The sequence below is a fragment of the Callospermophilus lateralis genome, chromosome 1, assembly GCF_048772815.1.
Source record: "Callospermophilus lateralis isolate mCalLat2 chromosome 1, mCalLat2.hap1, whole genome shotgun sequence".
NCBI classification, from domain to species: Eukaryota; Metazoa; Chordata; class Mammalia; order Rodentia; family Sciuridae; genus Callospermophilus; species Callospermophilus lateralis.
The window spans coordinates 210,255,476-210,530,162 of record NC_135305.1 but is presented as its reverse complement, the minus strand read 5'-3'; the positions used below and the strand labels follow the sequence as shown (position 1 = coordinate 210,530,162).

General features: G+C 57.3%; 11 protein-coding genes across 26 annotated transcripts in view; 7 read left to right on the top strand and 4 right to left on the bottom strand.

Annotated features, from left to right (window-relative positions):
- Sin3b (SIN3 transcription regulator family member B) overlaps positions 1–9,300 on the top strand; it is a 40,792-nt gene extending 31,492 nt beyond the window's left edge. For all 3 annotated transcript variants that reach the window (XM_076846564.2, XM_076846554.2, XM_076846544.2), the window contains exons 13-19: positions 518–1,124; positions 2,003–2,172; positions 5,193–5,366; positions 5,670–5,762; positions 6,657–6,751; positions 7,164–7,368; positions 7,484–9,300. In XM_076846564.2, the coding sequence (XP_076702679.1) occupies positions 518–1,124; positions 2,003–2,172; positions 5,193–5,366; positions 5,670–5,762; positions 6,657–6,751; positions 7,164–7,368; positions 7,484–7,714 (1,575 nt within the window). In that variant the 3' untranslated portion in view covers positions 7,715–9,300. The remainder of the gene's footprint in view (positions 1–517; positions 1,125–2,002; positions 2,173–5,192; positions 5,367–5,669; positions 5,763–6,656; positions 6,752–7,163; positions 7,369–7,483) is intronic.
- A 3,400-nt stretch (positions 9,301–12,700) lies between these two features.
- Positions 12,701–14,258, top strand: F2rl3 (F2R like thrombin or trypsin receptor 3). Its single transcript, XM_076856942.1, has 2 exons — positions 12,701–12,840; positions 13,180–14,258. The coding sequence occupies exons 1-2, from the start codon at positions 12,735–12,737 to the stop codon at positions 14,256–14,258; spliced, it is 1,185 nt and encodes a 394-aa protein (XP_076713057.1). The 5' UTR covers positions 12,701–12,734.
- Positions 14,259–16,348: 2,090 nt separating this feature from the next.
- Cpamd8 (C3 and PZP like alpha-2-macroglobulin domain containing 8) lies at positions 16,349–83,147 on the bottom strand. The gene is made up of 42 exons (XM_077109341.1): positions 83,047–83,147; positions 79,606–79,757; positions 78,216–78,238; positions 71,752–71,917; positions 71,619–71,671; positions 69,788–69,805; positions 69,394–69,448; positions 68,165–68,278; positions 66,121–66,205; positions 65,188–65,296; positions 62,620–62,847; positions 60,894–61,064; positions 58,811–58,939; positions 55,435–55,624; positions 53,962–54,134; positions 51,930–52,079; positions 51,118–51,282; positions 49,272–49,414; positions 46,238–46,300; positions 43,167–43,398; positions 41,131–41,284; positions 40,587–40,717; positions 38,002–38,053; positions 35,916–36,214; positions 35,167–35,392; positions 34,100–34,276; positions 32,564–32,645; positions 29,985–30,141; positions 29,447–29,521; positions 25,163–25,328; positions 24,039–24,125; positions 23,797–23,933; positions 23,351–23,506; positions 23,214–23,276; positions 22,287–22,504; positions 21,149–21,236; positions 20,193–20,267; positions 19,497–19,602; positions 19,310–19,420; positions 18,486–18,695; positions 17,635–17,785; positions 16,349–16,480 (listed from the first exon to the last, which is right to left on the bottom strand). The coding sequence occupies exons 1-42, from the start codon at positions 83,145–83,147 to the stop codon at positions 16,459–16,461; spliced, it is 5,463 nt and encodes a 1,820-aa protein (XP_076965456.1). The 3' UTR covers positions 16,349–16,458.
- A 21,417-nt stretch (positions 83,148–104,564) lies between these two features.
- Haus8 (HAUS augmin like complex subunit 8) lies at positions 104,565–125,479 on the bottom strand. Its single transcript, XM_076870638.2, has 11 exons — positions 125,280–125,479; positions 122,358–122,422; positions 120,236–120,291; positions 114,597–114,678; positions 112,802–112,894; positions 112,352–112,446; positions 111,316–111,381; positions 111,066–111,224; positions 109,648–109,789; positions 107,077–107,218; positions 104,565–105,451 (listed from the first exon to the last, which is right to left on the bottom strand). Exons 1-11 carry the CDS (start codon positions 125,306–125,308, stop codon positions 105,253–105,255), a joined length of 1,128 nt encoding a protein of 375 aa, XP_076726753.2. The 5' UTR covers positions 125,309–125,479; the 3' UTR covers positions 104,565–105,252.
- A 160-nt stretch (positions 125,480–125,639) lies between these two features.
- Positions 125,640–224,700, top strand: Myo9b (myosin IXB). 11 transcript variants are annotated; one of them, XM_076846462.2, is made up of 41 exons: positions 125,640–125,725; positions 142,445–143,341; positions 174,239–174,333; positions 180,166–180,228; positions 180,759–180,858; positions 181,113–181,213; positions 183,132–183,261; positions 184,898–184,987; positions 188,200–188,316; positions 188,835–188,969; positions 192,957–193,078; positions 195,336–195,477; positions 195,744–195,948; positions 197,277–197,355; positions 198,189–198,278; positions 199,504–199,617; positions 201,521–201,560; positions 203,565–203,687; positions 204,354–204,434; positions 205,829–205,939; positions 207,593–207,715; positions 209,495–209,811; positions 210,666–211,589; positions 212,728–212,788; positions 212,949–213,070; positions 214,758–214,891; positions 215,067–215,257; positions 216,059–216,157; positions 216,262–216,435; positions 216,770–216,811; positions 217,023–217,134; positions 218,011–218,084; positions 218,643–218,835; positions 218,929–219,057; positions 219,305–219,410; positions 219,606–219,737; positions 221,200–221,323; positions 221,856–221,903; positions 222,243–222,388; positions 223,117–223,244; positions 223,362–224,700. In XM_076846462.2, the coding sequence occupies exons 2-41, from the start codon at positions 142,502–142,504 to the stop codon at positions 223,775–223,777; spliced, it is 6,573 nt and encodes a 2,190-aa protein (XP_076702577.2). In that variant the 5' UTR covers positions 125,640–125,725; positions 142,445–142,501; the 3' UTR covers positions 223,778–224,700. The 11 variants fall into 11 exon arrangements, with proteins under 11 accessions (XP_076702577.2, XP_076702566.2, XP_076702548.2 ...); XM_076846451.2 differs by having other exon boundaries at positions 197,274–197,355; positions 216,773–216,811; XM_076846433.2 differs by having other exon boundaries at positions 197,274–197,355.
- A 1,981-nt stretch (positions 224,701–226,681) lies between these two features.
- Use1 (unconventional SNARE in the ER 1) lies at positions 226,682–229,271 on the top strand. Its single transcript, XM_076870622.1, has 8 exons — positions 226,682–226,851; positions 227,139–227,188; positions 227,317–227,395; positions 227,486–227,638; positions 227,950–227,962; positions 228,396–228,423; positions 228,679–228,853; positions 229,076–229,271. Exons 1-8 carry the CDS (start codon positions 226,711–226,713, stop codon positions 229,256–229,258), a joined length of 822 nt encoding a protein of 273 aa, XP_076726737.1. The 5' UTR covers positions 226,682–226,710; the 3' UTR covers positions 229,259–229,271.
- A 1,813-nt stretch (positions 229,272–231,084) lies between these two features.
- Ocel1 (occludin/ELL domain containing 1) lies at positions 231,085–233,582 on the top strand. 2 transcript variants are annotated; one of them, XM_076870600.2, is made up of 6 exons: positions 231,085–231,169; positions 231,506–231,682; positions 231,803–232,002; positions 232,187–232,352; positions 232,585–232,638; positions 233,147–233,582. In XM_076870600.2, the coding sequence occupies exons 1-6, from the start codon at positions 231,116–231,118 to the stop codon at positions 233,267–233,269; spliced, it is 774 nt and encodes a 257-aa protein (XP_076726715.1). In that variant the 5' UTR covers positions 231,085–231,115; the 3' UTR covers positions 233,270–233,582. The 2 variants fall into 2 exon arrangements, with proteins under 2 accessions (XP_076726715.1, XP_076726724.1); XM_076870609.2 differs by lacking the exon at positions 232,585–232,638.
- Positions 233,583–235,780: 2,198 nt separating this feature from the next.
- Nr2f6 (nuclear receptor subfamily 2 group F member 6) lies at positions 235,781–245,338 on the bottom strand. The gene is made up of 4 exons (XM_076846420.2): positions 244,453–245,338; positions 241,014–241,108; positions 237,830–238,390; positions 235,781–236,493 (listed from the first exon to the last, which is right to left on the bottom strand). The coding sequence occupies exons 1-4, from the start codon at positions 244,728–244,730 to the stop codon at positions 236,222–236,224; spliced, it is 1,206 nt and encodes a 401-aa protein (XP_076702535.1). The 5' UTR covers positions 244,731–245,338; the 3' UTR covers positions 235,781–236,221.
- Positions 245,339–248,688: 3,350 nt separating this feature from the next.
- Positions 248,689–257,441, bottom strand: Ushbp1 (USH1 protein network component harmonin binding protein 1). 3 transcript variants are annotated; one of them, XM_076846388.2, is made up of 13 exons: positions 257,190–257,441; positions 256,946–257,048; positions 256,698–256,852; positions 255,790–256,228; positions 253,567–253,692; positions 253,276–253,412; positions 252,974–253,114; positions 252,599–252,763; positions 251,650–251,899; positions 250,689–250,910; positions 249,431–249,537; positions 249,138–249,260; positions 248,689–248,918 (listed from the first exon to the last, which is right to left on the bottom strand). In XM_076846388.2, exons 2-13 carry the CDS (start codon positions 256,997–256,999, stop codon positions 248,729–248,731), a joined length of 2,109 nt encoding a protein of 702 aa, XP_076702503.2. In that variant the 5' UTR covers positions 257,000–257,048; positions 257,190–257,441; the 3' UTR covers positions 248,689–248,728. The 3 variants fall into 3 exon arrangements, with proteins under 3 accessions (XP_076702503.2, XP_076702511.2, XP_076702521.2); XM_076846396.2 differs by having other exon boundaries at positions 253,276–253,331; XM_076846406.2 differs by lacking the exon at positions 250,689–250,910.
- Positions 257,442–259,989: 2,548 nt separating this feature from the next.
- Positions 259,990–267,904, top strand: Babam1 (BRISC and BRCA1 A complex member 1). Its single transcript, XM_076870587.2, has 9 exons — positions 259,990–260,095; positions 261,106–261,459; positions 262,829–262,887; positions 263,649–263,769; positions 263,843–263,921; positions 264,966–264,990; positions 266,136–266,265; positions 266,429–266,515; positions 267,435–267,904. Exons 2-9 carry the CDS (start codon positions 261,157–261,159, stop codon positions 267,636–267,638), a joined length of 1,008 nt encoding a protein of 335 aa, XP_076726702.1. The 5' UTR covers positions 259,990–260,095; positions 261,106–261,156; the 3' UTR covers positions 267,639–267,904.
- An 839-nt stretch (positions 267,905–268,743) lies between these two features.
- Ankle1 (ankyrin repeat and LEM domain containing 1) lies at positions 268,744–273,358 on the top strand. The gene is made up of 10 exons (XM_076856915.2): positions 268,744–268,762; positions 268,825–268,864; positions 269,208–269,360; positions 269,581–269,686; positions 269,783–269,915; positions 270,163–270,924; positions 271,057–271,234; positions 271,528–271,687; positions 272,071–272,200; positions 272,461–273,358. The coding sequence occupies exons 1-10, from the start codon at positions 268,744–268,746 to the stop codon at positions 272,631–272,633; spliced, it is 1,854 nt and encodes a 617-aa protein (XP_076713030.2). The 3' UTR covers positions 272,634–273,358.
- The last annotated feature ends 1,329 nt before the right edge of the window (positions 273,359–274,687 follow it).

Here is a 274,687-nt window from a genome sequence, read left to right as displayed (position 1 = left end):
AGCACCAGTGCATGAGTGACAGGAGGGCAGAGGCCCGGGGCCCACCCAGAGCCTCCCTTACCCCAGGCCCCCGAGTCAGCTGGGATCAGGGGCTGGGGATGCTGCTCACCTCCTGGCACCTGGCTTCTGGGCTGCCATTGGCTCTGGTGGTGGCCAGTTGACCTTGTCGGAGGGTGGCCTGGCAGGGAGCCCATGCCCTTTCAGGTACCAGAGCTAGACTACAGCTCAGGCCCGAGTGTGATGCGTTAGAGCCCCTGTGGTTCTCAGGACCCCCATCTTGGGGTTCACTCAGCTTTGCTGCCTGGGACCTCTGACTCTTCCTCGCTTCAGCAAGAGGACCAGGGACGTGGGCTCCAGGAGAGGCTGAGGGATGTTCCGCATCCCAGATCTGCAGTGTCCTCGCCTCCCTGGGCAGTGCACATCCACTCTGGGTCCCGGCACAGTGACTTGTCTGTGAGGGTGGGGACACCGCCTGGTGCTGGGTGCTTCCCACCTGACGGTTGCTCTGTCCCCTCAGCACCAGGAGCAGCACTCGGAGGGCCGCAGTGCCCCCTCCAGCGAGCCGCACCTCATCTTCGTCTATGAGGACAGGCAGATCTTGGAGGACGCGGCGGCCCTCATCAGCTACTACGTGAAGCGGCAGCCAGCCATCCAGAAGGAGGACCAGGGCACCATCCACCAGCTGCTGCACCACTTCCTGCCCAGCCTCTTCTTCTCCCAGCAGCTGGACCTGGCAGCTTCGGAGGAGTCGGCCGATGAGGACCGGGACGGCCCCCCAGGCCAGAGCTCAGACCCCAGCGAACGAAAGAAGCCGGCATCAGGGCCACAGAACAGCCCCCCAGAGGAGAAGGGGACCTTTGGGGACACGCCAGCTGCTGAGCAGCCACCTGCACCACCACCCAAGCCCCTGGACGATGTGTATAGTCTCTTCTTCGCCAATAACAACTGGTACTTCTTCCTGCGCCTGCACCAGACCCTGTGCTCCAGGCTCCTAAGGATCTACCGCCAGGCCCAGAAGCAGCTGCTGGAGCACCGCACCGAGAAGGAGCGGGAGCAGCTGCTGTGCGAGGGCCGCAGGGAGAAGGGCAGCGACCCCGCCATGGAGCTGCGCCTCAAGCAGCCCAGTAAGCGCCCCGTGGGGTCCTGGGTTCAGGCTCACGACTTGTGACCAGAGGCACAGATTGCATTTCTGGGTGGCCTTTGGTTGTGAATAGTCATCCCTCTGTGTCCTTAGACTCCACGTCCTCAGCTTCACCCACCTGCACACTGAAAATATCCCCCCTAAGTTACATCTGTGCCAGACACGTACAGACCTTTATTTTATTGTCGTGATCCCTAAACAATACAGTGTAACAGCTGTGCCTGAGCGTGCCTTCAACTAGGTGTTCTGAGTGACCAGAGGTGATTCAGAAGTCCAGGGGACTGCTCATGGGTTCTGTGTAGATACATGTGATGGACAGAGGGACTTGAGCCTCTGTGGGCTTGGTGTCTGTGTGGTCCTGGAACCAAGGGTCAACTGTTAATTATATGATTTTGAGTGGAAAGTTGCAAATGGAGCGTTGCCAACGTAATAAAGAGATTCTCCAGTACCTCTCCCGGCTTCCTCTAACAGTGACCCATTTCCTAGATGTAGTCATGTCCAGTCAGGAGACAGGCTTTGCACATTATCCTCCTCCACAGCCTTGTCTCACCAGTCTTCCTGGTGTGGGTAAAGCCACCACAGCCGTCTCTAGCTGCCATCCCCAAGTCTCACGGCTGAGCCTTGTATCCAGACTGAGCAGCCAGGGTGGGGGTGCAGCCTGGCTGCTTGTGTTCCCTGGTGATGCCAGATTCGTCCTGGGTCGGCTGCGCGTATGCCAGGTCCTTGGTGGGGGCTGCCAGGCCCACAGTGGGGTTTCCCTGGGCTCCGAGGTGGGGACTCAGCCCACGCATGGTCTGCTCGTCCTCCTGGGAGGCAGTGGCCACGGTGTGGGGGAGGAGCCTCACCGTCCATCTTCCCTAGGTGAGGTGGAGCTGGAGGAGTATTACCCGGCCTTCCTGGACATGGTGCGGAGCCTGCTGGAGGGGAGCATCGACCCCACGCAGTACGAGGACACCCTGCGCGAGATGTTCACCATCCACGCCTACATCGGCTTCACCATGGACAAGCTGGTGCAGAACATCGCACGACAGGTGAGCAGGGTTTGGAATTGGGAAATCAGGCCTTTCTCCACTTACGTACCAGAAGGCTGGCCCTGTGGTCGGCTCAGAAGACCTTTCCATTCCTTCTATTGAGATGAAATTCAAATAACGTAGATTAATCATTGTGAAGTGCATAGCTCATAGCATTTAGTACAGAACAAACATCCCTAATCCCCAAAACCCAAATCCTGAATGCTCCAAAATCCAAAACTTTGAGCATCCATCTGATGTCAGGGGTGGAAAACTCCACACCATATAACTTTGTTTTACACACAAAATGATTTAAAAAACTGTATAAAATTGCCTCCAGCCTGTGCGTATGAGGTGTGTAAGAAGCACAAGTGAATTTCTTGTCTAGGCTGAGTCCATTCCCAGAATGCCTCATCATGCACGTGTAGACATTCCAAAAGCTGAAAACACCCACAATCCAGAACATCTCTAGTGTCCAGTGTCTGGATAGGGGATGCTCACCTGTGTGTCCATGGCGTTGTGCGGCTGCCACCTCTTTCTAGTCCCAGAACATTTTCATTCCCCCAAAAGAGAGACCTCCATCCCCCTCCCTCAGCCCCTGGCAGCCGCTGCCCTGCTTCCTGTGTCTGGGTATTCCTGTGCTGGCCACTGCACATCAGTGGACTCACACACCATGTAGCTTTTTGCATCTGGCTTCTGTCACTTGTGTAATGTTTTTGACGTCCATCACTTTGTGGCCTGTGCCAGTGCTTGGTTCCTTTTCAGGGCTGCGTAGCCTTCCTTCCTGTGGCCAATGTGTTCAGCCATTCGTCCACTACAGGTGGTTGGGTCGTGGCCGCCTTGTCTCCACAGAGCAGCAGTGTCTGTGTGAGCACAGGGTTGAGTCCCTGTTGCTCTTTTTGAGGGTAAATGGATGGCACATGTCCACTTACCCTGGGGGACATCAGCCATGCCCATCAACAGCAGTTTTATTGCTGGTAGAAATGGTCACAGCTAAATGTCAGCAAAGGATGTGGGTCATAAACAAGCAACAAAAGCCCAGCTGAGCTGGATGAGGCCCAGACACGAGTCTGCCTGGTTGCTGCCGGAACTGTTCACCGTGACCTCTGTTTCCTGATTGTCAAGTGAGGCCATTTATTGTCAAGCAGATAAGAAGTTGGGAAAGAAAGTGTGTGGTTAACCCTCATCCAGACATGGCCAAGGGAGCTCTTCATCCTCCGGGATTCAGGGCCCGACCTTGCCCGATCCCCCCAGGCCTCCACCGCTGAGCCTCACCCAGCCCCAGAGACTGTTTGCTGAAGTAGAGCACAGATGGGAACGAGCCAGGTCCAGAGCCAGGTCCAGAGCAGTGGGTGGGCTTTCACCAGTGCAGCTTCCCCCTCATGTCCCTCAGCCACCCACCTGCCATGGGCTTCCATCCTGCCCTCTGCACCAAGCGCTGAGCCCTGTGTGATGGCCGTGCCCAGGAGCACCATTCTGGGGAACTCCTGGTTCCGCCACTCCTGTACCCGCTGAGGACACCTGGGCCGTACCCCGTCTGGGCTGTGAGCAGCAGCATGTTGTGCCCCTGTGCCCTGGTGCAGGATGTGACTATGTCCTGTTTCCCAGGGCTCCCCTGGCAGTGGGCAAGGCCGTGCCCTGTGTCCTCGCCAGGGTTCACCATCCGTGGTCCTGCTCCCGTGGGTGCCTTGAGGCTCACGTTGCTTTGGGGTGTGGCCTGTGGAGCCGTCCTTCGTGTGCGCCCTGTTGCCCCAGAGCTGCCCTGTCCAGCCATAACCGGGGGCCACGGGGCTCTGCGAGGCAGCCGCTGTGTCTGGACGCCGCCCTCCTTGATCTCCACTGCAAGCCAGGGGTGGGTCTCTGTCCCTTCCTGACTCCATCTGCAGTGGTGACCACTTTGGCTGGGTCATGGAGAAACAGCCAGGTTCCTGCACTGTGTCCCACGGCTTCTGGGACAGCAGGCTTGTTTGCAGCACCAGGAGGTTAGGCCAGATTGGGCACTTTGATTACTATTTGGGAGGGGGAACCTTTCTACAGAATCTCTAGAACCTGTGCAGCTGACCTGCCGTGCCCTGGTCTCTTGCTGCCTGTTGTCCCCAGCCGTGGCTGTACTGAGCTCCAACCACAGCCCCAAGGCCAGGTTCCCCCAAGGGCTCCTCCACCCTGCCATTGGTGAAATACCTTGTCCAGGTTGGTATTGTCTGACGTCTGACCTCTCGGTCTCACTTTTTTTTTTTGGAGGGCCAAGGAAGGTACCGGGGATTGAACTCAGGGCACTTGCCCACTGAGCCACATCCCCAGCCCTATCTTGTATTTTATTTAGAGACAGGGTCTCACTGAGTTGCTTAGGGCCTCACTGTTGCTGAGGCTGGCTATGAACTGGTGATCCTCCTGCCTTAGCCTCCTGAGGCATTGGGGTTACAGGCGTGCGCCACCATGCCTGGCTCAGCCTCACTTTTTAAAAAATTAGCATTTTTTAAAAATCCGCTCTTCATCAGCAGCAGGTCTTTGTTGGGTGCCAGCAATGTGCCAGGTACCCCACAAGACCTGTGCATGTCTATATGTCACTGCATTTATTAACAGTGACAATTGGGGAGAACATATATGGTCCCCCTGAGGTGTGGGACCACCTGTCAGAGCCCAGAGCTGGTGCTGGGCAGAGTCCACGACATACAGCTGAGGCTCGCCCCCAGCCCTGGCTACTCTCGTTGTTTCTTAAGGAACATAAAGATAAGAAACCTTTAAACCAAAGATTTAGGGAAAGTCCCACCTGCCATCACACTGCTTTCAGATAATGCACGTTCTCTTCCACGTCTTCGCTGGATATTTCTCACACCTGGGGGTGGGGGTGGCCTGGCCCCTCTGGCCTGCTGTGGTCGGGCTTGGACTGCTCTACACAGCTCTGAGGTCACCCTGGGCAACCTTCAGGATCCTGGTCCTCGCCCCACATCTCGTTTCTGGCCTTTGCCAACTTCCTCTTGGGTGGGGTGGGGCTGCAGCAGGAGGGGGCTGTAGTGCCACCTGCTGTCCCTTTCTGCCAGCTGCACCACCTGGTGAGCGACGACGTGTGCCTGAAGGTGGTGGAGCTCTACCTGAATGAGAAGAAGCGGGGAGCAGCTGGCGGGAACCTGTCTTCCCGCTGTGTCCGAGCCGCCAGGGAGACCAGCTACCAGTGGAGGGCCGAGCGCTGCATGGCCGACGAGAACTGCTTCAAGGTGAGGCCAGCTCCCTCCGCCGCAGGCACGCTGGGGCGGTGCCCAAGCCCCCAGGGGCGGCTGCGGAGAGGGCTGGATGCTGGTTTGGCTGCTGGGTGGCCCGAGGTACCACACGCTTCACCTGCTCAGACTGAGACACTGGCCTGCGAGGGTGAGTGCAGGGCCTGCGAGGCCCGCAGCCTACAAGGAAGCATCAGGGCCTTGGAAGGTGGCAGAGCAGGTGACCGATGTCCCGTGACCTTGTCCTGGCCAGCCAGGCTGTTTAGGTGGCTTTAGGCTTTTGTCTCCCCGCCTCCACCCCAGGTGATGTTCCTTCAGCGCAAAGGACAGGTGATCATGACCATCGAGCTACTGGACACTGAAGAGGCCCAGACAGAGGACCCTGTGGAGGTCCAGGTGAGGCCCCAGCCCCAAATCCATGCATGTGCATGCTGCATAGGGGAGGGGACAGCATCCAGGGACAGCGTGGCGAGGCTCCTGGGCACACACTGGCCAGGGGGCTGCTGGCCACCACTCCAGCAGGGGCTCCTTGCAGGCCCAGCCTCCCTGCTGTACCCACATGTCCAGGTCAGCAGGACAGGCAGGGCCGGGGGCTCCCGGGCACACCCACCTCCAGGTGGCAGCTGCAGCGCCCACTGCACGATCCTGGAGGCCGGAGGCCCAGGTCCAGGTGGTGGCAGGGTCACACTCCTGCAAAGGCTCCCAGGGAGGGTCCTTCCTGGCCTCTTCCATGACTGTGGAGACCCCCTTCAGGAGTTTCCAGGAAATGTGATTTCACTTAGCTCAGGTCTGACTTGAGCAGGGCGGGGAGTGGGTGGAGTCCCTTGACCACACAGGCCATGGCCACCCTGCTGAGCCCTGCTGTTGCCCAGCCCCAGGTCCCGTCTGGTCTCCTCTTTCTGTTGTCTGTGTCCTGACATCCATTCCTGTCCACTCCTCGTCCTGGACCCCACTCTCTGTGAGGAGCCCCTCCCTCCCATTCCCCCGAGTGAGGTTTTATGTGACACCCACCAGAAGGCTATTATGCAGCCTGGGCTTAGCCATAGATGCCTGGAATACTGCTCACAGGCCCAGTTTGAACATGACCTGATTGTAGTGTCACCTCCTGGCCAAGTCCTTGGTTGCAGGCAGCAGTGTGGTGGTCTCTGTCACAGATCAGACCCTTGGTGACTTCTGGCCTCCTTAGGCTTTGGGGAGGGAGGGTGGAGGTCTCCCTGAGCTCCTGAGTTGGGGCCAGAGCAAGGGCCTGTGGCCCTGCCTGGAGGAGTCACGCTGTCTCCCTGTCCTCAGCATTTGGCCCGCTACGTGGAGCAGTACGTGGGGACTGAGGGCGCGTCCAGCTCCCCCACCGAGGGCTTCCTGCTGAAACCCGTGTTCCTGCAGAGGTGAGTGAGGCTCATGCCCAGGGCTGGCTTGTCCTGGGGGGCGGCCCTGCCCTCCCGAGGCTGAGTCTGGAGCCAGCAGAACTGTAGCGGGGCCGGGGGTGGAGGCCCATTTCAGAGGCCCCCACTGACTGTGGGGCTGCATCCCCCAGCCAGGGAGCAGAGGAGCTGGGCCAAGACCCTGAGCGCCAGCCCCAGAGGAAGAAGCCTCTGGAACTGGCAGGGTCCGGCCAGCCGTGGCAGAGGGTGGCTCTGAGATGGGCCTCGGCGGAGTTTAGATTTGGTGGTTTCTGGTTGCTTCGATACACACGCCCCACCCCCCACCCCAGGAGGTTCTTGGGATGCTCAGGAGTTCCCCGGCCTGCAAACCTCCTCCTCTTCCCGGGGCGTCCCTGGCACCTCCTCTTGCTCCCAGGAACCTCAAGAAATTCCGGCGCTGGCAGTGCGAGCAGGTGCGGGCGCTGCGCGGTGAGGCCAAGAGCTCCTGGAAGCGGCTCATCGGGGTGGAGAGCGCGTGCGACGTGGACTGCCGCTTCAAGCTCAGCACCCACAAGATGGTGTTCATCGTGAACTCCGAGGACTACATGTACCGCCGCGGGACCCTCTGCCGGGCCAAGCAGGTGCCGACTCCCTCTGTGATCGGGTGCCTGCATCTGATTCCTGTACCTCGGGGACCGTGGGTCCGGCCCTCTGTCCCAGGTCCCTGGGCCACCCTAATGCCCCTCCTCTCTGCAGGTACAGCCCCTGGTGCTGCTCCGCCACCACCAGCACTTCGAGGAGTGGCACAGCCGCTGGCTAGAGGACAATGTGACCGTGGAGGCAGCCAGCCTGGTACAGGACTGGCTCATGGGTGAGGAGGACGAGGACATGGTGCCCTGCAAGACGCTCTGCGAGACGGTGCACGTGCACGGCCTGCCCGTCACCCGCTACCGCGTGCAGTACAGCCGCCACCCAGCCTCGCCCTGAGCAGCCCGAGCAGCGACGTGCCCTCGGCCACAGCCTCCGTCCCTGGGATGTTTTCCTGAACAAGCTGGGGCCTCGTGTCCCCAGCCCTGCTGCTGCGGGACAGCCAGCCCCAGAGCAAGGCCCTGCCTCCCCTGGCTCCCTGGCTCGTGTGGGCCTGTCCTGTGCCAAACCTGATCCTTCTGCACTTGGGCCCTGGGCGCAGCCCTGCCCCCCAGGGGTGGGCAGACACCCTGGCCAAGGAGCCCCACTGTGCATCAGGTGCCAAATCCCTGCTGGGTGGGCACGTGCCATCACTGACCCTGAAGTCCCAGTGTCTTGGAAAAGTCACAGGTGACAGATATGCAAGGCCTGTGCTTGGGAGGGGCTGGGTGTCCCCAAGACCCTGACACCAAAGTAGCTGGGCCCTGGGTGGACCCGCTTGTAAAGCAGGCCCTTCCCCAGCTCCCCAGAAACGTTGCCTGAGGGTTTGGGTGTCAGTCACGCAGCCAGTGATGGGCACCCTCGGTCATTCTTGGGAAGAGCCCCTCCAGCCCAGCGCTGGGGCTCCCACCGTAACTGTCCAGACCTGGAGCTGGCGTCTGTGCCTAGAAGACCCCTCTCTGGATTAGAGATGCCAGATCCCTTGCTGATCCAGCAGCCACTCCCTGTCCCTGAGGGGAGGGGCTCAGGCCAGGTGCCTCTCTAGAGTGGTGTCCCCACCCTGGGAGCCCTGGGGCACCTGGTCCCGCCCTGCAGTGGGGGTCCTGGAAGTACATGTGTGCGCACGAGCATCTGTTCCTTAGCGCTCTCCTAGTGGCCCTTACCCTGCAGCAGCCCAGTCCTGCGGCTTCTTAGGGCTGGGGTCTCTGGACGCCGAGTCCGCCCTAGCTGCCCTGTCCTGCAGCACCACCCCAGCAGCCACGCAGCCCTCTGCCTGTCCCCGGGACAGCTCAGCTGTTCCCGGGGTCATTTTCTCTCTTTGCGAAGAGCTGAGGTGACCTGTCCCTCACTGGCCCCCAGGCTCTCTCTGCCAGATCCCACGGGACGGACTGGGCCAGCGTCTCGGACCTCTTCCCCCAGCCCCCTGCCCAGTCCCAGCATCGGAGGGAGCTGGAGCTGGCCCAGAGCAGCCGAGCTCAGCCTCCTGCAGCACAGCTGTGCCAAACTCAAGGATCCAGGCAGCAAAGACATGTTTCTAGAAGTTTCCTGTGGAACTGGAGGCTCCCAACAACTGTGACCCCAGGCCTGGGCACTTCTGAGCCGATGAGCCCACCACGGGGCCATTGCCTGTCCCAAGTGTCTCGCAGGCACTTTGTCCGCAGCCTGGTCTCCTAGGAGGGGATCTGAGCCAGTCCCGCAGCTGGCCGCCTGGGCCCGCCCAGCCCGCAGCCCTCCCTGCCTCCCCTGTGGCCAGGGGGAGACTGGGGGCCTGGGTGCTCCGGAGGCCCGAGCCCCTCCCCGCGGCCGTCCCACCTCCCGCATGCTTCTGTGGAGCGGCGCTCTCCGTTTCCGAGGAATTCCTGTTCTGGGGCTTGTCCTTCCTTCGCAGCTGTTTTGAATGTAGTTCTCCATTTCTATTTATTTGCACATTAAGGTTAAAAATTAAATATTGACGTAAAATCAAGAGGTTCTGTCAGTCATTTCCTGTGAGAATCCAGACACCTCCCAGCTAGTGAGCCACTGAGTGTCCCCATGAGCCCACCCAGGGTCTGGAAGTGCCAAGACCCCCCAGGGGGTGGGACCTGGTTCCTGAAACCCAGAGGAGTTAAAGCAGCCCCTCAAGTGGCAGTGCTGGCCTTCACAAGGTCACCCCACCCCAGCTCTGCCTGCCCCAACGTGGGAATTTTTTCTAGAACATTCTGTCCTAATTCCATTTCCACATTCAGTAGAAATGAGAATCCTCTCCTTCTCCTGAGTGTTGAGTGGTGTCTGCTTTGGGCTTTCTGTGCCCCGCCAGCCGTCGCCTCCCCTGGGCCCCCACATCAGCACCCACAGAGCCAGCCTCCCTCCTGGCCCCACCCTCCACCCGCCGCCCGCTCCCTGGCTTCCAGTCTGCGACCCCTTCATACCTGGGCAGCCCCCCACCTGTCTCTGGGTAACTGCTGCCCACAGCTCTGCTTACAGTCCTGGCCGATGCCACCTTCCCCTGAGGTTCCACTTCCCCTCCTGCTTGTCCCTGGGCCTCCCCTTCCCCAAGAGAACCCACTCTCAAGAGCTGCCCCAGCCTCCCTCCCAGGACCCAGGTGTGCCCACACCCTGGGCTGCACAGGCAGAGGGTCAGGCTGCTGGGCAGGCTGGTTGACCTGGCTGAAGTGGTCCTGTCCCCAGCCCATGTCATCTAGGTGTCTGGGGCCTCAGCAGTCAGAAGTGCTACAGGGACCAGAGGGCATGCTCGGAGAAGCCCCGGCCTCCAGTGGACAGGGTCTGACAGTGATGTGATCTGGGTCATCTGCTGCCCAACAGTGTCTGGAGAGGGGGTCCTGTGGTTGCTGAGAGCTCCGACCACCCACCGCCTGGACCCAAACTGCCACCAGCTACAGAGGAAGACGCAGCCCTGCGGACGCCTGGGTCACAGCCCCATGAGACCCAGAGCAGATGGGGCGGGCGGTCGGTCTGTGGGCCTGGAGAGGAAGGGTAGGCGTCCAGGGCTGGATGGGCCAGACCCCAGGCCCCGACTCCCAGAGCTGTCGGTGTGACACCGGGCGTGACGTTTGGCCCCAGGGGATGGGCAGGCACCTGTTCTCAGGCCAGGCTCAGGGGTTAATGTGCTCGTCCACAGGGTGAGGCCCACTAGGGACAGGGGAGCGGGGCAGGCCTGTGGGCGCCCACCTAACTCATCCACCTCCAGTGAGGCGGCAGAGGAGGTGCTCGGGGACAGTCCCTGGGCTTCCCGGGGTCCCGAAGAACCGGAAGATGAACAAATCTAGACAAGGCCTGGGTCTCTTTGCCAAATTTTCTGTTTCAAAAAATATTTTTAAAAAATATGTATAAAATACAAATATGTACGATATAAATAAATTAATATAATGTAAATTCACCATTGAGACCATTTTTCAGTGTGCCATTAGGGCCCTGAGCACAATCACAATGTCCTGCGCTGTCACCACATTCTCCCGAGTGCTCCTATCCGATAAAACTGTCCCCAGCCAAGCCTCAGCGGGTCCGCCCCGCCCCTCTACTTTCTGTCTGAACTTGGCCACCCCAGGGACCTCACAGGAGTGGAGTGGGGGTGTGTGTCCTTCTGTGGCTTCTGTCACTCAGCATCAGTCCTCAAGTTCCCTCCATGTTACAGATCCTCCCTTTTCAAGGCTGATAGTCGGCATTTTAAAAATAATGTCAGTTTTTATGGCAAGTAACACAGGACGTAGGAAATTCCAAAGTACAAAGAACCGGTCGGAGAAAAGCAGGCCCCAGCTCTCTCCCCAAGGAGAGGTGCCAGGACACCGCCCAACAGTAATGGGGATGTCACATGTCCTCACAGGGGCTCCGCTGGTGCTGTCACAGTGTCGTCCCATGGAGGGGCTGTTGCCGGGCACATCCCGGCCCCCCTTCCCAGGGCTGCCGTGAGCATCGCGGGCCAGATGTCTTCCTGAGCGTGAGCATCTCGCCTAATTCCTGGACAGGAACCGAGTCAAGGCGCGTGAGTCACCATTTCAATGCATAATTGCCAGACCCCCCTTTCCCGCCCTGCCCGGTGACACAGGGCGCCCCCCCCGTACCCCCTGGTGCCCCCTGGGTGTTCCTGTGCTGCTCACACCCGGCCCGTTCTGCTTGTGGAGGACGCCTGCCCCCATCTCCGTGGCCAGGAGACACAGGCATGGGCTGAGGGACAACTGGGTGCTGGTGCGGAGTCCCGTGTCCCCACCGGAGCTCTCAGCCCTGGTCCCCTCTCAGGCCCAGAGGCTGGCTCTGTCCAGGACTCTGCAGAGTCACTTCCTGGCTGATCCCTCCACCGTTGCATGTGTGGCTAGATTAGGACTCCGGTGACGCAGGAAGTGGCCGAGCGGACCCCTCCCCCTCTCCAGTTGACTTCTTCCTCCGGGACCCCAGCCGGCCCTGGCTGCCCCTCCTGCTGCCAGACCTGCACCCCACCACAGCGGCCAGCCCTGACCACAGGGCCCAGCCCTGACCCCAGTGTGGGGCTCCCCCACGCAGGACACTGTGTGGCAGGGACACCGCTGAGTGCCGTCACCACCCTGAGCCTGCTTTCCATGTGCACAGAGGGTGCCCATCGGGTAGTGCATAGTGTCCCCACAGAGCGCCAGGAGCGGGGATGTGGGGGCTGGAAGGGAGGGGGGGACCCTGGAAGGGTGACTCAGTCCCTCTCCCTCAAAAGTCAACCAGAGTCACACCTGGGGGTCCCAGGCGGAGGGAGGGGCAGGAAGCAGCAGAGGGGCTTTGAGAACCAGGCCCAGGGCCCCCATGGCAGAGGTGACCTCGTTGGGGTCCCTCGGTCACTTTCAGCAGACCCCACCCTCACAAGGGGGCTCCCCTGCTGCCCCTCACCTTGCTCCTGCAGAGGACGAGTGGGACAGCCCTGGGGAGGCAGTGACAAGCTGGGGCAGCCCCCAAGAGGACTCGGGGTGCTCTGGGGAGGGGGTTGCTCACCTGCTTTTGACCTCTGACCCAGCAGGGAGGCTGGGCTCCTGTCCTCCCACCACAGACAGGAAATAGGGGGTGGCCTCAGGAAGGACTGAGTGCCCTGATGGGGCAGGGACGTGGCAGGCCAGACTGCCATCAAACAGGAGCTGTGGACGTGACTGGCCAGCAGGATGTAGCCACTCGGCCCGCAGATGCTTCCTGGGCTGGACAGCTTGGGTGGGGGCTGCGGCCCGGGTCCCCCTCCGTCTCGCTGGCCCAGCACCCGGGAGTGCCCCAGCCCGGCCCTGACGACTCCCACGCCTCCCACAGGCTCCCGGGAGCAGCTGGGCCGTGGGCTGGGGGGCGGCCGGCTCCGCGCTCTGGAAGCAGTGGGTGTGGGCGCGAGGCAGGAAGCCAGGAGGCAGGCGGCACTGGGAGCCGGAGCCGAGCCTGCGGGAGCATGCGGGGGCTGCTGCTGTGGCCCCTGGTGCTGGGGCTGGGCCTGGTGGGCAACAGCCAGACCCCCGGCATCTACGACGAGGGCTGGAGCACAGAAGGAGGCGACGGTGAGCCACCAGGCCCCCGGGGTGAGGAGCGGGCGTCCGCAGAGATGGAGCTGGGTCCCCAGAGCCGAGGGGGAGATGGGGATCGTGGGGGCACTATCGGCCCAAGGTCACCCTCTACGCTGGCCTTGGCCCCGCCAAGCTGGGCACTGTTCAGAATTGTCCAGCTTTATCCTGCCCTCCCAGGGGATCCTGGGGGCTGGGGCAGGGACGTTCTGGCACCCACGGCCCCAGGGGCCAGTGGGGGTCCGGGCTGAGGGACCCCTCGGGCACCCGTGCCCCCTACCTCCCTGGAGTCGGGGAGGTGGGAGCCCCGGCTGACGGCGCGGCCTCTCTCCCCAGAGGGCACACTGGGGCCCTTGCCCAGGCCCGGGGAGGCGGAGCCGGACCAGCCTCACCTGCGCAGCTTCCCGGGCCAGCCCTACGCCAACGACAGCGACGTGCTGGAGCTCCCAGAGCGCTCCCGGGAGCTGCTGCTGGGCTGGGTACCCACCAGGCTGGTGCCCGCGCTCTACGGGCTGGTCCTGATGGTGGGGCTGCCCGCCAATGGCCTGGCGCTCTGGGTGCTGGCCACGCGGGTGCCGCGGCTGCCCTCCACGGTGCTGCTCATGAACCTGGCCGCTGCCGACCTGCTGCTGGCTCTGGTGCTGCCGCCGCACCTCGCCTACCGCCTGCGGGGCCAGCGCTGGCCCTTCGGCGAAGTCGCCTGCCGCTTGGCCACGGCTGCCCTCTATGGCCACATGTACGGCTCTGTGCTGCTGCTGGCCGCCATCAGCGTGGACCGCTACCTGGCTCTGGTGCACCCCCTGCGGGCCCGCAGCCTGCGCGGCCAGTGTCTGACCGCCGGGCTCTGCGCGGCCGCCTGGCTCATGGCGGCCGCCCTGGCACTGCCCCTGACCCTGCAGCAGCAGACCTTCCAGCTGGCGCACTCCGACCGGGTGCTCTGCCACGACGCGCTGCCCCTGGACGCCCAGGCCTCCCACTGGCGGCCGGCCTTCACCTGCCTGGCCCTGCTGGGCTGCTTCCTGCCGCTGCTGGTCATGCTGCTGTGCTACGGGGCCACCCTGCGCACGCTGGCGGCCGGCGGCCAGCGCTACGGCCACGCGCTACGGCTGACCGCCCTGGTGCTGGCCTCGGCCGTGGCCTTCTTCGCACCCAGCAACGCGCTGCTCCTGCTGCACTACTCCAACCCCAGCCTGGACGCCTGGGGCGACCTCTACGCTGCCTACGTGCCCAGCCTGGCCCTCAGCACGCTCAACAGCTGCGTGGACCCCTTCATCTACTACTACGTGTCCCTGGAGTTCAGGGACAAGGTGCGGGAGGGGCTCTGCTGCCAGCCGCCGGGGGCCACCACGGCCTCCAAGGCCTCCGGGGAGGTGGGCAGCCCCGGGTCGGGCACCCGCTCCTCTTCACTCCCCTGACACCCTCAGGAGGGTGGCCAAGGGGGAAGGGGCCACCTTGGGGAGAGCAGGGTGTCCCTCCAAACCCCCGTCCTTCCCAAAACCCCGGAGCATGACCTCACTTGGAAATAGTCAGTGTGACTGTCCTCGGTTATGACGAGGCCACGTCGGAGGAGAGCTGGCCTCCCCCAGTGGCTGGTGACCTTCCGTAAAGGGGAGAGGACACAGAGACCCAGGGAGAAGCCCTTTGACAAAGGAGGCAGGCTGGAGTGACGTGGCCGTCGAAGCAGGAGAGGGCCTGGGGCAGGCCGCCCGCACACCTCCGGAGGGGCCAGCCTCGCGGACACCCTGCGCTTGGGTTCCGGCCTCCAGAACGGAGACAGTAAATCTGTGTTTTTTAAGCCACTTGGTGCCTTTCTACAGCGGCCCAGGGACACGGGGTGAGGCTGAGTGCAGACTCCCGGCCCAGCCAACTTCCCAGCTCAGCTCTGTGGGGTGACACTGCCGTCACCAGGTGAGGTGGTCACCTGTGAGGTGGGGACGAGGATATTCCCCGAACCATCAGAGTGGGGTGCACCCTTGCTCCCCAAGTCCACCACCAGCAAGGTCAGCCTCCCACCGTCACCGCGGCTCCCGAAGACCCCCCGCCCAGTGGTCTGACTTCTCTCCTCCCTGATGCTGACCTCACCAGGACAGAGTGGGGTGACGGCAGGGTGGACGTGTGCTTGGTGGCCGGGGCTAGGGCTGCCAGCCACAGCCTGCTCTGAGCTGTCGGGAGGACCAGGGGCCACACGGTGCCTGTCAGGGACAGGTCAGTCCACCGCTGGGCTGCCCACTGGGTCTGTCTGGCCATCCCGGCTTTGGGCCGCTGGCCTCAGGTGCACGCCTAAGGCCATGCACTGAAGTGCTCCAAGACGTCCCCACCGGGGAGCTGGGGTGACCCTCACAGCTTTACCATTTCTTCCAACCGCACGTCCATCTGTGAGGATCCTGGGGCACGCGTTAGACCCAAGACCCTCCCCCACACACCCACTCTGGAAGGCCAGGCCCAGGGCCCCTGGCCATCACCTGGCCACTGTGCTCTGAGTGACCAGCTGCCGGGCCCTGGGTGTGAAGAGCTTCACCCGCTGTACGTGCCCGAGGCTCCCACTTCCTGCAGGAGGTGAAGACGCCCGTGAGTCTGGAAATCAGCTTTTATTTCTATCAACAGGCCCGACAGTGGGGGGGACAGGGCTCGGCCTGGGGATGAAGTCTGCTGGCCTGTCCCTCGAGGGCTGGCAGGAGCAGCCGGCACTGAGAGGTGAGGACCCCCAGGCTGGAGCCTCTCAGCCAGGGAGGGGTCTGTGCTACCCCCTTAAATCAGAGCAATGCTGGCTGACATAAATACCATCTTGAAAAGGCCCAGGGGGACAGGAACGGGCACCCAAGGCCACCAGGAGCAACAAGATGGGACAGGCAAGGGCTGGGGCGGCGGAGGGTCCCAGAAGGCAGGCAGCTCTGAGCACGCAGCCTCCACCCTGGGGCTGGGGTCCCCCAGAGCTGCTGGGAGAGGAACCGTCCCCTAAATGCCAGGGGCTGGGGACATGGGCTGTGGAGGCCCCAGGTCCCCCAGCCCGGGAGCAGAGCAAAGTGCCTTCGCCAGGAGCCGTGGTCTTCCACGGGGCCCCCTGCCGTCCAGGCTGCACTTGGAAGACGTCCTGGGCCAGAGCAGAGGGTGCAGGGAAGCCATCGTCCTGGCACAGCCCGAGGCCCTGGTCTAGAGGCTCAGCGGCCTGGAGCTCCAGAGAGAGTCCAGGGCTCTGTGTTGTGGAGAAAGGTGTCTTGTTGAGTTTCAGGGTCACAGACGAGGAACAGGGACGCTGTCTCCCTCCTCTGGTCAGCTGCGTCTTCTCAGAAGAAGCCTGGGGGGCCACATCACCTCCCTGGATGTCCCTTCTCCCAGGAGCAGAATGTCAGGCTGTGGCCCCCACCCAGAGCTGGGAGTGGGCACCTGGACGTCCACCTGCAGCTGTGGAGGCCGGGGAGCTCGGGGACCCCAGCCACTCCAGCCGTCCCCTACCATGCTCAGGACTCCCCATCCTAGGGCGGGCAGGTTCCGTCATTCTGTGCACCAGACTGGAGGCAGGGTCACAGGGTCTGGGGCGGACCCCCGCCAGGCAGAGTCACGGGTGACAGGGACCAGGCAGCAGATCGCGCCATCCTGCTTCGAGTGTGGTGGCCGTTAGGAAGAGAAACCGCTCTGGCTGACCAGGAGAGAAGGAGACACTCCCTAGGGGCTGCCAGGCTCCTAGGTGATGGCCCTGTCCCCTTCCCACACCTGCCCCCAGGAGGCTCCCACCTGTCGCTTCCTCATTTTTTTTTTTTTTTTTTGAAATGGGGTCTCACTATGTTGGCCAAACCAGCCTCCAGCTCCTGGGCTCAAGCCATCCTCCTGCCTCAGCCTCCCCGGCCCTGAGCCTACAGGCGTGTGTTACCATGCGCAGCTCGAGCTATGAACCCCCTCCCTCAAAAGCAAACAGAAAAACCCCACCTCCCCTAAGGTCCTAGAGCGAACCGGAAAGTAGCCACTTAGGGAAAGTTTAAAACTGTGCATTAGTATAAAGGATGGTCAGGAAGCACAAATGAACATATAATGGATGTCAGTGACTTCAGACTTTCTGTGTTTTAGGTGAAGTGAACCCAATAGTAATGCAAAGTAGACGGAGAAAAGCTCGAGGATGTGCATTAGGATTCCCAGAGCTCCCCAGCCCCACCCCTCGTGTGTGCTGCCAGTGATCAAACCCAGGGTCTCGGGCACACTCGGGAGGGGTCTCGGGCACACTAGGGAGGTGCTCGGCCACGGAGGGACACCTCTGCTCTACAAAAAAAATCCTAATGCTAAAATCAAAAGCTAAGTTAAAATGAAAATTCAAGAAGATATATCTGATTAATTGAACAGAAGACACAGAAGGGGAGATAAACAAATACTGATGGCGCTCTCAATAATTATATTAAACCCATTATGTCCCAGTGTCCCTTGTATAGGACCCCCCCAGAAAAATATAAATATATATATAAATGAAAACTTAAATGGAACAACAAGTCTCCTTAGGCGTGCTAGGCAAGTGCTCTACCACTGAACTGCAGCCTCTGAAAGGCAAACCTAAGCCTCTCCTGGGTGGAGTTTTCTGCCGGAAGCCAGCCCAGCTGAGCCTGCAGCCCTGGAGCCTCGCGGCCACCCCCAGCCCTTCTTCCCCCACCTCACTTTGAACATGGGGCTGGCGTCTCATGTATGTTGAGCAGGTGGAGTTTAGAGGAGATGGATCCCCTCCATTATCCCCAGAAACTTGTGGGGTGGCCCTGTAATTGAGGTCCCCCTACTGCCTGCAGGGGCGGTGGAAGTGGGCCCAGTGCTCACCTGCCCTCTGCCTCCCCCTCAGGCTCGGGGGTCCAGCGCAGGGCTTCGAAGTCAGCTGCGCTCAGCCTCTTGCCCTGCTGTGCGTGTCCAGGGCCCAGGAGGGCTGGGTCATCACCGTAGGAGTGGGACGCAGAGGCTGGTGGCTGCTGCTCTGGAAGGGAGGGGGGGCCTGGTCCAGCAGGTGCTGCAGGAAGGGAAGGGGATTGCTGGCGGTTCAGAGGGACACAGGGTGAGGGAGAGGAGGAGGTACATGCTGAGCCCAGAGTGACAGAGGGGGAGGAGAAGGCCCCAGACCAGGGAAGAGGGGACACCCAGGGGCAGACATGGGGCAGGAGTGCAGAAAGGCTCCAAGGTGGAATGAAGGTGGGAGAGACTTAGCAAGACAGAGAGCAGGTGCAAACAGAGATGGCATGGCAGCCAGCCAGCCAAGGGACAAGGACATCCACCTGGAACCAAAAGACAGAAAGATGGAGATGGGGGGAGGAGAGGTGGGAGAGGCGAGGGAGCCTGAGCCCAGGAACCTGGGAGAGGCTGACTGGTCACCAAGGTGGAGTGAGGCGGGGGGAGACCCAGAAAGAGCTGCACAAAAACGCGGGTAAGTAGGAGGAGGGAGGTGTGGGGAGACAGGAGGGCGGAAGCTAACCAGGAGCACAGAGGGTGGGTGAGCAGCAGGCAAGGACAGGGCAGGGGCGGCCACCAGGAAACGTGAGTGGAGAGGGGAGACGGGAGCAGGAAGATGAAGGGGCCAGGGCTGGAGAAAAGGGGGAAGGTGGTAAGAAAGAAGAGGTCTATGCCAACAGGTTGGGGCACAAGGTGGGGCCCCCAATTCCAGGCTGCAGTGGAGTCCTCACCGAGGGCGCAGAGACCCAGGGGCGCGGGTTCCAGGTGCGCGCGCCGGCGGCAGGCGGCCTCCTGCAGGTGGCAGGCGCTAGTGTAGACAACGCCATCCGAGCCGCACACGGGGTCCGCGTGGGCGCCACAGTCGCGAGCGCAGCCGCAGCGTGCAATCGCCGCCCCCTCCTCAGAGGCCACCGCAGGGCCCAGCTCGCCCGGGGACCAGCCTGGGGGACGAGGTAGGGTCTGCTAGGCACGGTGGACGCAACCCAGACCTTGGCGCACTGACTTCCAGGCCTGGGGCCAGGACCACTCCTCCCACAGGGTGGAAGGGAACCGACGGTGGGAGGCCGCGCCCTGACACGGTGGGGTTTCAGGCTCCTATTTGCCTGGTACTTAAACATTTTAAAAATGCTTAAGTTAAAAACGGTCCGAACCCATCCCAAGCTGTTTGGAAATTTTAAAATAACTGTCCTAAGAGACTCTCAGTCCGACTCAGACTTTTGCTGCGACCTCCCTACGCCACGAAAACCTACGGCTGTGGGTGAGAGAGGTGACAAAGGCACTCGGTGGGCGTCGGCCACTCGGTTCTGCCCCCCCCACCCCCACCGTGCTCTTTCATGCCCCGCCCCGCGCTTCCGCTCTCACCCCCAAGCCACGCCCCACCACGCCCCTCCACCAGGCAGCCCCGCCCAGTGCAGCCCCGTCTGCTCCGCGGCCGCGCAGCGCGTGCTCCACGGCTCTACTGTGCTGTCCCCTCTACATCTGGCGTCCCCTTCTTTCTCCGATCTCAGGAAGACGCGGGGGGTGGGGGTGGGGCGACAGTGGCCTCGCGACTCACCACGACTCTGGGCTGGGGCGCGCTCCACCTCGTTGCACGCGGGGCCCGCGCACAGCTCCCGGGCAAGTGGGCTGCGCGCGCTGACGTTGTAGAAGCGCGTGGCCTGGAAGGCTGCGGGGCGGAGGACGGCGGGTTAAGAGAGGCCGGGAGCAGGGCCGGGCTGGGGGTGCGGGCGGCGCTGGCCTACCAGGCTCGTAGTAGTCGTACACGGAGACGGGCAGCGCCGAGGTCCTGCCCACGACGTACTCACGGAGCGCCTGGAACTTCACGCACGTCAGGCACTGGCTGGGGATCTGCGGGGACAGTAGGCAGGCTCAGGCCCTGCTGGACCACCGGCCCAGGGGGCTGCTCTGTGATGCCTCAAGCGTGGGTCCTTCCTGGGGAAAAGTCTCGGTTGAAGCTGCCTTCAGACCCCTCCCTCTCTTGTGTGCGCGTGTGCGCGTGCACGGGTGTGTGTGACACTGAGTGCGTTCACCATGCTGCACACTCGCCTCTTCTCGGGAACACTTCTGCCCCCCAGAGGGAACCCTCCCTATCAGCCGTCACTACCTGTTCCCCTTCCCCAGCCCCTGGCAGCCACTAATCAGGATCACTGTGGTTCTCTTGTTCTGGACATTTCATGTCAACAGACTCCTCCGTGAGTGGCCTTGGTGTCTGGTTTCTTTCCCAGTGCTTCACTCCTTTTTATCAAAGAACAATATTCTGCTGCTCCCCTCCCTGATTTTCCACCAGGACCCATCCATCCATTGGGCACCAAGCCTTCAGCACCACCAGCTCTGCCTGCAGCTTCGCCCAGTGTGGCTTCTGGGCTGTCAGCGAGCTGCGGGCAGCCACAGCAGCCTCTACCCTCAGCAGTGAGCGTGGCTACCCCAGCTGGCCGTACCTCATCAAAGTAGAAGAGGACCCTGCGTCCGGCCACCTCGTACCTCTTCATCCCGATGTGTCTGTCAAGGAGCAGCTGTCCAGCAAGAGGGAAGTCAGGTCCATCCTGGAGGACCCTCTGCCCCTCACTGGTCACTTCTTCCCCTGAACATCCAGCAAACCCTCATGGGCCAGGGTCTAGGTGGGCCTGGCTGGACCTGGGGATGATGGTCAAGCTCTCCAGGCCATGACAGCCCCTCAGAACTTCGGAGAGGGGACTCAAGACTGAGCACATCTGCCCAGAGCACCATCCTCCTGTCCCTTGGCCTCCTCTAATTCAGCCCTAGACCCACCCAGGTCCCTGATACCTCCCCTTGCCTCACCTACATCGCAACCTGCCCCCTCGGCTGGGGTCTTCTTTTCAGTGTTTCACTAACACCACCCCCAACCCAAGTCCCCTGAGCCACCCTCCTGGTCACCCACCCGGTTCTCCCGGTTCCCCAGGACCGTCTTCCCGCCTTACACTCCCACACTGCAAACCTCCTCGGACCAGAGTGCTTACTTCTTGCTCCTCTTCCCCAAGCCCCAGCCTGAGCTCAGCTGTGCCTCAGGCAAGACAGCCCTCTCCCCACCCCTTTCTTCCCCTACAAAACAGCAACTTGACACTGGGACGCTGGTCTATCTGGAGGATGACGCCACCGGCTACAGTCCTCCATGGCATCCAGAATAGTAAAGGTGGTCTCAGGGGGATCTGCCTCCAGGAAGAGCCCCCTCCTTGCTCCACCCGTCCCTCGGGAGGCCGATGACCCATCTTTGCCCAGACGAGCAAAATAAACTAAAACAAGTCAAAACGACCCACAAAACTGTACAAACGGCTTGAGCTACCAGCCAAGGCGACCTGAGGTGCTCCAGCCCTGCCCCCTCCCTGCTCAGGCCCCTGCCCGGCCCTGGCCACCCCCGCCAGCAGCACTACCTCACCTGCTCCAGGCTCTCCATGTCAGCCCGAAAGCCGGACAGCAGGGGCACCTCAAGGACGGCCATGTTGGAAGACCCTGTGTGCAGCCACCTTCCAAGAGAGGGGAGAGGGGGCTGGGGACCTGAGGAGGAATTCATGGTCCCCCTTGTCCCCTGGAGCCCATGGCTGATGTCCTGTTGAGGTCTGCCTTGGGCCCGGCCAGAGTAAGGCCGGTCAGCTTTATTAGCCCATTTTATAGTCAGGACGCTATGGCCACAAGGAAAGGGCCTCACCCAAGTCTCTCCATGGGGGACCATGGCCTGTCCCACACCCCACCCTGGGAAGCAGCTGGGGGCCCGACTTGGGGTGTGTCTCATGGGGCAGCAAGAGCCCAGATGCCTGACCACGCCTGCTCGGCCGGGGACCCCAGGCACGTCACTCCCCAGCTCCCGCCCTCACTCTCTCCTTCAGTGGCTTGGGCTCCCTGGGGGCTTGTCACCTGCCAGGTGCTGGGGCCAAGGAAGGGGAGGCCGAGGTTCAGAACAGAAGGCCACGGGCACACAGCCCCTGGGGTGGGGGGAGGCAGCCCTATACCTGGGTGGCCCACAGTGGGACCTTCCTAACATGTTTCAGGGAGTAACCAAGGGGTCCCCAGCAGGGCTGGGGGCCAGGCTGTTGGGTCTGGTCCAGCTTCACCCCCTGCCCTGCCTGCATCCCGAGTCTCACAGTGGAACAGAAAATGTAGCTGGACCCACCGCCTGGGCGCTTAAGCCACCTGGTCCTATTCGCCAGACAGAACCTGCTACGACAGGGACTTGGACATGTGAGGGTTAAGGTGGGGCAGTGTGGGGCAGCGCCGATGGCTCACAGGTACCATGGCAACATCACCCATGCACCCACCTCTGGGCTCCCAGGCCTTCAGGGTGGCCACCTACACCTCTGAGGGTGAGGGTCCACTGTGGCTGGGTCCCAGCTCCCCGTCGCTGGTGTGTCAGGCGGGGACCTGCTCTGGTCATCCCTGGGGGCTGTCGTGTCCAGTCAGAACATCTCCTTTACTTACATCCCTGAGCACTGGCCTGGTGGGAGCCGGGAGCCAGAAGGCCCCTGGGGACAGGCAGCCCTCCGCCCGCGGGGCAGCCGGGGCAGGGCACGCGGCCTTACCTGGCACACACCTCCAGCGTCACCTTGTACTCCTGGTGGTGCTGGTCAGCCGCGGGGTCGTCATCGTCAGCCAGGTGCTGCTCCCCACCCCGCGGGCCCCCAGCCGAGGAGGCGGGCACAGGGGACGGGCGCCCCTCAGCCTCGAGCTCCTCTAGGCGCACCAGCAACTGGAAGGCAGGCTTGGTCACGGGGTCGGGCACGTGGTAGGTGACAGCGATCTAGGGGTGTTAAGGACAAGCTTAGGGACCCGTCCCTGCCTAACAGGCGTGGCCTGGGGGAGGAGAGAATGGGGTGCTGGGGGAGGTAGGAATGCCCCAAATTAGGACAATGACCCTGTGACAATTGCAAGCGTGACCCCTCTCCCTCTCAGCCTGGGGACCGCTGACGTGGGTGCGGGCTCAGCTGCCGGCCCAGCTGCCTCTTTTGGGTGCAGAGCCAGGCTCACCACACATTGGGGTTCTCCTCCTGTCCACTGGGGAGTCTGCACTCCCACGGGGGCGGGGGCTGGGAGGGCCGAGGCCAGCGAGGGCCGTGGAAGACAGCTTGCTTTCCAACCACCAGCCAGAACTTGGGGCTCCCCGCCCCAGCCAGCTTGGGGCCAAATCCCAGGAAGTGCTGGGTGGTGGGCTGAGGGTCGAGGGCCAGGCGGACTCCCTGAGCGTCCCTGTTGACCACTCAGGAGGAATAGCCTGTGCCCTGGGCAAGGCCTCCCGTGGGTGGCTGGGCTCTGCTTGTGGTCAGATTTACTGGGTCAAATGGGTTTTCCTGAGGGACCGCTAAAGACGCTCCTTCTGAGGGGTCCCGTGGCCACTTGTCTTGGTCAGGTGGCTGCAGCGTCATGGGCTGCCAGCTTCTCTGGAGTGTCAAGTCCGCTCCATGCAGCCCGAGCTGGGCCGAGCTGGGAGCCCCGAGCCCGCCAAGCCTCACCTGCAGGAGGCAGCAGCCGTCTCCCCTGGCGCTCACAAACAGCCCGGTCGGGAGGCTGGGGATCTGGAGAGAGAAGAGCCCGTGAGGCTGCCGCCTCCCCTGCCAAGACACACAAACCTGGCTCCAGGAGCACGCACCGCCGCCGTCTGCAGAACCTTCCGGTTGGCCCTGTGCAGCGTGAAGGTCTCCTGGTAGTCCAGGTTGGTGGAGGCCAGGGAGACCGTGAGGTTGACACCGCCAGCATAGGACAAGATGGCGTACTCTGCCAGGGCCTGCAGGGCCACGCAGGTGTCCTGGGAAAAGACCACTGTTAGCCCCGGGAGCCAGCGGGCCGGCCACACCTTCCAGGGAGGCCTAGCCAAGGACAGGGCACCCACGGGGATGGGATGACCCAACCAGGTGACAGACCCATGGACCTGGGGACCCCAGGAGAGTTGGGCAGGTGTCCCCATGGAGGCAGGGGCTGGACTCCCAGAGGGTCCAGGAACACCTGGCCCTGGCTCCTACCCACTGATCCCCGAGGCTGCAGCCCTGCAGTGACCCTGCCCAGACCCAGTCCTCCCTCTGGCCCTGCCCGGCTCACCTGGGTGGAAGAGAAGCCCCCAAGGGCATTCCGCTGCTGGGACAGCCACTTCACCGCGGGCAGGGCGGCGGCCACGTCACCCAGGAGGGTGTAGGTCAGCAGGGCGTAGGCGGTCATTTCCACCTCTGCTGAGACCACTGCAAGGGGAGAGGCCAGCTGGGCTCTTTCAACAGTGGCACCCGGGTCTCAGTGCTCCAGAGGCAGCCGCTGCGGGAGGCACAGGGGGCTGGGACAGCCAGTACCTGACCGAGAGACCCCATCCCCGAAGCTCAGGAATGCGTCCTTGTCCACGCCCCGGGAACCTGTCAGGCTCCAGTGGGTAACTCCATCTGCAAGGACAAAGCTAGTCTGGAGCCACAACCCCGCCCAGCACGCAGCCTGACATCCCCAAGAGATACTGGGGGACTAGACCTCAGTGGAGGAAGGTGCCGAGGGACAACCAGCCGGAACAGGAAGGGTCTCAGGGTTCCATCTCACATTTTCAAACACAAAGCAGCCCAGGCTTTCCTGTGCCCTGGCAGACATCACTAATCAATGCCTGCCTCCCCCTGGCCCTGGCAGACATCACTAATCAATGCCTGCCTCCCCCTGGCCCTGGCAGACAGCACCCATCAATGGCCGCCTCCAGTCTGGGTACTGCTGCAGCCCAGATGTGTCCACTTGGGGTCCAGGCAACCAAGGTGTCAAGGCCCTCAAACCTGGAGAGAAACCAGCCCTCCCCCCAACTTCCCATCCTCACCCCTGATCCTAAGCATTTGGTCTTACATAGACGATGCCATTGTTGACTTCAGAATTCTACATTTTAAACTCTTTTTCCCACAAAAATTCCCACTGAAAGCAATCCCTGGGCTGATGAAGGGGGGCAGCGGCTGCGGCCGAGGGTGGGATGACCGAGTGGGGTGGGGGAGGGGGCTTGGTGGGGGGCATCCGGACAAGTGGGGGCTTGGTGACCAGGGCTCTCTGAAGACAACGGGTGATCATTTTGCATGTGGAGGGACTAACACCCCAAAGATGGAAATGCTTCCTTCCCGGGGCTCACCCACCAGTGGAGGGGAGAATGGGGTCTCCCTCCGCCTGCCCAGCATCAGAAGTTTGGGGGATCTCCTGTCGAAGACCCCCCACTGCCCTCCCTGGGGTCAGCATCCCCCATTTCGCAGGCCTAGAAAGCGCTCAGGCAGGCCCAGCCTTGGACAAAACACTGCATCTAACCGAGTGGCCGGCTGGTGCGCTCCCGCGTGGACCATTCTACACGCAAAGCCATCAAGAGTGAGCTAAGACACCTCCTGAGTTGCACGCGAGCGTTCAAGAGCTCAGAGTGGGCTGTCCCACACGGTGGCCTCCGGGGCGGTGGCCGGGGAACACCTACCCTGTGTGATGGCGAGGCTGCGGAGCTTGCGCAGGGCCTCAGGGGCTGCGGGGCTGCGGAGCAGGGTCAGCGCGTAGGCGGTCAGAGCATGGCTGTAGGGATCTGTAGCCAGGGGCCCCCTGGACTCCAGGAAGCGTCTTGCTTTGGCAACGGCGGCCCTCTCCTCCTGCAGAGTGGGGTGACACCGGGAGCTCGGGCTGCAGCAGCCTGCACTCTGCCTGCCGCCCCTGCGGTCAGACCCCACCGCCTTCCTTCTCTGTCTTTGACCCTTTTTCCAAATGAAGTCTGGGCAGGATGCTCAGGGATACACCAGGTCAATGCAGAGACCCTCCCGGGAGCAGGCAGGGCCAACCCTGTCCACACCCGCGCATGGCCAGGGCTTCAGGAAGACATCTGGCCTTAAGACGCCCAGCCCAGGCCCTCTGCACCCTCCAGGCCTCGAATCAAGAGGTGCCTCTGCAGAGAAACCCGCTGACCTCCTCCTGTGCCCTAGAACATGACCTGTGGGAAGACGCGGGCACAGCCATCACCAAGGACAGGCTTGTTCAGAGGAGCTTCCCTGTAAGGTGGACTCACGGGAAGAGCGAGTGGTTAAAGCAGGAACCAATTCAGCCAACTAGCAGAGATGCTCTGCCGGCCAGCGGTAGAAGCCGTGGAGTTAAGATAACGCAGCGTTAGTTAACTGCTGTGGTCACAGAGAGAACGCGTCCCCAAACCTTTGATCCTCAGACCAGGACAAAGCATGGGAATCGCCTCTAGGCGTGGGGTGAGATTTAGCTCCCCAGAGAGGATCTGGGGAGGAGCAGGGCAGACTAGCCAGAGCCCAGGTGTGACCCATGAGTCCAGAGATGCTGACATGGGAGCTGCCCCAGGCCACGTGGCAAGGGTGCTATGAAAATGTCACCCAGTGGGGAAGGACCCACGCTGCCCCATCTGTTGCTTTAGCTGAGAAACTCTATTATTTACAAACAAGTGTTCACAACCAGGCTCAGAGGGACCCGGGTCTTTTTTTGGGGGGCGGGGGGCAAGCTCAGATGATTCCAGTGCAGGTGCTGTGGGTTGGATGGTGCCCCTACCCCCAAGAGATATGTCCCCTGGAACCTGTAAACGTAACCTAACTTGGGTAGCCTCTATTTTTTTGGGCAATGCTGGGGATCGGACCCAGGACCTCACACAGGCAAGTGCTCTACCACTACTGAGCCACCTCTCGGCCCAGTGTGATCTTATTTGGAAAAGTCTTGGCAAATATCATCAAGAATCTTGAGATGAGGTCATCCTGGACTAAAGTGACCCTAAATCCAAAGATAAGTATCCTTAGAAGGGGAGAAGACAGACTTTACATCAGCATACTATAGTGACACGGCCACATTAATGTGGGTCAATACACAATAGCTAAGCTATGGAACCAGCCTAGGTACCCTTCAGCAGATGAATGGATGAAGAAAATGTAAGACACACACACACACACACACACACACACACACACACACACACAGAGGGAATATTATTCAGTCATAAAAAAGAACGAAACTGTGGCATGTGCTGGCAAATGGATGGGACTGGAGACTCTTGCGGGGAATGAGGGGGAGGGGGAGGGGAGTAGGAAAGAAAGTGGAACAGATCAGACAAACTTCCCTGTGCTCATATGTGAACACCCGGCAGTGAAACTCCGCATGGATACAACCACAGGAATAGGAAGTCACACCCGTGTGTGTATAATATGTTAAAATACACTCTACCGTCACGTGTAGCTAAAAAGAAGAACACATAAAACATGAAAAGAAGTCACCAAGATTAAAAAGAAGAAGGAGGAGGAGGAGGAGGAGGAGGAGGAGGAGGGGAGAAGACACGGAGGAGGCAACCATGGTGGCACACGCTGGAGTGACGTGGCCACAGCCAAGGGACGTGCGGAGTCACCACAGGCTGGGAGAAGCAAAGAAGGCCACTCCTGAGCGCCCTCGGGGTGGGGTGGCCCTGCCGGCACCTTCTGGTCCCGGCACTGGGACAGCAGGTCCTGCCTCCGCCACCTCAGGGACTCAGGGCCCCAACCCTGGGGGGAATTCGCCCTTTCCCTGGGGAAACCCCAAGATCAGGGAAGATGGGGTTGGGAGGACCTGGAGAGGCAGAGGAAGAGTTTTCTGAGAAATGGGGTGTCCTGTGGGTGGGAGGAGGTGGAGGGCACAGAGACAAGTCTGAGGGCGCCCCCCCAGCAGAGCCGCCGTCTGTGATGGTCCACGTCCACAGACCACCTGAATGTCACCAGGGAAGCTCGTGACCCAGGGCAAGGCCTGGTGGTGACCGGGCCCTGGGGAACATCAGCCCCCCTCTCCGCAAGCTCCTCGGCTCAGTGGTGGCGCTCGCCCGGCAGGCGGGAGGACTGGGGATGTCCAGAGTCACCCCTGCCCTCTGAAGGCTTATATCTTATCAGAAGGAGAAATACCACATCTTCAGAGAGCTCTTCCCTGACTGTTAAGGGGTCACTGAGGTAGGACCCCATGGTGGGATTAGTGCCCTTATAAGCAGAGTCACCAGAATCCTCAGTCTGTGTGCGTTCACTCGGGAAAGGTCAGGTGAGCAAGGCTAACCCTTAGTTACTCTCACAATACTTCTTGTTCAGTGTGGAGATGAACCCAGAGTCCCAACCAAACCAGGCAAGTGCTTGGTCACTGAGCTACACCCTCAGTCCAAAAGATCCTTTTTTATTTTCATCCTATTAGTACCTATACATTTCCTATGGAAAAGGGCTCCCTGGGTGCCCAGCATAGAAAGTGCAAAAAAAAAAAAAAAAAAATCCTCACCTCACAGGCTGTGTCATAAAGCACAAAGTGCTGTGGACAACGAGAAGATCTGATAACTTTCAGGGGAAAGAAAAATCCATATTCAAAGGAAAAGTACTCAGAAAGACAACCGACTTCTCCACAGAACACTGGAAACTAGAAGAGAATGGAGTGGAATCCTGTATCTTACAGGAAAGTGAGGGCCAAGAGAGAATTCTATACCCAGCCCAACTATCACTCAAGGGTTGAAGCAGGATGAGAATATTTTCAGACATGCAAGACCTCAAAAGTTTACCTCCCAGTACTTTTTCTCAGTACAGCAGGCTCTCCATATTTGCAAGTTCTGCATCCATGGATCCAGCCAACCAGGAATAAAAAAAAAAAAAAAAAAAAAAGGGAAAAAATCCAAAAAGCAAAACTTGAATTTGCCACAGGTCTTGAAATATTCTGAATCTATGCAAAAGAACCGATATACAGGCACTGCGTGAAGTATTGTAGGTCATAAAGAGATGATTTAAAGTATAAACGAGGATGTGCATAGGTGCTCCGCCAGTGCTATGCCATTTGATAGAAGGGACATGGATTTTGCATCCCTGGGTTTTGGTGTCTGTGGAGGGTCCTAAACAATCCCCTCTGGACACTGAGGGACAAGAGGAAATCAATGGAGGAAGGAGGCAGAAACAGAGGAAGGGGTCCCGCAGTCAGGGCCATCATGCTGCTTCCCCAGCCAGCATGTGGCTCCCTCTACCTGGAGTGGCGGTCAGAGGCACAGGAGGGGACATCAGGAGAACACACTTAAGAGACGACTTGATGATTGTTAAACTTCCATGGAGATTTTTAGGGATGACATAGGAACGTTGTGGGTTAAATATTTGTGTCCCCCAGAATTCACATGTTGAAGCTCTAACCCCCAGTATGATGATAGTGGGAGGAGGGGTTTAGCAGAGGTCCTTAAGGTGGGGCCCCCATGATGGGATTAGTGTCCTTATGAGAAGAGTCACCAGAATTCTCAGTCTGTGTGCATTCACTCGGGAAAGGTCAGGTGAGCACACAGTGAAAGGCAGACACCCCAGGAAGAGAACCCTCACCAGGAACGGAATCTGCCTGCACCTGGGTCTTGGACTTCCCAGCCTTTAGAACTGTCAGCAATAAATGTCTGTTGTTCAATCCACTCAGCCAGACATGGACTGAAACCACCAAGACCATTAGTCAAAATAAACCTTTTCTCTTTATAAGTTAATTGCCTCAGGTGTTTCATTAGAGTGATGAAAAATTAATCTACTTCCCAACACGTGCCAATTCTCGCCCTCATGGTTACCACAGGTATCTCTTTTCTGCTCAGGCTGAGAAGTCGGATGTTCTCAGTTGATGAAAAGTTTGAAAGAGCCTCATTCGTGAGTAAGGGAAATGAGGGAAAATAAACCCTGCCATGAAGGGGGGACCTCCCACTTGTTCCTCCAGCCCCACCCCTGGCCCCCCCGTCTCCCAGGACTCCACCTGGGCTCACCTCGGACACTGTGCCAGTCTCCAGGAGAGCAGCCACCACGTAGGCCGTCAGCGGGACTGTACCGTGGATCCCACCCTGCAAGAGGACTGCCAGGCCTCACCCCTGTCCCAAAAGGGACAGCCCATCTCCTGCCAGAGTCCTGCCCCCGCCTTAGCCCCTCCTCCCTGCCCATCAGCCAGCACTGGCCCGCCCTGCCCGGCCTCAGCCTTTCTAGGGCCCGGCCCCTCCTCCATCCCCAGCACCCCTGTGCAGGCCCCGCCCCTGCCCAGGCCCCGCCCCTGCCCAGGCCCCGCCCCCGCCCCCGCCCCCGCCCCGCCCCGCCCCCGCCCAGGCCCCGCCCAGGCCCCGCCCAGGCCCCGCCCCCGCCCAGGCCCCGCCCTGTCTACGCCCTGCCCCTTGACCAGACCCCGCCCCTCGCCCAGCACGGGCCACACTCCCCGCACACATGGCCCAGCCCCGACTCCAGCCTTAGTCCCTCGCTTCCTTTAGCCCTGCTTCGAGGAGCAGGGGCGGGTGGACAGGCCGCGAGGCCACTCACCTGGATGTCCTTGTTCAGGATCCTGCCCACCACGGGGAAGGCGCCGTCAGCTCCCTGCTGCCGGATGATCCAGCCCTTGGCAGCGGCCAGCTCCTGGGGGTCGATGAATATGAAGCTCCGAGCCTGCGCGAAGGACTTCAGGACAAAGGCTGTGAGCCTGAAAGAGGATGCGGTGGGGCTGGGGTGTGACTGAGCAGGGTCACCTCTCACATGTGGACGAGGGACAGCAGCAGGCTCCCTGCACCCCTGAGCTCCATTTCCTCCTGTCTGAGCTCGGAGGGGCCCATCTATCCCCCTCCAGCCCCTGTGGGCACTCCATGGGAGCGGAGGGCACCGTGCCAGCACCGAGGGGCCTCTTGAGAGCGCGGCCCTCTCTGCCCGGACCTCTCGGCCCAGCGGTGCCCAGGTCTACCGGCCCAGCACTCGAGGCTTCTCTGTGAGCTCGCCCAGCCCTGCCTCCCCTGCCATGCGAGGGAGACCCTGTGGCTGCCTGCCCAAAGACCCCTGGTCTTATTCAGAAGCCAAGTTATGAGCCTCCCTTGGTGTCCTGGGTCCCTGAGGGCCCATCTGTGGCATTCTGATCCCTAAACGGGGAATAGCTTTGAAATGGACACAATGCTGGGAGGTGCAGCCATTTTGCCACCATGAGGGATGTAGGTGCTGTGCTACTTCCATGGGGACCATGAGCCCCCAGCCCTGTGGTGTGAGCTCTTTCCCACCATGGATTCCATGTGATTTTCTGTTGCTTATGGCTGAAAACATCACATCAACCTACTAACTTCTGTTACTGCTGGTTCCGGGGGCCCTGGACACATCATGCCTCATAAGACAAGGTTCCTTTTGTCTTTCAAGGTTTAGCTGGGCGCGTCTCCCCCACTCCGGGGTGGGCTCACTGCCTGGACCCCTCAACTGCCCCCGTCCTGGGGACAACCCTACCTCCGCATCATGGCTGTCTACCTGCTCTGCTGCCTGTGCCACCCACCCCGTCCAGCTGGCACCGAGGGGCACCCTAGGATGGGTGAGGCCAGAGAGAAAATGAATGAGCAGATGCAGGGGGATCGCCGACAGGAGTCAGCAGCCACGGAAACAGGAAACGCCCCCAACTCAGGATCAAAGAGTGGCAGAATCGCCTGACATCAGGAGGCACGGACTCCCCACGTGCACCACCCTGTCCTCCATTTTGCTCTCTTTTTCCCTCTTCCTTCCCTTCTCTCTTTTCCCCGTGTGGCACGGGATTGAACCCAGGGGCACACCACCTCGGAGCCGTCCCCAGCCCTCTTCATTTTTCGATTTTGAGACAGGTGGTGCTAAGTCGCTGAGGCTGGCCCCCAGCTCACCATCCTCCTGCCTCAGCCTCCTGAGTCTCTGGGATAACAGGTTGTGCCCCTGCGCTCAGTTCCACATTGTCCTTTTTAAAACACCAACAGAAAGAGACATGTCGTGTGTACATGGATGCCGTGAGATGCCACTCGGGGATTAAAAAGAAAGGGACTCTCACACAGGCAGGCCCAGAGGGACCTGGCAGGCATGTAGCTCAGTGGCAGAGGCCATCTGAACAGGGCACACACACTGCATGATCCAACCCCATGACAGGGGCACAGAGAGGTTGAGTGTCAGGCCCAAGGTCACACAGTTCAGAGGAAAGAGCCAGGTTTGCCTGCTTCAGGGGGAGTGCTGCTCCTTGTGTTTATGGAAACCCCATCCTCCATGTTCCCAGGAAAACGCCCGCGTTCAGGAAGAGTGAGGGGCACAGGGGAGACGGAAGCTTCTGGGCTACATTTCCACTGATTGGTGGCATGTGGCTTTTCCTGCTCTGGCTGGGCCCTTAGCCCTGGAAGATGCCGAGTGTGCGGGGGCAGGGGGTGCACACGGGCCCCGCCTCGCTCACCTGGGGGCCTCTGGGGATCAGCCAGACATACACAGGTTTCTGGGGAGGGGGACAGGTCGCCAAACTGGGCCCCTGCAGGAAAGGGCTCAGCAGGCGTGCCCCCCCGTCGCCCCCAGCATTGCTGAGGGCATTGGGCGCTCTGTCTGTCCGTGAGGGACGCGGTTTCTATGGCCACGCAGAGGAGCCCGGGTGGGGGCGTAGGGTTGGCAGGGGAGACCCAGGCTGGGTGGGCCCCTGGTGATGCCCAGGACTGCCGCGGCCGGAGCACCCCAGGGCACGTGGCCAGCTGGCCCAGCCCCCAGTGGGTCCTTCTGTGCTGGTGGCACCCCAGGCCAGGGACCCTGCTCACCACCTCCTCCCTGCGCCCCCAGCCCTCGCGGGTGGTGACCTGGCCCATGACCTCTCCCTGCCCAGTTCTCCCTGCCCCGGGTCACCCCCACTCCTGGATCCCGTGGACCCTGAGGAGCTCAGAGCACCAGGGGCCAGCGAGCAGGGGCCGGGCTCCCGTCACCATGGTAACAACAGCTGAAAGAGTCCCAGCAATGACACTGCTGTGCCCAGCCCCGGCCACCCTGCCTCCCCCGGGGACCCCGAGGCGGGACCACAGCTGTCTGTTCCCCACTGTTTCCTGCCACCCACCCCAGGTCTCAGAGCCTGAGTGTCCGCGTGCCCAGGGTGGGGAGGGACTCACCACATGCTCCCCGACGGGTCTCGCTCCCCGAAGGCACTGTAGGAACCGTCCTGGTGCCTGTAGGTCAGCTGGCGCTGGTAACCTACGGGAAGAAGGGGACCGGTTCTGCTGAACAGCTGCCCTGGGGCTGCCTGCAGGGCCCGGGCCTGGCACCTCCCCACAATGCCACCTCATCTGGGGCCCTTGAGACTGTCCACCCACACCTGGGTCCCTGAGACTGACGCTCACGCTCCTGGGGTTCTTGAGACTGCCCCACCCCTGCATGTGGGCCCCTGTGACCTCTGCCTCATTTTCTAACCAGCCTCTGTGGCACTGTGGGGAGGTCACACGCCAGCCCTCAGTGGTGCCCAGGTGACCAATGAAATGCACCACCTCAAGGTGGCACCCTGGGTCCTAGGTGGCCAGTGTCCACCCCCTCCCAGGCCCACACCTCCTGAGCGCCTGGCCTTTCTGAGGGCCGTGGCCTGCTTCCTGGAGCCAGACTCTCTGACCCTCTGCTTCCATCTGGGAGTTGAACGCTGACCATCACACGTGTGTCCCTTTCCCGTCCATGAGGACGGGTGACTCCAGATCACCAGAGCCTGGTGGAGGCTTCCAGCGCAGCAGAGCCACTGCAGAGCCAGGAGTCAGGACCCCGTCTGGCCCCCGGAACCCGGGTGCCCACGTGCCTCTGTTCCCTCCTCCGAGTGGGGCCCGGGAGCTCTGGGTTGGGCACACGTGGGTCCTTCCTCCACCTGGGCCAGGCTGCCCGGTCACTCCAGTTCCAGCCCAAGGGCAGAAGCAAAGCCCGGGAGACCCCAGGACCTGGCCACCAGCTAACTTAGCTCCCTCATGACACAGACGGGGAGCGGGGGCACCGCGAGGGACCGTCTCTGCCTGAGCACAGAGCGGGTGCCGTGAGAGGAGCAAGGCCCCAGCCTCTACCCAGCCCCCTCGTGGGACCAAGGCGTGCAGAGGGACAGCCTCAGGTCCCGCCCGCCACACACCCCAGGGGCCTCCTTCCCAGCGCTGTCCTATTTATTTCTGAAGATGTTCACTGTTCTAGGCACAAACAGCAGCTACTGGGTCAACTCAGAGCCAACTGTAATGACCACACTGAACTTTTCTTTCCTAAATTCAAAAAATTATGTGGTTATATTACTTTTGTTGTGAAATAAAGATCTCTAAAAAAAAGAGACTCGCTCTCCTGTGGCCAAGCACCAATATAAAGAGTCGTCCTAACAGCACAACTCCAGGCTCCTGGGGAGAGTGACCGATTGGGGCTGTCCTGAATGGCCTCCTTGGCCCACTGTGCCTGGCCTGTAGCCACCCCCAGAGGGCTGCACCCACTGCTGGCCTAGATATCTCCCTCCCCCTCCCTCCCCCTCCCCCTCCCCTCCCCTCTCCCTCCCCCTCCCTCTCCCTCCCCCTCCCTCCCCCTCCCCCTCCCCTCCCCCTCCCCTCCCCTCTCCCTCCCCCTCCCCTCTCCCTCCCCCTCCCTCTCCCCTCCTCCTCCCCCTCTCCCCCTCCCCCTCCCCCAGGCAGCCGGCCCCATACCCTGGACCAGGTAGTCAGTGGTGTCCCTCTCCACCTCAGGGCTGAGCTGCTGGGTTTTCTGAAGATACCGCAAGACGAAGACATTGGGGGCGAAGTGGATCATGTTCTGCTCTCCGCAGCCAAAGGGCAGGCGCAGGAGCTTGTTGAGGTGGTTCAGGGTGGGCCCCATGACGTCGCCTGGCAAGAGGGAGGGAAGGGCCGGGCTGGAGGCCGTGCCCAAGTGTAGAGCACAGGAACGGCTTCTCCCGGGGGTGGGCCAACTGCTCCAACACTGGACGCCAACCTCTGACTGCCCGTGCTGCCCTGTGGGGCCACCCAGACGGCCTGGTGTCCCGGCTTTGGTGGCCACCTGCCCTCTCTCTCCTACATGCTTCTGTGTTTCCTAGCTGTCACTTGGATGTGCACTCTCTAGTTTTTCACTCTTTTGAATGTTTTTTCTGTCTAGGTTTTAAAATGGATGCATTTTGAGGCTATAAATTACCTGCAAAGTGCAGCTTTAGCTGCATCCCACAAATGTCAGGAAGTCAGTGTAGCCATTCTTGTTCCCTTCTAAAAACTTTTTTTATAATTTCCAGAAAAATGTGATTTTTCTCTTTAGCCATGAGTATTTTAAAGATTGTTTTAAAAGTTTCATACACACAGGATATTATGGAATATTAGTGCATTATAATGTTATTTCTCTCTCTAAATTTCTGGTCTTCTTTTGTCTCAACCCATCGGTATTCTGACATCCTCTCCTTGACCTCTTTGTCCCCGACCCTGCCAATAGGCCCCCTGGGATAAGTGCTGTTCCCTGAACCTACCTCCCTTTCTCCTTCAGCTTCCTCATGACTCACTAAGGCTGCCATTGCCCCTGTGCCTCTTCTGTGGCCCAGCCTGACGGCTTCTTCATAACCCTCCCTTGGTTCCCACCTTCCTCTCCACTCTTCTGACTCACCTGAGCTGAGGGCCCTGCACGTGGGTCTTCTGCACTGGTGCCCATCTGCTTCCTCCCACACCTCTCGCCCACATCCGGCCCACCCGCCCCTTTGCCCCTGCCCTCCACAAGCCAGGCTGTGGACAGACACCTGTGAGGGAAGCAGCTGCCCGCTCAGACCCAGGGATGGCGCCGTGTGGGACCCCCAGGGTGAAGGCCTCGCCGTAGCTCTCATCCACCGCCATCTTCCGCCAGATGCGGAACTCGCCCACAGAGCCCCAGCCAGTGGAGAAGCCAATGAACCGGACCTCCAGTGGCCTCAGGAGGGTCCAGGCCATGAGGACGGACTCGCTGGATGGCTCTGGACCATGGCCAACCTGGAAAAAGAGACCAAGGCTACTGGACGCCGGCAGGAAGCGTACAGTGACATTCCGTCGCCTGTGAACATGGTCAGGGGCCTCAGCCACACCCCCCAGAGGTCATCCCGTCACTGGGCTTCCAGGAACTCCTGGGCCTTACAGATCCCCCCTGTACCTGGGGCATCTCTGCTCCTGCTTTACCAGGTGAACTCCTATTCATACTTCAAAGCCCAGCTTGGCGTGCCACTCCCCCAAACCTTGTGCCAGCTGTTCCTTTTCTAAGTCCCCTTCCTGGGCCCAGAAAGTGCCCCCTTTCACCTGCTTGTACCCAGTCTCCTGGCCACCCACCACCCTTACTTTTTCTTCTCCTTTTTCTTTTCTTTCTTTCTTTTAAGCAGCTCCAGACAGACTGGGAGCCACCTGAGGGGCTCTGTGTTCCCCTCACTCCTCCCTGCCCCCAACAGAGCCTGGCAGAGAACAGGAAGCAGCGGATACCAGAGGGGCCTGAGGCTCCCATGCCCACCCAGCCAGCCCCGGGTACCTGAATGAGCCCGTCGCGCCAGCTGATCCAGAACGTCCTGAACTCGTCCCAGGAGAGGAGCTTGGCCGTGTGGGCGCTGGCCACGGGCTCACCCATCTTGCTGGTTGCAATCCATGACCTGGTGTTCTGATGGCCCCCCAGGACGATCTCGATCATGCCCGCTGTGTCCTGGGGCCCCGAGGACAAGGCCACACGAGCGTCGTTGTGTGCTCGCACGGCCACATCGAAATGGGTGAGACGCTGCGGCCGCTGCACGTACTGGAACTCATATTTGTTGGGGGTGGAGATGTGGAGTCTCTCTGGATGGAGGAAGGGAGGCTGGAAGTTGAGAGGGAGCCTGGAGGAATCTGCCACCCTCACATAGGCTAGGAGGCGAGCACAGGAGGCGAGCACAGGAGGTGAGTACAGGAGGCGAGCACAGGAGGTGAGCACAGGCGGTAAAAACAGGAGGTGAGCACAGGAGGCAAGCAAGGAGGCTAGTAGGAGGTGAGCACAGGAGGTGAGCATAGGAGGCGAGCATAGGAGTTGAGCACAGGAGGCGAGCACAGGAGGTGAGCACAGGCGGTAAAAACAGGAGTCGAGCACAGGAGGTGAGCACAAGAGGTGAGCACAGGCAGTAAAAACAGGAGGCGAGCACAGGAGGCAAGTAGGAGATGAGCACAGGAGGCAAGCAAGGAGGCTAGTAGGAGGTGAGCACCAGAGGTTAGCACAGGAGGCGAGCATAGGAGGTGAGCACAGGAGGTGAGCATAGGAGGTGAATATAGGAGGTGAGCACAGGAGGTGAGCATAGGAAATGAGTACAGGAGGTGAGTACAGGAGATGAGCACAGGAGGTGAGCATAGGAGGTAAGTAGAGAAGGTGAGCATAGGAGGGGAGCACAGGAGGGGAGCATAGGAGGTGAGTACAGGAGGTGAGCACAGGAGGGAGTCCGGATAGGGTAGCAATCTCCCCAGGGCTCTGCACACAGCTGCAGGAGCCATGGTGGAAACATGGTGGCTCAATAGCAGCACTGACGGTGGCACCCGGGGTAACTCCAGCTGGAGACATGCAAGGTGCCAGAAACTGCACAGGCGGCTGACAGAAGAAAGAGGAGACCCAGATCCACGGAGAGCAGACTCCACGGGGGCAGAGAAATGCTGCAGACACACTCTTCTTCCCCAAGCCGACCCACAGACTCAATGCAGATTCAAGCAAAATCCCAGGGGAGTTGCTACACTGACTTTTGAATTTTCTGGAAATGCAAAGGACCTAGGGGACCCCAAATGGCTTCAGTAAAGAACGATGTTGAAGGATTCACACCACTGGGCACGGAGGCTCAGTGTGCAGTTACAGTGGTCACCGCGAGGTGAGAGCACAGGAAAGGCAAACGCGTCCAGGGAACAGAAACAGGGAGCCGAGCGGACCCAGGCACGTGTGGGCTACTGACTTTCAACAAGGAGCAAAGACATTCCATAAGGAGAGGACTGGACCCCGGGCGCTCTGCTGCTGAGCCACATCCCCAGCCCGTTTTATTTTATTTATTTATTTTGAGACAGGGTCTTGCTAAGTTGCCCAGGCTGGCCTTGACCTGGTCATCCTCCTGCCTCCTAAGCAGCTGGCATTAGAAAAGTCTTTCCTATAAATGGTGCCAGGGCAATTGGTGACCCGCGTGCAGAAAGATGAACGCTGGCCCATACCTTGCAAGGTATCTAATCAACTCCAAATAGATCATTGCCGTTTAGAAACCATAAACTTAGAACCACAAAACCTTAAGGAAACAGGACTCTGAAGATGTCTTGGGAACAACAAAGTGTGATTCACAAAAGGGAGGATGGTGAGCTGGGTTTCACCAAAATGGAAGACTCTGCTTCACGGCAGCACCAGAAGCCTTGCATGGGGCTGGTGCCTATGACCACAGCGGCTCGGAGGGCTGAGGCAGGAGGATTGCCGGATCCAGGCCAGCGTTGGCCACTTAGTGAGACCATTGACCTCCTGACCGCTGTGCCCGCTGTCCCCGGGGAGGGGGCGCTGGCTTCGCGGTGAAGGAGCTGTCACCGTGTGGTAGGGGAGGGGCCCGGTGGCTCCTCAGTGGGTGCAGAGGACTCACCGTTGGGACAGAAGAAGGCACTGTAGGTGTAGGACCGCGGCGCCCCTTCAGGCTGAAACAGAAATGGAGCCACTGAGAGCAGGGACGGGGAGGTGGGGACAGTCGGCCCAGAGGAGCGTCCAGAACTCCCAGGGCAGCAGCTCCGAGTCTGGACCATGCAAGTGAGCTGCCGGGGCTTGTGGGGAACCCAGGGTGACACCAGGGTCACAGACACACAGGAGTGACCAGGTCACCCACCTCCTAGGTCCGGGTGGCGACACAGAGCCTCGCCATCACGCTGTGCAGCGGCCGTGGAAATCTCGCCTGCTCCTCGCGCCCGGCCCTGCCCCCCCACTGCCCTCCGGTCCCCGGGAGCCCAGAAGGCCGTCAGCTGTTCTTACAGAAGGGCCAACACGTGGGCTCACTGAGGGGCCCTCGACAGATCAAGGATAAAGGGAACGCAGTACATGACACAGTGGACTATTCAGGCAGAGGACATGGTGAGTCCTGTCACTTGCAGTGACACGGGTGGGCCTGGAGGACAGCAGGTTAATGAAGGAAGCCAGGCACAGAGACGGCGGGTGTCCTGGTTCGTTTGAGGAAGCTAAAAACATTGATCTCACGGGAGGAGAGACCGGGATAGTGGTCACTAGAGGGGGAGGGAGGGGACACAGACCGTGGTTAGGCCAGGGACAGCAAGGGACAGCAAAGGACACCAGAGCCCAGGAGATGGAAGAAGGTTCTGATTTTCCAAAGCACAGAAGGGGAACTACAGTGACAATGGCCCATGACACATTCAAATAACTAGGAGAGTCTGAAGGTTCCTGGAACAGGAGATGGAATGTTGATTTCCTTGATTAGTCATTATACATCCTATCCATGGACTAAAGTATCACACTGTTGCCCCGAAAATATGTATGAATATTACATATCAACTAAAAAAAAAAAAAAAACAGGTGCCCAGAACTTAACTCCCAGACCTCAAAGGTTTGCTAGAGTTTGGGTTTGGAATATCTCCAAAGGCCCCTGTGATGAAGGCTTTGGGGAGGTAAGGGGACCTTTAAAAGGCGGGGCCTAGAGGGAGGCCTTCAGGTCATTGGGGGTGTGGCCTTGAAGGGGATAAGGTGGTGCCAGCCCCTTCATCTTTCTCTCTGTGGTTTACCAGCCATAAGGTGAGCGGCTCCACTTCCCCATGCACTGCTGCTGTGACGTACCGCCGCGCCACAGGCCCCAAAGCAATGGGGCCCAGCCATCCGAAATCTCCAAAACCATGAGTCACAATGGAACCTCTTCTCTTTTATAAGCTGATCGTCTCATGCGGAAGGTGTATTTGTTACAGTCACAGAAAGCTGACTAGCACACAGGAATAGCTGCAGCAAGGCAGCCGTGGGCCCCACTCCCTCCACAATGGCTAACTCTAGGTGTCGCCTTGACTAGGTCATGGGAGGCCAGAGCGGCTAGAGGCTATTTCCGGGTGTGTCTCTGGGGGTGAGTTAGTCCCTCCCCAACGTGGATGGGCACCATGCTACCTGCCAAGGCCCAAATAAGGCAACCAGGCAGGGAGGGTTAAACTCCCCTCTGCCCGCTGGCTTCCTGAGCTGGGACCTCCATCTCTTCCTGCCCCCGACCCCGCCCTTGACTCCACGGCTCTCAAGCCTTCAGCGACACGCTGGCTGCCTGGGTCTCCATCCTGCAGGGGACAGGTCACAGGGACGGCTCCAATTCCACAGTCACGTGGGCCGCGGCCTGATAATAAATCTCCTTCGACATCTGTATGAATGCGTGTATGGTAAACCCCATCTATGCAGTCACGCGTCACTTCACAACGGGGATATGTTCTCAAAAACGTGTCCTGGGTGACCTTGTCATTGTGCAAACATCATAGAGCGTATTTACACACAGGCTGCAGCTGCTCCAACGTCACTACGTGGTGATTGTACGGACCACCTTCATACGTGTGGCCCATTGTCTACTGAAACCATGTGTCTGTCTGTCTGTCTGCCTCCTTTTGGTTCTGTTTCTCTAGAGAACCCTGACACATCCACCCTCTGCTGGGTGACATGGGGTCACTCACTCAACCTCTCTGGGCTGGGAGCCCTCCATGCACACTGTCTCTGGTCCCCAGCTCTGGCAGCGGGGAGCCAGACCCCGTGCGTTTTCCACAGCAGGGCTGGACAGCCAGGACACCTGTGGGCCCCACAGGTAAGAGGCAGGTCCTGGGTTCACAGCTGGGAGGTCTGTGCGGGCCCTGACCTCGGACTCCCCTGCTGCGGGACTTGTGTTCCGGGGACCCACGCCCCACGTGCCACCTCACAGTCCCGCAAACTGCCTTGGAAAAGTGCAGAACTAGGAGACACGCACGTGGCCCTCAAAAATGGTCAGGGTCACTCCCTCCAGCCCCTCCAGAGTGCAGGGCCACCTCACAACCTGCTCAGCTCTGCGAGGAGGGGCCAGAGGCCGTTGTCCTCCAGCAAGAGGCTCCCCCCAGCTGTCCCTGAGTCATCAATCCAGACTCGTGTGCTGCCCGGCTGGGGCTGGACCGTGTACCCGGCTGCTCCCCCCAGGACTGAGGCCCACGCTGGCCCCGCGGGTGGGGCCTGGCCTACCTCCACGGTTAGGCTGCGCCGGATGTGATCCGTCCCAGCGGGGACCCTCCTGTCGGGGGGACCCTCCTCTGCGTGTCTGCTGGGCCTCCCGTCCCGGCAGCAGCCGGCGTCTCCATAGGCCAGGGCTTTGGCTGCGGGGATTTGGTGGCTGTCGGAGCAGGTCCCCGCCAGGGTGGGCTGCCCCTCCCTCCCCTTGTGTCAGGCATGCGTGTGCCTCTGTGCAGGTGCCGTGTGCGTGTGTGGGCGCGTGTGCACGCATTTCTGTGTACACATCCACACGTGCGTGCCTCTGAGCCCGTGTGTGGCCTGGGTGTGGCTTGGGTGTGCCTGTGTCCCCCGTGGGCTTGGCACCGCCACAGCCCCGCTCCCCCCAGGTGAGGCCCTGGCCCTCTCCCCAGAGCTGCCCCCCTGTCCTGCTGGCCCCAGCTGCTGTCCTGTCCTTCGGGACGGTCCTGACCTCACCTGCTGGCCCGTCTGCCCCACGGCCCCCGTGGGGCCAGAGCCTGGAGTCCTTGGTGGCTGGAGGGGAGCATGGGGTCCCCACCTGTGATGTTGCTGAGCCCCAGGCTGCTGAAGGACAGGACGACCCAGGTGGGCCCCGTCTCCCCGGGGGCCACACACATCTCCTTGGTCAGGTGCCGTCTGCCGGGGTGCCCCACCAGCTGGACGCCCTTGGGCACGGAGATCTTCACGTGCACCTGCAGGGGGCACTGCTCATGGCACCTGGGACCCGGCCTCCCGCCCGCTCCGTCCACCGCAGGTCCAGCCTCGCCAGCCCTCCCCAGAGGCCACGCCGTCCTCAGAGGCCCCTTTCTACTTCCAGTCAGGCAAACCCCGGCGCTGTCTGTCTGCCCCGCTGCGGGCTGGTCCCCGCCCCTGGCGAGCTTGGGCCTGCTCCTCTCCCAGCCCTGCATCCCCACAGGCCCCGGCGGCCCCCAGGACCATGGGGGCTTCAAGGGCAGCCTTGCCCGCCACACCACCCTGGGGCTCCTGATGGACACAACCCGACCCACTGCCAGTCTCCCACGGGGCTCCCTCTGACTGTCTCCCCAAACCCAGGGCTCCCTGGGGAAGAGTATGGCTGTGTGTGTGCACACGTGTGTCTCTGGTGCACACGTGCTCAGCCTGAGCAAGCACAGGGTGCACACACACCAGCATGCATGTGGGTGCATGTGTGTGCGTGTGTGTGCGTGTGCATGTGTGTGCAGGTGTGCATGTGTGCATGTGTGTGTGCGCAAGTGTGTGCGTGTGCGTGTGCGTGCAGGTGTTGCATGTGCATGTGTGTGCATGTGGGTGCATGTGTGTGTGTGTGCAGGTGTGGGCATGTGCATGTGTGTGCATGTGGGTGCGTGTGTGCATGTGTGTGCAGGTGTGTGTGCGTGTGTGCATGTGTGTGCAGGTGTGTGTGTGCGTGTGTGTGCAGGTGTGTGCATGCTTGTGTTGCTGTGAGCATGTGTGTGCAGCCCACGTTCCACCGTACAGGTGTGTGCCTGTGCCTTCTGAATGCGTGTGCACTGCGTGTGCATCTGCGTGTTCATAGCCTCCCCACACTAGAGGAGCTCTTGATCCACGTCCATTTGTCCAGCCAGCAAACCGGGAGCCCCTGTGGGTTCAGGCTTCTGCCTGGAGTGAAAGACATGGCTGAGCAAGACGCCAGCGACCCCTGGCCCCGGCCGGCTCAGCTGTCGTTGGAACTTGGTGTCTGTTCCTTCTGAGCGGCAAAGGGGCTGGGGGTGTGCTCCGTGGTGGGGTGCGGCTGTGGTCAGTGGGGGGTGCTTGCCCAGCATGCGCCGGAGCCTGGGTTCAGGCAAAGGCTGCACCACAAGGTGGGGGCGGAAGCTGAGTTTGGGGTGCACAGGCATCAAGGTGTGACACAGAGGGAAGGACACAGGAGGAGCCAAGGCGACAGAGCCTGGATCCTGCCACAGGAAAGGCCAGCTGGACCCAAGCCTCAGCGCCCTCAGGTTGAAGGATGCTCAAGATTCCCCACATCCCTCTTCCAGAAAGTTCTTCCATGGAGAAAAATGGAAACTCAACAGCCAAGTGTCGGTGGTGACATGTAACCCGGCTGGGAGGTGTCATGGGCAGAAACAACCAACTATGGAGTTTAGAGGTGGGACCTTCCTGGGTGGCTTTTTAGGAAGAGGCAGACACCAGAGGAGCTGTCCCCGTCCCTCATCACGTGATGCTCCGCACCACCATCCCCAGATGCGATCTTTTGACCTTGGATCCCCAGAACCATGAGCCAAAATAAACTCCTGGGGCCAGGGGTATAGCTCAGAGGTAGAGAGTGTGCTCAGCATGTGAGAGGGCCTGGGCTCAATCCCCACCACCAAAATAAAAAATGAAAGAAAAGAATAAACCTCTTTTCTTTTTAAAGTTATCCAGCCTCATACATTTTGCTACAGTAATGCAAAACAGCCTAAGCCGCCATCTCACCCCGTCTCCCCGGTAACAGAGATGCTGTGACACCCCAGTTCCTCACCCAGGCCCCATTCCACCCCTGCACCCTGACTGCAACAAGGCCCACCCCTGCTCCCCCAGCAGATGGGAAAAGCCATGTATTTGGGGGGCTGGTACCTCAGCACAGGTGCCCAAGTAGTTGTAGACGCTGAGTGGGACCTTGAGCTGCTCCCCGCGGACGACAAGAGGGGGCAGCGTGAAGTCCAGGAAGAAGGGCTTGAAGGTCTTCAGCAGGACGGGCTCGGCAATTCCCAGGCCCCGCGAGGCAGAGAGGCCCACGGCCTCCCCCACCCAGCTGGTGATGGAGTCAGGCACCTGCAGACTGAGGGTCTCCTCTCCTGACGGGTCACTGTGGAGAGACCAGAGGGACCAGGGCCAGGTGGGGATGGGCTCAGGCCACCTGGCTTGGGGGGTCTGGGGTGGGGGCTGGGAGCTCAGAAACGACTACTTAAGGCACCAGGGGAACAGGTGACCCTAGAAAGCCACCCTCAGCCCTGATTTGCTCTGAGAAAAACATGGCCGGGTCTCAAGGTGACGCGAACGCAGCTCTCGAGAGGGGAAGGTCGGTCCTGCCTGGTTGGGGACAGAAGCCACTGAATGGGCGGGCCCAGCCACTTAGCAGGGCTGGGCACGTCCAGGGGATGCACATTTACGGGTGTGATCACGCCGTGCCCTGTAAATACGCACCCTCCTTCTATCAGTTAAGAAAATAATGAGAAAGAAAAAAGCCTGAAAATACTACAACAGAGTCTCATGATTTCCCTTAGCTGTGTTCTGGGAAGCCACCGTGAACTCCGAATTAGCAATGGCTCATGGCTCCTACCAGAAATAGAGGGTCAGGACCCTGTCAGCCTCTGGTCACATTTTGGTTGACAAATCAATACACGATTTTGTTTTATGTTGGGTTTTTTTTGAGCCACCTCCCCAGCCCTGTTTTGTATTTTATTTAGAGACAGGGTCTCACTGAGATGCTTGGAGCCTTGTTTTGCAGAGGCTGGCTTTGAATTCACGATCCTCCTGCCTCAGCCTCCCGAGTCGCTGGGGTGACAGACGTGCGCCACCGCGCCCAACTTATGTGAATCTTTGTTCAAAGACACCTCATTTAGTATGTGGTGTGTTCGTCACATGAGCTCACGGCCAGTGGCACCAAGACACCCTCAGAGGGAGAGCAGGTGAGAGATTCCACTGCGCCTCTCAGAAGGCCGCGAACTTAGGAATTCTTTGTTTCCGGAATTTTCCATGTAATCTTTTTGGGCACAGTGACTGTGGGTCACGCACTACAGGTAAGAGGGACTATCTGGCAGGTCTGGGGAGGGAAGTCGTCCCCCGACGTCAGGCCAGGTGCCCGGGGAGTGCCCTGCACCGGGCTCCATGTGAGGCCACGGGGTTCTCCGGGAGGGGCCTCTTCTGCTCTCCTGCTGCCGCGGCCCTGTCAGAGGGAGGGGGTCACGTGCTCATTGTCACAGATGCCGCGTGGTTCCACTAATCCACAGTCCGGGGGTCCTACCATCATAGTCAGAAAGCGAAGTGGTGGACGTCAGGGGCTGGGGAGGAGGGACGGGGGGAGTGTTTAACGGGGACAGAGTGTCAGTTTTGCAAGAGCCCTGGAGACGGTGGTGACGGTCATTTGGGATGTGAAAGCTTAATGCCACTGAGCTGTGCACTTACACACGGCGCGGCGGTCAGTTTTATGTGATGCGTATCTTTCCACGATTTCAAAAAACAGGGAAGAAGAAAGGGAGATTGTCCAGTCCCTCCCTGGGCCCTGCAGGAGGCTCCTCCTGGCCTCAGACCTGCTCCTCGGATTCATCCTCGCTGCGGCCAACAGCGGGGAGGGACGTCCCAAGGCCCAAATCCCTGGCTCTGGTCCCTCCCCAGCCCTGGAGCCTCAAGCCCTCCGCCTCCCCAGCCAGAGGGACCTGCCAGGCTGTCCTGCTCTCCGTTCCCGCTCCTGCTGTCCCTCCTGGACACCTTCCTTCCCTCGTTGGTCCATCTTACGCGTCTGGGCTCGGGCCCCACCTCCCTGCCTTCTCCAGAGGGTCCCCAGCCCCGGAACCCCCAGGCCTGTGTCCCGCATCCATGAAGGACGGACACCACTGCTGTCCCAGGGCTCCTGGGCTCCTGGGCACCTGCCGACTCTGTGACACGCAAAATCTCAGGAGCCCGGGGACCCTGTCTGCCTTGTTCCAGGGACCATCCTTGGCACCCCAAAAGTCACCCAGCACCCGGAAAACAGAAACTTCTCTTGCAATGCCAGGAACGGAAGCCGGGGCCCGGGGACGCGCTGGGCAAGTGCTCCACACAGGCCGCCTCCCAGCCAAGCGGAATCCTCTGGATGATTTTGTAGCTGGGCCCCAGAGCAGACCCGGCAGCCAGGATCCGCTCCACCAGGAGTCCGCCTTCCGCAGAGCCTCACAGGACCCAGCTCCCCGGGTCGCAGCACCCCCAGGTCTGAGAATGGGAAGGGCACTCTCCCGCTGGCCTGGGAGCAGCTGAGTCGCACCCTGTCCCCGGCTGGCCCACCTGGCCCACTCCAGGGTGGCTGTTGTCCCTGCAGCTTGTCCTGTTCCTGTAGGGTGGGCAGACGAGGTGCCGCCCCGTCTTTGCCGAACTGCCATTAAATGCTCGGTGCCTAGAAGGACCTGGGCCAGCAGCTGGTTCATGCCAAACAGTCCTGGGCTCCAGACTTCCATGCCTGACTGGTGTGTCATGGCCAGGCACGGCCACCTTCGCTAGACGCTCTGACACCAGCAAAAGGCACCCCCCGCATCCTGCAGAGACCTGCCTCTGGGTCCTGCTTCTGGGACAAAGAGCAGCCGGCCCCACGGCAGGAGCCGAGTCCCCGAGGGGCCAGGAGGGAGGAGGGGGGTTCAAGTTCAGGTTCTGTTCAGAAATGTCACCTTCTTAACGAGCTCATTATGCAAACGGAGCACACAGAGCCCCCCAGGGAGCTGGAGCCCTCCGACTGCGGACTGCGGTTCTCATGGGCAGATGTCCAGGCTGCAGGGGACTGGGGGCCGGGGGACTTCAACAGTTTTGGGTTTGAGGGTTGAAAAGGAACTTGCAGTGTCACCCCAGGGGTGTCAGGGCAGGTCCACAGGCAAAGGGGTCGGGAGGGAACCCTCTGGACTCAGTGACAGCCCTGGGGTCCACGGGAAAAGACAGGGCAGGAGAGGGACGGAGCCTACCTGACGTTGACACACCGCCAAAGCCACGTCTCGGGGAAGAACGTCCTTTTTCTCTTCTCTGCTCTATAAAAATTTTACAAGGAGGAAAAGTGGTTAAAGTCTCCTGGGCGCACAAACCCTTCCCGGGGGTGGCTTTCTGCCTGATCAGACTTTCACAGGAGCCTCGAGGGCCCCGCAGGTACCCGTGGACTCGATGGGGGTCAGGCGACTCCTTTCTCTTTCCAGCTGATCCGGTAACGTGTCTGTCTCCTCTTGCCCCCGGGAGGGTCGACCCTCTACTCAGGACAGCGGAAGGTGAGGCCCAAGGCGGGCAGAGTCCACCTCCCACCAGAGTGGGCCCCACAGCCTGGATGCAGGAGGTAGGAGGGGCAAGGAGACTGCCCCCTCCCTCCCCTACTAATGTCCCTGCCGTGTTCTTCCCCATCGTCACACGGAGCCCCTCTCCCCCCCCTTTCCTGCAGAGAACCTTCCATTCGCCCTCCTCTGTGCCCCAGCAACCTCACAACCCACTGTCCTTAAGCATAAAATAATGCTTTTTAAAATTTTACTCAACTTCTCAAAATTAAAAATGCTCACATTCTTTCTATCAGCAATATCCCTTGTAGAAACGCACTCAGGATACTGCCCCAGACACGTGTGCAAAGAGACAGGGGAGGACATGGCAGCCTCCATCAATGGGGGACTAGCATATTCATCAGCAGAGTATTATACGCTGGTGAACAAGATCAATGGCAGTTGTGCATGGTACTCATGTGGAATAGTCTCCAAGGCTTATTGTTAACTTAAAAGAGGAAAATGGAGAATATTGTTGACCCATTATGTCCCATGGTCCTAGATATAGGACATCTGCAAAAATTTAAATTGAACAATTTTATAGGTAGAATCATTCTGTTGAAATGCATAAGTTAAAGTAGTCAATTAGATTTTTTAAAAAATTCTTATATATTCCCAAAAGATATCTAAGAAGTTAACCATCATGACTATGTTTGAATAAAGTAATGGAGGGTAGTAGGAGGAAGACTGAAGTTTCATTTATACCCTTCCACAGTGTTTAAAAATGATTTTTTAGCCAAAGGTATACAGTGATCAGAAACCCTGTCCTCAGAATAAGGATGCGCATCCATTTACAAAGAGGCCTGGGCGCTTCTTGCGTGAGGCATTTCTTGCGACTTTCTAACCCTAAGAAGCTACTTCCATGTCTGCTCCCGGCCCAGCTCCCGGATCCTGCACATGGGTGGGTGAGGGCCCCCAGGGTGGCTGCCGGTGGGTGGAGGCCCGTGGGCCATTTCCACCTCCCTCATTCACCCTCGTCCTAGAAATGCTTCCAGATGTGTCCTGATTTGGAGTCCGGAGAGCAGGAGGCTGTTGGCCACACTCTGCTAAATGTGTGGCTCCACGTGGGGACAGCTGGAAAGACCAGGGCCCCCAGGAACCAACGGGAGGAGATGGCAGGGGCGAGAGGCTCCCGGTCTGTACAGAGAGGACTTGAAAACCTGTGCTTCATGGGCAGGCCACGCACCAGGGAAGGAGAGCGCCTGGGCCACCTCTGGCTCAGGAAAAGGGTGGAGGGGCCTGGGGACCACCCTCAAGTCTCTGGAGAGACCTCACACTGTGGACCGCACTGGCCACATCTCATCTCCCTTCTCCTCCTCCTAGGAGAGGGTACAGCCAGGCCTGCGCTCCCTTCTCCAGCCACACGTCTCCGTCCTCTACAGAAAGCCAAGTGGCGGGGTCCTCAGGACAGCTGGCTGGTCGAGATCTGGGGTTGAGAAGGGAGTGAGGGGTAAATAAGGGGCAGGAGAGAAGAGATGTGGGCAGAGCAGTGGAGAGACAGAAGGATAAAGTGCCAAGAAGAAGAAGAGGGGACAGGGGACAGGAGGTCACGTCACTTCCTGTGAAGGAGAGGTTTCCTGACTCCGGGACAAAGCTGTGAATCTGCTGCCTCAGTAATTGGTACTGTAAACAGACCACGAAATGGTCAGAGATGGAGAGGATCTGAACACCATCACCACCGGGTTTGACCTCAAGTGTGCACTGAGCACCCAGAATTCAATGACTGGGCACTTGGAAACTCTTTTCAAAAAGGTACATTTGTAAAAAGCATCTACAAAAAAAAAAAAAAAAAAAAAAAAAAAAAACTGGTCATAGAGAAAGTCTCCAAATTAAACCCAAAAGATGAATAGCATATAGGCCACAAATGCTTTTTTGTCCTGAATTTAGAAAACACACAAGAATGATCGTGGGGGAAAAAAATAATTTGAGATTTTGAAACACTTCTGGACCAGTCGAGGCTCAAAAACAGAATGATTCCACCAGTTAGAAACAATGTGCAACCAAGCAATACTGGAAATGTTTCATAGTGCCAAGTAGATGCAGCCAAAGCCGTATTCACAGGAAAATTCATAGTCCTCTAAAGGCCTAGCCCTGATATGAGAAAGATTGAAGGAAGGAATTGGGGTCTAACCTGAGAAAACAGAATTGGAGGGGAAAGGGAAAGAGAATGAGAGAATGGAGGGAAAGGAAGGGTAGGAGGAAGGAGAGAGAACAAAAGAGTTTTCTAAAGCAGAGTTCCTGACAGTGGGACAATCTGTTCTCAGACCAGCCAGCACCCCTGAGGCATCTGCTTCTCCTCTACCCTCGCTCCCAGGCACTGGGGCAAGGCCAAGAACGGAGAGAGGTGCCCCAGCTCCTAGCCCCCGGGAGATGATCAGCCAGCTCTACAGTGGACTGAATGTTTACATCCCCTCAAAATTTGTATGCGGAAACTCTATCCTTCAAGGTTTTAGGGAGTGGGGCTTCTGGCAGGTGCTTACACCCTGAAGGTGGAGCCCTCCGGACCCTCCTGAATGGGACCGGTGCCTGCTAAGGCACCACCTATGCAGCAAGTGCTCACCAGACACTGCATCTCGGACTTCCCCACCTCCAGAGTGTGAGCGAGCCCAAGGCATCCTGTCACAGCAACCCAGAGCGTGACAAGCCCCAGACACCATCAGTGCCCAGGGTCAGACGCCTTGCTCCAGGTACAGGCCATTACCTGGGGGGTTGCCTGGAAGGCGCCACGGCCCCCAGGGTCCCTGTGTGGGGCTGGAAAGCCGGGACGGCCTCGTCGGTGTAGAGGCTGCCGTCCTGCCGGTGGTTCAGGCTGACCCTGCTGGTCATCACCACTAGTCCTGCTTCCTGGCAACAGACAACGGCCAACAGTGGTGGGGAAGAGGATGCCGATGGTTCCAGGAGCAAAGGGGAGTGAACGACAGTCCCCGTCCCCCCGTGGCGGCTGGCCCCGACCTCACTGACGGGCACCTCGGGGAGGGAGTCGTCTCTGGGCTTGGTGGAACCGGCTGAGGAGGCTCGGACCCAGGGACCATCCAGTGCAGAGCAACAGCACATCTAAATTGTGGCCAAGCCTGGCTGGACCGTGCACGAAAGGCCACACCTGTGGGAGTCCACCGATGGGAAACAATAGTCCAGGGAATCCAGAGACAGGAAGGGGCTGCCGGGCTGCTAATGGGGACGGGTGCCCTTTTGGGGTGTTCTGGGTCTGGACGGAGCTGGTGGTTGCACGACAAGGAAAGAACTGAGGGCCATTGAACTGTGCACTTTAAAATGGTGAGTTTTATGGTCTATGGATTAGAAAAAGTATCAACCTGACAGTGTGTGATCCAGGCCAAAGGCTGGTGACTTTGTATGCCAACGATTACTTGTTATCTCTGTCACTGTGACGATTATTGGGAGCAACTTGGTGGATGAGAAGATTCATTCTACTTTTTCCCAAGCCGGGCTCAACCCAGGGTGATGTGCATGCAAGGCAAGGGCTCCACCTCAGGTCTGAATGTCTGTCTGTCTGTCTCTGTACTAGGAATCAAACCCAGGAGCACCCACTGAGCCTCTAGGACCACAGGCATGTGGCACCATGCCCGCTGCCCGTCCCAGTCTTAATGCCAATAAAATCCTAAATGCACCCTCCAAGCCACTAACCCTCTCTGGATCTGTGTGACCCTGAAGGGCACCTGGGCAGATAGGACCTGCTGCCTGAGAACAGCCACTCCCCTCATTGAGCATTGCTAGGTACACACCAAAGCAACCCAAGTCCGGCAGAGCTGGGAGCAACAGGCCCCCACCACTCCCTGGAGCCGGTTTCCCTCCCTCCCACCTAGCACCCTCCACATACTGGTCCATAAGTCAAGTTACAATCTGCCCAATCATTTAAACGTACAGTCGTGCCCCACATTCAGGATAATCTGGTCAACAGTGGGCCAAACACTGTCAGATGAGACGTTGTGGCCATTGCAATGTCCTGCCTCAGGTAACCTGGGTGTGGGGACCCTGTGCTGCCTGCTGCCTAGAATCACAGCGCGCAGGGCTACCTACGGTGCACAGGGCTCCATAACAAGAATAAACCCATGGCTGCCAGTTCGTGTGCTGAGCGCACATTGTCCTTTTAGCATAGGCTCCATCTACTTGTAAAAGCCATTCACTGTTAACAGAATGCAGGTCACACTGGCAGTGGCCTCCGCCGTCTCTTACTGACGGCGTCTCTCTGCGGCATCTGTGCTGGGTTTAACCTCAGGTGGTTTTGTTCATCGCGGCCCCAGGAGCGACAGGCTGTGTCCTGAACACACCCAGAGCCCAGTGCACCACAGGCTGTACCCTCAGTGTGTGAGCAGCCCCCAGGACCAGCACAGAGCCACCTAAAGACGCAGTTGTCAGAACTTATCCCTGTCACCAAGCAACGCGTGACTGCGCGGCTTTGCCCCTGGGAGAGCTGGGCCGCAGGAGAGAACCACGCGGCAGCAGGGTCTGGGACCTTGGGCTCTGCCCCGTTTCTGGATCCCCAGACCCTCTGTCCCCACGCGAGGAAAGACCAGACCACCTCTCCTTACGGTGAAGGCAAATCCCGAGTCCTTGGTGACACCCCAGGGCCACGGGAAGGCAGAGGAGCGCCTGCGCCGTCGCGCCGTCGGCCCCGCCCACCAGGACGCCCCGTCCTCCCTGGACACACCGTCCTCCCTGGACACACCGTCGTAGTCCTCCAGCTCCCGGAAAACCTGCGGGCAGAGGGGGCGGGCCTGCGTCGGCTGAGTTTCCAGCCCCAAATAGGCCGTCGCGGGTGGCGCAGGCGTCCACCCCAGCCTCCTGTCACTGATGTCCGATGGCCTTACAGTTGGACAAACCCGTGACAGGTTGAAAATACCCCGGGTCCACAGGGAGACCCAGCTCAGCCCCGCCCGGGGCGCGCGGCAGGGTGGGCGCTTTCCCCCACTGCGCTCACTGCATCGAAGGAGGGGACCTGACCCCACGTCGCTGACCCAGGGAAAAGTCCGAATTCACCACTCCAAGTTCGGATTCCACCGAATGCGCATTGCTTTCCACAATCCCCCAATTGAAAAACCGCCAGTTCAACCAGCAAGTCGGGGACCACTTGTGTGTCACGTCGTGACAATCATCAGCCGTGGGTGTTGACAGTAATGGTCCATTTTCAGATGGGCAGTGGGGCCAGCGGTACGGGACCCCAGCCGCTGTGGTTTCTCTCGGGTCGGCCCAGCATCTTGCGCATGCGCAAGAGCAGCAGCAGGCTTTACCAGGCGCCCGCGGGTCCCCCGGGAAACGGACCCGGGGAGAAAGCAAACCCAGACCCACGGCCAGCTCTCCGTTTCCTGGAGAGGAAGGGGAGAAAGGGCAAGCCACCGCTCACCTGGGCCGGGGTCAGCCGAAACCCAGACCTGAGCAGGTAGACGCTCCTGTCCACCGCGGCAATACACACGCAGCTGCCCCTCGCGGCCCTGACCCGGAGGTCCACCACCTCCCCGGGACGGGTCTCGTTTGCCGAATATGTCAGTGAAACCTGGAAACACAGGGGAAAACCAAGAGCCGGTCCAGTCCAAGGCCTCTCTTCCCCTCCACCTGTCCACCCAGTGCCCACCGGGGAGCCTCGGCTTGGCCAGCCCAGCTGGGACCCTGTCCCCCTACCCAGGTAGAACTCCATATGTGATGGGCAGGGGCTCCAGGGATGGGGAGAACCGGAAGGCAGGTGCCGGCTGAGCACACACTGGAGCTCACTTCAAGGCTGCGGGGAGAGGGGACCAGAGGCTGAGCTGGGCTGGGGACAGGAGGGCTGTCTCACAGGGCGGGAGCCAGGGGAGGGCAGAACAGCTGGCCCCTCCCTGCAGGGCATGAAGGAAGGCCACCTCCATGTGGAAGCGCTTCAGCTACCAGCGCTCCAGTCACCGCCGTGCCTAAGGACAGGGTCAGCTCACAGGCTCACCACTACCCGCTCCCTTGGGTAAGCGACCTGGGTGCACTCACACACCTAGATGGCGCAGCCTGCTACACACCCAGGCCACGCAGGGTGTAGATGCGGTACAGCCTCCACTCCTCAGGGCAGGTGAGCAAAGCAGCAGGAGACTAAACCAAGCCCCGGAGAAAAGGACGTCCCAGGGACTCGGCACACACAGGACGGCTGAGGCCTGAGGCTGTGATTTGAGTTCCCTCCCTGGCTGGGCAGGAGGCGCTTAGACACATCCTTGTGTCCAGAGCTTTCCCCACCCTGCTCAGGTCTGAGGGCTTGTCCGTGCAGAGGCATGTCTGACCACTACCCCAAAGACCCAATCGTCGCACCTGACCTGGGACACTGCCCCCCTTAATCTTCATTGGATGGGATTTTCCCCCAGAATTTTTGGTTCCCCAATAAAAGTCCACTCCCTGACGTGTTCTCTCTCTCGCTGGCCTCTTCAGTAAACCTCGCTACTCTAACAGGTGGCTGAAGGCTGGAGGTAGGAGGAGCCGTCCTGGAGCTGGTTTAAAGGTAATTAGAGCCTGTCTCTTTAATTCAACTCCCTTCGGATTTCTCACACAGCTGAACCTTCCTTTATGAAGCCCATGCTGGCCACTGGCTAAAGCTGCCCATGTCCCAGGGCTTGCTGCTTTACGACAAATCACTTTTATAAGTGGAAGGTGCACCCTCCAAAATAATATTAAAATTAGTACAAGCCAGATGCGGCAGCCCACGCCTGTAATCCCAGCACCTCAGGAGGCTGAGGCAGGAGGATCTCAAGTTCAAAGCCAGCCTCAGCAGTTTAACAAGACTCTGTCTCAAAATAAAAAATAAAAATGGGGGGCTGGGGATGTGGCTCAAGCGGTAGCGTGCTGGCCTGGCATGCGCAGGGCGCTGGGTTTGATCCTTAGCACCACATAAAAATTAAAAATAAAGACATTGTGTCCACCTAAAACTGAAAAATAAATATTTAATAATAATAAATAAATAAAAGGGCTGGGGGTGTAGCTCAGTGGTTAAGCACCCCTGGATTCAATCCCTGGTACCAAAAAAAAAAAAGAACCAACTATAGTATAGTAAATGCATAAACCAGTAACGGTCACTATTGTCATTGCCTGGTATTCTGGACAGTGTGCAGGTGTCCATGCTGTGCTTTGAATGCCAGCAGCACAGCCGATTGTTTCCACCGGCATCACTACAAACATGGAGTACCGTGTCACCACGTTAGGGCAGCTACGACGGTGACAGGAACTTTTCAGTCCCAACAGTTCTTGCAGACTACCATGGTACACATGGTCTGTCTCTGATCAAAACGTCCTTTATGTGGCACCTGACGATAGTCCCACAGGTAGAACAGCCCCTAAGAGCCATGCCTGTGTCACTGGGCGCAGCGGGTCCCAGCTGTCACCCAAGCCACCACCCTGAGAAGCCCCCAGTGGCACTTGCGCTCTACCTGGTTTTCGAAGTAATTCTCGACTGCAAACTGGAGGCTGTCGGTGACCCCTTCTCCATCCTCCCTGACGTAGAGAACCAGCAGGCGGCCAAGCGGGACCATGCTGGGGGTCACGACCAGTCGGAGAGAGGTCACGCACACGTTGACCTCGGCGGCTGGGGCCGGAGGGGGCTCTGAGATGGGTCCGGAGTGGGACAGGCGGTGAATCAGCCTCTCTCGGGGGCCTCTGGCCATCTGACCTTGCTTCAGCCCACCCACACCAGCTCCCGTTCCCACGCGCGGAAGCATCGGGCTCTGACGGCCTTTCCCGGGCTTCATCCCCAGCCGACGCTGACCGCACCCGCTCGCTCAGCCCAGGGTGACCTGGGCTTGCCACCAGCTCTCCTCTCTCTGCAGGAGCACGGTTCTGGCTCCAGGTCACCCACCACCTTCTCCATCGGCAGCAAAGCCTCTCGAGTTGCTCAGGCAGTGCCATCTCAGACCCCCAGGACACCCCTGGCCTCTGACCCCCTCCCTGAGACTGTCCCTGTCCCTCTGGGGCCCGGGACCAGCTGCAGACCTCAATGCCATCGTTGGCTGACCTGAGCTGAGTCTCCCACTCCCTCCCCCGGGGTAAAGACCCTCAAAACCCACATTTTATAAAGGATCGTATACGTCTGCTGAGCTGTTGCAGAATAAGGATGTCCACCTTACAGTGAGGGGGCATCTCCAGTGCAGCCCCCCGCCAGGGAACGATCCAGCCCCAAGTGTGCGTGGTGCTGAGGCCGAGAGATTCTGCCGTAGCTCAAGAGAACCTGTCTCTATCAACCACCTATCATCCACCCATCATCCCATCTAGCTGCCCATCGTCCTATTGATCTCTCAGTCTACCCATGTATCTATCAATTATTCTACCCACCCATCCACCCACCCACCCACCTACCCTCCATTGTTCTACTCATCCGTTCTTTTCTCTCTCTCTCTCCCTCTCTTGGGTGACCTTGACCCCTAGGAATGTTGGCCATGGGTGCAGACCTTTAGGTCGTCACACTAGGGTGGGGATTCGCACTCCTGGCATCGAGTGGCGCCAGGTGCTGCTCCGGACGGCCCACCCTAGAGAGTAATCTGGCCCCAGATGTCCACAGTGCCCAGGTTGGGACCCTGCTTTGGGCAGAAGAGGAAGGGGCTTGGGAAGCCCCTGGGAGTAGAGTCGGGGAGTGGGGAAGGACCGACAGGAAGGACGGCCTGAGCAAGGAGACTTCAGGCCCACCGGGTGGTGCAGGAGCCCCCGTGGCTGGCCTGCCTGTCCCTGCGGACACCCAGAGCCAGCAGGTCCCCAGGTTCAGTGAACCTCTGCACCCCTGCCTGGAGACACGCGCCCACCGCCCCAGCAGACGCCCTCCCCTGGCCCTGGCCGCACCCTGCCTTGCTAGGGCTCCTGTCTCGGTGGCTCAGGGAGGAGAGCCGGCACCTTCTCCCCGCTGCCCAACTCACCCGTCTCCGAAAGGTGCGTCAAGCGAATGGGCTTCTCCGGAGCCGGGGCCGCCCGCCTGCTCCGCTGCAGGGTGATGTGGGCCGGCTGCTGGCCAGAGAGCACGATGTTGCCCCGAGCGGCCACCTCGTAGTACAGGGTGAAGTTACAGGGACACGTAGACTCCACAGAAAAACGGGCCTCCTCCCCAACCTGGCGGAGACGGCAGCGTCAAGGTCACAGGTCACAGCACCCCCCAGGGACCAGAGGTGGAGAGCCGGCCCCGCACCAGACCCTCCGGGGCCAGTGCTGGCTGGCGTCCAGTGTGCTGACCAGTGTGACAGCAGCGAGAAGCCCAGGGTGAGAGGTCGCAGAGCCTGGCTCGAGGGAGATGTGGGCTCTGCAGTTCCTGCCGTCCCCTGGGCCCTTGGAGTGACCTGCCTGGCATGAGGGTCAGTGTGTGCCTGGGTCTTCAGTCACTATGTGAGCGTCCTGGGCCCAGTGTTGTCAGCTTGACCTCTCGGGGGACAGGAGCCCGGGGCAGCCTTCCAGGTGGACGGTTGGGTAGACAACTGAGCCCTAGTGAAAACTGGGCCCTGAGGCTCAGGGGCCCTTCCCTGGTGGACAGTCCCTAACTTCCTGGGTGCGGATCTCAGCCGAGGGCTGGACCTTCTCTGCGATGACCACTCGATGACAACTCCTGTCATAAGCCCCGGGTTTCCAGAAGGGAAACCAAGGCTCGGTCCCTCGCCCACCATCCGTGGGAGCCGGAAGCATTCGCAGCCAGGACGGCCGACGCCGCAGCACTTGACCCCGAGGCTGCCCCCACTCACAGCTGCTGCCCCCCAGGTCCCACGACCCCTGAAAGTCCAGGTGACAGCTGCATTTACGCAGGGACGCAGCTGGGGGTGGTGCTGAGAGGTGGGTGATGGAGACCCCCAACTCTGCCCCGTGACAGAGCCAGGAGAGCCAGCAGGGCCCCTGGACCAAGCATTAGACATCTGCCCTCAGTGCCCGGAAACTGTCCCTGGGCCCTGGTGGCAGCCTAGCGGGGAGCAGGGGAGCTGGGACATGCTGAGCTGGGTCAGGCAGGGGGCGGTGACACCCTGAGAGCAGAATCCCAAGGCCGAGCCAAGTCCTCACCTAATCAGGACAAGGGTCAGGCTGCGAGAACACGAGGTTCCGCCTGCCCCCGGGAGGGAGGCCACCAGCAGGGTCCCAGCCGGCACCGCTGTGTGACAGCATGACAGTAAGAACAGCGTGTCCCGCCAGGCGGGCACAGTCCCATTCGAGTCTCTCTGCCACCCCTGCAGCAGGCCATCAGCCCCTGGGAACAGGCAGCCTCGGCGCCATGACTCCTGTGAGCTGCGCCCCGCGGGTCCTTCCACCCTCGGAAGAGGAGCAGGGGGTGTGGACGGGCCTGGCCTGGCAGCCACCGAGGCGACTGGTTTCCATCAGGGACAGAGCCTCTGCCAAGGCCGGGGTGCCACTCCAGCTGGGGGCCCGCCAGGAACTCGGCCCCGGCAAAGCCAGAGAGTGGCACCTGTGGCCACGGAGTCAACAGGGGGTGGCAGCGACACGTACGTGCGTGTGAACGTGCACCACATCTGTGTGACTGCACACTCAGGCACAGGTGCACATGTATGCACAGATACAGAGATCCTGACCGTACCAACATAGCCGGCCACTCCTGAGGGACGTCCCCTGCACACAGACACACACAGAGGGGACACACACACACTCAGGTGCTCCTCTGTGAGTCCAGGCTCTTCCCTCCTCTACGGAAGGATCTCTATCTAGATACACAAGTTTGCCCCTCAGAATCCTTGGGGACCCCCCACAACCAAGTGTGCAGACGTTCAAATGCCTCGTGTAAAATGGCACTTGATTGGCACAGAATCTCGCCCCCCCACTCCTGGGGACTTTAATTATCTCTAGATCACTCAGAAAATCTCATAAATACTGCGTACACAGTTGCCAGGCCGTATTGCCCAGGAGATGGGGACAAGAAAATACGTTTGTATGTGCTTAGCGCCAATGCACTTTTTCCCCCCAAAATATTTCTATTTAGTTGTAGATGGACACAAAAATCTTTATTTTGTTTATTTATCTTTATGTGGTGCTGAGCATCGAACCCAGGGCCTCACACGTGCCGGGCAAGTGCTCTACCGCTGAGCCACGGCCCCAGCTCCCCCACGTATTTTTGATCTGAGGTTTGCTGAATCTGTAAAACCCCTGGACACAGCATTCATGGGTACAGAGGGCCGCTGTGGACACTCTCTCTCACACACACACACACACACACACACGTATCTATCCCATTTTCCATTGAGGGTGAACGGGAAGCATATATCCTTCAACAGGCAGGTGAGCATGTGTGCATACAGGAGTAAGCAAATGTGTGCATATGTACATCCAGACACAAGTATACGTGCACACATATGTGAACTCATGTGTGCATGCACACGTGCACACCCCCACACACGTCCACATATCCCTCAGCAGGTGAGTGACAACCCACTGCACACCATCCGGACAAGGAACACAATTCAATGATGGGAAGAAAGGAGCCCCAAAGCCACCAAAGACACAGAGAAGCCACCAGGGCCCCTGGCTAAGTGGAAGCAGCCGACCTCAGAGGCCACACCCTGCAAACGCAGCTCGAGGACACTCTGGGGAAAGGCCAGACACACTAAGGGGTTTGACTGGCGGGCAGGGACGGATGGTTGGAGCCCTGGGGACTTTAGGGCCGGGAAACTGATCTGAAGACTCTGTGACGGTGAAGACAGGGCGTCACACATTTGCCAAGATCCATAGAATGTTCAACCAAAGAGTGACCCGGGTAAGCTGCGGACGTTAATTGATGATATCGAATCGATACCCGTTCATCAACTGCAATGTGCATCGCGTTCCCGCAAGATGTCAATGACAGGGACGCTGAGGGCGGGCAGAGGGGTGCACGGGAACTCTTGGTACGGTTCACTCGACACCTTTTAAGCCTGAAACTCCTTTTAAGACTAAGTCTGTTGGTTTGGTAGAGTTTTTTAAGACTACCCACTCATAACGACAGACCCGGGAAGAACTAACGTGAGACACAAATCCAGGCTCATCTCGTCTTTGCACTTAGCACATCTGCGAGTTTCTGGGTGGAGAAAGCCCCAGGGCCTTGGCACAGGAAGACTGCAGCGGTGGAGCCGTCCCAGGCTCCACAAGTGGTGTCCCTGGCAGTGAGCCCAGGGTCACAACCTAGGACCACCCAGAATAAAAGATGGTGCCGTTTATTCCACAGGATATGCCCGTGCTGGAGGGGTGGAGAACCCCCGCCCCACGGGCCTTGGTGTGAAGACCCCGGAGCTCAGGGGCGCTGCTGCGAGGAAGGGGGGCTCCTGGACACCTTACCTGCAGGGGACGCGAGGGCGGCTGTAACTGCAGGTGGCACTGACTGGGGGAGTACCAGCTGCCAAGGGCGAGGTAACTGGGCAGGTACTGGGCCCCCACGGGCTTCCCGTCCAGTGCCGTCACCTTGGTCTGAAGAACAGAGGACACGCTTGGTCAAGGTCGGGGCGTCCAGCCTGGGAAGGGGGTCTTGGGATTCCTTCTCCCTGCCCTGCCCAGGAGCAAGACTCTCTCGGCTCCAGTTTCCCTTTGGGGTCCGGCGTGGCCAGCCCGATTCCCCCCAGTTCCCAGAAGCGAGTGTTGAAGGCTGGCGCGAGGGTGCTGGGCATCAGCTTGGGCAGCCGCGTGGAGCCCGCCTGGACTCCAAACCACAGCTCCGACAGGGACATGCTGGAAAGCCCCCCTCTCTCTCCTCCTGAGCTTGCTAATCGCCCTCGTGGCTTCTTGGAGGGGAAACCCCACTTGGTGGATCAACACGGGAGCAGCCATGTTGGGTGGCACCCCAGGGTGGGTCCCAGTTCCCGCTGGCCCGTGGCCCTGCTCCTGCACACCACCAGCCCCGGTGATGGGGTGACTTTTGCTCCTCTGGCTGGGATCACAGGCGTATGCTACTGAGCCCCGCTTCTGGAATACTGGTGATCTGTGCTGATTGGATCTGCAGACGCAGGACCTGCAGACCCTGGGGCCAACTGTCCTGTGTGTCCCAGAGAGAGCCCCGCAAGCGCCACAGCTGGAATCCTCCAGACCTCCTCCCGCGTGCCCCTCCCCTTGGACGGTCCTGATTTGAATCGTTCTGCGACCATAAAACTGTATTCATTTATTTATTTTTAAACAGATCTTTGTTTATTTATTTTTCGGTGGTGCTGAGGATCGAACCCAGTGCCTCACATGTGCCAGGCAAGCGCTGTGCCCCTGAGCCCCAGCCCCTGTCCTAACACCGTATTTATAAGGTGGTGGGGCAGCAGAAGCCCTGAATTTGCCATCAGCTCAGGAGTGAGAGTGGCCCGGGGACCCCAGGCCCTGTGGCCGGTGACTGGATGGAGGGCATCTGTGGAGGGCTGTGCCCATGACCCGAGCCGGGAGCCAATTCTGATGTCAGAGGTCACTGCGATCTCCCACCTGGTGGGCAGGCGGAGGGGCATCTCTGGTCCGTCTGGTGACCTCAGAGGCCCCAGGCTCTGGTCACTCTCTCACTGCCCCACAGGACCGTGGTTACGATGACAGGCCGCTGTGCTCTGTGCTGAGTGGCCATGAAGCACGGACACACCTTGCTGAGGACGTCACTTGGTAAATTATGTGACTTGGGGGCTAAAGTCTTCAAGGACACATTGCTCATGAGAGGACAAAGGGACCGCGGTGTCCGCAGTCCCCAAGGTCATGTTTGTCTCAGCTGCTTCCCACTCCCCTCCACGCCAGGCTCATGGGACAGCCACGTCACAGAGCCCGGGCTGGGACGTCTCCCTCTGTTGCTCTCTCTTCTCTCCCTTGCTGAGGGGACCCTGCGTCCTGCCAGCTCCACCTCCTCAGCAGCTCCAGTTTGGTGGCCTCCAGCCTGCATGTGTCTTCCTTGGTCGTTCCCTACTCCAGCTCTTGAGTGAGAGCTGTCTGTCAAAAATCGGCTCCTTGGGCCGGGCTGGAGCTCAGCGGCAGGCGCTTGCCTAGCATGAGTGAGGCCCTGGGTTCGAGTCTCAGCACCACGTAAAAATAAATAAATATCCATCGACAACTAAGAAAACATCTTAAACAACCAGCCCTTCTGTCAACGTGACAGCACCCTTTTGACATAGGGACATTCCACTGGTCCCCTTTCCCGCCTCTTCCTAAAATGGCTCATCTGGCCAAGCACTTGTGGAACCCAACGACAGTCCTCCTCTGAGCCTCCGCACATGCTGTTCCACCTGCTGGAAGCAGCCTGGCTGGCCCTGCCCGCGGCCAGGAGTCCACCTGGAGAGACACCCTGTGACCAAGCCAGGCACCTCCCCCTCTGCCTTCCTCCCCTGGATGGTGGGGTTCTCCGTCTCCAGCTTACAGAGCCCCTCCCACCGAGCACCGTGGTTGGAGGACAGGGGCCTGGGGACTCACCTACCTCTAGCCACACTCGCTGGGCCGACGTGGGGATGGAGGGGATTTCGAACCGCACGAGCCCACCCTGGGACACGAACTCGCGGGTGTAGATGTTGTCCCTGGGCATCAGCTCCGCCTTGACCTGCACCGTCACGCCCTGGGCTGGGCTGCCGTCGGGGTAGGAGAGCTCCACCTGGAACAGGTCATCAGACAGGCTGCGGGCAGCACCGGCCAGACGCTGCACACTCACAGACCAGCGCAACCTCATGGTCACGCTGGCCTCTTAGAGAGAGAGAGAGAGAGCGCGCCCAGCCTGTCCTCACATTGTCTCACCATGGGATCTCTCCATGTATGTGCACTCCCGCCACACTGCCTCCACCGTGATGGGTGTTGGTTGATGGGGCACCGCCCGGGGGACCCTTACTGATCAGCTTATGAATGAGACCAGCTGATCTTGAGCTTTCAGCCTCTAAAACTGTGGTGTTAAAAAAAAATTTTTTTTTTTTCTTTATGTTCCCAGCCTCAGGTCTCAGGTATTTCATCACAACAACAGAAAACTGACTAATACCACATATATCTTCTTGGTCATGTGTGAGATGCTGCCCTCACCGAAGCTGCATTCTCTGAGCCCCTTATTCATACACATTCTGCGCCCACACAAAGTATGCGAGTTCCTACTCACACTGGGCTCTTCAAAGCGAGGAGGGGCATGCACTCTCATGTGTGGGACTAAATAAATAATAAATAAACACTCAACCATGCAGATAAATGCCAGAGGTTCAAGAATGACACTCTACAGGGAATAAAGCTCGGTCACATGCTGCCTAAGGTCGGGGTCACTGATAGACCTTGTATGTGCAGTGGTCCCACGAGCTGCCAATCCCCATGCCTGGTGGTGTCATGGCCGTGGGAACATCGTGATGTGACATCTTCTGTAGATTTATGGTGGCGTTGGTGTCAGCAAACCTACTGATGTCAGGCCTACAAAGTCACGCACGTCAGCCAGACACGGTGGAGCACACCACGGTCCCCGCCCTCAGGAGGCTGAGGCAGGAGGGCTGCAAGTTCAAGGCCAGCCTGGGCAACTCAGCGGGACCCTGGCTCAGAAACAAAACGAAAGCCCAGCAAACGCAGTATGTGCATCGCACTGGGTCAGCACACCGAGTGACGCCACAGGCTGTGGGTCCACATGCCCTTTCCGTTGCTGTCTCAGCGCACAGGCTTCCTACTTACAAAGTAAGAAGTTTACTATAAAAGCAGCCTCAGGAGGCCCCTCAGGAGGGATCCCAGAAAGCACTCTGTTGTCATAGGGTAGACCCCTGTGTTCCTGCCCCCAGAGACCTTCCAGTTGCAGATGGGGGGGTAGAAGATGGCGTCTTCGTTTTTATCATTTTATTTATTTCTTTTGCATACTGGGGATTGGACCCACAGGTGCTCCACCACTGAGCTACACCCCTAGTGCTTTTTAGTTTTTAAATTTTGAGACAGACTCTAAGTTGCTGAGGCTGACCTCAACGGTGCAATCCTCCTGCCCCAGCCTCCCGAGTTGCTGGGATCACAGGCGTGTGCCACCGCGTCCAGCACATCTCGGCTTTGAACAAAAATGTTTAAAAAGTAAAAACCAAAGGAGAGAAGGTCAAGCATCCCAGTGTCAAAAGGCAAGCTATGCCAGTGTAGCCGGGGGACCTGTCTTCAGCTCGGTCCCCTCTGTGGCGTGGGGGGAAGCTCAGGGACGTCCCCCACGGTACCTTCCCCACGTAGGCCAGGCCTGGCTTGAACTGTTTCCGCGTGTCCCTGGAGTAGCGGATGTCCACCAGCTGCCTCTGGACAGGGGTGGAGTCGTCGAAGGCCACCTGCTGACTCCCATCCACGCTGGTCACTGTGGCCCAGATGCTGACCCTGCCCCGGAAGTGCTCGGGAACGTCCACCGGGATCAGGTCCCTCACGCAGATGTCAAAGGCCTGGGAGCCCAGGATCTAGAGGAGGAGAAACAGGGTGCATTGGGGTGGACGTGGAGGACGCCACGCGCACCCTAGATCACACCCGGGCCTCCGGCTGCTTGGAAGACACTGGGGACACGTCCACTGAGTCCCTGGCTGAGAGGCCGGCTCCAGCCTGGCCCCGAGCCTTCCTCGTGAGGACGGCAACCTGCTCGGCCACTTCCACTCGTTGCCCAGAGACGGACCGTCCCCGTGGGCCCGGGCGCACTCACAGCCGGTGATGGGAGACGGAGGCCCCGTCCACACATGCGTGTGACACACACGTGAGTGCGAGCGCCCAGGTAGGCCTGTCCGTGGGCGTGTTGTCTCCATTACGATCACCCCTCGCTCGGCCCCACGCCCCCACTCAGAGCCCAGCGCTGCCCCCGCGGCCCCCACGCTGGGCGCCCAGGAGCCTGGTGGCAATCGACGCCCAGAAATAGCTGGGACCAAGTCACTGAGGACATCAGAGACCCAGGACCAGGGCCACCGGGCGGCGGCCTCTGAGGAGAATGGCTGGACTGGGCAGGGAAGGGGGAGTGACTGTGTCCATCCCACAGAATCGAGGCCACCAGAGAGGGGGACGCACGGGGGCCGTTGGGTCCTGAGGAAGGAGCTTTAGGTGGGGTGGGGAGGAGCGGGCACTGAGGGGTTAACCCCCACGTCCACGCACAAGGGTGGTGTCCTGTACGTAGACCCTGGGACACAGGGGACTGAGCACCTCCAGAGGCACCTTCAGAGGCGGAGTGCCCGGGGAGGTGCCCCTGGGGTGCACGGTCCACCCACGACGCAGCCCTGGCTGAGGGACAGCTCGCGAAGCTTTCCACACAAGGGACCTAAGACGTCCTCACTCTGGCGGTTCCTCAAAGACTGAACCCAGCGTGACCCTGTGACTGGGCCAGTCCACCCCTAGGTAGCCCAGGATGAGCACCGACACATCCACAGGAAAACGGCACATGGACGGTCACAGCAGCAGGGGAAACGGGTTTGGGGTGCAGCTCAGTGGTGCTCACAGTGGAAACGACCCAGTGCCCGCCAGTAGAAGGGTGGGTAGACCAACGGCGGCAGATTCGTACAGTGGAATGTTACTGAGTCATGAAAAAGAACGAAGCCCGGACTCAGGCTACAGCATGAACGAGCCTGGAAAAGGAGCCGCTGAGTGACAGACGCCACACACAAAAAGCCACCTAGCGTGTAATGCCATCGACGTGAGGTGTCCAGAACAGGCAGGTCCATAGAGCTGGGGAGTCGAGGAGTGGTCGCCAGGGGCGGGGGAGGGGAACGGCTCTAACTGTAAAGGGAAACGGGATTTGGGGAGACGGTAAAGAGTCACTCTGCCGTCCACGGTCCTTCACCCCCGGACTCCACCAACTGTAGGACAGGATTCTTTTTTAATTGCACACGTGCTGGACACAGACTCCCTTTCTGGGCATCTGTCCCTGAGCAAAGCCCCAGAACGGCCATGCACTCAGCACCTGCATCACGTCGGGTGTTTGAAGCCATCACAGGTGACTCTGAGTCCACGGCAGGACCCGCGGGGACCCGCCAGGCTTCTGAGCCAATAGGACACTGTTTTGTAGAAGGGGCTGGAGCGTCTGCTGGACTTTGGAATTAGCAGGGGGCACAGTTCCTGGGACCATCCCCGGCAGAGACACAGGACAACCGTGTTCTAAGCCAGAAAGCCGTGACGGCCACACCACCCGGTGACTGCAGATGCCCCTTGATTTATGATGGGGCCACGTCCCGGGCAGCCCAACCTGAATCCGCCTAGCTCCCTTCAGGGCACTCGCGGGCACTGTCCTGGAGAGTCCCCTAACCCGAAGCCTGTTTTCTAATTGAGCATGGCCAATGTCGTGCACTTTCTCAAATTCAGCGTGCAATTCAAAACACAGGAATTATTTATTTCTGAACGTGGAGAACGTGACAGTTGCATGGTGTTGCCTTCACTACCCTAAAATGTCAAAAAAAGTCGTGACTCAAACCATCGTAAACCGGGGACCGACTGTATCCAGAAAAAATCACTGAGACGTCTACTCTGTGGACGAACTGATTGGTGTGAGAGTCCTAGTATCTCATTAAAGCTCTCCCTATTTAAACTGTATGTATGACATTCAGGGGAAGCTCATCCACATGTCCACACAGATAGCCCTGCCTGTCGGAAGCCTTTATTTTCTTCCTTTTTATAAACGTTTAAAGCCTCTGCTCTGCTGACACGAACTACGTCATCAGGAAATCCCCACCAGGCAGCTTTCTTAGACGATAAAATGAAATTTATGATGAAGAAACGAAGCCGTGGAAAGGGACCACCGAGCCAGCCCCGCGGGCCCTGCTCCTCACCTTCATGGTTCTGAGGACGGGGCGCCCCACCTCGTGGCTGTAGTACCCCACTCCGTCCACAGTCATGTTTATCGTTAAGGTCCCGGACACGGGCTTCCCAAAGGTGTACCTGGGACAAAAGGGACAAAGGATACCCAAATTCACAGGCGACCCCAAGGGGCCCATCTCAGGAAGGTCAGTCTCGCAGGGTGTGGCCACTGGTACAGTGTCCGATACGATGCCCTTCCTCGTTCTGCATTCTGTCCTTCCAGCCCTCTCTGTAACCCTCTGCACCAGCTTTGCTTTTGATGGAAAAAGAGACAGATGGTCAGAGAGGAACTCTGCCCCTGGGAGCAGCAGGTTGGTGACACTGTTGGAGCAGGACAGTGCAGAGGTGCCAGCAACCACGAGGACCAGCAGGACTGGGCTTGAGTTCCGTAAGCCATCGGCCTGGGGATACTGGTGAGACTTAAAGGTACTTTGTCACAACTGTCGCAAAGGGACACCTACTCACAAGGATCAGGAACATCATGGAAGGCGGCAGTGAGTGCCACACTTCCTAGACTGTAAACGTGGGTGCACTGGGGCTGTCATGGGATGGGGACACACAGCCAGGGGAGCTGCAGGCTGGGAGGGCCTCAGCCACAGCCTCTGAGCGGGTGGCACAGCTGGGGCGGGGGTGGGGAAGCTCCAGGGCGCCCCCAGCACCCCAGGAAGAGAGAGCCCTTCTCACCCCTTCAGGGGTCATTAGGTGACAGGTGGGGGGCTTACAGCTGATGGTGCAGGGGCCTGGGGGTGGGGGTGAGGAACCCTGGACGGGGGAGGCACCTGGGGGCTGGGAAAGGAAGGGGCTCCAGGGGAAGGGGCTGCCCGTGCAGGAGGGGGGCAGCATCAGGAGGGCACGGCAGCGAGGGAAGGGGACGGGCAGGGACGCCGCAGGGCCCTGGTCCTCACCTGGCCTGCACGGTGGCCTTCTCACAGGCGTCCAGGTCTCGGATGTAGGGGGGAGGGGCGATCAGGAGCTCAAACCTGGGCAGCACTGACAGAGCCGAGAGGAGAGACGGTGGCCTCGGGAACCCAGGGCAGGGGTCTGGGGACAAGAGCAAAGCCGCACGCCGCCCCTCCCCAGAGGGGACGATGCACGCGTCCACACGCCCTCCGAGGAGCGGCCTGGGGGACTCGGCTGGCCGGCACCGCTCCTGCCCCGGGGAGGTCCGGGCGCTCTCCGGGGCTCCCACCAGAACGTGGGCTTGGATGTGGCTGCTCCCGGCCCGTCCAGGGGAGACCCAGTGGCCACGGGGAGCCTCCCTGTCCTACGACTCCCGGGAGCCATTGAGGGTTGTCTCTAGGATGACGGCCACTGGGGGCCAGGCCCTCTCCCCGGCTCCCTGGCACTAGGAGCCATCCTGTCACCTTGCAGCCAGGGGAGGGGCCACCACCTGGGACCAGCACCCAAGATGCTAGGCAAAGGGACGATCCAAGGCAGGGGATGTCATCACCACCCAGAGTGACATGCCATTTAAAATGGATGAGCTGCTTATTTCTGGAATTTTCCATACACTATTTCCATTCTGTTGCCGACCTGCAGGTGGCGCTGTGAGTGACGGGAGCCACACCAACTCCCTGCCGTGGCCAAAGGGCATTTGCACTGGCTGCCGGTGCCTGCAGTCCCATAGCCAGGTGGCCAGGACCCTCCTCCAGGGACAAGGCCTTCCTCTTTTTCTTTTTTTATTAAAAAAATTTTTTTTTTTACTTATGGATGGACACGGTCCCCTTATTCTATGCATTCTTTCCCTGTGGTGCTGAGGATGGAACCCAGAGCCTTCCACGGGCCAGGCAAGCGCTCCGCCCCCGAGCCACCGCCACAGCCCTCGGGCCCCGGGGTGGCGGCCATCGAGGCAAAGAGGAGCCGCGTGGCCGGGCCCTCCTCAGCCCCTGCCCTCTGAGCCGGTCCCCAGGCGCCCGCCGCCTGGTTCTTCCCCTGCTCAGCACAGGAAGCCCACAGAGCGTCCTTACGAAGGGAACCCAGCTCCTGCTGTGGCCTGGGCGGACCCCCAGGGCCCCGGGACACCGGGCTAAGCCAAAATAAGCAGTCGCTAAAGGACTGAAGCCGCTGGCCCTCCACACCCGGGGACCCGCCTCCGGGGGTTCAGACCATCCGAGGACGGAAAAGAGTCAGGAAAACACTGCCCCGTGTTGGACACGTGACCTCCTCCTCCCTGTCACACGCCCCAAACAGTTCAGCCTGACTGTTTCCGCAGCACCCGCGTTTGGTTAGGGTCCCAAGTCACCGAGAGAAGACTCAGGCCTACGGGAGGGTGAGTGAGGTCCAGGCAAACACCACACAGGTGTCCCTGTGGGCTCGGGAGCGTGGACCTGGGCGTCCCCAGGGACCCTGGAACTGACCCCCAGGCGGCACTGTCAGGTTCCACTTCTGTGAGGTCCCTAGGGTTGTCACATTCATAGGGACCCGAAGCAGAAGGGCGGTGAGCAGGGGCCAGGGGAGGGGAGGGGCACGAGTGTCCAGAGGAGACAGTGTGTCAGGGAAGTCGGGACAGCTCAGGGGCTGTGAACACTGGGAATGTATTTAGTGTCCCCCCATTGGCCACTGAGAAATGGTGACAGTGGCCAGTTTCCTGTTATGTATCTTTATCAGCCCCACTTAATTTGGTGGGGGGTATCAGGGGTTGAACTCAGGGGCACCTGACCACTGACCACACCCTCAGCCCTATCTTGCGTTTTATTTAGAGACAGGGTCTCACTGAGTGGCTTAGGGCCTCACTGTGGCTGAGGCTGGCTTGGAACTCACCATCCTCCTGCCTCAGCCTCCTGAGCCGCTGGGATTTCAGGCCTGCGCCCGACCAGCTCAGATGATTTTTAACAGGACCAGCACCTGCTCAGCAGCTGATGAGCCCTTGTGACTGGGGATGGGGCCCTCCTCCAGCCGCTCCCTCCCTCCCCCCAGGTGAGGACCCCCAGGTCTGAGCGTCCCCCTTACCGTACTTCTGGACCTCAAAGGACCGGTTGTACAGGTGGCCCTGCATCTCCACAAAGACGAACCACTCCCCCAACACGGGCTGGTCGGACAGGGGAAAGCTCATGTTGGAGACGCCTGCGAGGAGAGGGACGCCCTTCGTGCTCCGGGGGACCTTGACAGAGAGCCACCCAGGGGCCCAGTCACTGTGGCCAGCGGTGACGTCCAAGAAGGGGGACCCGGGGACCCGGCTCCTCCCCCTCCCTGGCGGCCCTCGGGGGAGCTGGAGGCCACCCAGGGCCAGGGGTGGGTGTCTGTGGGGGCAGGACGTGCAGGGCGGCCAGCAGGAGCAGGTCCTCAGCCCCCGCAGGACGAGAGGCTGCCCCCCGGGTTCCCGGAGGCGCCCTGCAGCCAAAGCCAGGCCCCCGCGAGGGAGATGGCGGGTCCGCTCCCCAGCTCGGCCCCCACCTGTCCCAGGGCGGGTGGTTCTCTGTGCGCCGTGGGGTGTTGGGCAGCGTCCCTCACCGTCCCCCGACATGACGACCTAAGAAGTCGCCAGGCTTTACCAATATCCCCGGGGGAGGGAAGCGGGTCCTGGGCGAGAATCACTGAGACACGTGGATAGGATGATAAGCGGGTGACAGACAGACAGACGGACAGAACAGTGGGCGGCGGGTAGTCAGAAGAATGGATAGAATCATTGATGGGTGTCAGAGCCGTGGAGGGGTGGACAGACAGACAGACGAACACCGCTGAGAGGGAGAAGGGACCACGGGTCGCAGGTAGAGGACAGGTAGATGGACAGAGAGTAGAGGACAGCCAGCTCCGAGTTGGGATCTAGAATGTCCCGGAACCTCGTGTGCTGGGGGGGGGGGGGGGGGTCCGGGGAAGCAATCGACCACTGAGGGCTTTGACTTCATCAGCGGCTGAATCCACTGACGGCTGAAGGTGAGACCCGGGGGCGGGGGAAGCAGGTCCCCGGGGGCACCTCTCGGCCGAGGCAGGGTGGACATGTCAGTTACGTGGCCCTAAATGTCACAGAGAAAATAAAGTGCGCTCCCTCAGCCGAGGCAAAGGCTTTCCCAACTTCCAGAAGGAAAAGAAACCCGCCCAGCAGGGGTGACGCAGGCAGCGACCCGCTGGGGAGGGTGGAAGCCACCGACAAGGCCCAGTGTCCCGGAGAGATCTGGAGCCCCCATGGATCCTGGCCACCTGGCTGCAAACCCCAGGGAGGAGGGGCAGCCAGCGCTCACCACAGCACGGCGTCTTCAGGTACCGCCACTCCATCACCCGAGAGCCGCGGGGGTCCTGCACGGGTGGGTGCAAGGGCGAGCTCAGGGCAGCTGGCCGGTGCCCACGAGGGACCCTCCCCGGCCCTCGCAGGCATGAGTGCAGGAAGGCGGCCCCGGGGAGGGCTGGGGAAGGGGCTCTCTGGGGACTAGGGGCACCAGGGGCCGCGCTGAGACCCCTCCTGCAGAGGGACACAGAGACGGGGCTGACCCGGGGGCCAGGACGGGCTGGGCACCCCCGGTGAGGCCCTGGGGCGGGTGGGGAGAGTCCACAGGGGGACGGTGGGAACACAGACCCGACCCTGCAGAGGGCAGGCTGCGGCCCCCATCAGAATGGAGGAGGGTGGTGGCCACTCACCAGGATGTACGCGTCCACCTGCAAGACAGACACAGGGCCGTGAGCACACCGGCCAGAAGGTCCCAAACCTCCGTCCCTGATGTGTCTTCAGGCCCACTTGCTGCTACAGGCTGAATTTTGTCCCCCCAAAAGGTTGAAGTCGCCTGTGGTTGTCGGTGGCTCGTCACCACCAAGAACTTATCTTGAAATTTAAGGCCCAATGTAACGGGGTCAAGAGGTCGTGGGACTTTAAAGGGCGGTTGGGTACGCGGGCTCCACCTTCCTGTTCTCACGGGGGTGGGTTGGTTCCTGGGAGACGGGTGTTCTAAAAGGTAACACTGGTCCCTCCCCTTCTCTAGCTTCTTGTCTCACCATGGGCCCCTGTCTCTTGAACACTGCCACCATGTGATGTCATCTGCCCTGCTGTGACATAGCCAGGAGGCATCCCCAGAGGCCAGATCTTGGACTATAAGTTCCCAAAACTGTGAGCTAAATAAACCCCCTTTTAAAAAAAACCAAAATACCCAGCCTCAGGTATTTTGTTATAGCAACACAAAATAGACTAAGACAATAAGTTTGCACAAAAATGAGGGCAGGTGCCTAAGAGTATCCAGTGAAGCCAGACATGGCGCCTCACACCTGTCATCCCAGCAACTCTGGAGGCTAAGGCAGGAGGATCGCAAGTTCAAGGTCAGCCTCAGCAACTCAATGAGATTCTGACTCAGGATCAAAAGGGGCTGGGGGTGTGGCTCCGTGGTAGAGCGCTTGCGTGTATGAGTCCCAAGGCGGGATCCGAGCCTGCTCTTCTTGGTGACATACCCAAGCTGTAGGGCCAGCCTGGCCCACAGCAGGCAACTCTCCCCTGTTCCCCTAGGGATTCCTGAGCTGCAGGTGCCGCGGGGCACCTTCACGTCTCTGCCCTGTCTACGCACACGTCACTTAAACCTCTTTCTGTGCACACCCTGCCGTTTCCAAAGCTCCTTCCTGCAGCAGAACGCCAGCTAATCAACGCGATCTGTGACCTGGGGATGCTGGAACTATCCGTGAGCCTCTGAGGGCGCCAGGTGTCCACGAGGTCTCAGGCGTCCCTTCAGAAAACTGATTGAGGACAAAGGGACAATGGGGACTTTGCAGAGGAGAAGCCAAGCAGAGGCTCCCCAAGCCACAGTGGACAGCCCAGCACGGGACGGGCCCACGCCGGGGTCTCCTGTCCGTTGCACGGGGACGTCCATCACCCTTCCTGCTGAACCTGCTCTCCAGGAACAGGCAGGCCAGTCTCCCGGAGCACAGGCAGCAGAGCGGCTGCCTGGACACTCCAAAAGCGTCATCATCGTCGTGGTGGACACAGAGGGGCTGCGGGAACTGACCCCGACTACAGGACGAGAAGCTTGAATGCCGCACGGATCCAGGATCGGAGTCTCGGGCGGCAAAGAAACACGGCGGAGAGGTTGTCATTGGGCACCACGGGTTCCATATCACTGTTATCGTACCAGTGTCAAAATTTTTAAAAGTGACAGTTTTTGTTTTGTTTTTTCCCCCTTTGGACAGGGGATTGAACCCAGGGCACTTGACTACTAAACTCCACCTCCAGCCCTTTCTTATTTTTTATTTTGAGACGGGGTCTTGCTGTTTCCTAGGACCTCGTTAGGTGGCTGAGGCTGGCCTTGAACCTGGGATCCTCCTGCCTCAGCCTCCCGGGATGCTGGGAAGACAGGCACGTGCCACCGGGCTGGCTGTTCTTGGGTTCTTAAAGGATACAGGCCGTGGCGTTCAGGGGTAAGGAGGGACGAGGGGGAAGTGCCGGGTGTCCAGCAGGTGTGCCCAGCTGTGCACTTTCAGAAAGCAGTCTCACCTTCCCATCGACAGGCCTCAGGTCTGGGGACACCGTGAAGACGCTGATGTGCACTGGAAGGAAGCGGAGAGACGCGGGGCAGCTCCAGGCCATGCCCAGCCCCCCCGCCCCCACCGCCCCGCGGGCCACCCACCTCGGTGCTGGGGCCTGTACACGGGCTTGTCGGTCTGGATGAACACAGAGGCCCCTCGGCTGTCCACCGTCACCGAGGTCTGGTTGTGGAAGAGGGTGCCCTCTTCTGCCCGCGGGCTGTGGCCCTGCACCCTCAGGAGCGCCTGGCCGCGGAGGCCCGTGGGGACCTAGGAGCAGAGCACACAGCCGCAGGATTGGGGTCCCCCCGGCCAGGGCGGAGACGCCGGGAAAGCAGTTTGGGGGTCTAGAAAGGGGGTGCTCGCCTGGAGCCACTGCCCCCAGGGGACACCTGGCTGTTTCTGGAGATGTTTGGGGGGTCTCACAGCCCCCCACTGCAAAGAAGGACCCCTCGCCACCTGTCAGCTGTCCACGGCTGACACTGAGCTCTTTGACCCACCACCGGGGAGAGCGAGAAGAACCGTCACCCGTTTTCCCCAAGTGTGTTCACCGTGGGGGACAGGGGACAGGGACAGAGAGCCCCGTCCCCCGTACACACAGACACATGTGTGAGCTACACGTGTGTGTGCTGGTCATCCTCGGTGTCGAGGGGCTTCGGTGCCAGGACTCCCCAGGAGCCCCCAATCCAGGGGTGATCAGGCCCTTCAGATAGGGGAGCATAATATTTGCACAGAATCTCCCTGCTTTCTCCCTTGGACTTCAATCCTCTAGGGGACTCGCACCTCCTCAAACAATGTGAATGTCATGGACAAGGCTGGTTGAACTATTAGGAAACAATGACAAAAATATCTGCACACATTTGGTGCAGGAGCGATTTTTTGTTCAAGTATTTTGGAGCCCGCAGTGCGGAGGACGGACGGCAGATATGGAGGATGGCCGGCGGCTACGGGCTGTATTATATTCCACAATCCTCTCTGGATTCCTCCCTCTAGACACGGCGGCACAGTCTGGGCTTGTATTTCTATGAAGCAGTGAGAACAGGCGGATCCACAGGATCGGAAGTGGACCCGTGGCTGCCGGGGCTGGGGGACGGGAGGGCAGCACTGATGGGCCAGGGTCTCCTTTGGGGGTGCAACGTTCTGAGCTAGTCCGAGGTGGTGGTGAAGCACCGCGAATGCATCCAGAACCGTTTTAAAATGGCAAAACAGAAAAGCGAATGGCCGCTTTAAAACAGTGGAAAGAACAGGAAATGTTTTGCCTCATTTTGCAACAACCCCAGGCTGAAGCTTCGCGGGGACCTCGTCTCATTATTCAGGGGCAGAAACTTCTCAGTTCTGTTTTTGGGGGGCGGTGAGCAGACCCCCGGGTGCGAGCCTCGCTCTCCAAGGCTCCTTTCAGCTGAAGGCAAACGGGCCCCCTACCTCCCGACGAGACCCACGGCCCCACCATGGCCCAGAGCTGGGGTGGGAGCTCCGAGGGCCATCCAAACGCAGAGCGCTCCCCTTCCAGGGACTCATGGCTGCGTCCCCTGGGGCGGCCCCGTGGGCGGCTGGACATCCTCCTCCCACCACGGACGCACACAGCCTCCTGCCCGACTCTCCGGCTGGCCTCAGGGGTCTGCGCCGTCGTGCCCACTGCACAGATGAGGCCGGGGGTGGCCGGCCCCTGCCCCATCCCCAGCCTCCTCCTCCTGCCCGCTCTGGGCAGCTTCAGGGAGGGCCACCTGCCTGCGGCCTTCGGGGCCTGGGCGTCTCTCTAGACTGCGGTTCCCTCTCAGGACCAACCGTGAGGACAAACCTCACCCCGTACCCCAGTCCAGAATCCTTACCTGCCCTGATTCTGGAAACTTCTCCACTTAGGCCAAAGGCTACAGAGAGAGGAAAATGTGCTGGCCACCTGGGAACGGGGCTCGGAAAGAGGGGGCGGGTACTGCACCCCCAGAGGACCGTGGGGAGAACTGGGGACGCCCCCTCCGGAGAGGAGGCAGGGCTCGGCGGCTGGGGCCAGGTGGCTGCCCCGCCTCCTCCCGTGGCTGAGGTCACCCGGGAGGTCTTCAGAGGGGCGCCAAGCGCCTCCCGCACAGGGCGTTTGAGTGCTGAGCCCTGTCACGCGTGGCCCTGACACACAGTGACTCCACCCAGGTCACCAAGGCGGCAGGGCTGCTGGTCGACAGCTCAAAACAGTGTCCCCCTGGCCCTGCACCTGCCAGCCCTCAAAGGTCTTTCTGGAATGTTCTAGACAGCAGACCCCCTACTGTGACTTGGACATGGCTTGACAACATCCCCTTCATGTGCTGGAAGCTTGCTCCCCAGAGCGGACATGTTGAGACGCGTGGGACACTTGAGAAGCGGGGCTGCTGGAAGGTCAGTGGGGGCAGCACTCTTGGGCCTCGCGTCAGTCTCCACAAGGGGACGCTGGCATAGCGTGAGCCTGGCCCTGACTCTCTGGCTTTCTGTCTCACCACGTCCATCTCTCCGTCTGGTACGTGCTCCCACCATGATGTCATCTGCATGGTGGAGCCCACCCAAAGGGACCTTCACCAGTGTCTGAACAGATGGTGCCTCCATCTTGGACTTCCGGTCTCAAAAACTGTGAGTGAAATAACCTTTTTTTCTTTACAAAGCTCCCAGCCTTGGGTACTTTGTTATAGCAACGAGAAATAGACTGATACACCCCTCCTTTCCTGACCTCAGTGATCCAAGTTCACTCCTTTAATGTCGCTGACACCAAAGGGCTTGGGGGCTGAGATCCAAACACAGGAGACATGGAAGATTCACCAACGAGGTGGCCAGGACAAGTTAGTACCGCTGGAGGCCAAGAGCAAAGGTGGAGATTCCAGGAACCAAGTAAGGAAGAGGCTCCTAGGCCCAGGTAACCTGTGGGAAGGCTGGATTGGTGGTCATCTCACCCGACTCCAGCAGACACCCAGAGGTAGCTGACTTTACTTGGGCCCAGCCCTCCCCGCTGACAGGCCAGGGCGGCCCTCTCAGGTCCAGGTGGGTCTGAACTAAAGGACCCTGTTCTGCCCTCCTCGGGGGTCTGCAGCCTAGCCCACTGCTCCAGCCCGTTCCTTGCATGTGGCCCTGGTGACCAGAGAGCTGGAAGCCCAGCCTCAGACACCATCCAGGTCCCAGGAGACCTGAAACTACCCCCAGAGACCCAGGGCTATGGTGGGGGAGGCAGAGCCCTGTACACACGCCAGCATGGCCAGGAGAATCAGCCTGACTCTCTTGACCTCCTGAGCTAACGCTGACCTCGAGGCGCTGGGATCGTGTATGAAGAGCCTGGCACACGGTAGACAGAGGTGGTGGCCATAAGGGTCCTTCCTGCTCTCCCACCTTTCCAGCCTATCAAACTAGCCAAAGGAAGGCAGGCGCGGCCGAGTCCAGAGACTAGAAGCCTCTCCCAGACTCTGCAGGAGCTCTGTGGCTCTCTCTGCTCCAGGCCAAGGGCCACCCCTCTTTTTCTACTTCCTGCCTCAGGACCTTTGCACTGGCCATCTCTTCTTCCTGGAATGCCTTTCCTCTTCTGACCTCTTCCTATAGTCACTCTCCCTTCATGGACAGGTTGGCTCTACGCTGCTATCCCCTCAGCATTCTCTCCCTTCCTCTGCTATATTGTAAAATAAAATCACAGACTTTCTACTGGGTTCTGACCTGCCCCTCTGCCTGCCACCAGCTGAGCTGGTGACCCAGAAAGCAGGAACGTGTTCAACGCACAGGGAGGGCTCAACAGGCTTCTGAGAGAGAAATGCCACTCAATGGACGGATATTTCCAAAGAATCAGAAGGAAGCAAGCATCCCTGGGTTTCAGGTATGCTTTCTAGAAAGTTCTACTGAGAGCCTCTATGCAGCAGCCTTGCTGCACAGTGAGAGGCCAAGACTCAACTGGACAGGGCCTGCCCACAGTGCGCGATGCTGATGGGGGTGGTCCCCACAGTGCCGGCTTCCAAACTGTCCACCTGAAACTCCTGTGTGCCCAGAGGAGTCCCCTGGGCGACTGTTCTGGTTTGGGTGAGTGTCCCCGGAGGGGACTGCAGGGAACCTTTGGGAGGTGGAGCCTTGTGGGAGGTTTTTAGGTCATTGGGGGTGTGACCTCAAAGGGGCCTGAGGACCCAGGTCTCTGCCATCTTCCCCCTTGCTCTAAGTGGTTTTGCTCCACCTTGCACACCTGCCATGATGTAATACCTCAACAAGCCCAAAGCAGTAGGGCCACCTGATCATGGATGGAAACTTCCAGAACCACAGCCAGAATAAACCTTTTCTCTTTATAAGTTAATTATCTCAAGTACTTTATTATAATGATAGAAAACTGACTAACACAGCAGTGGAACAAAGAGGGGATCCTGCACCCACGAGAGCAGTGTTGCTGCCATCTGACACCCAAACCCTCATTCCACGGAGCAGAATTCTCAGCCTCGACACTGTTGACATTTGGGGCCAGATGGTTCTTTGCCCTATGGGCTGTTCTGACCACTGCAGAAAGTTTCCCAGCATCCCGGGCCTCCAGCCACTTGGTGCTGATAGCAGCAGCTCCCTGTACAATTGTGACAACCACAGATGTCCCTGGACATTGCCAGAGGGGGAGAATCTCCTCTCCAGAGCTATGCCGAGTGCTACATCTTAAGCCTCTTTCTTGGAAGTCTCTAGCAGTCTCCAGTCCAGTCCTGAGATCTGCTGGATGCCTCGCAGCATGATACAGCCCTTCCTCCATGTCTCATGCAAATCCCCAGCACATAGGATGCAAGTGTGCCCTCTTAGGTAGGACGGTGGGGGACATACATGGTCTACACATCTGTCCAGCCGTCTCTGATGTCACGAGACAGCAGATCTAGTCACAGGAAGCTGGCCAGGGCAGCTCTGGGCCTCTATTCAGGGTTTCCCAGCTGTGGACCTTGGGGCTTGCCCTTCTCTGGGTGGGGGCTGTCCTGTGCACTGAAGGACACCCAGCAGCCCTGGCCTAGACCCTGGAGATGCCAGGAGTGACCCCCCCCAAATCAATGTCCCCAGGCATCACCAAAAGCTCCCTTGGGGCGCCAGTGGAGGGCAAACCCCCCAGTGGGTGAGAACGGGCCCTGGAGGAAGGCTTCTCACTGCAAACAGGCGGGAGGGGTCTGGGTGGAGCGGGGTGCAGGGTCTAGCCCGCCAAGACCCTGGGCTCCATCCCGGCTCGACTCTGCAACAGAGAGGCAGAGGGGCAGGAAGACCACTCCCCAATGCAATTAGACGCTGATGCCGTCCCAGTGGGGAGGAGCCCCTGGGCCCTCACCCCCACCTCGGGCTGGGAACGCGGTGATGGAAAGCCGCCCAGTTGCTCATGGACTTCTTGGAGCACCTGGTAAGGGTCAGGGACAGCTAATGCAGACAAGGCCTGCAAACTCCCTGAAACCCAAGGACTCCATGCAGAGAGTGGCTACAGTGCAGTCTGGAATGTAAGATGACTTTTAAATGATAATACGAATGCCGAAGAGGCTGTGGGGAACCTGGTCCCTCCTGGTCACACGGCAGGTGAAGCCGTGAATGGGTACTAAGGTGCCTCCCAGGACAAAGCACCACCAGCCCGGGGCTGGATCCTGACCTCAGAATTCTTCTTGCGGAGTGTGTAGCCTAAAAAGGCTTCCAGAAGACCAATGCTGCCTTCCGCACAAAAGTGCCGGCCACTTTTAGATTCTGATATCAAAACTCGGTAAACAGGGCTGGGGCTGTGCAGGGAGAGCGCTTGCTTAGTACGTGGGAGGCCCTGGGTTCCACCCTCAGCACCAATAAAAATAAGTAAATAAAGTAAAAGTATCGTGTCCATCTACAACTGAAAATTTTTTATAAAATAAGTAAAAGCTTATTTTTTAAAAAAACTATGTAAGCTTTTTTCTTTTTCTTTTCTTTTTCTTTTTTCTTTTTGGTGATGCTGGTGCTGGGGGTCAACCTAGGGCCTCTCACACCCTAGACCAGGGCTTTACCAGTGAGTTCCACCCCGAATTTTTCTCATTTGCAGTTTCTTTTAGTTGTAGATGGACACAATACCTTTTATTTATTGATTTGTGTTTCTGTGGTGCTGAGGGTCGAACCCCGTGCCTCGCACAAACAAACCTATGGGGCCGGGTGTGTCGTGAGCGGTGAGCGCCTGCCTGGCCCGCTCGAGAACCCGGGTTCCGTCCCCAGCACCAAAAAAATAAAGTAAAACCTATGGACAAGGTGGGGTTCGTAAATTAGCCCAGATGAGGACGACAATAGAACCCGGTTCACAGTAAGATGCAAATCACAGTCAGAGACCGGGAAACACAGAAGCAGGTTGGTGACAACATGTTAAGAGGAGACAGAAGCCCGCGGAATCTCCCCTTCAATGGTCACTGTGGAGCCACTGTCTCCGTGTGGACAAGGATCTGCAGGAACCATGAAAACATGAGCCGTGGGGGCGGGATCACGGCGGCTTTCACCTTCCCCACTTTCCTTAATCGTTTTTTTTACGATTCACGATTTTTCTCACAACACAAGCAGCTTCTCCTGTTCCACTCCATTCCATCCTTTCTTTCCAAGGTAGGGTTTATGATTTTTAAAATTCTCGGCTTACCTTGAGTTTGATGGTTCCTTTATCTAAAAAAAAAAGAAAATGAAGAAAGTTAAATCGTAACCACTGGGACTGGCGATGTGAGACGTTTTCTCCAAGTTGGCGGGGGGGGGGGGGGGGGGGGGTGGTGACGGCTGGGGACAGGCAGTGCTGGGCTACTCAGGGGGAAGCTGGCCTGTCTGCCTACTTGATTTACCTCCCCCGGCCCTGCCCAAAATAAGCTGAGAAGGAAGTAAAGAGAAAACACCAGGGGAGAGGAACGAGACTGGTGGGGAGAAAGAAGAGGACACTGAGGTCCCAGTGGAGCCCAGCCCAGTAGACTAGAACGGCTCTCCCATCATGCCTCAGCTCTTCTATCTGCATGGAGTCATCTGAGGCTCTCACACCTGTCCTGGGCTTTCTGGCCTCCAGGAATTGATTAGGTATCTACAGTTTTTGCCTCCCGGCATCCATTCCCTATTTCCTGCTAACAGAACCCCAAATTCCTTGGGAGAGCCACTTTCCCAGTTCCATGGCTCAGAAGGGCAGTACCCCCGTCCCTTGGGGCTCTGTGCTAATCTGCATAGGCCTTCCTCCTGGTCACAGGGATTGGATCAGGGTTGAGCAAGTGACCCAAGATCCACCAATCAGAGGAAATGGGCTCTCGCCCTGGTCTTCGGAGGAGAATCAGGCCCCTCCAGGATTGGGGACAAGGACCCAGTCATGGCAGCCAGTGGGCTTTCTTTCTGCTGTTGGTAAACTTGCTCCTGCTGAAGTCAACGTGAACTGGATTTCGGGGCTGGCCCGCCAGAAGGGGCTGCCTGCGGAAGTCCCCAGCTTCCACACGCCACCCCAGGGGCAGGCCCGGCCTTGCTGGCCTCAGGGCCCGGGGTGTTGGTCTGGGTCCCGGTGCCCAGGCTCCGCCTGAGGAATGCGACTGTGGTTCTGCAGGACAGCCAGCTCCCGGGGCAGGGCCTCTGCCCAGGAGGCCACCACCCCTCTCCCGTGTTTGACTAAGGGTGAGAGGCTGACTGGGCGCCAGTGCCACACAGTGACAGACCAGAGAGCCCAGGTCTCGGTCTGACGGCATCGGGGGGCTGGAACACAACAGGACCGTGAGGTCCCCTCCGGGTCCCCTGTCCTATCTCTGGCCTGGGTCTGTGTTCCCAGAACCAGGGCCGCTGAGGACCAAGGCTCTCTGGATACTATGCCCCGACTGGGCAGGGACTGGCCCTCCTGGCCCTCACCCTCTCGTCTGTCCCGCTGGGAGACCGCAGCCTGCCCTGCCCCTTGCTCCCCAGGATGTGAAGTAGGAGAAAAACAAAGCGACGTCCGAGATGCCCCATCCCTGAGGGCCCGGGTGGCTCCGCTTTGGAAAGGAGAGGGAGCCCTGGCCGGGCACTGGAGCACCTACCCAGGATAGCTCCCTGGCTCTGGGCCACCGCCTCGCCCTGGGCCACCAGCTGAGCCTGGACGGTGACTTCCCGTGGGGAATCAAAGATGGTCACACTGATGACTTCCTCCACTCCCGGGCGGAAGACAGAGGGCACAGCGATCAAATAACCCCTACAGGAAAGGAGAAGGGAGATGAAGGTGCGATCCACCCCGGACTGGCCAGCACCCTGGCTGCGCCGGGGAACGCCCTGGAGGCAAACTCCCATCTTTTCCTGACCACCCCCAGGTGACACTGCTGCTCTGTGTGTCTGCATCTCCCACAGTCCTGGAGGCCTGGGGTTGACTCATCTCCCCTGACTCATCTCACCCATGTTGGGTGAGAATCTGGTCTCACGGCATCAACTCAGCATCACCACCCACCATCGCTCTGTATTGTGGCCTCTGGCCTCCTTTCTCTGTTTCCTTCTGCCTCAGGACCTTTTCACGTGCCATGCCCAGCGTCCAAAATGCTCTCCTCCACAAGGCAGGTCACCAGCAAGATCCCACATCATCCTTACAGCCGTCATGTTAGAAACGTCACCATTACCGCATTTACAGAGCCAACAAGTAAGCCCCAAGGAGGGCAAGCCATGTTCCCCGGTCAGCAAGAGACCAGGCCGTTGGACCCTCACTTTACAAAAGCCCTCTGATTGTCTAAGACATTTCTAGAAGGCAGGGGTCATTATCCCACTTTTCTGATGGGAAGCTGACCCTCCATAAGGATAAGGCACAGGCACCAGATCACACGGCCGGGCAGGAAATGGTCCTGAGTCACCTAACCTGAGGACCCAGGTCCGCCCTGCCTGAGCTCCTGCATCCCAGTATCTACACCCTTCCATGGAAAAAGCACAAAGTTTCTGTCACTACACAAAATGTCGTGGCAAGTGCCAAGAACCTAAGCAACAACAATGCTCTAATCCCAGCCACGCAGACTACGGGTACCAGAAAGACAGACTAAACAGAAAATAGACCAGGCAATGAGATCAGACTTTCAATTCCTCCAAGATCTCCATGATGATATCATGTCCATATGCAGAAAGATGGATTTAGACCCTTACCCCACACCTTACACTAGGACTCACTTAAAGTAGCTCATGGCTCTGACATTAAGAGATAAAAACGGTAGAAGCACTAGAAGAAAATACAGGAGGAAGTCTTGGTGAACTTGGGCTAGGCAAGGATTTCTCAGATAAGAGGCCAAACGCCCACTCCATAAATGCAACTGAGAACTAGGGTGCATTAACTTATCATGAACGATGTTCTGTTCCAAAGGACAGCATGCTGTGGGGTATCTGCTGCTGGCTGCAGGGACGGCCACAGCAGGCAGTGACCCCAGGATCATGCTGCGCTCTCTGGCTTGCACAGTGGCCACAGTTCAGTCCCTCGGGATCACACACAGGTACAGCCCCAGGACCGACCAGAGCTTGCAGTGACCTTGGGTACGCGTTGTGTGCGATCTAACCCTAGCATTGCCCGGCACAGACAATGACCTTGGGTTTGAAGGTGTCCTGCCCAGCTCCAGCTCGGGAACATGGCTTCCTGCAGGACAGAGCGTTCCTGTCTGACTCCCAGGAGGCCCTAGAGTTGAGAGAGGTCTTCCATTTAGCCCGTGCGGAGACCGGGAGATCGTCTGGTGAACAGACCATCCTATCCGTCTTCCTTGGTTACTTTCCCAGGTAACCCTCCTTGGTTTCCTTGGTTACCTCACCCCCCATCTGGGCTACAGTCTCCATCCAGCTGCCCAGAGAACTTCACAGGACCAAACCCGCCTCTCCTGCCGCTCAGAAGTTGCAGCTCTATGCAGCCGTTGGGCTCTTCTGCCAACCAAGCGCTGTCACGCCTGACCCACCTGCCAACACCTGGGCTGACACTGTCTCCTCCCCTTCTCCTCTCCTGGGTCTGAGACACCCCCAGACTGGGAAATAGGGTGTTTGGTTAAGCACGGACAGAACCGGCCTTACGACAGTATGGGTAGCCAGAGCTATTCCAAATGACACAGAACTTAGGCTGGATGAACTGTGGCCCCGGCTTAGAGGCCAGCTAATCTGAAACCCTGGGAGGGTTATGTGGGGACTTCTCTTCCCGACGGTGCCTCCCAGAATGAAATTCCTCTTGACTCAGTAGATAAGACCTCAGGGTGACCTTAGTCTGGGACAAACACTCCTGGAAACCCCTTAAAATTCTTCAACAGTCATGCTCAGTGGCACATACCTGAAATCCCAGCAACTCTGGAGGCTGAGGCAGGAGGATTGCAAGTTTGAGGCCAGCCTCAGCAACTTACTGAGACCCGCCTCAAAATTTAGAAAATAAAATAAAAAGGGCTGGGGATGTAGCTCAGTGGTAGAGCCCCCTTGGATTCCATCCCCAGCATCACCATGGAATGAACTAATAAATAACAAATAAATCTGCAACCCAAGGGCTCCAAACTTGGTCCTTTTAAGCTGGTGTTTCTCCATTGGGTCCAGACCCCTCGGTGGAGGGCCGTCCAGTGCAGTGTGGGACCCGTGTCTCTGGCCTCTACCCAGAAGATTTCAACAGCACTGCCTCCCCCTAGTTGTGACAACCCAAAGTGCCTCCAGACACTTGGGGATGACCTCAGAGAGGCGAAAACCCCCTCCAGGGACTGCGAACCCCTACTCTAAAGGACACCAGCACAGAAGTGGGCGGGGTTCCCTTCTCACAAAGCCCAGGGGAGGCAAACCCCAAAGCTCAGAACACAGTACAGTGTTTCCTACTTTCCCAACAGTGAGCAGAAAGGCACCGTCTCTGGGAGTGACAACCCCCACCTTGCCTGGCTATTTACCTGGGTCTGGAACCTTCTGCACAAGAGCTGGTGGGACAGGCCACCTTCTAAATGCCCAGCTGGACTTTACAGGCTGGGCTTGTGCCTGGGCAGCCCCTGAACCCACAGCCCCGCCAGGCTCATCTGAACTTGGCAGGTCTGGATCTGTCCCCTGAAGCCAGCCCAGGGGAACTTCTCCCACAGCGAGTGACCTCACCTTCTCACCGAGCCAACCACCAGAAGCTCTGTAAGCAAACTTCCAGAAAAATGTCCAAGCAAAACAAACACTTCCTCCCCTCGGCGCGGCCACCCAGGGCAAAGGCGGCCTCCTCCCCTTCACATCTCGGACAACGGAACATCGCCACCCAAGATGACAGTCCCCATCACACCCAAAACAAGAGGTGGGGTGTGGGGGCGGCCTGGCAGCTTCACCTTTGGGGAATCCCTGTACCTTCCTCCACCACCCGGGGGGGGGGCTCCTAACGTCCCCTCCCCATTTCGATCACGGAGACAGCCCTCCAGGGCCAGCCCAGAGCAGGGGCTGTGTGGCCTCGGGCAGGTCGCTGCAATCTCTGGGCCAGTCACCGAGATCCCCGCCCCAGAAGGCGGCCGCCTCCGCTGTCGCCCAGGGAGACTCACGGGGCCTGGGGCTGCGCGGCGCGCACTCCGTCCCTCGAAGGCGACAGCAGCAGCAGCAGCACAAACTGGAGCAGCAGGGGCCGGGACAGGGCGCCCCTCATTTTTCGGCTTGGCGGGGTGGCGGCGCCCAGGGACGGGGTCGGGCCCAGGCTGGGCCAGGGCCACCGTCCGAGCGCAGCCGTCCCCACGCCGCCGCCACCGGGGGCTCTTTGTTCGCAGCCCCGGTGCAGTGCGCCCGGCGCCATGCGCCCAGCTCCGCGCCCGGCCACGCTGGGGCAGCCCGGCCAGCCCCCGCCTCCGCCGCGTCCCGCCCGCCCCGCGCGCCCCTGCACCGCAGGCTCAACCCCCTCGTGTCCCGGCGCGCTCCCCGCCCCTCCCGCCCCGCCCAGCCCACCACGCCCCCTCCACCGCCCACCGCGCCCACCCGACCGCCCTGCGCTGCCCCAACCTCTGCCACCCCACCCCCATCGCCCTGCCCGGCGCCTCCGCAGCCGTCCCCTCGCGGTCCCCTCTGAGAACCCTCTCTGCTGTGCCTGGTCCACCCTCCCGCCGCTCAGGGCCCCTGCCCAGCCTCCCGCTTGGCCTGGATTTTGCACTCTGTGCAGCCTGCGGGGCCCTTCGGGGAAACTGAGTCTGGCCAGCGGTCAGTCCTCCCAGGCTGCTCCCCCGCACCCCTCCGTCCGCAGATCCCCTTGACCAGGCCCCTCTCCTGTGGGCCTTGGGGTCGGGCTTCTCCTTCCTGGTGTCCTCTTGTCCTGGGTCCCTCTAGCAGGGGGCCCCTGTTCCCTGTGCCACTCGCAAGTCTTGTCCCAGCTCCCTGTAGTGAGGACTCTCCAGCTACCAGCTGCCCTCTTTCAGTGCTGACCACCCACCCGCCAGCCCCAGTCCTGCGAGCTCCCTGTGTCCTGCCGCCCATGAGACCAAGTGCAAACTCCTGGCTGTCCAGAAGTGGCTCTAATGGCCCTGACCTCAGCCTGGTTCCTTGAGCTCCTGTCCACCTCGTTACCACCTTGCCCGTGGCCATGACACCCTTCGGCCGCCCTCCTTCACTGACCCAGCTCCTGCTGAGGAGCAGCCCTTGCTCCCCAGCCAGGTGGGCCCTCTGGATGCCCCGTGCCCCAGGCACAGGATTGGGGCTGACCATCGGCCATCCAGGTAGCACCTAGCCCCAGGACAGGTGTGGGCAGGCCAGGACGGACAAGGCCTGTCCCTAAGCATGTAGGCCAGAGACGGCGAGCACACGCAGGGGCTGGAGTGGGTTGGGTGGGGGGACATTGGTCCCTCCTGCTGAGACATCGGGAGATGCCAGCCTCCAAGGACATCCCAGGCCACCCCAGGGCAGGTTGTGCCAACCAAGAACCAAGAGCAACCTCTGGTTCAGTGATGCACCGAGGACGGAGGCGGGCTGCAGGGCTGGGGTGCGGCTCAGCGTAGGGCTGCCTGTACCGTGAGGGTCCCACCAGACTGTGATAGGGCTGGAGACCCTGGGTCTGGTGATGCCACAGCACGTGACACCCTCGCCGCCGTGACAGCACACGGCTCCCTCTAGCATGTTTTTGGTGACGCTGGCGCCAGCAAGGGACTGAGCTGCCCATCGTAGAGAACGCAGCACATGGCACTTGACAGTGGATGACTGGCTGCTTGACCTGTTTACTAGACCTTCATCCTTATTTCAGTGTGTGTTCTCCTTATTAAAAAGAAAATTTAAAAAAGAAAGTTCACCTTGATTGCTGTGAGACACTGGGGCAGCGGTCTTCGTCTCCGTCTCCCCGTCCCTGTGTCTCTTTGTCTCTAGATGATGTGACAGATGGGAAGTGACTGGGTTGCACCATCAAGGTTTAAGGAGGGCTCTGGGATGTCCGCACAGTGACCTACAGCCCCTGCATGTAATTGCCATCTCTGAGAAATGAGGCCACATTTCCCAGAGGGGACCCAGCTGTCAAGAGGGGCTGACTAGCTAGGCGGGGGCGTGGTGGCACACACCTGTCATCCCAGCGGCTCCGGAGGATCAGGAGTTCAAAGCCAGCCTCAGCAACATCGAGGCCCTAAGCCACTCAGTGAGACCCTGTCTCTAAATATAAAGTACAAAATAGGGCTGGGGACGGGGCTCGGTGGTCGAGTGTCCCTGAGTTCAATCCCCAATGCCAAAAAAAAAAAAAAGAGAGAGAGAGAGAAGCTGACTGTGTGACCCTCAGGCCAGGCCAGCACCTGCCTGGCCAGCGTCTGCCCGGCCCGGCCCTGCACCTCGGCCCTGCACCTCAGCCCCTGCTGCCTCGTGACCGCCTCTGCTCCCCATCCCGAGCCAGCCTTCTGGGCTTCTGCCTGAGTCCCACCCATGGGCTTCCTTGGTTCCTGGACCCTCTGCGCCAGCTCCAAGGCTGGTCCGGTACCGGCATCCCCTCTATCTGGAATGGTGTCCCTCTCCTCTGCCGTCAGGGGCACCTCACCCGTCCCCCGGCAGAGGGGCCTGCCCTGACCACCCGTGAGGTCACTGAGTCTCACGGAACCACCGAGACCTGAGTCCCCTGCTGCCCCAGGTGCGCCCTCCACCCTGCCGCCAGCCGGACAGATCTACCTCCCGCGGCCGGGGACTGTTCCGACAGCCAACTGCTTCCTCCTGTGGCACAGAGGCTGGGCCCCCGCTGGCTCCCACTGCTCCCGAGGGCCACCCCGTGTGGCCCAGCCTGGCACGGTGTCCTCTCCCCCGCTGGTTGGCAGTCCAGTCACCCCTCAATATCTGAGGGGAAATGGCAGCGGCGGGGCCCCACCTGCATCCAAAAATCTAAGGCTGCTCAGGCCTCCTCATCCAACGGCTTCGTCTTCCCCAGAACCTCGGGGCGCCCCCGGAGACCCGAGTCAGCGCTGGGGCTGGGGTGCGGCTCAGGGTAGGGCCCTTGTCCAGCACGCCTGGGGGCCCGGGTTCCCTCCCGGCCCTGAGAAACCAGAGAAGCAAAGGCCACAGAGTCACCCCAAACCCCCCACCTGGTTACTCTGCCACCGCTTACTGTCCTCTGAGTCATCGGGGACTCTTGGTATGGAGTGGCAAAGACACATCACAGCACCTTTTCACCACTCCACATTCTGCGGCTTCACTGGGGCAGTTTGAGCTGGCTCTGATTCTGCCCCAAGGCGACTGATGCTCTTTTGTTTCTTTGCAGCTGGGGACGGAACCCAGGGCTCTCGCGTGCCAGGCCAGCGCTCTACCACAGGCCCCAGCCCCAGCCCTTAATGCTATTTGGAAAATACAAATTTGTCCCAACAAAATGGACACATGGGGTCGGATTGGGGCCCAAGGTGTCATGTCGCATTTGCCTACAGGAGATTCTTTCTTCAAGAAAATCCCAGGCGAAGGCAGAACCCCACCCCTGGCTTATGGCCTCCTGCGGAGGTTCACGCCCCGCACACCCACACCCCCCACCCTTAACACCCCCCTCCATCAGTGCCCCCATCTCATCCCAGGCCTTCACAGTAACCCACCGCCTGCGCCCGGGTCCACCAGGGAACCTGGGCCTGTTTCCCGGTCAGTACGGGGCTGTCGCCATGGCAGGAGGGGCGACGTCTGCAGTGGGGGGAGGGGGGAAGAATGTCCACCTGCTTCTGCCCTTGTCAATGCTTTATCCCTCCGTTCGCTCCACACAACTTCACCCCACAGGTTCTTAACCCAGGAAACGGCCGTCCCCGAGGCTGGGCACTGCAATCCACTGACCCACTCACAGAGAACCATTCTAGATCCGTCTGAGCTCGGCAAACACACTCGATCAAGACGAGCTCGTGACGGCCCCTCTGTGAGCCCAGCTCGAGTGTCAGATCAGAAGTCTCAGCCTCAGGCTCCGAGTCCAGCAGGGGCCCACTCACTGGACCCGGTGACCAGGGCAGGGCCCAAGGCAGGCTTCTCCGGGGCTGGGGCTGGCGGCTGGCTGAGGAGGCGGTCACAGGGAGAAGTCCAGTTCTCACCAGGGTCCAGAGGCTGCTGTGGAGTCTGAGAGCGGGGAGAACAGGCAGAGGGTCAGTCCAGGTCCCCCCAGGCTCTCCGGCCTGTGTGCATCAGTGTCTGCTGGCTGGGTGTCTCTTCATTTGCTCCAGTATTTATATCAAATTTGGGGGCTCTGACCCCCCTTTCCAATCCCCATCGGCTGCCACCAGCTCTCTCAGTGGTGTCATGTCCCTGGTCAGGTGGTCCCCACCTGGTCTTTGGCCTTCCCCTCATCACGGAGGGCAGCCTGCCACAGGCTCCGCTCTGAGTCTGTCAGGTGGGGGGTGACTTGCTTGTGTCTGAGGCCACCCTGGGGGCCCTGTGGGTGAGCCTGGTGAGACTGCAGGTTTCCAACCGGAGCTTTAAAACGGAGCTGCAGAGGCTCAGGCCTTACCCCCTGACGTGTACGTACCACAGGATCCGCGTCATTGTGCACCCCACAGGTGCGTGTATGTGGGGGTGTGTAGGTGGGGGGTAGGGGTTCCCCTGAATGCCTACTGTCAAAAAATGATGACACAGCAGGACGCGGTGGTGCAGGCCTGTAATCCCAGCGGCTCGGGAGGCTGAGGCAGGAGGGTCTCAAGTTCAAAGCCAGCCTCAGCAATTAGGCACTAAGCCACTCAGTGAGACCCTGTGTCTACATAAAACACAAAATAGGGCTGGGATGGGGCTCCGTGGCTAACCACCCCTGGGTTCAATCCCCAGCACCTAAAAAAAGACACAGGGTGACCACGTAGCATGTGGCTCAGAGGCAGAAGAGGCGAAGTCACCACGCGGAGTAAAGCAGGACGGGTGGCACCCGTGGGCAACAGGAGGAGAACAGGTTCGTTTCTCCGTGTAAGGGCCACCATGTCACTGCACAAACATCTTGTGTTTTGCATAAAACATCTTCATGATTCTCCAGTAAACACCTTATTTTGGTTCATAATCACAGTCGTGTTGTGGCTCCGTCACCGACGCGTCACCCTGGAGCTCAGCACATCCCCCTCCCCTGCCATCGGTGTCTCAGGCCGCGGTTGACCATCCCAAGGGCCTTGTGTCCCTGTGCTGTCCCTGTCCCTCTCGCTCGAGGACGCCACAGGATCACTCTCATCGCTGGCCACCAGCCAGGTGAGTTCTGGACCCCGGAGGCCAGAAGCAGCAAGACCACAGCTGGACCCCCGGCTCCCCAACAGCCCCTGACACCTGAGCGGTGGGTCCGTGTGGCCTGTCTGGGGCTCACGGCTGCGGAAGTGACGGGAGGGACAATCAGTAGGAGAGCGGCCGCCCTGTGCCAGGGGCGCAGTGCCGGGGGCCTGGGGAGCGGGTGGACAGGCCACCGCCCATCTGTAGCTGCTTCCTGGGGCATTTGGGACGCCCCTGCCGCGGGCGTGGAGGGAGGGCTCTGCAGGGGCAGGGGGCCTCTGGCTGGGACTCGCCACAGCTGTGTGCCCCGGGGGTGGGGGAGGATAATCTCCAGGGTCCTTTCAGGCCGAACAGGAGCGTCATCTTGAATCAGTCACAGCGAGGCGGCCGAGAGGCAGAACCCGGTTAATGAAGGGCTCTCTGCACGCAGCGGGGAGCGCGGGGAGGTGGCCCGCGGGGGGACTGCCACACAGTCAGGGCGCGGGGAGAGCTGTGCTCGCTCCTGCAGCCGCTGTCACGCGTCCCCTCCCTGTGGCCGCCCACAACACGAGCTCTTTCTCCCCCAGCTCTGGAGACCAGAGGTCAGTGCCCCCCGGGGCTATGGCATGGACAAGGCTGAGTGTGTCCCCTGAGGTGAGGGGTCATAAGGCAGCCTGACCCACGTCCCCCTCTGGCTTCCTGGCTTCCCATGTGATCTCTCCCCCACCAAGGGGGCCCTTGCCCTGGCGTCTGTCGGTTTCTCCCTTTTTCGTCTGACAAGGATCTTTGCGATTGATTCACAATCCACCTGTATAATCCCGGATAATCTCATCACTATCTCAGGATTCTTAAAAAGTCCCATCTTTTGCCACACAAGGTGATATTCACAGGTGCCGAAGATCAGCACTCGGACATCTCTGGGATGACATCATTCAGCCGACCACAGTCATCCTATAGGGTAGGGTCTTCGTCCGATTTGTATTGCTATAACAGAATTCCTGAGACGGGGTATTTTATAAAGAAAAGAGGTTTAGTTTTGGAGGTTTGAGAGACTGTGCCAATACCTGCTCGGCTCTGGTGAGTGCCTTCTGGCCAGGTCACAAAGCATCATGACAGGGGCATGCGGGAGAAGGAGAGATCCACTGGAGAGACAGGGAGAAGGAGAGATTCAGGGCCTCGTCTTGCTCTTTTACAACAACTCAATCCTGAGGGAACTAACAAAATTCTCAAGAACCACGTGAGGGCCTCACCTCCCACCAGGCCCCGCCTCTGAAGGCTTACAGCCCCTCTCACAGGGCCACACTGGGGACCCAGGGCCCCACCTGAAGCTCTGGGGATCCAGACCACAGCATGAGGCTGCAACTGTGCCTGGATCTGGGGACGCGCCACCCTGTGTCATCTGTCAGCCAGGGAACAAGACGGGAAGCGACACCCACTTGAGGTGTCTCAACAGAAGGAGGTTAATACCGGGCCTTGGCAGCAGTCCCGCCCCGCCACTGGGACACGAGAGCCACAGCCACTGTGTGGGGAGGGAGCGTGGCCAACAAAATAAACCACCTTACAGAAATGTGGCCCGGGTCTGGAGATTGCCGACTCCTGATGGTACCACGCTCTCTGTAAGTGACGATCCCATTCTTGAATGGAAATTAAATAAGTGAGCAAAAGCTGTGGGGTTGCCCCGGAGCTCAGACTCCCTGCTGCGTGCCTGGCGGACGTGCCGCCTCCACCTTTGAAGAACTTTGAGGACGTGCCTGATTCTCCCCACCTCCGCTGCCTGCTCAGGTGAGGCCCACCCTCGCCTGTCTGGATGGCACAGAACCTCAGGTCTGTACAGGGCAGAGCACTCACGCCCTAGCTCCAAACCCCCCCAGGTGCCCAGCACCCAGGCACTCCTTCCTCTGGGCCTCTGCTCTGCTGCCCCTCTGCCTGGACACCACCAGGATGCTGGGAGCCATCAGCCAAGTAGGTATGACAAATTCCTTGCCAGCTTACTCCCATGCTGTCTAGTGGAAGGACTTCTGAAAGGTGACCTTGCTCAAGGACCAGGGCAGGATCCGTGTTTAGGGTGTTCCCCCTTTAGAATAGGGCAGTTTAGCATAATAGGAGAGTAGGGTGTTTCCCCTTTAGAATAGGGTGGTTTAGTAATAGGAGATTAGGGTGTTCCTCTTTTGGAATAGGGCGTATCCTGCTGCTGAGTTCCTCTTGAGTGCTTAGGGTCAGACAGTATTTTTTGAGAGACAGAAGCCCATGCGGTGTGGATTTAGGCAGGAGTGGATTTGGGCGGATTGGATTTGGGCAGAGAACGTGGATTCCCCTAGAACGTGTTTGTAGACGGCCGGTGTGAGTTCGGGAATAAAGAATTGCTGTTTGAATCTACAAGCTGTGTGGAGACTCGTGATTTGTGCCCAGCAAAAGACTGCGGCACCAGGACATCACATTCTCAGTGGGACATACTCTGGCCCTATCCAAACCTACGATCCCTGCTCCGACACTGTGTCTCCGCCATCTCGGACTTTTCCTGTGTCACAGTTAACTTGGTCACGGGGCTTATTATCTGTTGCCTGTCTCCCCTGTCTAGAGGACAAACTCCGGCAGAGCAGGGGACTTTGTGATCCTTCTCGACACATAGGACATCATCAAGGGTATCTTTTGGAGCCGGTCATGGTGGTGCACCCCTGTAATCCCAGCCACTCGGGAGGCTCAGGTGGGAGGATCGCCAGCTCAAGGCCAGCCTCAGCAACTGAGTGAGACCCTAAGCAACTCCATGAGGCCCTGTCTCACAAAAAAAATAAATAAAACGGGCTGGGGTGTGGCCCGGTGGGAGCCCCTGCCCGCACGTGCGAGGCCCTGGGTTCCATCCCCAGCACCAGAAAAGAAATGGAAACCTAGAATCATCTGGGTCCCTGTGGAAAATGCGGGTTTCCCGAGCTCCGCGGGTCCGACTGGATGAGCCCCCGGGGAAAAGGTATCCAACTTCACTTTATGCAGATCTCGTTCCGATTGGGGGCTTCCGATGTGACTCGAGCCCTCTGCCCCCCACCCCCAGCCCTGGGGAGCCAGCGGGGGGCAAAGGCCTGCGAGAGGCCCCAGGAGCCCCAGGGGGGAGGGGCGCGAGGCTTCGCCAGTGAAGGGCCAGAGGAGCACAGAACCCCCCAACTCGGGGCAGGAAGGACGGAAGGGAACCCCGCAGGGCCAGGAGGGTGGGCGCTGCCTGGGCCCTCCCGCGGGGGCCAGCCGGACCCAGGACGGCCCTCAGCAGAGCCCAGCTGGTCTGCAGCCAGGGCCCGGCCGGTGGGGGTGCACCGAGGGGAGCGCACAGTCCCCCAAAGGCTCCTAATTGCTCAGGGTCAGTGGGTCACCGAGATAATCCTCTGGGCCACATGGAGGGAGAGGGGGTCTCTGCCACGGCCAGGGACGCTTCCGGAACTCCCCGGGCCCAGTCAAGTCCAATTAGCCAGTGAGGCGGGAACTTGGGCTGGGGCCAGCGGGGCTCCTGGGCAGGAGAGGGGCCTGGCCCAGGCCCAGCTCACTCATGGAAGCAGGCCACAGGCAGGGGCCGCGTCGGGGATAGGAGGGGGGGACACTGGCTTTTGGTCCGTTGGGGTGCTCCTGTTAGCTGCAGGCCTGGGGTCCTGCTGCTGCCTGGGTGATCTGAGTTCTGCTCAGGGAGGACAGAGTGAGTGACCGTCCCTGTAGGAGGGCCCAGAGTCCTCACAGTGAGGTCAGCAGGGCTGGGCAGAGGGGCCGCGGCAGCGTTGCTTCATGGGCCCGGTGCCATCCCTGGATGAGGGCACAGACTCATTTTCAAGTCCTTTCTGGAACCCCAAGGGTTTGAGCAAAAGACACCTATTCCTGAAGATATTAAACCCACAACACCACGTGGCCCTGCGATTCCATGCTCAGACCCAGAATTGAAAACAGGCATTCACACCAAAACTTGTACCCACGTGTTCACAGCTGCACTGTTCACAACGGCCAGAGGTAGAAACAGCCTGAATATTTGTCAACAGGTGAATGAATAAAGAAAATGTGGTCCGTCCATACAACGGAATATTATTCAGCCACGAAAAGGAACAAAGCACTGGCCTATGCTACCACACAGACGAAACTCAAACACATGACAGAAGCCACACGCAGAAGGCCACGTGGTGCCTGATCCCACTGAACTGACATATCCAGAACAGGCAAATCCACAGGCAGGAAGCAGGCCAGTGGGTTCTAGGGCTGGGAGAGGGGAATGAGGAGTGGTGGTTAATAGGAACTGAGTTTCCCTCTGGGTGACAGAATGTTCTGGAACTAGATCCTGGTGATGGGGGCAGTTTTGGGAATACATGGGAAACTGCTTACCGTAGGCTGAATTGTGGCCCACAACCCAAAGTCCACCCAGAGCCTCGGCACGTGATCTAATTTGCATTGAGGTTCTTTGCAGATGTCAGGAAGGGAAGAAGTCTCAAAACGACGCCGTCCTGGGTTTACAGAGGTCCCTAACCCACGGCTGGTGTCAGAGGAAAGGTGAGGGAAGACGCACAGAAGGCCACGCTCAGACAGACACTGAGACGGGGGTGCAGCATGATGAGCCGGGGGACACCTGGACCCACAGAAGCCGCGAGAGGCCCAGGTGGACCCTCCCTCAGAGCCCCAGAATGCACCAGCCTGGCACCTTGGCTTGGGACTTCTGGCGCCCAGATTAGGACGGAGTCAATTTCTATTACCCTAAGGCACCCGGTCGGAGTCAGCACCCGAGTGGCACACCTCACGGTGTTGCACTCGCGCGCACGCACACGTACGCACACATGCACACACACACACACACACACACACACACGTCTCCTGTTCTGCAGTGTCTCCTCCTTCCCACTTTTCCGTGCCCTGTGCAAGCTTCCGGGACTGCTCGCTCTCCTGGAGGCCCCTCATTTTTTCTTCTCTGCTTACAATGTGACACTGACAGAATGCACCCTGTCATGGGGACCGCCGGAGCCATCTCCTGCGGCTATCACAGACCTGGAGGCTGGACAGTCCAAGTCTCAGGGACCCACAGCTGACAAGCGCCTTCGTGCTGCATCGTCCTGGCTGAAGGCAGAAGGCAAGAGAGTTAAGAGAAGGGGGGTGGAGGACCCAGACCATCCTTTTAGCAGGAACCCGCTTCTGTATAATTAACTAATGAGTCAGCTTTTTGTTACTCTAGCGGAACACACAAGGCAGACTGGTTTATAGAGAAAAGAGGTTTATTTTGGCTGGCAGTTTTGGCATGAAGATTCGGCTTGGCACAGGCTCTGGCAGGGCCCCTTGGGCTGTGGCCCGTCGTGGCTGGAGAGTGTGTGTCTCTGAGTGTCTGTGTGGTCTCCCTCCTCCTCCTCCTCCCAAAGTCAATCTCGGGGCTCCTCCTTAATGACCTCATTGAATCTAATTACTTTCCAAAGGCATCACCCCTAGACAACAGGGTGGGGTTAAGTTTCCACCCTCTGCATACGACTAACAAAAAGCAAGAAGAACTTGGGCTGGGGTGTGGCTCAGCGGTAGAGCCCTCGCTTAGCATGTGCAAGGCCCTGAGTTTGATCCTAAAATAAAGGTGTTGTGTCCACCTACAACTGGAAAATAGATATTTAAAAAAAAAAATAAGAAAAATTGAAAAAGCAAGAACTCACCCCGGGGAGGCTTTGGCCTCTCTCACTGCCTCACTGACCTGATCACCTCTTTCTAGCCCACCTCCGCCCGCGTCCCTTGTCGATAAGGGGGAACTACTGTACTCACAGGTCATGCCTCCATCACCAAAAGTCGGGTGTTTTATCACCCCACAAAGAATCACTGTGCCCTTCATCTGTCACCCACGTCTTCTCCATTCGTCTACCCCAGCCTGGGCTAAGCAAGCAGCAGACATCCTGCATTGGTGTGATCTGTCTGTTCTGGACATTCCACATCAGTGGACTCTGGGCTTTTGTGCCCAGCTTTGGTCACTTAGCAACCAGTTTTTGAAGTACCTTTACACTGTAGCGAAGGTCAAGGCTGCAATCCTTTCTTTTTTTTTTTTTTTTTTTGGTACCAGGGATTGAACTCAGGGGCACTCGACCACAGAGCCCCATCCCCAGCCCTATTTTGCATTTTATTTAGAGACAGGGTCTCACTGAGATGCTTAGCACCTCGCTTTTGCTGAGGCTGGCTTTGAACTCACAATCCCCCTGTCTCAGCCTCCTGAGCTGCTGGGATTACAGGTGTGCACCACATGCCCAGCTGCATTTCTTTTGATGACTGAACAATATTCCACTGTATAGATGGACATTTTGTTCCTATATTTATCTGTTGGTGGACATTGGAGTTGTTTCCACGTTTTGGTTATTACAAATGAACATCTGGAGCAATTCTTTGTTTGGCTTGTGTTTTTTTAAATTTGGGGGCACATACATAGGGGTGGGATTGCTGGGTCATGTATGTCCGTGTTGATTGTTTTTCAGAAACTTCTAGACTGTCCCCCGAAGGTACTGCACCTTTGTACACCCTCACCAGCCACATATGGCAACTGCGATTTTTATTCATTTTTGCCCAAACTCGGTACTATCTGACCTTTTTATCATAGCTGTTCTGGCTGGTTCCGGGTGCCATCTCGCCGTGGCTCCGGGTTGCATTTCCCTCATGACTGACGGCTCCTACACCTGTTGTCCATCTGTCTGTCTTCCGTGGGGGGTTGTCCTGGCTCGGGGTGTGTGACAGATGCTCCACACGCTAAGAGGCCAAAATAGAAAACACCATCTCTCACTGTTGGGGAGGCTGGGAGTCTGAGATCACAGCTGGGTTCCTGGTGAAAGCCACTCCCTGGTTCGCAGACGGCCACCTTCTGACTGTGGCTTCACAAGGTAGGGCCGAGGGGGAGACAGAGACAGAAAGACCACCCCGCTCGCGTCTCTTCTTACAAGGGCACCAATCCCATCCACCAGGGCTCCACCTTCCTGACCTTGTCTCCCAGAGGTCCCAAGGGCCGTGACACCCAGAACTCAGGCTCCCACATAGGAATCGGAGTGGGGCCACATGAGCATTCCGCCCACAGCAAATGTCTACCCAGATCCTCTATTTAAAAAAAAAAAAAAAAAACACCTTTTAGTTGTAGGTGGACACAATACCCTTATTTTATTTATTTATTTCTATGTGGTGCTGAGGACGGAACCCAGTGCCTCGCACGTGCTGGGCAGGTGCTCTACCACTGAGCCCCAGCCCCAGGCTCGTCCATGTTTTAATTGTGTGATTTGTCTTTTGGTCTTTGAGACAACAGAGTTACTTGGACATGATCAGTCTAGAAGCCCCCTATCCGGCATGTGATTCACAGTAAAACTGGGCCTCTGTGTCTTAGGTTCTGCAGATTCAACCAACCACAGACTGAAAATATTCCCCCCAACTCTGCCTCTGGGCTGAACATGGAGAGACCCTTTTCTTGTCGCCATTCCCTAAGCAATGCCCTATACAACCACGGCGTTTGGTACTCTACGCGGGTGGGCGAAGGTCCTCTACAAACCCACACCGTGTGACACAAGGGACTTCAGCATCTGTGGGGTTCTGGGGCGAACTTCCAGCCGACGCTGCAGGAGGACTCTCCCCCCTTTAGTTTCTTGGTGGTGTCCTTCAGAGCAGTGAATTTCTAAAGTCTGATGAAGTCTGATTTCCCGTCATCACGTGTGACAGGCCATACCGTCTGTGGCCTGTGTGGTGCATTTCGCAGCAAAATCAAGACAGGGAGGAGCCATGGAGACCCGGGGCTGGGGCTGGCGGCGTCTCCCAGGGCGTGTGATCAGCAGCTGGCACAGTGCAGGCTGGCCGCTGGGAGGGCGGAGTCCTGCCCAGAAATGTGACCTGAGCCCCAGGGTCTCCACGGTAATGAGATGGTCCTCGTGGGAAAGTTCCGGAATGCCACCAGCCTGGGAACGCCTGGGGAGCAGGGCTTCCGATCTGGACCCCGGGTCAGAGCAAGCCTTCGGAGCGTTCCCTGGGAGGAGCGCCCCCTCCCACACTGATCCTATCCTTCGATTTCAGAAGCAAACACCAGGAGAGGTGAACCCCGAGTCTCAGCGTGGGCTTGGGACCCCCGTAGAAGACACGTGCTCCCTGCTCCTCCCTGATCACGGGGCTCATCAGAGGCCCGCGTGCTCCACGTACGTGGGAAAAGGAGGCTGGAGCCGTGTCCTCCCTGGGGCGCACTCCATGGAGGGAAGCTGCTGGAGGTCTGTGCTCTGACCCGGTTCCCCGGGAAGCCCAATCCCCATCTGGCCCCAGGAGCAGGCAAATCGTGCCACACTCCACAGCAAAAGACCCCAGAGGGCTGCCTGGAGTCGGTGTCCTCCGTCACCTCCCCACGGGCCCTCAGCTCCAGGGGCTTTTGCAAAGCAGATAGTGCCCCCGTGCCACAGGACATTTCTGGGGGTGACTAGCGGGAGAGTTTGCTGCTCTGATGCCCGTGCCCACTCCCGTTAGTTCAGGGGTGTGGTTTTCATGGGGGGGGATCTTTCTGCTCACCAAGCTGAGGGGACACTAGTAACGTCTGGGGACACTTTGGACTGTCAGGACTCAGAGCTGGGGGTTGCAGCTGGCACCTAGTAGCTCCGCCCAGTGACTACGCAGGGTCCCACAAGCACAGAACCTCAGACCTGCACGGCACATGGAAGCAGGCTGGGAGACGGGACCAGACAGAAGAGGTCACAGGGACAGGTCCAGGCTGGGTGTCCCTTGTTCCTCAAATTATCGGAGCTGCCTACCCAGGGTCGGGTGCCTGCTGGAGTGGACGGGGGGTGGAGGTCACCCAGGCTGTGCAGGAAACCCCATGAGGAATGGCACCCCTTCATGTGGCCAGGTTGGGGGAGGACAGCAGGCCTGAAGGCCACTGATGGCCAGTTCTTGAAGGAGGGGACAGGGAAGAGGTCCCTGTAAAGATGGGTCCACTGGGCAGAGGCTGGGTTTAGCCAAACAGCATCCTAGATAGACCTGGAGCTGCGGCGCCTTGCAGGTGGAGATTCCTCAGATGGCCTCTGGGGGGCAGCAAATCCCCAACAGGCCGGCGCCCTGAGGCCAGCTTTACCCAGACCCAGTCCATCAGACCCAACGTGCAGAAGCAACTGTACATGCCTCTCTGCCTCTGTCTGTCTGTCTGTCTGTCTGTCTGTCTCTCCCTCCCTCCATCACCCCACCCCCGGCTGGAGATGAAACCCAGGACGTGCAGGGTAGGCAAGTGTCTACCTCTGCCACACCCCAGCCCTGTCTTGTAAAAATTAACCACTGATGCCCACAGATCAGAGTGGTATTTCTTATCAGACTGCTTTCAACAGGCCATTAGAGAAAATTGAGGTAATTAAAAGAACAGTATAAATCGTTCAGAATTGTCCCCCCAAAGATGAGCATGATTCGGATTTGAAGCACAGAACCTCAACCAAACTTCAGACACAAATGGGGAGGAGAGGTGGTTTGTCCTCGCTCTCTGTCATCTGTCAGACGATGGACTTTTGATTTGGTTTTGACCTAGGGCCTCACGAAGTTGCCAAGGCTAGCCTCAAACTCCTAGCCATCCTCCTGCCTCAACCTCCCCAGTAGCCAGGAAGACAGGTGCCCCAATTCCATGGGTCTCTTTTCACGTCAAGTATCCTAAAATATGATAATTCTTCAGGAGTTGGTTCATATTTTAGTTATTTCCAATTATTTGCAATTATAGTTAATGACCCAATGAGAACATCTAGAGGACAAACACATTATCAAAATTCTGATGTTGCTTCAGTAGATTAAAAAAGACTCAAGCCAGTTGCGATGTCATGTGCCATGGTTCTGACCACTGGGAAGGCTGATGCAGGAGGATCACTTGAGCCCAGGAGTTCGAAACCAGCCTGGGCACCACCGTGCAACCCTGTCCAGGGAAACAAACAAGCCCGTGCGGTGGTGCACCCCAGTAATCCCAGCAGCTCAGGAGGCGGAGGCAGGAGGATCCCGAGTTCAAAGCCAGCTTCAGCAACTTAGCAAGACCCTGTCTCAAAATTTAAAAATGAAATAAAAAAGGCTGGGGAAGTGGCTCAGTGGTTAAGCGTCCCTGAGTTCAATCCCTGGTACCACAAACAAACAAGCAAACAAAAACAACACCCCCAAAGCCCACAAAGGACACACTGTGTCAATGATGCAAAGCCTCATGACATCAGTTGACAGGTGCTGAGCTCTCTCTCTGGCCCAGAACTGCTGAGCATCTCCATAGTTTCAAAAGACATATTTATTTTTAAAATATTTATTTTTTAGGTTGAAGTGGACACGATATCTTCATTTTACGTTTATGAGGTGCTGAGGATCGAACCCAGTGCCTCGTGCCTGCTAGGCGAGCGCTCTACCACTGAGCCCCAGCCCCAACCCCAAAGGACACGCGTATTATCCTGGCTTTAAAATCAGGAGACTGTGCCTTAGAGAAGGAAATCCTTCTCTCCCATTGAGGCAAATTGAAAAGATCTAACATGGAGCGCTTTAAAGTACACTATGTCAAGGTGTCCAGGACATTCGCCAGGCTGGGCGGCCTCTCCTCGGGGTAGTTCCAGAGCACGTTCATCCTAGCAGAAGGAGACCCCGTCCCCATGGGCAGTCACTCCCCCTGCCCCAGTCCCCGGCAGCCACTGTCCCTGTGGATCAGCCTGCTCCGGACAGTTCCTACCAGTGAGATCGCAGGCTGCGTGGCCTTTGCGTGGCTTCTGTCGCTCAGCACGGGTAATCCAGGTTCACGTGACATGCCTCGGTGCTTGGCTCCCTCTGATGGCAGAGTAACGTTCCATGGCAGACGGACCCGATCGTGTCATGGACGTTTGGAGCACGTCTGCCTTTCAGCTACTGAGAGAGTGTGGCCAGGAACGCTCTTGACTTCGATCCACTCAGGTCTATACTTAGGGGTCGGATCGCTGGACCGTGTGTGATTCTGGGTTTAACTTTTTGAGAAACAGAGAAGAGACTCTTCCTGAATACCCAAGGGTAGCAGGTGAGACTTCAGACAGATGGGGGCACAAGACCCTGGCCTCTGTAAGAGCCGGGCAGGGGCCTCCCCAGGGCGGAGCACGAGCCCCGATCCTCTCCAGGACCCCTCAGCTCGGCCCCCTGCCTGGACTGCTCTGCTCATCTGACTTTGATGTTGAACTGGCAAGCGTTGGGCATATAGCGGTTTCAATGTTGGGGTTTTTGTCTTCAAAGAGAACTGTCATGAGACAGCTGGGTGGACTGGGCCAGCACAGGAAGGGAGATAAAGGAACAAACTTTGCCCAAAGAACTGATAAGGCTCAGGTCCGATGCCCCATCTTGTCTGTGGAGCATGCTGGGGGCGGTAGTGGGGTGAACGGTGAAGGGGGTTCATGTTTCCTTGTTGGTGGTATTGACGATGGATCCCAAGGGGCTCTAGTACTGAGACACTTTCCCAGCCCTTCAAACTTTTTTTTTTTTTTTTTTTTTTAATTTCGAAACAGGGTCTTGCCAAGTTGCTGAGACTGGCCTCAAACTTGCAATCCTCCTGCCTCAGACTCCTGAATAGCCGGGATTGCAGGTATGCCCCACCTTGCCTGGTCAGAAAAAGATTTCGCAGATATAATAAGAGAAGGATCTCAAGATGAGCTCATCCTATTTGGGTAGGTCCCAGATCCAATGACACTTATTCATCATCATCAGGGAAATGAAGATCAGAACCACAGAGAGGGATCCTCTCACCAGTTAGAATGGCTATCACCTCAGAGACAGGCGCCAACAAGGGCTGGCCAGGATACAAGGAAGGAGGATTCTTATTCCCTGGGGGCTGGAGTGTATATTAGTACAGCCGCCTCTGGAAACAGTGTGGAGAGTCTTCAAAAATCAAAAATAGAACAACCGCATGATCCACCAATTCCACCACTGGATGTGTATCCGAAGGAGATGAAATATTCATACCGAAAGGGTCTTTGCACCCATGTGTTTATTACAGCTCTATTTACAACAGCTAAAATACAGTATCCACCCGATGTCCATGGGTACATGAATGGATGAAGAAAATGTGGCATGCATATGTGCACAAGGGGACATTATTCAGCCACAAAAAAATGGAAATCCCAACATGGATGGAACTGAGGTCATTATGTTAAGCTAAATAGGACCAATGCAGGAAGACAAACATGACATGTTCTCCCTCCTATGTGACCAATAAAAAGTTGATCTCATGGAAGAACACGGTGGAATAGCGCCCCCTATACCTCAGGGAAGGAAGGGAACAGGAAGAAGTTGTACGGGGGCTACTCGGCCCAGAGAAGAGGGTGAGTCCTGGTTTTTCTGCAGCTCAGTAGGGTAATGACTGGTTAAATAATCTACGATACATTCAAAACGTCTAGGAAGGAAGAGTCCAGGTTTCCAACACACAAAAATCATTTAATGGTCGAAGAGAGATGGAGGTGCTTATGCCTCTAACTTGATGATCACGCATGGGATACATGCTTTAGGGTACCATAATGTACCCCATAAAGATGTACAGACAGCAGGACTCAACTTAAAAACATCCACTGACAGTTTCCTGATAAGAGAAAAGCAGAAGGAAATTTCTGACCTGGGAAGATGAAAAAAAAAAAAAAAAAGTTCACCGCGGGGAGACCACAGCGGGGGAACACCAGGAGCCCCCAGACGCTGGGAAGGCACAGGAAGGACCAGCCCTAGAGCCTCTGGAGGGAGCGTGGCCCTGCAGACACCTTGGTGGGGGACCTCTGGTCTCCAGAACCATGACGGGGGACCGCCGTGTCAACTCTGTTGTCAAGGTCAGAATCCTTTGGAACAGAGAGAGGTTCTAGCTCCTTTCTGGGGCTTTCTTGGTTCTATGCTGTTTACTAAGCATTGACCCCAACGTAAGCACGTCTCCCAAATCTTCAAACACCTCGCCACCAACAACCGCCCCCCGCTCACCCTCCTGAGTCAGTTTCCTTGAAAGGCCAAGTGCTGGCTGCAAACCTAGAGCAGGTGATTTTCATTGCTGGGGGTAGAACAGACGCGAGATTTTCCGCTTCAGCACGTGTAAGTGCAGTGGACTGGGCCAGGCGCAGGGGCTGTACTGAGCTGCTCAGCAGCCCCCACCATCCACACGCCCCCAAAATGCCGTTGCAGCCCACCAGGGCTCACTGAAGCAACGCTGCCCGCGGCCCCTCTGCCCAGCCCTACTGACCTCACTCCACTTTCTGTCTCTATTTACAGTGTGACAACTCTGGGCCCTCCTACAGGGACGGTCACGCACTCTGTCCTCCCTGAGCAGAATTCAGATCACCCAGGCAGCAGCAGGACCCCAGGCCCTGCAGCTAACAGGAGTCCCCCCCTCCCATCCCCAACGCGGCCCCTGCCTGTGGCCTACTTCCATGAGTGAGCTGGGCCTGGGCCAGGCCCTTCTCCTGCCCAGGAGCCCCGCTGGCCCCGGCCCACGTTCCCGCCTCACTGGCTAATTGGACTTGACTGGGCCTGGGGAGTTCCGGAAGCTTCCCTGGCCGTGGCAGAGACCCCCTCTCCCTCCCATGTGGCCCAGAGGATTATCTCGGTGACCCACTGACCCTGAGCAATTAGGAGCCGTTGGGGGACTGTGCGCTCCCCTCGGTGCACCCCCACCAGCTGGGCCCTGGCTGCAGACCAGCTGGGCTCTGCTGAGGGCCATCCTGAGTCCGGCTGGCTCCCTGCAGGAGGGCCCAGGCCAGTGCCTCCTTGTCCCCTGTGAAAGTCCCATTTGACTGTATCATTGTCTTCAACTTCTGAGCAATGTCCCAAACAAGAAGAGCCTCCTGCTGCTAACCTGCTGCGTTGTGCAGGTCTGCGCATGCTCAGGAGCGGTGGCTCGAACTCGAGTTCCCCCTCCTGGGCTTTGCTGCGGAGCGCTTTGCAGCAAGCGGACCAAGCTCTGTGCCTCGCTGTGAAAAGGAGCTGACGACGCCTTTCAGCTTCGGAGGCGACTTGAGGGGCGGGTGGAACAGCGCTGGCTCTTACCCGGTGACCTGTACTCAGCCCCTAAAGCAGCTCCTTTAATCCCGCCACCGCAGTGTCTTAAGTTCCCCTTTTACAGGGGAAGATGATGGAGGCTCAGGGAGGGAAAGTCATTTGCCTGGGGTTGCACAGCACCAAGGACAAAGACGTACAGCACTTATGCCGGGTGCTCAACATGATTCTGAGGCTGTTTGAAAATTGTGTTCTTTGGGCTCATGTTGACCATGCTGGGTACAAACTGAAATGAAGCAGGCCATGGGCGGATCCATCGCGTTTGCTCCACCCTTGCCCTGGGAGGTCCACAGGTGCTGGCCCTGAGGTCTGCGCAGGTGGAGCGACGCCCTGTACAGGTCCCTGCAGGTTTGGCCCATTTGCTTGACTACAGATCCCTGGCTGAGGCCTCGGGGGGAAGCCGGGCTCTCTGCCTTACATCTGGGAGTCGCTGGGTGACCTGTGGAAACCCCGGGTCCTGGTCTGGAAATGGAGGTGCACAGGTGGGAACCTGGGGGCTTGGGAGGTCCGGGGGGCAGGCCAGCTGCCTCTCCGCGTGGTGGCTGGGAGAGGCCACAGCTCGGTCGGGGCCTCACTGTGGGTCCTGGCATCCCACTGCAGAGGTGGCTACAGTGACAGGTGGTGCCAGCCCAGAGATGGCAGCAGGGGTTCCAGGCCCAGGTCTCGTCCCTGCCCCTCGGCTCACCCCTACTGTCTTGCTGGCCCCCGTCCCTGGCCGGCTCGTCCTGTTTCGCAGACGTAAAGTGAAGCATCCCCCAGAGCCCTACACCCCACAGCGATGAGTGGGCAGCAGCCATCCCTCTGCCTCCCTTTGTCACGCCAGGCTGCGGTCACCCTGTCTGTAAACTGAGGCGGACACCAATGAACCATTTCTAGGTCTATGCTGCAGAGGCAGCGAGCACATTCCGTGTTGTGCACACTAACTTCCCCCTCAGGAGACCCTGCCCCACTCCCTGTCACTCCCCGTCCCCTCCTGCAGCTCCTGACAGCCCCAGTCTGCCTGTTCTGGACATTTCCTTGGACCCCAGCACGGCCTGTGGGGTTTGGCGTCGTTCACTCGGGTGTTTCCCGGCTCGTCCTGTTCCAGCAGGTGCCAGTGCTTCGTGTCCTCCTTGTCGGGGTCAGTAATATTCAGGACTTTGTGGGGTGCCGAGCACCATCCCCAGCCCCTGCCCCCCGTGCCAACAGCACCTGCTCTGGTTAGAGCACCTCCAGGTTTGTGCTGGGAACGTGCCCCATGCAGTGGGTGTTGAGAGGCAGAGACTCTGGGAGGTGGCGGGGTTGAGGGTTCTGACCTCATGAGTCGGTCAATCTGTTATGGGTTAATGTTATCAAGGGCGTAGCTTTTTCTTTTAAATAAAAAAAGTGGCATGCTTGCTGCCTTGCCATGGATGCCCTGCACCAAGTTGTGATAGCGTAGGAGTGTCCTCACCAGATGTCAGCACCCTGCTCTGGGCTTCCCCCTCCAGAACCGTGAACTAAATAAACCTCTTTCCTTGATAAGTTTCACTGCCTCAGGTATCCTGTTATAGCAACCAAAAACAGACCACAATGATGTCCTCCTTAGGTATGATAAAAATCTATTTGGTCTTTGGTCGCAGTTCCTGGCATAGCGACCCTAACACTCTTGGTATAGACATTCATAGGGCTGAAACAAAAATCTTAACATAGCACGACGGCAGGCTAGATGTGCCAAAGGGACTGCCTGAGGGGTCCCTAATTATTAAAGGACCCAGATAAATGTTATATTTGTGTTTACAGAGATTTTAAAAATCACAAGTAGAAATTGTAGTGTGAGACTTTCTGGGGTCACTGGGAGCAAGTCAGGTAGATTTGTCAAAAGAAAGAATGACAGAAGGGCCAAGGTCCCGTGGCTCATCCTGCCATGGCAGACTCAGGATCTGGGGGGTCAGGGGATGGAGCCGGGTCCAGGCCTCTTGCTGCAGCAGGGCTTTAGCTAGACCAGGAGACAGAGAGGGCGGCAGGGCCAGGGTGGAGCTCAGGGGCAGGGCACTTAGGAGACCCTGGTTACACCCCCAGCTCCAGGGGGAGAACGTTGATTGGAAATGTAGAGTTGATTGCTGGGCGCCTCGGCTGAGAGTCTCCTACCCACATTCCCATGCTGAAATCCTGGTTCTAAAGTGTCAGTAAGAGGTGGGCGGTAGGGCCGGGCGGTAGGGCACTTGCTTGGCATGTGCGAGGCACTGAGTTCGATTCTCAGCACCACATATAAATAAATAAAATAAAGATCTATTAACAATTTTAAAAAAAGAGGTGGGGCTTCTGGGAGGCAAGCAGCTCTTGAGGGGGGAGCCCCAGTGAACGGGGTTAGTGCTCCTATAAGAGGCCCAAGGGAACTCATTTGGCCTTTCCACCTCGTGGGAACATGGCAAGAAGGAAGCCATCTTTGAAGGAGGCAGGTCTCACCAGACACTGACTTGATCTTGGATGTCCAGCCTCCACTGTTTTGTTTAGAAGCCGCCTGGTCCACGGTATTTTGTTATAGCTGCCCACACACCTAAGACTGGAGAATTGGGGGACAAGTTTAGGTGAAAATTGGAAAGTCAAGGCTGCTTCATGTGAAGAGGCTGGGCCTCCTGTAGCTGAACATTATGGGCGTGGTCCTTATGTTGATGGGGGAGGCTTCCCCAGTCCACTGTAATAAAACTGGGACCTAGGGCTGAGGGTGGACCTGGCATGCACAGGGCCCGGGTTCCACCACCAGCATCAAGAGAAAACCAACCAACCTCAACCTAGCGATGAAGTCCTCGTTGAGGCCACGCGACAGCACGTCACGCATGTGAACATCCCAAACCTGAAATCCACACAGCTCTGGTCCCAACCCTCCACAGAGGAGATATCAACCTGTCACCTGTGGAGGTCCCCAGGCTCAGCGGGACCTGAACAACACAGACCTCCCAGCTGTCCACTTCCACAGAAAACAAGGACCCCGGATGCAAGCGTTTTACTTCCTAAACATTAAACGAGGTCATCACAAACACCAAGACAGCTGAGCCGCTGACGTGGCTGTAAAGTGCTCAAGTGTCTGATGCCACGAGTCACTGCGAACCCCACCCCGAAAAGAGGCACAAAGTGGGTCTTCTTCGCAACTCCCGGGAGGAAGGGCTTGGCTTGGGTTAGGGGACAGGCCTGCGTGGGATTCACTGGGCATGTGGCTTGTTGTCCCCGGAGAGGACCGTGCTTCTCGGCTCTCCCCGAGGGTTCCCAAAGGTGCCATCTGCATTGAAGTACCACTGGCTGGGGGTCCCCAGGCCTTGGGCCTCTTCCCAGACCTCCTGGTTGATCAATGCTGCCTCTTTACTCGCCTCAGCAGAAAGTTCCAGCACCTGGGAGAAGATCCTGTGAATACAAGAGAATGAACAGAGACGTTTTCCCCTCTAAGGCCACGACCTAAAAGAAACCAGAACCTCGGAGAGGAACGAGGGGCGGCAACGTGGGACCCCAGCGCAGCCCAGGCAGGCCTGAGGAGAGCCAGAGCTCGGCGAAGCCCGGCAGCCCTCAGCGCCACAGGGAGCCGAGCCAGGAACTCGGGTTGCCAGAAGCCCCGCTTTACCCTGTGACATGGGACAGCACTTGCTAAGAACCAGCACACGCCCTCCACAGTCATGGGACTGTCTCTGGATGACGCAGGAGAGCTGATACAACGTACGTGCCTGAACAGTTGTTCTACTGTGTGATTTAGGAAACCGTGACTCAAGTCTGTGCATGTTCTGTGCGGATGCAGTTGTTTAAAGAATATTTTCGACCTGCGGTTGGTTAAATCTGCAGACGTGGGACTCGAGGACAGAGGGCCACCGGCACCTGGGAAGCTTCAACACTGTGTCAGGCGCAGTCCTAGGAGCCCGTGGTACAGCCCTAAACAGAACAGAGTCCCGGCCCTCAGGCCACCGGTGATACTAGACCTGCACATTTAACCTTCCACCTGTGACCCTCACCCTCTGTAAACCTTTGGTGTATCCTCTGATTTTGTCCTAGGGCCACACATGGGAGAGAGAAGTGCCACAGAGGTGACAGCTGTTTCTTATGAGTCCCTTCAAACATTCTAGGCATCTCAGGAACTCTACGTAGGATTGTAAAGGAAGAGGAAACAAGGTTCTTTGTCTTGTTCTGCGGTGCTGAGGAGGGAACCCAGGACTCGCCTGTGCTAGGCAAGCGCTCTGCCCCTCAGCCCCAGCCCCAGCCCCAGCCCTTTCTGTTTTATTTTGAGACAGGGTCTTGCTCAGTTGCCAGGTTGGCCTTGAACCTGCAACGCTCCCGCCTCAACCTCCCCAGTACTGAGATTACAGGTACACGCCACTGCGCCAGGGGAACAGGTTCTTTTCTGGAAGAACCTATGGCTGGAAAGGTGACCAAAGGTCCTTAGCGAGGCTGCTGTACCCTGTGGGATGCGGGGCTGGTGCCCCAAGGCCACGTGCTCTGCCCAGGCGGCCGGCTGCTCCTCTGGGCCTGGGCCTTTTCTGTGGCGTTTATAGCTCAGCAGGAAGTTGGGAAAGCACCCTCCAGAGCTGGGAGCAGCCCAGGGCAGCGCTCGGCCCAGGTGCTCAAGGCCCTGCTCCTGCCCCAGCACAGCAGAGAACAAAGACCAGAACTCAAATAGTGAGCGGGGCTAGTCCAAGGTCACCTGAATGCTGGACGCGGATGTGACACCCTTCCCATCTGGCTGCTTGGGACTTACAGGGACTCTTGAGAGGTGGGTCTCAATTCTTCTGTGGTGCCCCTCCCTGCCTTGCTGGTCGCTGGTGCTGTCACTCTAGTCCCCGTCTGTGACATCTGTGACCCCTTTGCACCCGGCATCCTGTTCTCAGAACTGACTTGAGCTAGAAAATGAACTCCAGGCTCCTGGACAGACGGGTGCCCACAGGGGATGACAGTGACACCTGCTGGCCGCTCCCCTCCTGCAGAGGCCTGGGAGGCTGCCCCCGCCCCAGCCCTGCTCCCCTCCTGCCCTAGCGGCCCAGCGGTACCTCCGCAGCTCCAGGTCTTTGCTTGAGGTGGCGTCCCTGAGCTCGTGCAGCAGGGCCAGCACCTGCTCGTTCTCCTGGGCACTGCCGACGCCGAGTTCTCCCAGGAGACGGTGGGTGGTCTCCAGGTCACGCTGCAGAGCATCTGGAGGGGACAAGGGATGTCAGCGGGGGATCAAGGGACGGGAGCATTGAGTGTGGGTGGCTTTCCTCAGTGCACTGCGAGGCTGGCGCCATCACCACGACACGCTGAGGGGCCGCGGGAGGGAGGAAGACAGCTGTGCCCCGGCCTTGACGACCCACAAGGCAGGTGTCGGAAACTGGGTCCCCCAGGCAGGGGTGCTGCGAGGTGAGGAGGCCCGGAGACCTCGTAGCAGCGCCCACTGCAGAGGGGCTTCAGGGTACGGCCAGTCTGATCCCGGGTCCCCCCACCCACCCTCTGCTCTTCCACCATGAGACCAGAAAGCCCTTGCGGGATGCGCCCCTTGGTACTGGACGTCCCTGCATCCAGAACCACAAACCAGTGTATACACTGGTTCATCATAAGTGACCCCAGCACCGTTACAGCAGAAGCACGTGGACTAAGCCAGCCTGGGGTCATGTGGCCCAAGGTCATGGGACAGACATGTCCACCATGTGGGCGGTCACTGCAACACCACTGTGGTGCCCCACAGAGACCACTGCAGCCTGTGACAAAGCTGTCCGTGAGACGGCTGTGTCTGGCATCCTCTGGCCAGGCCCAGCCACTTACTATTAGCCCTCTGTCCCTCTTCCCTGTCCTCAGCACCTCTGCAAGCCTGAGCAAGGGACGCCTGTGGCCATGCTGCACATGCCACCTGTGCTGAGACGGCACGTCACAGGCGGGCCAGGTTCACTGCAGGGACACGTTCTGGGAAGCTTCCGAGAGCCTTATAATTGCACGTCCTCTTCTGCTTCCTGTTGTGGACCAAACCATGTCCTCCAAACAGGATGCTCAAGTCCTAAGCTCAGGGACCATGAAGTGACCTTAACTGGACATAGGATCCTTGTGGATGTCACTGAGTGGAGATGAGGTCAGCAGGTGAGCTCCAACCAATGACCAGGGACCTCCAGGAGGGGAGGTTCAGTTAGAGACACTTAGGAGAAGGCCACACGAAGCTGGAGGCAGAGACTGCAGTGTCATGGCCACAGGAAAGGGACGCCGGGGGTTGCCACCAACATCAGAAGCCAGGAGAGAGGCCTGGAACAGACGCTCCCCAAGTCTCTAGAAGGAACCAGTCCTGCCAACACCTGGATTTCAGACTCTGGCCTCCAGGACTGAGGGAACACACTTCCCTTGTGTTAAGCCACCCAGGCTGCGGTCATTTGTTTCAGCAGCTACAGAAACCTCTTAGTCCCTGGTCCAATGCCTGGTGACCACTTAAGGCACATGTCAGAGATGGAGCCAAGAACGACAGTGTGGGGTGACCAACCATAAATCAGAACCCCGGGCACTGATTCTCACCCAGGAAGGGAGGGCTGTAGAATGGGCATGCGACCCATGTGTTCTTCCTACAAAGAGAAACGCTCATGAGAATTGGGACGGTGGCACTCGCCTATAATTCCAGGGGCGCAGGAGGCTGAGGCAGGAGGATCACAAGCTTAAGGCCAGCCTCAGCAACTTAGTGAGACCCTGTCTCAGAATAAAAAAGTAAAAAGGCCGGGGATGCGGCTCAGTGGTAAGGTGCCTCTGGGCTCAATCCCCAGGAAGCCCCTCCACAAAAAAAGGAAGAAGAAAAAAGAAACGCTCACAAGACGGGGAGAGAATGCAGCCTGTGTACGTACAGACACGCATGCAGCAAGTGAGCGGGCCACAAGTCTCAGGACGCATGACAAAACCATATGTCCCAGGGGCACCTATATTCCAGCTATTCCAGAGGCTGAGGGGGGGACACTTGAGCTCCAGGTCGAGCCAGCCTGGGTAACGCAGCCCAGTGAGAACCATGAAGGCTGGGGTGGAGCTCGGCGGTACTCGCTTGCCCACCATGCGCTCTGGGTCCCATCCCTGGCACCAAACAAGAGTCACACCGCAGAAAAAGCTGGGGAGAGCAGGCCACCAGGCAGGTGCTCTCAGACCCGGGGAAGCCCTCCTCCTTCACTTTAGGGAGGTGGAGGGGCGCATCCTGAGCCCCCGGAACACGCCTGGACAGACACCTGACCCACCGCGGGTCTCACCCTGCCCCATAGCTTCCAGGCTCGCCAAGGCCTTCAACAGATGGAGGCCCCGTGCAGGACAGGGACCTCCTGGCCCTGCAGGGAGGGGAAACTAGGAGCTGGTGACTTTGTCCATCTCCCCTCCTACTGCCAAGGCACATTTTTAGGGACCACAGCTGCCCTGTGGACACCTTTCAGAAGGAAAGGAGGTCCCCCTGGATCCCACAGCCCAGTGGCCTGTGCAGGCCGAGACCCTGGAGGAAGCACAGCCTCACTGGCCCCCAGGGCCCTGTCATTCCATGGCGAGAGGCACCAGGGGGCAAAGGTTGCGGGCACACGGGAAACACTGCCATGCTGGGACAGGTCTCCCCGCTGCTCCCCCCAAGTGGTGCCATTTCCTACCCAAGAGCTGGTTCCCGTCTCCCTCCAGGTGGATGGACTTCAGGGGCAGCTCGTGCCTCGTGGTGTCCAGGGCTGTGGCGAACATCCTGTACTTCTCCTTAAAGCGCTCACACACCGCCTCAAAGGGGCTGAGCAGCTCCATCTGCAGGAGGAGGGAGGGGACTGTGAGGAGGCCCTGGGACACCAGTGGGGAGTGGTTTCCCTTTTTTTTTTGCTAGGATGGAGCCCAGGGCCTCAGGCCAGCTAAGCACGTGCTCCACCACCGAGCCACCCCTCCTGTCCTCGGGTACCACAGTGCAAGCCTGAGACGCAGCCCCGTCCTTCCACCATGCCCTAGGGGTCCTGGTGCCCAGGAAGCCTCTGAGGGTGCAGCAGACTCCCCTCACTCTCTGCGGCCAGGGGGCACCAGCAGATCCAAGGAGGCCTGACACAAAACCACGTCCACCTTTCTTTGCGTCCCAGGCCAAAGGCTCAACTGGGATCACAGACCACTCAGCCCCAAACACCCGGACCGCCCAGCCCTGGCCCTCGGCCCGCTTCCCCGCGCACACAGGCCAGGTCCTCCCTGGGCTGCGAGACGGTGTGTCATCTTTTCCTTCCACTAAGGCTTCATGAGGACAGGAACCTGGGCGTGCTCAGGGTGCTCACAGGCGCACACTGGTGTTACGAGCTGAACTATGTCCCCCAAATTCGTATCTGAAGTCCTAACTCCCAGGATCTCGAGACGTGACCTCGTTGGGAGAGAGGGTCTTTAAAAAAGTGATGCTCCCCAAGAAGGTCAGCAGGTGGGCCCCAATCCAACATGATTGGGTCCCCCAAAAGCAGAAATCTGGACACAGGGAGGACACATGAAAGACAGCTCAGCCAGAGACAGGCCGGCACAGACCCTCCCTCACGGCCCCGGGCAGAGCTGCCCTGCCAGCGCCTGGTTCCCAGCCTGGTATCCAGACCAGGAAAGAACAGCGCTCAGCTGCCGGGCCTCCCGCGCTGGGTGAGGCCTCCTGTCCCGGGTCTGGCTCTGGGTTCCCAGGGTTGGCTGTGTCCTTTCCTGGCACGGACACCTTTGTCCCAGTGCTGACCACACAGCATGGAGAGAGAGTGTCTCCTGCCAGCACCCTGACCCTGCAGGGTGGGCCAGAGCATGTCCTCCTGTAGTCACACAAGACTGGCCGGCGCCCAAGGACTGTGCACTGGTGGGGAAGGGACAGGTCCCTCACTGGCCCTTGCTCCATGTTATAACCTTGTCCTCTGGTCCAGTCCTGTACCCTGCCATCAGAGGCCAGTCCCGCCAGAGGGAGCGAGCAGGGACATGTCCAGTGAGTGCTCCCTCCCACCACGCACCAGTGTTCCCAGTGAGATGACCCCACCGGGAACCCTCTGCTCGGAGCCGTGGTCACCACATGTCACTCACACCTGACCTGGGCGTCGAGGGTCTCGGCCAGCTCCCGGGTCCTCTGGCAGAGGAAGAGCCTGCGCCGGAGCCTGTGGGCCTGCTCCTGCAGGGCCGCCGCCTCTCTGCACACGAGTACCAAGTTCTTCTCCGCCTCCTCCTCAAACTCAGCAAGACTGTTCTCCATCTGTTCAGTGGAAACAGGAGCTCAGGCCGGGGACCCCTGCTGCAGTTTATGGAGGTCCCCGTGCGCATGTCATGTGGGAACAGGTTGTCACCTTCAGCGTCAGCAGGCTTAGCAGTAATGTCTGGGATTCCATCATCTCCATCACTTCTGTTGCGTCCTTGAGAAAAAGACCAAGACCCTTTTGAATCCCAAGAAATTAAAGCCAGCTTCCTTCCCTTGAGCAGAACCCAAACCTACACGCACTTCTTTTTTTAATTTTTTTATAAAGTATTTTGTTTTAGTTGTAGGTGGTCACAATACCTTTATTTTATTTTCATGTGGTGCTGAGGATGGAACCCAGGGCCCTGCCCGTGCTAGGTGAGCGCTCTACTGCTGAGCCACAAACCCAGCCCTGCTACAGGCACTTTCTCCATTAAAAAAATAGTTTTCTTTTGTGGGGTTGGGGACGAAACCCAGGGCCCCTCATGTGCTCAGTAAGTAATCTGCCACTGAGCCACGTCCCCAGACTTTTTTTTTTTTATTTTGAGGCAGGGTCTTACTAAGTTGCTGAGGCCGGTTTGAATCTGTGACCTTCCTGCTTCGGCCTCTGGGGGGCTGGGCTTACAGGTGTGCACCATTTATTTAGTCTCTGGGAGCTGTGCTCTAGGAGAAGGAAGAGAGGGCTGGCGGCCTCCCGAAGCCAGGAGATGGAGAGGGAATAGCTAGGCAGTAAGGGGAGGGCCACGGACCAGGTGCTAAACCAGAACTCCTGCCCAAACTCCCATCCAGGGCCTGCAGAGACCACGGCCCAGCCGTCTTCCCACCAGGGGACAGCGCCTGGCCTCTACCCTTGCCTAGCACTGCACTTGCGCAGAGAAGGAGCCAATATTTTTGTGTGGGGGACAGAGTTGGGGATGGAACCCAGGGTCCTGCATGTTGAGCGAGCGCTCTACCCCTGAGCTGCACCCCCAGAGCTGCATCCTTGATTCCAAATACCCATAAATGCAACCTCTGCGATGGACCTAAGAATGTCTGTGGTTTTGTTTCGCTCTCGCAGCCCTGGGCCTCAGGCAGCAGCTGTGGCAGGGCCAGCACTAAGTCAGAGGGCGTGACCTGCTGGCAGCTGCCCTTTCACCTTGGACACTTACTGGGCTCTTTTTCCGCGGGGCAATAAATGACGTTGACTCGGTTTTCTTTGCCACGGTCTTTTCCAGCTGTGGAGTCCTCCTGACCATGCTCCTGTCTGAGACAAAGAGGGGCCTTGGAAGCTGAGCGGCACAGCTCATCCCACCACCCTCTGTAAGCAATGCACTGAATCCGCCTCCCCCGCCGCCCAGCTGAGCCACACAGCACACTGCGGGGCCAAGGCATCCCCTGTGGTCCTGGCGCTGACTGGAAGTTGTGTCCTGCTGCCCAGCATCACAGAAGACTGGACTGCACATCACGTACCCCAAGAGAAGATCCAGATTCAATGTGTACTGGCACCATCATGAACTTGGAAAATCCTAAACCATAATTTAGGGGCCATCTCTACTTTGAAACCCACTGAGACCCCCGACAACCAAGCAGGGACAGAGGAGGTGAAATGAACCATTTACCATTAATGGCGGAGAGATCCAGGTCAGGCGGGGCCGTACCATGCCCTTCCAGCAGCGTGGACTGCAGGTCTCCCTTCACGGTCCCGCTGCCATCTGCGGTCCAAACAGGAACCCCCAAGTCAGCACCAGGGGCAGCAAAGACACTCAACGTTTACGTCAGGGGACGTTGGCAACCTGTTGTACGATACCCTCGCTTCCAAATACCCAGCTTCTGCCTAGTGTAGGAAAGGCTGATGTACAGCGGAAATTCCCAGCCCACCTGAATATGTGTTTTAAACACAGGCCGAGATCCCTTATCTGAAATGGTTGGGACTAGAAGTGTTAGGATTTGGGATTTTGGAACATTTGAGTACACAAAATGAGATAACTTGGGCCTGGGACCCAAGTCTAAATGCAAAACTGGTTGATGTTTCCTATGCACCTTAGACACACAGGCTAAAGGTAATCTCACACAATATTTAAAAAAATAATCTTGGGCATGAAAGAGTTTCATAGTGCAGAATTTTCCCATTGTGGTGTCACACTGGTACACAAAAAGTGTCAGATTTTGGAGTACTGAGATCTCAGACTAGGGACTGCTCAACCTGTAATCTAGAAGAAACGTTCTTTATTACAAAAAAATACAAAGAAGCCTTGCATCTTTTTGTAATAAAGAATCTTGAACACTCGGTGTGCAAGATGCTCAAGATGTGACAGTGTCATCATCGGGCCGCCTCCTGCCCTCACCATCCTTCCTCTGCAGCTTCTGGACTGTTCATTTTCCCGGGAGTCCCTTCGTCTTTTTTAGCCTGGATTTAAAATGGCCAAACTGGGCTTCCCCGGGCTGAGAGCAGTGCTGTCCAGCATGCTGCAGTCACTCAGGGTTCGGGACACTGCGAGCGCCAACAGAGGTCTGAGCAACACACCGTCAGCTTGGAACTGAGCAGGAGGCCATTCAGTGAGCCACGCAGCTGAGAAACCGGATGCGACATCGAGGAGAGGAGAGCCCAGTGGTGTGGGTCAGGCTGCTGCGTATGGGCTCATGCTGAGGCCTGACCCCAGGGGACAGCACCGAGGCGGTGGGGCTTTAGGAGGACTGATTTCTGGACTCGTCCAGAGAAGGGCTGACCTAAAGCAGGTCAGCACCGTGTCCTCTCCCTCTCCTCCACCTCCCACCATGCGTGGAGCAGCATGGGACCCTCACCTGAAGCCAGGCCATGCTCTTGGACTTCTGGAACTGTGAGTCAAATCAACTTCGTTTTTAAAAGATGATAAATCACCCAGGCTTTTCCCGTTATATCAACAAAAAATGGACTAGCACCACCCAGCCTGATCCCTGCTCTGCAATTTTTATAATGAATACACGTCACACCCACATCAGAAAAACTAGAAACTGCTCCTTTTGTTTGGTGGCAGCTTCTAGGAGAGGTCAGGAGAGTCCCCTCACTGCTTCCAGTGCAGGAGACGAGGAAGGCCGACCCTGGGCAGTGAGGCGGCAGGAGGGTGAGGCTCCCCATCCTGGTCCCCCCAAGAGTGCCGGTGGGGACACAGATGTGTACTCAGGAGCCACCGCTGCAGGAAGAGCCTCGGTGGCAGAACAGCTCTTCTTTGGGGCCACACAGGAAGGAAGTGGCCTCCCTGCCTCCCCGCCACCCCTCCTCACCTCCCTGCATGTGCCTAGCCTGTCCTTGGTCAAACACTGCCTGGCTCCTTCTTCAGTGCTTCCCAGAAAGAACGGGAGCCTCCACACTACGCGCTTCAAACAAAGTCCCCAACCGACCGTGCCCCCAACCCCGAGGCCCGGGGTGTGTCCCACCTTTGCTCTTCTGGAGCAGGGTGGCTTTCCTTCCACCTTCAGGCACCTTCCCGCTGGCTTTCAATGCATCTGCTGCAGGAGCCTGTGCCAAGAACATGTGACATTCAGAGGACGAGACAGGGCTGGAGGGGTGGCTCAGAGGTACAGCATGGGGTTTGACCCCCAGCACCACAAAAAACAAAAGAAACAAACAAAACCAAAGGACAAGACCCTCTCCCTCCTGAGAGGGAGCCCTGGAAACACCTGAACTGGCACCTGCTCTTTTTTTGAGGTGAAAAAGAGATCTAGGAGTTTTGAAATTTTATCTTGTATACACAGGACATACAAATTTTGTCAATTGGGGACACTCACATGCACAGCATGTGGTTTGCACATTTTATCTTTGATACGGCAGGTGACGGGAGGGATTTTTCTGTATACTTTTCAGTATTTGCTTGTTTTCTGGTGAGAACATATTACTTGGTCTTTAAAAAAAACAAAGTTTTTATGCAGGTATTAATCTTCAGAATTTCGAATAAAAAGCAAAAGATTCTCCCAGTGCTGCCCTTAAAATCATAATGACAAAAAGCAAAACAAAACCACAAACAAACAAACAAACAAAACACAACACACAAACCTTCTACAGGGCTAGAGAAACCAGGTGAGGCAGCGCGTGCCCATAACCCCAGCCACTTGGAAGTCACGGCCAGGCTGGGCGACGTGGCGGCCCGTCTCCAAATGGAAAATAAAGGGCAGGGAAGCCGCTCAGTTAAAGCACCAAGGGCCTCAGTCCAGTGCCGCCCAGAACAGACAACAAAAGCAACAAAAAAAGAAACCCAAAACAAACACCCCCCCCCCCCCAAGAGAAATTACAGACAAACAGGCTGGAAAAGAAAAAATAAGACTCACTTCTTTTCTTGGGAGGTACCGGGGCTTGAACTCAGGGACACTCGACCACTGAGCCCCATCCCAGCCCCATTTTATATTTTATTTAGAGACAGGGTCTCACTGAGTCGCTTAGGGTCTCCCTGTTGCTGAGGCTGGCTTTGAACTCTTGATCCTCCCGCCTCGGTCTCCTGAGCTGCTGGGATGACAGGCGTGTGCCACCGTGCCCATCCTAAGATTTATTTCTTAAAGACATGATTCTTTACATAGAAACCCCCAAAATTCCTCAAAATCATGATCAAAACTAAGAAAAAAATGTACCAGGTGTGATGGTTCATTTTGTGTGTCCACTTGAACGGCCACGAGGTGCCAGGTTAAACATCACGGTTGAGTGTATCTTGGGTGTGGCCCCCCAACATGAATGGCCACCGCCAGCCATCCTGAGGGCCTGAGCAGGGGGAGAAGGTGAAAGGGAATCCGCTCCTCTGCTTCCTGCCCGCCTGACTGAGCTGGGACATCTCATCTCCTTGAAGCCCTGGACTAGGGTTACACCACCCACACCCTTAGTCCTCAGGCCTTTCATCCCACACCAGGTGACAACACCAGATTTCCTGGGTCTGGTGCTCCCAGACGGCAGCAGATCAAGGGACTTCTCAGGCTTTATCATTACATGAGAGATTTATTCATGTACTGTAATAAATCTCTATGTAATAAATACAAACACAATGTAAATTATACACACATACATAAACATAAAATATATCTCCTGATTCTGTTTCTCTGGAGAACTCTAACACAGCAGGTTGCAGAACACAGAGTCAATGTGAAAACATGGATCCTCTCTCTAAGCAAGCAACAAGTTTGGAATCTGAAGTTAAAAGTACCACGTATCCATTCATGTCTGTGTCAAAGTGCATTCTACTGTCAAGAACAAAAACCCCATGGGTAACAGCACTAAACACCAACAAATGTTTACATACAACCCAATAAAAATGTGTAAGATCTAAACACTGGAAAGTACAAAGCACTATTTAAAAAGTCCAAGAAGAGCTAAGTAAATGGAGAAGTTCGCCGCGTCCACGGTCTGGAAGACTCCGCACTATTCGGATGGCCTTCTCCCAACAGTGATTCTGACGCCATAGTCAGAATTCCAGCCAGAGTTTTGGGGAGAAAATGAAAAACTTATTTTAAATGTTCCACAAAAAGGCAGAAAGACGAAACTATTTTGCAAAGAACAGAACGGGAGGTTTTAACCTACCTGATTTTAGTTAAGGACAAAACTACTATGCAGCCGCGACAGTGGGGACTGCTGTAAGACCACAGACTAACGAAAAAATGGAGCCCAGAAATGACGCGGACATGAATGGCCAGGTGGCCAGGTCACTCAAGAGATAAGAGCCTCGCTTTACACAGGAGGCTGAAGCAGGAGGATCGGGAGTTCAAAGAAAGCCTCCGCAACTTAGCGAGGTGCTAAGCAACTCAGTGAGACCCTGTCTCTAAATAAAATACAAAATAGGGCTGGGGATGGGGCTCAGTGGTTGAGTGCCCCTGGGTTCAATCTCTAGTACCAAAAAAAAAAAAAAAAGAGGTGATAAGACAATGGAGAAAGGAAAGTTATTTCAGCAGCTGCAGCTTGAACTGGACACCCACACACTAACAATGGGACTTTGATTCCACCATGGCAGGATACCCGAAAACTAAATCAAAATGTATCAGACCTAAATGTTAAACCCAAGACCATAAACACCTGCAAGAAAACTCAGGACACAACCTTTGGGTTGGGCAGGGACTTCTTAGATAAGACATAAAGCACGACCCACAAAAGCAGAAACTGAGGCTGGCGTTTATCACGGTCCAGCCCTCTCCCTCCTCAAAGGCACTCAGGAGAGCGACAGGCCGTCGCGGACTGTGAGGATGGTCTCACCCTGCGTGAAGGGCTGATTACAGAAAGAACCCTTGCGACTTGGCAACGTTTAGAAAACAGCCCAGCTTGGGCTGGGGATGTGGCTCAAGTGGTAGCGCGCTCGCCTGGCATGCGTGCGGCCCGGGTTCGATTCTCAGCACCACATACAGACAAAGATGTTGTGTCCGCCGATAACTAAAAAATAAATATCAAAAAATTCTCTCTCTCTCTTTCCTCTCACTCTTTCTTTAAAAAAAAAAAAAACAGCCCAACTTTAAAAACTGGCAAAAAGTTTGAAGAGACAAGTCACCAAAGATATAAGAATGAGGATTGGGGCTGAGACCCAGAGCAGAGCGCTTGCCTAGCACGTGTGAGGCACTGGGTTCGATCCTCAACACCACATACAAACAAAGATGTTATGTCCGCTGAAAAAACTAAAATAAATAAATAAATATTAAAACTCTCTCTCTCAAAAAAAAAAGATATAAGAATGACCAATAAGCACATGAAAATATGCCTAGTATCAACTGCCTCGGAAACGCACATCAAACCACAATGAGACACCCCTCCACACCCAGCAGGACTAAGATTTAAAAGAAAACACGACCTCTCCTGTGTGCCTGGTGGGATGTAAAATGGTGCAGCTTTTGTAAAGTTAAGCACACACGCCTCCAACGAGCCAGCCACCTTGCTTCTGGGAAAAATGAAAACACGTCCACGCAAACGCGGAGAGAGGTTTATACAGGCTAGACATCCCTAACCCCCAAATCAAAAATCCAAAACGAGTGCCAACATGGTGCTCAGAATGTTTCAGGTTTCAGATTTTCTGATCATGGGGGTTCAACCCATAAAGCCTCTCCAAATATTCCAAAACGTGAAAAACTCCAGAATCTGAATTACTTATGGTCTCAAATAGTTCAGATAAGGGATACTCAGACAGTAGTGGGTTTGCTCATGATCACCAAAATGGAAAACTAGCGCCTCCGCACCAGCGAAGGTGGTCCCTCCACACAGCGGCACTGACGCAGCCCTAAGAAGGAAGTGACCGCCATCGCACACGACCTGGAGGGCGGTGGGTGCACCTGGGGGCCAGAAGCTGGAGGCCTAAGGCCGCCCACCACGCCCACCACTGACCCGGCCTTCTGGAAATGGCTAACCGCAGGACCAGAAAGCAAGTTTGTGGCTGCCTGGGGACAGGAGAGCGGAGGCTCCCACAGGGCGAGGTTGGGGTGGGCTGCTTTCTCTGGACGGTGGAGAAGGTTCTGAGACTGCATTATCAAGACCTGCAGAGCCTCGTGCTGAGCAGGGGGAGGTGACTCTGTTAATTAAACTTTGATTTTAAAAATGGGAAGAAGAAAAAAAAAGAATGCTCTGGAAGCTCTAGATCGACACCGCCCACAGACACACGGGGGCGCTGTAACAAAGTCTTCAAGGCAACGTAGACTTGTGACTGTGGACTGTGGCCTTTGTTGAAAATCACTCCAAGGAGGGGAACCCCGAGTGACAAATTGCCTTTTTCCTCAAGCGACATCTCACGTCACATTCTTAGGAACCTGCCACCCACCACCCACCCTGTACAGAGCATGGGGCAGGTGGCAGAAATGAGTATTTAACTGAATTTTGTGCATCACAAACCGAGATTGAGAAAGCAGAGGAGCAACCCAACTTGCCTTTCACCATTTCTTCGTAGGTTCCACTGAAACAGAGTGTGCAATTAGGTGATGTGCTGACTTTTCAGTAACCTCACACAAGCACGTTCATGTGTGGTTAAGCATCTTCAGTGAAGGTGTGAAGGCTCTGAGTGGCTACATGGTAGTTTGCTAAACTCCCCTCTAATAATGGGTAAGAGAAGCATGTCGCTCCTCCCATGGTTTTCCTCCAAAACACTGCAGGTCTTTTTTTTAAAAAATGCTTAGCTAGGGCTGGGGTTGGAGCTCAGTGGCAGAGCGCTTGCCTAGAATGTGTGAGGCACTGGTTTGATTCTCTGCACCACATAAAATAAATAAATAAAATCTACAACTAAAAAAAAAAATTTTTTTTTAAATGCTTAGTTATAAGCCCAGGACTGCTTCAGAATCCTAAAAGTGATCCACAATGAAAATGATGAATGGAAAATTTCAGAAATAATTCTTTTTTTAAAAAATATTTTTTTAGTTGGAGTCAGACACAATACCTTTATTTTATTTATTTATTTTTATGTGGTGCTGAGGATTGAACCCAGTGCCTTGCACGAGCTAGACAAGCACTCTACCACTAAGCCACAGCCCCAGCTCTAGAAATAATTCTTAAGTTTTAAAATTTTGCTACTGTTCCAAGTAGCATGATAAAATCCCACACCATCCTGCTTGGGATGTGAATCATCTGTCCGGTGTATCCACATAGTATACACTATCCACCTGTTAGTTACTTGTCACTTACTAACAATCTCAGTTTTCAGACTGACTGCTGCAGTATCACAGTACTTTTGTTCAAGTAACCCTTATTTTACTTAATAACAGCCCTAAAGTGCGTGAGTAGTGATGCAGAGAAGGTACTGGGGCAGAAAGCAGGAAAGGACAGATGAACGCTGGTATTACCTGCAAAGCACTGGTGGTCTTGAAACTAGGGATGACTAATGTACTGGATAGCAAGGCAAGAACAATTTTGTTTCAATCAAGATCATGGTTTTACAAAAGGAAATCTTAAAGCAATGTTCACTCACAACAAAGACTCATAATTGTGTATGAAGTGGTGGAGATCTCAGAGGCACCTAGACAAAGACCCCAAAATGCTTCCTTATGGACCAGGTTGAGACTTGACTTGACTCCAAATTCCATGTGACTCAGAACTATAGTCAGAATGGCTTCAGACGTTGAATTGAATATTTTATTACCTTTTTACTTGTTTTTTTCTCATACTGCAAATATCGAGACTCGACCACTCTTCCACCTGTGGAGGACACACTGCTGATTTATAACGAAATCAACAAAGGACTGTGTAAACCCAACACGTACCCAGTCTCCTACACGATCAGCCCTCGCAGCTCAACAACAGGAAGAAGAGGAAGTACTCCTTCTGCTCCTCTCAGATCATGTCCTGCAACATCCTCAAGCATAAATGAGACACCAACCATATGCAAGAACATTGATTGGACACATACTGTATGCAGGTCCTTGGGCTAAGGTGGAGCCACAGAGTTGTGGAGCCAGGATCCAAGAAGTTCAAGGAGAGGACTCTGCCCCAAAGCTAAAGCAGCAAGTGCACTCAAGTGGGGGGAGGGGAAGGAAGAATGAATTTTCACCAAGGGCCTCCTCCGTGTCCCATGGCTCAGTCCTGTGGATGTGTCCCTAAGAGTCCCTTCCCCTCTCTGGGTGCTACCACCCACTCACAGTACCCGGCTCACTTCCTCATACACCAAGCTCAGGACCCTCCCTGAGACACTCAGAGCCCAGGTCTTCCGCAGACATAGTAGAATCCCCTGGGGACGGCCCTGCGGCTTTCTCACTAGGTCTTTCCTGCCACCTCGACCCAGCAGGCTCCCCTCAGCTTAGACCCCCCCGGGGCCCACCTTGCTCTTCTGCCCACAGCACCCACCATGGTCTCTGCATCTCATTAGCTGCTGATGCTCCCTCCCGCCCTCTCTCCCCTAGAGCTCCCCGAGGGTAGGGATGTTTGACTGCTACACCCCATGCCAGGGGCGGAGTGGGTGCTCAGAAATACATCCAATGAATGAAGCTGCACTTTTCAGAGGTGCCTTTAGACAGCAGTGATTTCCCATTGTACTGAAGAGACCCTGGAGGGTGACAACGCCAACATCACAAAGCCTGACAGTCTGACTGGGCGAGACTGTGACTTCAGCTACATCTTCATGCGACACTGGATTCTGCCACAGGGCCTGGGGTGGTAGCTGCAATCTCCAGAGGAAAGGAGGCATGCCCATGGTTAACAGGGAGCCCGGAGTCTGTCCAGGAGCTGGGTAGTCACCAGGGCGCCCCCGAGGGGGCACGAGCAGTGTCTGAGCAGAGCTCAGAGGACTGGGACAGGTGGGTGCCAGGGGCAATCCAAAGCCATTCTCATGGTGCAGGCACCTAACTAACCATCAAGGCTAGATCCAGGTGGGATACAGGGACAGAACCAAGGCACACTGAGGGGCTGTCAGTGGACAGAGCAAGAGGCAGGGTCAAAGGACACTGCCAGTTCCAAGGAAGCAAGGCCATCCTGCATCGAGTCTTCGTAATACCTTCAGCAGTTCTGTTCAACTGGAAGGATCTAAGGCTCTGGCAGTCACAGACAGTGGGGACACAAGTTTCCTGTTTCCAGAAAACTGAAACAAACCGCTTGTTGTGGACAGTGGAGGCCTGATGGGAGCAACCTTACGTCGACAGGCAGTTCTGTGGAGAGGGCCGTGGCAGAGCGCTTGCCTAGCATAGGCAGACCCTGGGCTCCATCCCCAGAGCAACACGGAGAAAAACCACCAAGCTCTCCACACGACCCCGCCCGCAGTTGGAACTAAAATTCAGTTGAAGCTCTCTGAAGAGCTGCTGCCACGTGGCATACACTGAGGAGGTCCTTACCTCCAACTCAGGAGACCCCAGGTCTACTGTCCACACTGGGCACTGCCAGGGGTCAACAGGGTGGGCGCTGGAAACAGTAAGGCCAGACGCACAGGAGGGCACTGGACACACGGGCATGTTTTCACAGTGCGAACGCAGACTGCTCTAGACGAGGGCAACTCAGGCTGTCCATGCCCGTGTTATCAAGGGATGTATCCTGGACAAACCCCCGGGGATGCTCATGGCTAAAGGGACGCCGATGCCCAAAGTGACCACTGCAGTGACCTCCCACACGTCCCAGCTGCAATGCAGAGATAACTAGACTCAGAATCCCCTGAGTGTGACTGTGAGGAAGTGAAGCCACCGCCCCCTTTCTCCAGCCTGTTTTTTCCTCCCCCACCCAAAACACTTAATGAAACAACAAAACCACTTTTTAGATGAACAGACCCTAATGGTGCTCACCCTGTGCTCTTTTTCCTCTTGGCTTGGCACCACTAGCGGGGTTGGGACCGGTGGCGGAAGCCTTCCTGTAAGAGAGGGGAAAGGTCTTGTTCATCTTGTGGCACAAGAAGCACAGAGGAGCCAGCAAGGAGCTTGCACCAGCTGGCAGCCAGGGTTTCCTGGGGACAGCCCAGTCCCTGTGCTGCCCAAGGACAATCTTAGTGAGGCTGGGCCACCTCAACAGGAAGCGAGGCAGTCACGGTCACATGGGCCTCATGGTGGAGCCAAATTCCTGGGCTGAGTAAAGAACGACAGGAGCTTTGGGGGAGAGAGGAAATTTTTGTTAAGTGTGAAGATCTCAAATTAGCCACGGGTTTACTCATTCCTCAGATGTTTATGTGCCTACTGTATGCTCCTGAAGACACTGTGCTGAACAAAACGCAGAGTTCCTTCCTGCAGAGGGACCATCTGTACCTTCCTTATGAGGCAGGTCCAGAGCGGGTAGAAGGGTGTGGAAGCAAAGAGGGTTCATTTATGGCAGAGGTCAATCTGAGACGAGGATTCAGTAGGGCCTGGAGCAGGAAAGGAAGAAGGTGGACAGGGTATGAAGTCGGGGAGGTCAGAGTAGGGCCAGGCTGGAAGAGTTCTCAGTGTGGGGCTCGGGGTCTTGGACCTGTTCCTCTAAGTCAAGGAAGGCAAGCTTTCTCTACAGGGCCGCACAGTAAACACGCGCCTCTCTGTAGGCCTCGTGGCTGAACAGTCACAGATGGCAGAATGGAATGGGCGGGCTATTTCCAATAAAACTTTATTTACAGACGGAGGCATTTTATGTAATCTTCATGTGTCCCCAAATCATCTTTTGATTATAAACAACTGTTTAAAAATGCATAAATGATTCTTAGCTCACCAGCTGTACAAAGAAGGGGCGCTCTGGCTCCACCCGAGGCTGCAGAAGATGGAGCCCTGCTGTGGGCAACAGGGAATTGGGACAGGGAAAGAGTTTGAAGCAGGAGCTGGACAATGTCATGGGGATGTTGCATGAAGACCACTGGCAAGTAGCAGGAAAATGGTCTCTGAAGTTCTAGAAAGGACAGAGGCCCCTCTGCTGTCGCCCCCTCACTGTGCCCCAAGGCCAGTGTTATTAGTTGGCCTAGGGTGTAAAACACCACAAACTGGTGGCTTACACAACGGACTTTTTTTCTCAGAAGGTTGAGATCTGGGTGCTGGTGAGGCTGGTTTCTTCCACCGGCCTCTTGGTGCCTGGGCGGCTGCATGTGTGTACTCACGAGGCCTCTCCTTCATGGGTGTGTGGAGAGTGTGACAGGAAGCACCCTAGTGCCTCTACCTTTAAACACACTAATCCTACAGGGTCTGACGACATTATAGACCACCACAACAGATGGGGTGCTACGGGCACGGTGGGAGGAGGCCAGGGATGCTGCTCAGCACCCTACAATGCCCAGGATGAGCTCCGTCAGAACTGAGACCTGGCAACACATGTCCATAGTGCCCAAGTTGAGGGCCCCTGGAGTGACAATCGGAAACACAAGACTGAACACAGAAGGAAATCTTAGAAAGTGCTACAAAACTCCTTTAAAGAAGTAAGACAGCTGGCCTGGGTTGTGGCTCGGTGGCAGAGCGCTTGCCTAGCATGCGTGAGGCACTGGGTTTGATCCTCCACACCACATAAAAATAAACAAATAACATAAAGGCATGCTGTCCATCTACAACTACAAAAAAATTAAAAAAGTAAGAAAGCCACAGTATTATTCAGCCCTAAAAATAAATGATACTTTTTAATAAGAATGAATCTTGAAAATATTATACTGAGTAAAAAAAAAAAAAAAAACTAGATACAAAGACCACGTAGGATATGATCCCCTTATCTGACATGTCCAGAATTGGTAAGGCTCCAGTATTTGGGGCCGGGCAGGGAGAGTGACTGCTAATGGGGACCAGTTTCCTTTTGAAGTGATGGAGATTTTCAGAAACGTTAATCCAGGAGATGGCTTCACAGACTGTGAATGCGCTGTGAGCCGGTTCACTTCAGGCTACTGCATCCCACCTCCACTTAAAACCAGAGTGAACAAAGCCTGATGCAATAGGAAAGAAGGGGCCTTGGGACAGGAATCGCTGACTAATCAACTGAGCGGGTGCAGGAGAGTCGGGGATGAGCCAGAACCAGGAACCCAAACCAGCAGCACTGGAGGAATCAGAGGGGACAGAGCAGAGTCCCTCCGGGGTCTAATCCAAGGCTCTGGATTATGGTCAATCTTCCAATTAAATAGGGCAAGGGGAGGTGGCGGAAATGTCCATGTCTGCTCCCACTGGCCCATGTCATTTCAGTTTGTGCAGAGGACGATAAACATTAGCCAGTGAACACAGGAGATGAGCACCGCCTCAGGAATTTGCCCGTCGTCTATTAAGTGTGCGATCTCTTTCTTGTTCCCGCTGGGGGACCCTGGGCAAGCGACCTACCCTCTACCCTGAGTGTCTGTTATATCCTCTGTAAATGGGAGCACAGAATAAAGAGGTTGGAAGGATGAAACGAGATGCTTTAGTGGCCGCACAGCTCACAATGAAGGACCACACTGTTCCACGGGGCGTCTAGGCTTAGCCTTCAAGGCTGAATGGCGTCGTCAGCTGCATTTCGCAGAGAAGGAAAATGAGGCACAGAGAGGTCAAGCCACTTGCCCCAGGTCACCACGCATCAAAGCGGAGGGCACAGGACTCGAACTCGTGGCCCTGCCCAGTGCCGAGTTCCCGACCGTGCGCAGAGGCCGCAAGTCTCCGGGGCCTCAAGGGACCTGCACGGTTCCCACGGGTCGGATCTGGACTCGGTCCAAGGTTCCCCCTCACCAGCTCCGCTGCCCGTTAGCCCGGCCCTAGGCCAGGCCCGTCCCTCTGACTCCACAAATCCAGACCCGCGGCGCCTCAACTCACCCGGCGCCGCGCCCCGAAGAATCCGCCATTTTCCCGCCTTCTACTCAAAGGCCAGCTCTCCAAGGCTGGGCCCGCCCCCGCGCCACGGGTTGGACCATATTGCGGAGTTGCAGGAGGGGTGGCCACGGGCCGGGACGAGCTAGCCGAGCGCGAAGCCGAAGTCCCCTGCGCGCGAGCCTCCCTCTCCTCGCCTCGAACAGTCTCACCCACCACCTCTGGGAGGCGGTGGCCGCGGCCGAAGGAAGGGGCGTGTCCTCCTGGCGCCCCGCCCACAGGCGCGCTGGCGTCACGCCCCATCCCCGCCCCTCCGGAACCCGGAAGTGGGAGCGCGCGGGGGAGCGGCGGGCGCGGCGGGGCGGAGCGGCTGGAGAAGCGGCGGGCGGGCTGGCGGGTGTCCGGGCGGAGACCCGGCCCGGGACCGGCGGCGCGCGGCGGCCGAGGCCCAGGTGAGTTCCAGGCGGCTGTGGGTTGGGTGCTCAAGTTCGGAGAGTGCACGGGGAGCAGCCGCTGAGAAAAGGGACGGAGTTGAAGGCTCATGAGGGACGCGACGGTCGGGGTCGAGGGGGCGGGAACGAGGCTGGGGGTCGTGGAGAGGTTGCGGGGTTGGGTAGGAGCGAGACGGAGAAGGGAAAAGTAGATAGGGATGGAGCTGGTGAGGCAGCTTGTGGGCGTGTGGGGGGGTGAGTCTTGTGGCTTTGAGCAGCTTCTCCGAAGAGGACGTGGCTTAAGTGGTAATTGGGGGGTCGCAGGAAACGGGGCTGGGAGCGGGGGAAGACGAGGAGGCGGAGTTGAGAGGCCCAGACTGGGCGAGGGGGCAAGGCCGGTGCGGGAACAGCTGGGGTGCGGTCGCGGGGAAAGGGCACGGGACGGTCCTGGGGGCTTCTGCTCGCGACCCAAGCGCTAAAGGGTGTCTGAGACAGCGGCGCCTGGCACCCAGTGGGCGCTCAGTTAGTGTGAGAGGTTCTGAACCACTGGTGTGGCGGGCTGGCTTTTGGGAAGGGAAGAGAAGTGGGGACTGTATGGGAAGAAAAAAGGAGAGAAGCCAGGGTAGGTCGAGGGAGGGCCTGGGGAGGCGGGAAGGGGAGAGGAGGAAAAGGGCTAGACTAGTAAGTACTGTGAAGCCGTTGGAGTGCAGCCCCCTGGAGGTTTGGCCTCCCTTCCCCTCTTGATTGATCCCCTTTCTGACTTCACACCCAGCAGCTGGGTGATCTGGAGGGGAGTCCCAACTCCTCTGGGTCTGTCTCCTAATCTTGGAAACTACACCACTCTCTTCTGAAGACAGGACTAGCCAGATTCTGGGGTCCCTGAGAGAGCAAACAAGGTGCCTTGGGGATGCAAAATGTGTTTCAGAAGTGAAGGTGCTTTTATACAGGGGTATAAGCACTTCCTCGGAGCTGCATCCTCCTTGGACTTAAATGGGTAAAACGACATACAGGAAATCTTTCCCCCGGAGGCTGTGAGCTCAAGGGTAGAGGCCCAGTAGCCGAGCACCCTCCCTTCTTTCCTGGGTGCCCCGTAGGCCAAGATTCTTTAAGAGAAGGTCTCTCCATGATTCTTTGGGAGCTGGTAGAGATATTTAACCTGCAGCCTGAGAGTCCCCAGGGCATTTTTCTGGTCTTGGAGTCTCCAGAATCGAGGTGTCTAGAAGCAGCTGGAGGTGACCTGAGCAACTGGAAAGTTGTGTCCTGGGTCTGTCTGTTTGCTCTGGCAAGTGCCTCCAGCTTTGTCATTCTGATGGGCATTATCTGTGATCTAACAGAAGAGGGGCCAGGTTTACAGCTTATTTAAGAGATGCATCTGGATAGTTTGAATACAAAGAAAGCCTTAGATAACCTATTCCAGAATGTTCTGGCCTTTGGGGGGAAAAGGCTTTCAGCCTTGCTTGCTCCAGGATGCACAGTTATAGCCCACAGCCTTGCCTCCTGGGGACATTGACTGTAGCTTTCTCTGGCTAAGACACCCCAGTGAACAGGGCTGGATCTTCCCATCCCATGGCCGTACCTTTGCCTCCTCCCTGCACCAGGAGCCTGGCCCAGTGGGGTCTCAGGGAGGAAGCACTGTTATGGTCTGGTCTCAGGCAAGTCTCTTTCCCTGTTTCTTCACCTGCAAAATGAATGGATGGGCTTCCATCAGCATTTTTCAAAATCCAGCCCCTGTTATTAACTGTGGTGTCTCCTGAACACACCCTCCCTCAGATTTTATGCAGCCTCCATCTCTCAAATTCCCAAGACAATGATTTTACTTTTGTTCAGCTTCCTACTCTGCTCTTTTATGTTCACAAATGATTATTAATTGCTTTTTTCATCTTTTTTTTTATTGTTTGTTTATGCAGTGTTGGGGGTTAAATGTAGGGCCTCATGTATGCTAGATGAGCACTCTACCACTAGCTACACCCCCAGCCCTTGTCTTCCAAGTAGAAAATCAGTGTGTTTTTGCACAGTGCACCCATTCCCAAAGGTTTGGGCCTAACCATCCAGTTGGAAATCCCTGGGAAAGACCCTCCCTCAAGTTCAACTTGGTGAATATAAATCAGATGAGGACTTGGGAATCTCCCCTTAAGTCTGTAGGATCTGTTTTCTTTCCCCAGCAGGGACTCATTAACTTGGTGCTTCCCTTTGCTCATCTCTCCCAGGTTGTGTGTTGGGTCCAGAATTCAGTTAAGCAAGAGTTGGTTGTGCCAGGTACTTGACTGACATCCAAGGACAGCAATGAACCCTCATTTGCTGGAGGAGGGACATTTAGTGTCTCCCACATAGAAAGAGTGGAGTTCAGATCAGGTGGTCTATACAGTGACAGAGGGGTCACAGTCTATCCTGGGTCAGGATCAGGGATGGCCAACATAAGCTTTGGGAGAAGGGGGATTCCAACAAGTTTCCTCGGAAGAGGTGACTGGCCTCGTGCCAAACTTGGAAAGACGTCAGGGTGTTAAACCAAGCAAGGAAGACAGACTTGCATAGGCAGCTCCTTTGAAGCCCTGCCCTTTTTGAGCACCTGCTATAATAGATGCTTTTATTGGTCCCTGTTCTCTTGTTCTACCAACCACCAGCAAAAGGGTTCATTGGTCCTGTTTTCCTAAAATAGGCCCAGGTAGGTGATGACTTCAGAGATAGCTCTCTGGGCTTTTTTTCTAGAATGTAAAGGATCATAAGTAACCTTAAATTGCTGAAGACCAAATCTCTAGGGCAGAATTTCTCAACCGTGCCATCGTTGACCTTTGGGGCTGGATTGTTCTTTGCTGTAGGGACCGCCGGGTGTGCTATGGGACGGTGAGCACTGCATCCGTGGCCTCCACTTTTTAGCAACTTGTGGAGAAGCAATAGCATTTGCTTCTCCACAAGTTGCGACAACCCCATATCTCTCCAGATGTGTTCCCATGTTCCCTGGAGAAACGCAAAATAGCCCCGGGGGAGAACTGATGCTCTGTACTAAAATCTGGTTTCTGTCCAGGGCCCACCATGGCCCCGGGGGTCTTTGGTGTGTGTTCCACTCTCGCCTCACTGCTTCCTGGGTGGCGTGGGAGAAGACGCCTGCCCCTGAATTCTGCTGTCCAGTCAGTTCTTTATCTGGAGAGTGGTTCTGACAAAAAGGAGGAACTGTCAGGAACAGACGACAGGGGAGATAGGGGAGCACCCCCAGGATGGACAGCCGAGGAGGAACTGGCAGGGACAGTGGGGGCCATTGTCTTGCTCTTCTTTGTATCACCACTGACCTGGATTTCTGGAGGCACCGTCCTCATCTGGGAACGAACAGTGACTTTTCTTCTGAGATTAGAGATACTAGATTCTCTTCTCAAAAGCTACTTTGCAAGTTGCCCGGATAAGCGCGCCCTTTGTAAGCCGCCCTATCTCCTCCCGTGTGCCTCCAGATGCCCATCCGTTCCCAAGCACACACTGTTTAGTTTTTGTTCTTGTTGCATGCATCCCTCACTGTCCCAACCACTGTGCCGCCCCCCCTGCAACCCCCCAGCCACTGACCTTGACATTGCTGCTTCACCTCCGAGAGTGGGGGGAGACAGCCGACTCTGGTGTCATTCTGATGCTCCCTTCTGGGTGCTGCCCTGCGCCCTACCCATCAGCCCTTTGTGAGTCCAGCATCCCCAGCCCAACTGTGCCAGGCAGCCCCTGCTCGGCCCGCCATTCAGCCAGCCCAGGCGTGGCCTCCCTGCAGAGCAAGACAGGCCCTTCTCTTCTGCCCTCCTCATCGTCCAGCGTGGCAGAACAAAGGGCCCTGTCTCTGCACCAGCCCACCACCACTGGGGGCGGCTCAGAGGAGCCCCGTTCCTTCTCAGGATTCCTTTTGGCTGGGAAAGAGCCTCTGAGATTAGGCATGTTTAAAAAATGCAGCCGATGAGTTTGGGTTCTACTCATTTCCTAGTCAAGACTTTCTGAGCCCAAGCCCAGTGATAAATAAAGTAGTGATTCAGGGGTTCGGCCTGTGGGTTCGTCGGGGCGATGAATAAGCTCTCCTTGTCTGACTCATTTGTGTGGATCACAGCTCTGCCCAAGTTCGCGGGCTCGCGTGTGTACGAGAGAGGGAGCCTGGCCGTGGGTACTTCACTGCAGTGGCTGCTGGGTATGGCTTTGCCACGGCTGTCCTAACAAAGCGCCACAGACGGTGGCTTTAACAAAAACTTATTGTCTCATGGTCCCGAAGGCCACATGTCCAAGACCAAGACGCTGGCAGGTTTGGTTGCTTCTGAGGACTGAGGAGTCTATCCCAGGCCCCTCCCGTTGACCTCTCCCCACTCCATGTCGTCTTCCTCCTGTGCTTGTCTCCGGCCCAGTTTCCGAGGGACCCCAGTTACATGGATGTAGGTCCACTGTAGTCCTCACTGTAAAGACCATAATTCCAAATAGAGTCACCTCTAAAGGACTAGGACCAGGATTTAAGCAAATTTTTATTTGGGGGAAACATGTATTCCATGATCCCGGGTAAGGGACAAGCTTCATTTTTAGGTAGTAGAAGAATGTGGGGAGAGAGTCATAGCAGATAGGGTGCATTCATCCTGTCTTGTCACTCGTTTAAACAAACCTGTTTAGGGGTGGGCAGGTTGGTTAGCCACGTCAACTTTGGAAGCTCCCTGTTAGGGAATTTTCCAGATTTTATAGTCATACATTGGAGGATGACGAAGAGGCAGGGACCCTGCCCAGGGAGCAGTGAATCTCGAGGGATTTTTGCAAGGGGTCATTTTAGGGCTGACCTTAAGGCTACATGTGCCTTGCAGTGATCCAGATGACACTGACAAATGTGGCATGGGGTGGGGGGCCTCTGTTCTCAGTATTGCCAGAGTCACAGGGAGGGGCTACAAAAGCAACTCTGTTGATGGGCTAAAACGGCCTCGAGATCAACTGCTGTCCCACATGACTGGACAAAAGAGGCTTCTGGAAGGTCTTCAAATCCTTCAGCAAAGGGAAGTGTTGAATTGGGAAGCAGACTCGGAGCTGGCCTGCAGGGGAGGGGAGCAGAACAGTCTTCATGTGTTCAGCCAGGGGTCACGCCCACAGAAGTCAAGTTAACAGCCCGGCAGCAGGTGACCTCGTGACGGGGCCTGGGCCTGGGTTGCAGGCTTGAGCAGGGAAGAGGAGGGACACCCAAGAACTTGCCTTGTCCTGCCAGCTGTGATGTGGGCTGTGCCTTGGAGGCGGGTGCCACAGGAAGTCACAGCAGCACAGGGATGCTCAGGGCTTTGGCGAGGATCTCCCTGCTTGTTGGTCTGAGCACCTCCTCTTCCACCCACACTGGGGCCAGTGAAACCAGGAGGCGAAGACATGACATTGTCACTCATGCTGGGGCACACACACCAGATTCCTTAACCGTTGCTTGGGAAGAGCACCAGTACAGAAAGGGCTGGGGCAGCTGGGGCTGGGGCCCAGTGGCAGAGCACATGCCTGGCACGGTGAGGCCCTCGGCTTGATCCTTAGCCCACGTAAAAATAAACAAGTAAAATAAAGGTGTTGTCCATCTACAACTACCAAAATGTAATTTAGAAGAAAGGGCTGGGGATGTAGCTCAGTGGGGGAGCACCCGGGTTCAGTCCCCAGCACTGGACGGGGGAAAAAAAGCGGAGGAGGGCTCCTGCTGCCTCTCCCCGGGACGGGCCAGGTTCCTGACTGTCTGCGCTGCCAGTGCTTGGTTTCCAGGGTCCTTTTCGCGCCGTCACTGTTACTCTCCAGGTGGCTTTTTACTTGGGGCATGGTGGCAGGGGAGCTGTGTGGTTTGAAGAAGGGGTCACAGGGGTCCTCTGCCTGTTCAGTCAGACCTGCTTTCTGGGTAGCCTTTCACGTCTTCATGAGGAGGCCCACAGTCTCCGGGAAGGGCCCGGAGCCCTGCAGCTCTGCCCTCCACCGCTTCTCCTGGGCCTGGCCCCGCTCCAAGCACCTTCGGAAGCCACTGGGTGGGACCCCACTTTGACCCAGGCCCCTCATGGTGCGTGTACCACACAGCCATCAGGTGATGTCCTAATGTCACTCAGGTCCTGGTGCCTCCTGACTCAGAACCCCCAGGGTGTCTCCATTCCACTGGGGTAAAATCTGAACTCCTTCCCACGTCTGTCCGCAGGGCACTGTGGGAGCTGGCCTCCCGCTGCCCCACCCTCTCTCCCTCCCTCCCTGCCTCTGGCCTTGGAAGCGCAGCCACACTGGGCTCCTTATTCTCAGACCAGCCCCGGCCAAGCCTGCCCTCCCGCTGCCCTCGCCTGGCCTCCCCACAGGCTTCAGTGTGTCTACCTCCCTTGTATTGCACAGGCCTCTGCTGCTGTCTGCTTTGAGCCGCCTCTGCCTCCCGGGGCAGAATGACACCCCCCCCTCCTGGCCTCTGTCCCCAGCTTCCCCACCGCAGCACTGCTCATGTTGGGGGCCAGGTCATTCTTTGCGGGTTGTTGGAAGGTGTCCTGGGCGCTGTAGCCTGTTGAGCAGCAGCCCTGGCCCACTTGCCAGATGCCAGTAGCAGCCTCAGTCCAGTGGTGATAACCAAAAATGTCTCCAGGGGCAAATGCTGGATTTTTCCTTTTCCTTTCCAGGTGCTTAGTAATTTTGGAGATGCATTTTGCTCTGGGGTTGTTGGGTTGGCCTCCTTCATGTCCACACTCTTGCTTTCTCCTGTACCCAGCACCAGCTGGGGGGGTGGGGGGAGCAGCAGAGAAACATCGGCAAAGGGCACACACGTCACCTTCTGGGTGTGGCTTCTGCAGAGCGTGGAGTGTCTGTCTACTGGGCACTTAGATGAGTGTCCTGGGGCTGCTGTAACAAATGGCCATTAACTCGTGTCTTAAAACAGCAGGAATTGATTGTTGCGTGGTCTCGGAGGCCAGAAATCCCAAATGCAGGTGTCAGCAGGGCTGTGTTCCCTCTGAAGTCTCCAGGGAGGATTGGGCGGACTTCTTCAGGGGCTCCATGTGTCCCTTGGCTTGTGGCTGCATCCTCCCAGCCTCTGTCTCCATCTTTACATGTCATCTCTCTCTCTGCATCTGTATCTAAGGACCCAGTTCCTGGATTTAAGGCCACCCTAATCCAGTACAGCCTCATCTTAACTCATCATATCTACAACACTCTATTCCCAAATAAGCTTGCATTCTGAGGTTCTGAGTATGCGTGAATTCTGGGGACACTAATCAAGCTGCTACAGCACTCTCTTTGTGACTCTGCCCTCTGACACTATCAGCTTAGCCAACTGCTCCCACCTGAGGTTGCAGATCCTTCCCCTGACCCACCCCTGTGGTCGGGCGACATCCTGAGATAGGTCCGGGCTGCCAGCCATGCCTCCCAGTTTCCAGGACCTCTCATGGCCGACCTAGGCCTGAGCCTGTTCAACCTTGGGTTGAATTCATGAGCCAGCCCCACTTTTGAGACGCCCCCAGGAACTCCTAGCTCCTCCCTCCTGTCACTGCCCCTCCAAGAGCCGAGGCAGGGGGTTTCTCCTGAAAACCCACTTCCGCCCAACTCTCCCGCGTGGGGGCATCTCACGTGCAGGCTTGAGGTGGAGAAGACACAGAGCCAGGGCAGTTCAGAGAGGCCCTCCAGCCCGGATGCGCTGCGGGTGATAAAGACGCTGGTGTCGCAGTCACTCGTCACGTCCATCTTCCCCAGGGCTCCATGGAATTGTTTTTTCTAAAAAAAAAAAAAAGAAGAAGAAAACAGCAGGCTCCAGGAGACGTCCGGGGAAGTGGGGACACACTGGAGTCCACCGGGCCTTGCACGGCTCCTCTGTAATGTTAGCCTGCTCCTTTTAGCTCTGGAATGATTTCATCCGATAAACATGTGGCTTCAAATTATGGCCTTATATAAACGAAGCAGCTACACTACACTTTCTGGAGGCCCCTTCTGGACTTCTCCAGTGAATTCCAGCATTCGCCAAAGTGACGGTCGGAACCCTGCTCTCACACACGAGGCCTGGGCCAGGCCTGCAGAGTCGCTGATTCGCCTTTGGTTCACTCACGGCCCCCCAGCTCCCAGGGCCTCATTTTTGGTCACTTCCCCCTTTCCTCTCGACTCCTCCCCATAGGAGAGTGAGAAGGTGGAGGTGTGTTTCTTCTCAGAGCACAGAAGTGTACCAGTCTGTTGCAGACCTTTGCCGTTTCACATTTCAGGTTTTTAAAAGGTGTGTTCCTGTTAATTGCGGTAAAATGCGTGTAACATAAAATGTCCGCTGATAACACTTAGCAGATTCACAACATTGTGCAACCACCATCTAGTTCTAGAACATTGTCACCCCCCAACAGGAGACGCCCTGCTCCCAGCAGTCAGTCAGGATGGCCTCGCATCGGCTGTCTGTAGATTTGTTCTGGACATTTCATGTAAATGAGGCATCAGCTGTATGTCTTTTCATGTCAGGCTTCTTTCCCTCAGCACAGTGTTTGAGGTTCATCCACCCTGTGGTGTGGATCATGGGTAGAACTCCATTCTCTTTTGTGGCTGAGTAGTATTCCGCAGGAGACTGCACCGCACTCTATCTGCCCATTCATCCATTGGTGGATGAATTTGCTTTCATTGCCACCAGACTGTCTTGGCAGGGATCTGTATAACCCCACTGTTTGATTTCCTTGTGGTGACAGGATCAGGGGATTATTCTTACACTAGTCTGGCTGACTGATCCTGGTGGCTTGGGGATCTGTTTTGCTTATTTTATGTTTGTTTGTTTATGTATTTACTTATTTATTTGCAGTACTGGGGATTGAACCCTGGGTGCTCTATCACTGAGCTATACTCCAGGCCCTTTGAGATAGGATCTTGCTAAGTTGCCCAGGCTGGCCTTCAGCCTGCGATCCTCCTACCTCAGCCTCCTGTGTAGCTGGGATCACAGGTGTGGGCCGTTGTGCCCGGCTGCTTTGGCTTCTCATTCAAGTTGTGTGTACTTGGCATAGTGGGTCATTGGGGATGAAAGGGACATGTTGGCTTTGGGGTATGTGGTAAGACATTCAGATTAAGAAAGGACACCGCTTTTCAGGACCTGCTGCCCCAGCACATGGCCACAGCCCACCATTGCCCCTCGGCCAGTCTGTCCTCCATAGTGACCCCAACCCCAAGTTCTGTAGTCCTTGACCTGTTTCCTGTCATGCTGGGCACTGCCGGGGGATTCTCAGTGTAGGTTTCACATCCACTTGTCGTCAGGATCTCAAGCCACCGCATGGCTGGCTTCCAGGACCCAGGCTGTATTGAGACCTGATGTCCCTAAGCCCAAAATAGCCAGAGCCCCCTTGAGAGAGATGCCGTTACTGAAGAACATTCTCTGAAGCTGTGATAAGCAAAACAGCATGGCATCTCCCAAGCAGCCCCAGGGTGACCTTGGACCAAAAGTCACTGTTCAGCCTTTAAGGTTAGCAGACGGCTCCACCCATCAGGCGGCCCAGTGGTCGCTTTGCTTCTTGTGTGGCTCCCTTCTTCCCTTTCCACCCAGACTAAGTGGAAGAGCACTCACCCCCCAGTTCAAACCCACGCTGAGCCTCAGAACGCGACCATGTTTGGGAGCAGCGTCTTTGCGGATGTGATGAGTTAAGGATCTCTAGACGAGCGCACGCCCAGTCCAGTCAGTGTGTCTGTGTGCGAAGAGGAGAGGGCGGGGGGTGGGGTGGGGGGTGGGGGGGGTGGAGGCAGAGAGCGGAGTGATGTGTGTGCAGGCCACAGGGCGCCAAGCACCGCCAGAGCCCCCCGAAGCCGAGAGGCCTGGGAAGGACCCCGCACAGAGCCCCAGAGGGCGCCAGCCAGCGCCACATCGGCTCCAGACTTCAGCCTCCAGAGCAGGGAGAGGAGCGGGCCGTGTTGTTGGAGCCCTTGTTTATGGTTCTTGTTACGGCAGCGCAGGACACTAGGAATGCACAGCCTGACTTCTAAGGGGACTACGTGAGATACGAAGGGGGAGTCCAGGAGGCCAGGACCCCAAACGGAAGCGGAGTCAGTGTCTTATCAGATCTGGGGCAGGGTCGGGCAGTGCCTGCCCTAAAATAGATGGCCCGCAGACCAGCCCGCCTGGGGACCAGTGCAGATGGGCCCAGTTGGTGTGGTCCAACGGGGGACTTTTTGACCTTGTGATGGTGCGGAAGCAATGTGTGTTCTATAGAAGCCGAACTCCAGCTCTGAGGTCCCCCTCTCCCAGGCTGGGGACGCAGAGCGGCCCTTCTGTTTTCACTTCGGTGCAGTTTCATTAAATGCCGTGAGCGCTTTACTGTAGAACAGGCCCCTCCACAGGGGGATGGCAGTGTTCTGAGCACACACATGGCACGTGTGGCTTAGTGAGATGCTTTGCAACTTAGACGGGCTCACCCGGACATCATGAGGTGAGGATCACGCCTGTGTCTGTATTAAAAATCACCATGGCAGGGCTGGGTGCGGCTCGGTGGCAGAGCAGTTGCCTGGCATGCTCAGGGCCACAGGTTCCAGCCCCAGCACTGCAGAAAACAAAAACCCACAAGAAAAGTAAGTTGGTGTGACTTAGTTTCATCAGACCTGAGAAAGCGTTAATTATAGAGCAAGATAAATAGAAAAAATGACACCCACGGTCTGAGCAGTTTATAAATAGAGAAATATAGTTGCTTGATGGGCATAAATTTCAAAGACCAAACCTGAGAGTCAAAGAAATGTGAGAGATGAAATGTTCTTTTGTGCTCACTGATGGCTGCAGATTGAGAAAAATATTAATACCCAGTGCTGTTGAGGATGCTGAGAGATAGTAACTCTCCTGTGCTGTTCTAGGGGAACCTGAGAGTTGGGGGGCTTTTCTGGAAGTCAGTTTTTCAGAATGGATCAGGGCCATGAGGGTGTGTTTTGGCCTAGGTTGAGGGGATCAGCCCAGCATTATCAGTGAAATGACACACTGCTTTGGTCCTTTTTCTGTTGTTATAATAAAATACCTGAGACTGGGTAATTTTTGAAGAACAGAGGTTGATTCGGGTCTCTGTTCTAGAGGCAGGGAGGTCCAAGATCAGGCAGCCACCTCTGGTCGGCTCTGGTGAGGGCCATGAGTTGCGTGGTTTCAGTTCATGGCAGAAAATGGGAGAGCAGGTAGACACCACGGAAGAGAAGGAAGGCGCTGAAGATCTCCCCGAGGTGGCTGCCCGCCCCTCAGGAGGCACTGATCCTCCCCTGGCCCACACAGCTCCCGACCCTGCACCCCAGCCAGGGCACAGGCCTGTGGGCAGGCGTCACCTGTGGGCAGGGCATGTGGGCCTGGCCCTGCTGTGGGGGAGATGGTCCACCTGAGGCTCTGTGTTAGGAGCAGAGCTGCCTAATTCGGCCAGAGCCTCAAGCTGTGTTCCCACTGGAGGGGGCAGAGATAGTGGCCAGGGGAGAGCAGGTGGGGACAGGCCCTGTGGTCTCAGGGGAGGGCCGGGTACCTCGGGCAAGTGGCGGGTGGCAGGCTGCTGCACAGAGCCTGGACATCTGGGAGGGAGAGCAGTGCCAGGCCTGTGTTGAAGGCCCACTGAGGCCCAGGGGACGTGCACTGCCCTGTGTGTTGGGCGTTTGGGGCAGCTTCTCCCTGTCTGGGCTGGGTGGCCATCCAGGAGACCGCCAGGGTCTGCCTGTGATCCTGGGCCTGACCCCCGGGAAGGGCTTGGGTGTGTCCGTCAGCACATGTGCAGCTGAAGGGAGTCTGCTGCGTCAGGCTGCATAGCCAGGGGCACTGAGGGCTGGACGGAGGGGGTGGGAGGTGGACACCCCAAGGGGCTTTCTGTGGGACGGCCACATGGAGATCGGCTCTTCCAGGGAATCCCCCACAGTAGCACAGAGGATAGAGGCCGGGCCCTCCTGACGGTTTGGGGTGTGGCGACAGCACAAAGGGCCAGGTCAGTGGGAGACAAGGACAAACCCCCCTGATGTCCAGGGAGGCAGGGAGAATGGTGGTAATGGGCTCCAGGTGGGACCAGTGTGCCTGAGCAGGTGTGGTGGAATGGACAGGCCCTGGGCAGGGCCTGGGGGCAGGGCAGGAGACATGCTCAGGGGCAGGTATAAGTGACACTGCCCACCCCAGGACTACGGGGCCCAGGGACCAGGGAAGGCTCCTAGCCAGCAGGTAGGACTAGCAGGAGTTTGGTGCCGTCTTTTGGTGGGACTGGGAGGTGGGGCTGCAGGGACCATGGTTTCCATGCTGTGGGGATGGGGATCTGGGCCAGGTGGGAGCTGCGGGACAGGCTGCAGGCCAGGTGGCTGGGAGGCAGGACCGGGGTCCACCCCTGGGCCAGGAGCCACTGCGGAAGCCCTGAGTCTGGGATAGAAGTGAGGGGGGAGGCCCCACAGACGTGTGTGGGGGTGTGTCTGCATGGAGGCGTGTGTTTGTGCCCCCACGTGCACATGGGCCTGTGTGTTTATGTTCATACTTTGTGCGCACGTGTCTGCATGTGGGCAGCCATGTGTGTTGATAAACGTGGGTGTATTGGTACAAGAGTGTGCGCACGCACTAGTCTGTGCACTGTATGCACGTGAACAAAGTGTCGTCCTGGGTCACCTGATAGACACACGCTGGGAAGCCGGGCTGCAGTCGTGTGGGTCGCGGGGTGCACTTACACAAACCGCGCATCATCGCTGGCCAATGAAGTCTCCTTCTTTCCTGTCCCCGGATCGCCAGGTCAGGGTTGGTTGTCAGGAAGCAGAAACAGAAGTCCCGCTGTGGCGAGTGGAGTTTGTCCCCCGTGAGCCGCTGGGGTGTGGAGGCACCGCTGCCCTCCGCCCCGCAGGCCTCCTGCTCCCCCACCTTGACCAGGCTCTCGCTGTCATGACCAGCTGGGCTGAGCTGTCCCACGTTTCCTCGGACCTGGCATCACAGAAAAACTGGAGCCGCCACCGCTTCAGAGTGGTGCATGGACAGCGGCTCCGCTGCTCTGGGCCGGCGAGGGAGGCGGGCCAGCAGGGAGGCCAGGGACGGGCACCCGGAAGCAGCGGGTGGTTGCAGCCTGATGGGGCCACCGTCGCGCCTGTTGTCAGCCTTCGACTGGAATGCCCCTGTGCGGTGAAGGGCTGTAGCTTTGCATGTGCAAGTGTGTGAGCCTGCAGGTGTATGAGTGTGTGGTGGGGCTGTGTTTAAGGTGTAAAAACTATGATTTGAGTTTGGGTTTCTCACCTGACTTGGAAGTGCATGAATCACCGCCCCCCTTCCGCGACCCCGTGGCCCTGCGTGGGGACATCCTGTGGTGAGCCCTCTGCCAGGAGAGCAGGCTCCTTGGTTCAGGCTCCTTGTTTGGCCCACAAACTCCCAGCCACTTCCTTGCTATGGCACCCCAGGAACTCAGTCCCTGGGTGTAAGGTGGGGACATTTAGAAAGCAGAGCCGTACCTGGGAGGCAGGTCCCCTCGTGGTCCTCACCATGTTGAAGTCTTAGGAAAGTGTCGCTGCTGCACAGTGACCCTCAGGTCCTGAGAGTGCGCCCTGAGCCACAGTGCCCACGGCATGGACACGTCCATCACCCACGCCGTCTCCCCCGCTCTTCGTCAACCCTCCCCACCCCAGGCGGCCACCAAACAGCTCTTGCCCCTGTGGGTTCATTTTTATTCTGTAGAATATTATATACGTAGAATTTTACAGCCTGGACTCTTAAATTTGAGGTAAAATCACATAAAATTCACCACTTTCTACAGTTCAGCAGCATATAGTGTATTCATAGTATTGCACAAACACCATTTCTGGTTCTAGAACATTTGTATCACCCCAAGAAACCCTGTCCCCATTACCTGTCACTTTTTCCTGGCAACTACTAGTCTCTTCCTGTCTCCATGAATTTGCCTGTTCTGGGTATTTCTGAGTCCATGGGATTACACACTGTGGTCTTTCCTGTCTGGCTTCTCCCAGCATCATGTTTTCAGAGATTGTCCACGTTGTATGTAGCATGTGCCAGTGCCTCATCCTTCTTCCTGACTGAATAATATTCCCATGTATGGACAGACCCTATCTTGCTCATCTGTTCATCCAGTCATGAACCCTCGGGTCATTTCCATCTTTCAGATGTTGTGAATTGCGCTACAGGACATTCACACGCAAGGATTTGAGTCTCTGTTTTCAGTTCTTTGTGATCGAGACCTGGGAGCAGAATGGCTGGGTACATGCATGCTGTCTTTTGGTCTGGCCTTGTTTGTAGGGCAGTGCTTCTGTTTGTTCCCTGCCACAGCAGGTACCACAGGCTGCTCCCACCGCGGCACCACGTCGCCCTGCGCGGCCAGTTGGCTCCTCCACTGGCTGTTGGATGTTGTGCTGGGCTCCAGTTTGGGGCTCTAGGAGTGATGCCCCAGAGCCTTGGCTCTGCCTGTTTCTCTGGCGTTATTCCTGGGGGCAGAATTGCTGTGTCACGTGCTAGATGTGTGTTTAGCATTTAAAGAAATCTCCCGAGTAGTTTCCAAAGCGGATGAGCTGCCTCATTTAATGCAGGTCTTTCTGAGGTTAGTGTGACAGTTGAATTGAGAGATGACAGTGCTCCTGCTAACCTGCATCTTGAGAGGCATGACCCCAGGGGGTGCACACAGATGCCAGGAAGAAGGGTCTCCAAGGATGATCTTTGAACCCGTGAAATAACTAAAACCCAGTGCCCAGGGGTAGAGGAACAGTCATAGCCCCTACGAGTCCAGGTTTTCAAAATTAAATACTCCTCCCTCTTATCTGCTGTGGCTCCCCCTCCCTGTGTTAACAGTTGCCATTGCTACAGAATCCATGGCCCTGGCCTTCCCCTCCTCCACCCTCCTGACACTTCTGCCCCACAGGCCCCGCTGCTGAGTCATGCTTCTGCTGGGGCGAAGTTAGCGGATCTTCTCTGGTCACTTCTCTGGCTGCACAGTGAGTATCTCAGGCTTTCTGGGCCTTAAAGGCTCTGCTGTGCCTGTCCCACCTAGTCAGGATGGCTGAAGGCACAGGCAACATGTAAATGAGTGGCCAGGCTGCCTTCCCATAAAACTTTATAAAGTCAAGCCGTGGGCCGACCGCACCTCCTCCCTCTACTTCAGAATGCATTTCTCCTCCTCAGGTTCCCTTGGAGATGTTCCATCCCCAGGACCCTGAGGCAGGTGCTCCTACCTGTGTCATTCACTGTTGGGCTCCATGTGTTCCGCCATTGTCGACATACAGCCTCTCCTGATGGGCTTTGAGCCAAGGTCTGGTTTGTCCTCGTCCCTCGGTGGCACACACATGACCCACACTGCATACATACCTCCTGCTCCAAGATACCAAATGGGCTATCACCAGCATCAGCTGCATTTTCTTTTTCCAGCAGCCTACAAAAGCAAATGTAATTTTAAAATTAGCTTTTTCAGGGCTGGAATGCAGCTCATTGGTAGAGCACTTGCTTAGCATGTTTGAGGCTCTGAGTTCCATCCCCAGCACCACAGAAGGGGAGGGCAAGAGCTTTTTCTATTGGAATAACTTGGGATTTACAGAAAAGTTGCAAAGATAATGTAGAATCTATAATCTACGATCTGTCTTAATTTATGTTCTGTTGCTATAACAAAGTACTTGAAGCTAGGTCCTTCACTTAAAAAAGAGGCTAGTGTACCTCTCAGTTCGGAGGCTGGAAATCCAGTCAGCACTGTCTGTGTGGCCTTGAGTGACAACCTTGCAGCAAATGGCATCTTGGGGGCTTCTGGGGGTGCGTGCCACAAGAACCACGTGGCAGGAAAGCAGCAGACTTGCGCTTTCTGTAACCATCCACTCTGGAGGGGACTAACCAGGGCTGCCTAGGAGTGGTATTAAGCCCCTCCCAGTGACCTGATCATCTCCTGCAAGGCCCCACCTGTTAAAGGTCCCCCTCTCAACCTTATACAGGAACCAAGCTTTTGGCACCTGAACCCTTGGTGAACACACTCGGGCGGGATCCAGACCGTAGCATTCCCCGACCCTCACTCGGCTTCCCCAGGTCACGTCTTCTTTCTGGTTGGGGATCCCTTCTAAGGCACCCCACTGCATTCAGATTCTTCACACCTTTTCTCATTGCTCTAGACCTTGGCCGTCTTAGGGGACTGGCCAGTTGCCTGCAGGGCACCCGTGGCTTGGGCCTGAGGGCGCTCCTCTCCCCAACAGGCTGGAGTCCTGTTCTAGAAGCAGAGGCACCTGAGCTCTGCTCAGGCCAGTTCGCAGTGGCTTGCCCTGACCTCATCTTCCTTGGTTGGGTTTCGGGGACCCCGGTTCCAACAGGTCCAGCCCTGCTCTCTCAGCGCTCTGGCCGGGCGTGTGGGTGACGTAGCCAGGCCCCTGGGCCAAGCTTGATGTGTTCGGGCAGCTGCTGAGGAGGTTTTGTCAGAGAGCGGAGGCCAGGACGGATGCGGGCAGCGAAGGCTTAGCTGAGATGGTCGTGGCCTTTGGACGTGGGATTACGAGGCTGGACAAGGCTGGACCTGGGGCAGGGTGGGACCAGTGCCAGGATGGAGCAAAAGAGAGGATTTGGTTTTGGAGTTGTCTGGTGATGTCACTCGAGAGCCACATGAGTCAGATGTCCCGTTAAAGGGCAGAAGGAAGGCGTTGGGGGTGTGGTCGGTGGAAGTTGGGTACTTCACCACACGCGCACAGGCCCCGGGTCCCAGCTCCAGCACTAAGGAAAAGAAAGACAGGCTCTTCCACTGTCACCCTGGGAGCCAGAGCTGGTGGCTCCTGGCCCGGCTTGGGGCAGGGTCTTCTGGCCACGGGTCTGGTGCTGTCTGTGCAGGGTGGGCGTCCCACATCCCTCTTCCCGGGCTTAGAGCTGCCTGACCTTGACCTCCCTTCCAGCTCCAGGACAAGCTCACCCGAGCCCGGGAGGCATGCTGAAGCCGGGCGGCCGGCAGGATGAGTGTGCAAGAGGCGGGCAGCTCCGGCCGCCGGGAGCAGGCAGCCTACCACCTGTACATCTACCCACGGCTGTCCACCACCGAGGGCCAGGCCTCCTGCCGAGTGACCGCCACCAAGGACAGCACCACGTCCGACGTCATCAAGGATGCCATCGCCAGCCTACGGCTAGATGGCACCAAGTGCTACGTGCTGGTGGAGGTCAAGGAGTCGGGCGGGGAGGAGTGGGTGCTGGACGCCAACGACTCGCCAGTGCATCGCGTGCTGCTGTGGCCCCGGCGGGCTCAGGACGAGCACCCGCAGGAGGACGGCTACTACTTCCTGCTGCAGGAGCGCAACGCAGACGGGACCATCAAATATGTGCACATGCAGCTGGTGGCCCAGGCCACGGCCGCCCGGCGCCTGGTGGAGCGCGGCCTCTTGCCGCGACAGCAGGCAGACTTTGATGACCTCTGCAACCTCCCTGAGCTGACCGAGGACAACCTCTTGAAGAACCTCAAGCACCGCTTCCTGCAGCAGAAGATCTACACGTACGCGGGGAGCATCCTCGTGGCCATCAACCCCTTCAAGTTTCTCCCCATCTACAACCCCAAGTACGTCAAGATGTACGAGAACCAGCAGCTGGGCAAGCTGGAGCCGCACGTCTTCGCGCTGGCCGACGTGGCCTACTACGCCATGCTGAGGAAGCGCATCAACCAGTGCATCGTGATCTCGGGCGAGAGCGGCTCCGGCAAGACCCAGAGCACCAACTTCCTGATCCACTGCCTCACCGCCCTCAGCCAGAAGGGCTACGCCAGCGGCGTCGAGAGGACCATCCTGGGGGCCGGCCCGGTGCTGGAGGTGAGCGTGGGGCGGGTGGCAGGAGGGACCCTCACCTCTGAAGATGCAGGCTTGGGGCTGGCTAGGCTCTGTGGTGGCGCACTTCCCTAGAGTGCCCCAGGCCCTGAGTTCATCCCCACAATGCAAAAAGTAAATAAAAAGTAAAAGATTCTTTATCACTCAGCTGGGACAGGCCAGCCGAGTCAGGAGACAGTTGGGCACTTGGTGTTCCCACATGTGGGCTCCACATCACACACGGCCACCCTGGGGAAGCACCAGGGTCGGTTAGGAGGTGGCCAGGTGGGTTTGTCCTGGGTTTTGTGGGGGAACGAGCAAGGCAGGAGACGCAGACTGAAGGCTGGCTCCTGCAGATCACGGCGGGCTCTGGACCAGGGGTGTCCCTAGTGGTCCTGGGATCGGGGCAGGGCGTAGAGGTGATCCGCTTGTGGGCTCAGGTATGAAGGGTAGCACACAGGAGTTGGTGTGCAGAGCCCTTGGCTGATGCTGGGGACCGCCAGCCCGGGAGGGCCAGATTAAGAGAGTGAAGTGTGGGGGTGATGCATCTGCAGCATCCAGAGGGTGGCTGTCTGTCCCCAGTCCTGAGAGCAAAGCCATGTGCTCAGTTGAACTCGGCGTTTCTGGAGGGCTGCAGGGTGGGCAGAAGCAGCAGGTGCCGCAGCCTCAGCAGGTGACGGTTGAGTGCGTTGCCACAGAGCAGGCCAGGAGGGGGTCACCTGGCAGCACTGTCCACAGGGGCAGCAGAGCCCCCCACACCCTCTGTCCTCTGTGCAGTGTCCCTTGGTCAGACCCCATAGGAACCATCCACATGTCCCCATGGATGAGCCTTCTGGTCACCAGCGTGGATTCAGGGGTGCAGAAGTGACCACTCAGTGGCCCACTCAATGCGTCCACGCGACTCCAGACGATGCAGCCATTATCACCTGGTCAGGGTGGGGTGTGGGCGCAGGGGGTCTGCAGCCCTGAATTTGGGGTCCAGCATTCTACTTTTTCTTGTTTAATGTTGTTTTTTAAACCACCTTAGATGACAGAGATTCAGAGCAGATGGCAGAGTCCCGCGGCCCTCCCGGCTCCCTTGTCAGGGCGTCTGAGAGTGAGAGTGGCCGTCCGTGTACTTGGTCCAAGCCCTTGTTGATATGTTGGGCATAACCGAAGTCCCAGGCTCACCTCAGGGTCACTCTTGGTGTTGTTTCTGTGTGTTTGGATCCCTGCAGAAGACCTCATGGCACGTTCTGTGTGACACACTATACAGGGTGGAATACGGTGTGCAGAGCACCATGCAGAGGATTTCCACTGCTCTGTGCTCTGTACTTGTCTCTTCTCGGCACCCACTGATCGCTCTCCCCGTAGTGTTGCCTTTTCCAGAATGTCACAGAGTTGGAGTCACAGGGTGTGTGGCCTTTTCAGACCAGCTTCTCCCACTTAGTAATATGCATTTGTGGCTTGAGAATCCTTTTTTCTTTTCCTTTCTTTCTTCCTGGTACTGAGGAATTAACCCAGGGGTGCTCTACCACTGAGCTACATCCCAGCACCCACTCAACCCTTTTTTTTTTTTTTTTTTTTTGAGACAGGGTATCACTAAGTTTCTTAGGTCCTCACTAAGTTGCTGAGGCTGTTCTCCGACATGTGATCCTCCTGCCTCAGTCTCCTGAGTTGCTGGGATCACAGGCAGGCCCGCTGCACCCAGTGAGGACTTACTTTTTATTGCTGAATAATATTTCATCATAGTATCTGCAGTTTCCACGTCTATGGATTCAACCAACTATGAATCAGAACTGTTTTGGGGAAAGAATTGATCTGTACCGAGCACGGACTGTTTTCTTGTTGTGATTCCCTGAGCGATACAGCATGCTGTGCACATATTGTTTAGTGTCCTAAGTCATCTAGAGAGGATTTAAGGTCTGCAGGACGATGTTATCAGTTCTGTGCAAATAGGATGTCATTTTATAGAAGGGACTCAAGCGCCTTTGGCTTTGGTGTCCTCGAGAGTCCTGGGCCAGTCCCAGGACAACTGCACACGGATGTGTCATCGTTTCTTCATCCATAGGATCTTGAAACCTCTTTCTCCGCAGAGGGTCAGGGGCCGTCCTGCCTTCCCCGGAGCACTGACCTCTGGCCTCTTTCCCATCCCCCAAGCCATATGTAGCCTGCGCTGGCAAGAAGACGGCTCAGTTCCTCTTCCTCGCTGAAACGTCGCATAGAATTAACAGGGTCATAAGACAAGCTTCCTGCCTAGACCTGCAGCCTGTTTCTGTTTCCCCTGCGAGTAACCTGAGGACTCGGGTCATGTTCTGCGTGAACTTCTTAAAAGCTACTAAGCCCTTTGCCAGCACCGTGTACCGTTTCCTTGTTGATGACAGTCGGCCCTGACCGGGTCGTCTGCCCCTCCCGGCCCTCCACTCCCTCCGCAGGTACTGTGGCCCTGCTCTAGGTTCCACTGGGACGTCCAAGTTACCAGCAGTCAGCTGTGACCTGGAGATCTTAAATGGAGAAAGGCAGAAGTAAACAACTGGCATGTTTTGAATTGCACTGTCTTCTGCGGGGCACGACACAGTGTCTCAGACGGCCCCTCCCTGCACACAAGGCTCCTGTCCGGCATGTCCACTGTGTGCTCCAGGTTGGCCTCCTAGTAGGCGACTTGGTCGTGAGACCGCGGCCATGTTGCAGTGCTGTGTTACCGTGGCCCTTGTTTGATTTAATGAGGACTCCAAAGCCCCGCACAGCCTGCCAGCGCTCAGGCCTCCAGGGAGCTGGGAGGTGCTTGCTTCAGCAAGGCCGTGAACATGCCAGGAGGTGTCCGGAGGGGGACACACGTTCACGTGGTGTGATAGTGCGTTGCGGTTGCTCTGGTTCATTGTTAACTTCTGACTGCGCCTCCCTCATGAACTAGCCCTAACCACAGTGATGGCCCCTGTCCATACACACGCATGGGGATGAAAGCCCAGGGTGTCGGGCCAGCGCAAGGCTCCAGCCCAGGCTCTGGGCCGCCTGGTGGCCGAGATGGTTACCGAGGTCTTCCCTCTGGGAGCCGTCACTCCTGACATGCAGGCAGACGGTAACAAACAGATCCTCAGTGACAGGCAGGCCACCATCAAAAGCAGCAGACAGGCCCAGGAGTACAGGGTCCTGAGGTCCAGGGGCGACACCTGAGCTGGGCGTGGAGGGAGTCCAGGTGAGCCAGGTGGCCAACCGGCAGGAGGCACAGCCAGTGCAGAGGTCAGGAGGCTGCGTGTGCATCAGGAGGACACGCTGGGACAGGGTGAGCCAGGGGCAGAGCCGGAGGCCGGGGACGGGCAGGTGATAGGCCAAGCAGGGCCTCGGGAGCCACAGGAAGGACGTTGATGGCACACAGCCTGCCCAGGAGCCCTGAGACCCTGGCTTCATCCCAGTTCTGGAACTCCTTGGGGGAGGCCTCGGAGGCCCCACCCTCCTTCCCACAGGCAGGCAGCGGGCCGAGGGTGGGCCAGGACAGTCAGCGTGTGCATGAGGGGCAGACTCAGGTGACCCATGGGGGTCTTGTCACGTGGGGCATCTACTGTCATGGAACCCACAGGCGGGAATACCGGAGCCCTGCTATTTTAGCTTTTGGTCATTGACAAGATGCTGAGGAAAACAGAGGGGAAAGCTGTGTTGTGGCTCAGAGTTTCGGGATCTCGAGTCTGGCGCTGGCTCCCTGCTGTGGGCCTGGGGTGGGTGGGCACCGTGGTGGCCACACCGCTCGCCTCAGGACTCTCTAGGGCCGCTTCCTGAAGTTCCCTGAGCTCAGAACCCCTGGTGCAGCGGGGCCTCGTGAGCTGACCACTTCCCAGAAGCCCCACCTGAGCACTGCGCTGGGATCACGCCTTCAGCCGAGGCAGCCTGCCGGCCCCCGAGGTTTCGGCAGGATGTAGACGGGGCATAGTGGATGCCTAGGTCTGGGTCCAGGGGCCACGTTCTCCCCAGCGCCCGGCGGCCTCCAGAGCAGCTTTCCTCTCTTCCAAAGACCGTGCAGGACATGGTCAAGTTTCCTGTGGCCACCCTAACAGCACCTCAGAGCAGGGCACTCTCCAGTTCTGGAGGCCATGGGTCCAAAATTAAGGTGTCTGCAGGGCCTCGCTCCCTCTAAAGCACGTAGGTAGCATCCCCCCGCTCTAGCTGTGTGGGCCCCGGGGCTCCTTGGCTTGTGGCTGCGAGGCTCCAGCCCTCGCCGGTATCAGTGTGTCTCCACCTGTCCTGTAGCCAGGATGCCACTCTTTGGGTTTAGGACCCATCTTACCCCAGCATCACCTTGTCTTAACCAGTTGTATCTGCAGAAACGCTCGCTGTGTTTTGCTGTGCCCTCCAGAGGTCCCTGTGCTGGAGGCAGGTCTCCAGTGCGGCAGCGTGGAGGTGGGAGAACCCTTAAGAGGCAGAGCCTGGCAGGGCACAGTGGTGCATGCGGTGGCTCAGGAGGCTGAGGCAGGAGGCTCGTAAGTTCAAAGCCAGCCTCGGCAATTTAGCAATGCCCTAGCAACTTAGCAAGACCCTGTCTCAGATTGATAGATAAATAGATAGATAGATAGGTAGGTAGGTAGGTAGGTAGGCAGATAGGCAGGCAGATAGGCAGGCAGGGGATGTGGCTCAGTGGTTAAGCACCCCTAGGTTCAATCCCTGGTGCAAAAAAAGTGGAGGGGCCTCGTGCAAGGTGATTAGGTCCTGGGAGGCTGCACGTGGAAGGACTCATGCTGGCTTTTAAGAGGAGTGAGTTCTCATGAGAGTGGGTTGAGGTCACCCCCACACTCCTGGCCCCCTGCATGCAGCTTGTGGGGACCAGCTTACCTGAGGTGGAGCAGCATAAGAAGAGGAAAGCTCTGGCTTGGCTCAGTTTGGGAGGCTTCAAGCCATGATGAGTTAGTCAGTTGGTTTGGGGCCTGTAGCAAGGCAGTGGGGACATCATGGCAGAGGAAGTGCTTACTTGCCTTGTGATGGCCAGGAAGCAAAACAAAAAAGGTCAGGGTCCACTGTCCCCTTCAAGGACACATCCCCATCTGATCGGAAGACCTCCCTCTAGGCACCACCTCCTAAGATTCTATCACCTCCCAGGAGCACCCTAGACTGGGGGGCAGCCTTCAGCACATGGGCCTTCAGGGGACATTCCAGGGCCAAGCTGTAGCACAGCTGGTCTCTTCTCCACTTCCCTGCCATGCTGTGATGCAGCCAGAGAGCTCTCACCAGAGGCCAAACAGATGGGGCCACCCCAGCTTGGGACTTTTAGCCTCCAGAACTGCGCTTAATGAACTCCGTCCTTCACGAGGTACTTGGCCTCGGGTGTTTCGTTATAGCGAGAAAACAAATAAAACCTTGTTTCCAAATGACATCCCGTTTTCAGGTTCTGGGAGAGAGTGTGTGGACTTCACTTTTGTTGGGGGTACACAGGTCAGCCCACAGTAGTCCCCCTCGAGTAACAAACTGTGGTACTTTGTGCCTCTGTCCCCGAGGGCCTCCCAGCTCTACTGTCATCCTGGGACCCGTAATTCCTGCCCTGATGCCAGTCAGGCTCCCGCCAGCCTCCACGCCTGTACCTCCTTTCCTGCGGTAGCCCTGAGGGACTCTGGCAAGTTGTCCTAGCTGCAGTGGATGGCCGTTAGTCACCCTTCATGAGTCAGACGCCTGATCTCGCCAGGCTGCCTCCTTGGGGCCTCAGCAGCTTGAGCCAGCGAGGCCCATTTTCTCCAGCAGTGAGAAGCTGGTGGAGGGTGGTGCCCACACAGGTTCCAAAATGAACTTGAGCCAACTCCACGTCATGGCAGCAAACGTGCTTCCTGGGCAACTGTTTGCAAAGGGATGGGGCTAGGCCGAGCTCAGGGCCCATTTCCCCACAGGGCTGAGGTTCCGGGCTGCGCCTCTCTCTGTGATGGGCCTCCTGAGCGCTGAAATGTGTTCAGCAGTGTGCCTGGTTCCCACCCATCAGATGATACAGCAGCACCTCCCCACATTTGATGTGACAGCCAAAAATGTCCTCGTTGTCTGTGTCCCCTGAGAACAGAACCTCCCCTGCGTGAGAATTTCCACCTTAGAGTCAGCCCCCTGAGGCTCAGTCGCAGTTAATTCTAGACACTGAGCATGTAGATGTCACCCATAGTTCCAGGTGCTCTGAGGTGACCCAGTTGTTTTCTGATAGGAGGACTAATTAGTCACCATGGCTCAGCCTCCCGTGCCGGGCTCTGGCCTCCGGGTTCTGCTCAGGCCTCCTGGAGTCGGGCTCTGGGCCCCCGGGTCCTGCCCACCCACCGTCTCTGAGGCACCTCGCAGCGCTGCCTGTTTTAAAGATGAGGAAACTGAGCTCCATGGAGACACTGGCATGCAAGGTTCTGGTGGCCTCTGTTAACAAAGGGCAGCAAAGGTGGTGACTTAAACAGACAGTGTTCTCCCAAACAGGGACAAAAAGGTATTTATTCTCACAGATCTTGAAGCCAAAAGTCCAAAATTAAGGTGTGGACGGGATCGGTTCCACCTGGAGACTTGGGGGGTCGGGGGTCCCTCTCCTCCCTCTCCCGGCTTCTGGTGGCTCTCACAGTCCTTGGGGTTTCTTGGCTGTGGATATGTCACCTGGCCTCTGCCCCCATCGTCTGTGGCCTTCCGCCTTCTGTGTGTCTGTGTCCCTGATCTCATTCTCTTTTCTCTTGTCACTGGGTTTAGGGTTCACCCTGAATCATGGATGACCTCAACTTAAGATCCTTATCTTAATTACATCTGCAAAGACCTTGTTTCCAAATAAGGTCATGGTCACAGCTTCCAGGGTTCAGGACCTAGAAGTGTCTTTTGGGGGAGTCTCCAGGTCACGTACCACAGGCAGCTCCAGCCTGGGCCCTGCCGCTCGCTCACTCTGCCTGTGTCTTCCTGAACACTCTCCTCCCCTGCTTGGCCCAGGCTGCAGAAGGCTGAAGGTCCGTGCAGCTTGTGGCGTTCGGGGCTTTTTCTCAGCTCCCCAAAAGGAGAAGTTGAGTTGTTTTGAGATTAGGGTGTCACTGGTTGCCCGCCCCCCACCTCCAGGCATGGGTTGCAGCTTCACTGTGCAATTCTGACCAGAAAACAGGAAGGGAGCGTTATGGAAAGCCGGGTCTAGTCAGCTGACGTGCCCGCACGCTGCAGTTAACTGTGACTGTCACTGTTTCACAGGACCTGGGGACAGCAGGAGCCGTGGGCCTCCTCCAGCTGGGAGGCCACAGGCCCTTTGCACCTACAGAAGTGGGATGTTTGCCTGGACCGTGGTCTCAGCAGGGCCATGAGCTGTGTAGGGTGCTCTGTGCGCACTGGGGTCCATTGCCATTGTGGCACCTCTTGCCAACCTGATGGTTCCAGTTAAAGCAGCCTGTGGCGTCATGCTGGCTCCCCCACAAAGATGCCCCCAAAACTCCCTTCTCCTTCCCCTGCGGCCCGCTGGCCTCCTCTGGCCAAGGCCAGGCTGGGCCCCCTCACTCTGTCCCGAGTGCTCCTGTGCTCCTGGCCTTGGACAGTGAGCCCGGAGCTTGATTCTGAAAGCAGAAATGAAATAAGGATGCTCGGTCACTGGACTGCTTCCCAGGGGTCCAGGCCTCCATTGAACCACAGTGGCCGGGCCCAAGCTGGGAGAGGAGGCTGAGAGACGGTGCCAGTGACACGCTGCTCGGCACCCGGAGAGGAGAGGCCAGCCAGGCCCACCTGGCTCCCCACTGGGGCCTCAGCCAGGGAAGGGCTCTGGAGCTTGCTGCTGCCCTGGACCTGCTTCTGAAGACCCCAGATGAGCCTGTCGTGAGACAGCTAGGATCATGCCCACGCATCCCAGCCCTGAACCCCAGGCCCCTTGGAGACATCATGAACTCCTCCTCGAGTGGCTCGACTCCCCCGGCCCCCCACCAGCCTGGCGTTGCCTCTGTTCCCACCACCCACAGCAGCAGGCCGGGCCCATCTGGGCAGGTGACCCAGACCACAGTGTCATCCTCATCTTGACCTTGGCTCTCAGGTCACCTGCCCAGGCCATGTCCCCCTCTCTGAGCCTTTTGGGCCAGATATGGACAGGCCTGCGCCATCTCTGCTTCCTTATCCTCGCAGAGGCGCACTGACCACCCCCCGACAGCGGGGAACTAAAGCACACGGGCGGCCCTCCGCCAGGGTGAGGGGCAGATCTGGAGTGGCGGGGTGCTGCCCGGGTCTCGGCGCTGTGGCTGGGCTGAGAGCTTCATTGAGGCGCAGGGTTCTGCGACTGCCATGGATTGGATGTGGTTTGAGTTTGTCCCCTGGAGGTGCCTGTGTTGGAAGCCTGGTCTCCAGGGCGGCAGTATTGGGAGATGGTGGGTCCTTGAAGAGGTAGACTGGTGGGAATTGTTAGATCACGGGGTGCTACCCTGGCGGAGCATGGGCAGCTGGTCTTTCTCTGGCTTCTGGTTTGGCGGTGTGATTGCTGTCCCACCCATGCACTTCCGCCATGATGCAGTGCAGCCAATGGCCCTCCCCAGAGCAGAGCGTGGCATACCATGCTCCTGAACCTCTAGACTGGGAGCCAGACAGGCCTGTTCGCTGTGTAAAGGCGTTTGCTACAAGGCAGACTAATACATGGCATCTGATGCACTTGGTGATGGGCATCCTCCGGGACCTTTGTCTAGGTCCAGGACATCTTCGCCCCCCAGGGGAGACTCCATCCATAAGCAGCCGCTCCCATCCCCCCTCCCACCTCTGCCAGCCTCGTCCATCTGCCATCTCTGTGTCGGCCTGTTCTGGAGGTTTCCTGTAAGTGGGGTGGTGCCTCCTGTGCCCTCTTGCACTGTGGTTTCCAGGCTCATTCCCCTTGTAGCTGGTCAGCGCCCATGGTGTGGCTGGACCACGTTGGTTCCTCTGCTCACCAGTGGGGTCCACACTTCACTGCTCTGCTTTGGCCCAGCCCTCTCCCTGCCTCAGGCAGGCCAACATCCACACTTCAGTGTCCCCTGCCAGAGCAGTGTCCTGGGGCCAGGGTGGTTCTCATGAGGATGATCCTGCTGACCCTCATGGAGGAGGATAGCTGGAGCCACCTGGCAGCAGGACAGGGACTAGTAAACACCTGGGCATGACTGGGATGGACTTCTGCAGGTGCCGCTGAGCCTGCCAAGGGACCCCAGCTCAGGGAGCTGTGGGGACAGCAGGCCCAGAAGGTGACAGGAGCCTTTGCTCACAGCTCCCCTAAGGAAGGCATCAGAGCCGGCTGGAAAGGGGGGCCTGGGAGCAGCCAGCTCTGCGCTGAGCCAGAACGCAGTCAGACGGAGACCGAGGCGAGGCTCAAAGACGACTGCAGGGTTTGGGATTCGGAAGCTGGTGGGGGAGCTTTGTCTGAGGAGCTGACAGGGTGTCCGAGGCAGAATTGAGCACTGGGAGCTCAAAAGATTCCCCAGGACCCCGAATCTGGCTTTCGAGGTTATCTGGTCATATGACCTAGCAGGGGCCACAGGGCGGGGGGGCAGGGGGCAAGCTTGGACACCTGCCAGATAGCATGTGCCCTCCCCTCACCTGTCAACCGTGAGAGGAGCTGAGTTTGCCAGGAAAAATCAGTGCGGAGAGGGAGGGGCACATGGCCAAAAGCAGGCCTCCTGAGACCCCCTTCAAAGCAGATCAGACAAGGCTCGGGATGGGGACAGGAGCAGAAGTCGCTAGCATCTCAAGCCAGCAAAGAGACCCATGTGTTTTTGTTTGGCATCCAATGATGCAAGAAGCAGGCTGGAGCCTCGATTTCAGGCCCTTCTGTCTCCCAGTCTGAAAGCCCAACCCAGAGTCGCCCTGGCTGGTGTTCGCCACACGTGAACACGAGGTCGCTGCCAGGAGCTCAGCAGACAGCTGGGTGTGGAGGGAGCTGGGCTGGCAGAGGAGGTGGCAGAATTGGAACTCTCAGAAGACCCATCCCTACCTCACCAGTGTTCAGTGCTCAAACTGGCCCTGGCCACCTGCAAGGCTGGGTGACCGAGTGGTCATCTATGTGAACATTGGGGTCACAAATTCATAGGGGCAGGAGAATGGGAGGCAGAAATGGGGATCCCAGGAGAACAAGCATGGGTGGGAGATAGAGGGTGCAGGGGTGAAGAGAGAGCTCACTGTGGCCTGGATCTCCTGGGAGCCCCAGATGTAAGCGGATCCCCTGGGAGGCAGCGGGAGGGGCGGTGAGTAGAATCTCTGGCTGCTGCTCTTTCCCCATGGCCTCCCCAGGATGTTTGTGTGAAGGTAGGGGAGCAGTTTATGGGGATCAACGGCAGCCCGAGGAGGGTAGGATCCAGGCAGGAGGTAGGCAGGGCAGGCATCCCCACAGGGACCAGAAGTAGCTCAGCCCTTGGATGGGGTCAACATCAGACCTCATGGAAATTCTTGGGGTCAAAGGTCACACTTCCTGTCCTAACCTAAGTTCCCAGCCTCGGCTCTGTTGGCAGTTTTGAGGGCAGGATCATTCTCTGTAAAGGGGAATGGGGTTCTATCCTGAGCACTCTGGGGCCTTGGGCACCATCTCCAGTCCCTGCCTGCTAGGTACCAGAGCACCCCCATCACCAATTGTGACGATCAAAAATGTCTCCAGATGCCAAGTGTCCCCTGAGGAGCATGACCACCCCAATTGAAAAACACTATTTTAGATCAGCTCCTTGAAAAGAATGATTTTAGTATTACAGAATTCTCTGCCTAGATCTTTTCAAATTACAGTGTTTGTTGGCAACATCATGCCTTAGAGTCACATATCAGCCGACTGTATTCAGCACCTTTGTGAGGTGGCTGTGGGGTGCCAGCATTGTCATTCAGGAAGTGGCTGGTGCCGCTTTGTGCCCCCTGACCAGCCAGACAGGAGGATATCAGTTGTACCTGGTACCAGGACTTGTCGTTCCCCCTAAGGGTAAGAGTCTGTTCCTCCAGGTTGACTTGAAGGCTCATCTTAGAGTATTATTTTAAAAGTTGCATTTGGGGACCTCTAGCACTAAGAAGTGATGTATTCCCAGCAAGTTTTCTTGCAAAGAAGTGTGCAGTAGTTCCCCTTGTCCATGATTTTGATTTCTGCAGTGTCCTTTACCCATGGTTAACTGTGGTTCAAAAATACTAAATGGAAAATTCCAGAAAGAAACAATCCAGTTGGGCACAGTGACGAATGCCTATAATCTCAGTCACTTGGAAGGCTGAGGTGGGAGGGTGGCAAGTTGGAGACCAGCCTCAGCAACTAGTGAGACTGTGTCTCAAAAAATTAAGATGGCCAGGCACAGTGGCACATACCTGTGATCCCAATGGCTCTGGAGGCTGAGGCAGGAGGAATGCAAGTTCAAAGCCAGCTTCAGCAACTTAGGCCTTAAGTGACTTAGCAAGACCCTGTCTCGAAATTAAAAATAAAAAGGCCTAAGGATGTGGCTCAGGGGTTGAGTGCCCCTCGGTTCAGTCCTGAGTACCTGAAAGAGAAAAAGCAATTAAAACATTTTGAATTCCCCACTGTTCTGAGTAGCATGATGAAATCTCCCACTGTCTCACCTCGCAGGGCATTGTCCAGCGTGTCACACTCTATATCACACTCTGTACTGTGTGTGCGCAGGGGTCGGTTACTGTCCACGTTGTTGGCATCCTGGGGGCCTTGGAACGACCCCTGTCCCAGGGGTCCACGTGCTTCAGCAGTTCTGATGCAGTTGGCACTGGCTCCGTGTGGGCTGGCTCTTCCCTCCCTTCCTCCTCCAGGTGACATCTTGAACCCGTGCCAGATGTCAGCCGTGGTTCATGTCTCCTTTAAGCATGTCCCCAAGAGGAACACACCAGGAGCTGCTGCCAGGGAACGAGTCTCATTCTCAGTGTCCAGAAAGCCCCACCATGGCAGAGCTTCATGTTATCAAGTTTGCTTTTTTGTCTGCTTTTATCAAGTGACACTTGGTTTGTTTTCAGCGTCTCTTCTTAGTTTGGTGTTCCATTTCTTTCTGCACAGTTCAAGGGTTGGAAAATTGCAGCTCCCGGGAGGAATCTGCCTGCACCTGTTTCCACAAATAAAGTTTTATTGGCACACAGCCACGAACACACATTGACATGCTGTCTCTGGCGGCTTTCTCCTTGCCAGACTGCAATGGAGGAATTGCCACAGAGACACCATCTGGCCAGTAAAGCCAAACGTAGGCACTCCCTGGTCTTTTGTAGGAAGACCTGCTGACCTCTGGTGCCCTCTGTCCCGGTACCCCTGGTCCTGAGCCGCAGGTTCCACATTCACAGAACCTACTGTGGATTTAAATATTTGAGGAAAAAAATGGCTTTGGGGGCTCAGGAGTAGAGCTGGGTGGTGACGTGCTTGCCCAGCCTGTGTGAGGCCCTGGGTCCCATGCCCAGCGCTGGGGCATCTGTGTGGACCACGTACAGACTTTTCCTTGTCGTTCTCCCAAACAATAGAGTACACAGCTGTCTGCAGGGCATCCCACTGTGTTAGGTATCGTGAGTCCTCTCTGGGTGAGCTGAGGTCGACGGGGGCACATGCACAGGTGGACCTCGGTGTCCGACTGTCACGGGTCCCAAGACATTTCCTCAGCAGGAGCCTAGGAGCACAGGAGGGCTCAGAGGTGGCACTGACCATACAGGCCTGAAAGGCACAGCCCACTTGGTGTGCCATGTCCCTCCTGTGTGGGCTGCCTTTCTGGCCTGCTACTTGAAAGGGCAGAGCCCTGATGTTCTGGAATGATCTCAGGCCATTTTAGACCAAAGGGGAAGTTATATTTTTGGGGATGCCGCATCTAAGACAAGAGTGAAATTATAGGGTGTATTTTAAGCACCCAAAAAGGTCTCCTTGGAAATTGGAGAAAGAGTTGGTTAAAAACCAAAGCACGGGTCTTGGGACACCCCTGCCACAGCCGCCACACCTGTCTCGGTGTTTCGGGGGTTTGTTGCACTAGGCTTAAGGTGACTGGGGCCCATCTGTTCATCTGCCCACAACACCTGCCTCACTTTGGGGTTGAAGTATGGCCCAGCATCGTGCTGACCACAGAGCCCGGTGGCTGACTTGCTTCCTAGTGATCACCCACCTGGAGCGGTGGCAGGAGCAGCCACAGTAGACCCACCCTGGGTAGCCCGGGCCCCAGCGGCCCTTTGGAGCTGCTGGCCAGAGACAGCCCCTGACACCAGGCCCTGGAGACACCAGCTCCCTGGGTCCCCCCAGAGGTGGACTGTCTTTGGGAAGCTCAGCATCACCTACCCAGCCTATGACCAACCTGTCACCCCTTACAGGGAGAGTGAGTGACAGCAGGCTGTGCTTTGTAAACAGCATGTTCAGGGTTCCACGCAGCTGACTTCTGAGCCAAGCCAAGGCTGTGGGCCTCACCAGCAGATCCTGCCCCAGGGACGTTTGGCAACATTGAAAGATGGTTTTGATGTTCATATCTGGGGAGGGATGTAACTGGCACTCCCGGTGTGTGGAAGCCAGGGTGGAGTACAGAGTGACGCAGCCCGAGTGTCAGCATGGTTATCAGTGTGTGTCCACGACTCTGCCCCGAGGCTTCCGCCGATGTTCAGGGTAGGGTTGCATCTGAAGGAACAAGCACCCTTGAATTTTGATCTCCTCAGGGGGGTCCTAGAGCTAGTCCCCTGCACATACTGAGGGATGACAGTGCCCAACTTGCAATTTTAGAGCAAATACAGCCACAGACACTGTGTGTGTGTGTGTGTGTGTATGTGTGTCTCCATGTATTAATGAAGCTATTTATCAACAATAGATAGAGGGAAAGAGATGTCAGATAAATGCAAACTGAAGGACATTCATTCTACAGAGTACCCACCAGTCCTCAGAATGGTCAGTCTCCTCATGAATGGACACAAGAAATGAGATGGAAAGCGAGAGAGCATGAACAATGGATGGATGTAGGGCTTATACAATGGAGTATCACCCAGCCCTAAAAAAGGACATCCTGTCATTTGTGACATGGTTGAATTGGGAGGACGTTGTGTTAAGTGAAATAAGCCAGGCACAGAAGGACAAATACCACACCATGTCACTCGTGTGTGGAATCTAAACAGTCTCACAGCCAGGCAGAGGGAGGAGGAAACAGGGAGAGGCTGGTCCCAAGGCACGAGCTTCAGTCCCCTGGGATGAATAGATAAGTTCTGAAGACCCAGCCCACAGCACGGGCCTCTGTGTCCTAGAATTTGCCAACCTGCTCACCACCAGAAAAGGAGAAGGTGATGCTGACTGTCAGGTGACACGTGTGTTAACTAGCTTGGTGGTGGCCGTCATCTCAGTGCATGCGTATATCAGAACACCAGGTTGTACGCGGCAAATATACCCCCTGCTGATTTCTGAGGCATCTGGGGTGGAACCCAGGACCTCACACGGGCGGAGCATGCACTGTGCCATGGAGCTGAGCCCCCAGGCCCAGTGTAGTTCTTATTTGTGAATTACCCCTAATAAAGCTGTTCAAATCTCATACCTGGCCTCCCGCGCTGAGCAGGCCGGCTCTGCACCGACTGCAGGAAGAGGAGGCAGAGGGAGCCCCGCACACCTCAGCACGGCCCTGGGCCCGTCGGCCCTGTGACCGGGGAAACATGTCCAGCAAGGTCTCAAGGACGAGGAAAGTCTGAGAGACTGTCACCGTGTAGTTCAGGAACCTCTGGAGATGTGACCACCAAATATAACACAGGATCCTGAGTGTCCAGGAAAAGGACATTGGGGGAGAGTGAGGAAGCGGGTGGGTGTCAGTGTAGATCTGGGTGAAGAACAGGGTGTTCTTCGGGTGAGGTGCTGTGGCAGGCGGACCTGCCCGTTGACCACGGGGAAGGCCGAGCGCAGCTGGCATTCCTGGACTTGACTGCAAATCTGAAACTACTCCACACCAAACCAGGAGCCGTCCTGCCTGTGTCCCAGCCGTTCAGGAGACGGGCGGGAGGATCGTTTGAGGCCAACCTGGGCAACAGCAAGAACCGTTCTCAAAAACACTATTACACAATTAAATGTTCATTTAAAAAATGGGGGGTGGGCAGAAGGCCTCACGTGGCCTCTGTGGTGTGGTCTGTGGAACCCCTGGCCCCTCAGCCTCATGTCCACCTCCCTCTCCCGCCTCCCCATTTCAGTGGGCAGTGCCAGCTCCAGAGTCTCCAGCCCTTTCCTCCCTCACCCAAGGGCCCACCGTCTCCATAGCCTCTTGATTATTTCTGTGAAATGCTTCGCCACTTGGGCCACTGGTGGTGTGAACGGGTGGCAGTGCTGGGGAGCTCGAGGTGGGTTGAGTGCCAGCCTGCTGTCAGGCCCACGTGGGAAGATGGTCACCCACGCGCCAGGAGGAGGGCTTGGTGGAGCCAGGCTGCAAGCTGACATGGTCTCCCCATCTACCCCTTGGGCAGGAGAGCTCCTGCTTCCCAGGGCCGTAAGGATTCCGAGCAAGGGGCCAGGGCTGGCACGACAACCTCTCCTGCTCCCTCCTACCTCTGGCCACGTCCTCAGGCCTGGCTGTGCTTCCTTCGCTCTTCAGCTTGACTGCACTCTAGTTAGGTGGCAGGTGGGATGGGGTATGGGACCTGAGGTGTGGCAGACACAGGCAAAGCCCTGGAACATCACACTTTCACATCTGATGTTGCTAAATGTCAGGAAAGCAGTCAGATTACAGCGAACATAGGTGCACCTCAGTTCACCATGCGGTTACATCCTGGGAAACCCTCGTGGGTTGAAAATATTATAAGTTGAAAATGCAGGGCTGGGGTGGTGGCTCAGAGGGAGAGCGCTCACCTAACATGCGTGAGGCACTGGGTTCGATCCTCAGCACCACATAAATATAAACAGATATTGTGCCCACCTATAACTAAAAAATATTTTTTTTTAAAAAGAAAATGCATTTAATACACCTCACCTATTTTTATCAGTCAGCTTTCTATCACTGTGACAAACACCTGAGATAATCAGAATATAAAGAGAAAAGGTTTGTTTGGACTCACAGTGTTGGCGGTTCCAGTTCGTGATCAGTTGGCCTTGTTGCCTTTAGGCCATGTATCATGGAGGAGGTGTATGGCAGGGCAGTCCAAGAAGTGAGAGAAGAAGGAAAGGTCTAGGGTCCTCAGTCCCATTCAAAGTCTTGCCCCAGGTGACCCAGAGACCTCCCGCCAGGCCCCATCTCCTAAAGGTTCCATCTCCAAAGAGCACCTCACTGGAACAAGTCTCTGACACAAGCGCCTTTGGGGGCACGTAAGATCTAAATCAGCATCTGCCACACCTCCTGGCCAAGCCGGAAGCATCCCTTGGCCCACTAAATCATTAAATAATCCCCCGTAATTTCTTGAATACTAAGCATGAAAAACAGAATAGTCACACGGGTCTGGCACAAAGCACCATGAAGCCACAAAGCATAGCCGTTGTCAGGTGGGGCTATCTCTTTGAAGAACAGAGCTCCGTGTCCCACCCTGCGTCTGACTGTCCCTTCACCATGTCCCAAGTGTGACGCTTAAGGAAATGGGAGGGAGTGGCAGTCGGCCTGGTCTTGCTTTACTCCTTCCCAGAGCCTCCTTGTCTTCCTAATACACCATCAGCCCCAGAGCCCCAGAGCAAGTTCCTCACCCTCTGGCGATCAGGAATCCCCGGGTTCTTTTTTAAGAATTTAGATTCCCGGGACTGGGGGTGCAGCTCAGTGGTCGAGCCTAGCACGTGCAAGGCCCTGGGTTCTGTCCCCAGCACCACATCAAAGATGGCCTTTCTGGGAATTCTGCAAATCTGGGATGGAACCCAGGGGTCCTTTCACAAGTCTCTACAGGCCAAACTTGGATTCTCAACTTTCTCTCCCTTGCCCCATCCTACCAGAAGAACACAGGAGTGGTCACAGGCCACGGGTGGGAGGCAGGGGCAGGCCGAAAGCTTGGCAATTCTGACCCTTTGCTCACTGCTGTAAGTGAGGGAGCCCCGAGAGGATAGGTTGCTGATCCCAGGGGTTTAGAGCAGGCCCAGGGGAGCCCCTGCCCTAGGTGTGCAGAGGTAGTAGCACCTTGCAGAAGGTGCAGGGTGCTCTAGAGTGCCTTTCCTTATATGTGCAGAGACTCAGTTTTACTGCGTAGAAAGTACAAGAAATCTTGGCAGTTGTCACCGTGGGCATCTGGGTCCATACAGTTGAGGACTTGTGTAGGGAAGCAAATGTCCTTCTAGATGAAACCTTGCCCAGGGAGCTGGCCGCTTGCAGAAGGAGCCCCCACTTAAACTCCCCTCCTGCCCAGCCTGAGGCTGGCTTCTCCCCCATGCAAATGCAGTGCAAATGAGCTGCAAAGCCAGGCTGAGAATTCTACAAATGGTGCGGGATTTCTGGAAATCATCAGAAGTGAACTGGAGGCAGAGGATGCTCCTGGGGTGACAGAGCACTGGCCTGCCACATACAAGGCCCCCAGGTGCCATCTCCAGCACTGCAAATAATAATAGTGATGATTCCTGCGTCAGGTCACGGAGAAAGCAACCAGAAGTTTGAAAGTGAAGCTGCTCTTAAAACACTGCAGTAGAGCAGAAATAATGTTTAAAGACTCTTCCAGGGGCTGGGGATGTGGCTCAAGCGGTAGTGCGCTCGCCTGGCATGTGTGCGGCCCAGGTTCGATCCTCAGCACCACATACAGACAAAGATGTTGTGCCTGCCAAGAACGAAAAATAAATAAATATTAAAAAAAAAAAAAAAAGACTCTTCCACATGGAAAAGTCAACTTCTATGAAACACCTTTTGGACAAAGGGAAATGAACTCTAGGATTTGGTTTTAGAAATTACAGATTTCTGGTGACGACGAGATGGCAGCGCCAGGGACGGCTCGCTGGCCCTGCGTGGGAGTTCCTGACAGCTAGGATCTAGACTAGAACTATGAGCTCACCTCTGGCCTCCCTTAGCAAGACCCGGAAAGTGCACCTGCAGTCGGAACCTGTGAATCCTGGAAGGCGAAGGCGAGGGATAAGAATCTATGGAGATGAAGATGAGGTGGATATGCCAAACGATGGACCTGGCTCTGAAGAACAGATCTCTGTCCCTTCCTGCTTCAGCAACAAACTTGCTTCTGTGAGCAGGCCAGGTCCCCCATACCATGACTCAGATATGGCGAGGAAGATGCAAGAACTGGAGCAGCAGGTGAAAGCCCAGAGTGATGAGATGGTGTCCAAGGATCAGAAGATCCTGGCCCTGGAGGACCTGGTGCAGCGCCTGCAGCAGAACCAGGGTGAGGTAAGTGGGCAGCGGCAGGAGGAGCTGCAGACCATGTGCACGCAGCTGCAGCGGCGGGTCGGGGAGATGGAGCGGTTCCTCAGCGACCACGGCCTGCAGGAGGATTCGGAGGACAAGACGGTCTCAGAGGAGGAAGAGAGGGACTGGATGACTGCCAAGAAGTTCTGGAAGCCAGGCTGGAGATCCGACCCAGGGCCTCCGCTGGGCCAAGCCCCTGCCGCCCTTCTTTTGCCCTTTAATTTTCAGCGTGGGAGGGGCCTCGCCTGACCTCCTCCAGATGAAGAAGTCTTCCGTTTCCAGCAGCTTTGCCTCCTGGGACCTCTCTTTTCTCACCCCAGGAGCCAGCCGGTTCCTCCCCCAAGGACCCCAAGTTCCCACCCTGGCCTCTGGCTGGCCTGCTGCTCTTGTTACGTACCCCGACCCCCTGGGTTCTTAAGCTGTCCATCAGAAGAATGCGACAGAGGCTCTGTGCATGTCTGGGGGTGGGGGGGGAGGAAGTACAGATTTCTGAAAATCATAACATCAGAATCCATGTGATATAATGAAAGCAGTCGTAAGAGGGCAATATGTAAATGTAAAATGGATATCTAATTCACAAATATGAAAGTAAGTGAATTGATGTTCCCACTCAAAAAGAACCAAGAAATCCCAGTACTAAGGTGTGTACCTATAATCCCTGCTGCTTGGGAGGCTGAGGCAGGAGAATGTCGAGTTCAAGGTTCAAAGTCAGCCCCTGGGCAATTTAGCAGCACCCTGTTTCAAAATTTAAAAAGCATTTAAAGAGCTGGGGATGTGCCTCAGTGGTTGAGCATTTGCCAGCTTGCAGGAGGCTCTGGGTCTGATCCACAAGGGATCAAACCGAGGGGGAGGTGCCAGAGAGAGAGAGAGAGAGAGCACGCGTAACTCCAAAGAGGATGGCTCAGGCCTGGGCGTAAGATAAGCCTCAGGAAACCTGATAAATTCCTCAAGCAGGACCCTCCCCATCGAAGCTTGGTTTGTTCTTGACTCTTCCTGTGATCTAGCGTGTGGTTTGGTGATAACTTAAACCAGACTTTGGTGACATAAGAAAGGTCTCGGTAACTTGTTTTGTACTTGGGGGTTTTGTTGTTTTAGGGTTCTGCCACCCAACTCCAGCACTCCTGAGGCCCTTGGGAGGAATCAGTCTATCTTAAAGGGACTTGTCCTTGGCTCTGGGAGTTGCTGTCGCATTTTCAGTGTTTGCCATTTCCATCCTGCAAGTGGTGGTGCCTCTTGGGCTCGAGGGCGCTGAGGCAAGGGGGCTGCAGGTCCCATTGTCACCCAGCCCTCTGCACCCCTGACAGCCATCCTCAGTTCATCTGGGCTTCTGGGGACTGAAGGACTGGCTTTTGCAAACCTGCAGGGTGCCCCAAGCCCTTGGGCAACAGGAAGAGGAGAGAGCCCTGCGGGAGCTGGGTATGAGCCAGGTCCTACCGAGCCTCCACTTCCTCCTCTGCAGAGCAGGGCCGTGAGGTTGGGTGAGTCCTCCACTTCCTGCCTCTGCATCCACAGATGGCCTGAGCCTGCACCTGCCACCTGCACACAGGAGGGCTGCTGGGTGCTGTCCCTCGTTCCACCTCCCCAGAGCTGCTGCCGCCTCTCACCTCCACTGCCACCACCACGTCAGCTCCTTGTGCCTCCACCCCCACGTTCCACAGCAGCTCTGCCGAAAGCCGTACGTCAGCTACAGCCCGTGGGCCTGGTTCCCACTTCCTCCCTCCCTACAGCCCGGCGGCCTGGCCTGCGTCTCCCCTGCTCCCAGTCCCAGGGAGTGGGCTGGGCTGCGTCTCCCCTTCTCCTTGCCTGGCCCTCCCTTGGGCCTAGGAGTCTGTGGGCCTGTCCTGCCCGCCGTGCTTCCTGGCCTGCTTCTCTGTGTCCCTGCCATGCCTCAGGAGACCAGTCCGCCTGTCCTGCCTACCCAGCGTGACATAGCCATGTCTGAGGGTCAGAGCCCTCCCCTGGCCTCAGAGGAGGGACCATTTAACTGAACTTCCAGAGCAGTGGCTGGCACATTCTCCTAAAAGGCCAGGTGGTCAGTGTTTTCAGCTGCCCGGCCACCCGGTCTTGGTCAAGAAGACCGTCCTCCCTCTTGGAGCCCCAGGGTAGCCTGCATCCTCTGTGTGCCGATGAAATGCCAGTCGATGGCTGCTGAGGGTGTGATGTCATATCATTTTCACGTGTCACAGCACAGTCCTGCGTCCCGTGGGAGGCAGTAGGTTCTGAGGATCTGTGCTAGGCGGCTTGGTCCTTCGGTCGGCGTCCTAGAGTGCGCTGTACACACCCAGGTGACGTAGCCTTGTGCACATGAGGCCGGCAGCACAGGTAGGTGATGCAGCCTGTTGCTCCAGGGGCCTTGAGGAGCCAAACGCAGAGTGAATCCAGAGACAAGTGACATCCTGCGGAGACGCAGGCCACCGAGAACAGTGAGGCAGCTGCAGGTCTCACAGCACGCTGCTCCCAGTGACCGTGTTTATAGGTGAGGCGAGCACACGCTGAAAAGCAGTCAGGTCAGCAGGGTCACCACGTGAGTCGGGGACACAGTCACTGGCCGCCACGGGGCAGGAGGCGCTGACCCTCATTGTGTGAGCAGCTGTACCTTCACGTGACGAGAAGAGCACTAGGTGTGTTTACGCCAGTGTCCCCACACACGTGAGGAATGTGCTACTCCAGGACATTGTAACAGTTGTGATGTCACTAGGCTGGAGGAACTTTTCAGCTCCATTAAAGGCACCCGAGACCACCATCATATATGTGGCCTGTCATTGACTGAAACATCATCACAGCATAAGACCAAATTTTCACTGTGTTCTACCAATGAGTAAGGAAGCAGCCACAGGCAGTGTGTTCGCACACAGGGTGGCCCCGCGGAGGACACTTGGGACAGGGTGGCGGGAGTATGGAGAGTCCTCAAAAGTTAGAAAAGGAGCTACCTAGGCGGGCGCAGTGGCACACACCTGTAAGCTCGGGAGGCTGAGACAGGAGGATCTCAAGTACAAAGCCAACCTCAGTAACCTAGCAAGGCCCTAAGCACTTCAGCGGGACCCTTCTCTAAATTAAATACCAAAAAGGGCTGGGATGTGGCTCAGTGGCTAAACTCCCCCAGTTCCATCCCTGGTACCAAGAAAATAAAAGGAACTCCCACTGCTGGTGTGTATCAGAAGGAACAGAGCAGTGTGTCAGGGGACTGTCGGGAGCGTCCCTGCGGCACCCGTCACAACAGCCAGGCAGCAGAAGCAGCCCCAAGCGTCCAGCAGCTGATGGATGGATAAAGGGAGTACCCAGAGGAGACACGGCGCCTGCTATTGTGCCATTAAAAAGGGGACTCCTGTCATTGGTAGCAGTGCAGATGGAACAGAAGACCTCGCCGTGCAGTGGGCCGCGCCACCCGGGTCCTGTACACCTGGATGTTCCCGAAGACCTTGTTCCACAGTGGTGAGAAGGCCTAGGAATGCTTTTCTCGGAACTCGTTCCCATCTTCTTTCGTTGCGGTCCCGGGAATTGAACCCAGGGGTGCTTAATCACTGGGCCACATCGCAGCCCTTTTTTAATTTTTATTTTGAGTCAGAGTCTTGCTCAGTTGCCGAGGCTGGCCCGAAACTTGCGATCCCCTTGCCTCCGCCTTCTGGTGCTGGGAAGCCCTTCGCGGCCCCGTCTTAGGCAGCCTCTGGCTGTTTGTCGGCAGGGATTCTCCAAGACTCTGGTCTCCCATCTTCCCCCACCTCCTAGGAAACCCAGGGCCGTGGACTGATTTTCCCAGATGGGTACAGGTGACTGGCATTAGCCTTAGGACTCCTGCTGTCCCCAAGCCTTGAGGACTTCACATTGGGCACCCTGCCAATACAGATACAGGCCAAGAGCCAAGGGGCCTGAGGGTCCTTCCCTGGATGAAGCCCCAGCTCCACTCTGAGCCAACCCAGCAGAACAAGCCTCCTGGCTCCTGGGCCACTGGGGCGGGACACAGCCCATGGGCTCCTGTGTCCAGCACAACCTCTGGACAAAGACACCTCGCGGGCCTCCTGGGCACGAGGCTGCCGCGTGCTCAGGTCTGAAGCTCAGCCAGGCCTTTCTCTCTGCTTGGTGTAGGACCAGGCAGCTTCAGGCAGGAGGTTGTGGGCAGGAGCTGGGTGTGGTGCACGCAGGTGCCCAGCTGCTCTGAGAGGCAGAGGCAGGAGAGTCGCCTGAAGCAGGAGTTGGGGACTCCTGGGCAGCAGAGCGAAACCTCGGCTCTGAGGAGAAACTGCCAGAAGCTGGGAGGTGACCTGGAAAAAAAGTCATGTGGATATCAAGTGCTGGGGCCAGCCACCAGGCCTCTCCTACACCGCCCAGAGCTCTCCATCCCTCCCCTGCTGGAAGGAGAGGCTCCCGTGGCCAACACATGGGGACACCTGGCCCTTCCTGGGGCTCCATCGTGGCTTGGTTCTGACAGACTGAGGCCGTTCCTGAGGTCCTCCTCCATCGGGTACCTGCCCTGACCAGGTGTCAGGACCCCGGGGAGCATGGCTGTGGGCTGGACAGGCAGGTTCACCGAGAGGCGGCCACAGGGAAGTGCGGCGTCGAGGCCTGCGGAGGCCCCTGGAGGTGGTGACCCAGACGCTGGTTGAGGTGGGCGTGCCAGGCCCCCGAGCAGAGGGCACCGGGAGGGACGGGCCAGGCTCGCTGGTGCCCAGCACACAGCACAGGTGAAAAATTGACAAGTGAGTGGGTAAACAGGCCAGTCAGCTGTCACCAGCCAACCCTGAGGTGACCCCCTCCCACAGAACAGAGGTCTGTTTTGCTCACAGTTTCAGCGTCTCCATCATCTGTTGGCCCGGTGGCTTTTGTGCCTGGAGAGATGGCACATGGCGGGAGAACGTGGTGGAGCAGCGCCACCCACCTCAGGCCAGGAGGCAAAGGAGAGAGGAAGGACTGGGGTCCCACAGTCCCTTTCAAGGGACCGCCCACCAGAGCCACTCTTAAAGGTCCCACCACCTTCTAGGTGTGCCACGCTGCAGACCAGGCCTTTAACTCGGCCTTTCGGAGACATAGAAGATCCCGAGCCGAACCACAGCAGGGAGTGAATGAGAGGGTACTCTTCCTGTGCCCTCAGGGTGTGGACACTGAGGTCCCTGAGACTGAAGTTTACTCTGTGCTACCCCATGGAACACTCTGGATGCAATGAAACACAAGAATCCTAGAACTTTGTCACAGAATTGATGGCCACAGGTCAGCCTGAGGATGACAGTTATCCCACTCCAGGCTCACTCTCTGGGGCGGGCAGGGGGAGACCCAGCTTGGGGTTTGCCTGTCTGCACAAGAGACCAGCACGTGCGCAGTGTGCCTCGGTGGCTCCTTCCACAGGCTCTCAGGGTTCTGAAACCGGAGGCCGGGCGCTGCTTGCTGGACTTATCCCATGTGAATCCTGGTCGGCTTTCCTCTGGAATGTGGGAGAGGCCAGCTGTGAATTCAGGGAGGTCTAGAAGCCTGCCTGGCCCTGCTGTCTGGATGAGAGGTCCCCACTGTCTACCTGGACAGGTGTGGCTGCAGGTGGTGCACCCAGGTGTGTCCGGGAAAGCAGGCCAGCAGCTGAGGGCTTGGTCCAGTGACTGAAGACCAGTGGGCAGCTGGAACTGTGAGGGGACACAGCCTGAGAGTGTTCTGGGGTCATTAGGCAAGACATGGGCCAGGAGAGAGGACCCAAGACCATGTCAGCCTCCTGCTCTCAGACTTTGGGAGTTTAGGCCGACCGCTTGCTGCCTCAGTTTCCCCTTTTAAATGGGGGTGGCCAGTCAGTGTTTTAGAGGAAACGTGAGTATAAGAGAGTCTCGAACCCACCGCGTGTGCCTCGAGTGGGCTGGCACTCACCACACTGCATGGTCACTGCTTTCCCTGAAGTGTCACCTGCATTCCATCTGAGGGAGAGCCAGCCTTTCAGATAGAGAAAGGCGTCTTCCAGGAGGAGGTGTGTGGCTCATGGCGGAGCCCCTGCCTAGCATGTGTGAGACCCTGGGTTCTCCCCAGCAGTGGGGAGGAAAGAAAAGTGCTTTCTAGAATGGGAGCCCAAGTAGGACATTCAGCCCTGGGCGTTTCCTGCCAAAGGTTCTTTTGTGAGCCAAACTTTAGTCCATCTCCTAAACCTTCTCCCAGACCCTTCTGTGTACAGATGGCCCCTGACTTAACGACGGTTCAGCTCTGTAATGGCACAGAGAAGGTGACACTCAGTAGAGGCTACTTGGAATTGAGAATCGGCTCTTTTCCTGGGCTAGCCATTTGCAGTCCAGCTGTCTGTCTGCTGCCAGCCCTGCAGCCCTGGGGGAACGCAGGCAGGCGCTGTGCATGGCTGAGCCCGGGCTCGGAGGTGAGGTAGACTCAGTGCACACTTGACTCAGTGATATTTTCAGCTTACAGTGGGTGTGTGGAGATACAGCCCCTTCGTAGGTGGGGAACATTGATATTTCCTTGTAGAATCCAGTCTTAGCAGGAGCCCTGCTAAGTCAGTTTAGCAAGAATCTCCCCCTCCCCACTCACTCGGCACATCTGCTCACCTCTGCGTCTGATTCCTCCATCTCCGCCATCCCCAGCTCATGTCCGATTGCCTGGCCTGTCTTCAGATAGAATCCTGTTAGGTCGGTTCAGCCAGGATTCCCGCAGCCCTGAGGGTTCCTCTTAGTGATTTTCACCCACTGCCCCGGCCCTGCCCCGCGGCCGTCAGTTTCAATTTCTGGTGCTGTATTTGGTGTGGAGCCAATCTCTGTTCCCCACTGCAGGACCCCATTGCAGGGTCTCTGTACGTATTGTAATGACTCTGGATAGTTTTCCTTACTGTGCTTTGACAAGTGTTATTGAATAACTCCCATTCCAGACACACTGCAGCCAGGTGCAGTGGCACACATCTGTAATCCCAGCTACTGGGGAGGCTGAGGCAGGAGGATCACACAGGCAAGGCCAGCCTCGGGAATTTAGTAAGATCCTGTCTCAAAACAAAAAGGTCTGGGAGTGTAGCTCAGTGGTGGAGAGCTGATCTGGCACGTGAGGCCCTGGTTCCTGCTCCAGAACCAACACACATAAAGTCTGTATTTGTGGTGTACAGCATGTTTTGAAACACATACATTGTGCTGCACGGGTATGTTGAACTAATTGGCATGTGCATCAGCTCACGTACTTAGCATTTTTTATGTAAGAACGCTTAAAACCTACTCTCTTCACCAATCTCAGAATCCGTGGTTATTAGCTGTAGTCGCCATGTTGTGTAATAGGCCTCGTGAACTTGCTCCTCCTGAGGAACTAAAGTCTCGTGCTCTCTGACCTGCACCTCCCAGCACACCCCCAGCCTGGGCCCACCGTTCCACTCTCTGCTCTTGGCTCCCGCCAGGGAGACGGTGTGATGCTTGTCTTTCTTGTCTGGCTTATTTCATTTAGCCTAACGTCCAGCAGGTTCAGCCACGGTGCCGTGTGTGACAGAACCTCTTTTTCAAGGCTGAGTAGTGTTCTGTGGTTGTGTGGACCATGTTTTCTTTATTCGCTCACCGCTGTTTCATTTCCTGGCTGTTTGGAGGGTGAGCCATTGAGACAGTGCTGGCTGCGTTTCCTGTGGGTGCACAGGGCAGCCCTGCGGCTCTGACCAGGCTGTTTCTCTAAAGCGTGGAGCTGGCATCGTCTTCCACATCATACAGGAGCGAGAAATGCTTTCTGGGAAAGCGGAGGCCTTCTTCATCTGCATCTTGCGGGGCCAGTGGGGCTTCTGGCCTGGGGGACAATGGCATTAGCATATGGCCTTTCCAGTCCCTGTGCCAGATTGCATCACATTATTGCTGACACCCCGGGACCACTTCCTCCTCCTGCCCACCTCCACCCCACATGGTCCCTGTCCAGCAGCCAGCCTCCCGTGCCTTGAGCCCATGTGCCCCTGGCTGCCCGGCGCTCCATACAATAGCACCCCTGGCAGCGGGCAGGCACCAGCCGGGCCAGCATTTCCTCCTCGGATGTATAATAGCACCAGCCGGATATTTTTAGACGGCTTTGAAAAGTCACAGTGTGTGAGACTGCATACCAGACGCATGAGGTCACCAGGCGCTGGAGCAGCCTCAGCCTGCACGGTAATCGCAGAACCAGAAGGCCAGCCCCCCAGTGGCCTTGGCGGTGGGGAGGGCATCTCCAACCCCCCCCCCCCCCCCGCGCAGGCATTCCCACTTGTCTGTCCCCAGACCAGGCCTGGCTGTCATTTAGAAATTGCCACAGGGGCTTGTCCTGGAGAGTGGAAGTGAGCCCTGTGACTCCAGGGTGTCCAGGCAGGCCCTGGACGGGGGCACCGGGGAGCCTCAGCCCAGAGGCAGACTGTCTCCTGCCTTGGATGCCCCACCACCGATGACAGAGCGCCGCACAAGGACAGGCCTCCAGCTTGTAGTCAGGCGCTTAGCGGGCTTCTCGGGTGGCTTCCCTGGGTTCCCTTGGGTGGACTTCACAGACCTCTCGGGTGAGGCTGACTGGGAGCCTGGGCACAGGATGCTTCCTCAAGTCTCAACACAAGGCAGGACATTGTGCTGGGTCCCCCACAGGCTGGGGAGGGCCTGGCCTGCCCCCAGCCTAAGGCACCTCTCCTGCCTGAGTTCCAGGCCTGACCTGCGTCGGTGGAGCCTGAGGAAATGGGAACAGTGCCCAGGGACGCCTGGGCCGAACCCTGGGGAGGACGGAGGTTAAGCCTGGGGACGCGGCTTTTTCACCTCAGGGCCCTCCACACTCGGGCACAGCATGCGTGGGACCCTCAGTGAGAGCCCAGGCACCCATCTGTCTCAGTCGTGTACAAGGCCCCCGCACAGGCCCTCCCCAGGCACCAAGCCGCTGCCCTCGCTAAAGGGACCTGTCACTTAGGAGGCCAGGTCGTGTCCCTGGGGCCTTCTCCTATCACTTCCCACTTGGCATCTCGACTCTGCTGTCGCCCCACAGCCCGTGTCCCTTCTGTGCCTTTCCCACAAGTGATCAGCCAGAATGTGGAGGAATTTAACCCACACCACATGGGCCCAGGCTTCAAGCTCTGTCCAGGCCTCACACTGAGCCAGTCTCTGGACCTTCCACTAAAATCTATCTTTTTTATGGAATTCTCCCTTCGGGCTGCCCCACAAACTCCTGTCATTGATTATCTTAGTGCATTTTTCGTGGCTATAACTAAATACCAAAGAGTGGGTACTTTATAAAGAATAAGAGTTTACTAAGGTCAAGGGGCTGCATCTGGTGAAGGCCTTCTTGCTGGTGAGGACTCTGGGCAGAGTCCCAAGGTAGCCCAGAGCATCATATGGCAAGACAGCAAGCTGCTAGTTTAGGGTACCCCTCTTATAAAGCCATCATGAAGACCCATCCTCATGGCCTCATCTAATCTCAGTCACCTCCCAAAGTTCCTGCCTGATCCCACCTCTGACGCCTCTCAAGGCAAGTTACATTTCATCTGAGTGTTGTTTAGGGTTTGGGGGCCAGCGATTGAACCCAGGGGCCTGACCACTGAGCCACACCCCCAGCCCTGTTTATATTTTATTTAGAGTCAGGGTCTCCCTGAGTTGCTTAGGGCCTTGCTAAGTTGCTGAGGCTGGTTCTGAACTCACAATCCTCCTGCCCCAGCCCCCCAAGCCCCTGGGATAACAGATGCGGGCCACTGCGCCTGGCTCAACATGAATTTGGGGGAGACCTTTAGACCATACCAGTGACAGACCTGTAGCAAACTACCACCTACCAGGCGGCCCATGGGATGCATTTCTCCAGTTTCAGAGTGGGAAGGGCAAGGTGAGGGCACCCACAGATCTGGCGTCTAGGAAGGCCCACTTCCTGGTTCACAGAAGACGCCTCTGGCTGCGTCCTTACCTGGTGGGAGGCGTGAGGGAATTCTCTGTTGTCTCCTTTTCCCTGTGCTAGAAATGTCCTGAGCTGGGGTGGACCCCAAGGGTCCTTACCACAGGGTTTCACTCGCTTGGAGCTTGCGATCCTCCTGCCTCAGCCTCCAAAGTCGCTGGGTTTCAGGTGTGTGCCCCGCACCTGACATGATCGTCTCTTACCAGGGCCCTAGTCTCACTCATGACAGTGGCAACCTCATGGCCTATCTCCTCCTGGAGCCCCCTAATGCCGGTTGAATGTCCTTTATCTAAAACACTTGGGTCCAGAATTGTTTTGGATTTTGGATCTTTTGAAACGGGAGAGTATTTGCATTATGTGCTGAGATCTCTCAGGGTGGGACCCAGTCTAAATATGGCATTCACTGATGTGCCAGATGCACCCCATGCGCGTGGCCTGAGGGTGGTTTCATACACTCTGACTGAGTGGTGCACACACTTGTCACAGCTTCTAGGGAGGCCAGGGCCGGAGGACTGCTGGAGCCCCAGAGTTTGAGACCAGCCTGGGTGACATAAGTGGACCCATCTCAGAAAATAAAACTAAACACTGTGTGTGTATATGTACACGGGGGTGTGCTTGCGTGTGGGTGTATAAATATTTGTTGTTCGTGAAGCAGAAGTTTCATGATGTGGAATTTTCCACATGTAGCATCACATCAGACTCAGAAACTTTCAGTTCTTGCCACTGACTCAAGAAGCTGAGGCGGGAATCGCAAGTTCAAGGCCAGCCTGGACAGCTTAGCAAGAACCTGTTTCAAAATGTTAAAAGGGCTGAGGGTGCGGCTCAGCGGTGGAGCGCCCTGGGTTCACTCCCCAGCAAAGTGGGAGTGTCTTCCAGTGTGACCCCGCGTGCCTAGCCCCCCCCCCAGCCTTCTTTCTCCACTGCCCACCTCTGCCCCCACCGGAGGGGGACCTTGGCAGTGGCCTTGCCACCTCCTCCCCTGCAACCTTGCTTCCTGCACGGCGCGGCCTTCTCAAACAGGAGAGCTGTCAGCCCAGCAGATTTCTCTCTGCCACCAGACTTCCCTTTCTGTGTGAGACCTCAGTGTCACCTCCTCCAGTCTCCTCTTCCCCCACCACTGGGGCCAGGTTATGGGACCAGCTCGGTCTCCTTGCCCCTCTTCTGCCAGGCCCCATGGCCTCCACCTCCCCCGGCCTCTCCCTTCCTGCCCTGGGCACTTTCCCTGCCCCACAGTCTGCCAAGACTGTCCTCCCCCCTCTCTCTCTCTCTCTCTCTCTCTCTCTCTCTCTCTCTCTCATTCACTCAACCCTCTGGGTCAGCAGGTTCGCAGTTGGGAGCAGTTCCTGGGCACCTGGGCGTCGAGGGGTGTTCTGTCTTAATCTGGGTGGTGGCTGCCCCGGAGCGGCACACACCTTCCTTCCTGCGGGCTCCTCGGGACAGGTCAGGACTGTTGTGCTATGACACAGGAGTGGGGCACTGACCCGTGCCACCGAGCCTCAAGAACACGGTGCCGAGTGACGGCAGCTGGGCATGCCAGGCCACCGAGCACAGGATGCAGCCGATGGGGAGTGTCCTGGACAGGAGAATCCAGAGGCAGATCCCAAAGGCAGATCAGGAGCCGCCAGGGGCTGGGGCCGGAGTGACTAAGGGACAAGACTTCCTTTTGGGGGATGAAAACGTTTTGGAACCAGATAGAGGTGCTGCACAGGCTGTGAACGCACTGAGTGCCACTGGACACGCCTCTGTGCCCGCTTTTGATGGGCGAGCTGGTGCCCTGCTTGTACTCCCAACTTAAAAACTCCCCAGTGCCTTCTTCCTGGACTCCTGGCTCTTCCGAGCTGGGCCTGCCTGCTCCTTGCCCGCTGTCCAGCACAGCCTGAGCCCAGATGGGCCCAGAGGCTGGCAGGACCTCCTGGAGAGTCCCAACAGAATTTCCTCGTCGCAGGTCAGACGCTGTCACGGCCCTAGCTGCATCTGGAGTGCACGGTGCCCATGGAGCCCCGCGCAGGCCTGGCTGGGAGCTGGCAGCACCCGGCCTCATGGACACCGAAGTGCACCCGATGCACAGTGGTCCAGTGGTCCTCCGTACCCGCGGCTTCCACGTCCGCAGATTCAGCCAACCTTGAGTTGAAAATACCCTCAGGGGCTGGGGATGTGGCTCAAGCGGTAGCGCGCTCACCTGGCATGCGTGCGGCCCGGGTTCAATCCTCAGCACCACATACAAAGAAAGATGTTGTGTCCGCCGATAAATAAAAAATAAATAAATAAATATTTTTTAAAAATTCTCTCTCTCTCTCCCTCCCTCTCTCAGTCTCTCTTTAAAAAAAAAAGAAAGAAAGAAAGAAAATACCCTCAGGGGATGCAGAATGGCATTCTGTCACACTCAGACTTCCCTCAACGTTCCTAAGCAGCTCAGATAGCAGCAGTTTCCGGAGCATTACATGTGTTAGGGATGGCCCGTCACCCAGTGGAGACTGAAACACAGGAGATGTAGGAGGTCCCGAGTGCTCTCTGTGTCCCTCATGAGGAGACTTGAGCATCCCGGGGTGTCCATATCTGGGGCGTTCCTGGAACCAGTCTCCTTGGACATGGGGGCGGGGCGACTGTAACTCAAGAAGTTCTGAAACTGACTTTTCTGTTGGTTTGCTGTGGTGGGGCTGGACCCGGGGGCCGGACCCAGGGCCGGCCACTCTAGGCACGCGCTACCTCAGAGCCACCGCAGCCCAACAGCTGGCCTTCTTACTGCCAGAGCCTGAGCACCTAGCACCCCACACGGCCCAGCTGCGGAGACCGGCGCACTTCAGCTGCCCACTGCTGTGATGGCCAGTTCTTCCTGGTCCTCTGGGTGGTGACTTGCAGATGGCTCTGTGGACACAAACTCCGTGCCAGAGGGAGCCCTGGGCTGAGGCCCATGGGAGCCACTGGGGTCTGAGCCCTGCCTCTGTTCCCTGCACAGGCCTTCGGGAACGCCAAGACAGCCCACAACAACAATTCCAGCCGCTTCGGGAAATTCATCCAAGTCAACTACCTGGAGAGCGGCATTGTGAGAGGGTGAGTCCCCTCCCCGCGGGGCGGGGGGTGAGGGGGAGCCGGGGGTGGACTGGGCAGGATTTTGCCTCATGCGGGGAAGCAGGTGCATGGACCCTGGGGAATGTTCAGGGTCCAACCTACAGCTCACCCACTGCGGGTGAGCTCCGGAGGCCTTGCGAGGTCCTCATAGCGGGTCGAGGTAGGAAACGGGGTGAGGGCGGGGGTCTGCGGGAGCAGGCGTGCTGAGCTGGAGGCGCTCGTGTGAGGCATTGCCAACACCAGGCGAGGACAGCCAGCCTGCTTCCTGGTCTCCATGTAGGCGTGTCACAGGCCAAATGGATGTGGCCTTGACATTTGCTGAACATGCGCTCCTTGAGAAGTGACGCTCGGTAGCAGGTGAGGCAGTCGTCCAGGGGAGTGCTGAAGGGGGGGCCGGTCCTGAGTGGATACAGGGACAGATTGGTGGGTGGCAGGCGAAGGGTGGGTAGATGGGTGAATGTGGCTGGGGGTAGAGGGTCTGTAAGTGACCCGTGGACAGCACCCAGCAGGGCCCTCTGCTGGCTCCTCACGGGGACCCTCCCACAGCTGCAGTGCTGGCGGGAGGGTCTGAGGGGCAGTGAGGTTGGTCAAGGCCTCAGTGTGTTCTTCTGCCTGAACCTGGCCAGCAGCTGTTTCCCAGACGGTCCATGCGGGGCCTGAGTGCAACTGCTGTTCTCTTGGATCCTCCAGCCTAGCGTCTGCCCTTTCCCCACTGCCCAGGCTCAGGAGCCAGTAGGGAGGGTGACGTCACGGTCTGCTTTGGCCCCCAAAAGCCACTCAGTGGTTCCTTCAGCTGCTGCCGTGGCCATCTGTGCCCCAGCTGATCAGAGACCCCTGCAGCCAGCCGCCCGCCTTCAGCCTTCGCTTGTCCTCCATGATGAACCCCCTTCCCACCATGGTTTCGTATTAAAATACACGTCCTGGGGGCCCAGGGTGGCTCAGAGCACTTGCCTAGCATGGGGGTCTCTAGGTTCCAGCACCTCAGGAAATTTATAAGGGAAGAACAGGGACCGACTCTGTCGCAGCCCTGGAAGCCACGAGTCTGTGTCAGGTGTCACCAGACTCCTTCGGGAAGCTCGAGGGTCCTTCCTGGCCACTGCCTCTGGCGCCTCCAGCTCTCCTGGGCTTGCAGTGCTGTCATCCCGTCCCTGCCTCAGTCTTCACCGACCTACGCCTGCCCGTCTGTGTGTCTTTCCTGTCCTCTTAAGGTCATTTGTCGTTGGATTTAAGGCACACCCAGATCATTAAGGATGATCTCAAGATACTCAGTTACATCCACCAAGACCCTTTGTCCAAATGCAGTCACCCCGCCTTATCTGTGGAAGATGCTGAGACCCCCGGTGGGTGCCTGAAATCTCAAACACTGCCGGCCCTTACGTGTGCTGGTTTTCCCAAGCCACACACATAGGTTTTTAATTCTTTTTAATGGCAGGTGGACACAACACCTTCAGTTATTTTATTTTATATGGTGCTGAGGATCGAACCCAGGGCCTTGCTTGTGCCAGGCGAGCCCCAGCCCTGCCCCCGCCCTGCCCCCGCACACTGCCCCCGCACACTGCCCTGGTGGGCTTCCCAGCTGCACACAATGCCTGAGGTAACCAACTCAGAAGAGGTCTGTTTGGGCACCTAGTGGGGAGGTTCCAGGCCGTCACTGATCCCCCATTGCTCTGGGCCTGTGCTTAAGCAAAACGTCAGAGCAAAGCAGAACCATTCCAGCATGAGCCAGAGAGCCAAAGAGGAAAAGAAAGGGGCCAGGGTTCCACAACCCCTTCCAGGGCCCGCTCCAGCGACCTAAGGACCTCCCCCCAGGCCCATCTCCTGAAGGTCCCATCACGCCCAGTGGCCCCACTGGCTGGGAGCAGGTCTTTAACACATGACCCTGGGGAATGTTCAGGGTCAACCTTCAGCTCACATCTGTGGTCAGTTTTCACCTTTCACTGAAGGGAAGCACTTTACAGTCCTCCAACATATCCAGATTGTCAGAGGCACTACTCTTGTGCTTTGGAGCCATTATCAGGTGAACTAACAGGTACTTGGACCAGCCAGGTGTGGTGGTCCTTGTCTATAATGCCAGCAACTCAGGAGGCTGAGGCAGGAGAATCAAAGTTCAAAGCTGGCCTCAGCAATTTAGTAAGGCTTTCTAAGCAATTTAGGGAGACCCTGTTCAAAGAAAGAGAATTTTTTTAAAAAGGAGAAGGCAAGGCGTGTGACTCAGTGATTAAGTATCTCTGGGTTTAATCCCTGGTACCAAAAGAAGAAAGAAAAAAAAAAAGTTACTTGAACCAGTCACATCCATCTAGTGAAAGATGATCTGATAACCAAGATGGCTGCTAACTGGCAGGTAGCGTATACAGCCTGGACACACTGAACAGAGGGATGATTCCTGGGTTCTGGAATGGTGCAGGATACCATCACACGACTTAGAATGATGTGCAATTCAAAACTTAGGCATTAGGGGTTAGGAATGTGGCTCGGTGTTAGAGCTCTTGCCTAGCATGCAAGAGGCCCTAGGTTCCTCCCCCAGCACACAGGAAAGAAAGGAAAGAAGGAAGGAAAGCTCAAAACTTATGAATTGTTTATTTCTGGAATTTTTCATTTAATAGTTTCAGATCTTGGTGGCTGTGGATAACTAAAATCACAGAATATGAAGCCGAGGACAAGGAGGGACACACTCTGGGTTCCAAGTGACATAGCTTCTGAGGGACCTAATTGAACCCATGATACCAGCCTGCCCTGCCTGCTGCAGGCTCCCATCAAAGCCAGCAGCCCCGGATCTCACAGAGGAGCTTCTGAAAGTGCCGCCCGTGCCGAGGCTTCTGGAGAGGAATTCCCACCTGGAGCCACACCAGGGCCCAGCCTGGCTGTGGGGGTGCCCTTCCTGTCCTGTCCTGAGAGCAGGCTGTGACCCAGTTCTGCTTTAGTTCATTTTGGGCAGGTGACGTTTCTCAAGGGCAAGGGCAGTCCAAGCCTACCCAGCTCCTGGGGGGCAGAGTGGAAGAAAACGGTTTTTTCTCCTGTTTTGAAGCGAGTGAGGACTCAGGTGTGAAGACCCCTGTGGGTGCCATGCATCCTCCTGCAGACCTGCTGTCCTGGAGAGAGGCAGGTGCGACCAGCCAGCCCTAGACCAGGGGCCTCGTGCGGTCTCAGACCCTGCTCTCCCTTGGCACAGCTGTGTTCCCTATAAAACAGCAGGCTCGGAGGAGGTGGTCTGCAGGCACCACCCAGCTCTGTCCAGTGACGGTGGAACCCGCCCACACCCTGCCCCTCCAGACCTGTGGAGCCCTGATGGGTGCAGAAATAGCATCCAGGCCACCTCCCTCCGTGGGCTCCGGACAGCACATGGCCTCTCCCCCCTCAGCTCCTGTCTATCAGCAGGCACCTCGGCCGCCCCATGAGTGCTGTAGGCGATGTCTAGAGCACAGTCGATCCCCAGGAAGCACTCACCACTGCTTCTACAGATGACTATCCCTAATCCAAAAGCTCCAAAATCCAAAAGTTCTTGAGCACCAACAGGATACCACAGGTGGAAAAGTTCACACCCGGCCTCATGGGAATGGGTTGCAGACAAAACAAGGGTGCACTCAGAAGACTGTAAAAATCACCTCTAGGAGGTACACATGGGATACATGAGACACAGGTGGATTTTGTGTCTGGACTCAGGCCCTGTCCCCAAGATCTCTCTCAAATGTACATAAACATTCCAGGATCTGGAAACAAAATCCAAAACATTTCTGGTCCCAGGCCTTTTGGATAAAGGCTCCTCAACCTGCATCAGCTTGGAGACTGTGGCTGCACAGGCACCCTGTCTAGGCTCCAGCACCCACCACGGCCACAAACCTCCCATGAGTACTGCAGGAATTTAATTTGGAAGAAACATTCACTGTTGGGTACAAAGGAAGTGATCAGTAAATGGCTGAGTACCAGTGTGCAGCAGAGAGCCCTGCTCTTCAGAAAGACACCAACAGAAACGAAGAGGCCAGTCTCAGATCCAGAGAAGGCACGTGCAGATCGGACCCCCAGCAGAGGACATGTGTTTACAGCTCAGTAAAAGCTGTAAGAGAAAGACCTCAGGAGACGCTCATCAAAAGAGATGGAGGGCAGGCACGGTGGCACATGCCTATAATCCCAGCAGCTTGGGAGGCTGAGACAGGAGGGTCACGAGTTCAAAGCTAGCCTCAGAAACCCAGTGAGGTCCTAAGCAACTCAGTGAGAACCTGTCTCTAAATATGAAAAATGGATAGGGATGTGGCTCAGTGGTTAAGCATCCCTGGGTTCAATCCTCAGTACCAAAAAAAAAAAAAAAAAAGGAGAGAGGGAGAGAGAGATGTCGGGCTGGAGGTACAGCTCAGTGGTGGAGCACTTGGCTAGCATGCATGAGCCCCAGCACCACAAGGGAGAGAAGTTCACATGCAGCAGCACATGAAGATGCTGAGCATCACTGGTCCTCAGGGAAACGCAAGTCAAAGCCACTGTGTCACCCCGGCTAGGGCGGCTGGGACGAAAAAGGAGACATTGGAAACCGTTGGTGGGCATGTGAAGAGAGTGGAACTCCCACGCTGCTCCTGGGAGTGCAAGACACCGCAGCTGCCTTAAGAAAATATTTAGCAATCCTTAAAACTGGACATGGAATTACCACGGGACCCTGCAGCAGTTCCACCCGTGGGCACTAGCCCAGGAGAAACGGGAACACAGTAGGTCCATACAAAGACTCAATGTACACACATGTCCACGGCAGAATCGTCTCAGATACCCTAAAACTGGAAACAGCACACATGCTCACCAGCAAAATGTTCATCCATACAGTGGAATATTATTCAGCCATAAAAAAATGGGAAAAAAGGAATGAAGTTTGTATTCATATTACGGTGTGGCTGCATCTCAGGACCATTGTGCTGAACATAAGAAGCCGGACAGGCTGGGGCTGTGGCTGAGGGCAGAGCGCTTGCCTGACATGTGTGAGGCCCTGGGTTCGATTCTTGTACCACATAAAATAACCAAATTAAAACAAAGGCATTCTGTTCATCTACAAAAATTTAAAAAATAAGTTGATTAATTTAAAAAAAAAAAAAAAGCCAGACACAGTGTCCCTACTGTAGGATTTTGTCTTTGACTGTTAGTAAAGGCACACTAATCTGTGGTGGCAGAAAGGTAATTGGTGGCTGCTTGAGGGTGAGGAACAGGGAGGGATGATGAGGCAGCGGAGACTTTAAGGAAGTGGATGTTTGCTATCTTGATCCTGGTAGTGGTCGTCCCGGGGTTTAAGCATGTCAAAAATTGAATTGTGCACATTAAATGTGTGCAGTTTATTGTGTGTCGGTAATCAGTAAAGTGTCAGTGTGGATCGGTTGCCTTCTGTTTACGTTTTCCATTGGAGTCTACACAAGCAAATGAGTAGAATTAAGTCATGAACCTCAAATAACTTTGTGTTGCAACTGGAAAAATATTTCATCGTTGGGGAGCAGGGTGCACATTCTGGGGTAGTCCTTGAGTGAGTGGGTTTGGTGGTCCAGGTCTTGCAGGATGCCTGTCGGGCTTCCAGGTCCAGCCATGGTCAGCTCAGGTTCCTGTTTTCATGGATCTTCGTTGGAGGGCAGGACCGGCAGCTGCAGAGGGCTTCACTGTGTCACGCTGAGGGCAGGTCATCTGCAGCCGCCAGGAACCACAGCACCAAGTACAGAGTGACAGTCCTTCAAGAAAAAAAAGCTCAGGCCGGGGTGCAGCTCATTCACTCTGGGTTCCACCCAGCAACTGCCGAAGAAAGCAAGTGTTAAAATCATACTAAAATAGGTGACTTCTTGTTTCTTTCAATGACAGAGCCGTGGTTGAAAAATATCTGCTTGAAAAGTCTCGCCTGGTCTCTCAGGAGAAGGATGAGAGGTACGGGATGATTCCTTAGGGGCCCTTTGAGTGTACCCCTACATCTGCCTTTGTCCCTGCCAAGGGCAAAGCAAGTGTCCTGGGGTCCGGGGAACTTGAGGGGAAGTGTGGCTGATCCTCTGGGAGCAAGGATGTGTCCCGGCCAGCCTCCTCCCCTCCCCCCTCCCCCCCAGCCAGCCTCCTCCTCAGCCAGCCTCCTCCTCAGCCAGCCTCCTCCTCAGCCCGCCTCCTCCCCGCCCACTCCCTTGGCCTCGAGCTTCATGCTCCCTTTTGTGCTTCTGAGGACCTTACCCACTGTAGGTGTTCAGGGATCTGCCCAAAATGTGGTTAGATCAGAAACGTCTCTGATTGACGGGAGCAAGACACGTGCCCAGCCCCCAGCCCTCGCTTGACCAGTCCCATGGTTTTATAAGTTGTAATAAAACCAAGTTGGGTTTTGAGTTTATATGCACTCGTGTGGTGTCTCAAACATGTGAAGTGGCTCTGCTTGGCCTGCAGAAATGACTCTTTTCCCTCTTTTTGACCCACAGGAACTACCACGTGTTTTATTATTTGTTACTCGGTGTCAGCGAGGAAGAACGCCAAGAATTTCAGCTTAAGCAGCCTGAAGATTATTTCTACCTCAACCAGGTAAACAGCCACCAGCCCCAGCCACACAGGTCACCTCTGTTCCCCTTGGGCTGTTCAGGAGCCACCAGGAGGCCAGAGGCCGCCTGCCTTGGCCCTCCTCGGCCTCCAGACTGGCTCCAAGGAGGCGGCATAAAGGAGCCCATTCATGCCCTCAGCCCTGGGCCTTGCCCCATCGGTCCCCGCCAAAATCACCCTCACAGGCCACCCTCGCCAGCCCGGAAATACCCACGGTGCCAACGCCTTTGTTTTTCCAGCATAACTTGAACATCGAAGATGGAGAAGATCTGAAACATGACTTTGAGAGACTCAAGCAGGCCATGGAGATGGTGGGCTTCCTGCCGGCCACTAAGAAACAGTAAGTGGGCATCAGCCAGCCTGTCGGCCTGCAGGGGGCGCACGGGCTCCTGCACTCAGATCTGACCCACAGCCCAGTAGAAAACAGGCAACTTCCCAACAGAATCAGGCTGAGAAGGGCAGCGCGGTGCCAGCGGGCACAGGAAGGGAGTCAGCCCTGGCCCCAGGAGGCCAGTCAAAACAGTCGTGCTTTTATTTAAAAACAAACTCAGCATGGCCCAGCAGGAGCAGCCCAGCTACTCAGGAAGCCACGGCAGGAGGGACACTTGCACCCCAAAGGTCAAGGCCAGCCCGGGTGGCACAGTGAGACCCCTCTCACAAAGAAGAGAAAAGGGCTGGGCTGGGGCGGAGCAGGAGAGCGCCTGCCCGGTGCGAGGCCCTGGTTCCGTTTCCAGCACCATAAAAGAAAGAAAATTAAAACCACCTGAGGCGCTCTCCATTCCTGCCCAGGTGGACGGGTGGACAGCCAGTCCCCACTGTGCACACCTCGCAGGCCCCTGGGAGGACACCGATCAGGGCAGCGACTTTGGAAAACCACGTGGCCGTCTCTACAGAAGCTGTGTGTGTGCGCGGCCAGACTCGCGCATTTGTTCCCTGTGGTCACACGCGTGGGTCCCACGGCTTCCTTCCTTACACCCCAGAGAAACCGGGACCCCTCAAGCCCCCAGCAGGAGATTCAGTAAGACTCCTGCAGGAGTTGGCAGGCTCTTGACGAAGGCCAGATACTGACCGCTTGAGCCTCGCAGGCCAGAGCCTTGGTGTGTGCTTTCCTATGTTTCATTTTGTTTCTTTTGTGGTACGAGGGGTGGAACCCAGGTGTGCTCTTCACCGAACTCCATGTACCTCAGCCCTTTTAATTTTTTTGTTTTGAGACAGGGCCTCTCTAGATTGTCCTGGCTGGCCTTGAACTTGCCTTAGCTATTCTCATTGCTGGGATGACATACTGTGCCATCACGCCTGGCCTCAGACCACTCCTGGCTCAGAGACTGGACAGAAACGGGCCACGTGTGCAGAGTTCTGACCCCTCCACAGGAGCCACTCTCACCCAGGGTCCCTTCTGCCCCCAGGGACACTTGCTGGCGTCTGAGTCATTTTGGGTTGTCCCAGCAGTAAGGAAGGGAGTTGGGTGCTCCTGGCCTCAGGTGGGAGGAGGCCAGGGTGTGCCCAGAAGCCTACAGTGCACAGGACGCCCCGCGGCAAAAAGACACGCGGCCCCTGTGTCAACAGTCAGGCCACAACCACACACAGTGTCGGGGACAAGAGGTCCCCCAACAGCCCTTGGTGACAGCTGGCCAGACCCAGGTCTGCAGGGCACATCAGATGTCAGGCCCATGGTTGCTCAGGAGATTGGGGTTCTGCTGGTTCCTGAGGTCTGTGCACCTGTGACAATCCCACGGGCGCCACGTGGGAATCGTCCTTTTGTGTTCACGCGTGGTGTCCTCCACTGAAAAAGCACATTTTAGCCAGGTAGTGGCCCACGCCAGGACCCCAGCCACTCAGGAAGCTAAGGCAGGAGGGTTGCAAGTTCAAGGCCAGACTCAGCAACTTAGTGAGACTGGGTCTAAAATAAAAAGGGCTGTGGGTATAGGTCAGTGGTTGAGCGCTTGCCTAGCGTGGGCAAGGCCCTCAGAAAATGTTGTTTTGTAGCTCTCCCTCTCCCTTTTAAAAATTCAAGGGGTTGGGGATGGAGCACTGCTCGGCATGCGTGAGGCCTTGGGTTCCATCCCCAGCACCAAAACAGAATAAGTCCAAGGAGCCATCCACACAGAGGGCAGCGTCGACAGAGAACAAGATGATTTTCAAGCTCACTCAGTTCTCATTGAAACTTGCTGGGTTTACAAGTTCAGCCCGTCCCTGGCCGCTTTTCTTATCTTACAAATGTAGAGGCAGCCCCACTGTGCACACTTTCTCTCTCCCAGGATTTTTTCCGTCCTGTCAGCCATCCTGTACCTGGGCAACGTCACTTACAAGAAGAGAGCCACGGGCCGCGACGAAGGCCTGGAGGTCGGGCCCCCCGAGGTGTTGGACACGCTGTCCCAGCTCCTGAAGGTACTGCCGACCCATGCCACTGCCAGCTCCTGCCCTCAGCTCGACTCAGGGCAGTGGCCACCTTTTCAATCAGGGGACACGTGCCCAGAACTTCCTCTGCCGCCAGGGTTTTGTAAGCCAGGGCTCATCAGCGTGCTTCCTCCTTGTCCCTCTGCAGCGCCTCTTCCTCATTTCGGATGAACTCCCTGGTCAGGGCCACCTCCCACTTCAGCCCTTTAAAACCATAGTTTGTCAGGACTCAGTGGCACATGGTGGTGGTCCCAGCTACTCGGAAGGCCAAGGCACAAGGATCGCTTGAGCCCAGGAGTTTGGAGCCAGTCTGGGCAGCATCAGGAGACCCTGTCTCAAAAACAGCAACCATGCGGGGCCTGGTGGTCCACGCCTGTTATCCCAGTGGCTCGGGAGGCTGAGGCAGGAAGATCGTGAATTCAGAGCCAACCTCAGCAACAGCAAGGTGCTAAGCAACTCAGTGAGACTCTGTCCCTAAATAAAATACAAAAAAGGCTCAGTGGTTGAATGTCCTTGAGGTCATCCCCAATACCAAAAAAAAAAAAAATCTGCCACGGTTTGATCAGCAAGGTCATTTTTGGTTTTGGGGGGTTTTTAACCCCAAATCTTGTGGACACAATATCTTTATTTTTTTAACTTTTATGTGGGGCTGAGGATCGAAGCCAGTCCTCATGCATACTAGGCGAGTGCTCTAACTCTGAGCCACAACCCCAGCCCCCACAAGGTCATTTTTGCATCCAATTTGTCATCTCCTCATCCACTGCTTGTCACCTATAGGTGATTCTGCCCCTGGGGGGACTCTAGACAAGGTCTGCAGAGTTTTGACTATCAAACTAGGGGACTGCTCCTGGCATCTGGTGAGTGGAGGTCAGGGAGGCTCTGCAAGCCCTGGGATGGCCTGTGCGGAGATTGCTTCAGGCCAGGTGTAAACCGTGAACCCGAGGCAGGGCCGAGAGCCCCAGCCCCTGTCGGTGCGTTTCCCTTTTTTTCAAGTCCTGGGGATGGAACCCAGGGCCTCACACATGCTAGACAAGTGCTCTACCTCTGAGCTGCACCCCCAGCCCTTTTTACTTTTTTTTATTTTGAGATGGAGTCTCACTAAGTTGCCCAGGCTGACCTAGAACTGGCCATCCTCCCGCTTCACCTCCTGAGTCTCTTGGGGTGACAGGCGTGAGCCAGGGTGCCCAGACATGCAGCCTTTCCTAGGGGGTCACCAGGCCCCATCTTCTGTTGCGCTCCTAAGAGTGTGTGAGCAACCACTGGGAGATGAGGGGAGATCCTCCCCCTGGTGGACAGGCCGTCTCAGGAAGGGAGGAGTGCGCTGGGTCTCTCACCTGCACCCAGGATGGACACAGGCTCTGCGTGCAGGTTGCCAGGTGACCCCTGGGCCAGTGGTCCCCAGTCACACCCAGGCCTGTGCACACACGGGGCCCAGCCAGCCTGTGGTGTGCGAGAATGCTCTGCAGCCCACTGATCACAGAGGGTGGGCTCTGGGGCCCACTGCCCAGCCCAGCCTCTGGGGCTATGTCTCCCATCCTCCTGGGCTCCGGGGCCTCAGCGATGTGAAGAAATGCCCAACAGGCCCCTCACCTCCCCGTCCTTCCCTCCCTCCCTGATTTTGAAACAGGTGAAGCGAGAAATTCTGGTGGAAGTTCTGACCAAAAGAAAAACAGTGACCGTCAATGACAAGCTCATCCTGCCCTACAGCCTCAGCGAGGTGGGTGCCACTCTGGTGCTGGGGGTGCAAGAGGTGGGTGCCGCTCTGGTGCTGGGGGTGCAAGGCCAGAACACAAGAACCAGCAGGGGTGACTTCCTCCCCTTCCTGTGGTTCAGGAGTAGAACCTGGCAGTGCCCCTGCCTCCATGTGAGCCCTGGAATGGCCAGCCCAGCCCACAGGAGTTGCCCCCGACCTTCAGTTTATAAACCCCAAGACGCCGGTGGATGTCTGAAACCACAGAGAGTGAAAGTAGACTATTTTTTCCTACCCATATGTCCCTGTGATAGAGCTTAATATATAAATAGGCACAATAAGAGATCAGCAGTAACTAATAATAAAACAGAATAATTGCATATTATACTATAATAAAAATCACGTGAATGTGAACTCTTTTTTTCTCAAAACATTTTATTGTGCTGGGCACAGTGTCACCCACCAGTGATCCTAATAACTGGAGAGGCCAAGGCAGAGGATCATCAAGTTCCAAGCCAGCCTTGGCCATTTAGAGAGATCCTGTCTAAGAATTAAAAGATCTGGGCAGAGTGTGGTATGCACACCTGTAATCCCAGCAGCTTGGGAGGCTGGGGCAGGAGGATTGTGAGTTTAGAGCCAGCCTCAGCAACTTAACAAGACCATAAGCAACTTAGCAAGACTCCTACCTAATAAAAGGGCTGGGGAATGTTACTTAGTAGTTAAGCACCCTTGGGTCCAATCCCCAGTACCAACAAAGTACCCCAGTACCAAAAAAGAGTCTGGGGGTATGGCTCAGTGGTAGAGGTCTTGTCTAGCATATGTGAGGCCCTCAGTTCCATCCCCAGAACTGAGGGAAGACAAATCCTGTCATACATTCATCTTTTCACCTAAAGAAACTTTTTTTTTCTTTTAATTTCTCTACCCAAATTGTCAGCATCATTATTCTTGTGCTTTGGGGCTATTTGTGAGTAAAATAAGGGTTACTTGAAACAGAACAGTCGACTGATAACTGAAGCAACTAAGTGACTAGTGGGTGGTCAGCATATACAGTGTGGCCCCTGGATAAAGACTGCCCAGGTGGGATGGAGTTGGACTGCAGGAAAGTCCATCTCAGTGCTCAGAACGGCATGCAGTTTAAAACTAATGAATGTTTTATGTCTGCAATCTTCCACTTAATACTTTCAGACTATGGGTAGCTGTGGGTCTGTCTGAAACCATAGATAAGGGTTTATAAAGCTTTATAAAGCTTATAGTGGCCCTCAGGCCAGAACTGGAGCCCAGGGTTCCTCTCTGTGTGCCCGATGGGCGTGCTGGTCCTCACCAGCAGAGATTAGCCATGACTCCTGGGTTGCCCACCACCTGGTTTTGTAAATAAAGTTTTATTGGTACACAGCCATGCCCATTCAGTCACATACCAACCACTGCTGCTTTCTTGCTTTAGCAGCAGGGCTGTGTCATTGTAGCAGAACCCATCAGGCCCCAAAAATGAAACTATTGACTAGTTACCTCTCTCCAGAAAATCTTTGCTGACCCCTGGGCTGGAGCATGATCCTCATGTAACCCCTGACCTGTGACTCTCAGGCCTTCACCCTAGACCTTGATAACTGCTTCCCTCGGCCTTCGCCCTGCCTGGATATTTTCTTCGTGGTGTTTCTCTTGTATTTTAACAACTGAAGAGCAGTGTAGCTTGCAGCTCGGATGGCAACAGGAAAGTCTGTAGGCACAGGGGTACTTCTTGCTGATGGTGGCCCCTTACCCAGGGGGGAGCTGCTGGGGCATTTCCAGTGGGCACCGAGGACAGTCTGAGCACAGGCCACAGCACCCTGCGACATTAGATGTTGCTGCAGCCTGCCTGCGACCCAGCAGCTTGGGTACCCTCTGGAGAAGCCAGGACAGTAGGAGTCACCAGGAGGGGCTGCAGTCTCTCTGGCTCCATCTCCACAACCTGCAGGAACAGCCAAGCCAGAGGGATGTGTCCCAACTCTCTAGGGCAGCTGAATGCCATTGTCACTGTGGAGAGTCAAATAGTCATGCCTCACTTGACACCGAGGATCCATGCTGAGAAATGGTTCCTTCTGGGCCTGGGGGTTTGGCTCAGTGGTAGAGCGCTCGCCCAGCATGCCCCAGGCCCTGGGTCCATCCCCAGCACTACACCCCACACATACACAATCGGAGAGGGCTTTGTTGTGCACACGTCCTGGAGGGGACTCCCAGGAGCCTTAGGCACTGGCGTAGCCTGTTGCTGCGTCCACACACACATGCACGTGTTACTGTGCTGGTTCTGCAGGCAGTCGTGGCAGCAACAGATGTGCGTCCAAACACAAAACGGCCCAGTGAAAATACCAGGCACGGGGACTTCAGCTCCCTTGCCATCTTATTGGACCACACGGAATAGGGGGTCTGCCACAGACTGAAATGTTGTCACACAGCACATAGCCACACAAGAAGAGCGAGTCTCTCATGTTGGGCTACAGATCTCCATAAGGAGGAGGAAAGAAAGGCAAAGAGGAAGAGGAAAAAGGGGAGGAAGGCCAGCCGGGGCTCAGCGTGGGGCGCTTGCCTGGCGTGCGGGAGGCCCTGGGCTCCGTCCAGCGCCACATGTAATAACCAAAACACAGGCCCGTTGAAAAGTAAAATATCTTAAAAAAAGAAAGAAAAGCGAACTGCTGTTGCTGTTCGCACGTAGTGGTGGCTGCACGCTGTCCCCAGAGAACAAGGGACCAGCGTTTGGGCCTAGTTCCGCTGCGAGAGCAGGCTGGGCCCTCAGCAGCCTCTGTGTTGTCTCCGCGTGTGTAAGGAGGACCTGCCACCTGCAGGCCTCCTGGTGTGATTGCCACAGAGTGCCACATCCTCATGGACAGGGTGACGGGGACATGCAAAGCGGAAGGCTGAGTTGGACTAGTCGGGTGTTTAAAGTAGCCATGCTGAGGGAATTAAAAGAACAGATTCCAAAGTAAAACCCAGAAAGAATGAAAAATAACTAAACAGATAGAGAAAGAGGAGGTTTTGTTAAATGGGCAAGGAGCCAGGTAGGTTGGTGCTCGCCTGTGCTCCCAGCTGCCCAGGAAGCTGAGGCCGGGAATTGCTGGAGCCCAGAAGTTTGAGGCCAGCACAGGCAACAGTGAGAACCTGTCTCGAAAAAACAACAACAACATCGGCCACTAAAGCACCCCACCTGGCAAGTGCGCACAGACCCGGGGCAACCCGACCCCAGGTGAGACGCCCCTCTGTGTCCGTAGGCCATAACTGCCCGTGACTCCATGGCCAAGTCGCTGTACAGTGCCCTGTTCGACTGGATCGTGCTGCGGATCAACCACGCCCTCCTCAACAAGAAGGACATGGAAGAGGCCGTCTCGGTGAGTACCCCGGCCAGTCCCCCAGTCCAGGGGGGACCATGTGCTTGGTGCTGCGCGTCCTCAGTGGATGACCCATGGCATCCAGAGGCAGTCTGGGACAAGAGGCCAGTTCTCCCCAGGGGTAGGCCCAGTGACCAAGACAGTTTCAGAGCATTTGAGGGGCCCAGGACAGAATAACAGCTAGAGCACTGGCCTAGCATGTCCAGGGTCCTGGCTTCCATCCCCAGCATCGCAAAAAAAAAAAAAAAATTACAGGCTTCTTATTCAGAACTGATGGCGTGATGGTGGTGGCCCACACAGTGGCGCAAATTGGAATCCCATGTCCCCAGGAAGCTGAAGCAGCCTGGGCAGCATAGCAAGACCCTGCCCCCGAAAAGTTCCACAGCTGGGGACTGCAGAGTGTCCAGCCAAACCTGGGACCCCCAGGACCAAATAGGTCGCCGCTCATGAGACCAGGCCCTCCCGAGGTCAACTTTGTGGGGGGACCTGCTGCTAACTGCCACGCTCCGTCTCCCCAGTGCTTGTCCATCGGGGTCCTCGACATCTTTGGGTTTGAAGACTTCGAGAGGAACAGCTTTGAACAGTTCTGCATCAACTACGCCAACGAGCAGCTCCAGTATTACTTCAATCAGCACATTTTTAAGCTAGAGCAGGTAAGAAAAAGGCCTTTTGGGTTTTTTCTTTTCTCCCGTGGTGGCTAAACGCACATAACCTAAGACTGACTGTCGGGGGCTAGGAGCGGGTCCGGGGTGGGGCCGGAGGCACTGGGTTCCATCCCCAGTGCAGCCAAGAAAGAAGGAAGAATTTTTCCATCTGAGCCGTGGTTGAGTGTTGAGCTTAGGTGCGCCAGTACCGTCACCCCACGATAGCCACGGGGACTGCTGCCAGCACCACCCCACTCCCCACGGGCCCCAAACAGTGCAGCACAGAACCCAGCACTCTAAGCCATCTCTGGGTGACTTAGGAGGGGATCGCTTCAGTACGCAGCCTTCTGGGTTCACGCAGTCCAGTCTGCGCAGGCGGAGGATAGGGGACCGTGCGGTGGCTGCAGGACAGGCGTCTCCAACACCTCCCATCCTCCCGCTGAGCTCTGCCTGGTCCCCTGCCCTGGCCACGCCCTCATCCCACCTTCTGTCTCTGTGATTTGGCGACTCTGGACCTCACACCTGTGGGACCCTGGAGCACCGGCTAGTCTCCGTCCACAGTGTCCTCAGGTCCCTCCGTGGCGTCCCATGCATCAGCTGTTCCTTCCCTTTCTTTTTTTTTTTCAGTTCTTCTGTTGTTGTTTTTGGTTTTACGTGACAGTAAGGTACACACGACGTGCTCGGAGCCCGACTTCCCACTGGGGTTGTACCAGATGTGCGGGAGGTGTGGGGCTCTGGTGGTGTGTCCTCCCAGTCCTCCCACTGTCTTCCCTGTTCCCGTCCCGCTCCCTCCCCTTCGTTTCCCTTTGTCTAATCCAGTGAGCTCCTCTTCCCTCCTCCCCTCTCCTTGTTGTGTGTCACCTCCCAAGTATCAGAGAGAACATTTGGCCTTGGTTTTTTAGAATTGGCTTATTTCACTTAGCCTGATAGTCTCCAGTTCCATCCATTTGCCAGCAAATGCCATAATTTCATTTTTCTTTATGGCTGAGTAATATGGTTGTGGCTATGTACCATGTTTCTTAATCCGTTCGTCTGTTGAAGGGCATCTAGGTTAGTTCCATGGCTTAGCTATTGTGAATTGAGCTGCTATAAACATTGATGTGGCTGGTCATTATAATTACGTTGATTTTAAGTCCTTTTGGTACAAACTGAGGAGTGGGATGCGGGGTCAAACAGTGGTTCCACTCCAAGTTTTCTGAGGAATCTCCATACTGCTTTCCAGAGTGGTCGCACCAATTTGCAGTCCCACCAGCAATGTATGAGTGGGCCTTTTTCCCACATCCTCGCCAATATTTACTTGTATTCTTAATGATTGCCATTCTGACTGGAGTGAGATGAAATCTCAGTGTAGTTTTGTTTTTGTTTTTGTTTTTAATTTTTTTTTTAGTTGTAGTTGCACACAATATCTTAATTTATATGTGGTGCTGAGGATCATTCCCAGGGCCTCGCACGTGTGAATTGGCGACTTTGGACCAGGGCTGGGTGAGCACTCTACCACTCAGCTCCAGCCCCAGCCCCTCAGTGTAGTTTTGATTTGCATTTCTCTAATTGCTGGAGACCTTGAACATGTTTTCATGTATTTGTTCGTCATTTATTTGTATTTCTTCTTCTGTGAAGTGCCTGTTCGGTTCCTTTGCCCATCTGTTGATTGGATTATTTGGGTGTTTTGGTGTTGAGTGTTTGAGTTCTTTGTATAGCATTTTTTCCCTTTAAAAGCTAAGTAACTGTGGATGGGCCACGTTTTTTTTTATCTGGTCATCTGCTGAGTGGACACAGGGTTGCTGCTATGTTTGGGCGTGTGCATGATGCTGCTGTGAGCACGGTGTCTCCTTTGGGCCTTGCTTTCCCTTCACTGGGGTGCATGCCCGAGGTGGGGCTGCTGGGTCCTCTGGTGATTTTGTTTCATTCTTGAGGAAAGCACCACGCTGCCTTGCACAGTGGCTGTGCCCAAGGGAAAATGGAACGAGCTCACTCTGGAATCTCCCTGGGGGCGCAGAACACTGGCGAACTTGCCCTGAAATTTTTCTGTGCCAAAGGAAAAATTGAGAAAAATCCCACCCAGCCCCAGATGAGGCACATGTTGGGACGTGTTAAGCCTCAGATCATTTTTGGACCTCTGATGCCCAGGTGTGAAAAGTCCCTTCAACAGGTGAAGAACAGTTGACCTAGGGTGTGATCTGATCAGTGACGGCAATGCTCTGTCTTAATGTCTTCTCAGTACTAGTCACGGTCATGCCCGGGTATTACCCTCATGTTGGTGATTCTGGGGGATTTCTGTAAATATTTAGCTGGTTTTACCATCAAGCCTTCTGGCTTCAGAGCACTTGCAACACGGCTGGTTGGACCTGAGTTGTGCAGGAAGTGTGCAGTATCACCAGGCCTTGAGGGCTCACTGCAGGGGCAGGGACGAATACAAGGTAGCTCCATCAACTTTTATTTGGTTTCCCCAGTTTTTTAATATATGGGGTGTATCAGTTTGTGTTCTGTTGCTATAACAGACTACCTGGATCTGGGTACTTTATAAAAAAAGAGGTTTGTTTAGCTTACATTTTGGAGGCTGAGAGTAGCGTGGTGCCTGCTCTGGCAAAGGCTCCCTGACAACCTCCCATCACAGTGGATGGCACGAGAGCAGGCGCGGATGTGAGATATCACATGACAGGACAGGAAGCCAGAGCCTGGGGAGGCCAGGCTCAGTCTTAACCACCCCAGGAGACTGACCAGGGTTTCATGGGAGATTTGTCATTTCTCCCTGAGGGCCACATCCTCGATGACAAACACTTCGAACTGGGCTCCTCCTCTATGGTGCCACCTCCCGGCATCACCGCACTAGGGACCAAGGCTCCATCCAACACATGGATCCTTGGGGGACAGATTCGGACAATATCCAGACCATAGTACGGGGTTAAGTTGTCTTAAAGTTGATTTCACCTGGTTGGTTTTGACTTTTCGAATGTGGCTACTGGGGGCCGAGGGTGCAGCTCAGTAATGGGTGTTTGCCTAGCATATGGGAGGCCCTGGTGAGGCCCTGGGTTCTGTTCCCAGCACCACCAAAAAAGAAAAGAAAAAGTGATGCTACTAGAAAATGTGAAGTTACACAGGTCCCTCGCGTTGTGTTCCTGTTGAACAGGTTAGCCCTGGGAGGGCCCGCAAACCCGCCTGCAGGCAGATCTGGCCACCCGCTGTGTTCATAAATAAAGTGCTGTTGGCCCCCACCCACTAATTCCCACTGCAGCACTAGACACTGGCCCGTGGCCCTTTAAACACCGTGTGCCTCCCCAGGGGCTCTAAGTGTGATGATTTTAAGCACCATGATGCTGTGGGCGACGTTGGAGAACATGCCATTCTTGTTTTCTGTTGATGATTATTAGTTTATCTAATATCTTCATGTAATTATTAATATATTCATATTAACATGTTAGTATAATTTGTTTTCGTATATTTCTATCTGAACAAACCTGTTTATACACAAGAGTTCATGTTCAGTCTAGTCAGCCCTCTGTGACTGTGGTTTATGCATCTACAGGTTCAGTCAACCTTGAAATGAAAATTTCTGCCCCAAAAAATTGGCACACACCTGTAATCCCAGCAACTCCGAAGGCTGAGGCAGGAGGATTGCAAGTTTGAGGCCAGCCTCAGCAACTTAGTGACACCCTGTCCTGTCTCAAAATAAAATTTGTTTTAAAAAGGCTGGGGATGTAGCTCGGTGGTAGAGTACTCCTGGGTTCAATCCCCAGTATGGAAATTAAAAATTGAGTGTTCTGAACCTTTTTAGATTCTTTTTCTCATCCTGAACAATGCAATATAATATGTGGCACATAACACATACCCTGTAGCAGAGACTTGAACATTCAAGGGTCTTGGTGTCTGAAGAGGGGGTGCAGCTCAGGGGATCGGCACTCGCCCAGCCAGCAGGGCCCTGAACTCCATCCCCAGCACGGCAAGTAGAGTAAAGCGACCTAGCGTGGACTGACAGCCTGTGTGCCCGCCCTGCTGCAGGAGGAGTACCAGGGGGAGGGGATCGCCTGGCACAACATCGACTACACGGACAACGTGGGCTGCATCCAGCTCATCAGCAAGAAGCCCACCGGCCTCTTCCACCTGCTGGACGAGGAGAGCAAGTGAGTGTCCATGGTCCTGTCCGCCCCCGCCCAGCACGGCTGCACACAGGTGCCCAGTTAGACCCCTGAGTCCAGACCATCCTGCAGACTTCTCAGCTGCCCACACTCTGGCCACAGACCCTGAGCTCACGTGCACAGGATGCTCGTACTGCGTGCTTGCCGGGAAAGGAAGCACTCGGGTTCATCGGTGCGCTCTGGAGTGTCTCCGGGAGTCTCCAGTGAAGGACTGTGGACCTGGTTCCAGTCGCAGGGAACAGGGTTGGCACATGCTGGTAAAGGGCAGCACAATATGTGAACACGGGGCCCAGGCACTGCCTGCTGTGGACTCCCCATTGAGCCCAGACCCCCCCACACACACCATCCTCAGGGCACCCTGAAGGCAGGAAAGGGTATCTAAAAAGCACCTCATTCTCAGTAATCCAACTGAGAATCAGGAGATGTCACTGAAATCAGGAGACGCTGCCTTAGTTCCTCTGGCTGCCCCAGTGAACCAACCAGGGAGGTTAAAACAGCAGTTTTGCCAGGCACAGTGGCCCCCGCCTGTCAGCCCAGTGGCTTAGGAGGCTGAGGCAGGAGGATCATAAGTTCAGAGCCAGCCTCAGCAATGGCCCGAAGCAACTCAGCAAGACCCTGTCTCTAAATCAAAAATTTTTAAAGAGGGCTGGAAATGTAGGTCAGTTGTTGAACACCCCTGGGTTCAACCCCCTAGTACCTGCCCCCCAAAATATTAGTAGTCTCATCTCTCAGGGTCCTGGAATCCACAAACTCAAAATCAAGGTGTCACAGGGTCACACACCCTCCATAGCCTTTAGGGGAGGATGCCTCCTGCCTCTTCAGCTTCAGGGCTCCGGCATCCCGCAGCTGTGGCCACATCACTTCAGTTGCTGCCTGTGTCTTCATGGCCTGCGCCCCATGTCTCCTCTTCCTAAGAGGCCATCGGTCACACTGGACTAAGCCCACCCTGGCGACCTTAAATGTGTACAGCTCTCGAGATGCTGTTTTCAACTAGGCACCTGGCACAGGCCTGTGACCCCACCTATTCGGGAAATTGAGGCAAGAGGATCACAAGTTCAGGGCCAGCCTGGGCAACTGAGTGAGACATTGTCCCAAGATAAAATGAAAAGGGCTGGGATGTGGCTCAGTGGTGGAGCACTTGCATAGCATGATTGGGGTCCCAAGTTCCATCCCAGCTCTACACACACACACACACACACACACACACAGACGCTGCGGGTGAAGACATGCACACATCTTTATCATAGCTCCTCCTTTGCCAGTGATGTCCCCACAGGGCCGAAAGGAGGCACACTGCATGCCTCAACCAAGTCCCCGCCCAGGCAGGCAGACACATCCCCTTGCCACTGTGGTCCAGAGTCAGAGGGTGGGAGTAAGGTCCTAGGAGGGACTGTGTCATCACAGCCCAGGAACTCGGGACAAGGGCCAGGCCTGCTGAGCAAGCCTGGTCCCTCTTCTGACTTGCAGTTTCTGTTCATCGGGGATTTTTTTTTTTTTTTTAATATGCATCAGTTGGGATTTTCTGACACGGTACGCTGCAGTCCTGATGACGAAGGGTTTGCCTTCATACCCTTTCCACAGCCCGGGAAGCCATGGGTCTGATAGTGGAGAACCTCCCCTGTCACCCGGTTAAGCCTTGAGCCTGTGTTGGCAGCTTGCCATGGCGCTGTCTACACCTGTGGTGGGGCTGGGCCCAGGGGTGGCACTGCCCTCCTGGAAGCGGGACTAGCCAGGTGCAAGAAGTCCCTGTTCTGCCCCTGCAGCCTCTCCAGCTGGGAGCAGGGCGGACCCCTTCCAGGACACACGTCCAGGTGCAGAGGGCACTGAGGCGGGGGCCACTGTCTCCTGGTATCACTGTGAAGAGCTGCCCACAGTGGACCCAGGTCCAGGCCTCCCCTGGGACGAGTGTCTACAGACACCACCAAACCCGTTAGTGGCCCCTCCAGCCCCCTAGAGAACAGCCACAGGGGACAGAAGGGGCCACCTGCACCTGAGCTTCGGGTCTCGTTGGCACCTGGTCCCCCTGGGTGTGGCTGCTGGTGCAGTGGCAGGATCACAACCTGGGCGCCTGGTCAGCACGCAGCACAAAGTTGAGGCCACCTCCCTGCTCCGTCCTCGTTCCTCGGCCCTCCGCCCGCAGAGCCCTCTGTAGCTGGCCCTGAGCACCCGCCCAGAGGCTGCAACGAGAAACGCAGAGCAGGTCACTAGCCACTGTCGGTTAAAGATCTCACTCTCTCCCCAGTTTCCCCCACGCCACGAGCCAGACCCTGCTGGCCAAGTTCAAACAGCAGCACGAAGACAACAAGTACTTCCTGGGCACCCCGGTCATGGAACCCGCGTTCATCATCCAGCATTTTGCGGGAAAAGTGAAATACCAAATCAAGGTACATGTCTACGTGGCGGCCACTGGCAGGGTGCCAGAAAGCCACGTGTGGTCGGGACATGGCGCGTGGAGGGCCCTGCCCTGGGGCACTTGCCAGTTCATCTGGAACATCCCCTGAATCCCTGCTGAAGTACCCGAGCCCCTCGCTTCAGGAATGGCAGTCTGCTGTTGGGATGGCACCTGTCCCCTAGGCCACCCTGCCCACCCCAGCCTCTGAGTGTCAGTGGGTGACACTGGTGGGTGACCACCCACATCATCCCCTACCAGGACTTCCGGGAGAAAAACATGGACTACATGCGGCCCGACATCGTGGCCCTTCTGCGGGGCAGTGACAGCTCCTACGTGCGGGAGCTCATCGGCATGGAGCCCGTGGCTGTATTCCGCTGGGCCGTGCTCCGGGCCGCCATTCGGGCCATGGCCGTGATGCGGGAGGCCGGGCGTCTGCGGGCCGAGAGGGCTGAGAAGGCTGCAGGTAGGAGCCTAGGGACCACCTACTCCGCCGAGCGTCATTGTTGCAAGGGGGACATACACAGTTCGATTTAAATTGAACATGTCAGCAGCATTTAGGAAATGTTCACAACCACTGCCCTCACTCACTCGAGATCGCCGCCATCGTCCCCAACAGAAACTGCAGCCGGCACTCGGTCCCCTAGGGGCTCCCGGAATCCAGACTCCACGGGCCCGTCCCTTCTGTACTCTGGCCTAGTGTTGGCACAGGCCCTGCACATGTCCTTTCAGAGAGTTTTTTTTGGTACCAGGCACTGAACCCAAGGGTGCTTCACCGCTGAGCCGCATACCCAGCCTTTTTTGTATTTTATTTAGAGCCAGCATCTCACTGAGTTGCTCAGGGCCTCACTAAGTTGCTGAGGCTGGCTTTGAGCTCATGATTCTCCTGCCTCAGCCTCCCGAGCCACTGGGATGACAGGCGTGTGCCACTGTGCCTGGCTTCTCAGACTTTCCCATCATCTCCAGGTGACTTAGAGCACCCACTGTGGCATTGGCCCTGTGTGCACGGTTGCTCGTTATTCTTATGCTGTGTTGTTATTGACTAGAAAAATGCATTTTTTCCCCCAAATATTTCTGACCCACGGTTGGTTAATCTGAGCATATAGAACCTGTGGACACGGAGGGGCCCAGGTGTGTGACCTGACCTCACATGAGCCTCAAGACAGACAGCCACGTCCCCACTTTTCCTGGAGGAGCGTGAGGCCCGGCATCTGAGTGGCTCGGCTCAGTCTCACGCCTCCACACTCCACTCGTGGACTTCGACTTCAGGGCCAGCCAGGGGCTTCCGTTTTCTGGGTGTAGACCGAGGAGGACGGTGGAGCCCTCCCAAGGGCAGGGAAGGAGCGCCCATTCTTGGGGTGAAGAGTCAGCTCTGCTTTGCCCAGAGTCCAGTGACAATCTGCTGCTCCCCCTGGCCTGGCGATGAAACCCAGGGCCTGAGCTCAGCCACGTCCCCAGCCCACAAGCTGCTTTTTAAGGTGTGTCATCAGGGCTGGGGTGGAGCTGAGTGGAGGGCAAGTGCTTAGCAGACAGCAGCCCTGGGCTCCACCCTCAGCACCAAAAACGGCTAAAGAGGAGCCGGGCTAGGGCTCAGCGGTAGAGCGCTTGCCTGGCATGCGTGAGGCACTGGGTTCGATCCTCAGCACCACATAAAAGTAAATGAACAAAATATCAATGTCCAAAAAAAATTTTTTTTAAATATTTAAAAAAATCAAAGAGGAATCTCTACAGAAAAGATAAGGCCACTGGGCCCTGGGAGGCCCTCCCAAGTAACACCCACTTTGTCCCCAGCAGGTATGGGCAGCCCTGGTGCCCAGAGTCACCTGGGAGAACTGCCAAGAGGAGCCAACACCCCATCAGAAAAACTATACCGGTGAGCAGGATTTTGATTTGTGCAAACTGAAACTATTAGACAGTAGCCTTGTTCAAGTGTGGTGGCACACACCTATAATCCCAGCATCTCAGGAGGCCAAGGCAGGAGGATCATAAGTTCTAGGTCAGCCTGGGAAACTGGCAAGACCCTGTCTCAATATAAAATTAAAAAGGCTGGGAGCCAGGTGTCATGGTGCAGGCCTGTGGTTCCAATGGCTCTGGAGGCTGAGGTAGGAGGCTGGCTTGAATTTGAGGATGACTTAGGCAACAGAGTGAGGCTCCCATCTCAAAAGAAGAGAAGAAAAGGAACTCTTTAAGCCAGATGAGAAAGGCACGCAGAGTGTCCTGGTGGCTTCTGTGAGGAACACAAGTGCAAAGACCCTGGGGCAGTCCAATCCCTGACTTCCTTTCCAAAACTCACAAATTCCCAAGGAAGAAGTCCCTAAATTTTTGAAATGAAAAAGCTATTTCTTAAAAAAAAAAAAAGTCATTTTGTTTTCAAGTCCTTTGAAGCAAAACTTCTTCAGAGAAAAGTCCTAAAATTCTGAATGGAGGTAGAGCTGTGTGTGGTTTATCTGGAGAAGACATTGTGTCTGACCCCACCCCCACTCTCAGTAACTACTTCTAAATTCACTTTTTCACCCAAATGGGGGCAAATGAAAGAACACATTCCTCCATTTGATCACGTGACATTCGGGGATTTTTTTCATTTTTATTTTTTTCCCCCGGAAGTGGCCTGTGACCTGCATCTGCAGCATGGGCCTGCCCAGGGCCTGGCCCAGGCCACGAGCCCTGCCCGGCGTGCGTTAAGTTCACACAGCTTCTCCCTTGCAGCGGCTCAGTGCTAGATTTCTCATTTGACTGCTCTGAGGAGTTCGATATTAACGCTTTTGAGGACATCATTGCTTTCTATGAAAGCAAGAAGTAAGTAGAAGCAGGGCCTTCGAACCCGGGACCAGGGAGGCACACTGAGAGGAGCGTCTCCTGAGGCCACCAGGGCACACCGGCCTGCGGGCAGCGCCCCTGCCACGTCTGGCCAGATTGGGGGGAAGGGGTGGGCTGAGCCATGACCCCTTGTGAGCTACGTGGAGGTCACTTAGGAGTGGCCAGGAGATGTAACCTCTGCTGTCTTTGCTCTGTGCCTCCCTGGAGGGTGACGGAGCCGAGGTAAGTGTGGCTGGGGCACTTGGCACGGAGCATGGAGCACAGAGGAGGGCTGCAATCGGGTCCTCCCGCACCGCCCGGAGCTGAGACAGGCGTTGTTGGGTCACTGGAGGGCAACAGGTGCAGCTCAGCGCAGGGCACTCGCCCAGCACACGCCAGGCCCTGGGCCCCATCGCAGCACTGCAAAAAATTAAAAAAAAAAAAAATGCAGAATGAGAAATCTTTAAAAAAGAGAAAAAGAATCATTTCCTAAAGTTTCATTGAAGACGTCTGTAACTGAGATGTGGATCGTTACTGATCATTGGCTCCTCTGAGCCACTGACCTTGTGCGCTCGTGGCTGTGGGGCACAGGCCAGAGCGGGGCACACGGAACTCTCTGGGGTCACCCTGCCCTCCAACCAGGGTCTCTCAGGTCATGCTCTGCAGTGGGGCGTCCTGCACCCTGTAGCTGTGGAGTAGCAGCCCGCCCTCTGCCCATCAGAGGCCGGTGGCCCCTGCATCCCAGCCATGGCCACACAAATATCCCCAGGAACCAGCATCTCCTGGGAGGTGAGGCAGCATCACCCACGGTACCCAGATCCAAATCCCTGCTCCCAGGGCCTTCACGACGCCACTGGGAAGACAGCACCTAACCACAGACTCGGAGAGACGCTAGCCGGCTCTCTCACAGAGCCTCCTGGTCGGACCCGGGCAGCCCGTCCCTGGGTCCTCAGGTTCCAGAAGGCTCTCACTAGGAGGGCTTTGCAGTGACTGGAGATGCTGGGTTGCTGGACGTTTGCTCCAGGACTCAGGGACAGAGGCTACTCCTGACCAAGGCCCCCTTGGTGAAGGGAGCAGAGTAGTGTCCAGCCCCAGCAGTGCCCAGCTGCATGTTTCTGCTCTGGTGGCCTAGGGACATCCCGATTGGCACTGGGACCCTGAGGTGGTGGGTCTGCGGCTCTAACTCTATCTTCTCTCTGTCACTGGGTCCCCCTCCTCCCCTCAGCGATTTGCATAACCAAATCATCAAGAGCATCAAAGGACTGCCCTGGCAGGGCGAGGACCCCCGTAGGCTTCTCCAGTCCCTCAGTCGGCTCCAGAAACCCCGCGCCTTCATCCTGTGAGTCCCCCAGGCCCCCTACGAGTGCAACAGCCGCTCTGCTCCCAGGGCCCTGGCCGACCTGCGGCTTCCTAAATTGAATTGGCCACTAAAAACGCTGCTCTGTCTTGGGGCTTTGCTCTCCCGCCAGCCGTAGCTGAATGGCTTTCCTAATACCTCGTCCCTGTGTTGAGCTGGGCCAAGGGCCCGCCGCAGGCTTCCCTGCACACAGCACTGCCTAGGAGCGTGTCCTGCCCTTGAACGTGCCCTCTCTGCCCCGCCCGCTGGTAGAGAAGAGCTTGCCCCCACCGAGTGGAGCTCCACCGAGACCCTCTGCTCAGTCGCCACAGGCCCCACACTCAGCCTTCAGCCTCCCTCTCAGACCAGGTGGTGACTCAGACCTGTGTTGTGCTGACCCAGTACCAGGCAGCTGGCAGCCTCTGCCTCCAGGGCACCCACAGTGACCGGCACCAAGCCCTCACTGCCAGGCATGACACAGCCTGCTGAAATGGTACTTGTCACCACAAGGAAGCCAGGGGTTTGGGGTTGCTTTGGGCGGGGGATATTCTTTTTTTTTTTCTTTTTTTCTTTTTTTTCTTTTTTGAGACTGGGTCCCACCATGTTGCTCCTGGGCTCCAGTGCCCCGTGGTCCTCCTGCCTCGGCCTCCCGAGTAGGTGCAGATGTGCACCCGCAGCCCCCACCCCCGTCCTGGTGAGAGTGAGCGTTTCAGTGCATTTTTGTGGTGCCTTATTTTGCCCACAAGGATTCAGACGAGACCTGGCACCTCGTGGGCCTAGCACCTCCCGGCAAGCCCAGCCTCAGCACCTGGCAAGACCCTGTCTCAACCTGGAAAGGGCTGGGGTGGAGCATAGAGTTGTGCTGCCATTGACTTTTCTCCTGGCCTTCAAGATCCCATGAGTGAGGTTGGGTGGAGCTTAGTGGTGGAGTACTTGCCTGGCCTGTGTGAGGCCCTGGGCCCCCAGCGTCACTTGAAGAGGGAGTCCAGGAAGCGAGAAAAAGGACCTTGCCCCATCCCTTGGTCAAAAGTTCCGGCCCTCGTGTTTCCTTGACACCATCAGGAGTCCAAGGCGCTCCCAGGGCTGGAGCAGTAGAGCATTTGTCCAGGTGAGGCCCTGGGTTCTACCCCTAGTTTCATAAAAAAATAAAATAAAAGGAACACACCTGTGATGCCCAGAGCTTGGCAGGCTGAGGCAGGAGGATCGCAAGTTCAAGGCCAGCCTCAGCAACTTGGCAGTGCCCTAAGCAACTAACCAGATCCTGTCTCTAAATAAAAATACAAAGGGCTGGGGATGTGGCTTAGTGGCTTAGCACCCCTGGATTCAATCCCCAGCACCAAAATAATAAGTGCATAAAATAAAAGGAGCCCCTGCCCAGGCCATTTTAATAGCCCTGTGCAGGGGGGTCCCTGTGGTGTGGACCTGCTTGGCCCAGCAGATAGGGCCAGGGCACCCTGGTAGCCCCAGGACTACGCAGGGCCTCCAGTGCTCCCGGCAGGTCGTCCCCTTCTTACTTCTGACACGTCCACTACTGCCAAGCCCGGCCTCAGTGCGAGCCGTCCCTGTGGATTACTGGCCACCTGCGCCCACTCCCTGGGCATCCAGGTGGCCCCCAGACCAGATGCTCATCTCATTGCTCATCTCATGTCACCTTGGGTGGCCACAGCAGAGTCCTGCTGTCACTGTGGTGACCCTACACCTACGGGCGTGGCTGAAGCGCGCGTGCAGGCCGGAGCCCGCTGGGCGTCTGCAGAGGTGGCGGTCGCTGGCTGCACTTGTGCCTGTCGCTATCTCCAGCTGCGTCCCCTCCGTCTCTCTCTAACCCACAGGCGTGGCTTGCTGAACTAACCCAGATCCACACACTGTGTTCCTTTTGTTCACAAAACCATTTTTAATATTTTGACAGGAAGAGTAAAGGTATCAAACAAAAGCAGATCATTCCAAAGGTAAAGCCCGCGCCACGCTCAGAGAAGCCTTGCTTCAGTTCTCCCAGCTCCAGGCACCTGGCTCCAGCGGCCTCCAGAAAACGGGGCAGGGCGTGTCCAGAGCCTGGGCTCCATCCCCAGCACCGCAAAAATAATAGCTTCCTCATGGTGAAACCATCTGGGGTCTCTGGGGGGTTCCTAGAAGTAAACCTGAGGTGGGGGTATCTGCTCAAGCGGGTGCCTAGGGGCTCGCAGGGGGAGGCTGAGAGCGTGAGGGTTGGAGCCAGGCTCGGCCCAGCTGACCTGTCCATGGCCTAGTGCTGCAGGGAGCCCTGGAGGGTCCACTGTCCCATCCACAGGCAGTGGGACCCTTGTCTTTACCTGCCCCCCAGGTCAGTCACTGGCTGTGGGCCACCTCTGGAGGACACGATGGGACAGAGACCTCCCAGGTGCTGGTTCTGTTTCCGTGTGTAGTCGTCCCTCAGTGTCCAAGGGTACAATTGCAGGACCCCCCCCCCCCCAATTCCAACCCTTGGAGCTCAAGTCCCTTCTGTAAATGGCAGAGTGTTTGCATAGAACCTTCACACACCTTTTGTAGGCTCTGAGTCATCTCTAGATGACATAGTACCCAGTGCAATGTCAGTGTCACATAAATAGTCTTACACTGTGTTGTCTAGGCAACCGTGACAAGAAATAAAAAGTCTGCACGTGTTTAGTAGGGATGCAGATACAGGTTGACCACCCCTATGGGAAATTCTTGGGACCAGAACCGTTTCAGTTTGGGATTTTTTTTTTTATTTTAGGATTTTGGAATACTTGCATATATATAACTAGGTGTCTGGGGATGGGATCCAAGTCTGAATACGAAATTAATTCATTTGTTTCACATACACATTATGCATGTAGCCTGAAAGTACTTTCATACAATATTTTTAATAATTTTGTGCACGAAACAAAATCTCGTAGTGTGGAATTTTCAATTTGTGGCACCAGGTGGTCTCTCAAAAGTTTCAAACTTTGGCCAGGTGCAGTGGCCCACACCTGTCATCCCAGTGACTGGAGGCTGAGGCAGGAGGATTGCAAGTTCAAAGCCAGCCTCAGTAAGTTAGCAAGGCCCTAAGCAACTTAGCAAGACCCCTCTTGAGATTTAAAAAATTTAAAAAGGCTAGGATGTGGCTCAGTGGCTAAGCACCCCCTGGGTTCAATCCGTTGCACCAAAAAATAAAATTTCAGGTTTGGAGCATTTCAGGTTGGTGAATTAGGGGTGCTCGACCTGTATTTTTGATCTGAGGTTGTTTGAGTCTGCGATGTGGAGCCCTGGGATCTGGACAAGCACCTGTACTGTGTGCACATGGTTTATGAAGCTTAGAAAAGACTTAAGAACCACCTCTCAGCTTAGTCTGCAGAGAGAGCGGGGCCAGTTCGCCCATGTGGAAGAGCACACCAGGGAGCTGGAGGCGGGCAGCAGGGACGGCACATTCCTTGGCTCAGGTCATGTTCGTGGTGATGAGCCGCAGAGGGAAGCTGGGCTGGCAGCACTGGCTTCCTCTCCTAGCCCAGAAGAGGGGAGAGGGTATGGCAGGCACTGGGGCCTCAGAAGAGGCAACATGTCAGCTGGGTGCAGTGGCCCACACCTGTAATGCTAGCAACTCAGGAGGCTGAGGCAGGAGGATCTCAAGTTCCAGGCCAGCCTCAGCAACTTAGTGAGACCCTGCCTCAAACATAGAAAGGGCTGATGTATAGTTCAGTGGTAGGGCAGTAGCCTAGCATATGTGAGGCCCTGGATTCCATCCCCAGCACGCAACACGCACGTGCACACGCACATGCATACACACATACTTGCTCTCTGCACCAGATCAGCACATCTGCAGGGGGTGCAACTCACACTTGGTCTACTGTCCCCACCATCCCCACCTGGAGCACCCGCTTCACACACACCCTGCCCCAGCCCTGGGGATATTCACGCTGCCCCCTGTGCTCTCCGGGCTGTGGGAGGGCAGGCCAGACCCCAAGTGTCTGTTGTAGAACCTGCTGGACTCCAAGTCCCTGAAGCTTATCATCAGCATGACCCTGCATGACCGTACCACCAAGTCCCTGCTGCACCTGCACAAGAAGAAGAAGCCACCCAGCATCAGCGCCCAGTTCCAGGTGGGTGGTCTTAAGGCACTGGCCAGCTGAGATCCAGCAGGCACCTGCCAGCTTTTCCCAGGGTCCCCGACCTTGGCATTAGGGGCAGCAGGGCTTCCTCTGTTGGGGACCCCTGTGCACTGTAGGTATTTAGCAGGTATCTGGAGTTGGCTCATCAGTGCCAGCAGCACTGTCCCCATTTGTGACAACGACTACCGATGCCTCTTGGGTGACAGAATCACCCCTAGTTGAGAACCACTAATTTTAAAGAAATATAAATTACTACCAAACCATTTCCTTGGTTTCCCTTTTTCTCCCTGGCTGCCAGGAAGCTCAGAAACACATAGGGAGCTCATAAGCTACTAATCCTTACTGTTAGGTTTCTTATCCATTTGTCAGAAACCTGAGTCATCTGTCCCCACCGAAGCGCTTTGGTAATAACCTCAGGTGGAAGCACCCATAAATCCTTTCTGAACACAGCAGGTCAAAGCCTCCGCCCCACGAGCCCTCCCGAATCTGAGGCATGTTTTAAACCCTAGGAATTTATCTGCTCCCCCGCCCCCAGCCCCTACCTGTCTGGCCCTGGAAAGAGGCATCTGCCGGCGCGGGGACCCCACAGCTGCTCTGCCGCACAGACCCGCCCTCCCTCCAGGCCGTCCCACTCAGCACAAATGTCCTTCTTTCCAGACGTCCCTGAACAAGCTCCTGGAGGCCCTGGGGAAGGCGGAGCCCTTCTTCATCCGCTGCATCCGCTCCAATGCCGAGAAGGTGAGGGTCCCTGGGATGAAGCCCCAGGAACAGTCCTGCGTCTGCAGCCTCCACGGGAGAGGGGCAGGGCCACCCCCAGGAGGACTCAGGGAGCTGAGCATCACCACAGTGCCAGGGGGTCAGAGGACAGCAAGGGTGACCAGCCTGCACAGGACCACTGCAGCAGAGCCCCAGAGAAGGCCCCGTGGGAGGGACAGGCCGGGTGCCCTCAGGTGCACCCCCAGAGCAGCCATTGCAGACAGCGAACCAGGAAGCAGGCCTCAGGGCTGAGCAGACTGAGGCTCCAAGGAGCAGAGCCCGGTGCTCATGCAGAGGTTTCTAGAAAGAGCAAGCCTCAGTAGAGACCCTGGCTGAGGTTCAGCCCTCAGTGCCAGGCTTTCTTCACCCTAGAGGTCCACTCTGTCCCCAAGAGGAAGACTTGGGCTTTGCCAAGGGCCTCTCATTGGCAAAAGTGGACACGCAGGCGGGGTCTGTAGGCAACTCCATCCTCTTCCTCCTCACTCCTTTGTCCCTGCTGGTCACAGTCCTGTCTCTCCTGTTCCTGGGACACGTGTGCCGGCATCCAGAGCCCAGCTCCTCGCCCAGAGTCACACTCGGGCTCCTCTCATGTCAGAATTCCCGCCCGAACGCAGGCTGTGGGGGCCGCGCAGCCACAGGTACCAGGTCGGCCGACCCAGCTCTGTGTTGGGGCGTCAAGTGGTACCCTTGGCCTTTATCCATCCGCCCTGTGACAACCCTTCCTTTGGTCCTTAAAAGACACAGTATGTCATTCCTTACTGTCGCCCACCCTGGCTGGAAGCCCATTGAGGCAGTGCCGGCCCCTCCCACTACCTCCCACATCCCCTGTCCCATCCCTCCTCAGGACTCAGCCTGCTGCCTTCTCTCCCGGGACACCTCCCACAGGGGCCTGGGCAGCATCCAACCCATAATACACACGTCTGGCCCCCGAACCGTACTGCCCAACCCCCACACCTACCTAGCATGTGGCATAGAGGATGAGTCCAGCACAGTTTTGAGTGGGTCGTGGTTGTAAAAGAATTTTTTGCAGCAAATTAGCGCACGCAGAAAGATGTGGCTCCCGTGTCCAGGGTGCCAGGAAATGGATCAGAGCAGATAGGGATTTTCCTCGAGGAGCCGACATTGTGAGCACGGCTGAGCAGTCGGTTTCTTTGTCCCAGAAAGACTATCTGGAACCTCCGAGGCCTTCCAGCTCCTGTGCTAGGGACACTCCCAGGCCAGCCGGGCCCCAGGAGAGAGCACAGCCTGAGTCCATAGCTAGATCACAGAGGCGGCAGTCAGGTAGGGATTGACCCTCATCTCACAGCCTGCCCACCTTGCTTGGGCACAGGCCCTGATGGCTCGTGTGTGTGTGTGTGTGTGTGTGTGTGTTGCAGAAAGAGCTGTGTTTCGATGACGAGCTGGTCCTGCAGCAGCTGCGCTACACCGGCATGCTGGAGACGGTGCGCATCCGGCGATCTGGCTACAGTGCAAAGTACACGTTCCAGGTAGGCCACGCAGACACTGCTGCCGTGACCCAGAAAAGAGGGCGGGGCCAGCCGCCACCTCTTCAGAGAGAACAAGTCTCCAGAGCTAAGTCCAGCCGCTGACTTTATGCCCAGGCTTCTCCGCCAGGGCAGCGTTGGCACTTGGAGTGGCCAATTCTCTATTGTGGAGGCACAAGTTTCCTTGGCAGAGGTGGCTAGTCTCAGGCCAGACCTGGAGAAGCACAGTGTTAAACCAAGCCCAGAAGCGCACAGGCAGGGCCCTCTGTTGAGCATCTTCTGGAGTTCATGTTCATATTGGCTTTTTTGCGTTTGGTGTTTTCATTTTGCAGCGCTAGGGGTGGAAGCCAAGCCCTCGCACGTGCTCGGCAAGCGCTCTACCATGGAGCCACGCCCCAGCCCAGGCAGCACTTTTATACCCAGCTCTTTTTTTGTGCCCACCGCCAACAAAAGGCTCTTTATTGCTACTTTTGCAAGGTAGAAGCCGGAGCCTGGGCCAGGGTTAGGACTCGGTGGTCGAGCATTTGCCTGTCATGTGCAAGGTCCGGCTCCGTCTGGCACTGCAGGAAAGAAGCAAAGCAAAGCCTGAGCCTAAGTAGATGGTGACTTCAGAGATGGCTCCCTGGGTTTTCTCCAAAGACCAGCTCCCCAGGTGCATTACGGTTGACATCTAGAGCCAGGTCATTCTTTGCAGTGTGGCCATTCTGTGAACTGTAAAGTCGCGAGCACTGTGGCCTCTTTGAAGTTGCTGAGACTAGGCTTGCACTTGGGACTCTCCTGCCACAGCTTCCCTAGTCGCTGAGGTCACAGGCGTGCCTCATCACAGCCAGCACTTGCCTCCTTTTTTAATCCGCAAAATAGAAATAACATCTTTCTAACCATGTGCAGATAGGAGAGGCCCAATGATAGGAACGGGGACCTGCAGGCGTGTTACACAAACGCATGTCCCTGAAATATCTGAAACACACGTGGCCCTCTGTATCCATGGGTTCAGCGTCCATGGACCTGATCAATCTCAGACCAAAAAAATCGGGGGCAGGGGGTTACTGTACTCAACTCGTATAGACTCTCTTCTCTTCTGACTCCCTGTGTGTACAACTGTATCCACAGCACATATGTCATGGTCAATATTCTAAGTCATCTAGAAATGGTTAAAGCCCACAGGAGGATCGCGTAGACTTTATGCAAAGATCACACCATTTTTCAGAAGGAACTTGAGCACCCATGGGTTTTGGTGTCTAAGCAGGGTCCTGGAGCCAGTCCCCTCCAGGCAGGCGACCATGTGCTTACTGAAACACGTAGCCGCTCGGGCTGGAGTCCCGTGGCCGAGAGCTTATCTAGCCTGCACAAGGCCCTGGATCCTGTCCCTCACACTGCAAGGAACACAGGCGTCACTCCAGCTTCTGTCCAGCCCTTTAATGAGCCATATGATGAGAGCCCCGCAGAGGTGACACCATCTCCGCAGAGATGGAGCACTGGCTCTGTGGGTCTGCAGTGGTGTTTAGCTCGAGGCTGTGACAGACTGTCCACAGCCTTGTGTCCCCGTGTGTTGGCTAAGCTGGGCTGGGGGTGTGGTGCCGTGGTAGAGCACCCGGACTCGACCCCCAGGACTGCAAAGAGAAGAGACACTCACACTTCTTGGCCCCACCCCCGTAGGACTTCACAGAGCAGTTCCAGGTGCTGCTCCCCAAAAACGCCCAGCCCTGCAGGGAGGTCATCGCTGCCCTCCTGGAGAAGATGAATGTGGACAAGAGGAGCTACCAGATCGGGAAGACCAAGGTCAGCACTCTGCTGTGGACCCACGCCCCACCCCGCTCTGCACCCCCCACACCACTCCTGCTCTAAGGCCCACAGGTCCTGGTGGAGCAGCGCACTCCTCAGGACCAGTGCCCCGCTTCTTCCCACAGCGGGTAATGGTGGGAGCGGGTAAGCAGTGGTGGGAGCTGCCTGGCCCCAGCTCCACCTCCTTCAGCAGGACTCGGCCCCACTCTTTCCACTTTCTCACAAGTAGGCTGGGAAGGACTGTGCTGACCGGCAGGGTATCTAGGCTAGCTCGTAAACTTTACAGTGGGTGTTAGTCCCTTATTTGTTGCTATAACAAAGTGTCTGAGGCTGTGTGTCTTAAAAAGGAAAGAGGTTTATTTACCTCACTGTCCTGGAAGTCCAACAGCATGGTGCCAGCTTCTGTTCAGCTCTGGGGAGAACCTCATGGCACATGGCATTAGAATGACAACATATGTACAAGAGAGATCACAGGGGGAGATGGGAAGCCAGAGGTAGATTCAGGGCCATTCGTGCTTCTTTAAAACAACTCAAGGGACCTAGTGGTGTCCCACAGAACTACTTAAATCCCTTCCAAGGCCAGCGCCCTCAGAGACCTTAGTAATTGCACTTCCTCCCCCCCACCTGCTGCTTTCGGGATCCTGGGGATGGAACCCAGGACTCGCACATGCTAGGAAAGTGCTCTACCACTGAGCCACATCCCCAGCCCTTTTTATTTTGAGTCAGGGTCTCACCAAGTTGCCCAGGCTGGCCTTGAACTTGCCGTCCTCCTGCCTCGGCCTCCTGAGGAGCTAGGATTCTTGGCATGCAGCCACCATGCATTAGCATAGGCCCCACCCCTTAAAGGTCCCCCCACCTCAGTCTACCACACTGGGGACCAGGTTTCCAGCACGTGAGCCATGTCGGAGTGTAGCACAGTGTCTGGCGGTTTCCTTCCCTTCCCTTCCACACATTGTCCCTGATTCCCAGTGGGCGAGGACGGGGTTGCCTCTTGTTTACAGGGCACTGCTTGACTGCCCGTGTTCACTGTAAGTGGTGACATCAGCTCCCCGTGAAGGCCTCCTCTGCTCTGGGACATCCCCTAATGGTTCTCAGCAAGTTAATTGAGGTAGCCTTTGAACAAGCAGCTCCTCTCCTGGCCATATCCAAGAGAACTGAAAGCAGGCATTCACCAAATGCTCACGGGTGCATGCTCACAGCAGAGCTGCTCATGGCAGCAGGGGTGGAAATGGCCCAAGTACTCCTCAGTGACTGAATCATCACAGGGTGGTACATCCATACAGTGGAATAGTATTTAATCGTGAAAAGGAATGGAACGCTGGTCTGTTCTGCAGCGTGCGTGGACCTTTAAAACATGCTTAGTGACAGCAGCCAGACAGAAAAGGCCCCCTAGGGTATGGTCCCACTGATGCCACTTACACAACATGTCCAGAACATGCATGGAGAAGGAAAGACTGGTGCTTGCCAGGAGCTGGAAGGGGGCACTGGGAGGGATTCCCAATGGGGACAGGCTCTCCTTTGGGGAAGATGATGAGATGTTCTGGGACCAGCTGAGAGACGTTGCTGGCCATAAGAGACAGTGGCCACACAAAATTGTGCATATGCTAAATGCCACCGCACTGTCCACTTTAAAATGGTGAATTCTACGCTATGTTAATTATACTTCAATCCCAGTCGGTCAACACCCCAGCCCGGTTCTCACCGGTGGCTGTGCAGACCTGGGCACCAGGAGCAGAGGCACGGCACAGCTGACCCTGCTGACCCCTCCCCTGCCAGGTCTTCCTAAAGGAGACAGAGCGGCAGGCCCTGCAGGAGACGCTGCACCAGGAGGTGGTCCGCAAGATCTTGCTGCTCCAGAGCTGGTTCCGGATGGTGCTGGAGCGCAGGCGCTTCCTGCAGATGAAGCGGGCAGCCGTCACCATCCAGGCCTGCTGGCGCTCCTACTGTGTATGGCGGGCAGTGGAGAGGACGCAGGCAGCCGTGTACCTCCAGGCTGTGTGGAGGGGCTACCGACAGCGCAAGGCCTATCGCCGCCGGAGAAAGAGCATCATCCGCCTGCAGAGCCTCTGCCGGGGGCACCTGCAGCGCAGGAGGTGAGTCGGGAAATCCCAGAGGCCAGGAGCCCCTCACTGAAGATCTGCCCAGGCACTGCCCGGCCATCAGAGCTACGGGCATCGAGATAAGCACAGGGAGTGGCCGGCAGGAAGCCAGCCATCTGGGCACAGGGGCTCCCAAGATGTCCAGGGTTGGCAGCGCTCAGGGGTGAAGCTCCAGGTGCCCTTGACCACAGCTGGCCTCTTCCAGAGGAGGGGCTTCCCAGGCCAGCCCAATGCCAGCTCCCCTCCCCCACACACTCAGCTGGGGTGCCACAGGGCACAGAGAACCCCAGCTGTGGCTCTGCCACCAGCCCTCCCAAAGCTGGTGTCCTGTGGGCCCTCGCCTTCCCACAGGCCCAGCCGCGGCTGCCTGAGTCGGGGTCCTGGTTCCTGGAGCAGAGGTTTCTCTCAGGCGGTGCCCACACGTGCCAAGGCCTCCTGGAGAAGGAGCCAGGCCCCAGTGCACCCAGAGCAACCGGCGTGTGTGTGTCTGGCCTGGGGGTGACCCGGGGTGTCCCCTGCTGCACCCCAGCCCTGTCAGTGTTTGAGACGGGTCTGAGCTGCTGAGACTGGCCTGGAGCTGGTGGCCTTCCTTCCTCCGCCTCCCCGGGTCGTAGGGAGGCTCCCTCCCTGACCGGCCTGAGGAAGCTCAGACAGGGTGTCCGTGGCGCCTGCAGTGAGGGCCACTGCCGTCTCTCCCCTCCTGGTGAAGGGGGTCCGCCTTTGCAGGAGCATCTCTGAGGCCAGCAGTTGAAGGCAGAGCCCGACCGCAGCCCTCGGGTGACAGGAGGGCGTGTGGCCCCCTGGAGCGCGATCTCTGAACCAGGCCCCTCTGCCTTTCCTCTCACCAGCTTCAGCCTGATGGTCTCAGAGAAGCGGAAGGCCGAGGAGCAGCTGCGGGAAGCCCAGCAAGCCGCGAGGACAGAGCCCCCGCGGGGCCAGCCAGGCCCTGTGGCTGGCGAGGAGCAGAGCGCCGAGCAGGGCCCAGGGCCCACGGCAGGCAGCGAGTGCCCCATGTTGGAGCCCGAGGCGTTGCCCAGCCGCAGGTCCCCAGCAGGCATCTCCCCACCAGAGAAAGAGGTGCCCAGTGCTGAGAAGGGAGTCCTTCCCCCGAAGAGCGTGACCGCAGAGGGTCACGAGAAAGCCCCCAGCAGCCGGGAGAAGCGCGAGTCGCGTCGGCAGAGGGGGCTGGAGCACGTGGAGTTGCAGAACAAGCACATCCAATCCTGCAAGGAGGAGGGCGCCTTCAGAGAACCTTCCAGAAAGGCCATCCTGGAGCTGGGGGACGGCCTCCCTGAAGACCGGAAGGAGAGCAGGAGAGGCGAAGCCCTTGCCGAGGCGGGGACAGAGGCTGCGGGCGCCCCCAGGAAGCCTTCTGTGGAGTCCCCGCCGGCTCTGGCCGTCAGCAAGGCCCCCGCAGACCTGGAGAAGGCGCCCCCCGAAGGGAGCCCCAGGCCCAGCCCCATGCGGCGGCCAACCAGCTTGGCCCTGGACAGCAGGGTGGGCCCATCTGTGCCGGGCAGCACCCCCGAGACCCCTAAGAACAAGGGCAAGACTGGCGGCAGCCCGAGGGCTCAGGACAAGCCCGAGAGCCCTGGAGGCTCCACCCAGATCCAGCGGTACCAGCACCCGGACAGCGAGCGGCTGGCCAACGTCGTAGAGCTGTGGAGGGGCAAGAAACTGATGGCCGCTGCGGGCTCCAGCACCATGCTGAGCCAGTCTCTGGATCTCAGTGACAGGCACTGGAGCATGGGGCCTGCCCTCACACCCACAGAGTAAGCCCCCATCTTCTGTCCAGGCAGCACGGTTGCCACGCTGGGTGGGCAGGGGGACGCAGGAGAGGTCATGCCCACTGGATGGGTGGGCGCCAGCTGGGCCGTGCCCCACAGTGCCCTAAACGAGCCACGCCCACACGGAAAGCTCCTAGCGTGAGGGGGGCGCCCCTCAGAGGGGGCACTCCCTCCCTGGCCCACCTGGACCCCAGTTTCCTCATCAGTGAGTGGAGCTGGCGACATACCCAGGGCTCAGAGGAGGGGCTTGCTCTGCTGACCCTGGTAAGCTGGATCCTACTGACCCGAATCTCTAGCCCACAGCCCCTCCTGCTGCACAGGGAGGACGAGGCCGCTCCCCCCAGAGCAGGCGCCTCGTTCTGGGCGCTACTCAGGCTGCAGCCCCGGTAGTGGTCTACAGAGGGGGCTTCTTGGGGACCAACCTCGCTGAATGCCAACAGCATTGTGGGTACAAGGCAGATGGACAGAGAGGTGCTGGAGACAGATGGGGGTGGCAGACGGACGTGGAAGGAGAGGTCAGAGTGGAGGCCGTCGAGGCAGGAGAGGCAGAGCAGTGCCGACTCAGGCTCAGATGGACGATGGACAGAGGCGCATCAAGGCGTAAATGTGCGCAGACAGGTGGAGGTGGCAGGTGGACAGATGGGCCTCTCGTGCTAAGGCAGGGATTGACCCCCGTGTGCTGTCACCATTGGGCCTGCATAAGTGGTGTCCTGTGCGCTGGGAATGTGTAGCAGAGTCCCTGGGCACCACCTGCTAGTTGGCAGTAGCTGATATTCAGAGGTCGACACAGGTGAGCACAGGATGGAGCACGACCAAGACACACTGACCCAGGCAGGAGACAGACAGCAGACTAGGAGACTGCAGAGACAGGCAGCGAGGCGGGAGATGGGCGCCAGGCCGGGAGTCAGGCTGTGCCTCTGCCTTACCAGCATCCAGGGGCCGAACGGTTTTCTAGTGGGGGCGTCCCTAGCCCCAGCCAGCAGGTGCCAGGAGCACCCATCCACTTGTACCTGCCAATCTTGACAACCACCACTCTCCAGACCGCCCGGGGTCCCGGGGAGGGGAGGGGAGTGGCGGCACACTGCCACGCTCTGTGTGTAAACCGCCGTCTGTGTTCCCTCAGGGAGCGGCGCACCTCCTTGCCCACGAGTGACATCTCCGGGCTCTCCCCCGCCAGGGCACAGGTAAGGCCACAGGGTGCAGCCCTCACCTCCGGGCCACGTCCACTTCCACCCTCGCCAGACAGGAGTGGAGTCGGTGGCTAGAGGGCACAGTGGGAAAGCAAGGTCCCCAGCACAGACCACCTGCCTCTCGCCCACCCCCACCCACACCATCCTGTTGCAGCCGTCAGCAGAAACCGAAGGGGAACTGAGCACAAAGAAGCCAGCTGTTCAGAAGAAGAAGTCAGGAGACATCTCCTCTAGCCTGGATGCAGGGCTGTCCCCAGGCTCCCAGCCTGACTCTAAGTAAGGAGATTGGGGAACTCAGGCCTCTAGAGGATGCCCCAGGGTCCCTGCCAAGGCGTCGCCTCAGTCTACTCTTCTAACCCAATCACATAAATCAAGCACAAGGGGCAGGTGTTTGCTCAGTAATTCCAGTGGGGGCAACTCAGGAGTCTCAGGTAGGAGGATCACAAGTTCAAGACCAGCCCAGACAACGTGGCCAGACTCCGACTCAAAAAACAAAAAGGGCTGGGGGTGTAACTTAGTGGTAGAGCATCCCTGGGCTTGATCCCTAGTACTAAAACCTCTTTGGAGAGGTCCCAAGCCCCTGCCTCAGACAGGTGGAGGTGGCAGGTGGACAGATGGGCCTCTCGTGCTAAGGCAGGGATTGACCCCCGTGTGCTGTGGTAGAGCATCCCTGGGCTTGATCCCTAGTACTAAAACCTCTTTGGAGAGGTCCCAAGCCCCAAGCCCCACCCACTACCTGGTCGCACACACTTGTAATCTCAGCGGTTCAGGAGGCTGAAGAAGGAGGATCACAAGTTCAAAGCCAGCCTCAGCAACTTAGGCTCTGAGCAACTTCCTGAGACCCTGTCTCTAAATGTTAAAAAGGGCTGGGGATGTCTCCGTGGTTAAGTTCCCCTGGGTTCAATCCCCAGTACCAAAAAACAAAGACCCACCCACTGGACTTGCCCACAAAGCCTAGGCCTGTGGCGTTCGTTAGCACAAGGTGGCCATGCCTGTGTGCAGGACACCCAGGAAACCTCTACCACTGCGGGACACCTCCTCTGGGTCTGCAGACGGACGGTTTCCATTTGGATTTTAACGGAGTCAAAATCAGTCCTCACCTCTGGGAACCCTTTCGAGAGCCTCAAATAGTAAAATCTAGGTCGAGGTCTGTCCCCAGAGAGCCTTTGCCTGAATGTTCCAGCCTGTTCTTCACAGAGAGGATGGGCCATGGAGCAGTTGAGGTTTGATCCACACGCAGGGCAGGTAACAGGAAGCCACAGCATGGGCTCCCTAGGCCTGGGGCCAGAGACCCCTGCTGCAGAGAGAGACCACCCACCTCACAAAGTTCTACAACTTAAACAGAAGTTTGTCCTCAGTACTGGAGGCTGAAGGACCAAACTCCAGGTGTCCTACTCCCTCCAAAGCCACATGGGGCTCCCTCCTGGCCCATCCAGCCGCAGGGGCTCCAGGCAGTGGTCTCTGGCCACATCACTGCAGTTTATGCCCATCTTCATACAGCCCTCTCCCCCAGTGCCTTTGCCCTTCTCTCCTCCTCAGGAGAGCATCGGGCAGCCTGGCCAGTCCAGGGTGCTATCCCAGAAACCGCCACTCAGACCCTCCCAGGACCCTTTCTCAGACATGATCACGCTGCACCTCGAGCCCAGGCGTCAAGCAGCCACATGTCACATGTGCATTCTGACTTGTTCTGGCTCTGCGCCTGTGAAAACCACATCAAGGAGATTTTTTTTGCGGGTGCTGGAGGTCGAGCCAGGGCCACTCAACCAGTCAAGCACTGTACTGTGTCCCCAGCCTCTTTGTTTTTTAGGAGACAGGGTCTCATTAAATTAGCGAGGCTGTCCTCAAACTTGGGATTCTCCTGCCTCAGCCTCCTCGATAGCTAGGATTGCAGCCGTGCCCCACGGCACCCCAGAGAGACCTCAGCATGATAAGACAACAAGAAAGCACGTTGCTGTCTCCCCAGATCCACGTTTAAGAGACTCTTCCTACATAAAACTAAGGACAAAAAGTACGTCCTGGAGGGCACGGAGGAGGCGGAGAGCCCCGCGGCAGGCCATGCTGTGCCCGAAGCTGCAGCCTCGAGGAAGAGTGCGGAAGGTCAGTGGCCGCCGGGCTAGAGGCAGAGGCCTCTGCAGATGCTGAGGTCCAAGCCACCAAGCTGGCCTCAGACGGGCACTGCACTAGGGTCCTGATGCTCTGCGTTTCTGACGACCCCAGGGGCCAGCCAGCGCCTCCCCAGACGCACCCTCACAGCTGCTCTGTGTCCCCACAGCCCTCTCCGGCCACCCGCACTGCCACACAGCAGGCGAGAAGCACACCAAGGAGACGGGGGGCAAAGGGAAGAAGAACCGAAACCTCAAGATCGGCAAGATCACGGTGTCCGAGAAGTGGCGGGAGTCAGTGTTCCGCAAGATCACCAACGCCAACGAGCTCAAGTTCCTGGACGAGTTCCTGCTCAACAAGGTGAGCCCCAGGGACGCCAGGGCGGAGGGGCACAAACCCCCCAAGAACAGCACAGCCAGGCAGTCGCTGCCCTCGGCAGATCACAAACAGTCCAGGGCCGGGTGAGGTGCCGTGGGGGGACACCTGCCAAGGACACGCAGGGCCTGGTGCCGGCCCCTGTACCACAGGAAAAGTCTCTGTTAGAACCCCAGAAGACGTCCCTGTCCAGCTGAAGTCCACCTGCTGCCCAGCCTTCCAGGCTCCTGCCCACTCTTGTTCTGTTTAGAATACAGTGTTGCCAAATGCGACTGATTCATGGAGGACATTGATTAAGTGCCACAGAGGTGAAGGTGAACCAGCCAGGGCCTGTGCCTGGGGTGCTCCTGGCCCACCTGGGGGTGATCCGGAGCTTCCCAGGAGAAGCAGGGGGTCACTGAAGGGGCACAGCAGTATCTCAGTGACCCAGACCCCTGACGCAGCCCACTGCGGGGTGTGGCTAGGCACAAGCTTCTGAATGGGGGGCAGGAAGAGCCTGGAGCCCACCTGTGGCTGTCATGGGGGCGGTCCTGCCCTCCAGGGCACGTCGACTGTCTGGGGACGTTCTAGTTAGGACTGAGCAGGAGCCCACTGGCATCTGGAGGGTGGAGGCCAGGGATGTTGCCCGGTGACCTCCAGTGCACAGGCCCATCCCAACACAGGGAATGTTCTCTCAGATGCCAGAGGAGAACTTAGGACGGGACAGAGCCGCCCCAGAGCCCTCCCCAGCACTGCGGGTCCCCAGGCTCATGGCACTGCAGGGACAGGGCTTCTCCCTCCTTGCAGATAAATGACCTGCGCTCCCAGAAGACCCCCATCGAGAGCTTATTCACCGAGGCCACTGAGAAGTTCAGGAGCAACATCAAAACCATGTACTCTGCCCCGGTTCGTGGAAGCCCCAGGCCCTCAGCCTTTCCCCCGCCCTCCCCCAGAGCTGTCCCCGTTCTTGCACAGTCCCTGCCCTGGGGTGACACCTGGCATTCCTGCAGAATGGGAAGATCCACGTGGGCTACAAAGACCTCATGGAGAACTACCAGATCGTCGTCAACAACCTGGCCACAGAGCGCGGCGAGAAGGACACCAACCTGGTCCTCAACCTCTTCCAGTCACTGCTGGATGAATTCACACGCAGCTACACCAAGAAAGACTTTGAGCCTGCAAAGGTGCGTGTCCCCACTCCCAGCCGTGGTCGCATCTTCTCTGCCCTGTACCTGCCTCCACCTGCCGTGTCCACCTCTGCCGCGCCCACTGCAGCCTGGGGCCCGCCCCCCGCCCCACCCCTCCTGTTTGCAGGGTCTTCCTTCCTCTCGGGGAGCTGGTGGTAGGGTTAGGGTGGGAGGCGCCAGCTCCAGAGGAGGGAGGGGTCGTGGTGCGCAGAGGCTTCCAGCCTCCTCTGTGAGGGGCCAGAATGTCCCTAGGGACATGCGCCACCCTCTACTCCTACAACCAAGCAGGCCAAGTGTCCCTATGAGGACCTCACTTTTGTGTCCTTCTCAGCAGAGCAAAGCTCAGAAGAAGAAGCGGAAGCAGGAGCGTGCCGTGAGTAGGCGTGTGCGTGTGCGTGTGTGTGTGTGTGTGTGACTGCAGTTTTGTGCACAGGTGTGTTCTGCCTGCAGTGGACACATGTCCCTACAGACATGCATGTGTGCACTGTCTCCCAGCTCCTAAGGAGCCCTCTAGCTGGGCGGGCCCCCTGAGGAGCAGGGCGCCCCACGGTACTGGGGAGGCTCAGCCGCTCTGCCCCCCGCAGGTCCAAGAGCACAACGGGCACGTGTTTGCCAGCTACCAGGTGAGCATCCCGCAGTCCTGCGAGCAGTGCCTCTCCTACATCTGGCTCATGGACAAGGCCCTGCTCTGCAGCGGTGAGTGCCCGAGGCAGCCCTGCCCCGCACTGTACTCCATGACCTTCGCCCAGCTGCCAGTCTTTCTGGAACATCACTCCCAACACATGTCAACCAGTGTCTCGCTCGGTCACTCCCAAGACAGGGCTCAGTCCTCAGGTGGTCCTGAGGCCCACGGGCCAGTCTCACCACCTCCTCACACATGTGGGCACGTCACCCTGCATCCTGTCTGGGCTTTGGACATACTGCTCCTGTTGCCTGAACTGTCACCCCCTTCTCAGACTCAGGAGCCTGAGCTAGGTGCAGGCCCTGGTCACGCCACTGCCAGGCAGCCAGGCCAGGACTGAGCACAGTCGCCGCAGGGCCACCAGGCTCTGCACACCCTGCTGTTTTCTGCCAGAACCAGCAGGCCTGGGTCTTTTCAGATTCTGAAACCTTCCTGCTGTCCCCTTGCCCCCGTGTGTGAAGCATTCCCGCCACCTCAGCTGTCAGTGTCCTGAGATGAGAACCTGAGCCACCCGCTGGCTCACCCCCAAAAGCTGGCTCCCTCCTCTCAGCACAGCTGACTTCCTCTGCAAGAAAACGTGACACCGTGTCACATACCCTGGGGCTCGCTCGTGATCATTCAGAGCAGCATCACTCATGCCACATACTGCATCATGTCCCCAGGGCCACCTCCTGGCAGGACTAGGGCCTGGGTCCCCCTAAAAGCCTGTTCTTTGTCCGAATGGCCATCTGGGTCCAGTCTGAAGTGACTAATGGTCACCAGCTCTGAAAACCTGTCCTGCATCCCATATGGGAATCAAGGCAGAGACGAGAGCAATGCAGTTTAGAAGGCAGTCAGGCCCGGCCAGTGAGGTGGGCAGTCCAGGAACCCCTGCCCTGTACCCCCTACAGTGTGCAAGATGACCTGCCACAAGAAGTGTGTGCACAAGATCCAGAGCTACTGCTCCTACACGTGTGGGAGGAAGGTGAGGAGTGTGCTCAGGTCCAGGACTTTCTAGAACACTGCCCAGGGCAGCGGGGGAAGCAGTACTTGTGAGGGCCACGTGAGGCATTGGGCAGGCGCAGGGAGGTGGCAGGAGGGGCTACAGCCTCTGATTGTGCAGCACAACACACTTGTCTCCAGTTGTGAGGCCCCCAAGGCAGGGGCTGGACATCTCAGACCCTCGGCCCCTGGGAGAGTCCAGGCCTAGCAGGGGGACACCTGTCCACTGTGACACAGAGAAGTGGAGTCCTGAGTGTTGGGCGTGAGCAAAAGTCAGCATCCACTCATTTGAGGGGGCCCCAAGGGCCAGGGAGGAGCCTCTCCCCCAGAAGATCCTACTCTGTGGGTGCTGCGTAGAGGGACCCCCTGCCCAGTGGCCATCAAGCTGACCTCTGCAACCTGGTGCCCCCAGCAGCTGTGCAAGAGGGGACAAAGAAGCAGGGAGGGATGGCACCTACAGAGGGGGGCTGTGGGCTCTGCAGGATGGGGAGGGAGGACCCAGGACGGGTAGCTGGAGCCTGACCCCCTCCATGCTCTGCAGAGCGAGCCGGGCGCTGAGCCAGGCCATTTTGGCGTGTGCATGGACAGCCTGACCAGTGACAAGGCCTCAGTGCCCATCGTGCTGGAGAAGCTTCTGGAACACGTAGAGATGCACGGCCTGTACACTGAGGGCCTCTACCGCAAGTCAGGTGCCGCCAACCGGACTCGGGAGCTCCGGCAAGCGCTGCAGGCAGGTAGGCCTTGCGGGCAGGTGGAGACCAGGGGGTGGACCTACACCAGGCCCCTCCCAGGTCTGCCTGCGCCACTCACCAGCCTCTACCCGGCAGACCCCGCGGCAGTGCGGCTGGAGGACTTCCCCATCCACGCCATCACGGGCGTGCTGAAGCAGTGGCTACGGGAGCTGCCGGAGCCCCTCATGACCTTTGCCCACTACGGCGACTTCCTCCGGGCCGTCGGTGAGCCCCGCAGCACGTGGACATGGGGGGCGAGCCGTGGTGGCCCCGTCAGGAGAGAGACAGAGCATGCGCTCTGGCCAGCCAGGGAGGAGTCGGCCCGCCTCGGGTCCTAGTTGGGGTTGGGTCCCCGAGGCCTACCATTCCTGCCACACACCATCCCGAGGACCACGCAGGGCGGCCCCCTGCACCCGAGGCACGCGGGGGAAGCTGGGAGGCCCAGGGTGGCTGATGCCCTCCACCTCCCTAGAGCTCCCAGGAAAGCAGGAGCAGCTGGCCGCCATCTACGCGGTGCTGGAGCACCTGCCGGAGGCCAACCACAACTCCCTGGAGAGGCTGGTCTTCCACCTCGTCAAGCAAGTACCGCCCGCCAGCGTTGGGGTCTGGGAGGGGACCAAGCCCACCAGACTTCAGGGCACCCGGGGTCCCTTTGGCGCCCCTCCATGCCTCCCACCCCTGGGAGGCAAAGCTTCTTTCCTGGAAGCTGCCCAGGCCCCCGGGAGCTCCCTCTCTGGGCCGCAGCTGCTCCCTAACTGTCAGTGGCCTTGCAGGGTGGCCCTGCTGGAGGATGTGAACCGCATGTCGCCCGGGGCACTGGCCATCATCTTCGCACCCTGCCTCCTGCGCTGCCCTGACAACTCAGACCCGCTGACCAGCATGAAGGACGTCCTGAAGATCACCACGTGAGTACCAGGAGGGGCTGGCCCCCCAGACACACCCCACCTGGCGTAGCCAGCCTGTGATGAAACCAAGGAGCCTGACCAAAAGCCCCTGCCACATCTCCCCATGGCCGAGTGCTACTGTGTGTAGAGAGTGGTCTGGAGGCGACAGTGGCCCTGGAGCCATAGATCAGCTTCACGTGGCTGCTCTGCCCTGCAGTTTTTTCTGTGGCGCAGGTGGAAGTCCAGCCTCGCACACCTGAGGCCAGCAGCCAGCTCCGAGTGGCCCCACCACCCACCCCTCATTCCAGACGTGCTTGGGAGCGTGCCACTCTGGACTAAGACCAACTTTTAGCAAAAGCCATGAGGTGAGGGGATTGCGGTTCCTGTCACTGCCCAGAGTCCAGCCCTGCAGACAGCACCAAGGTGGGACTCACCCAGGCTGGTGCAGATGCCACCTCTCGTCACTTCTCAAACAGTGTGGGTCCTCCGAGTTCTTCTCAGACCAAAAGAACATAAAAAAAAAAAAGAGAGAGAGAGAGAGAAATCCCTCCGACCCTGTGGCAGGGGGAGTGACAAACTGCTCGATTTTTCCAGAATTTTCTTCCCACCTGACGATTCTTCAGAAGAACTCTGGGGCTGAGGGTGGTGACAGAGGCTATAATCCCAGCAACTCAAGAAGCTGAGGGCTGGGGTTCCAGGTCGGCTTGGGCAACTTAGCAAAACCCTGTCTTAAAGAAGTCAGAGGTGGTCAGTCATCCACGATAGCAGGGTTTTTAGGTTAGTAGTTGTGGAAATCAGAGCCCATCACACAGGTGGCTTTGTGTGGCAGGCACACACAAAGGTGGCCTGAGAGGAACACCCTCTCGTGGGCCCCAGCCGTGTTCACAGACCCCAGCAAAAAGCAGGCAGGCAACAAGGGACACGAGGTTCTGGCACTGCCCGGGGGCACAGCATCAGCAGATTTGCCTCCAGCCCCTCCTGGCAGAGCCTGTGATCCTTCTCTTCTTATGGGGTCATGATAAGGGGGCCAGGGGCAGAGACCTGTCTCCACCCAGCCTGAGTTCCCACCTCTCCTTCCCTCCATTACTGACCACCCCCGACTGAGGTCAGAGCTCATGTTCTGAAGCCCCGGGGCTGGCTGCTCACTGGCCCTGTGACAAAATGCCAACCTGCCTGCACCCCTTATACCTCTGCAAGGTAGGACAGTCCCCACCCTTCTGCTCCCTCTAACCTCCCTGTTCTTCCTCTTCCAACAGGGAGGCTTATAGATACAGGGAACTCATGGCCCAGAGAGGGGGACTGAACTTCCTGAGGTCACACTGCATGGGAGCCAGGGACCCCAGCTGTGTCCCTGACTCCGCCAGCTCTCTGAGCCTCTCTTCCTTCAGTCACTGTGCCACAGTTCTCGACTAGCACCTACCTGAGCTCAGGGCACCCCCAGGACAGGAACTGAATCCCTGCCTGCTTTGCTGCTTCCCCGTAGGTGTGTGGAAATGTTGATCAAAGAGCAGATGAGGAAGTACAAAATAAAGATGGAGGAGATCAACCAGCTGGAGGCTGCAGAGAGTATCGCCTTCCGAAGGCTCTCGCTCCTGCAACAAAATGCTGTGAGCACCCAGGACAGCGAGGAGGGGTTGTATGGGCGGGGCCTCAACGGGAAAGACCTGATCGTGGGTGGGGGCGTGGGGCGTGCTTGTGGGCAGCGGGCGTGGTCTCGCTGCCCAGGTTCTCCCGTGGACTCCCAGCTCCAAGTTGGGCACAGGCCTCTGGGGCCTCATGACCGCACGGGTAGGGGCAGAGTTCCTGGCTTGACCAGACGGTTACAGTCCACGCCCAGCCTCACTCCAACCAACTGTCCCTTTCAGTGGACGGGTGGAGGGACCTGGTACCCGCTTGGTGGTACTTTGGATCATCTGTCTGGCCTTGTCTCTTGCTGCCCTGGGTCCCACCCACAGAAAGATGTTCCCAGAGCAGGAAAAGAGTCCTCACGTGGTGGGGCGGGGGTCCAGGGGGGAGCAGGTCCTGGGCTCCCAAGAGAGCCCGGAACACTTCCCTGGGCCAGCTGCTGGACTGCCCCCTGCTCGTGCCTGCGTCGCAGTCTTGGTGCTTTTGTTCACCCTGTCTTCATCTCTCCCCCAGCCCTGGCCTCTCAAACTGGGGTTTTCGTCTCCCTATGAGGGGGTCCTGGTATGTACGCGCTCTGTGGGTCCTCGGTGCATGTCTCCCGGTGCGTCGGTGCACGCTGGGGTTCCCTTGGCCCCCGGGTTCTCGTAGCATAGACCGAGCATGTCCTAGCCTTCCAAGTGCATGCTGGGGGTGGCCCTTTGCCTGCTGACCCTCCGTGCTGAGGACCACTAATCAGCCAAGTGCCAGCCACTCTGTCCCTGCAGGATTCCTGAAGTCTCACCAAGAGCCCAGTGGGGCCTCGGCAGAACTAACCTCCCTTGGAGCCCCTTGGTCCACCTGAGCGCACTAAGCTCCGCCCCTTGAGGGTGCTGGTCCGACTTGTTCCTTCCCTGTTTTCAGAACAAGAGCCCCAAGGCCCAGGTGAGCAGGGACAGCAGCCTGGAGGAGCTGGAAGTGCTGCCTGAGGAGGAGGCAGGGGCTGGTGACGAGGAGGACCGAGAGAAGGAGATCCTCATGGAGCGGATCCAGTCCATCAAGGAGGAGAAGCAAGTGTCCTTTCCCCCCTTCTCCCTGGGCCCTGGCCCCACAAGCAACAGAGGATGTGATCTTGGACACTGCTGGGCAGGGTCTGTGCCAGGTGGTCTGCCTGACCTTGCCAGGCTCAGTTGAATTGTACCTAGCACAGAGCAAAAATATTCACCTTATGGGACACTGCTGTCCCCAAGCTTGACCATGAACCCTGCAGTAGCTCTCTTTAAACCCAGATTTGGGCTGAAGTGTAGCTCAGCAGTCGGGTGCTTTCACAGCGTGGGGGCCCTGGGTTCCGTCCCCAGCGCCACCAAAAAAGAAGAAAGTCATCTTGAGGCAGGTGTCATGGCACACCCAGGAGAACTGTTAGGTCTGGGCGTTCAAGGCCTGGGCGACCCAGGACCCCATTTCAAAAAAAGATGGTTAACCAGAAAAACAGATGTGACCAGGTTATCTGGCCACCTTACTCTTAGGAACAGGGGACATTGCTCCAGGCAGAGGACAGCAATAGCCGCAGCCCCACCATGGGAGCACATCACGAGCTCAGTGCTGGGCAGATGCCCGTCTCCCCTCAGCACCTGAACCCCGGGCTGTAAGCAGCCTCAGAGGACCCAGAGCATTTAGGCCAAGTGTGGACAGTTAGGAGAGGGTGTGGGACAGACTGCCCTGTCCCTGTCAGCACTTTCCCTGGGGGGGGCTCCTCATGGTGGGAGTAGCCTTGGACACAGTGACCCCTCACCCCCAGGGAGGACATCACCTACCGGCTACCAGAGCTGGACCCAAGGGGCTCTGACGAGGAGAACCTAGACTCGGAGACGTCAGCCAGCACCGAGAGCCTGCTGGAGGAACGGGCCGGGCGGGGGGCCTCGGAAGGTCAGTATTAAGGTCACGGCCACCTCGCTCCTTCCCGTCCATCCCAGCAGCCCCCGGGGCGTGGGTTCATCTGCCCACCCCAAAGCCACAGTAACCCTGCCATCTGTCTCTCAAAAGGGCCCCCCACGCCTGCTCTCCCCTGCCCCAGTGCGCCCACCCCGAGCCCCCTCCCCACGGCAGCCGCCCCTCCACGACGAAGGCCATCCTCCTTCGTCACGGTCAGAGTGAAGACTCCCCGGCGGAACCCCGTCATGCCCATGGCCAACATCAAGCTCCCGCCTGGCCTGCCCATCCACCTTCACGGATGGGTGCCCAAGGCCCAGGAGGCTGCTGTCCCAGTGAGGCGCCGAGAGCCCCCCGCCCGCCGCCCGGACCAGGTTCACTCAGTGTACATCACGCCCGGGGTGAGCCTGCCTGCGCAGGGTGCCCTGGAATCCCTGGAAGAGGACGACCGGCCTCCTGGGTTCAAGCGGAGGTACTCGGACCCCCCAATGTACCGCCTGCCCCCCGCCTCGGGTCAAGCCAACGGCTGAAGGTGCCAGCGACCGTCTGCATGTCTGAGGACGGCCCTGTGCTGGAGCCCGGCGCCTGAGCTGTGGAGCCAGCCTCTAGCAGAAAGACCCAGAACCAACAGCTCTAACAGCAGAGCAAGGTGGCCCAGGCTCCAGGTGCAGGCGTGGCAGGACCCCGGGGTCCACGCGGTGCCCCATGCACCGCGGCACCTGTAGCACCAGGTCTATGGCAGCCCGCGTCTCCCCCTTCTGTGTTTTTACAGTAACTGTTTGTTTGTGGTTTACATAACTTTAAACTGTAACAGCCTTAACGGAAGACCAAATCGTTTTTATATGTGTATGTTCAAACTTTTATATTAACGCTGTGCGTCTCCCTGGTGACCCGGACTGGTCCTCAGAGCAGGGCCACTCGCTCAGCTACGTGCTGCGTCCAGTCAGTGGGCAGTCAGTGACCAGGACCCTGCAAGGAGGGGTTAGCCCCTCGGGGCACCTGACCTCCCCAGTCTGTTTCCAATGCTTGTCTCCGGCAGCAGCGGCCACCTGGCCACGTACATTCCAGGGAACACTGGAGCCTTCCACGGGGTCAGGCTGTCGGCTAGAGCCAGGATGTGAATCAGGAATGGCCCTCAACCCAGGCAGCACCAACCTCGAATCCCAGGGAGACCTGAATGTGCTGTCACAGCTCTCGACTGCACCTGGATGCCGGAGGCTCGAGGAGGCTGCCCTGGGCACTGCCTGCCCTGTGTGACATGAGCCAGTGACTCAGGACCCTTAGGGGTGGGTTGGCTAGGGCAGGGAGGCAAAGTCTGCAGTGCACACCCCTGCAGCAGCAGCCTGGGGTGCGGGGAGTGGAGCCTCCCCTCTCAAGCTCCACCCACTCCCCCGGACACTTGGCCACAGGCCTGGGACAAAGGGCACTCTGCACAAGGTGTGAAATAAAGAAAAAGTGCCTGTGACGTGTTTTGGTGGGGTTCTTGCTCAGTCTGACTTGGGGGTAGGAGTGGGGTCAGCCCTGCAGCCTCAGCCAGAGGGTTATGGGGACCAGTTTGACACTCCAGCCAAAGGTGCTGTGGGACTTTCATGAACTCTTCACCTAAGGAAGATAAGCTTGGCTTGTTTCTGAGGTTTGGGGACGGGGCGGGGGGCTTGGTTTGAAGTGCTGGGTCCCAGGGCCTCCCACATGCTAGGCAGGCGCGTGCTGCCTCCTGAGCTGCACAACCATCCCTTTCTGTTTATTCTGAAATAGGAGCTCACTTAAGCTGTCCAGGCTGACCTTGAAATTGCCTTAGCCTGCGAGTTGCAGGGATTGCAGGTGTGCCCACCTGAGGCTTCTTTATTGACTGGGAAAGCTGAAGGAGTAGGGAGCTCCCAATAGCGCTGCCTCGTCTCCTGCTTCAGCAGCAGCCTGCGCCCAGCTGAGGCACAATGGCTGAGCATCTCTAATCCAAACGCTCCAAGATCCAAAACTCTGAGCACTGACACACATCACAGATGGGAAATTCCATGCCAGACTCCCACAAGGGGTCTCTGTCAAAACACTATAACGTTGCACAAAAATGCCCTCTGGGTCTAGAGGTGTAACTCGGCAGTACAGCACATGCCCATCACACCAGAGCCCTGGGTTCAACCCCAGCACCTCAGACTCTCTGTATAGGCATATGAGACAAATCAAGTTTGTGTTTGCACTTGGGTCCCATCTCCAGCATATCTCAGTTATGTATAAATATTCCAAATTCCTCAAAGCTCAGAAATCAAAAAACAGCTGAACACAAGCAGTTCCCATAGGAGATACCTAACCCGTATCAGTGCAGGGGCCACCCACCCTGTGGAGGGGCAGTTCCTTATGGGTGGGGTAGAGCCAGGAGCAACCACTGCACAGGTGGGCCAATCCCATGAGCTGCTGTGAGAACGGATTGGCATGGGCCCTAGGGGACCCTGAAGAAGTCCAGCAGGTGCTTGGAGAAGCGCAGAGGTTGGTCCACGGCCGCATGGCTGGGAAGGGCTGGGGGTAGGATTCACATGTCAGCCTCTAGAGGTCTCTAGGTTTGGTCTCCTCTCTGGTCTTTTCAGGCCTATCTATGTGACCAGAACATGGGGGATAGGAGAAGTGGGGAGACTGATGAGAGCTCATGCCCCCACCCTCACTACACTCCTGAAAATCTGCGGGAACTGTTTTCCTAGGGATCTGGATAGGCTCTTCCAGTTAGGCGTGGCCTAGCCCTACGTCTAGCTCCAAGGCTACTCAAGTCCTCCAAGAGGCAAGTAATGTGACGTGTTGTCCACTTCCCAGAAAAAAAGCGCAGAAAAGAAATCCCTTCAAGGTCATGCAGAGTCAAGAGTCCGGTGAGCGGCGAACGCCTGGAATTCCAGCAGCTGTGGAAGCTGAGGCAGGAGGATCACGAGTTAAAAGCCAGGTTCAGCAACAGCGAGGCGCTAAGCAATTTAATGAAACCCTGTCTCTGGGAAAAAAAAAAAAAAAAAAGCAAAAATCGGAGCTGGGACCTGGAGGCTTACAATGTATAGCATCCCTAAAAATGGATGAGCCCCTCCGACCAGAAAAATCAGGGTCTGGAGTCATAATGAAGCAAGGAAGGGCCCAGGATTCCGAAGTCCCAGGTCAGGGGTCCGCCCCCTTAGAAATCAGGGAAGACTGCCTGGATGCGGAAGAGCTCGGTGTCAGAATAATCCAGGCAGGATTCTGAACAGTCGGAACCGAACACCCAAAGGGCAAGTCGCACGTGGGCCTGACACCAGAAGACCCAGTCCTTCCAACCCTTTCGGAGGATCGAGATGTTCACCAGGAAGAGCAAGCGATTTCGCCCTGAATAAATATGGACGCGACAACGCCTCTCCTAGCAACAAGCCTCACTTCCACCTTAAGTAACTGTAGGCTAATGAGCGCTAAGGTCCGCCCGGAAGGAGGCCGGAAGCAGCCACTTCCGCCATCCCTAAAGATGGCGCCGGCGGAAGGGGCAGGATACAGCCCGGTAGCGATGGCAGCGTCGAGGCTGGAGCTTAACCTGGTGAGGCTGCTGTGCCGCTGCGAGGCAATGGCAGCGGAGAAGCGGGACCCAGATGAGTGGCGCCTGGAGAAGGTGAGGCGAATCCCACGCTGCCGCGTACAGCCTAACTCCTGGAGGGCGGCCCCTTGGGTCGGCAAGCCCCGGGCCTGATTCCCCGGCCCCCGCCACCTCACTGCCACGCCCCTTCCGGTCAGCTCCGCCACGTCCACCTGCTGCAACCGTCCAGAGTAGCAAGTGCCCCGCCCCCCCGCGGCCCCTCCCCGGCGTTTGATCCCTCCCTTCCCACCCTCCGGCCCGGCGCCGCCCCTCTCGTGGCTCCCACCCATGAAGCTAGGTAACACCCTGTTCTTCCTCCCCAGTATGTGGGGGCCCTGGAGGACATGCTTCAGGCCCTGAAAGCCCAAGCCAGGTGAGTGGGCTTCAAATTCGGATGGAGGAGTTCTCTTAGGGCACCCCAGGGCTCCGGTGCCTGCCCTGGACCCCTTCCTGAACTAGAGAGAGCGGGCAGGTTTCTTTTTCCTCTCCTCCGTCTTCCAGCAAACCAGCCTCCGAGGTGATCAATGAATATTCCCGCAAGGTGGATTTTCTGAAGGGGATGCTGCAGGCAGAAAAGTTGGTGAGCAGGGCTGGTTCTGCCTCCTCAGCCCCCATCAAGTGCACCAGAGCCCCAGTGCCTTCAGTTACCTATCTTCCCACATTTCTACAGACTTCCTCCTCAGAGAAGGCACTAGCCAACCAGTTCCTGACCCCTGGTCGCGTGCCGACCACGGCCAGGGAGCGTGTGCCTGCCACCAAGACGGTACATCTGCAGTCCCGGGCACGGTACACCAGCGAGATGCGGAGTGAGCTGCTAGGCATGGTAGGCTCCCTCCCTTGTTCCTGGGAACCCCTCAGATAATCCCCGAGTACAATGCCTGCCAGGATAATAAAGCCTCTTCCCTGGGCCAGCAGACAAGCCTTCCCAAAAAGGGCCATTGTGGCCAGGCACTTGCTCAATGATTCAGTACAAAAATGAGAAATGTATTTAAGCCCCAGAGTTACACCCCCACCCCCCCCCCAGCAGGATTTGGCTCCTGGCTTGCCATTTTCAAGAGACAGGCAGGTTTCAGCAGAAAGGACAGATTTGGGATAGGATAGGGTGGTGACTTCATCTCTCCATTTTTCCAATAGGACTCTGCTGGAGGTGAGTCACTGAATGAAACAGGACTCAAGCCCAGGTACCTGGAACAAAACATATGTCCCTGCTGCTCCCAACCTGCTTCCCACAGGTCTTCCCTGGTCCAGGGAGAATGTCACCCAGTAATGTCTGGAGGGTAAGTTAGGACAGAGGAAGTGGCCCCTGGAAGAGAGAGAGCTGGGCACTGCCAGGCCACAGGACCAAGGCTGGCCTAGATGGAGAGACCTGGGGCCTTGGGGAGCCCAGTCAGTGGTGGGAAAGACTTTCTACAAGAAAGGACATTCTAGCTAAAGCTTTGAAGCGTGACTAGGAGCCCACTGGGCAGCAGCCCAGCTGAGGAAATGGCGTGCCAGGTAGCAGACAGGGCCAGGCAAAGATCAGGAGGCTTGAAGCAGAAACCAATCTCTCCTTCTTGCTGCTTGGCCTCTTTTGCTTCCAGAGCCCGAGCAGGACGTGAGGAAGCGAAGGTGAGTGTCTCCAGCCTTCTGGAATGGGTGGGGAGGGAGCTGCAGAGACCTTAGGCCACTGAGGTGCCACTGCAAGTCACCCATTAGAAGCCACTTCTGAGAACGCTCTTCCCAGAAGCCACACAAAGAAGGGGAAACAGTCCCCAGCAGGGCATCAGCTGGAGCCACAACCTCCAGGCTCCTTGGGAACATGGCGGTCTCTTTCCCCCCCTCGCTCCACCTCTCCTATCCGCACATCCCCCATGTGTGGATCAGTGGGGTGGCGGGGCCCAGGCCTGTGGACGAGAAGCAGTCAGCAGCTGAGCTGGACCTCGTCCTGCAACGACACCAGAACCTCCAGGAGAAGCTGTCAGAGGAGATGCTAGACCTGGCCCGGAGCCTCAAGACCAACACGCTGGCTGCCCAGAGCGTCATCAAGAAGGACAACCAGGTGTGGGGGCTGGGAACTCTCCAGCCTCTGCCTTGGGGCATCAGAGGTGGCGTCTCAGGAGGGGGGCGCTGTGGCTGGGTTCTGCTGGACCAATAGGAGTTTGGTAGGAAGCCAAAGTGGTGGCAGTCCCAGCAAAGGGCAGAGCATCGGTACACATGGAGAGGTGCAGCCTGCCCTGGGGTGGCCCCAGCCCTGTTGACATCCTGCCCACCTCGTCCACAGACGCTGTCACACTCACTCAAGATGGCTGACCAGAACCTGGAGAAGCTGAAGACAGAGTCGGAGCGGCTGGAGCAGCACGCACAGAAGTCGGTCAACTGGCTGCTCTGGGCCATGCTCATTATCGTCTGCTTCATCTTCATCAGCATGATCCTCTTCATCCGCATCATGCCCAAGCTCAAATAAAGACCCGCTCCACCCTGTGTGTCCTGTCTGCCCTTGTCCCATCCAGGGGGTCCCTTGAAGGGGGATGGAGACAAGATGGGAGGGTCGTGGGAAGTCTCCAGGAGCCACAGAGAGTGGATGAGCAGGGAGGAAGGGAGGAAGAAGCTTCGGCTCCAGGGACCTGGAGGAGGTTGACAGCAAACACACTGCATTCCATCCTGGTGTGTGTCCCACTCTGGACAAGGCCAGGCCCCAGGAGGAGAGGGATATGGCGGCACCCTGCAGACCCGCTACTCAGGAGGCTGAGGTGGGAGGATCACTCAAACTCAGGAGTGCCAGGCAAGACCCGTCAAAAAAAATAAAAATTCAAAAATTCATTTCCTACGTTCTACACATATATAGCTGCAAAATACATTGGAGGATCCCATTTATAGTAGTAGCATAAAAGATACCCTATCTGATTAAACTAGTTTCCTTCATGTACGAAGAACTAAAGTTCATCAAGGAAAAAAACCTTCAGGATGTGAACAGGAAAAGAAATACAAATGACTTCTGAAGTTTTTCACTCAGCAAATTAGGTGAAATTTAAACCTCTAAAAATACACTTGGCAATGGATACTACAGGTGCTGACAAGGTTGTGAACAATCCCTCTTCTCTGTGTAAATGATACAAACTCCAAAGAATAGCTTGGCAGGATCTCCAAGTTTAAAATACACAGATTCCTTTGCCCTAGTGATTCCATTTCTAGGAATTTATCCAACAGATAACTCATAGGTAGCCAAGAACTGTTGGCATGGATACTTTTGCAGTATTGTTTGCAATGAGGAAAACGTATTTCTTTGAATTAGGATCTCTCCAGGAGACAATGATTAACTGCTGTCTCTGGGGACAAGGTTGGGGTTTTTTGCTTTAGTTTTACTCTATGAGGATGGGAGGACCCAGGGCTTCACATATGGTAGGCAAGCCTGTGCCATGGTACTACACCCCTGAGCCCTTTTTTTTACTGAGACAGGATCTCCTGAGGTGCTGAGGCTGGTCTTGAACTTGAAATCCTCCTGCTTCGGCCTCCCAAGTCATTGGAATAACAGAAGGGTGCTACTGTGCCCACCTTTCTTGCCTTTTCTACTTGATTTTTCTAAAAGCCCTACGAGTTATTTAAAGAGATTCTCTTAAAATATAATGTCTGGCTTCCTGGACGCTGTGGGCATTTCTGTAATCCCAGCTGCTCAGGAGGCCAAGGCAGGAGGATCAGGAGTTCAAAGCCAGCGTCAGCAAATTAGTGAGGCTCTAAGCAACTTGGCAAGACCCTGTCTCTAAATAAAATAGAAAGAAAAGGGGGGGGGGGGCGCCTGGGGATACGGTTCAGTGGTTAAGCACCCATGGGTTCAATCCCTGGTACCAAAAATAATAATTACTGACTGGGCACGGTGACGCATGCCTATCATCCCCGCGAGGCTGAGGCAGGAAGACCACAAGCTCCAGGCCAGCCTCGACAACTTAGAGAGACCCTGTCTCGAAAAAATAAAAAGGTCTGGGGGGGTGTAGCTCAGTGTTAGAGCGCCTCTGGGTTCAATCTCCAGTATTCAAAATTATATATTTAAAAAATAAAAATATAGTTGCTGAAAAAATGAATACAGCTCGCGAAAACCTCCACATTTTTCAGACAAACAAAGAGAAGTTGAACTTCAATCCAGACACACAGCGGGTCTGGGTCGGGATGGGACTCGAACCTGCGTTTCAGGGTTTGTAGCCAAGCCCCGCCACGCCAGACCCGCCCCCGCGTCTCCAGGCCCCGCCCCATCCTACAGGCCCCGCCCACGCCCTGCCCGATAGACCCTACCAGTCGGGTCCAGCCCGCAGTTAAACGCACAACCCCGATGCTGTGCCTTTCCGGCAGGGGACAGAGGCTCGGATTTCGGACGCTGGGACAGGTGACGCCGGGCGGGAACAATCCTGCAGGCGGGGTGGAGGTCCGGGGGGATCTCGGGGGCGGTGATCGGTGGGCTGCTCCTCGGAAAGCGCGAAGCTCTGGCAGCGTGGTGTTGGTTAACTAGAGTCCGAGCCCAGCTGCGTAGTGATGTTATGAGCATTTGCTTATCGCGTTTCCGGGTTACGCGAATGGGGGAGGAGCCTGAGGCGCGCTGGTGACCAACCATGTGCGTTTATGCAAATAGCGACGGGGCTGGGGCCGCGCGGGCGGGTGGTTATGGACCACGCTGGGCGGTTCCCGGGCGCCGCCCCAGCCTTGCCCTCCTCCCTGTCCGCAGGCCGCCCGCAGACCGCGCCCGCCACGCGCGGGCCACGCCGCCCCCCGCGGGACCCGCCCCCCAGCTCGGGGACCTCGGAACGGCGCCTGCCGGAGGCAGATGCCGGCCCGGGAGCATTCCCTGGCCCGCGGCGCCCGGGGGATCTCGCAGACCCGCCCGCCTGGCCCTGGGCCCCCGGTGAGTGTGGCCCAGAGGAGTCCACAGGCTGGGCCTCGGCAAATATCCAGACCCTCCAGGTTAAAAGACCCCAGTTTCCTGACACACGCTCCCCACTCCCCTTCAACCCCAAACCTGCAGGGAACAGTGCCTCCAGACCACAAAACCAGCGCCCCCCGCCCGCGACACCAGCCCCAGCCCGCATTCCACAAGGCCAGGCCCAGGAAGATTGTATTTGAGGATGAACTAAATCCCCGGGCCCTCCGGGTCACCAAGAAGCCTGCTAGAGCCATCCGTGCGGAGCAAATGCCTAGGCCCCGTCCTTCTCCCGACTATGAGCTGTGAGTGTCCCCCGGTGGTGGCTCTTGATGCCTGGGAACAGGGAAGGAGCGCTGACCAAGAGTTTACTAGAGAGGAAAAGGGTATTTCGAGCAGGGAATCAAACAAGGGCTTGGGAAAACGAACTCCGCTGATGACGGGACGAGGGAGTTCCTTCCACTCACCCTGACCCCTTCAACCCGGCAGCAAGTACCCACCAGTCAGCAGTGAGAGGGAACGCAGCCGCTATGTCGCAGTGTTCCAGGACCAGTATGGAGAGTTCCTGGAGCTCCGGCAAGAGGTGGGGTCCACACAGGCAAAGCTCCAGCAGCTGGAGGCCCTGATGAGCTCGCTGCCCCCACCCCAAAGCCAGGTCAGCACTGGGCAGAAACCCCTGCTGCCCACAACCCTTCAAGCGGCCTGACCTAAGCCCCTGGGACACCCACTGGGTCCAGATCCTTGGTGGCTTCTTCCTCTAGGCTGCGTGGGTGCCACAACACATGGCCAAGGGCAGGGCTCAAGGTCTCACCTGGGTGGGTCACTGAGCCTCCCTATTCTTCCTTGGCTCCAATCTCCTGAGCCACCTCCTCCTCCTCCCCTTGCAGAAGGAGGCCCAAGTTGCAGCTCGCGTCTGGAGGGAGTTTGAGAAAAAGTGGAGGGTGAGTCAGGACACCTGGGTTACATAGCTTCGCCCTTGCACTCCTGAGTGTTGTGAAGCTGGGACACCTGTGCCCAGTTCAAAAACAAAAAAGCTGAGGCTTGGGCAACCCTACTGGGTCCCCTCCCACCCTGCAGGAGCTCTGTCTCTTTTCTTCTCACTCTAAGTCATACTCTTTTTTTTTTTTTTTTTTTTTTTTTTTAATCTTGTGCATCTCTTTCTTTAAATTTATTTTTGCATTACAATTCTTAATACACCTTTATACCACAATTTATCATATCTCTGGTTGTATATAAGGTATGTTGACACCAAATTCACATCTTCATACATGCATTTTGTATAATGGTGAGGGTCTCCTTCCACCATCCATGCTATTCCCCTTCTCCCTCTCAGTCATCCTCTTTTACACTCAAAAAACGGAGGCTTGTAGAGGAAAAGACAAAGGGCTGAACAGCACAAGGACCATTGGCTAGACTGCTACAAGGACTTCCTGGCTCTTTCCCTCCCAGGACCCTGGCTTCCTGGACAAGCAGTTGCGCTGTCGCTATCTGAAGGCCAAACTGAGGCACCTCAAGACCCAGATCCAGAAATTCGATGACCAAAAGGACAGTGAGGGCTCTGTGTACTTCTGAGTGTCCTGGAGACTGGCAGCAAGACCAGGGTAGGGATCCCTTGGTTGTCTGCCCGCCTGCCGGCCTTTGGACTTGCCTTTCTCCCCTCGCCTGGTGAGCCTTGGCTAATTGCAGGCTCCATGGTCAGCTTTAAAGGCCCCTCTCCCAGGACCTCCCCTGGGAATGCCTGACCTTAGGAGGACTGAGACCTCAGGCCCTTCAATGGAAGCAGTGCTGCTCTCGTCCCACCACCCCCCCAGGGGAATAAAGAGGGATCAAAGACTTCTGACTCCAAATGCTTGACACTCCTGGTTTTGCTCAGTAGTCACCAGAAAATCAAAGGAAAAAAACTGTTCTGTTCTGCTTTGTGACTTGGGAGGCTGAGGCAGGAGGATGGAGGCCATCCTTGGCAACTTAGCAAGACCCTGTCTCAAAAATAAGTAAATAAATTTAAAAAGACCAGGGATGTAGTTCAGTGGTAAGAGGCCCCTGGGTTCAATCCCCAGTACAAAAAAAAAAAAAAAGTTGTGTTTTCCAGAGGGGAGAAAACAGTGAGCTCCTGAGCTCAGGGGTCTCGAGTGGGGTCGCGAGTGGGCTCGAACCTCACCTGTGCACAGAGCTCCCTTGGCTCCAGGAGCCTCGGGCAGCCTCTGGTCAAAGGCGGAGGAGCCAACTCCAGCAGCCCCATGGAGCCACTTTCTGCAGGTCCAACAATGGAAGCCAGGTGGACAGGGGACCCGAGTCTCACTGGGCAGCTTCCCGAGGACTCATGGGGTGCAGCACTGGAGCCACCTGGGGGGCCCCCAGGTCCTGAGGAGACCCTGCCCCTGCCCCGGAGTTTCCCCTTGTCCACTTCTCCAGGACCTGCAGGCTGGATGGGGATGGACGCCAGGCAGGCACGGGCACAACTGACACCTGGCCTGGTGGAGGGTCCCCCGGTGCCAGACCCATGCCAGGCCCTGGGTAGGGCAGGTGGGGCACAGGTGGCCAGGATCCGGCCAGGCGGGTGGTAGCAGACCAGATACAGCCCTTTCTGAGTCTTTCCCACGGAGCCACAGGGGACAGCAGCAATTGAGGCTACCTGGAGGCCAGGTAGACAGTGCCAGTCACTGGCCATGAGGCTAGTCCTCGAGAAGCCCGTAGTCTGGGGAAGGAAGCCCAAGCCCAGTAACAGAAAGATGAACAGCAGAGTCTTAAGATCCAGGGAGGCTCAAGATATTCTCCTACAGGAGGCCATATGGGAAGGGTTTCGTGGAAAAGTAGAGTTGAGCAGTGAGGCCTGGTGGATTCCTGCCCAGGGCCAGACAGGACAGACCTCAAGGTCTTAGTCCTCAGACGTCTCATGAAGCTGAAGAGTGAAGTGCTGCTGTCCAGCCTGCTGGAGTGGACATACACCCACTCACCCACGGACGCTCGGGAGACCCCGGCCCTGGCAGAGCCCAGTGCACCTCCGTAGGGCCCAGCGTCCTCCCCACCCTGCTTCCCTGCGTCCCTCTCTGGAGACAGGGCATGCTCCTGAGACCCTCATTTATTTCACAGGAAGTGGCGTAACACACACACACACACACACAGCGTCTTCCTCGGCCTCCCTCAAGATGGCCATGGAGAGCCTGAGATGCTGCCAGCAGACACTGGAGGGCCGAGCCTGGCCTGGCCTGCAGGAGGCGAATCTGAGTCCTTCCTTTGCTATGGCATCTTTTGGGGGTGGATTGGGGAGCTCTGGGGATTGGCCCAGGGCCTCATGCATGCTAAACACATAAGATGGCTGCTAAATCCTATAGGTGTCTTCCCAGCCCAGAGCTGGGGATAAATCCAGAGGTTGGGATGTCAGGTCCCTGGCGCCCTGTGGAACTGCACATCAGACCCACTCAATTAAATCCCCATTTTAATGTCTGTCTGCACTCTCCTCGTGCAAATATTAGAAACACCCTGGGGTTTTTAGTCACTTGTGAGAAGAAACTGAACTCAAATGATCTTGAACACAAAAGGGAAAATCTGAGCTCATGGAATTTAAAACACCAAGAATTTCAGGTATGGCTTGATCCAGGGGCTCCAAAGGCATCATGGGAACTGGTCTCTCAGCTGCACTGCTTTAATTCTCTTTCCAGTTCCAAGTGTTGCCATTGACTCTCCCTGGCCTGCTTGCACTCACATGTCACCATGAACCAATGACTGTGGCCAGAGAAATGGAGGGCCCCTGCTATCTGGGCTGAGATCATGTGCCAGAACTAGCCACTGGTATTTCTCCCAAGGACACTAGAGCCCAGTCACCATAATTAGTACTGGCCAAGAAAATGTGTTTGGCCAGAACATGGAGGAATCCAAATCTAGGAGGCTCCCCCTGAGGAGCCAGAGCAGGACCAGGAACCTGAGCGCCTGGGTGCAGATCCTGGGCTCCCCAGCCAGCCTCCCCTCCCACCTGCCCAACAAGACACCGATCGCCAGCTCACAGTAGCAGTGGGTGTGGTGCCAGTGGGCAGCAGGCACCCGCCTTTTCACCTTCTCCTCAAAGATGGCACAGGAGGCTACACAGGTAGGAAACGGCTTTATTATTGGCCTCATGTGTGTCACCTAGTGTCCAACGTGGACCCCATGTCCGCAGGAGCTGCCTGCACATGCAGCTGCCCCTCCAGGCCAGAGGCCAGGCCTTCGCCCACATCACCACGAGGCCAACCCCACCCTCCCGCAAGTTCATGCTCGAGACACGGAGGGACAAGGCAGGCCCAGCACTGGGCCCTCCATCCCTGGGCCCTCCTTGGGCGGGGTTCCAGGAGGGGCCAGCTGGGCCTGGAAGATCAGTCTCTTTTTGGTTTTATGATCATTTAAAAAACGGGAAAGACAAATATTCCACAGTCTTTAAAAAATAGGTGTCTCGGGAGAGAAGCCAGGGCCCTCACCCTGGGTCCCTCGAGGCCGGCATCCATGTCCCATGAGGTCTGCAGATCAGCCAGTGTGCACCCAGCCCTCCCACAGTCACTGTCCCGAGTAGGGCCAGTTGAAGGTACTTCCTGACAGCAGCATGTCCCGGATCAGCGTCTCGATGGGCGTCTTGCCCACCAGGCGCATGAAGAACAGCTGGGAGATGAGGGACGCGGGCACCGCTCGCAAGGCAGGGAGCCGCAGCAGCAGGCGGCCAAAGCGCTGGGGCTGGGACGGGTACTGGGCCCGCACGTACTCCGTGAGGGCCACTTGTGCCTTCTCCTGCAGGCTCTCCACGTGGGCCGGGTCTGAGAGGCCACAGGCATCTGGCAGAATGAGGGCAAGGTCAGACTGCAGGCAGCAGAACACACAGGGCCCACGGGGGTGACTGCTTAGGGGTCACCACTCAGGGATGGGGCCACTCTGGAGGTGAGAGATGGGCCCTGGGGCATAAATTGGGATATCTAAGCTGGGCATGGTGGCACTGGCCAGCAATCTCAGCAATTCAGGAGGCCAAGGCTGGAGGATAGCCAGCCTCAGCAACTTAGACCCTGTCTCAAACACAACCATCCAAAAAGGAAAAAAAAAAAAAAAACGGGGATGTGGCTCCATGGTTAGGTGCCCCTTGGTTCGAAATTGGGGCCTCTAAGGCAGCGTTGATCTTCAAGGGACGTGAGGTGGGGGTACACCTGACAGCAATGACCTGAGGTGCAGCAGGCAGTGATGCCTCCTTTGGAAGGGACACAAGTTATGGCCACTCATCCGGCTGGGGAAGAGGCAGGGCCCAGCTGGTTTCAGGCAGCCTGGAGTGAATGTGGGGACCAGTGGAAGTGGCGGCACTCTAGAAGGGTACCCTGAAACTGGGACTCAAAGGTCTACTGGGGAAAGAAGAGGTGGCAAATCCAAACTTATCAAATGCAGGCAGGCAGCCACCCAGAGGCTGGTGTCCCAAGGAAATATCTGGTGGCCCAAATCCTTCCAGCCTGTTAGGAACCTCCAGGGGACTGACTGGGGGTGTTTCTCCAAGGTACAGAATCCCAGCTGGAGGTGCAGCCGGTGGTAGAGGCCAGGGCTGTGGGCTTTTCCCAAGGCAGGGGAGGGGGGGTGGTGTAAGTCTCTCAAAATTAACAAGAGTCAGGTGTGGCTCTGTGGCCCAGGTGCTTGAGGCCCTGGGTCCCGTCCCCTGTAGGACCACACAAACAAACAACTGCAGAGCCATTTGCTCAGCCACTACATTAGGTCTGCGGCTAGGGTCCCCTCCAGCCGCACCTGAGGGCGGGGCCTTCAAGCCACGCCCCCACGCCCAGCCAGCGCAGCTCCCGCCACCCGGGGGGCCTGGGTCAGCCCAGAGAGAGGGCCGGCAGAGAGCCCAGGCCCGGCGGCGGGCCTCTCCCGCTCTCCTCCTGCTGCGGGGCCGGGGGCCGAGAGCTCGCCTGCATGAGGGGGAGGGGGCGTGGGAATCCCGGAGGCCGGCCCAGGTCCCCTGGGTCTGGGGCCCGAGCTTGGAGTCCCTTGGGAGTCTTGAGATGGGGGGAGGGGATGTCCGGGTGTCGCACTGGCGGCAGCGTCCTCGCCCCGCCCCGCGGGCCCCAGGTCTGGGGAGTGGGGTGTCCCTGGGGGTGGAGACCCAGCCCGCACCCTCCCCGCAGCCCCGGCCCTCACCCGGCGTGAAGAGCGCGATGGCCTTGAGGCAGCCGTACTCGGCGGAGTCCACCTGCAGGCGGCCCAGCTTGTCCACCTGCTCCTGGAAGGCCCGCACCTGGTCCATGAAGGCCACGGCGCGCTCGGCGGCCATGGGGGCGGCGTGCAGGCCGGCGGCGGCCAGCAGCGGCGCCGTGTGCAGGGGCAGCGCCGCCTGCGCCGCGTTCAGCACGAACAGCTCGCTCCAGCTGAGGCGCAGCAGCGCCACCTGGTCGGCCACCGGCAGCTCGGGGAAGAAGGGAGCGTGGCGTGCCCACTCCACGGTGCTGAAGAGCAGCCGCGCCGCCAGCTCGCACACGTTGTCGATGCCCAGCACCGCGCCCGCCGCGCCGCCGCCCGCGCCGAAGCGCCCGGCCGCCGCGGGGTAGGGCTCGGCGCGCAGCAGCTGCGCGATCAGCTCCGACACCGGCTGGCCCGGGAACAGGTCTCCGCCCGCCGCCGCCAGCGCCGAGCCCGGGGGGCTGCCCGAGGAGGCGGCCACGGCGCCGGGCAGCGAGTGCGGGATGCGGCCGCGCTGCACCGCTGCGGGGAGGGCGGGGGCGGGAAGAGGACAGGTGGGGACACGGGGGACACGTATGGGAAGACAAGGCCAGAGGGGAAGCAGGAAGAAAGGGGAGGAAGACAAAAGTGGGCACAGGGTCACTCGGCCTTTCTCCGGACCCCCAACCTCACCCCCTGGGCACACCACCCGGCGGAGCCAGGAGGCTGCGGGCCCCACCTACTCGGCCCTGACCCACCAGCCGGAGGGAGGTCCATCTCCCCTGCCCCAGCTTCTGGGGGACAGGAAGCATCTCCCCCTGCCCCCAGTGGGACCAACTGCCTTCGCACTGGATGTGAGCTCTGCTCCGTGGCCCTCGCTGGATCTGTCAATCACATCCCCAGCTGTCGATCAATGGGGTCCTAAAAGCTGAGGAGGACTTGGGACTCCTGGCCAGTGACCAAGCTCCGCCAGTCTCTGGTGCAGACCCACTGTCTCCACCTCCACCAGCGGCCTGAGGGCAGGGCCTGTGTCTGGGCCCCAGGCCTGGGACTGGGGTCCGGCCTGCAACAGGCCCTCAGTAAAGGACAGCTGCTCTCGGCAGCCTTTCCCATGAAGGGAGGAGGCTCCATTGATGCCAGGGTTCATGTCTCCAGGGACCAAGTGGGAAGAGGGCAACTAAGGCACAAAGCAGCTGAGGGTGCTGCAGCGCTGCTGGGCTGTGCTGGGCGGGGCAGGTGCCAGGGCAGACAGGACTGGGTGCCAGGCAGAGACCAAGTAATGAGCTGGCACACCCTGTGAACTCCAGGTCAGCTCAGCATGGAGCCAGTGGAAGAGGGGGCCTGACAGGAACCAGGGGCCAGCAGAGAAGCAGAGGCATGAGTTGGAGCCACTGTCACTGATTTTTGAGTCTGAGTCCCTTGTAAAATGGGTACAAAGGAGAAAAGGCCCACAAGTGTCACCCCCTCCCAAGGGACCTTCTCCCCCTTTGCTCACTGGATTGTTAACCCCACTCTCACCAACCCTCCTTGACCAGCCATGTTCCTGCCTCAGGGCCTTTGCACCTGATCTTCCCTCTTCCTCAAACCCCCATTGCCAGCTTCTTGCTCCTCAGATCAGACTGTGGGGACTCAGTTCCCAACCACAGCTCTCTTGCCCTCAGACCTTGGCCTCACTGACCTGTCCTGTGTCTATTTCTTGAGCTATAAAACAGGTGATGACAGTGACACCATCACTGAATTCACTGAGAATTTATACAACTAGGGTTACAGGAAGGGCAGAATGGATGATAATTCAAACCAAAAACCATTTATTGAGCACCTACTGTATGCCAGGCTCTGGACTAGGTGCTAGGGACATATCAGTGAACAAGAAAGCTCAAGATCCCCACCCTTAGGGGATGACATTCTGACGGGAGCTCGGTGGATGGTGTGAAATTAAGGGGGGACAGCAGGGGAGGGTAATGAGGAGGGCTTCTCTGAGGAGGTGATGTTCAAGGCAACCGTGAAGGAGGGGAAGGAGATAAAGGGGGAAGCCATGCAGCTATCTGGAGGAAGAGCACTTGGCAGAGGGAACAGCCCACGCAAGGGTCCTGAGGCAGGACAGCGCTGTGAGACCTGGGAGATCCCAGTCCTGATTTGAGGTATATCAGTATCTTAGATCAAATGCACAAGCAGAGGCAAAATCCAGGTTGGGGAAGAGGGCAGGGACAAAGGAGTCACCTTCAAACCTAAAGGGACCAAAGGGAGCAGTGTTTCCTTAAGGGGGCTTGTCTGGGTTTTGGTTACAGTGCTGGAGACGGACCCCAGGGTGTTGTCTACTGCCAAACTACATCTCCAGCTGCTTTTAGTTGTATTTTGAGACAGGGTCTCACTAAGTTGTCCAGGCTGGTCTCTAACTTGTGAACCTCCTGCCTCGGCCTCCTAGTAGATGGGATTACCACGCCCAGTGCAGATAACTTTAAGACAAAGATTTTGAGCAGCTTTTCCCAGAGAGGTCCAGCAAGAAGGAACTAACTTTTAGCAGCTGACACTCAAGTTAGATGCCAGGAAGAACCGACAGCCTAGCCTGTAACCCAGCACAGGGAATCTGGTCCAACAGACTGAATTCCGTCCTAAGACCCAGGGCTCCTGGGGTACCACTGGGTTCCACTTGAATTCCAAGGGACACCGAATCACAGGCCCTGCTGCCCAGCACATGTCTGTCGGCCCAGATTCCCAGGGCAGGGGCAGGAGGCTGGACTTGCCTCTGGCTCCCAGGGCCTGGGGTCAGGAGGAAGGACAGGCCACCTTTTGCCTTAATCTGGCCGAGTTCCTGCCTTGGACAAACACACACAAGGGGGTGGAGGTGGAGGCGAGGCCAGTCAGATCAAACACCGAGGGGACAGGGAAGCCACCAAGGAGTCAGGCTGGGGATCTGCCTCTGAGGCCAGGGGAGACACCCAGGGGGACTCTGGGAAGAGGGGCTGGCCGAGAAAGCCCCTGAGGGCCCCAATGGGCCCCTCAGCTCCAGGGGCCTCGGGTCATAATGGGGTTCCCGCAGCCTAGGGCCAGGCTGCAGCCCAGGGCTCAAGGACAGGGGGAAGGAGGCTGCAGGGGGAAGGAGGCTGCAGGGGGAGCCTCCCTGGGCCGACCGCGGGGGAGGCCGTGCAGCCCCAGCACCACTCACCCTCCTTCCGCATGCCCACCCGGAAGCACTTCTTGAGGCGGCAGTACTGGCACTGGTTCCGATGATGCTGGTCGATTTGGCAGTCACGGTTGGACCTGGGGACACACAGAAGCCGGGCTCCCATGACATCCACACCATCTCCCTGAGCCGCCCTGGGGAACGCGCTGGGGCTCCCTGGGCCGGCGCCCGGCACTGAGGGCTCCAGGTAGGGAAGGGCGGGAAGGGCAGGTGTCTGGGGAGGCAGTGAGCACAGCAAGGGGCCCCGGAAGGGGTGCTGGAGCAGGGGTGCTGGAGCGGGAGTGGAGCTCTCCAGTGAGAGAGGCAACAGGACAGTGAGAGCCAAGGTGCGGGAACTGAACGGTGTCACTGTATCTGGTCAACGTCAGGCTAAGAGGTAGAGCCCGTCCCCAGGGTCACTATGGGGGGAGAGAAGGGACCTGGTCAGGGAGCTGGGTTTGTGAGTGACTAAGGCACTAGAGGCCAGGCCATGTGCCAGGGGTCTATGGGGTCACACCCGGCGCGCTGCCTGCCCAGGGCCTGCACTAAGAAGGAATGGACCAGGAGCCCCTGGTCCCCCTGAGGGCCACGGCCACCTCCCCTCCTCTGAGTCCATCCAGGCCGGAAGCCACCCTGAGCTGCTTCCTCTGCGCAGCCCGGTGGCATGCTGCTGTCCCTTCCAGGAGGTCCCAACAGGCAGTGGGCTCCCCGGCCAGGCTCAGCCCCCAGGAGGGAAAAGCTCAGGCCCTTGTTCTTCGGATGTCCCCAGAACCCTCTCCCCTTGGCCCCCGCACTCCCCCATGGGCTGGGGGCTCCCTGAGGCCCGGGTCCAGACACCCCTGCACCAAGAGGACACGGTGACAGACTGAAATAAACCCTCCAAACATTAAAGGCACAGAGGGGCACCCAGCTGTGACGCCCAGCCAAAACTGCACGGTGGCCTTCCTACAGGGGATGCTCTGGGCCTGGGGCGGGGTGTGGAGATCCAGCCCTAGCCAGGGAACTCAGAGGCAGGGCAAACAGGGCGGAGGCCGAGGCACCAGCCACTGAGCCCAGCAAGAGGCCCGACTAGGGCAGAGGGAACTCAGGCAGAACCCGAACAAAGCCCCAGCAGACTGCAGGGGGAGGATCCAGGGCAGCGGGGTGGAACGGGCCAGGCCTGGGGCCCAAGGGCAGGGGGCCTGCGGCAGGGCCATCTGACCTCAGGGGAGGCCCTGAGCCTTCAGCCTCAACTTTCCCAGCTACAGAATTTGATCAGATCTGTCTCCCCAGATAAGGAAACAGTAAGTTCTTCCTGTTATCTCACCTAAAGAGTATATACTTTGCCCAATCACATGGCCCAGGTCAGCCTCCTCTTTGGCTTTTGGCCTTTGGCCTCCAGTCCTATTTTTTTCTTTCTTTCTTTTTGGAGATGGGACCTTGCTATGTCGCCCAGGCTGGCCCAGAACTCCAGAGCTCAAGCCATCCTCCTGCGGGTCGGCCTCTGGAGCAGCTGGGACCACAAGTGTGCGCCTCTGCCAGGGTGTCCAGATCAGGACCCAGCCCTCCCTGCTCACATCCCCGCGTGGCCCCCCACGGCCTCAGTCTAGCACTTCAGACCCATTTGGCTCCAGCGTCTCCAGGGCCTGACAGTCTGGTCTTACAACCCACTCCCCCAGCTGCCACCTGGGCCCCCTCAGGAGTGCCTGCTCCTGCTGGCCAAACCCTTCATGCTTAAAAGAACCACCGGCCCCTCCTCCAGGAAGCCTTCCCGACCCCCAGGCCAACCCTGTGCCCCCTCCCTAGGAGTCCAGACCCAACAGGCTCCCGGCATTGGTGTCTCCTCCAGACTGAGAGCCCGTTGAGGACAAGGCTCGGGCTGGGGTCTTTCTAGGGCACTGGCATGAAACCCCCCAGGCCAACTGCTTAATGAACTGGAGGCTCAGAGAGAGACAGTGACTCCCCTGGGCCACACAGCTCTGAGGACTCTGCTGGCCCCAAACAACTCCCCGTCTTGGTGCACCCTGACCCCGCCCTCAGGTACACTGGGATCCCGAAACTGCCTGAGCCCCCTCCTTTGCCCTCCCTAAAGGCCCAACCAGAGCACGGGCATTTATTCCAGCAGCAAGAATGAGGCCAAAGTCTGGTGGCCCAGTTAGCGCTGGAGGAGGGAGCAGGCCAGTCCCCCCACAGCCTACCTGCCCCACCCCACCCCACCCCCACCCCCCAGCAGGTTCTGACCAGGGACCTGGGGCCAAATTCCAGCCTCAGTCATCTGGGTCCCCACATGGTGCCTCTGCCAACCAGCCCGTGGTCAGCAGCTCTCTCTGGGGATGCGATGACTCCAACTCAGCCCCCTCCCTCCCTGGCCCCACAGTTCCCCCTGCTGAGCCCAGCTGAATCAGATACCCTCCATGTGGAATCCAGGGCAGGAAGCAAGATGTCCCTGGACCTCAGTTTTGTGCATCTGGGAAATGGGACTGTCCATTCTACCTCTACAGAGACCATGCTGTTCCTGGGGGGTGCAGGGTGGGGCCTGTCAGTGAAGGAGAGGATATCCACCAGTCCCTAGGCGGGACACCCAACCCTTCCCCCAGCGGACCTTCCATCCCCAGCCCTAACAGGAAGAGCCGGCACAGCCACACCCTGCCGGAGGGGTCTCCAACTGGGACCACCCAGGGCTCCTCCTCAGAAGCATTTCATTCCCATATCCTCTCAGTCGCCCCAGACTTCACAGGACTGTCCAGGAGCCCCAGGTCTGCACCCATCCCTTGGTGTGTGCTCGGGGGTGCGGTCAATTCCGGTGGCCCTGCTGGCCCTCCAGTGGTGGTTTCCGGTGACCTAAAGCCCAGGGAGAGCCCAGGGGGTGCCCCCTGACAGACAAGCCCAGCTCCCCTTCCACAGCAGGGCCCCTAATGCGAAGAAGACCACCCTGTGCCATCCCAGCCTCCTTCCAGCTGCCGCGGTAGCCTGGGCGACTTTGGAAGTGATATTTGACCCCAAGGGCGCGCCGTATCGATCCGCGCGGCCGCAGACAATGGCCCCTGGACGCTGCGAGCTCCACGGTCCAAGTTTCACGTTCGATTCCCGCGGGCTCTGACGCGCGCTGAATCCCCAAGAGAAGGGGTGCCCTGGGGTTAGGGTCCCGCTCCTGACAGCACCCCCTGCCCGTCCCCGCGCGGCGATGACCCCCTCCTCGGAGAAAAAGAACAGACGAGCAAGAAGCCGAGGCAGAAGCCGCGAGGGACCACCTGATTGGGGGGGATCTGCATCGATGCAGCGCCAACTGTATACACAACCCCAGGAAAGGAATGGCGGGAGGGGGGCTATGTCCCTAGCTCAAAGGGGCAGTGGAGGCGCAGGGAAGGTCAGCACCAGGCCCAAGGTGACCGAGCAGGTCAGAGGCCCGCCCCAGGCCGGGGCTGGTGCCCAGCGGCGGTGCGCGCGCGGATGCGGGGCTCACCGGCAGGTGTAGCTGAGGTTGCGGCGGATGCTCCGCTTGAAAAAGCTCTTGCAGCCCTCGCAGGTGAAGACGCCGTAATGCTTGCCGCTCGACTTGTCCCCGCACACCACACAGTCCACCTGCAGCCCCGGCCGCTCCTCGTCGCCAGGCTCCGCGTCGCTGGCGGCGCCGGGGGGCGAGGCCGAGTCTTCTTCGGCTGCGCGCGGGTAGCCGCCCGCCTTGTCCACGCCGTTCGTGTCGCCGCCGGGGCCGCCCCAGCCGCCGGTCACCATGGCCATAGCCCCAGGGCAGCGGGGCCGGGGCGCCCCCTCCTCGTTCTTCCTTTCGGGCACCCCTCTCGGCCCGGGGGACCCTACCCGGCGCGCATCCGGCCCCGGCGCGCGGGGGGCACCGGCTGCACCCCCCAAAAAAGTTTTGCAGCAACTTCCTGCGGCCGGTCCGCGCGCCCGGGCGGAACTGGTCGGGCCGGTTCCAGGCCAACTTTCCCACGCGTGCGCGGGGCCGGCGGGGGCGCGCTAGAGGCGTGGGCCGGGGGCCCCGAGGTCTCGCGCCCCGCCGCCCTGGGGCCCCGGCAGGGGCGCGCGGGCCATGACCCGGCCCGGGCTGCGCAGGGGCCGCCCTCTGGCCTGGCCGCCGCTCGGCCTGGGTCTGCGGCCAACTTAGCGGGTCGCCATCGGAGCGCGGGAGGCCGGGGGGAAAGTTTGGCCGCAAGTTGCGCGGTCGCCCGTGGCGAGGGGGAGGGGCGGCGGGCGCGCGCCGGGGCCAGTCGCCGCGCCCCCTGGGTCCCCAGGGCCCCCAGGTGCCCGCGGCGGCCGCTCGGGGCCTGCAGGGCCGCGGGCCGGCGCCTCCCGAGCTGCCGCCCCCGCCGCGGCCGCGCCCGCCCGGCCTGGGCCTGCGCCTGGGCCCAAGCCTCGCTCTCGCCGCCGCCGCCGCCGCTGCCGCCGACCCCGCGCGCCGGCCTCGCGCTGCGGCCGGTTTGACACACAACGTTCCATCCGCGGGGCGGGCGGGGGGCGGGGGCGGGGGCAGGGGCGCGCGCCGCGGGCTGGGGGCGGGCGCTCGTTGCCCGGGCGACGGCCGCCCTTATAAGGGCATGGGTGGCCGCGCGCGGCGCCCGGCGCCCGGGCCGGCGGGAGGGACGGGGGCGGAGCGCGGGGCCGCTGGCCTGACCCTCCCCCACCCCCTCCCCGGGCCCCCGCCCTCCACCCGCTCCAGCCTTAACCCCTGCAGGGCCGCCTCGGGGGCCTGAGCGGCGACTGCCCTCTGCCCTTCCTCTAATGTCGCCAGAATGTCTCTCCGAGGCCCTTCCCTCCACCTCCGGCCTCGGACGTTACGTCTTTCAAACACCCTCAAGGCCCCCTCGGAAGCCCCCAGCCCCACGCATTCCCAACAGAAGCAATAATCGGGGGACTTTTGCACCCGGGGGCACGCCCCTGCGCAACACACACACACACACACACACACACACACCCTGGGGCATTTCTTCGCCCAGTTGCAGGATGGATTGTGTTTGCTTCCTCTTCCAGAAAGTCGCCGCGTCCGTCCGACCCCCACTCCACCCTTTCTCTGCTTGGACGAACACCTGGTGCCCAGAGCCCCCAGGGAGAAGGGGTGGTGTGGTCTGAGTCTGGTTGGACGGGTAACGAGTAGCGAGGTCAGGGGGTCCCTTCTACAGAATTTCAGGCCTCTGGGGGCAGGGCCCTCCACCGGCCCTCCACCGGGCTGGAGACCACAGGAATACCAATCATCCCTGCCAGGGCCTGTCCCTGTCCCCTTCATTTCTTTCCCTCTGTGCTTTGCAGAAAGGGCTCGGCCTGGAGACCGGCTGGAGACTACAAAATCTCCTCCAGGAACCCTGGAGCCGCCCACCCGCCACCGTGTCCAAAGCCCCTCACTGCCTCTGCTGGACCCCTGCCCTCACCAGCACTTAGTAAGCACACTTTGCATGCAAGACTGGACTTGGAAGCAGGGGAAGCCTGAGTCGCTGGCTCTAGACCTGTTAATGTTTAACCAATTGGAAAAGTTCTTCCTCAGGTGACCTTTTACCTATGAGTCCTGAAGGTGCAGCCACCCAGCCTGTTCTCCCACCTAGCCCTGGACCTAGAACTGGACACCAGGGCACATGTCTGAGCCTCTGAGAGCCACAGACAGGACAGCAGTGCCCTCTGCCCCTGTCTGATCTTATACCAGCCCTTCCAATAAGCAATTTGGGGCTGGGAGAGATGCTTAGAGACTATATGATACTTAAAGGGAAATTAAGATTCAGTTTAGCCAGCCAGTCTCACCCATTCCTGGGCCTCTGGATCATCCAGAAAGGTCTGGCTAGTGTGAAATGGAAAAGGACTTAATAGAGAAAGCAGGAAAGACTAGGGTTAGACATGAGCAAGGACTTCCCATGGATCTGACTGGAGTGGGGTTCTGCTCATAGTCCTGCTGGGGGAGGGAGCCTGGGCAAGCAAATGACACTTTGGTTCTGGAGCTTCATGGGAACCTGGGGGCACTGGCTTGTTATTTGGGGTAAGGATCGGGTTCCCCTGGTCTGAACCTGCCAGCATTCTTAGGTGGAGGACATGGGGTGTGGGAGGTCCCTTAGGAGATATCAAAAAGGTGGACTTAAAAGTAAGAGAATGCTTGAGAGGGGGGACTCACAAGGGAAGTGGACAGGAATCTGGCAGGGGGAGTTGACTTGGGGGGGAGGAATTGAATCTGGGGGACTGGGTGGGAGACCACTGGAGGCAGGGCTGCCCCTTCCCACCTGCCCCTTCTCAGGACCTTCCAGCTCCAGGGCTGCCCACCCGCCCTCTACCAGCAGCCTTTACACCCCCGCGCCCCTGGGGCCCGACTGGCGATGGGCTGAGCCTCGGCACCGCCCCCCACTGACCCCTGCCCGCGGCCCCGCGGTGACATTTGACCTTGCGGCGGCCGCGGACCGGGGACAAAAGGGCCTGGGCCCATCTGCCGCGAGGGCGCCCGTGGGAACGGCTAGACGCTGCCCCGGCTGCCTGGGAACCTGCCCCCGCCCCCTCCTACAGGTGACCTTGGCTTCCTTGTTCCCCCCCCTCGTCAACCTGGTGGGACTAGGGACTAAGAGCACTCTTCGGCTCTTAGAAAGGACAGGACGGAGGGAAGTCAGTTCCTGGGCTTCTCCCAAGGGCAAGGTGACCCGCCTCAGTTTCCCTGCCTTCCCGGGAAACTTTCTGGCTGGCCTGGGTCCAGAGGCAGCGCAAGGACCAAAGGTCACCAGCCCCATCGCTCATGGGAAGAGACTCGGTTGTCATTCTCTTCCTGTTCTGCCTCTCAGGTCGACAAGACTATCCACTGACGCGCTGACCCGTGGCCTTCCCTTGGGAGAGGCACCCGCCTGTCACACACCTGCACAGGTGCGGCCAGGTGCTGCCGCCGTGCCCCCCCACCCGCCCTCCCGCCCGCCAAGGCTGTGGAGGAAACCTTTCTAATCCTCATCTTGGGTTTCAGCTACCGCCCAGGAGGGACAGCTGGCGGCTAATCCTAGCGTGATTGGGTCGTTTTCAGCCTCTTCCCCAACCCAGCCCCTCAGTTGCAGAGGGACAGAGGGGTGTGGTCTATGCAAATGACACGCTAATCAGCCGCCTGCTATTAACCTGGCAAAACCACTCCTCCCAGCTCAACCCCCACAGGAGAAGGTCCCAGCTGCTCGGACACTTGCTCTGAGTTCCCCCTACCCCCAAAGCACCAGGCAACCCAAGTCCCAGGCTTTTGCCTCTGGGGTGACTGCCCCCACCCCAAACTCCATGATCTTGCAATGCAATTTCCAAAGTCATCTCTGGCTCCTGTGCCCCTCACCACCCTGGGAGCAGGCACTCGTCTTGCATAACCCGAACCTGACCCGTTCTGGCCCCAGTCTCCCTGCTGGGGTCCCAGCCTTCTCTTAGGGAGCGCCTGCCAACCCAGACCCCACCTCCCTGGGCAGGCATGGGCAGGCAAGGTGTCCTGCTCCCCTGGACCCACCCTGGGCTCTGGACAAAGAGAACTGGTAGAACTTCAGCTTCTCCGGAGACCTCACTGAGCCCAAACTGCCTCAGTCGGGGGTCTCTGTCCCTACAACCTAGGTCACTTCTGGCTGGACCTCAGTGTCAAGCTTTTCCCCCACATGGTGCCAGGGCAAACACACTGGGTTCTCTTCAAATGCCCAGTCACCTCCCATCAGTCCCCGTGGTGCTAAATGAGCCCGAAACTCAAAGTCACCGCACATGACAATGTCACTCCAGCATGCTTTATGACAGGCCTGGTTGAGGGCCTACAGCAAGGTCTCCCCCAGCTGAGGGGGTGGGCAGGGGGGCCTGCGTCCTCCCAGGGCTCTGGCGGTGGCTTCTAGCACGGCGAGCTCCTTGGCCTGCCGGGCCTCCATTCGCTCCATCTGCTGCTCCAGCTTCCGGCATTGCTCTTCCTGCTTCCGGTGGGCTCCTCGGAAGGCCAGGACCAGGGCACTGGAGGGAGTGGGTGGCTGAGCCAGGAACTGCCCCGCGCGCAGCGCTCACCCATCCGGGGGTGCGCTCTTGAGCTGGGTCTTGCTGGGGCCCTGGTACGGCTCAGAGGCCGCAGGGAGGCGTGGGGTGAACTTCTTATGGGGGGAGCAGCTGAGGTCCAGGGAGAGCTGGGGACGCTTGTGAGGTCACCAACTAGATGATGACCAGGCAGGGGCCCACCTGTGAGCTTTGCAGAGATCACTGTTCAGCTCAGCGCTCTGGGTCCGTCTAGCTCGTCCCTTCTGAACCACCTGTTCCAGCTGCTCTCTAAGAGACTGCATCTGCTCCCGCAGGTCCAGGGTCCTAGCACAGCGGTGGAGAGAGGGGCAGCTCATGGCCATGGCCAATCCTGCCTCCCTGTCCCCCTCTCAACCACATGGACTTTCACAAAAACACACCTGCACACAATGCTGCCGCCCTGCCACGCCCTGCCCGCCCATCCACCCCCCTCCAGGCCCCAGGCACACACCTACCTGGTGACTGATGCCTCTATTTCTTTGGCTAACTTCTCTGGGTCCCACATTCTGCCTAACTGGCCTCCATCAAGGCCACTAGAGCCACCAGGAACAGCAGGAGGGCCCTAAGAGGAAAAAAAGGGAGGGAAGTAACATTAGCCCAGGTCCCTAGGGTGTGGTCAGCCCAGGCTGGACATCAAAGCCACCCAGATTGCTGTCAGCCACAGCCCTTGCCCCCAGTCTGATGAGATACCCCAATATGGGGAAAGCTACTCTCTGAAAAGGGAAATAACAGGGGACCTCATCTGACGACAGTCCAGGAGACTGCCAGGAGGAGGTGACCTCTGAGCTTAGGGCTACAGAAGGTCAAGGATTTCTATCACACAAAGAGGGGAGTGGTGTTCCTGGCGGAAGCACAGTCAGTATGAAGTCTTGGAGACAAGAGAGATGATTCAAGGGGCTGTATTAGGAAACCTGCACTGAGCTGGGCGTGGTGGCACATGCCTGGAGTCCCAGCTGCTTGGGAGGCTGAGGCAGGAAGATAGATCTCTTGTGCCCAAGAATTTGAGGCCAGCCTGGGCAACAGGGCAAGAACCTTCTGACTAAAAAACACTAACAAAAACAAGGTTTTTTTTTGTTTGTTTGTTTTTAAAGGCCTGTGAGCCAGGCACAGTGGAGCATATGTATAATCCCAGCAGCTCTGGAGGCTGAGACAGGAGGATCGTGGATTCAAAGCCAGCCTCAGCAACTTAGTGAGGCCCTAAGCAAATTAATGAGACCCTGTCTCTAAATAAACTACAAAAAGGGCTGGGGGTGTGGCTCAGTGGTTAAGCACCCCTGGGTTCAATTCCCAGAACCAAAAAGAAGAAAAAGACCTGTAAGCTGCTGAAGATTTTAAGCAAAGGACAGACACAACCAGACAGGAAGGGAAAGAAGGTGAAGGTATCAAAATCTGGGAGGAGATGAGGCAGAGACTGGGGTGTGGGGGTGGGACAGGAGGAATATAGGGCTTGGGGATGGTGTAGGTTTGAGTGGAAAACCCTAAACCCCGTGGGAAAGAGGGGAGAGACCAGCTCACAGCTGCAGCTGGTCCTGGTTGGAGACACCCAAGGAAAGAAACTGCAAAGTACAGGCAGACGGTGTGGCAGGAACTTAACCGTTCAACTTGCTTCTCTGGGCAGAAACGGAGGGTGGAGCTCAAGGGGGCATCAATTGGCCAGGACCCCACGGCCAGTAGCATGCTGCCACCCTACCAGGTCCACGCAGGGCCACTCACCTGCGCCCACTCCTCCTCGTCCCCACTGCTCCCGCCTGCACTGCTGCCTCCACCGCTGCTGTCCACCCCTCCAGCCCCCAACTGCGCCTGCTCCCACTGCAGCTGCTCCAGCAGCAGCACGTGAGCAGGGCCCTGGGCTCGGAGGGCAGCGTCCCGCAGCTCCAGGCCGCGCTTCTCGCGCCGGACCAGCTGCAACTGCAGCATCAGTTCAGCAAGGGTCTCCTGAAGGACCGTAGAAAGGACGGAGAATGAGTGCCTCTGGGATCAACCGCTGGGGAAACTGAGGCTCGGGAGACAGGAAATACCTCCCTCCTCTAAAAGCAATAGCGATGGCTGGGCACAGTGGCCATGCCTGAATTCCCAGCAACTCGGGAGGCTGAGGCAGGAGGAACTCTACTCTAGTTCAAGGCCAGCCTGGGCAATGCAGCAAGACCCTGTCTCAAAATCTACAAAGGCTCAGTGGTAGAGTGCTCCTGGATTCAATTAAAAAAAAAAAAAAATAAGCTACAGTTGTGGAAATGGCTACAGTTGTGGAAATGACTACAAGCAGTAGATCAGTGGAAGTTTCTGGAATTTCTCTGATTCCAGAACCTTTTTCTTCTTTCCTTGCTGGGAATGGAATCCAGGACCTCCTGCATGATAGGCAAATACCCGACCTCCCTGAACCAGAACCTCAGGTCTTTCATGCCAGGCTACAAACCCAGATCCTTCCCTGCCCCCAAATTCTCTTCCCAAGAACAGAATTTTGGAAACTCAGATTCAGAGTCTGATAAGAATCTGAATCCCAAAGGACAAACTCCTCTTCATCCCTCAAAACCTTAACTCCAATTGCCCTTCCTCCAGGAAACCTGCCCCGAGTCCAGTAGAACTCTCCTGGTCCCCCAACCACGTCCCTCTCAGCCTCAGAAATGCTTTTGCCCGTCCAGGAAAGACTGACATGGTGACCTCAGTCCATTTGTACCCGTGTGGCCAACAGGTCCTGTTGGATCTGCATCTTCTCCAGCCGGGGCAGGGCAGGGCCAGGCTGGGTCTCCAGAATGGCCTGCACCATGGCTTCTGCATGGGGCACGGTGGGCAAAGGTGCCGAGGTGGGGCCAGGCCCCGGGGGGATCTTCACCAGAGCACGGCGTTCCTGGAGATGCTGGACATATCCTTGGAGCCGGGACGCCACTTCCTGTGGCGTGGGTTTATCTACGCTGCTGCCCTCGGGGCTACAGAAACAGGTGAGAGTCCTGCATTAACACCGACTAGCACGGTCCTGCTAACTTCAGGACAAACTTGTCAGTTCCAGAACCTTCCATCTCACTGACCATGATGCACCTGGGCCATCTGTGCTGGGCCCTGCATCATACCAACGTGGTAGGCACCAAGAAGTGAACTCTAGTGGGAACCACCTTCTATCAAGACAACATGGTGGACAGTGGACACTGCCATGCCAACCTAACGGGCACCATTTGCTGATACCAATATGGCAGGTTCCATATCACCAACCCAATGGCACCATCTCATATCAACATGATAGACACCATCGTGGCCAACCCAATGGGCACCGTCACCCAGCTTGCCAACCCTACTTGGTAGCATCATGCCCACCCTGGTGGGTACCATGAAACCTCAGGCCAACCTCATTAAGCACCATCATGCCAGTTCTAATCAGTTCTCCATCATCCACTTTCCTACCCTCCCTGGTGGGTCCCTTGCCAACCCTAATGGCTGTCAACCATCATGCCACCCTTGATAAGTAACCATAGGAAATTCCAGTTAGAGCTCATGCCAGCCAACCAAAGTGAGTTCAATGCCAGCCTTGCTGGGCACAACAACGTCAAACCCAAACCCGTGGCCAGCTTTGGGAGTCCCATTCCCTAGTCAGGTCCTCACCACCAGCACTGTTCCCAGAGCTCGCAGGGTACCTGGGCCGTGGTGTCCCTCCATCCATGGCAGCCTCCTTTTGTGCCAGCAGTCTCCATGCTTCCTTCTCAGCCACCTGCAGGTCACCCTGGGCGACTTCATCCCCTGATCCTGAGTCAGCCTCCCGCAGAGCAAGCAGGGCCCCATAGGCTTCCTCGCAGTCCTCACTGTGGGACACTGGTTCTGAGTACTGCAGGACATCAAGCTCCATCTTGCTCCTCAACTCCTCACTTCTCACCCCTGCCCTCTCTTCTCGGACTGAAGTTGCCTTAACTGTCACAGTCGGAAAACATGCTCTCCCACAAGGGTCCTGGCTCCTGGGCAGGTGGAGCCATTCCCTCCCCAGCTGCTGAGGCCTCTGTGGGGGGTGCACCAACCTGTACTGCAGGGCCAGACGTAGTGCTGTGGCCTCGGCCTCCCGCTGGCCCAGCTGCATGCTGAGACTCTCACAGCGGCCCTTGTGCCCTTGAAGCACAGCCAACAGCAGGCGGTTGAAGCATTTTAGCTTCTCCATACTCCTGCCTCCGAAGGTGGGAAAGAGGGGAAATGAGAGGCCACTGGTGATAGCCAGGGTCTGATTTCCACCCTCCTTCCCCTGCTGTAGCTCCAGACTCCCAGAATCGTAACCCAGCTGTGGGGGTGCCAGTGCCCTTAAGAGCTCAGCATTTGTGGCTCTCACCCCCGGAGCTGCTCCAACCGGGACTCCATGATGTGCGTCTCAGGGGAAAGGGGCTGCTGCGTGGAGAGAGACCCCAGAATGTGGGTGCTGGAATCACTCCGGAGGCGCCGGAGCAGGGGGTGAACCAGGGAGGAGTCCTGCCAAGAAGTCACTTGATGGACCTGGTGAGCTTCAAGAGCCCAGGATCAAGATTTTTCCAAAGAAGCAATTGGATTCCGCGACCAGGAATTAAGTCCATCCTCCTAAATGCTAAATCTATCAGCACCAGGGGTTTGTACTTCTCATACTCACTTGAGTTCCCCAGAGTTCCCCATCTGCCCCAGAGCTGCTCGAATCACTGCCCGGACCACCTGCTTGGTGGCGAGAGGGAGGAGGGGAGGACTCCAGCCTCATTATGGAATCCTGTAACTCCTGGACCTGGGGGATGATGGGGACTATCAGGCTGGGGGCTCCAATCACCTGCCAGCCATCCCCAAGGCCTGTTCCTAGGTCAGGGGCAAGTCCAGCTGGAAGGCAGAAGCCCCTATAGCCACCTCGCTGAAGCCCTCACCACATGATCTTGTGCATGTCCTTCATCATGCATGACTTATCCTTCCCAGCAGGGAAGTGGGCCCCACTCTGGAGGAAGATTGATCCCACTTTTTTATTTACTGAAATGTTGTCCAGAGTGGTCTCAAACTCTTAGGCTTAAGAGGTCCTCCTGCCTCATCCTCCCTAATGTCTGGGACTACAGGCATGTGCCACTGTACCCCATGAAGAGAATTTAATTTCATTTCTTTTTTTCTTTTTCCCTTTTTGCAGGGGATGGTGTGTATGGTTCTGGGGACAGAGCCCAGGGCCTCCCACATGCCAACACGCACCCTACCACTGAGCTACACCCCCGGGGGCCCATGAGCCCATTTCCCCAAGCTGAGCTCCCCCGGCCCTGTCTTCCTGCCACTTGGAGAGGAGGGTTTTTCTCCACCATCTTGCTCAGCCACATGGCTTTAAATGTCACCCACATGCTAAAGATGCCCAGATATCCCAGTGAGCTCTGGAACAGGACATACAGTCACCCCTCGCATTCAACCAATCATGAACTAAAAATATTTGACCAAAATGGCACCTGAACCGAACATGAGCAGCTTCTTCTTTGTTATCATTCCCTAAATAAAACCTCGTAACAACTCTGTGCACAGCGTGGGGTGTCGTGAGACACCTAGAGATGATTTCCAGTCTAGGAGGATGTGGAGGCAAATGCCACACAATTTTATCTAAAGACATGAGCCTTGGGCTGGGGTCCTAGCTCAGTGGTGGAGCGCTTGCCTAGCACGTGCGAGGCCCTGGGTTCGATCCTCAGCACCACATAAAATAAATAAATAAAAGACTTGAGCCTCTGCAGATTTTGGTATCTGAAGTGGGTCCTGGAACCAGCCCCCCAAGGATACTGAAGGGCAACCGTATAGCTGTCCCCTTGATATCTCCTAGTAGCTCTCCCCAAGTGGGCATCTTGAGTTGATCAGTACCCAAAGAGTTCCGGGTCTCCCCCCAGCCAAACCTGTCCCTCCATCTGCTTCCCCAGTCCCTCTGTCAGTCCCTCAGCAGCCAACGTCAGAGTTGTCCTTGGTCTCTCTCTCTCTAGGTCACACACTCAATCCCCCAGTTCACTAGCTCTGTTTTCTGTCTCCTCCTCCTCCTCCTTTTTTTTTTTTTTTTTTTTTGGAACTGGGGGTTGAACCCAGGGGTACTAAACCACTGACCCACATCCCCCTCCCTTTTTATTTTTTATTTTTTATTTTGAGACAGGGTCTCACTAAGTTACTGAGAGCCTCACTCATCTGCTGAAGCTGGCTTGGAATTTACGATTCTCCTGCCTCAGCCTCCCAACTTGCTGAGATTACAGGTGTGAGCCAGGGCACCCAGCCTCAGCTCCATCTTCAACCTCACCCAGAATCCTCCCACTTCTTGCCACCTTCATAATTTTCAGCACAGAGGACCAGGAGGTTGAAGCCACCTCCTGAACATCAGGATTCTGCCCTCACCTCCACAGACTGTTCCTCCCACAGCAGCCAGAGGGCGCCGGTGAGCACTGCCTCAGGGCACACCCACTCTGCTCAGGACTGTGAGCAAAAGCCTGAGTCCTCCCCACAGCCCTGCACAGTCTGCCTGTCACCTCCCTGCCCTCATCTCCCTCATGTGCCCTCTTGTTTGCTCCAGTCACACTGGCGTCTTTGCTGTTCCTTCAACACATCAGTCATGCTCCCACCTCAGGACCTTTGCACGGCTGTTCCCTCTGCCTGGGATGAATGCTCTTCCCCCAAATTCTTAAGTCACTCCTCCAAGCCCTCCTTCTGTTTTTTTATTCAAGTGGGCCTCCCGGACCCTCTTACTAAGATTGCAAGGGACCTTCTGTCGCTGGGCTCAGCAGTCAATGTTCCATGCAGATGCGTTGATTCACTGAATGAAGGAACTTGGCCCTGCCTCCTCCCTCAGAGACAGGGAGCCCTGGGAGGTGGGACTCGGCCACCCACTCACCTCTCTTTGCAGCGCCTCCTTCTCAGCCCGGATGGCCTGCAGGGAGGCCTGTGTGCGGACCAGCTCGTCCTCACGGCTGCCCAGGGCCAGCCTCAACCAGGCGTTCTTCTCGGCCAGGCGGGCTACCTCCTGCTGGCAGCAACCCCCGGCCCCTTCCTGCTCCGCGCAGGGCCCCCGGGCCCCCTCTGTTTCGCCCTCTGCCTCCACTGGCCCAGGACAGCTTGGGGGTCGCTGGCGCCAGGCAGCGGCGGCTGCCTCCAGGGAACTCAGAACGTGCTGGAGGGTCTGAAACACATCGGGGGCCCCGGTCCCAGTGGGGACAGTCTTCCTGTCCAGCAGGGTTGTCTCTGGGGCCTGGTGGCTTTCCACTGCAGGCTCCTGGGGTCCCTCCGGGGCTGAGGCCAGCCTCCCCCCCGAGTCCTCAGCATCCTTGCTAGTCCTGTGAAAACCAACCCAGAGACCTGAGCCACCCACGTTCAGCAGGGGACTTCGCTGCAGCGTCCCTTGGAAGTGTGAACGGGGCACTGAGCTTCAAGAGCTGTGTGTTCTGGGGCTGGTGTCCCAGCGGGACCCTGAGAGGCTGGACAGTGGTCCAGGAGCGGGCCTGGGGCGGGGGCAGCAGAAAAGCATGAGTTCCAGAATTTGCAAGGTAAAGAAGGGTGTCTGGGCAGAGAGTCTTTGCCTGGGTGTGAGAGACAGAAGCTTCTAGAAATGGGGTCATCTGGGGTGCTTGGTATACAGGGGCTATGTGTGAGGGCCAGGGTTACATTATTTCGGTCCTTGAAAATCAGGCTGAGGAGAACAATGGGGAGCCATAGCAGGTGCTTGAGCAGGGGAGGGACACAGGTTTGTGGGTGGCAGAGACTCACCCAGACTGGAGTCCATGACACAGACCAAGAGGATCTTACCTGCTCCCTGGGCCCTGGCCACTGACCTCCACCATGGGGCTTGGCGGCTCTGGCCTGAAACTCTCCAGAGGTGGTTCAGGGTTGGGCTTGGAGTTCACGTTCACGCTGGCTGCTTCAGCCTCCTCTGAACTCTCAGCTACGGGGTCCAGTTCACCCTGCAAAGGACCCCGGGGTCCAGCTCTGAGCCAAGAGAGACTGGGTCTTAGAGTCCCATGGAGCAGGGTCTGGTGGGGAGGGGGAACACTTACCGGTGGCAGGTGCCTCCCTCGCCGGCTTCGGGGCCGTGTGGCCCGGGCACTCATTGCTGCGCAGAAGCTGGTGCCTTCTGAATCTTCCTGCTTTCTTCGTCACCTAGAAACACAGCCTGCTCTCAGCTCTTGCCCTTGTTATCTTGAGCAAAGGTCAGCCATGATTCTCCCTCTGGAAGGGGTCCCCAGACACCCATGTTGGGCTGGCATATTTGAATGCCTCCCTGGATGGGCAGCTCACTACCTTCACATTTGCCAAGACTTTTCCTTCTCCTCTGACGCCTTTATCTGTCACTACTTCTATACTCCCCTTTCCCCCTATCCAGACATCGAATGGGAACCCCAAGAGTCCCCTTTCTGTCCCAGGACCCTCCTAAGCCAAAAGGTCCTGACGCTGTGGTTCAGTCCCCTCAGCCGTATGTCTCTGTTCTTCAGAGAGCAGCCTGGTCAGGGGCCTGGGTTCCTGAGCACTCCTGGGGTCACTCTGGCCACTGCCCGCTCAGGCCAAGGCTGGCCTGGGAGGGGCCAGGAAACAGGAAACCCCCTTCCCTGGTCACGTGACTTGTTATTGTACTGTTTCCTCCTGGAGAACAGTGGGTTCCTCCAGCCCTGGGGGTGGGGGTGGGGATGCATGTGTCTAGCTCCCAAGATGCGAGACCCTCCCCATCTCATCCTCTGAGCCCATAGTCCCCCCATCTCCAAGGCTTGGATTTTACTTCCCAAGTCCCAGAGTGTCCCTCCTGTCCCCAGAGTGGATGCTTTTCATTTGACTCCCCTGCGAACTTGTCTAGCTGTCCCTTCAGTGTCTGGGACAGCTGCTCTCACTCAGGCACACGCGGATCTTGGTTGGGTAACCTTGAGCAAGTGATGACCCCCGCCCCCCGCCTTGAGCCTCAGTTTCCTTATCTTTAAGATGGGGAATTGCAGTATTTTTCTTAGGATGTCAGAGGGGCTTTTTGTTTGTTGTTGCTGGGGATGGAACCCAGATCCACCACATGACAGGCAAGTACTCTACTACTGAGCCCCTGAGCTGCCCCAAGCCTGTCCTGTTTTTTTTTTTTTTGTTCTGTTTTTTCCAGCAGTGGAAATTGAACTCAGAGGCACTCTACCACTGAGCTATATCCCAGTCTTTTTTTTTTTAAATACATATTTTTTTTAGTTGTGGATGGACCTTTATTCTATTTATTTGTATGTGGTGCTGAGAATGGAACCCAGTGCGTCATGCACGCTAGGCGAGCACACTACCAATGAGCCACAACCCCAGCCCCAGACATCCCAGTCTTTTTGATTTTATTTTGAGACAGGCTCTTAGTTGCTGAGACTGGCCTCCAACTTGTGATCCTCCTACCTCAACCTCCAAGACGCTGGGATTACAGGTGTGGGCCACGGCACCAAGTTGTCTTGAGGTTTTTAAAAACAAATTTGCATGTGGCCATCCAACATTATCGGGAAACTGAACTGTAACACACACTCTTACCCTGTGACTTCTCTGGCCCTTCAACTCCACTTCCTCTGCCATCTCCTGTTTTTCCTCTGCTAATGCTGCATTTCCCAGAGCCTAAATGGTCTCCATATCCTGCCCATGTTCCTGCACCCTCCTCTAAAGGGCTGCCTTCTGATTGAGTCCTAGAGGCACAGATCTGGCCTCTCTCCTCCTGCCCGGATGCCAGCTCTGCTCCCTCTGTAGGCTCTTTGGCTCCATGCTCTTCCCCACCCAGACTTCAGAGACAAAGATATCACTCTTTTCCTGCCAGCTCACACACCCTCCATGGCTCCCCGTTGCTCTTGGGAGACATTTCAAGCTTCTCAGCCTCACATTCAAGTTTCCTGCTGCCTACTCCCTTGCATTCCCCATGCTCCAGCCAGAATGCCTCCTCTACCGACAGTAGAAGGTTCTTGGGTTCTCGTTCTCAACTTTCCTGCACTCTGAGGTCGTTTGCCTGTGGTCTGAAATATCCTTTCCTTCCACCTGTGTTTGGTTTAAATTGTGCAAAGCCCAGCATCTGATTCTTGCCTCCGTGTCCCTGGGGAAGAAAAGACAAAGGTGGTGGGGACAGAAATTGCAATTCTCTGACTTGGAGTTCCCAGGGGAACCGAATTCCCTCAGCCTCCGCTCCAGCCATATTAACCTGTTAGAGGCTCCATAACTCCAGGGCTTTTCAAAGTCTCTAAGCCTTTGCACAGGCAGAATAGCTTCCATGCTTTTCTTTTCCGGTAAATTCTTCGACTTTCAAAGTTCAGTTTATGCAGCCCCTCCTGGCTTATTTATTTATTTATTTTTGGGTACCAGGGATTGAAGTCAGGCACACTAAACCAATAGGCCACATCCCCAGCCCTATTTTGTATTTTATTTAGAGACACGACCTCCTTGAGTTGCTTAGCGCTTCGCTTTTGAACTGAAGGATCCTCTTTTCTCAGCCTCCCGAGCCGCTGCAATATACAGGCATGCGCCACCGCACCGGCCTGGCTTATTTGACCCTTTTATAAATAAGATTTTTTGTGTGCGTATGGTGCTAGGAATGGAACACAAGTCCCCATGCATGGCAGGAAAGTGCTGTGCCACTGAGCTACAGTTAAGTACTTTTGGACGTATGCAAATGTATGCAAAACAGTGTCTCAATTAAGCAACTGGGCGGGGCTCGCCCACCTACGTTCGTGAAAACCCGCCCCACACTGAGACCCACCCCAGCTCCGTCAATCATCGATGGCCCCGCCCCCTCCTCACTTCCGCCCAACTCAGTCTCGCTGAGTTTATCACGCGGTACTCTAGGCCCTCTGCAGTCCCTTCCAACATATCACAATAGAAGCGCTGACCAGTGTAGTCTGATTCGACCCGAAACACAAAAGCTCCGCCTAATTTTGCTTTAGCCAATCATATTTCGTCGCTTGCTCCCAGTTCAGCCTATCACATTTCAGATCCCGCTCCACTCCAGTCTATCACATGCTAAACCCCACCCCTCTGGCACCGTCACAGCCTATCAGCTTCCAAGTCCTGTTTAGCCTTTCTGAGGTTCATCTCTCCGCTTGTTGAGAGGTTAGCTGAACCACATTTCCCAGGAGGCATCGCGGCTGCGCCGCCCTACTTCCGGCTACGAAAATGGCGGCTTCCTAGCGAATTGGTGGCTGACTTGGAGAGAGGTTCAGGCTACGGTGAGTAGAAGTTGGGGGATGAAAACGTGTGAAGCTCTTCCCTAGAGACTCAGCTTCCCCGGCTCCAGAGGTCCAGCCTGACTCCTTCCCTGAGGCTTCTGGCTTCTCCTGCGGCCCAGGCTCTGTCCTCGCTGCAGCTGAAGCTTTGTCTTCCTTGGCGATGGACGGGGGTGGGGCTGCAAGGCGCGCAGACCCTTCCAGGAAGCCCGCGCCCCCTGTCCAGACGGGCAGGCTGTTCCCAGGGGGACTGTGGTGCACAGGTCCGCGCCCCGGTTGCAGACACCCCCCGGGCCGCCCCGCTCCCACGGGCGAGAATCCCAGCAGTTACATTCCTCTCTTCACCACGACGGTTCCCGGGTCAGGTAACAGAAGACTCAGTCTGGCTTCAGCAAGAAAGGGAAGTTAGTGGCTTATGGATTGCATTCAAGGCATAGCTGAATGTCACTTCGGGCAGGCTCTCTTTTCCCTCTCATAGGCAAAAGGGGCTCTTGGCAGCTCCCATCATCTACCTTCCCAGCTCTGCAATCCCAGCAAGGGCCTCTTTTCCCTACTGCCTCTATCAGAAGTCCCAAATGTGCCTCTCACTGACCCATATTGGTCCTTTGCCCATCTCTGAAGCATTCACGGTGGCCAAAGAACTGGGACTTGGTCATTAGTCATGGTATCACTATGGGTGGAGGAGGGGAAACAAGGGAAACTGTTATCTTACTGTATTTTATTTTTATTTACTTATTTTTAATATTTAGTTGTTAATGGACCTTTATTTATTTATTTGTGTGTGGTGCTGAGGATGGAACCCAGTGCCTCACACATGCTAGGCAAGTGCTCTACCACTGAGCTAGGACCTCAGCCCTGTTATCTTATCTACTGGATGCTGGGCTAATAGGTTTGGAAGGGATCCATTCCACAGCTGAGTAAACTGAGTCCCTGAGAGGAGAATCTCTTACAGTAGTAGAGTGGCTCATGGCCTGTGTTCCTTCTTAGTAACCAAGTGTTTTTAAAACTCTAAGGGGTGGATCCTGGCTTCCCCCATCCCTGCACCAACCAGCCACACAGGAGCCATGGAAGTGGTAGAGCCCAACAGTCCCACTGAGGAGGAGGAGGAGGAGGAGGAAGAGGAGGAGGAAGAGGAGCAGTCTGCAGAACCTCGGCCTCGCACCCGTTCCAACCCTGAGGGGGCTGAGGATCGGGCACTGGGGGCCCAGGCCAGCGTGGGTAGCCGCAGTGAGGGTGAGGGTGAGGCGGCCAGTGCTGAAGATGGGACCCCCAACCCTCCAGGAACTGGCCCCAAGCCCTGGCAGGTGCCCCCACCAGCCCCTGAGGTCCAGATTCGAACACCAAGGGTCAACTGTCCAGAAAAGGTGGTAAGTTGGTGGTGTTGGGCTGAAGGACCTGTAGGTTAACATTCTTGCATTTTGAAATTTACTGTGCACATATGGTCTGTGTATCAGTTTCTTTGGTTGCCATAGGTTACCACAGACTGGTGGCTTATGACAACAGAACTCTTAACATTTTTTTTGATAGTGAGGATTGAACCTAGGGGCACTTTATTTTTGAGACAGTGTTGCTGAGTTGTTGAGACAGGCCTCAGGCTGGTGATCATTTCACCTCAGCCTCCTGAGTCACTGGGAATATAAGTATGTGACCTTGCCCAGCTCCCTCCCCTTTTTTAAAATTTTGAGACATGGTCTCATTAGGTTTCCCAGGCTGGCCTTGAACTTGCCATTTTCCAGCATCAGCCTCCTGAGTTGCTGGAATTACAGCGCCCAAATGACCACAGGGATTTAGCTCCTTCATAATTCTAGCCTGGAATGGTGCCAGCAGGGCCATGTCCCCTCGGAAGGCTCTAGGGGAGGCTTTCTCTACCTCTTCCAGCCTCTGTTGGCTCTAGGTGTTCCTTGGTTTGTGGCCATATCACTCCATTATCTGCCACCATCCTTATGTGGCTTTCCCTTCTATTTCTCTGTGTCTTTTTTTTTTCTGTTTGTTATAAAGACATTTGTCAAGATAATACAATCAATCAGGATTTCTTCTTTAATTTTATCTGCAAAGATCGTAATTCCAAAGAAGGTCACATTCTGGGTTTCAGCAGGAGCTGGAGACTTTTTTTTTCCAGTCCTGGGGATGGATCCAGGGTCTTTTGCATGCTAGGCAAGTGCTCTACCCCTGAGCTTTACTCCCAGCTCTTTTAATTTTATTTTGAAACAGGGTATCACCAAGTTGCTTAGGCCTTTTAATTTATAATTCTCTGGTCTGGCCACCCGAGTAGCTGGGATTACAGACTTTGGCCACCACACCCTCTGGACGTGTCTTTTGAGGGGAATAGTGTAACTCACTGCACTCTTATAGCCATGTTTCTGCTTTGAACATTCTTTCATTCATTTATTTACTCGTCAGCCTGGACCCTCAGTCCAGTGTTCTTCCCCTGATCCATTACCTTCTAAAGTGAATAGCTTGGCTTTAAATTGGGGGTCACCATGCTGCCACCTTTTTAGACTATACTCCTTGGAGAGTGTGGTGGGACCTAGTGTTAATATTTTTTTTTCCCCTCTTTTTTTTTTTTCTTTTTTAATTAATTTGTTTAGTTGTAGTTGGACATAATACCTTTATTTTATTTATTTATATGTGGTGCTGAGGACCAGACCCAGGGCCTCACATGTGCTAGGTGAGCGCTCTACCGCTGAGCCACAACCCCAGCTTCCCGGTCACTGCCCTCTCTTAACTCCCTTGCAGATTATCTGTCTGGACCTGTCCGAGGAAATGTCGCTGCCAAAGCTGGAGTCATTCAATGGGTGAGAAGATATTTTGTAGCTTGTACCTGTGGCCATGTTTAGACGAGGCCAGCTGTTAAAATATGGGGCCCTCACTTTAGATTTGCCCCACCCTGGTGTGGCCTCAGGTCTGCAGTATTAGAGTAGTAGTGATAGTAGTAATGATGTCCGTGGCCCAGTGAGGGAGCTGTCGGACATCACCTGTGTCACAGCAACACCTTGGAGACTCTGAGAAGAACCAAGTGACTTCCCCAAGGTTTCATAATAATAGGGCAGGACCTGGATTCACACCCAAGCCTGACTGACCCCAAAATACATACCCAGAGCCATGTGCTACCAGGTTACAGGGCCTAGGTGGAGCCCAAGGGGCTCCTGGGAGATGCTAAGCAGGAGCCCCTACGAGCCAGGTGTGGTGATGAGGCCTGTGCTCTCAGCTAGTTGGAGGGCTGAGGAATGAGGGTCTTTTGAGCTCAGGAGTTCAAGACCATGCTGGGAAATAGACCCAGACCCTGCCTGTGGGAAAAAACAAACAAGACACGGCGAAGCTCCCTCCACTCTGGCACCCATGGCTGAGAGAAGGTCTCCCAGGCCTCCGTGATGACTATGAGCCCGGCTCCAGAGGTCCAGCCTAACTCCTTCCCTGAGGCTTCTGGCTTCTCCTGCGGCCCAGGCTCTGTCCTTGCTGCGCTGAAGCTGCCACCTTCCTACCACATGACATGTACCCCAGGACCTTATTGCAGGCTGAGGGGACCCTGATCGACTTACTCTCTGTGCCTTCCCAGCTCCAAAACCAATGCCCTCAATGTCTCCCAGAAAATGATTGAGATGTTTGTGAGGACAAAGCACAAGATCGACAAGAGCCACGAGTTCGCGCTGGTGGTGGTGAACGACGACACGGCCTGGGTGAGGTGGGGTGGGTGCCGACCCCGGGCTCCGTGGGGACCAGCTCCCCACTGAGCCCCGTGCCTCCTTGTAGCTCTCCGGCCTTACTTCTGACCCCCGCGAGCTCTGCAGCTGCCTCTATGACCTGGAAACGGCCTCATGCTCCTCCTTCAGTATCCTTTGTGGCCGTCATCCTGGGGGGCCTCCTTCCTGTCCCCTCTGGGCCCGCAGGCCTGAGCCATGGAGGGCCTGCTGGGTAGCTCAGATTCAGGTCCCAGCTGTGTTGGACAGGTTGGGCAGGTGACCTCTCCGCCTGTTTCCCCATCTGTAATGTGGGACACAAAACTGACCACGCCTTGGGCTTCAGCATCCCCAGGCTGACATGCTTCAAAGTCTGAAACTTGATGAGTGCCCATATGGCGGCCACAGGTGAAGTCCACCCCTGACCTCCTGGGCACGGTCACTGTCAAAATGCAGGCTCTAGGCTGTGCATAATAGGTGTGTAGGAAACAAATGAATTTCTTGTTCAGACTTGAGTTGCATCGCTGAGGACCAAACATATACAGATATTAGCATATACAGATATTCCCAGACTTTAAAACTACCAAAATCTAAAACACTTCTGGTCCCAAGCATATCAGATAAGGGACACTCAACCTTTAACAATACAGAAGCAGCAAGAGATGATTTGGACTTGGGATTTCCAAAATGCATTCACAAGGGGAACACTTTGTGCAGCACCAGGTGTTCAGTTGGTGCTCAGTAAATGTCAGTGTGTGACTAAAAAGTTAGAATTGCCCCTAGAGTCTCTTTAACTTGGACATAGTGCATTTCATGCTAATCTGAACATTAAAGGCTCAGGTGTGACCCAAAACTTAAATAGAAAATGATCCCCATGAATTAAGAAATTGATGCATGTTAGGAGAACAGAAGCGAGACGCCCCACACCCTTGTGGCTCTAACTGTGAGAAGAGTGGCACCAGCCCTGAGGAAAAGAGGAGCTTTCAATCACCAAGGTCCTCCAGGGGTCCCATGTCAGCATTTTATTTTGTTCTCTGTGCTGAGAAGAACCAGGCTCAGAGAAGGGGAGCCACTTGCCAGGGACCCACAGCCTGTCTGGAGGGGTCTGGGCTCTCCCGACATTAGGATCAAGAGAAGCCACCTGCCTCTGACTGTCTGAGCGAAGCCATTGGACTTCTCCTTAGCATCCCCACCAGATCTGGAAGGGCTCTTCAGCCTCATGTAAGTTATCCACCTTCCAAGAGAAGATCCTGGGCTGGGGTGTGGCTCGGTGTCAAAGCGCTTGCTAGCATGTGTGAGGCCCTGGATTCCATCCCCAGCGCTACAAAAATACAAAAACCAAACCAAACAAACCAAAAGAGATCTTTCTTGGTCAAAACTCGGCAGCACAGAGATAATCCAGGGGTCCTACAGCCTGCCCGTGCCTGGTGCTGCCTGCAAGAGTGGCTCATTTATCTATCTGGGAACATTTTCTGCAAGGGACATACTTCCTGGAGTCTTGCCCTCTGTGTCAGTGCTGTAACTGCCCCATAGTGCTCCACACTAATTATTTTCACCCAAAGGTCAGCAAAGTTTTTTCTGTCAAGAATCAATAAATATTTTCAGCTTTGTGGGCAGGCCAAGGTCCCCGTCGCAGTTCTTGCCCTCTGTTGCTGCAGGTGTGGCCGTGTGTCCTTATTTAGGGACACTGAAGTTGGAATTTCTTGTTTCCCTGTATTATTGAATAGGATTCCACTTTAGATTTCTTTTTTTTCTTTTGGTACTAGGGATTGAACTCAGGGGCACTCGACTACTGAGCCACATCCCCCCCCCCCATTTTGTATTTTGTTTAGAGACAGGGTCTCACTGACTTGCTTAGTGCCTCGCTATTGCTGAGGCCGGCTTGGAACTTGCAATCCTCCTGCCTCGGCCTCCCGAGCTGCTGGGATTACAGGTGTGCGCCACCACACCCAGCTACCACTTTAGATTTTTTAAACACTTGAAAAACTTGTAAAAACCATACTTCCCCAGCTGGGTTCAATCCCCAGTGCTGGGGAAAAAAAATCTGGTTCCCATGGAAGCAGTCCCTGGCCTGATGGGAAGCCATGTGTCAATAGGCAGGTCCAACCCAGAGCCCTCAGGTGGCCAGCACAGGATCTGGCCTTGCAATCAGTGAAGCATCCCCGGTGTAGCAGGAGAGACCAGGCGGGGCGAGCCCAGGGAGGTGCTGGGGGCGGAGGAGAGAGTATGGGATGGCTCAGAGGGAACAGTGAGCTCAGGAGGGGCCAGATGGGCCCTGCATGCCCAGTGAGGAGCTGGGCTCTCCAGAGGTTCAGGAGGGCTAGACCCCAAAGCATGCTCTGACCCATTCCCCTCTGGCTCTGTAGCCAGCAGAAGACAGAGCTGCCTGTCACGGAGAACGTGCAGACCATCCCGCCCCCGTACGTGGTCCGCACCATCCTTGTCTACAGCCGCCCGCCCTGCCAGCCCCAGCTGTCCCTGACAGAGTCCATGAAGGTGGGTGAGGCCTGGGAGAGGGAGGGACACCTGCAGCCAGGACGGAGGGTGAATGCTGGCGGGCATTCCTGACCACAGGCTTGGGGTGCTTAGAAGGGTACTCCTGGAGTCTGAGGCGGACGTTGGGGTGACCTGAGCCCACAGTCTGTCCTCTCCCCGGCAGAGAATGTTCCAGTGTCCATATTTCTTCTTTGATGTTGTTTACATCCACAATGGCGCCGAGGAGAAGGAGGAGGAGACCAGTTGGAAGGTGAGGGGCGGTGCAGGTGGGTGGAGTTGGGATATCTCAGCACCCTGAGCCCTGGAGCCCTGGAGCCCTGGTCCTGCTGGGTGGTGGCCATCAGTCATTCAACAACCATTTGCCACTCCTCTGTGAGCAGCTGCTGGTGACTGAAAGTTGTGGGGACTGTTGGGACAGTGGCTCCGGGAATCTTGACCCCGCCCAGCTCAACCCAGCTTCCCTGGCTTCTCTGTCTTCCTGATTTTGCCTTCCTGTGCCCTCTGCCTGGCACACCCTCCTCCTTCCTAAGCTCTGCTCACCCTGCATCTCAGTCCTGAACTAACGGGATCTCACTGGCCACTGTTTATTCGACTCAGTGAAGGAACTGAGACCAGCGCCTGGTCAGACCTTTACCCAGATAAGAAATCCCTCCCGTGGGAAGCCTTCCCCATCCTCAAGAAGGCTCTGCGTGCAGGCTGGGCAGAGCCCTCGCCTGGGCTGGGAGAACTGTACCCAGCTCTGCCAGAGACATTTAAATAGATAGCTGGGCAATTTAGGAGGTTGAGGCAGGAGGATCACATGTCGGAGGTCAGCCTCAGCAGCTTAGAGAGTCCCTGCCTCAAAATAAAAAAATGAAAGTGGCTGGTGATGTCCCTTGGTGATACAGCAGCCTCGGCTCAGTTCCCAGTACCACACACAGAAAGAAAAAGAAAAAGACGAGTGTGTGGGCTGGGGTGTCATCTGACCGCTCTCTATGCTGTGGGATCCTACACACCTAGGACTGAGGCCTCTTGGGTGGGTACCAGCGGGTGTGCTTTGAGCTTGGCAAACTTGTCCTCGCTCTTCAGATCCCACCCCAGATGTCCCTTCCTTTGGGAAGCCTTCTGGGGACCTGGAGGGTGGATCAGGATCAATGTCTGCCTGAGTTGTCGCTCACTGCCCCCTACAGGACATGTTTGCCTTCATGGGCAGCTTGGACACCAAGGGTACCAGCTACAAATATGAGGTGGCCCTAGCGGGGCCAGCCCTAGAGTTACACAACTGCATGGCCAAGCTGTTGGCCCACCCACTGCAGCGACCGTGCCAGAGCCATGCCTCCTACAGCCTGCTGGAGGAGGAGGAAGAAGCCACCGAGGTTGAGGCCACTGTGTGAACCGTCACTGTGCATCTCAGCCTGGTACCCGGAGACTCTTGGTCTAGAGTGCTGGTTCTCAAACAGCTTTTTGGGACTCCTAGGGGTTCCAGAGGTACTCAGGGCACTTAGCAGCCCCGGGAAGAAACCTAGAATTCCAGGAGGCCCTTGGAACTCTGGGCACGCATTCTCCATGTCTCTAGCCCACACCCACTCCTAGTTGTTCCATTATAACTTTTGTTCTATATGTGATTCTTGTCATCAAAATAAAAATCTAACAATCCTTAGCCCCGGTCCACAATAATCTCGTGTTAATTGGCATCAACCCTGTTGGAAGTGACAGAGACCCACCCATCAAGCAAGGAAGAGGGTGAATGGCTTCTTTCTTGTGGATGAGAAGCTGAGGTGGCACCTTCAGGCTCAAGGGTGCCTCAGTGCTCCCTGCCACCGGAACTGCCCAGCTGGTGTCTAGTGTGCCCTGCTTTCTTTCTCCCCAACCCGTGGAAAGGGGTGAGGTAGCTCCCACCACTTCCTAAGTCCCAAAGCAGAGAACCGAGGGTTGTGAGCTCCCTGACTGCGTTGGACCTCTCCGGGTCAGGTGGACTTCCTTGAAGCCAGTTGTGGTCCAGGGTTCTGGGATGCTGATTGGCCAGGCCAGGGTCACCCTTCTTCCTGGAACAAAGACCAGGAGCTAAGGTGGGTGCTCCCTAGCGGCGGGAAGACGGATAGGAGAGGTCCGCTGAGGTCCACTCAACCATCTTCCCCGGATGATGCAATTGTGAGAAGTTTATGGACCAGATTTTCTCAGCTCCACATAAAACAAAAATAACTTGTTGAGCAACTGCTTTTCCTGTTTTTCAGCACTTGCCTACAGTGTGAGGGCCTTGTGCAGAAATGCCCCTTTCTTTCGTTACAGTTGTTTTCCCATTTGGCGGAGGGGGAAGTAAGGCCCCACCCTCCACAGTCCGGACTCCCGACTTTGCTGGGCGGGAACGGGCGCTGCACGGCTTCTAGGGCGGCAGGCTGGGAACCAGCCTCCCGAATGGGGGCTGCGCGCTAAGGGCAGCCGCCGTGGCCGAGGGTTCCGAGCGCCCTGGCGCCCCGCGGCTGCTTCCCCAGCTCCGTGATGGAGCGCTCCCGGGAGGGTGCGTCCGTCTGCGGTTCTGAGGCGAGATAAGGGCACACCCACCCTCCTCCTCGTGCCCAGGACCTTATCGGCGGTGCCAGGGCCTCCCGATTGCCACTTGGTGCGTGTCGCGGACCCGCACTAGGCTCGGGAACTCCGATGTGGGCGGCGGTGCGGCGCGGGGCGACCTGGCTGAGCAGCCAGTGCAGCGCCGGGGAGCGGGGGCCCGGGCCGCGGGGCGGGGCGGCGCGTGCGCACAAGGCCGCCGCGGGAAGTTGGAAATCGGCGGGCCGGGCAGCGGGGCCCGGGGACGCCCTGGATATGGGTGCCGCGGCCGGCCTGGCTCAGCAGCTGCGGGCGGCGCTACAGGAGGAGGAGCCGCGGTGAGGGTGGGGCCCGGGTCGGATCGGTGGGCAGACCGGGTCGGGAGGGGGCCGCGGTCCACTCTGACCCTCTGTCAGCAGGGCAGTGGAGGAGCTGCTGCGCCGCGGCGCCGACCCTAACCTGGTGCTTACTGATGGCGCGGCCGCCATACACTTGGCGGCTGGAGCCCGACACCCGAAAGGCCTGTGCTGCCTCGGGGTCCTGCTACGCGGAGGAGGGGACCCCAACGCTCGGTAAGGCGAAGCCTGGGCTCAGTGCAGGGTGTTCCGAGAGGCTAGGCCTGGGAATCCTAGAGCACACGCACCGCTGTCTGTCCCCCGGGGCTTGGTGTCCGAGGGTGGGGCTTGGGGATCTTAGGGACCCAGGGCCCAGGCTTCAGTTCTCAGCGCCCGCGACCTAGGTCCTACTCCGGAGGTGAAGTCTCCAGTGACCTCTCTTGCGCTCTCGTCCCAGATCGGCCGAAGCGTTGACGCCATTGCATGTGGCCGCCGCCTGGGGCTGTCGCCGCGGCCTGGAGCTATTGCTGAGCCAAGGAGCGGACCCCGCGCTGCGTGACCAGGTGGGGGAACTCCTCAGAGCAGATGGGGCGGACCCAGAGGGAGAGGAGGAGAGGGGGAAGGTCCTCGGGCGCCCCCTGCTGACCGCGCTTCCGCAGGACGGACTCAGGCCCCTGGACCTAGCGGTACAGCAGGGGCACCGAGACTGCGCACGCATCCTGTGCGAGCTGGACTCTCCGACCGCAGCCCGGGCAGAGGCCCAGGAGCCAGAGTCAGAGCCGGAGCCTGGCAGTGAGTCGGGCCTGCGCGGCCGCGTGGTGCTCCCAGTGCCTCTGGCATCCACAGTCTCCCGCTGCTTCCCTGGTCCCCAGCTGTTTTTGATGGTCTTCGGCACTACTGCCACCTGCTGGTTCTGACTCTCATGGCCACCGTCTAGCTAGCTCCCTGTGCTTCCAACTTCCCTTCTCCAGACTCTGATCTCCTCTTTCTGTCTGATCTGAATCTATTTCTCTCTCTCTCGCTCCCTCTCTTCTCTCAGGCCCAGGTGTCTCTGCACCAAATGATGTGACACTGGACTCCACAGCGCTCCAAGCCCCGCTGAGCAGAGCTGACAGAGGGGACTTGGGCCTGGAGTCTGGCCCTGGATCCCCCAACCTCCCTGACGCCCTTGAATGTGCAGACAAGGATGAGGACTCAGAGGTCCCCCTCGGGTGCTGGGACTGCTCCTCAGAGGTCTCCTTTGTCACTGCAGTTGAGGTTTCTGGAGATGAGGACCCAGCCCTGGACACTTCTCCCCGGGTCAGGTCATTGCCCCAGACCACTCGGGGACTGCCTGATCTCCAGCCTAGTCAGAGGATACCAGCACCTGGAAGTGCCCCACAGCTGGTGCGTCAAGGCCACCTGGCCATCAGGGAGGCAGAGCTGAGCACCTGTCTGCAGGCCCTGAGCCTGACCTGTCCCCATACAGCAGGCTGCCCGCCTTCTCCCTCCTCAGCCTCCCTCCTGGATGGGCGCTCAGCCCGTAGCCCTCCACAGGAACAGCCACCTGGACCCCCCAACCTGAGCGACGACCAGACGTTCCTTGGTAGGGACGAGGCTGCCCTCTGGCTGACGGAGGAAGAGCTGAGCTCCACAGAGGGCAGGGACCCTGTCCCCTCTTGCCAGCACCTGCCAGTCCCTGCCAAATCTGACCCGGAGCTGCCGCAGGCACATCACGTGCTTGACAAGAGCCCTGGCCTCATGGCGCCCTTCACCTGGCACCCCTACCGTCAACAGCCCGAAGAAGCCCGGGCCACCCCTGGTTAGTGTCTCCTGGACATCCAGAATCCTGGAGCCTCCAGGAATCCCCGGAGACCCCAGCTCTCAGTCCTACCCTCATCAGCTCTCAGAACCACCTCTTCCTCCATCTCCCCTGACTTATTCTCCTCTCCAGGCCCAGAGTTTTCAGGGTACAGCCCAGAACTGGCCAAGGCCCTACGGACAGGCCATATTCCAGATGCTCAGTCCGATGAAGATGCACTTGCCCAGCAGTTTGAGCGACCAGATCCGACGAAGAGGTGGCGGGAGGGGGTTGTGAAGTCCAGCTTCACATATCTGCTGCTAGACCCCAGGTACTTGGTGCAGGAAAGACCCAGAGATGGAAACTAGAAAATTTGGGGAGTGATTTGTATTTGCTGTGTATTCTTAAGAAAGGGACCAGCCCTCTCTGGTCATCAGTTTCTTCATAAAAAAATGATTGAACCCAACTTTAAACAGTTGAGTATCCTTGGGGAGCAGCCACCCTTCCCTGGTCTTATAAAACGGGGGGGTCGCTGGATGTGGGTTCAAGTTGCTCTGTGACCTTGGGTAGTGGCAATGGGACAATTAGTCATTTTTCCTTCTCTGAGGGTCCCCCTCTATCCAGGGAAACTCAGGATCTGCCAGCCCAAGCCTTCTCGCTGACCCGAGCCGAGTGCTTTCAAACTTTCGTTCGTGCCATCTTCTACGTGGGCAAGGGGACACGTGCCCGACCAGATGCCCACCTCTGGGAGGCCCTTGGCTACCGTGGACGGCCAAGAAAACAGGTATCAGGCCACATTGATCGTATAGCACTTTGGTATCCTCTACTTAAGTTGGGGTGCTTGCTGGGAATGGCCACCCGTAGGTCCCAAAGCTCCTTCCCTCTGCCGGGTGGAGGGTCCCTCTACTTCCCGCCCCTCGTCCTGCCTTATCTTTACTCCTCTGCTCAAGAGCAGTGAGTGCACTCCTGAGTCCCCGGAAGCCCCTCGGTTCCCATCAGGGGCCCTGGAGGGGCCTGTATCCCAAGCGTTTGCCCAGAAGTTTCCTGAAACTAAAACCTAAAAAAAAGACAAAGGAAAGAGAAAACAGGCCTGAGGTCAAGGATGAAGGTCCAGCGGGGGGAGCCAGCCAGGGACAGGCAACCTCTGACGCTGCCCGGGCCCTCCAGGCATGCCCCAAGGTGCGCCAGATCTTGGACATCTGGGACAGTGGCCACGGTGTCATCTCCCTGCATTGTTTCCAACACGTGGTGGCTGTGGAGGCTTACACTCGGGAGGCGTGTCTTGTGGATGCTCTAGGTGGGTACCTAGGAAGTGGGGCTGGGGAAGGGCATTTGATTGACAGATTCCCTCACCTCTTCCCTTTCAGGGTTGTTCATTCATTTATTCAGTGAATAAGCAATTATTGAGCACCAACCCTATACCTGAATTTGCATGAATTTTGCTCCCTTTGTTTATCCTTACTTGAGGGCAACCCATTTTGGGTTTGCTGTCACATATTTCTGGTGGAGGGGTACCCTGAGGCCACCCCTCTGACCCCATTTTTCTAATTTCTCTAGGAATCCAGAAACTGACCAACCAGAAACAAGGGCACTACTACGGAGTGGTGGCAGACTGGCCCCGCCATCGGCGCCGGCGCTTGGGGGTGCATCTGCTACACCGTGCCCTCCTTGTCTTTTTGGCCGAGGGCCAGCGAGAGCTGCGGCCTCAGGACATCCAGGCCCGTGGCTGAAGCTGGGGATTGGCTGTCCAGTTTGGGTGGACATCAGGGTATTTGGGTATACCAGCTGCTCCAAGCTGACAGCACGGCCACCTCTGGCTTCAGACGGCAGGATGTGTAAGAGTGTATGTGTGCGGTGCGTGCGTGTGTGGTGTGCGGTGTGTGCGTGTGTAGGGAGCCCAGGGTCGGTCCCCCTGTCAGGCTGAGGGAGGACTATGGGAGGGAGGCACCGTGCTCCCTGTCATGGAGGAGACCAGGGAGGAGCCACGGGGTGCTCTGGAACACAGTGGGGCTTGGGCAGTTTGGTCCTATCTGTGGACAGAGTCCACCTTTAATCTCCAGACCCAAGACCCATATAACGGGACGGCTAATGACCGTCTCAGCTACACGCAGGCATCTGTTCAGCTCCAGAGCCAGGTCTGCTGCTTCCGGGCTGTGGGACCTCCGGCCAGGGGTTTTTCCGTCTGACTCTCAGTTTCCTCAATTACAATGAGGGCAGTTGAGGTCCTGCCTCGGGATCATTGTAGGGACTCAATGGGCGTCCTGTGAACAGTGTGTGACAGCCTAGCACTGAGCCCAGGTGTCACATCTCCAACGGAGGGAAGTCGGGGGGCTGTGGCGGTGAGGTGTGGGCAGGCCCAGGAGGTCCTGGCTGCGCCACCCCAGCCTCCTCGCCGACTCATTTCTTCCACTGGACAGGGGGTTACTAACCCGATTCCTCAGGGAACTGTGACTACACATCATTTACATGTGCAGAGAGCTTCAGTAAATGCCAAACTGCCATCCTGGTGACTTGTTGCTGCTGTGTTGTCAGAGATATGGTTTTGAGGGCGTATGTAGGGGTTGTTTTAAGTTTCTGAGAAAGTTTCTTCTTTAGAAGGTTCAGTGGTTTTAGGGATTTGGGGAGATCTGCTGCCTCATTGGCTACCCACCTGCCCATCATCACAACTCAGCCTATGAAGTCCCGCAAGGGCGGACTGTACCTGGGCAGAGGTTCCGCCTACTTGGGATTGTCCCCTAGGCTGCTCTTATAATTAAGGGCCAGGCCTGTGGAGTGTGCCTGGGTCCTGCCGCCTATATCCGAGCTGGAGAAATCTCTTTTAGAGTTTCCCTTTCTTTCTGTGTAAAACAGAGGACTCCCAGCAGGTGGTGGTGTTCCATGCCTGCAATCCCAGGAGGCTGAGGCAGGAGGATGCCTGCCTCAGCAGCTTAGCGAGGCCCTAAGCAACTCAGTGAGACCCTGTCTCAAAAAATAGAAAGGGCTGGGGACATGGCTCAGTGGTTAAGCACCCCTGGGTTCGATCCCCGGTTCCAAAAACAAAACGAAGACCACAGTCAGCACTCCCAGACCCCAGAGCTGATAAAGCCACAGCAATCCCGACAATGGGCTGTCACCCTGCAGTGCACAAGCAGGTCACTGGAAAAGAATTCAAAGACCCCAAAGAATGGGGATTTCTCTACCAGGCTTTCTCAATCTCGGCCCTAATGACATTTGGGGCTGGATTACTCAGCCTCAGGGCTGCCCTGTACCTCGTTGCCTGTTGAGCAGCAGCCCTGACTGGACCCACTAGATGCCAGTAGCCAACCCCCCACCCCCATCACTTCCCGTGTGGCCATTGAAAGGTCTCCAGAATTTGACAGTGGACACAACTGCCCCAGGTGAGAACCCCAAGTCTAGACCGAAGTTGGTTCACAAACCAGTGGGGAAAACCAAGGGGGCAGTTCCCTCCTTCCACTGGTCACATGAAGCACAGACTTGCACTTACAGTTTAGAATGCGAACAGTAAAGAGTTTGGGGTTGGGAAGCGTGAGGATTCAGCAGCTGGGGGCCAGACACTCAATACAGGGCCTGGTATTGAGTGGTACAGTGGGTGCTCAATTATTGCAGCTATAATCTCCTGCGGTGTCCATTGATCCCCACTCGATCTCGGCTGGACCTCCTCTTCCATTTCCAGGGCAGAAGCGCACTCCTTGATAACTGCCCTGCACTCAGCAATACTGGCCAAGCGGCCTCTGGAAAGCAGGGTGTGCGAGGGTGTGCGCATGTTCAGGAAGCCAGCCTGGAG

What these genes read in the sequence shown, in the direction of transcription:
- F2rl3 (XM_076856942.1), top strand. Translation starts at nt 12,735, where the DNA reads ATGCGGGGGCTGCTGCTGTGGCCCCTGGTGCTGGGGCTGGGCCTGGTG. An exon ending in GAGCACAGAAGGAGGCGACG is followed by an intron (nt 12,841 to 13,179) that starts GTGAGCCACCAG and finishes CTCTCTCCCCAG; the next exon opens with AGGGCACACTGGGGCCCTTG.
- Cpamd8 (XM_077109341.1), bottom strand. Translation starts at nt 83,147, where the DNA reads ATGAGGGGCGCCCTGTCCCGGCCCCTGCTGCTCCAGTTTGTGCTGCTG. An exon ending in GTACAGGCCCCAGCACCGAG is followed by an intron (nt 71,672 to 71,751) that starts GTGGGTGGCCCG and finishes GCTTCCTTCCAG; the next exon opens with TGCACATCAGCGTCTTCACG. An exon ending in ACTCGGGATTTGCCTTCACC is followed by an intron (nt 49,415 to 51,117) that starts GTAAGGAGAGGT and finishes GTCTGTTGCCAG; the next exon opens with GAAGCAGGACTAGTGGTGAT.
- Haus8 (XM_076870638.2), bottom strand. Translation starts at nt 125,308, where the DNA reads ATGGCGGATTCTTCGGGGCGCGGCGCCGG. An exon ending in CCTGCTCCAGAAGAGCAAAG is followed by an intron (nt 112,895 to 114,596) that starts GTGGGACACACC and finishes TTTGGACCGCAG; the next exon opens with ATGGCAGCGGGACCGTGAAG. An exon ending in TAAGCCTGCTGACGCTGAAG is followed by an intron (nt 111,225 to 111,315) that starts GTGACAACCTGT and finishes TCCACTGAACAG; the next exon opens with ATGGAGAACAGTCTTGCTGA.
- Myo9b (XM_076846433.2), top strand. Translation starts at nt 142,502, where the DNA reads ATGAGTGTGCAAGAGGCGGGCAGCTCCGGCCGCCGGGAGCAGGCAGCC. An exon ending in AGCGGAAGCAGGAGCGTGCC is followed by an intron (nt 216,812 to 217,022) that starts GTGAGTAGGCGT and finishes TGCCCCCCGCAG; the next exon opens with GTCCAAGAGCACAACGGGCA. An exon ending in CGGGCGGGGGGCCTCGGAAG is followed by an intron (nt 223,245 to 223,361) that starts GTCAGTATTAAG and finishes GTCTCTCAAAAG; the next exon opens with GGCCCCCCACGCCTGCTCTC.
- Use1 (XM_076870622.1), top strand. Translation starts at nt 226,711, where the DNA reads ATGGCGCCGGCGGAAGGGGCAGGATACAGCCCGGTAGCGATGGCAGCG. An exon ending in CAGGACGTGAGGAAGCGAAG is followed by an intron (nt 228,424 to 228,678) that starts GTGAGTGTCTCC and finishes TGTGTGGATCAG; the next exon opens with TGGGGTGGCGGGGCCCAGGC. An exon ending in TCATCAAGAAGGACAACCAG is followed by an intron (nt 228,854 to 229,075) that starts GTGTGGGGGCTG and finishes CCTCGTCCACAG; the next exon opens with ACGCTGTCACACTCACTCAA.
- Ocel1 (XM_076870600.2), top strand. Translation starts at nt 231,116, where the DNA reads ATGCTGTGCCTTTCCGGCAGGGGACAGAGGCTCGGATTTCGGACGCTG. An exon ending in CGCCTGGCCCTGGGCCCCCG is followed by an intron (nt 231,683 to 231,802) that starts GTGAGTGTGGCC and finishes CCAAACCTGCAG; the next exon opens with GGAACAGTGCCTCCAGACCA. An exon ending in AGTTTGAGAAAAAGTGGAGG is followed by an intron (nt 232,639 to 233,146) that starts GTGAGTCAGGAC and finishes TTTCCCTCCCAG; the next exon opens with GACCCTGGCTTCCTGGACAA.
- Nr2f6 (XM_076846420.2), bottom strand. Translation starts at nt 244,730, where the DNA reads ATGGCCATGGTGACCGGCGGCTGGGGCGGCCCCGGCGGCGACACGAAC. An exon ending in AACCTCAGCTACACCTGCCG is followed by an intron (nt 241,109 to 244,452) that starts GTGAGCCCCGCA and finishes GTGTGTCCCCAG; the next exon opens with GTCCAACCGTGACTGCCAAA. An exon ending in GGTGGGCATGCGGAAGGAGG is followed by an intron (nt 238,391 to 241,013) that starts GTGAGTGGTGCT and finishes CCCTCCCCGCAG; the next exon opens with CGGTGCAGCGCGGCCGCATC.
- Ushbp1 (XM_076846388.2), bottom strand. Translation starts at nt 256,999, where the DNA reads ATGAGTGCCCGGGCCACACGGCCCCGAAGCCGGCGAGGGAGGCACCTG. An exon ending in AGGAGGCGCTGCAAAGAGAG is followed by an intron (nt 253,693 to 255,789) that starts GTGAGTGGGTGG and finishes ATCATCCCCCAG; the next exon opens with GTCCAGGAGTTACAGGATTC. An exon ending in GATCTCTGCAAAGCTCACAG is followed by an intron (nt 248,919 to 249,137) that starts GTGGGCCCCTGC and finishes CACTCCCTCCAG; the next exon opens with TGCCCTGGTCCTGGCCTTCC.
- Babam1 (XM_076870587.2), top strand. Translation starts at nt 261,157, where the DNA reads ATGGAAGTGGTAGAGCCCAACAGTCCCACTGAGGAGGAGGAGGAGGAG. An exon ending in AAGCTGGAGTCATTCAATGG is followed by an intron (nt 262,888 to 263,648) that starts GTGAGAAGATAT and finishes GTGCCTTCCCAG; the next exon opens with CTCCAAAACCAATGCCCTCA. An exon ending in AGGAGGAGACCAGTTGGAAG is followed by an intron (nt 266,516 to 267,434) that starts GTGAGGGGCGGT and finishes TGCCCCCTACAG; the next exon opens with GACATGTTTGCCTTCATGGG.
- Ankle1 (XM_076856915.2), top strand. An exon ending in ACCCCGCGCTGCGTGACCAG is followed by an intron (nt 269,687 to 269,782) that starts GTGGGGGAACTC and finishes GCGCTTCCGCAG; the next exon opens with GACGGACTCAGGCCCCTGGA. An exon ending in GTGTCTTGTGGATGCTCTAG is followed by an intron (nt 272,201 to 272,460) that starts GTGGGTACCTAG and finishes TAATTTCTCTAG; the next exon opens with GAATCCAGAAACTGACCAAC.